The sequence below is a fragment of the Podarcis gaigeae genome, assembly GCF_964106915.1.
Source record: "Podarcis gaigeae genome assembly, chromosome: 3".
NCBI classification, from domain to species: Eukaryota; Metazoa; Chordata; class Lepidosauria; order Squamata; family Lacertidae; genus Podarcis; species Podarcis gaigeae.
Window position 1 is genome coordinate 85,047,503 of NC_139680.1, and position 243,793 is coordinate 85,291,295.

Below are 243,793 nucleotides of genomic sequence, written 5' to 3' on the forward strand. Positions count from 1 at the left end.
GAATCATCCCATTCACCAGAGAATTCCCAGTGTAAGGTAGGGGTCCCTAAATCATGACAGAATGATTGGGGCCATATATTCTGGTTAGGTTTCAGGTTGTGAAGCTTGTGCAGACATCTTCTTTGAGTAGACTCACTCGGCAGTGTCGTTGGTAGGACGTTGTGCTTCTGAGTACAGAATTCACCTTCAGCCCCTTTCCCCGGACACTCTAATTAAGCAGATTGTATCTGTCCTTCTTTGCTTTGTGTTCTTGTATAATTTCCACACAGTGTGAAGGGAGGGGACACAGAATGATCCTTCCTGATAGCAATAGAAGGGGGAGACTGGAGATGTCTCACTTCCTTTTCCTCCTTCAACATCTCCTTTCTCCCACTGGCTTCATGATCTGTACCCTATTTAACCTCAACCCAGGCCCTGCCCCCTAGAGCATTCTGCATTGATGAGCAGTCCCTTCAGATAGTTATTTGGGTTTTATATCCCCTCCTTTGGTCTCTGAGGCTCAAAGGCCAAGTATCTAAACCTGATAGATAGAGTTAGAACTGGAATACTAGCTCGGGGAATGGTGTGCTGATACTGCAGGCAGACATCAACCCGGGAGCTCTCCTGTACAATGCCGTTCAGATCCATAGGCACTGAGTGGAAGAAATACACTTACTCTCTGCCCCTCTCTCCTCCATAAGTGAGGCGCATGAAAGAGAACACTGGGGGACGTGTTGTGTTGTGCATATATTAGAAGGAGCCTGCGGCTAATTGCAAGCCTAGAGGGGATGCAAATCATATTAGGGGAAAATGTGATATGGAAAATACATAAACAGTACATTAACCTTAAAGATCTAATTTATACCGACAGCAGCAAGTTACCCAGCCCGTAATTCTTTTGATTTGCCTGGGCACCGAGGGAGCTTCCAGGTCTCCACAGTGCCTAGGCGCATAAGGGTGTCAATTGGTTTGTGTGTCTATGCAGCATTGCCCTCTGCTGGCTGCAACCTATCAGGCCAGCTCCCACGTACCCTGCATTTTGCACATATGTTCCTTTCTCCTACGAGTAGCAGAGCACCTTGCAGCCAGAGTTAGCAGTGAGAATTCATGAGCAGCGCTGTCCCACCCATGAGGCAAGGCGAGGCAGCTGCATCAGGCGGCAGGATCCATGGGGGCAGCAGATCCAGCCTCCAAGAAATGTCTTGCCTGCTGCTGCCACTGCAATGACAGCAATGGCTGTGGCATGCTCCTTGAAGGCCATATCTGCCATCTCCTCAGAAGTCCCACCACCACCACGATGCTGCCTCTGTAGCGGCCTCTTGGCAAATAGGAGGTGCTGCTGGTCTCCTCCCACCACTAGGAAGGAAATGGCTGAGGCTGCCCTCCTGGTCTCTGCAACCACTCGTAATTCAAACAGGCCCTCTCCCCCCTTCCTAATGTTTAAATGAAATCTACCCTGACTTAACTCAGCTATTAGATCTAGTCCAGCCCTCTATCATCCATCAGCATTTGCCCTCTTTTACAGAACAGCCCTTCAGGTAGTTGAAGAACGATATTATCTCCTCTGTCAGTCTTCCCTTGTGTGATTCTCTGTAATCATTCTCAGAAATCCCTCATTCTTAAGTTTACCTTGGCCGGCATCCAAATTTGGTGCTTAGCTTTTAGACAGTGCAAAGAACTCACTTTTGCCTTTCCTTCCTGCTAAGGGAGACTGTGGTTACGGCTCCTGGGTGACCATCCTTGGAATGATTGCCAACAGCCAGGGAACATTGGGCTGATGTTTACTCAGTGGGAGCTAATGACTGGAGAGGCTTGTCATGTTCAAATGACTGCTAGGTCCCTTCCAGCACTGTTGCCGCCTAATCAGATACCCTTTGTTGGTTCATAATTGTGCCTTGCCGCCTGGAGCAGAGGTGAATAAAACAGGCGGATCAGCCTCCCTCACGGGGGCTCTGTATTGAGAACATTTCCCCCTCAGTTCCCATGCTTCTCTGTTGTGCACCACAGCACGGTTTGCTGTTTATTTTGCTGAATACTATATTATTTATGTATTCAATGTATTGAGAAGATTTATAAACTGCTTGGTCTTTTTTTATTTATTAAAAAATCCTGATTGGCTGGCTATCCGCTTGGCCAATCACAAGCGGGTAAGGGGGCGGCCCACCAGGGCCTAGCGCTCCTTTTTGCAATGTGTGTTTCCTGGGAGTAGTCCTGGTTGGTTTCCAGTGGGAGAGGGTGATTGCTGAGGCTCCTACTTTGACCAGTAGACCAGTAGAGCGCTTTGACCTGGGCCTGACTCTGCAAGGAGCAAAGTGAAATCCACCCCAGCGCCTAGCCAAGTGGGGTTGTCTGGTACTGCTGACTTCCATCTACTGTACTCAGTGTCTTCTCAGAAGAAAGCTGCACTGAGTTCAGTGGGCCTTACTCCTAGGTAAGGGTGTATGGGATTATAGTGTTTTATCTAGGCAGCCAGGGCTCCTAGATGATGAGATCTTTTTGCACCAGGCCAGTGAGGAGCACTTGCTATTAAAAATTCTCCCATATATACAAAACTCCCTGTGCACCTTTCGGACTGTATCTGTAAGTTTACCCCTTTGTGTCAAATAACTGGAATAAAAAAGGTGTTGTTTACTTCTTATAATACATGGAAGATGGATCTCTCTCGGGAGGTTCAATCTGGACTATCCTTCCATGAAGGTTTCTAAGCAGAGGCTGGATGGCCATCTGTCATGGATGCTTTAGTTGAATTTCTTACATTGCAGGGGGTGGAACTGGAAAGATGACCATTGGGGTTCTTTCCAGCCCTATGATTCTATGTTTTTTTTCTGCTTCAGCAACATTTCATTATATTCCTATTATTTTATGTAATTATATTTTGTATAAATTATAAAAATTATAAATAAAACATGTTCTATTTCCAAACAAAACATTTAAACAGCTACCTTTCTACTGGTACGACGTAGGTGGGGCATGGGCATAGCCAGGGTTTCTGTTAGGGGGGCAGGCTTTTGTTAGGGGGGGCAGAACCTCAGATTTATATTGATTTTTACTTATTTGGGGGGCAGCTGCCCCGCTGCCCCCCCTTGGCTATGCCCAAGTGAATTTAAGTGAATGCCTAAATGTGTTTTGTTTTGTTTTCTGCTTGTGCTTAAACCACAGAGCCTAGGATTTGCCAATCAGAAGGTTGGTGGTTCGAATCCCCGCGATGGGGTGAGCTCCTGTTGCTCGGTCCCTGCTCCTGCCAACCTAGCAGTTCGAATGCACTTCAAAGTGCAAGTAGATAAATAGGTACCGCTCCAGCGGGAAGGTAAACGGCGTTTCCGTGCGCTGCTCTCGTTCGCCAGAAATGGCTTAGTCATGCTGTACGCCGGCTCCCTCGGCCAATAAAGTGAGATGAGCGCTGCAACCCCAGAGTCGGCCACGACTGAATCTAATGGTCAGGGGTCCCTTTACCTTTACTTATAAAGTTGGATGTAAAAAACAAAGGAACAAACCAAACCTATCAGTGAATTATGGCACCGATCTCCAGCACAAAACTCTAAAGACAAAAATAAAAAAACAGTGGCTCCAGCAACAGAGGAAAATAGCCTGCTATTTAGAAGGAAAAGCTGTGCCGTAGACATGCTGCTCTCTCTGTGTAGTGCAGTTTCAATGGAAGCAGGTGCTGCTTTTCTTTGGGCCCCTTGTCAGTGGTCCTTATCTCACCCTTCCCTTTACTGTGCTATTGCTTCCATAGGACAAACTCCCCTAAGTGCCTACTTGTTTATTGACCAGAAACGAAACCTGTCTGCTTCACAACTGTGTGTGGCAAGGGTTCTCTTGCTTTTCCAACAAACTGCATCAAATATATCAGGCTGAGTATTTGTTTATTAATAATAGCGAGAAGAATTCCTTTTCCAAAAGTTCAGATATATGGGAAATGCTCAAAGATTAAATGGAAGAATGAGTGACAAAAGTGAAATGAAATGAAGTGAAATGCAACAAGACCTGCAGTCTGGATGCATGCTGAAATGAACAATTTCAAATACTGGGATGTGCCAGAATTATCTAGCCCCAGCAATATCGCAGGCGTTGAAGACTCTATCCCTATTTGCAAGGCTCTCCAGCCCTGACTCTGTCTCAGAGGCTTCCCATTAATGTTGTGGAATTCATCTGAGAAAACCGGCTTTTTGCCTTTGATAAAAATAGCCAGATCAGTGTCTCTCCTTTAGACAAATTGTCAGTTGAAAACCTTTTAAGAAACCATCTTGCTGTGAAATACGCTTTTATTATCTGAAATAAAGGACCCAGACAAATGCCAGAGCTGATAATACAAAGTGCCCACTCAGTTCTGTGTCAACACAGATCATTTTTACACAACAATAACAGACAACACAGAGTGTGGTAGTGGTGGGGGAGATGGAGAAGGCCTAGGGAGAGAAACAAACGGTTGATGAGAAACATGAATCTTAGAAACTAGAACACTGGAGAGAGGTGGGTTGTTTTTTTCTCATTGACCCCTCCTCTCCCAGTCACACAATAAATAAAATCCCCAGGGCTGGTGTGTAGGAAGACTCATAGATTTTGATGCATACTACCATATCTACTGGCTAGTAGAAGCTCATTTCAGATGGAGGAAAGTGTTTGAGGAGGGTTGTGCATTGGGAATCAAGACTGCTGTGAATAATGCAGAATAACATGTTGTAATACACAGTTAGTGACTCACATTTGCATGCATGAAGCTCAGATTGTCAGTGGTGTTGGAGCTTAGCAGGCTCCCTGCAACCTTTTGTTTCCCCTCTCCCATTATCCCCCGTCCCTTTCTCTTTGTGCTTCCTGGAACAAGCAAGAAGCCATGTGGCCATGCATGGGTCCCAGCAAGTAAACTGAATCTCTAAAAAATGATATTTTAAAGTCTGCCTCTTTGCTAACCTGACGTTTGGAAGCTTTTTCATCTTTGTTTTACTGCCAGCAGATAGTGACTTGTTTGCTGTAACTTCTGGAAACTCTGTAAGCAAAAACATTCCCTTAATTTTGAAAAATTAAGGGTCTGTGATTTATTCTAGCCTAGGTATTTTTGTGGGGAATGTTTGCTCAAAGGTGGATGAGCGCAGATGTAAGACTAACCAAGTTTTAATGTGCTTGGATATAGTGTTTCTTAATCATACAAATATAGCGGATTATGGCTGTTCACCACCCTCTGCATATGCTGGGCTGTGGACTTATTGATCTGCTCCTCCTGCTTCTATGCAGTAAACAGACAAAATTTGGGGGCAAATGTTAAAGATGGTACATTATAGTGTACTGGAAAGCTTCATTCCTAGGCTTTCCTTGGAACCAATATGTACCTTTATTCTCAAGGATGTGTCAGGGAACTGCCATTGGAGCCAAGAGTGGAGGTAAGGCTCCCTAGCGATGCCGGAGAAGGGCCCAGTAGGGAGAGAGGGAACACTTCCTCGGAGGAAGGAGATCAGCGTGACACCAGGAAGAAAAGAGAGCCGGGAAGGACGTCGGAGAGATGGCTCCAAGACTCTTCCACAGAAACCAGTGGGGAGAGCCCAGGACCTCCGCCGGCCACACCCACTCTGCGCAGAAAACTTCCGCGCAGAGAGGCTAGGTAGCGACTTGGTGTCAAAGAGCTTTTATGCTGGAAGAAGTTCAGGAAACGCCCACTGACAGATTCTGCCAGTGACTGACACAGCCACGGAGAAAGGGCTGTCCAGCCAGGGAAAAGTTTAGCCAGAGAACGTTGCCAAGAGCAGCGGCCACTTACGCACAAGCAACCCCAATTCCCTTTACAGGATGCTATACATATTACTCTGTAATCTTGGAAACCGCAATAAATAGAGCAAGTTGTGTGTTCTGCTCTTGTATTTCTTTCCCACTTTAAATTTGATAAAGAAATATATGCCAAAAAAACACCCAGTAGAAAAATAGCTTGGCAATCACACATATGATGCAGATGGCATGTAGCATCAGCTAAGAGGCAGAACAATGGTGTTATTATAGAAGATGTTAGCCTGTCCAACCAAGGACTTTTAGAAGAGATTTTAATATAGCTCAAGATAACAGGCCACAAATTAATGTCAGCTTTGGGTTTGGCCCCAAAGGTCTATATCAGTGGTTCTCAATCTGTGGGTCCCCAGATGTTGTTGGACTACAACTCCCATCATCCCTGAGCTCTGGCCTTGTTAGCTAGGGGTGATGGGAGTTGTAGTTCAACAACATCTGGGGACTCAAACAATTAATGGCTCAAGATCATCAGAACGGGGATGTGCCTAAAAGATCACACCAAGACATCATTCCTATGGGCAGTGGTTGCTATCTAAGTACTCGGCAATAAAAAAACTTTGATAAGCAAACCCTTAGTTTGTACATGAATACTATCACTTCATGACTGCTGCATAAAGTGATAGTCTCCGAAAGTTCCTTTACGCATGCAGGTCATAGCAGAGCTCCTCATACCTAGCCCAGTGGGGCTCTGGCCGAAACATTCTACATATTTCCCTGAAGCCATAACCCTATTGAGCATTGTTGTTATGACCATTAGAAAGCAGTTGTTGAAACTAGTCAACTTGTGCCCCAAGCTGTGTTGGCAGATCAAGGCAATTCCTTTAAATGAATATGTGTTGATTCATATGCTGTTAATATGATAAAAAAAATTTTTTAATTACATGCTGTTTTAAGAGTTATTTTTATAACTTGGAACGCAGGAGCGGGAGATGTGAGGAAGTCCAAAGGAGATAAGAAAATATGATATGATATGTAATATTTTTGTTTGCTTATTTATATTGTAATTAAAAAACTTTTAATAAACATTATTTTAAAAAAAAGAAAAGGGAAAGACGTATAATTATTTAGCTCATTAATTAAACAAGCTTTCCCTGCAATGAAACTTAACAGTAGTCTATACAATGCACAATAACTATACCATTAGACAATATCCTCCCTTTTTGTATACTTGTTAGCAAACTTTCAAAACCAGTTATTGACCAGGTTTTCTTAATTCAATGAAGGTAAGTTTTTAGAGCTGCAACTTTTGCACAATTGATTTCTTTTTCCTGGAGGGGATTAGATCTAGTGAAAGCTTCCACGTGGAGGGCAGAGATAGGGAACATTTGGCCCTCCATATGTTGTTGAACCACAACTCCAATCTGTCACATCTAGCATGGTCAATAGGCAGGGCTGATGGGACTTGTAGTCCAACAATATCCGAAGAACTAAAGTTTCCCCAGTCCTGGTGTAGGGAGAGAATTTTCACCAGTTCTTCCTGTGTTGCTGCCTATGTTGTCCTGGAGGGTCTCCGAATTCAGAGCAGATAGCTGGGGAAGCAGAGGGATTGGTGGGGGAGAGGGAGGCACCCACTCCATGAACAGAACTCCATGCCCCATGGGGCAAGTTAAATTTGGACTTTTCACGCCACCATATTTGCCATATGTGCCCCTAACGCTATGTAACAGTAAAGGATTCTTGTGTTGGCATCCAACAACTAGAAGTGGATAAACACCAAGTGATAAATGGGACTCTAAAGGTGTCTGGGTTTTTTCCCCTACAGTTTCTCCATTGACTTAAAGTAGAGCAATTCAACATTGTCAAAGTGCAAACGGCAAGGGGAGGCTTTCACATTGCATGAAGTTAATACAAAGCCTGGTTTGAGATTCCACATCCAAAAGCTAGATAGTTTCACTGAAATTCTTTGGTCCAGAAATAGGACAGAGAATCTCATGAGGACAGCTTCACTCATGAAATATTCACAACCTTCTTGTTTCTGATGCAAGCGCTGCCTACTAATGGAGCAGCATCCTCAGGGTCTGTACCCCCAATGTGCACACAGGAGACCTATTGCAGAGAGGCTGGAGCTAGCAGGGGGACAGGGAAGGTAGCAGCATCCTTCAGAGCTTCTTGCCACAGCTTGCCAACTTAACAAACTTTAAATGTCTCAGTGAGTACCCCAGTACCTATAACTCAGCTACTTTTACACCAGCTGTCCCAATGAGCTCACACCTTACCAACGGAGCATGCAGCTTCAGTCTTCCTAAAGAGATCCTCACTTGACGCAGCTTAGGGCAGCCACAGTCACCATCACCAGCATTGGTGACGCGGATGGCGCTGTGGTCTAAATCACTGAGCCTAGGGCTTGCCTATCAGAAGGTCGGCAGTTCGAATCCCCACGACAGGGTGAGCTTCCGTTGCTCGGTCCCCGCTCCTGCCAACCTAGCAGTTCGAAAGCACGTCAAAGTGCAAGTAGATAAATAGGTACTACTTCAGCAGGAAGGTAAACGGCGTTTGCATGTGCTGCTCTGGTTCGCCAGAAGCAGCTTAGTCATGCTGGCCACATGACCCGGAAGCTGTACACCGGCTCCCTCGGCCAATAAAGCGAGATGAACGCCACAACCCCAGAGTTGGCCACGACTGGACCTAATGGTCAGGGGTCCCTTTACCTTTACCTTTATGCAATCACAACTGCTGCAACTATTTCTGTGCCACACATGCAATGCGTGGTGTCTCCCAAGGCTCTCTGGACACTGTAGTTTTGGGAAGGTGCTAAGAACTCCCTGCTCGAGAGCGCTCCGTGCAGGGCAAACCATGGTTCCACTGCTTTAACTTCGCAAAGTGCTCGTGCCCTTTAAAAGACCTATGTGGCAGGCTATTCATTCTCTAGACAGTCACATAGATTACAAGGGGATAAAAGCTGTCATCTGTTTTCTGGTTGCTGAAGAAGAGCCAAGGGGGAGCCACAAATGGGAATACAGTGCAAACATTTTTGAGTGCCCTGCCAAGCAGAGGTCATGGCTGGCAGGCAACCCTAATTTGAACTCAAAGCAGCAGCACTGAGCTGAAAAGCTGCCAGCTGCTACCACAAGGAGCCAAATACAAAGGAAATACACATTGCCTTGGAGCAATGGGGAAATCTCACAGTTTGATGTCATATATAGGCCAGCTACTAGGCATGGGGCTGTGTTGCTTGTAGAGGGGTTGCTGCAATATGTTAGTAAGAGATAATCAAGGAATGATATCAAGGATAGGAATGGATGAAACATCAATGTGGATGAGGTGAGGTCAGATGGTTCAAAAAAAGAAACAAAGCAAGAGAGAACAACAAAGAGTCTCCAGCATCTTAAAGCAGCTACCTCCAAGTGTTTTGGACTACAACTCCCATCAGCCCCAGCAAGCATTGCCAATGGTCAAGGATGATAGGATTTGTAGTCTAACAACATCAGGAGGACACTGTGCTGTCTACCTTTGCCTTAAAGACTAACAACTTTATAACTGTATAAGCTTTCATGGACTACAGTCTACTTCATCAGATGAAGTGTTTTTCTGAGTCATCAATACATATATACTTGGTTGTATATATGTAGGTGAGAAAAGAAGTACAGATAGGGGCAAGCATTTGAAAATGAGGAGGAGAACATGCTTTAAAGATCGAGTGAGACCCATTTCATGTCAGTCCAGATTCAAGACAACCTGGACCAATCTCCCACCCCCCAATCCTTACTGAGTCGGTTAGCACCCCTAAAGGTCTGCTCCTTGACAGTTCATCAGCTGACTCCTCTCATGAAAAACCCGAGCCACTTACCCAAGGTAGAGACTTTCTTACATAATAATCAGGAAGCAGGCTGCCAATGGAATCCCAAGAGACAGATACAATATTTATTTATTCCATTTCTAAGCTGCCTTTGCTTCAAGAAACTCACAGCAACCCTGTAAGGGTAGGTTAGGCTAAGACTAGAGTTGGAGTCCAGCAACATCTGGAGGGCCACCAGTCCCCCATTCCTGCTCTAGCCCTGCAACCCAGTACAGAAGAGGTAGAGGTGGAAAGACAGGGCAGAGACTGATAATATATATTCTATCTTGGTGGGAGAATGTTCCAGAGACAGACACAAATGAGCAAGAGGGGAGATGAGCAGCATCTTCCAAGCCCTCTGAAATATCTGGTGTGGCAGCAGAAGAACAGCTGGAGAAACCAAGGAACTGGGGAGGGCTGTGGATGACATTAACATGCTATATAGGTCTGCCCCCTGGCCTCCCTGGGACTAGATCCAGATCTGTCAGACTCTCAAGCTTCAAGCAAGACAGATAGCCAATCTCTTGTGCCCTGACTCCCTCCCTCCCTATCCCTTGCTCTCCATTTTTGATTCATTAGTGAAAGCAAGATGTCTGTATTGCCCAGTGTGGGATTACACATACCACCCAAATGCCAGAGTAAAAGTTATTACAGAACTGCTGTTCCTGAAACGATCTGGGTTAACTCCCTGTTTCTGTTCTATTGCCCAAGGGCCTGATGTCCAAACCACTGTATCTCAGTATAATCACAGGATAGGCTAGCTCAGGGATGAGGAACTTTTGTCCCTCCAGATGTTGCTGAACAATAACTCTCATCATTCCTGACCATTGGCTGGCAGGGGCTGATGGGAGTTGGAATCCAACAACATTGGGAGGTTGGGGTAACTGGTTCGCAATCTATGGGCTATATAAAATGAAATAAGTGCATTAGAAGCATCTTGGAATTAGTGGGATACAAATGTGCCAAATCAAGAAAATGAAATCAAGGAACGGAAAGGTAAGCAGGATGAAAATTATATCTTTTTTTTATCCATGTAGGGTCTGAGAAGAGAGCACTGGATACCACGGGAAATTAACTCTACGGCTTTAAAGGAAAGACGCCTTTAAAATCTCATTAGATGTTTTGTTTAAGGTCTAACCCATTTAGGAATGGTAAAACCTAACCATAATATCATGTTGCCTGTCCACCAAATCATATTAGACTGCAGCAGTGGGATCTACAGTCTGCTCTTCCCTTGCTGTTCCTGCTTCTTAGGAGTTGGCTTTTTTCCCCTCTGTCTTTTAAGCACACTTTGTCAGGGGCTATTGTTCGTTCTAATTTTAGACTCTTCATTTGTCTTGGAATGGTCAAGAGATTTCTTTGAAGGGATGACAAGGAGCAAAAAGGTCAAAGTTGTTATTTTTTTTTTTACTGAGGCTCATTGTGGACAGTGAACTGGCCAAAATTAAAGAAACAGACTCCTAATGTATAAGAAGAATAAAATCTGAAGACTTTCTTTCTGTCAAACACCTGCTAATTTATCTTATTGTGGTGGCACCTGGAGACTTCGAATGTAATACAGAAACAAAATTTGCAAGCTTGCACTATGAAGGCATTTTATGTAAAAGTTTATATCACTCTTGTAGTGTTTAGCAAATGCACACAGAGTAAAGGAAAGCATTTCTAGTCTATTGAAGAACAAAAATGGTTACGCCAAAGAACAGCTGACCTTATTAGTATTTAGATTTGAAGCTGATCCTATCACCAAAGGCACAGGGAGGGTAACACATGCTAAACAGGCAGTACAATAATCAAGTGGCCTGCCAAGATGTTCAGCCTTTTTCAAATGGTCTGAGGTGGGGTGGGGACAGTTTGGAAACCAGTGCTGTATAGTGCTTCTAAATTCCCCATGAATTTCACCTGGCGTCCATAACAAATGAAAACCTTACAAGGAAGTCCCACAAAATAGTCTTTAAAATGTCCCACTAAGAATTATTGAATTATCTAATAGCCAGAACTGGGAAGTGGGTCCTTAGCCAGGAAAAAAGATGCTTCCTAGATACTTTTGTGGGGAGGGGAGAGGATGGCATTGAGAATCTTGCTTGCCAGCTGTTAATGGATGGGATTGAATTACACTATGCATGCTAATGAGCCTATTATGAAGCACACTTCATCATGTGACAGAGGTGTATTTAATGGTGTTGAAAGGTTTCCAGAGTAGATTTTAAAAGACCCTAATAGTGCAATGAAGACTCCATTACCGTATTTATTAATTGCAATGTATCTAAGTCTTACCCTTGCAGATTTAGGAATGAGTTATCCAGAGCTCCCAATGAAAGGATGTAGCAATTATGTATTACTGGTAGGTGTTTATCACACACACACACACCTCACAGTCAGTGATGTAGTAAAATTTTGAGGTGCAGAAGGTCATTGTGATAGCACCCATAGTCATGCCCTCAAGGGAAGCCCAAAAGGCAGGGAGGTACAATGCATACAGACATGCATACCCACAGACATGCAATCACATGTATACACACACACACAGTACAATATAATACAGTACAGTACAGTACAATGGGACCTTGGTTATCGAACACCTTAGTTGACGAACAAATTGGTTTCTGAATGCCGAAAACCCGGAAGTAAGTGTTTCGGTTTTCAAATGTTTTTCAGAAGCCGAATATCCAATGCAGCTGTCAGCTAGTGTTTCCGGGGCGCCTGCGCCAATCGGAAGCCGCGCCTTGGTTTTCAAATGTTTCAGAAGTCAAACGGACTTCTGGAACGGATTACATTTGAGAACCAAGGTACCACTGTAGTGGTTTGTGAGGAGGGACAGCAGTGCATACCTGATTCATACACCCCGCTCACTGGTGTCACTGTAGTTTACAGGGAGGGCTAAGTGTCAGCAGGGTCAGTGTGGTGCAAACGCACTGCTGGAGCCAATTTGACTCTCACACTGTTTCGTTTGCACCATGCTGACCTTACTGCTACCTCGTCTCTCTCCCCCTCTTCCTCCTTGTGAGCTGCAGTGGTGCCCAAGGCAGGAGGCCAGGCAAGCGCCACTTCACTGCACCACCAACCACAGAGAGCAGAGCAGCAATACATAGCATATTATTCAATTTATTAAGATCAGCTGACAGTAATAGAATATGACTTCCCCCATGCTAATCCGTCACAATAAATAATAAATCTTACTTTAATACAAATCTTACATTAAAGGCCACATACTGTGAGACAGAAAGATGCTCACGAGCAAGCCACAGAGAATAACAATATCAAAGTTGGTGTCCAAACAGTCGAAGTGCCTTATGTCCTGTTAAGAGCAGGGGGAGAACATGGCTATCCCAGGCCTGCAAGCACTGCAGGAACGCCAGACAGCTGCAGATGCACCTGTGCCTTTATGTACCTTTCCTGGTGTAACTCATGGAAATTCTGACTTGTTTCATGGGGAGAAATGATAAGCTTCTTGTTGTTTGTCAGGTGTGACTGGAGAAGCACATAAACCCACAAATAAAGCCATTTGTACTGCTAAATGAGTCTTGAGCATCTTGGGTTTTCAACAAAATATAAATAATAGAAATTAATTTGTCAGCCTGGGTTTGGGACTCAGCCTGCTCTGTGCTGGACTGCTGAGGGAAGCTGGTTGAAATAATTATTCTAGACTTAAGCAATCATTCTTTTTATTTCTGAAGGCTAATGGAGTGAAAACACAGCTTTCCATACCTTTGGTAATGACAGAGTTAGAAATAATGATTGGGGACCCTTATGTTCCTCTCATAATGAGGAAAGCAACATGAAATGATAGGGATTTTGAGCCCTGAACAACTGCTTGCTCTTTATTTCAAAGACAAATGGAGCATTCAGACCAGTTCTTTAGGTTAATGGAGCTACAAATAGGGTTTGGAGGCATGGATTTTTCATAGATAATGCGGCGAGGGGCAGATATCCTCTCAGGTTCGGGACAGAACTATTTACAGATGCTGAGGCTTCTGTGGACCAGAGAGCTCCAAATAATACAACTTGAGGAAATGGGGAAGAACCATAACATATTGCTCACTTCCTTTGCATGTATACTACCACCATAATAAGAAGAGTTTGGATTTGATATCCCGCCTTTCACTCCCTTTAAGGAGTCTCAAAGCGGCTAACTTTCTCCTTTCCCTTCCTCCCCCACAACAAACACTCTGTGAGGTGAGTGGGGCTGAGAGACTTCAGAGAAGTGTGACTAGCTTAAGGTCACCCAGCAGCTGCATGTGGAGGAGCGGAGACACGAACCTGGTTCCGCAGATTACGAGTCCACCGCTCTTAACCACTACACCACACTGGCTCTCAATATTGTGCAATTTTGTGTTAAGCAGAACAAATGATACCAATTACTGCTAATTACGCAAAATCTATTAGATTAATTTGATCAAATAAATCTATCAAAAATGATTTATTACAAACTTTCTTTGGTATCTTCAGAAGTGGTGCATAAGTAGTGTTGCGCACATTTGTTTAAAGTATTTTTTAAAAAATGTGCCCAACTTTTAAACTGAGAGATCCAAAACAGTTTCCAAAGCAACATAATTTTTTAATAAGTATCCATAGGAATCCAAAAGGATCAATAAAGAGCAGACACCAAAATACTATGAGGTGGCAACACTTAAAACCCAGTCGGTAGAGCATGAGGCTCTTAATGTGCGGGTTGTGGGTTCTAGCCCACATTGGGCAAAAGATTCCTGCATTTCAGGGGGTTGGACTCTGTGATTCTACTAGACTGGAAGTCTGGAAGTCTTAGCCTGACATCTACATTTAAGCCAGCTTTTCCCATGATGCTGCCCTCCAGGTGTTTGGAACTACAACTCCCGTCCATTGTGCTAGCTGGGGCTGATGGGAGCTGTACTCTAAAACCTCTGCATGATCACCAGCTTAGCAAAAGCTGATCTAAGCAGACAAGTTGTTAGGAAGGCAGCCCTGGGGAGAGTATTGTCGTTACCAGAGTGCCACCACTGAAGAGGCCCTGTCCCTCTTCATCTCTTCATAGTAAATGGGCAGGTCCATGTAGGAGGAGGCAGCCCTTCAAGTAGTCACAGCCCATTTATTTGTATACTGCAGTTTGCACAGATTCATTTATGCTCAAAGCAGTTCACAGAAACTAAGCATAGAATAATAGAATCGTGGAATGGGAAGGGATCCTGGAGGTCATCTAGTCCTACCCCCTGCAATGCATGAATCATAACGTAGAATTATAGAATCATAGTCTCCTACTGTATATTTTGGGTTGTTTGTGTCCTTGTCTGTTCTCTATGCATTTTGTCACCATGTTACAAGCTGTATAAGACATTGACTCTTAAAGCCAGCACTTTGAAGGTGCCCAGAAACTGATCCAGTGAGATTGACTGGTTCTGCATTCTGCACCAATTATAGGTTCCAAGGCTGCCCCATGTAGAAACCATTGCAATAGCCTAAACTGGATGTTACTAAGGAAGGGATAACAGCGTTGAAACTAACTGCCCCAAAGGGGATACAGCTGCTGGTGCAGCAGCCTTAACTGATGAAAGTTGCATCATGCCACAGCTGTTCCTTGGTCATCTGAATTAATGAGCAGATCGAACAACACTTCCAGGATGCAAACTGGATCCTTTAGGACAGGCATGGGGAAGTTGTGCCGTCCTCCATATACTGTTAATCCATATTGTTAGGTTCTCTAACTTCTCATTATGAAGTAATTGACCAGAATGAAATCCAAGGGGTGCATGCATGAGAGACAATAATTAGAAAGGAGATAGAGGGCTAGTCTTGACACCCTAAAGTGCACACTCGACTTGAAAAGGTTTCTCCCATTAGTCTCTTTGACCAAGCCTCTTCTCATCTCAGAAATGCCAGGTGATTCTAATCCCAAGTGCTATTCTCTTGTGCACCCTTAGAGATGTTGCCTCCAGTTATTTTAATCTACACAGCTCCTTGCAAAGATGTGCAACCTTATGCAACTCCTTATCGGAGTCCAGTGTACATGAAAAATAAGAACAAGTCCCTGCTCTGCTTTCTTACTCTACATGGGTATTACAGGGATGTCAACATGATGAAAATGCACTACAGATTTCAATCTGTTCTCCCAGTTTCAGTACATCAAGGCTAAAAGACATCTGTGTCAATATACCATGTGTGGAATTAGTAGAAATCTGTGCTTTTTATATGTGGTCCTCTCTGGACTAAGCCACTTGCATTGACTTTATCTTGCACAATAAAAACCAGAAACGTGTTTTTTTTAAAAAAAAACACAAACAAACCTGGATGTGAGGATTCTCAGACAGCTAATGCAACACATACAGCTCCCTAAGCCAGATTCTGCAATTTTCATTGTGGACATAGTAGAGGAGCCAGAATGTATCCATAAAATCTCTGTGGCTTTACTCCAAGAATTCTCATGAGAAACAGTTGTACAACAAGCAACAATGGGGGTCTCATATAATGAGCAGCTTTCGACAACACTGTTTATTTAACTTATACTGCAAATCATTCCTTTGAACGAAGAATAGGTTTGGGGCAAATAGCATCTCTCCAGTTTTGTTCCTATATATCTTATTGCCTTCAAGGAAAAGCTGGATACTGGCTTGGCAATAAAGCCAAGACACAGCTGCTAATCTCTTTTATTGATACATGACTTAGTAAAAGAGGTTCATATTTCATGCATGATTCTTTTTGCTATCAGCAGTCAAATATCATGTAACAAATACATTTAGGTTCCATCTGAGCGCCTATCCTGGCGTTCTTGCTCTTGCATTACTCATCAGGGAGCAGGATGCGTACAATGGCCCTGTCCTCTATCCTTCGCATGAAAAGCGTGACTGTAGTGATAGAGCTGTCATTCATGCACCTGTATGCACAAAGCCTTCCGCATAACCTGGAATCCTGCATGAACAGGGTTCCAGGTCATGAGAAGACTTTGCACATTTAAGTTTATGCATGAAGGCTCCATTACTATCAACAGTCCCATTTTTCATGTGAAGGCTGGGGGCAGGACTACTCCCAAGCTGACCAACAAGGGAGCGAGAATGCCCATATAAGGCTATCTGTGCAATTTCACAGGGCACCTTTTTTGGAGAGCAGATAATACTCACAGAAGGCTCTGAAGCCTCACATGCCCAACAATCATATAATTGTATATATGTATTTCTCTGGAAACAGTCTTTCACAAATTAAAACAGCAACATCACTGAAGCAATTTTCATATTCATAATAATGAAAAGGGAAATATTCTTTTTGGAACTATTCTACCTTTAAAAATGTATGTGTGTGTTGCTTGTTTGTACAACAAACTTCATTGTAAGCTTGTATCTGACACTTTTTCTCAGGCATGGCTGCCTTTTGTTATATAAAGAGGGTTTTTTTCCAGGCTGATTCTGGAACATGAATATTGTAGCTTATGAAGTCCTATGAAAGGGCACTCACACTGATTAAAAATGGAAGGAAATGATATAAATGGTGGTGATTATTTTGGATTCATTTCTTTGTCTTCTTGGTGTTTCTTCTGCTGTTTTTACTTGGATCATTTGCCTTTTAATGGCTGTATTGAAGTTGTTCTCGTGTTTTGGTTTGATACTTGTAAGCCTCTTTGTGGAAGAGAAAATGGGGTGAAAATTATTTATTTATCATGGTGGTGGTGATGATTTCATGTACTATCTTCACTTTCTAAAACTTAATTATTTTATAAATCAGCTTCTTCAGCTTTTGTCAACATTGCTTGCTTTTGTCCTTGATAATGTTGATATTTGTTGTTCTGGAATCTTGGGGTTTTTATTTTCCCTTTTCCTTTGCACTGCTCTTTTCATCAGCTCATTTTGTCCTCACTTTCTTCGCATACTTCCTTTTAGACCGTGTTCCTCTCTGTTTAATGTCTCTCCTTTCCTAGGAAAGCTAGAGTGTTGTATTTGTTAGAATGTCAGATTTGGGAGGACCTGAAATCTTACAGGGCAGTTGTGAAGATAATGGGGGAAAGGGAGGGGAAATCCCACCCAGTGTCCTGAGATCCTTGGAGGAGGAGAAGAACAATATAAATGTAATCTACCATTTAGACAGCATACCATTAAAGACAGCATAACTAAATTTTGTATGCTGGTTCCTGAGATCAGGGAGCACATTTTTGTCTACGTTTGGACACAATTGGATGCCATTTTGAATCAAGATGGAGGACTGAGCCTTTCAAAGCTCCACTAATTTTGACTACTAATTTGAAAACTGCACTGATTTTAACTACTGATTTCAAAGCTGCACTGATTCTTTTTGGTTTCTTCATATTCCCAAGCAAAACTGGGTACAGGTCTTCAGGTAACTTCCTTCAAACTTTCACCTTACAGGTATCACTGTTCTAGTTATCTTTAAGTTTACCCTATCTTTTCCTCATCTATATCCCACCTACCCCTTAGTGGAATGTTGTTTCACACCCAACGCTCTTCCTGTGTTACTATATTTAAATACCCCACTAAGACATATTTGTTCATCCTGGCTTTTAACAATTACCCTCCTTCTCATTTACTTTCCTTTCCTCCCTAGTGTGTCTCCTATTTAATTTTAGACGGGTTATTTATTTATTTTACAGACTTTAGAAATAAATACATAACATCCAAAACTGCACAATGGCAGTTTTAAGTGCACTTGTAAATTGATTAGTGTGTGCTTCATTAGTTCTGCACTGACAGAGCTGTTGACTAGAGATTTTTCCGTGATAGTGATATGCAACAATTTCCTACATTGTATTCGAGATGTTTTAGATTTTAAAGGGCGTTTTAAACAGTTGGCTATGCTTTTGAATAAAGCTACTTAGTATAATTTTCTGCTTCAGCTCCAGAATATAATGTAATGTGCACCACCAACCCAGGACAATTATGGAAACATTAGAAGTTGTGTAGGCTGCGTAGCCCATTTTGCACCTTCAAAGGAATGTCCTAGCAGAAAAAGGTTCGCATGTTCTAGGGCCCCTCCTCCACCTCCAGCTGTAGGCTTCCCCCATGTTCAAGAGTGCAGGCAGATGTCCTGCTGAAGCACCTTATTGTAGGCATAGACATGCCAAATAGAATTCCTCTGTTTATTTCAATATAAGGAACAGATGCATATAAGCAACACAAGCCATATGCAGTTCTGCATTGTCCTCCCCTTCCCTTGGAAATGAATGGGACAATAACATGCACATGCAAAGGTCATATCCACTGCAGAGAGCACACAGGGCTCTGGACTGAGACTGCATAGCTCAGAAAACATATAGGGCTCTGAATAGAGTTTCAATTCAATTTTTTCAGCTCTGGTGCTGTCCCATTCTGAAAGTGTCACTAAAGTGTTTTTCAATGATGATTTTATTTTTAATCCAAATCATAGCCATGTACAGTGCAATGCAAACAGGTCTACTCAGAAGTAAATCCCTCTGCATTCAATAGGGCTTGCTCCCTGACATGGAAAAGCATGAATAGGACTCTAGCCGTATTGATTATTCTGAAGCATAAGACAGTAAATAATCCATTTAGCAAATTCTGAGAGATACATAGTTAACACAATTAACAATGGCAGGTAATACATTACCCCATTCAATACTAGACTACGGCAGAAAGTAGAGAAGGAAAAATGAATCTTTAAGCAATCAGTGGGACATTTACAACTCATTATGGGACATGATTTAGTCTCCTGGAGAGAATCTCTTGTTCACCTGATTTGGATCTTGAAGTTCAATTCCAACACAGCCATGTCCAATCCATGCAATTTGGTTTTGTAGCAATGTGGAAAGTTACATCTGCAGACCTGGGTGGAGAAACAGTACAGCAGGTGTCTTTTGGCAGGAGAAGCACTCCTTCTCCATCATGTTGAGAACCAGTGCTATTTTTCTAGAAAAAGAGGTCCCAGAACTCAACATGAACACCTCCTTCATTCTCTTAGAATGGCAATGGCACCCATCTGAGAGGTGCCGGAACTGGATTCCAGTGAGTTCCAGCAGAAAAATAGCCCTGTTGAGAACACAGATTTTCAAGCAACTGTTTGTTGTGCTTACCCAAATTCTCCACCCACTTTCAGAGGACTTCTGCCTCTCTTGTGCAAAGACTGGGTCATATGTGTGTATGCAGGGGGAACAAAGATTGTTCACATTTTAGTTATTTTATTCCTTTAATTTTGAAACGGTAATCCCTTGAAACAGAAAAGTGGGTGAAAACGATACTGAGTCCAGGGTTTCCCAATCTTGGGGCTCCAGCTGTTTTTGGACGATCTAATCTAATAAAATAACTTTTCAGTGAGCAAAACTGGTGTGTTGATAGCGTTTGTTGTACATTGAGTCCCTCCAAGTTCCAGAAAGATATCATGTCATACCAGCTATAAGAGTTAAAATATGGTGTGGTTGATAAGTGGATGGGACATGATCATTTGGATTCAGTTTTCAAAATATGGTCTCAGGTAGAACTTCTCTTGCTTCATTGAAGGGCCATTGTTAGTGGGTGGGCCAGTGGCCCCAAACATTTGCAGTAGGCTTCAGAGCTCCCTTTCAAATAAGTATATATATTTCTTTTCTCATGGGGTGGCTGGATGCCCTGCAAAGAACCATGCTGATGAGACCCAGTCACCAACCATCTTAATTTCCCAGAGGAATCTATACATACAGTATAAATCAGCATATGCGATTTTTATGTAAATTTGTATGAAGCATCTGTGCCCCGAATCCTTTAAATGCCTAGTAAAGCCCCTACTTCACTCAAAACTACAGGAAACTATTAAAGTCCAGCTTCTCAACAACAGATAAAGTAATCTATCTGTGGTGCTGATGGTTGTCTGATAATATAGGAAAGATTCTTAACACTGCAGTCATTTATCAAGAAGCATTCCTATTGAATACAGCGGTACCTCAGGTTAAGAACTTAATTCATTCCGGAGGTCTGTTCTTAACCTGAAACTGTTCTTAACCTGAGGTACCACTTTAGCTAATGGGGCCTACCACTGCCGCCACACAATTTCTTTTCTCATCCTGAAGCAAAGTTCTTAACCCGAGGTACTATTTCTGGGTTAGCAGAGTCTGTAACCTGAAGCATCTGTAACCTGAGGTACCACTGTAAAATGGAATTTACTTGATACTTGTTTAGAAATAAGTCCCACTATATTCGTTGGGATCTACTCCCAGTTAAGTGTGCACAGGATCGAAACCTTAGTTTAATGGAATGTGTAAGGTTTTTCTCACTTCCTCCCATTATGTTGATGGGACGCAGGTGGCGCTGTGGGTTAAAGCCTCAGCGCCTAGGACTTGCCGATTGAAAGGTCGGCGGTTCGAATCCCTGCGGCGGGGTGCGCTCCCGCTGCTCGGTCCCAGCGCCTGCCAACCTAGCAGTTCGAAAGCACCTCCGGGTGCAAGTAGATAAATAGGGACCGCTTACCAGCGGGAAGGTAAACGGCGTTTCCGTGTGCGGCTCTGGCTCGCCAGAGCAGCGATGTCACGCTGGCCACGTGACCCGGAAGTGTCTCCGGACAGCGCTGGCCCCTGGCCTCTTAAGTGAGATGGGCGCACAACCCCAGAGTCTGTCAAGACTGGCCCGTACGGGCAGGGGTACCTTTACCTTTACCTTTACCCATTATGTTAAAAAGCAACCTTATTATTTCAGGTTTCAAGGGAGAAAACATGAATTAACATGAGCAACAATAAAATAGCTAGCTCTCTTTTTTTTCAAATTAAGTGTAAAACCAAGGCACTGGTAACTTCTGTACATAATTTATTTATAATGACTCTAACTCTGACAGATGTTTAAGTTAATGAGATAGTGTCAACTTAAAATTGCGAAATGTATTTACTTAGTATATTATTACATGTCACACCCACACAATTAATCTCAGAAGATTTCAGAAGGAAAAATAAATATCCTACTTTTAACCCAATAGCTTCAATTTTATCTATTTCGCACAACACTGGTTTTCCTTGAATAGTCTTTTTTCTGTTGCACCCTTTCTGTGCCCTGATCTAGACAGGATCTGCTGGATCAAGTTTTGCAGGTGCAAAATGGTAGGCAGATAGAGATGTCCTTGCCCAGTGCTTTCTTTTCAGGGGCTAGTCAAGCGTATACAGTACCGACACCTCTTTTTTGTGTTAAAAAGTGTTGCACTTACTGTAACAACTTCATGGTGAGTACTGGCACCTCTTTTTCTAGGGGGGGGAAAACCCCACTGCTCTTGGCAGATCCCTGCTTCCTGTAGTGGGGGCTGCGCTTGCCTTTTCATTTGCTAGTTATGGGGCCACACACAAAGCACTGAGCAGATGGCTCTCTGGCCTCCCTTTGGCCCTAGACACTGTTTGGGAATGTGATGGTGGTGGGACTGGGGATATGGGTGGCACTGTGGTCTAAACCACGGAACCTCTTGGATTTGCCAGTCGGAAGATCAACGGTTCAAATCTGCCGACAGGGTGAGCTCCTGTTGCTCTGTCCCAGCTCCTGCCAAACTAGCAGTCTGAAAGCACGCCAGTGCAAGTAGATAAATAGACACCGCTGTGGCGGGAAGGTAAACGGTGTTACCATGTGCTCTGGTTTCCATCATGGTGTTTCGTTGCACCAGAAGCTGTTTAGTCATACTGGCCACATGACCCAGAAAGCTGCCTGTGGACAAACGCCGGCTCCTTCGGCCTGAAAGCAAGATGAGCGCCGCACCCCATAGTTGCCTTTGACTGGACTTAACCATGCAACGTGATGGGACTGAATCTAAGCCCCCTCTCCCTCTGTCCTGCAAGGTATCAACACTGGCAAAGCCCACAGCAACACAAGAGGATCTTTGGATGAGGGCCTGCCAGCATCTTCCAAATGGCTAACCTTTAAGCAAAAAACCCCACACACCTGTAATTTTAAAGACTGGCAAAGGGACTCAGAGGCTGACAAATCAATCGAACGACTTAACTTTCTTTTTGAAACTGCCTGAATTGTAAATTAGCTTGGTCCAGATTTAGAGGGACGTTTTATTCCCAGTTGGTTTAATTATGGGACAGTGACAGCTGAAGGAAAAACCAAGGACAAGCTCATGTTCACTTTAGAACTGAGCATGAACATGTTTCCAGAGGCAGAATGCCATTCTTCCTTTGTGCTGCCCACAGACCTGCCCGTCTCCTTCAAGAAGCCCTCGCTCTGTCCATGAAGCTTGTTCTGTCGCCAGTGGGATACATGTCATTGGCGCCATGCAACCGTGCGCGGTTTTCAGTGTCCCGCTCTTCTGCGTCTCTGCAGTCACTTCTGCCTGCCTTAATCAATCTCCTTCCAACTATGCTGGGTACTGCATTTTAGTAACAGTATCCCAATGCTGCAATCTGTCTTAACATTTTGACTGGTTGCTGATGTGTTAAATTGCTTTGTGCCGTTTATAATTTTGGGTTTAAATATATTGTTGCTGATTTGTATTTTCTTTGCCACCTTGAGTATTTCTCTGAAATAGAAAAGTAGGGCAAAAAAAGAGAAAAGTCTTTTGAAATGAAGGAATATGCCACTTTGCTCATTTTCTTATTGTGCCCTAAAAACACACACATTTTGAGCAGTAGCACACAAACACTCATTATTTCATATCCGAACTTGCTACGCAGTTAATGAGCTTTTATTGTCAGCCAGTTACTGAAAGCCTCTATGCACATGCAGACAAACCAAAATGGGAATCTTCAAAAAACATAAACCACATGTCATTAGTAATAGCAGCAGTAGTAGTAATGCTGTTTTTCCAGTCAGAGCACGCTGGAGTGCAGTTCTAGCACCTCTCAGGTGGACGCCATTGCGGGCCAGCACCCCTCCCCACCCCCCGGGGCTTCTTGCCTTTATGTACTTTTGAAAAGCCCCAAACGAACATTTTAAGTCAAAAAGGAAGCTGGGCAGCCTGTTTAAGTCTACTTTTTTAAAAATCTATAATTCCACCTAGCTCCTAGGTGGACTGGGACCAACTACAGGGTGGGACCAATTCATATTTCCTTTTCTTCCACCCGTCTCCCATGTAGCAGCTGTGGGCTTTAAGCTTTCCAGACAGGCCTCTATCATTGTGTGAGGGCCATTCTGAGCTGCCCTAGCCATCTGCCTGAATCTAAGAGAATGAGGGAGGCGAGGCACACATATTTGACTTGCACCAGAACTAGGGGCAACCCCCAAACCAGCTAGGGAGACAGATTGCAGTCATTTTAGCACCTCTGCGTGTGGTGAACGTGGCTTTTCTCAAACAGGCATCTGTTCAGGGCTGCCTTGAGTCACCCATTGACTCACTGTAACAACTCCATGGTGAGTTCTGGCGCCTATTTTTCTTGGGGAGAAAGCACTGGTAGTAGTAGTAAATTTATTTTCTGCCCTCCCTCCAAAGAGGAGCCCAGGGTGGCAAATGATATATGATAAAACAAAACATATTTTAAACATCCCTAAGTATCTAGATCAACCTGGTGCCCGCCATATGTTTGAGAAATAAGACTTGGCACAAACAGTTCCATTTTTTATTTTCCTGAGAAACCTATTGAGGTTCTAGCACATACAGTGTGTGTCTATTCAGAAATGAGTCCCAATGAGTTGTATGGACCTTACTGCAGGCAATGACTACAGCCTTGAAGCATGAACCTGATGTATAAAAAAATAAAAACTGTAAGTTTATTTGCCCCATCAGTCCGAGGGGCAGTCTTAAAAAGGTAAAGGGACCCCTGACCATTAGGTCCAGTCGTGACTGACTCTGGGGTTGCGGCACTCATCTTGCTTTATTGGCCGAGGGAGCCGGAGTACAGCTTCCGGGTCATGTGGCCATTATGACTAAGCTGCTTCTGGCGAACCAGAGCAGCGCATGGAAATGCCATTTACCTTCCCACCGGAGTGGTACCTATTTATCTACCTCCAGTGCGTGCTTTTGAACTGCTAGGTTGGCAAGAGCAGGGACCGAGCAACGGGAGCTCACCCCATTGCGGGGATTCAAACCACCGACCTTCTGATTGGCAAGTCTTAGGCTCTGTGGTTTAACCCACAGCGCCACCTGCGTTAGGTGCAACTTAAAAGCTGTACCAAGCCCAGCCCCATTTCTCTCCTACCTCCTTTTCCATTCTGTCTTAAGACTAAATGCAGATCCCACCAGCCAGCTTCCATACCCCACCTTCTACCTCTCAAAATAGGTCCCTGTTTTGCAACTTTAGGTTGTTCCTAATAATGGCATTGCCTCGGTGTGGGTTTTGGCTGCCCCCCGCCTGCCCCTAGACCAACATGACTTCCTTTGCTTTTTAAGAAACACAAAGTTAGGGAAGGACAGCAAAAACAAAGTCTCTCCCAGAAAGAGGATGTCAGAATGGGAGAGGGAAAGGTAATGCCATGCACTTAGATTTGCAGTGTTCTGGAGAGGTAGGCGGCTCTCATTCAGAAGGCACTAGGCATTGCTAGGCAGCCATCAGGTCTGCAGCTTCTGATCATTATTATCCTGTATATGAGAGCCTGAAGCTCCCTTTTAGCAAGGGAAATTAATTTCAGCACTGGCTCTCCAGTCCTGATGCCTTCCTCTTATTTGGCACTTGATTTGATTATATTTTTATCTAAGGGGCACACACCTGAACTATTTTACTTGGTTCATTCATCTGTCCATCACTCACCATTGCATCTCCAGCAAATGCCCCAACAGGTCTCAGAAAGCAACAGAGTCCTATTTGGGCTGGGAACCATTTGAATTACTCATCAGCTCTTTCTCATCCATCCAAGCTCTTCAAAACCCCAAGGATTTTCAAATGACAGCAGTAGTGACAGTAGATTGCATAGACTTGAGAAATAAATTGATTTACATGAGTGGGCTTTGGCTTTCTCTCCCACCCACCCCACCGGCGCCGTGAGTTGTTTTGTCAATCAACACTTATCGGACATGGACATGTATGGTTCTCAAAAGCTCTGAGTTTCTGGTTGTCAACAAACGTAGCATGTGCCACAATGCCTACAGCAGGTTTTGTGTGCCATCAAGGTTTATCACCATTCATACTGGCACTCTCCCATCAAGAATAATGGTGATGGGTTCATTATTAACTAACGTTTAGAAATGTGTGGAATGAGCAATGTTCATTTACTGTGATCCTGTTTTGTCATGTATTTACATCCCAATATCTCTTATAACATTCATTTTCCCTTTAAAATAAAAAACCCTAATGCAGATATAAAATTATGCATAAAAATCAGACAGCCCTGAAGGCCTGATTAAAGTGTATTAAAATCATCCCTGGGAAATCTCCTATTCAGTTTCTTAAAGTCTGGATGAGGCTCTGATATGTAAAGTGGCACATTCAACTCCCTTTATTCATCCTGAGCTGTATAGAGTTAGGCAAAGAATCAATCCCTCATTGCACATCTTTTTAGTTTCACTTTTTTACTTAAAATATTTATATACTACCTTTTCAGTACAGGGCACTAAAGGCAGCTAACAAAGATGTTTTATATTCGCAACATAAATTTCAATAAAATAATAAAAGCAGTAAAACAGCAGTGCAAAAATTTTAATTTATTGTCAATTCAATACTGAGAAGAGGGGGGAAATGACCTTCAGTGGGTACTTAAAAGATAGCAAAGCTCCAATTGCCCTTGCCAGGCTGCTTTGGCCCTAGCAGCTGCCCAAATATCCCAAATGTTGTTGCCAGGCCTGCCCTCCTCCCTGCATTCATTTGTACACAAATGAATGGATAAACAACCCAAAGTTAAGACAGAAATGGAAGATAGATTCAGAGAAGAGAAAGGGTTGTTATCATCCCTTCTTAAAGCAGGGATGTGGATTTCCAGATGATGCTGTACAACAACTTCCATCATCCCTGACCATTGGCCATGCTGAGAGGAGCTGATGGATCCAAAGCATCCCCAAGCCTATTGATATGTGTGATGCCAGTCCAAGGAGAGACCCTATCCCAACCAACAGCCAGGGAAAATAGGCAGTTTCTGTACTGCCCAGTATTATGGCCATAGAATGCACATAGAAAGTAGGCTCAAGAAAACCACTGTATAAGCTTTGCACAAACAAAACAGGATAAATGCTCAATAGACAGGTGGTCTGGTGGAGCTTGGAAGAAAAATAGTGGAAGAATCATAGGGAAAATACAAGAAGACAATGGGTGAATGGTGGCGTCATGTGAATGTTCCGGGGGGGGGGGGGATAAGAAAATGGTGGCAATTCCACAGTAAACACAAAAAGCTGAAAGCATCCCAAGTAATACCAATCTCACTTAAGCATAGGGTAATTTGTATGTCAACGTAGGAAGTCCCATACAGGACATCTGATGCAAGGAATCAGGAACACTTCTTCATCCCTGCAAACTACAGGAGACCTGTCTGAACCTATTCTGATCCCCAGTCCATCTACATGAGAAAAGGGGGGGTAGCAGGACCAGAGCAGGATGTGTCATACAGCAACAACAACAACAATTTATTATTTATACCCTGCCCATCTGGCTAGGTTTCCCCAGCCACTCTGGGTGGCTTCCAACAAAAAATTAAAAATACATTAAAACATCAGTCATTAAAAACTTCCCTAAACAGGGCTGCCTTCAGGTGTCTTCTAAATGTCAGGTAGTTGTTTATTTCCTTGACATCTGATGATGGGAGGGCATTCCACAGGGAGGGTGCCACCACCAAGAAGGCCCTCTGGTTCCCTGTAACTTTGCTTCTCGCAGTGAGGGGATTGCCAGAAGGCCCTCGGCGCCGAAGTTAGAACTGACTGTGTGCTTTACCACATTACTTCATACTTATTTATACAGGAGGAACTTCCCCCAAATCTGGTTGGCGCTAAAGCTCTGAACCAAGAGGCATATCTGTGGTGTAGACATATCCACATCAGCACCTAAGTTGTATTTGCTTAAGAAAAGCAAAATATGTTTTCTAATTCCTTCTACTCTGCTTTCTCCTTTTTATTCCAACCCTAGTCCTAACAGTTCGCTAAGCATTTGCAGTCACAAATGTGGCCACTGATTGCATTTTTTGTTTTGTTTTTCTATTTGAACTGTTTTGCAAAAGAGCCAGATTTCATTTGCATTAAAGATGCAACTCTGTGCAGCACAGCAAGCAATGCATCTGTGGTGTACCCTTGCAACATGCAAAGTTGATTCGTTGTCAGTGATTCATACTTTCCATTATCAGCAGGTGTGCAGAGACATCAATGATTCTCCCATCTGCCGTTTGTACTCAAAATGCAGTGTAAGAATCGACACCCAGGAAGCCCTTTCTATCCTTCAATCTTTATTCCAGACTGCCTGCCCTCTCTAATCTTCCCTTCCACACTCCCATTCAAATGAAAAGCTTTCCAGTACTGAGGATAAATATCTGCTATGTGGAAAAGCTTGTTACAGTAATAACACATTCACTGCACACTTGCTACATCCTAATAACTAGAGACATACAGAGAAATCCTCTTAAACCAAAAAAGAGGGACGCGTGGAAATATCACAAGGAATAATGAAAATGTTCAACAAAACCATCTGAAGCAAACAGGGAAATGGAAAAGATTACTTGACCTTTAAATACTGTAAATATATCCACAAAGCCCAAAGAACCGTTGTATCTCAGAGCTTCCTGAACAAATACATGAATCCCACAACCACCACTAATATAGATTTCTCTCTCTATGCCTCTAAACTGTTCCTATTCACTTCCTAGCTGGTGGCTACGGTCCTATACACAGACTAAGCCCCATTGAACTCAATGGGGCTTACTTCCAAGTAGACATGCATAGAATTGCACTGTAAGACACACACTCCAAAAGAAGAAGAAGAAAGAAACAATGTGCATTATTGCATTTGCTCTACCTGATAACACAGAGTATTGGGGGTTTCTTTAGTGTGTGGTTCTGGTGTATCTTTTTCTGTCTTATAAATGTTGTTAGCTGATTTGAGCACTGTAGTCAAAAAGCGGGATATACATCTAGTAAATAAATAAATTATAAGTAGTTCAGGGTAATAATCCCTATACTGTATTGCAGATGAGGCATGCAGTGGAGAAACCACACACACACACACACACACACACACACACACGGGCTGTTATTTAGAAACTGGGAAGGAGGACCGGAGAGCAAATCAGTAATGAAGGACAAAGAAGGAGTCAGGACGAAAGACCATCCAAAGGATTCAGGAATGCCTCAAAACTCAGGAAGACAGTGCTATTCAGGCAAGCTTAACTGGCTGGTCATAAATTTGCAAGTCACTAAATGAGACCTCCAGACCCCAAAATATCCTGTGTGTAATACTCTCTTAGGAAATAGCTGTGGACTGGAGTAATACATTAACGCCCAAGAAACTAGATGCTTGTGCAATGTTACTGATCTGAATAGGAAAGGAAGAAGAAGAAGAGTTTGGATTTGATATCCCACTTTATCACTACCCGAAGGAATCTCAAAGCGGCTAACATTCTCCTTTCCCTTCCTCCCCCACAACAAACACTCTGTGAGGTGAGTGGGGCTGAGAGACTTCAGAGAAGTGTGACTAGCCCAAGGTCACCCAGCAGCTGCATGTGGAGGAGCGGAGACGCGAACCCAGTTCCCCACATTCCGAGTCTACTGCTCTTAACCACTACACCACACTGGCTCTCAGGATACCAGATGCAGCAACAGCTCTGTTCTGGCAGTGGGAGTCACCTAGGCTGTTCACTTATTATCCCTCCACATCTGTACTGTATGCACAGAGGCAAGTGTGTAACCCTACTCTCATCTCCAACACTGACATGCCCTACTTAATCACTTCACAAAACAATCCTAACCTAGGGCCTGGGAGGAGCAGAATGATGGATCTACCACTTCATGTGCCAGCCAAGAGTGAAGGTAGGAGGGCAGGAGCTTCCCCCATTTTTCCAGCTCCAGGTTGGTGCAGCTAGCAGGACCTGGGGGTTTCAGATACAGCAGCAGGGCCAAAAGCAACAGCTTACAGGTTGCCCAGGTGTGGCTTGATGCCCCTGCAATGGCAGAGCCCCCACCATCAGCAGAAATAAGACTACATGCCGTCCTACACAGTCCACCATGAAAATAATATAGGTAAACATCTCTTCTAAGTGTGTGAGCAGATACAAAAGCAAGGGAAAGCAGCAGCAGTCTCTGCTGCACTGCTTCTTCTGGAGAATGATGGGGAAAAGTCATGGAAGAGGAGAAATGCAGCAAAATGGTTTCAGGGAGCATGATTCAGCCACCTTAGCTAAGCAGGTTTGGTCTAGTCAGTGCCTGCATGGGAGACACCTGAGTTCCATCATGGAGGAAAAGGAGAATAAATGTAAACATTTGAGGAGGTCCACGCAGGGCATCTGAAGGCCCAGACCCCTCCCAATGGACTTACAGCTGTTCCCTACCATTGATATGCTACATTTTTTATAACGCAACTACATGGATCTTTGGCCTGATCCAGCAATTATCTTCTTATGTTGGTTAACAGTTGTTAGCCTTTCTGGAGAGTAATGACTGCATCCTTTGGACTGACAGAAGATGCTGAGTGGGACTGACTTTAGGCTTGTCCTGCAACTGTAACCGATGTCCTTGTAGGACAAATTGCTTTGAATCATTTTGATCCAGCTGCCTTTGCAAATTTTGCAACAGCAATGTAGGGAACTAGGGCTATGCTTGTGTGACTGTGTTATTGGATCTCATCAAAAGATTTAAAAGCCCCTCCCCTCCCAAAAATAAAATAAACAGTCTAGAGAAAGCAGCTTACCTGAAGGTATGAGTGTAAACCCAACTGCCAAATGTCTGGTGGAGATTTAACTGCTTCCTGTTGCAAACAATCCAAGGTTCTTTCTGGGTGTCTTTCTTTCCAGTCCTGTATCTGAAAGATAAAGGAATTAACAAATGGTGCTAAGCTTTGTGTTCACCCAGATAAGTATGTTGCAGGAGTTTTATGGGCTATGGAAATATTTACTTTGTGTTAAAATTAAAGCCACATCATGTTGTGCATTACTGTATCACAACCACAGTCCTTACTTCATCAGTCACCTCTAAATGAGGGATGGGGAAAAGTAGAAGGGAGAGTATCATTCCCCTCCAAAAAGTTAAGCAAAGATTTAAACAATAGCGAAGGAATAGGCCATTTACTTCAGATGGAATTTACTTCAGCAGCAGAATGAAATATATGTAGCTGAGAATCCCTTGATTTCCTTTTCCTTTTAATTGTTCTAGAGACCTTGGGCCAGTCACTGTCTCTCAGCACAGCCTACCACACAGGGAAGTTGTGATGGTGAAATGTAGATGGTGAGAGTGTGCACATCATCTTGGAGGAAATGTGGGATATAATAAATAATAATAATAAGGCAGGAAATATGAGAATTAGTGTCCAGTTAGTGAAGAAGCTGAAGGAACGTTGTCCAGACTGGGGATCCAGATAGGAAGAAGAACAGAGAACAGAATTACCTATGACATATAGATCTTTGATTCTTCTCACAAACTTTGGTTTTCATTTTATAAAAGTTTATTTTCGTATTAATTAATTCCATTCATAAACCACCCCTCATCCCAGGCAGTAAACATACATAATAAAACCATAACATTAATTTGAACATCATTAAAATCACATTAGCCCCCCAAAAAATTCAAAAAAAATCAGCAGCATCAGCATCTAAAGGAGCCACAATCAATCACAAGCCTCCCCCAAATGCTTGAGTGTAGAGGTCTGTTTAGAGTTATCATCTAAAAACTATCCAGTAAACAGAGAGAGGTGCTTCTTCACCTTGGGCCATTTCCCCACCAGAGATTGCTCCCTCAAAGCTTTTGCCCTTGCGAGGTAAAATGTGTGAGTACACAAGCAGAAACGTAGGACATGATTTTCACGGCTCAACAGCTTCAATAAAAATGCAGAGAGCAAAACCAACCCCTGTATATGGTGTTTATTGACCTGACTAAGGCCTTCGACACTGTAAATTGTAATGCCTGTGGACTATCCTTCTGAAAATTGGCTCCCCAGTTTTGTGAACATCCTACAGCTTCTCCATGACAATATGACAGCAACAAATTGCAGATAACAATGGCTCTCAAAGTGCACCATTCACAGTGGGATCAGGTGTTAAACAGAGTTGTGTTATTACCCCAACTTTATTTATTATTTTCATTGCCATGATCCTATACTTTGTCAAAGGGTAACAGATGGAAAGCTCTTTAATATGAGTAGGCTGAAAGCAAAGAGTAAGGTTACCATAACTTCTGTCACAGAGCTTCAGTATGCTGATGACAACGTAGTGTGTACACAGAAGATGACCTACAAAGCTTCCTTACGAAAAGCTTGGCCTATCACTCAACATACAAAAAACCAAAGTGCTGCACCAACATGCACAAAGCAACGCCTCTGCAGCACCACAAATCCAACTCAATGGTGTAACATTCTAAAGTGTCTTTCACTTCTCCTACCTGGGCAGTTATCTTTCCACAAGGGTGCCAAAATTCAGCATCGCCTGAGCTCTGTGAGTGCAGCTTTCTCCCAATTGAATTGCAGAGTGTTTGAGGACCGGGACATTCACAGGGAAACCAAAATGCTTGCTTACAAAGCTATTGTACTACCAACCTTACTGTATGCTTGTGAAACTACCAACCTTACTGTATGCTTGTGAAACATGGACCACTTATAAACGCCAGCTCCAGCTCCTCGAAAGATTCCATCAACGGTGTCTCCGAAAATTTTTACACATCATTTGGGAAGACAGGCGAACTAATGCAAAGATCACCAGTGTCAAAGCACTGGTCATATTGTGTGGATGCCTGATTACAGTGGTACCTTGGGTTACAGACACTTCAGGTTACAGACTCTACTAACTCAGAAATAGTACCTCGGGTTAAGAACTTTACTTCAGGATGAGAACAGAAATTGCGTGCTGGCAGCATGGCGGCAGCAGGAGGCCCCATTAGCTAAAGTGGTGCCTCAGGTTAAGAACAGTTTCAGATTAAGAACAGACCTCCAGAATGAATTAAGTTCTTAACCCAAGGTACCACTGTATTGTCTTCCAAAGCAGCTACTCTATTCCGAACTTAAAAATGGAAAGCCTAATGCTGGTGGTCATCAAAAGATGTTTAAAGACTCTCTCAAGGCAAATCTTTTAAAAAATGTAGTATAAACACCAATAATTGGGAAACACTGGCCTGCGAGCACTGCAATTGGAGAACAGCCTTTACCAAAGGTGTCATGGACTTTAAAGACGCTCAAACTCAGGATGAAAGCAAGAAACAAACTAAGAGGAAGGCATGACCTTCAAAATGCCAATCGGTTTAGACCACAGCACCACCCGCGTCCCACTTCAGCCCTAGCAACCTAGCCCAGTAGCCATTGTCTTCAAACCAAACCAAATGAGATTTATGTTTGACCTCCATCCTTTGTACATTTGAGGCTTGACTCATCCCTTTAAAATCCATTGCAGCTTTCTGGAATCTGCTGGGTTGGATTTCCCTTTACACACACCCCTTGCTCACTCATTCCAGAAATTGATTGGCAATGCTTTTAAGTGTTCCTTTTGCATGCATTAATTTTGTCCAGATTGGATTTGTTTTGATGAAGGTGGACACCTGAAAGTGCTGCTGGCATGTCTGGGATACTTTTAGAGTAACTGTTTTAATGCCTCTGAAGTAATACACTGCTGTGACTCTGGTAACTGACATGGCTGGATGGGAGAGCAGGCAGAGAAGATGTAATTGAGGAGGAAGAGGATTGGTAATCACCTATCCATTTTCAAAAAGGCATTAGCAAGTGATTGCCTTCATCATCTTTTCTGGTGTGCATTTCCCGCCTGCCCCCTCTGCTTTTTCTCCCTGTCTCCCAGTAAAACAGGAATTTTGATCAGGCCAGACTGCTAGCAGATAATAAAAACACTCTGGGAAAATATGATCAAATGTTTGAAATGCCAATGCAGTTAGCTGCCCTCCCAAGTAGGCTTGGTGGAAGCTATAATATTATGTGCTATGTTGTATGGGCGATTTTGAAGGGCAGTCAGATACAGATTGTTTTTTTTTTTAATTCCTCTCTCTGCTTAAGCTTTCCTATTTCACATGTTGTTGCACGCCACCCCAATCTCCAAGTGGTGAGAGGTTCCAGGGGTTCCAGGCACTTACCATGTGGAATCTTTAAAGACCGTGGTGTCTTTATGATATATGCTTTATTGACACCTATATACAACCTGAGCCAATGCTGGAAGGGTTCACAACATTTATACCCCAAGAAGGTCTTGCTTCTCCCATAGCCACAGCCTTGGATCCCAGCAGAAACCAGGCATGGTTCTGTCTCTCAGCTGCCCAGCCTGCTTCCTGCTTTAAAGTTCACACACCTCAACTTGGGCCTTTGTCTTTCTAACTAATAGACAGAGGACCATTTGTCCTCTGGCACAGAGCAGCTTCCTTTGTTACCGTAACAACCCATTCTTAACCAGGCATTACCAAGAAACCTGTCTGGCTATTCCAGCAATTGAATCCTTGTTGGAGCTAGGAATTAGAAGGGACTCAGGCACATTGCCTAACCCCCAAACTCACACTATTAAAACCTCTTGCCTCATTCCAACAGAGAATAGTTGGAAGTGCCATTCACTGTGTTCCATTACTGGGCCAGACGAAAGATTTTTGCTTCTCACTTACTTAGAGCATAAATTTGTGACTGAGTGACTTAGTGACAGTGGCAGCACCAGAAAAGGGGGTGAGGGGACACACAGTCAAGGTGTTAGGAGTGTCCTACTCTCATGTAGGACCCTGGTAGAGACACATGCCCGACTAGCATGTTCTCTCCCTGCTGGTCGATTGTTTGGGAGCTTCAAAAGCTTTCTCCAGCCCGAACATCGCAGCAACTAATGCCAAAAGGCATTAGCACACTTAGGGATCTGCAGAGTATTCACAGTTTGCGTAACAGACCTCAGTAGCTCAGCATTTTGGCTAATCTACGTTTATTTACATATAATACACTCGGAGCATCCTGACTTAGCTCCTGCCTCTTTCTCGTCAGACAGCAAAGAGAGATGGAACAAAGGACAATAATCCCACTTCACGAAACACAGTAATATCAAAACATCCTGTCTCTGTCACTTCCCACATACACCATCATGTGATAGACAACAATCCCATGACTGCAGACATGGGGAATGAATCTCCAACACAAGGCAGTGTTTGTGTGTGTGTGTGTGTGTGTGTGTGTGTGTGTGTGTGTTTGTAGAAAAATAGCAGTATATGTTAATGAAAAGTCCAGTAATGTGAGGGCAAGCTCCTTGTTTGGGGAAATGCTTCACCCACCCCCAACCAACCTCTGATGCCTCCCATGCTTGGTGCCATCGGCACAATACTTTGTGGTGGAAGCCCAGAGCTCTACTCAGCAGAATGAGCAGAAGGGCCCCCAAATGACAGGGGCCAGCTTGCCACCTGCTGAAGTAAGTCATGTTGTGCATGTCCAGAGTCTAAAACTACCTAATTGCACCATATTTCTTGCACTCTTGGGGGAGACGGTCATTGATGCCCTTTCACATCTGACAATGGGCCGATGTCACCCATCATTTATTTAGCTTGCTAAATTACATTTATTCTTGATTCAAGGGGAATTAAAATACAAAACAGGTGATCTGCACAATGTGCATTGGGTGGACTGGATTATTACTCAATTCCGAAATTATAGTTCCATCCATGTAGACCTACTCCCGGGAAAATACGGTAACATGTGTAGCTGTAGTGAAGGAAAAGCCATTCCAGTGTACTTTTCATTCTGATCCATGCATTAGAAAGCTGACCTGCATCTACTTCCTAATGTGTACAAATGGTATGTACAGCTACTGGTGCAATTATTCCCATGTTGCAAAATAAATGTGGCCTTGTACTTAAACTTGCATGCACACACTCTCTCTCACACACACATGGTAATATAAAACTGATGATGAAATCTAGATGAAAAATATATAAAAGGCAGAAAGAGATTATATGCCTTTCGAAGCTAAATATTATGTGTATTTCTTTTCTATTTTATGACGGGCGGTAGTAAATACCCAGGTCCAGTCGAGGTTTGCTAGCACAAACAGGCTGTAATGTGCAGCCCTAGTTGCAGTCGTCGTCCTGACCATTCTCATTGACAGGGCAAATCTGGAGGGAAATGGACTGTGGCTGGCGGCCAAGGAAAGCCATTGCGAGGCTCTTGGAGAGATTGCACTTGGCACAGTAATATTGGCCTAAGAAAACCATTCACATCTTTTTGAAAAGCGACCCCCTCAGCTCCCTCAGAGCTATTCCACCAAGTCATAAAATACAAATCAACCATATGTATAAAGGTCAGCTTTAAGTGGGGGAAATTTTCAAATCTTTCTAGATGAGGACATTTGTTGTTTACAGAAAAGGTAGCTTTTATGAATAGCAGCCTGCATTTCAAAATTAGTTTTCATCTGGAAAGGTGCTTCATACATTTTTATAAACTATTCAACATACAAGAATCAGTTCTCTTTGCCTTGAAGCACAGACTCCTTGGGGATGGCTAGTACTAGCTGCAAAACCATTTAGAGCAAGAATTTGGTCAGCGGTGTAATGAGCCAAAACTTCAAGCAAACACATGAAGACAAACAATTATATTTAATTGTTGGCCCTAATGCTTTACATTAGGGCCCAAATATAGCTAAGTGTTCTCAATGCATTTAACACATACATGGAATCATAGAATCACAGAATTGTAGAGTTGGAAGGGGCCATTTAAAACACATGCAACTAGCAATCCCTGGTGGGGTTAAAAATGAGCAGGATCACACCAGGTGGGGAATGAACCCCTCCCACACCTTCTGCAGTCCCAATAAGATAAGGAACCCACTGTATAAAAACATACACAAACAGAAAAAAGGGGTTCAGGCCAGCATAAAAAGACACAATATATGGCAAGCAAAGTTACAACCACAAGCGGGGGGGGGGGGGGAGTCTGATATGTATTTGTATTGGAAGTATGTGACTGTAATATGTGTACCTACGGGACCGCCTCTCCTGGTATGTCCCACGGAGAGCCTCAAGGTCCATAAATAACAACACCCTAGTGGTCCCAGGCCCTAAAGAAGTTAGATTGGCTTCAACCAGAGCCAGGGCCTTTTCAACTCTGGCTCCGGCCTGGTGGAACGCTCTGCCTCATGAGACCAGGGCCCTGCAGGATCTGATTTCTTTCCGCAGGGCCTGTAAAACAGAGTTGTTCCGCCTGGCCTTTGGCTTGGAGCCAGTTTGATTCCCTCCCTCTCCCCCCCTCTCTCTTTTTCCCCCTTCTTTTCCTTCTCCTCCTGCGATGAGGCTACATTTTAATATTTTAATGTTCCATTATTTTAATTGTTGTGTTTTATTTTTGTTTTTAAGTTTGTAATCATTCATCTTGTTTTTATTATTGCTTGTAAGCCGCTCTGAGCCCGGCCTTGGCTGGGGAGGGCGGGGTATAAATAAAAAAATATTATTATTATTATTATTATTATTATTATTATTTGTAAATTCTTGAAAACTGAAAATAAAATTCATAAGAAAACAGAATAAGGCAGCTGCCCATGCTTGTAGAATGAACCACACAAAATTTGAATATGCGATAGATAAAAGCGCCTACTGCTGTTTTTGTAAATACTTTCTTGAAGAGACGAGTTTCCACACCTACCTACAGAGTTTGCCAACTTTTCAGCCAGCTTCCATACCTGTGCCATTAAGAAGAGCTTCAAATTTGCCTAGCAAGTTGCCGTTAAACCAGGCTGGTTTGCTAATTTTTTTCTGGCCGTTGACAGCTGGCAACCCAAATACCATGGAAATGTGTGAAGTGGGGTCAGTCAGTCCAGAGGGGGAGCTTAAGGACATATAGTGAGGGGTAGCTGAGTCAGGCTGTCAGCACGATGAGGCCACTACAGAGTTATTAAAAAGCGGAATGGCAACTCGCATGCATATTGTTGTTGGAGGAGCATTTGAAGCAGGGAACTGGTAGAAGGGAGGTGATGCTCAAGCCTTTCCATACCCCTCCCCATCTCCACCCTCCATCCAGCTGCTTCGCCCCCATGCGGAGTCCCAAGCTCATAGCCAATGTTCCTTTGGAACCCAGCAGAGAGGGGAGGGGAAGCAGCTTTTCTCGTATCCAAATCCCCCATACTAATTATCTACTCCAGATCCAGCTGTCAGGTTATTGTTGCATGTGTTTGCATGTAATTGTGGTTCAGCTCAGAGAGGAAGATAGGATGGCAAAGTGTCATGTCCTGTCATGAAATCTGAGAGGGAGCCAAAGGCCTGGGGAGCACTGCAGAGATGCAGAGTGGAGTCAAATCTATGCATTTTTTAAATACATGGCATGGTGGTCAGAGTGTTGGGCTGAGACCTGGGAGACTAGTGTTCAAATCACCACTGGGTGACCTTGGGCCAGTCATGGTCTCTTACCCCACACAGCTGTTGTGAGATTAAAATGGGGAGCAGGAGAACTATAGATGTCCCCTTGTATTCCTTGGAGGAAAGGTGGAATATAAATGTATAAATAAACAAACAAACAAGGGAGGCAAGTATCTCTCAAGTGATCGTTACTTGACAGCATTACTTGATACTCTTGTATCAACATATACAGTGGTACCTCGGTTTATGAATTTAATCTGTTCCGAAAGTCCGTTCTTAAACCAAAACCGTTCTTAAACCGAGGCACACTTTCCCTAATGAGGCCTCCTGCCGCCGGTGCCCTTCCACCGCTCAGATTCCGTTTTTAAACTGAGGTAAAGTTCTCAAACCGGGACACTATTTCCAGTTTTGCGGAGTTTGTAAACCGAATTGTTCTTAAACAGGACTGTTCTTTAACCAAGGTACCACTGTACTCTGACAAGAAGCAAAGGAAGATTTAGGGCAGAGTGACTGGTTCCGCCATACTGGTCGCTGAGCCTAGGGGCCACCGCAGGGCAACTATGATCTAGTGAATTGAGCAGAACAGAAGACGAGAGGAAATTTCAAAGACCGAAGTGTGCCCCTGCATGAAGTTTGATGGGTGGAATTCAGTGTCACACTCTTCAGGTTGTTCCATCTGCACAATCCTTGCAGTATGCCAGATGGAATGACCCCCCCCCCCCCATTTCCCTTCCTCATGTGCTGTTCTGGGGGTCCTGCTGACCGCCTGCCCGTTCCAAGCCAATTGTGGGTAGGAAGGCGGAAAAAGAGAAGACCTGTTACACTAAGTCCTTGCAAGGCTTCCACTGCCAAGGCTGGCTAGCTGAGTCCCACCCATTTATTTTATGTACCATTTAACTATAGGCGACTCTAAACGCTGTACAGATGACTCCGCACAATGGAAGTAAAAAAAGTTAAAATGATAAAATCAGGATTCAATTAAAAACCCTGCTGGAAGAAAAGGTCTTCAGTACTACAAATGTTAGAACTTCAGCCTTCATCATACATTAGCAATGATTTGCTAAGTCCAAAACTACCGGTAAGTAGAAAAATTATATTCTGCTAGCTAAATGGGCACATTTTGGAGGATTTCTTTATTCTTATATTCATCACTGCTGATGAAAGCTGCGGCTCATTGTAGCCATTATCTCATTGCAACCAGCTTGGATTCAAACTTAAGTAATGTTATAAAAGTCAGTGGAACTAACAGTAAATTCCTTCAATACATATCGAAGGAAGTTTGGAAGGAAGCCTCCTTGACCTCAGTGGGACTTACCTCTAAGTAAATATGCATAGGATTGCAGGGTAAATCAACTTAACTCCAACACTCCAATTTAACTGGGGTAAACATTACAAAAAACCATATGCACCACATGAACACACATGAACTCCATTCCAGCCAAGGGCCTAGTTTTTGTGAAACAGGTGACAGCCCAGATTGCTCATGAGGTTATCCAAATGTGTTTCTAATCACTTTCCTCAGCAACTGAATCCAGATCAGACCTTGCAGAAACCTAATTGATTGATCTCATTGGACATTCAATCTGATTGTGGTAAGTAATAAATTTTAATACTCCAGACAGTATAAAACACATAAAGCAAGAGTAAATTATATTTACACCAAAGTTCAGTCTTCTGCACTGGTTGAGTAATGTAAAGTGTTTATGAAGTGAATGATAACTGAGTCCAAAAAAAGGAAGAATTCACCAGAGAGCTGGTAAACAGAAAAGACAAGCTGAAGCAAGAGAAAAACCACTGTGAGGAAAAAAATGGAGATAGATGTCACTTTTCCCCAGGAAACTGGAAGCAAAGAGAGTTCATGGCCTATGGTGTCTATGCTCACCCTGTTTTTGCCTCTGACAGACAAGCTTTCTGTTACCGATAGGTAGCCGTGTTGGTCTGCCATAGTCAAAACAAAAAAAATTCCTTCCAGTAGCACCTTAAAGACCAACTAAGTTAGTTCTTGGTATGAGCTTTCGTGTGCATGCACACTTCTTCAGATACACTGAAACAGAAGTTTCCAGACCCTTCTATATAGTGAGAAGGTGGGGAGGGGTATTACTCAGAAGGCTGGTGGGAATGGGTGATTGGCAGATAGCTGTGATGAGCCTGTTGACGACTCTTAACGACTGCAATAGGAAAAAGCAAGGGGTGAGAAGGTGAAAAATGGCTTTGTCATGTATAATGAGATAAGAATCCAAGGTCTTTGTTCAGACCAGGTGTCTCCAGGTGACAAGCTTTCTATTTGTTTCAAAAACCTGCAAAGCCTCTTTGATCTGGAGCAGCAGTAAGGCTAACGAAATATACATGTACAGTATACACCATAGAAAGCAATAGCTCTGGCACACCACCTGCACTGTTGAGCACCACTGACAGTTTCCTCTATAAAAAACAGGGGTCTGGTTTCCCCCCTCTTCCACAGAGCCACTGATGTTTCCTTCCCCCTTTTCTCCAATGGAAATTGGAGTTTCTCTCAAGCTCTTCTTTCCCCTTATGTCGCTGGTCTTTTTTCTCCCCAAGAATCACAAGCGACAAATGGGAGGCTAGACTGGCCCCATCTGCTTTCCTTTTCTTGTTAAGCACATACTTTTTTTATTTAGAGACAGGCCTTTGGCCACTAACTGGCTGTTGCAGCAGGGTCTTATAATGATGAAACTTCAGTTGGTCCAGAATGTGGCAACCAGATTACTAGCTGCGGTTCCATTTAAAACAGCTGCACTGCTTGCCAGTTTATTTTTGCCCCCAATTCAAGCCCTAAATGACACAGGCCCCAAATACCTGAAAGACTCCCTCCTTCCCTAGAGACCCTCTCAGGTGCTAAGACATTGGCAGAGGGGGCCTTCTTGGTTTTTCAGCTAACTGCGAAGGCTTGGGCAGGTGTGGCCTAGGAAAAAGCATTATCTGTGGTAGCCCCTAAAGTTGTGGAATTCAGTCAGCAAATAGAAGGACAGTAGGGAAAGCCTTGTTGAGATTTCCATTCCACCTTAAGGAGCAGGCGTGTGGAACTGTTACATGTCACGTTTCTGTTTACATTCCAGCACAGCTTGCCGGGAACTTCCGTTGTGTGTATAGCTTTTGTTTTTCCCCTGTCTCTCTGAGAAGATGGAGAGAGAGAGACGACATGTTTCTTTGTCCTGATTTATGATTAATAAATCTGTAGTTGTGGTATGCTTTTACAAGCCTCACGCCTATTCTGTGTGCGCAGTTCGATCTGCTGATAGTGTGCCCTGGCTTTGAAGCCCGGGTCGCTGATTTACGTCGCAGCAGAGGCCGATGGGTATACGCAGCGGACGGCTGGAAGGAGATGGCCTAGCTAGGGCTAGCCAGCTGGCCTTACGGCCCTCTACATGCCGACAAGCCTTCCATGGCCTTCAAGCGGGACTAGCTAGTTTAATCCCACCTCATATTGTTTTTATTAATGGGTTGTTTTATTGACAGCTATGTAAACCATATTGTGCCCATCTATGGTGAAAAGCAGTTTATAAATATTGGAAATAATTTTAATAGTACCCCTAATAGTCACATTAATTTTTGCATACTGTGTGCTAGAAACTAATAGTGTGTGTGTGTGTGTGTGTGTGTGTGTGTGTGTGTGTGTGTAAAGAGAAAATATAAACTATGGTTTATTGAGATTGGCCTCCTTTATAAACCAAGGTTTGAAGTTGGCTTGGCCACAGACAATGCTAATCACAGTTTGCCCTGATTCAGATATAATGCTAAACTGTTGTTAGTTAAAAATGGAAGTGAGAGCTTTTCATAACAGCCATCACCAAACAAGGGGAATTGTGAGCATAAGGATCTCCTAATTTTTTTCACAAAATAATAAACCATAGTTTGTCATTATGTCTGAATATGTTGAACAGCAGCTGAGCAAGGGGATTAGATGACAGCACTAGGGAGGGAATGTGCTGGAACAGCCTTGGAAGACTAGCCATAGTTGCCTTTTCTCCTTCTTCAATGGGATATTTAATAAAGTTCATGTCCAAGATTAAAAGTGGCAATTCTAAATTGTGACATTTCTTGTGACCTTGGGAAATCTGGAGAAACGGTGCAATATAACATTTTTGGAGTCGTAAAAGGCTTCAGGGCAGAATACCAAAGCCGCAACTGCTTCAGGAAAAACTGAGCAAAGAAAACAATGATTCAAGGTGAATGTGCAGCACCATAGCCACCAATACACTCATTGCCTGCCTGCAATTCAAAGACACACAGTGTCCTGTTGCTCTGCTAATGCCAGAAAATGAGAGTGACAATAGGTAAGGGTAACTTACCAGGGGACCCATTTCAGAGTAGAGAAAATCTCCGGGTTTTCAGATTCCCCACTGCTTTTCCTGATCTCCAAATGTCTCCAATTCTCCCAGAACAAGAGCCCTTAGAAGCTCAAGAGCTTCAATATTTATCATCACTGACATTGATTTAATAAAAAGTTGCTGGCTTTATCTGTCCCCTGCAGCACAAAATAGCTTCAGGTACTGGTGGTTCTATAAAACAAAGCAATACAAGGATTTCTACCTGGATGGTTGTCAGCCAGACTAACTGGTTTTGTTTTGTCATCTGGTTCTTTGTTCATTTTTAGCTCAGGACTGCCTCAGTGTGAATCAATTTCAAATTTGCATTATTACCATTACTAAAAGCCTGCAGTCAAAGAACTGGCAAGTTGGTTCAAATCAATACATGGAATTCAACTCCCTCCCCTGCATTGTTTCTTGACGGTTGTTGCCCCTTTAGGGTTGTCAGTCACAATGATTAAGTAACAATAGATGCCATAGCGGTCATAAACCCCTTCTGTGCAATTCAGACCACTTTCTCTTCCACCTCCTTTCCCTCAGGTTCCTGTTTTTCAGCCCATTACCTACTTTGTGCTATTCTTTCTGCCTTGCCATTTAGTTTCCATGTTTTGCGGGGGGGGGGGGGGCTCTTCTGAGTCCTCAGCTAGCCATATAAACGTACCATTTCCCCCTAGAATCTGTGAGAGATTTCAGTCCAAGCCAAACTAACAACATCCCCTTCTCTTACATGTTGGACTGCAAACGTAATCTTGTGGCTCTATGCCCTAAGCAGGTGGGATATTTGTGAACCATTCTGTGCCTTCACATCAGCTCAGCCAGTTGTTGCCAGAGGCTTCCTTGCCACAAGCATAATACAGTGGTACCTCGGGTTACAGACGCTTCAGGTTACAGACTCCGCTAACCCAGAAATAGTACCTCATGATGAGAACAGAAATCGGGCGGTCGTGGCTCAGTGGCAGCGGGAGGCCCCATTAGCTAAAGTGGTACCTCAGGTTAAGAACAGTTTCAGGTTAAGAACAGACCTCCGGAACGAATTAAGTTCTTAACCCGAGGTACCACTGTAAAATTATTTACACTGCAACTGCAAGTGTGCTGGGAAGCGGCACAATTTAAAATGGGTATGTGGATGAACAATAGGTGTTTTCCCTCCCCCTGGAAGCAGCAGCAGTTCTAAGTGACAGGGTAAAAGCAATCCGCTTCCCCAATTGATGTCTTTCAGTCTTTCGTTCCAATTATATTCACATTAGGAGTCCCAAAAGGGAGGGTGGGAAGGTGGGATCATAAAGGCCCCTTTGCCACTCTTAGCCTCTGCTATACATGATTAGATATTACAGCGGCAGTAGATTCTGAATGAGATCTGTTGTCCTGTGCTATACTGAATGGCAAGTGGCTCTCTAAGGTTTTAGGCAAGAGTGCCCCCCCCCCCACATGACGATGCCAGGGATTGAACCTGCATGCAAAACAGGCACTGTATTACTGAACTATAGCCCTTCTCCTTACTTTGACTTTTTAGTTTAGCTTAAACTAGCTAAGACTAAGTTTAAGGAAATGAAAATGGTTGAGCATGAACTAAAGCAGATGTTTATGGGAAGAAAACAACATCATATTAAATACCAATTATAACAAATGACCTCGTTCACACTTTTCTTCCCAAGTCTATATAAAGATTCTAGCTTCCCTCAAGCCTCTATTAAGTTGTCGATGATATGAAAAAGTCTGGGAGATAGTGCACCCAGGATAGAGCCTTTTCTGTAGTGGCACCCCATTGAGGAATGCCCTATCCTTGCAGGCACGTCAGGTGCCAATACTGTTGTCATTGCAGCACCAAAGGAAAAGATACTTGTTTCTTAGGCTCTTAAGATTTTTGATGAACGGTTTTTAAAATCTTCTGCTCTGTGTTTAGCTGATTTTAGCTGTCTCTGTTTGTGTTGCTTATGGAAATTATCTCTATGTTTTATTGATTTGGTTATCATGTATTTCATGTTGCACTCTGCCCTGGTATCAGTTGAATGCTGCTCTATTTTTATTAGATATCTTTGCTTGATTTTGTGCTCTAATGTTGTCTTTTGATATCTAAGCATGGCGTGTTTCTATGTTGTGCCTGCTCCATTTTTGATGACTGGAAAATATTTTGTTTCTTTGGTGCTCCTTTCTTGTTTTGATGAGCTTTGGCCTTTATCTGCCGGACTGCCCAAGAAATCAGAAGCACAAGGTCTGCCTGGGGACATCTGCAAGGTTAAAGAAGACACTTTCCATTTTAATGAATACCGTAAATGGCCTCTTGTCTGCTTAGCATCACTCTCATGTGTCTGTAACAAATACAGGCAGAATCAATTTTCTTCCCTTCTGAGCTGCTAATTAAAGGCCTTTTGTGATGTGACGTTACCAATGAAATGGCTGCTTGGATCATTTCTGCTTTCCTATAGTGCTGTGCAGGTCCCTCTTTTTTCATGACAGAGAACTTAAACAGAACAATTTCTGAGAGAACCGAGAAGTGACACAAAATCGGGGCAAATGGCTAATGAGTCTAAATAAAAACTGTCTTGAGAGCTCGCATACACAAACTGTGAGTGATAAGATAGTCAATACAATTCCACAGTTTGTTGCCAAGTGTATGCTCACATGCCTAGTGAGTGGGAGCATGCTTGTCCTAGTTATTTATTGCTTGAAGCATCTAAAATTTCATCTAGCCTGTGTCATTGGTTTTGTCGGCAGCGTCATAATCAGTGCCTTGTACTGTCTGCCCTGACAACATGTGTACCAAAGTACAAAAATGCTGAAAATTTTACTGGGATCATAGAATCATAGAGTTGGAAGAGACCCAAGGATGAAGTACACATTTGTGTAAAAAAAGGATGAATCTTCAGAACTGACTGCCAAGGACGTCTTTCTCACCACTTTGCATGCGTGAAATGCAGCTTTCTATTCAATCCCTTTCCCTTCTACTTCCCTTTTTAATAACATTTCTGGGCATTATTATTTTGGGAGCTTACATTTGGATCATGAGAATAGTGTTGTACAAGGTCCTGAGTAACCAAAGGGGAGATAATAGTGAGAGACCTACCTCCCTATTGCATTTGACGGCTAAATGTCATCTGCTCCAAAGCGATTCAACACAATTTTGCACATTTAGTTTATTGGTAACTCCAGTTGCTGGAAGGTGCGATTATCAAGATGTATCTTTTCTGCTACGTCTATGACAGTTATAGAGATTGTCTTTTTATAAAGACCAACTACAGCCTTCCAGCTCATTATGTTTCTAGTGAGAGGCCACCGATGGTCAACAGTTTCCGTATATATAGACCTAAAATATTATATAGAAAGAACCAATATCATAAGCGATGAACCAGGAGAGGGGAGGCATAGTTCTGAGGTACTGGGAGCATGGTTTGTATGTATAATGCCCTACAATAATTTTGGGTGCCTCTGGTTAAATATAGTCCCGGCCCTACCATTAGGCAGAGTTGGGTGAATGTTGCTGGAGGGTGGGCAGGGAGTGGTGGAAAAGTGTTTGAGAGCAGTACTTGACGTGTGTGTGCCACACAGTTTGCAGGGTACCTCCACAGCTAGCTGATCTCATGGGAAGTGGGAGGTGCTGTCCGCTTGCCAGTGCTGAAATACGCAATGTTTAACCAGCAGTGCAGGTAGCATCTGTACAGGAATTAAGAGGCGTGTCATCTTCTCCTTTCTCTCCAGTAGCCGAACATCTTGGGCAAGCCCTGCTTATAAAAATATTAACTTGTATGTCTAAGGATGGACTTCTGCTTGAAATTCTTGAAAGTCATTGCCAGACAGAGTGGACAGTACTAAGCCATTCATTGGATCTGTCGTATGGCCAATCTTTTATCTTTATACAAATTGTGGCAAAGTTGCAGGTGCAGCAGTCCTCAAGGTCAGCCCCAGTGGTGTGTGCTTAAAAACAACAACAACAATGAACAATAGCTTTTAAAGAATATAAAATATGTAAAGTAATCTCATACTCTAGTATAAGGTATCCACTTACCTATTCTGCAATTTTAAATGACCAGAAACCATTTTGATGTCTCTGTTGCTCTAAATGATACCTTCAGCTGCGCTCATATTTCCTAAGCGAGGACTCAGTTTAAGCAATAAGAAATCAGAGCTATCAAAAAGCATAACCTCTTTGAATTTGACCTCTCTCCGTCCACCCTGCTGTGTAATAAAATAAATAAATGAATCCTGAGCCATCTTGATCTGGCCACTGTCAGAGACAGTGGGACTAAATAATTCCCTTTTTTGCCCCAGTAGAGATCTCCCTGTTATTATGGAGAAAACTGGTTTTTAAACAGCCACTGCAATATAAATGTTGTTGTTTAAATTTATTAGTCTCTTGCTACCTAAAAGGTATCCAAATAACTTATATTTAAAAACATATACATACATAAATACATGGTGCCTATACAAGAGGCAAATCATATGAAACAGTAACATTTCATGCAACATGTAAAAACGAAAAACATCACATGCTCCCCAATAGTGATAAGAAGCTTTGGCAGCATGCTGGCAATACAGGAGAAAGTGTGGTTAGAGTGTTGGATTATAACCTGGGATAGCAGAGTTCAAATCCCCCACTTAGCCATGAAGCTCACAGGGGAACCTTAAGCCAATCACTGTCTCTCAGTGAAAGGGTTGTTGCGCATCGAGGTCCCCAAGAAAAACACAATTGACACTTAATTTTTGTTTAAGGTTTTTGGCATAATTTTGCCCACAACTTTATTCAAATTACAGCAATGTGAGTGGTTGCTTAGGCATTGGTAGCACTAACTGCCCCCGCACGGGGACAGCTCTGACATTCACACACCCCGCGAAGTCAGCAAGGGTAAGTCACCTGGGGAGAGAGAGGGGACTGGGAACCATGCCTCACCTCTCCCCAGAATGCTCCCAGGGGCTTGCGTGGCCCTAGCCCCTTGCCAGGGGGTTTCGGACAAAAGCATGGGGAGCCCCTGGGTTCCTTTAACGGAAAACCCTTGCAGCAGCAGCAGCATTTTGAAGGGGCAGGCACAGCCAAATCCATACCCCTCCGCCAACCAATTCCCAGACCAATGCCTAACCGCAACCTTACAAGTTGTGACGATTTGCTACGCAGTAGGCAAAAACCAAATGGCACACACTAATCAGCCAAATGGACAAAATTCCTACCAGGCCCCTGCCCCAAAGCAGACGACCCCATGACAGGCATAGCAAGGTCAAGCAAACAGCCTAAAATTAGGGAAGGGAGGGCGGGTGATCCGAAGCACGCAGTGAAAAGAGGAAGTTCGTCACTGCGTGCATTGTATTTAACAAATAGAGCTGTCAATCAATAAATGGCAACATATAAATCTCCCCAGTAACAGCCCGCCCCTGCTTAAAGATGGCCAAACTCTTTTGTCCAGCAACAGTGAGGTGTCTTGTCAGCCCCAACCGCAACCCGTGCTCTCCATGAGGGAGAACATGCTTTGTGAGGAAAAAGAGCACCATGTACCTTGAGCTCCTTAGACAAGAAGGTGAGGCATAGATGCAATAAAAATAAATACATACAACAAACATGCTATTATTTTACAGTGCTCCTTTATATCATTGTAATGAGCAACCTACTAAGTTTTAGAAATCAGAAAGGAACAAGATTAATCTTTGATTGGTGCCTTAAAAACCCCATGAAGGGTTCAGATTAAGACTGTAATCCCAACCATGTCTACTCAGAAATGAGTCCCATTGAATTCAGTGGGGTGTACTCCCAGGTAAATAGTGTTAGGAATGCAGCCTGAATTCAGGTCTATGTGTGCAGCAAAATAAGGTAGCAGAATCCTGGAGTGGTAAGAGTTCAGAATTCAAATCAGGGGTGCCAATTTTTACTACTACACCATGTGTCAAAAAATAAATAAAAAATCCTAGCAAGTAAATAGGAAAGAAAATCCTATCAGGCAGATATTTGTGGGTAAGCCTGCTTCCTGCTGTGCTGGTTTTGCATTTGAAGTTAGTTTTTCATGAGATGAGAGAACATTAAAACCGTGTGCCAACATTTGTGGTCTGCAGTGTCCAGTTCAGTCCATTTTACCGTCTCTAACTCTTCCTTCCCACCTCAATCCACACATGCACAGACTCTGGCTGTGCACGAATTAGTGGCTTAAAACTGCAAGGTAATCCCAATCCCACTGCTGAATTTCAAGTTGCATTTCAATGTTACGCATAAGAAAGGGGGCGGAGATGTCCTCACCTGATGCATATTACCTGTTTGGTTTCTTTGCACCTGCAACCCCTATTCATGAAGTTGTTGTCTGTGCACATGCAACGACTGTCTCAAATATACACACCTCTCCTTAACTGTGAGGTGAACGTGGCTTGCCTTTTCAAACTGGATGGAAGCTAGTTTGAGGGGAAATATGTCAAGCAGGAGTATTTCTCAATAAAATAGAGAATGGGTATGAATTGTGGCTAGCATCATGTGTACACAGCTTCAAACAGCAGCGATGGGAGCGCACTGGAGCCAGAGTAAACGGTAATGTGTACACAGTCTCCATTTTCTATCAATTTCCTCTTGCTCTGCGTTCAAAGATAGGGGAAAGACATCAGAACAGGGCCTTGTGGTCAGCCACATCACATATTAGGGTTTCCAAAAAAAGAGGGAAACAAACAGCACACAATCTCATAGACGTCTACTCAGTAGTAAGCCCAGCTACCGTAAATGCACGCAGGAATGCATCTTAAAACCCTACAAACCTTTGGATAAAATGTCAGTTGTATCTGTTGGAAACAGTATCATTGACCCTCATTGTTGACCAACATATGAAGTAGAGAACCCACAACCCACACATTGTATAGTTTGAAGGCAAGGGTGGAGTCAGCAATCCGTAGGCTTCCCCAAGGAAGACACATTGAATCTCTATTAAGGGGAGGGTCTTTGTGCCCCCACTGTCAGTTGTCTGTACCTCCTCACATTGGCTCCTGCTCTGAGGATGCATTTCCAGCATAGGAGTAAAGGACTGAAAATGATTGAGAAATAACGAAACCCGCCTGCTCATCAGTATGCCTTTACATGAGAGCTGACATTTCATCCTCTACTATGTCAGCTTGTTAAGGCAGTTAATTATTGTTAATTATTGTTTTAAATATGTTGGTGGCATTTTGAACAGTATTATGATTCACTCTTTGTACCTAGCTGGAAAAGTTATTGTGCAAAGCAACCCCATTGATTGAGCAAGCATTGGCGTCTTGCTTCCTTCTCCCTGCATTCTGCCATACCATTCTTCATAGATCCAAGCAGCCTCCCCCATGCCTGCCTATTAAGCCTAATTCTTTCTCAATATCCAGCCAATTTGCACATCAAGGTAGGAAACTTCTTCCTACAAGGTCGGCTCTCATTTAACCCATTTGTCTGATGAAGGACAGGCAAAAGCATGTATGCAGGTACAACAACACATTGTTAGCTTTGCTGCCACCCACCAAAAGTGCCATCATGATGGCTGGGGGTCAGACAAGAGGAGATCCCTAGCAACTCACATAAATGGCTTTTTAAAACAAAATAACCAGGGGTGGGAGGAGGACACCCAAATCAGACTGGGACCCTGACATGGGCTGACATGTCTCCTGTTACAATCCCAATCCAGATCAGAGGTCCTGTGCCTGCCCTTTGCTCTTGAAGAAAAACTTTCACTGGTGCAAATTTAGATTGAGACCACAATGGGGGTAAGCTGGCCTACCCTGACACTGGGGTCCTGATCTGAATCCCACCCCCCACCCTCGCAATGCCATGTAGGGGGCCATGTGGGGCTCTAAGCAATTTACAACAATTAATTGCACAACATACAAAATGTAAAGCTTAAATTAAACCTCCAAAATTTTAAATTCCAGAATTCAAAAACTAAAAAGAAAGAAAGAATAAAAATAGCAAGGAATGGACCTCTTGATAAGACGATATCTCCAGGAAGAATCTGTATAGGACTGTATACCTTGATGAAGAGCAGTACGTTTTAGCAAATGACAGTTCATGAGGAGCCATAGATAGAGCAAACTCTATGCGTTTGTGCTCTGCTTGTGAGCTTCATGAGGTTATTTGGTTTGCCACTGAGGGAAGTAAGAAGCTGAGGTACTTTTAGCCTAATCCAGCAGGGTTCTTATCATGCTTTTATGTTATTCCCTTATACAGTGGTACCTCGGGTTAAGAACTTAATTCGTTGTAGAGGTCCGTTCTTAACCTGACACTGTTCTTAACCTGAAACACCACTTTAGCTAATGGGGCCTCCCACTGCTGCCGCACCAACGGAGCACGATTTCTGTTCTCATCCTGAAGCAAAGTTCTTAACCCGAGGTCTCTGGGTTAGCGGAGTCCGTAACCTGAAGTGTCTGTAACCTGAAGCGTCTATAACCCGAGGTACCACTGTACCAGGGATGGGGAACCTGTAGCCTTTTCATGCATAGCTGTCAACTTTTCCCTTTTCTTGCGAGGAATCCTATTCGGAATAAGAGAATTTCACTTTTAAAAAGGGAAAAGTTGACAGCTATGCTTTCATGACACCCAAAATCAACTGTCTGAGGGAACTGCCACACCCTGCTTAACAGTAGGGTAACCCTCTCCTGACTCTCTTTTCCTTTCACCTTCTTTCTTTGCTCTTCTTCTGAATCGAGGAAATTCCTGGCAGTTCTAAGAATATGTGATGGGGCACAGGGCAAAACGAAGGCAACAATTACCGTATATACATGCCTGGGTGAAGCAGGCCTAAGTGTCTGCCTCCTCCATCATTTCTGATTATCCCTGCTCACCGCTCCATTCCATAGACTACAGCATTTCTGATTTCAGCATATTCCATCCCCAGAACTCTAAGACTGGCGAATCCTTTGCCGCTTCAGATATTAGGTGGTCAGGGCCGCCGTGCTTCTTGTTGATTAGCAACAAAGCATTGCAGTGGCCGAAGATGCAATATAAATAAAAAAAGGTAATGGAGGTCATTTAACTCCAGTTTAAGAAAAATGAAGCTATAAGAGGTGAGTGGCTCCCCCCCACCTCTCTCTGCCACAAACATTGCCCTTCAGTGTCTTAATATTGCTTTAATAGCAGCTGCCTTATGGGAACATCTGGCTTACTGGTAAACACCCGAACTCATCAAAGGTGAGCAGTTATGGGGATTGCTCATTGCAGCTCTGCCAGGTCAATCACCAGGGAGCACAGCAATGAAACAATTTAAGGCCTGCCCTCCCCACCCCCACCACTGCCACCCCTCTCCTAGTTACTGGAAAAAGCAATGAAGGTTGCCAGCAAATTAATCTTGCTGCAAGCCTGTTTAAAGGGCTTGGATGCAAGCGAGGCTGCTGATGCCATTTTCTGTACATCCCTGGCCATTAAGTGTCAGCGCTATTGACTCAGGGGAACACTTAATGCGCCCATTTATTTTAATTTCATATCACTTTGCGCCAGTTCTTTAGAAACACAATTGTAGGCTTTGCTTTATGTTGAGTCAATAGCAACCAGACAGCCTGCAGTCAGCAGTGACTTCTTAAAGTCATTGTGTCATGGGCCACAACCAGCGACAGGAATTCTACTAAGCAGGCGCAGGGCAGGGTTCTTGGCAAAATGGATCCAAATGGAAGCACTCTGTGTGTGTGTGTGTGTACATATACACACAATAAGTTTACACTTGTTGTATATACAGGCATCCCCCCATTTACGTGGGACTTATGTTCCAAGGCAGTGTACAAATCAGTGAAATTGTGTATATATGAAACACCATTGAAAAAGCCTGCAAACACCCCGTCCCAACCCATTCTGCCCCTTTTTGTGACATTTTTGGGTCATTTCCAGGTTCAGCACAGTGCGTGTGTGCGTGGTCCCACACATATAGAACATGCTAAAAAAAATGGGGGGTTGCCTGTATATACAGAATGATAGCTGTAATCTTATACAGAGTTTTAAGTCCCACTGACCTTAATGGGACCTTTAAGCAGACATGCGTAAGATTGCGCTAGTTCTGCTAGTCCTACTCAGAGAAGCCCCGCTGAAATTAATGAACCTAAGTTAGCTGTGTTTGTTAGTTTCAATGGGTTTAGCTTGGGTAGCATTGAATACTGCCCTCAGGGTATGAAGGATGTGTACATGCAGACATATGTGTTTTGGGCACTGGGTTTCCCCAGCAGTAGCAAACAGCTGCTGCTGTGCTTGGAAAATGCCTTTTAAAAATAGTAGAAGTAGCAACAGCCCAGTGAATGACAGAATCACAGAACTGTAAAGTTGGAAGATAGGTACTCTAGTCCAACCCCCTGAAATGCAGGGATCACAGCTAAAGAATCCTGAAGAGATGGTTATCTAACCTCTGCTTAAAAACCTCCAGTGATGGGAAAGTCCACTACCTTTTGAGGTAGTCTGTTTCACTGTCAAACAGCTTTTACCATAAGAGAGTTATTCCTATGGCTTAGTTCATAGGAAGAGAGCTTCCTTAGAAATGCACCCAAAAAGAAAAGTCAGTGGGGAATTCTCAGGGACCCAGATATGGTCAGACCTTTCAGACCACCACTGGCAACTGGCATAGAAAAGACCACACCATTGCTGTTCCTATTGCTTTGGAAGTCTCAGAAAGGAATCAAAGAGAAACTTCATTCACAAAACATTAAAAATGTAAAATGAATGGAGCTCTTCCTTGGCTGAGATCAACTCGGGGGAAACATAAAGCTTGTCATTTCTGAAGTGCAGCTTACTATACACTTAAACAGGTGACAAATCAATCTAAATCCCACCCAGTGAAACTTGACTAGCTCCAACTAATACTGTATTATTATGTCTGACAGGCTCCCTTGCAACAAATCCCTTTTTGGAGCCCTGCATAAAAGACATTTATGTAGCAAAGCAAAACGCATTTGAAGAGACCTTTTCCCATTTCAATAAGGTTTCCCACACATCGCCTATTAAGTCAGTTGCTGCTACAAACACAAACTCCCTGTTCTGCACAGATCAAAATCAAACAGAAGCTCATCTTAAGGGGCTGCCCCAGGCTCAGTCAAACACAACAGCTTCCCATGGAGGATGCCAGAGTTCCCTCCTAATCGCCACTGCTGCCGTAACAGTGCGCTTTGTTCTAATTTGACACCGTCTCATTATTATGCATATCACAGGATCTCTGGAAGGAGCTATCGCTGCTAGGTGTGTTTATTTTGCAAGCGCGCAATTCTCAGGCTCAGCTCAGGAGGAAAATTCCCCACCCTGCAAAGAGAACAGATGGACAGTTTCCATATTTACCATATTTTCTTTAGCTCCATCTTGACTCCTGCCGTGGTACAAAACTCACTGATAATTATTTTCATCTACTTAGAACCAGCAAGAGAATTTGGCTACAGAAGAAGAGCTAGGAGTAGGTGGCTAGCCACCAAGGACAATACCTGGCCCCCCTACTGATCAGGCATCAAAACTATGCTGGGAGGAAAGGGAGGATCTCTTCTTGTTGTACATGCTTCCTCCTGATCAAGAACAACAAGCATTAAAAGAAAGATTGATGCTGTTGGCAAGCAAAAAAAGGGGGGTTAGGGCAGTTAGAAGCAAGTGAAAATGGCAATTGAAGTCCTCCATTGGATGTTAGACAGGTGTTGTGAGTGGATGAGCTGCAAAACTTGCTGAGACCTTCATTTGGATTGGAAAGGCACTATTCAGTGCTCTAGGGCACTGAAACATGGTAAAAAAATAGACCAGTACAAAAGCTATGCATTATTTGGAAATATCAGTCCTGTGGACATGTCCTTGGGAGGGAGACTGAGGAACAGACTTAACTGCCCCTTACAGAAGGTGATATATCCTGTATTTCTGCTTCTCTGGTTTCCATATTGCTTCCACATGCATTGGACACCTTTGGACAGGTAGTTGGTTAACACATCAAAGAAATGACATTCCAAAGATTTCATTCTTCATCTCATTGGATTGCAGAGAACATAGCCTATTCTCATGAACCTCCTAGCACATGGGAGCAATTGACATGCCCTTATTATAAACATCATATTTGCTCTTATTATAAAATAAGAAAGTTTTTGCTGAGTAAAGAAGAGACAATGCTTTAGTTCATGACACATGCCCTGTTTAGGCATTATAATCTCTTTTCCTAGCTGCATCACGTAGGAGACAATGGGGAGGGTGGAGATAAACTCCACATCCCATTGCTCTACACAACTTGGAGAGTATCATGAGTCCTGGTCCAGGCGTGAAGTGGCAGACTGAAACAGATGGAGAACAGGAGGACGACGCTTGGGGGTGGGGGCTGAGACAGGGGAACAGAGGCTGGAGGAGGCAGGTATTTCCCACTCCTGGCATATGGCTGCTCTGGATGGGAAAGCAGGACCCCCAAGGGAATGGAATCCAGGGAGGGTGTCAACCAACCACTAAAGGTGGAGGAACCAGAGTCAGATGGGGAAGGAACAACCTGGTGGCACAGCCTGATTGCCCAGGATCAAGTGGTGCTCCCGTCACTGGAAACAGACCCATCCCTCCAATACAGTGAGCATCTGCATGCTTGACATTTGCATAAGGCACAAGAGTTTCATGAGCTCACTTTGCCCTGTCTTTAAAAGCTTGGTGGGTGGGTGTGTCAACCCACTGGGACAACTCCATTGCTTCTGCACAGTTCTGAACTATATGTCCCTATCTTAGACTCTGTAAGCCTCACTTAACATCTCTTCCTCACTCTTAAGAAAGAGCCTCTGTCATCATGGTCTGAGCAGGAGTCAGGATGGTGAGGAAACATCTGAAGCAGGGTGTCCTCTGTGCTTACAGAGGCTCCCCATGTGACTTAGACTTTTGATCTTCCAGAGTTTTAATTATGCAGGGAACCTCTATGGGAAGGGGAGTCTTACCTACTTCAGAAATAACCTGTGAACCTCCTGCGCCCTGCCATTTGGTATGTATGTATTTTTGAGATGGGGAGAGTGTTCCTGTGCTTAATATCTGTATGGTGCTTGTATATTGCAGACCCTCTATTCACCACACTCACTAGTTGTATGGATCTGTGTAGACCCCAGTCATCTGCTCCTGTGTGAGTAGGTACAAAAGTTTGTTTTTCTCCTCTCCTCTATTCTATTCTCCCCTCTCTCTTTTAGATCATTGAGATTTACTCTGTTAAAATTTATTAACAGGGACTTTTATTCATAAATTGTTCAGCCTATATTCAGTCTTGCAGGACATGTTTTATTAGGGAGTTACTCAGTCTTGTATCTTGTAATTTCTTCTTATTCACTTGCTGCCTGTGTCATTGTGTTTATCTTTATTCAGTTTTATTCAGTAAAGGTTTGCAAGCTTTCATTCTTCTTATTATTAAGCAGTATAAGTTCTTGAGCTTTTGTTCCTGTCTGTTTCTTTTGTTGGGTATAGCACAGTGTCTCTCAAGCGGAGAGACTGGTAATAATAGTAAAACCAGCTGTTGACAGCAGCCTGACCTCATGAGCTATTACTATTATTTAGGTGGCTATCCTTAATTCCTTGACTTCTGCTAACAATAGCCCTGTAAGAGCCTATAGCAGTACAATGGTACCTCGGGTTGCAGACACTTCAGGTTACAGACTCCGCTAACCCAGAAATAGTACCTCAGGTTAAGAACTTTACTTCAGGATGAGAACAGAAATCATGCTCCAGCGGCGCGGCAGCAGCAAGAGGCCCCATTAGCTAAAGGGGTGCTTCAGGTTAAGAACAGTTTCAGGTTACAAATGGACCTGCGGAACGAATTAAGTACTTAATAGTAGTACCACTGTACTACAAAATGCCACATCTCTGCCCCAGACCATCCTCAACCAGAATCCCCTAAAGAGTCAATACTAAGTCACTGAGTTATTTTGGTTTTGCCCCAATATAAAAGGAAGCATCTGGGAAAGATGCTTCACCACATACACTTTTCAAAGTCACTTCCAAGCAATAAACTATGTGCTAAGTACCACAATGAGTGGGTACAGGCAAACCCATAGACAGTCAGAATCCCATCGATGTGGATATTTACCGTATTCCAGCCTCTCCCTCTCTGAGAGTCACCCCATAAAAATAGCACATTTTTTGAGACAGTGTGGTTCCTTCTTCACTGAACTGGGGGAACCCCACTTTGCTTCAGCGACTAGTCCAATGCTGGCAGCATGGTAAGCTAAAGATACGTTTGAACTCGTAAGTGTAAAAATAACTTTAAAAATTACATCAGTCTGGTTTTAGTTAGCAAATGCTATTATCCTTGTTTTCCATGCAACCTATCATTTCTCTGTCTATCTTTGTATTGGTTTCTTAATTTGGTTACTGCACTTAAGAACATAAGATGAGACTACTGGATCAGGACAATGGCCCATCTAGTCCAGCATCTTGTTCTCACCATGGCCAACCAGATGCCTGTTGCAAGTTTACCTGAGCACAACAGTCTTCTCTCCTCCTGTGGTTTCCAGCACCTGGTACCCAGAACCATATTGCCTCTTACTGTGGAGGCAGAACATGGCCATCAGGGTTGGTAGCCACTGAAAGTGGACCTCTTGAATGCTGTGCATATATGGGTCAGGAGCTAACCCACTCACTTGCTGAATAATGCAGTTGCACTGCAAGACATTTAAGGAGAGGGAAATGGGAATAATAGGCTGGGTCTGGGCTGGTGGTAACCAGCAGACTTGGAAAGTATTATCTCCTTAATCTCTGGAATCCCCATAGCACTGCAATGGTCCTGCTCAGAGATAGGAAATAATCAGGTCTGGTGGCAGCTACTCCTGTATCAGTAAATGCTCTGTCAATTGTTGCAACAAATCCATTTTTAATAGACTTCTTGTGGTTAGGAAAATGACGTGGAAACACATTAAAAAGTGTAAAATAGCAACTGATCAACAGGAAGACGTAGAACCTCTGTGCAATGAAGTCAAAAGGAATGCTGATTGTCACATAATTTCCTCACAAACAAATCAGAACAAATGAGAACAAATGCTCAATAAAGAGGAGACATTGTATGACTCCCTCTCAAACACTGAGCAAGCAAATAAGTGAAAATGCTCCATAAATGGGTTGTCTGAAGGGGGCCTGGGAGTGGAACTGCATGCTGCACATCACAAAATACTGCTGATACATACATACTTTTCCACACATAGAATATTACCATCGTGAGGCAAGTTAATCAGAACGGTTGGATCAAAACCATGGCTGTTAAGCCCAGATAGGTTCTTGCAGATAGGGAGAGAACTATTATGTCATTTACATGGATACAGGCTAGCATAAAACAAACGTTCATTTAATAGGATCGCATTCATACTGTACATATTCTTCCTGTCTGCCCAGTGAAAACACAATAGTAAATAGCTAGTTCTGGCCTTGATTCAAAAGCCTTTTAATTGTGGGCATGCATAAAAATTGCTTTCTTTAAGAACTGCATAATGCAATGGCTGATTTAAGGGATACTATTCAATTTCTAAATAAACAGTTGTGCAAGGTTATAATCCCTTTATGGGATGAGGTTTTTGAAATCTTTGTTATCATTTGTATGTTTTGAAATTGAGCAAATCCTCAACAGATTACGTTTTGCATTTAGGAGATTTGTGACTTCATGCTAGTTCGGTAGGAGGGCGTTTTTGATTTTGTTTTTTAGTGACAGGCAGCAGGCAAAAAAATAATAATAATAGAGTTCAAGAGCAAATACCGCCTTGCAATTGCTATGTTAATAACTCCTGCGTCAATGTTTCCTTTTGCACTGCCATAATGATAATTCAGCCCTGAGGGCAGATAACCTTTAACTATGCCTCACTTCTTACACTCTGTTCTACCACTCACTGATACATTCCCTTCCTTGGCCACCATGAGCAGGCCTGGTTTCAACAAATACATTTAATCTTGCGATTTATCTACTCTTGATTACTGCTCTCTTGATGACTGGTAGCTGAATGTCTGAACTGACATCACTGCAAGCACTGCTAGATGAGATTACACTTTTGTGTCTGTATGGTCCATCTTTGTCTGCACATGCAAGTCACCACTAGTTGATGCAGTCGTTAGGTGATGAATAGGCATGTGTAAACCTGCCCTAGACAAGTGGCAGCTGACTCTGTGAACTGCCTTGACTGAAAACATCTTGTGATTTGAGATGTCATGGCAAATCTGCCCGTGGTACAGTCATACCTCGGGTTGAAGTAGCTTCGGGATGAGTATTTTTGGGTTGCACTCCGCGGCATGTTACTTCTGGGTTTTGCCACTCGCACATGAGCAGATGCTCAAAGTGACGTCACGCGCATGCGCAAAAGGGTGAATCACGACCTGCGCATGCGCAGACGCGCGGACAGGGGTTGTGTTCACTTTAGGATGTGAACAGGGCTCCAGAACGGATCCTGTTCACATCCAGAGGTACCACTGTGTTAGATATAAGATGACCCACCTGTAAAAAAAGTCATCAAATGATGTAGATGCATGTTAGCCAGCTTCCTTAGCCTAAGACCCTCATTTCTTTCACCCAAGTGGTTTTCCTAATACTCCAGCCTCTGTTCTGCACTGGGAAAGGATGCGTGTGGCGATCACACAGGGTCCCCGGACATTTGACGGTCTGTTGATCCCTGTGCCACCACTGTGTTCGCTTCCCCGCTGCCACCAACCTGTTACTCTCGGGTACACACTGAGTCCAGACAGTTGTTAATATTTATAAAATAAACTTGTTTATTTGGTTTAATTTTAACAAGTTTATGGTTTCTCAGATAATTTTCTTGTCAGTTTCTTAACCTTAGTTTCTTTACCGGCCTATACCTTCCTAATACCTTCTGACTGATTATCTCAACTGTTTGACTGACTCCTCTTAACAGATTCTCTTACTCCCTCACATCAGATTAGCCCAACCCACAGATTTATCCTCCCTCTCTCTTCTCTAACTCCAGACTGACTTCTTAACAACTCTAACTCTAACTCTAACTCCTCCCCTTGGGTTCCTATAGGTTAGTCATTTTACAATTAGTTAACCCTTTCCTTATGAACCCAGTATGATGTCACACACCTAGGAGGGCAAACGCCACAATGCGTACAATGAGTTTCTCAGTTTTCACGTTGAGTCCCTTTTGAGCTCTAGCATTCAGTCCCCTGGACCAAATGTTGCTTTATCCTGCAATAGGTTTAAGCCTGGCTTTTGGAGAAGTCGCTGAAGAGACTGTTTGTGACCCCGTGCATAGCCTTGATCCTTCATTGTTATGTTATACATTGCAACTATTCTGCATCAGTTACATTGGCTGCCTGTTCATTTCCAGGCACATTTCCAGGTGCTGGTTTTGCCCTTTAACGTTCTGAATCTGTAGAACTGCTGCACCGATATGCCTGAGCATTGGATCAGCATCTAACACCCTCCTCTCTGGTCTACCAGGGAGAGACATTAGGCTGGCAGGTACTGAGGACAGGGCCTTCTCAGTGGTGGCTTCCTGGCTTTGGGACTCTCTTCCCATAGAGTTAGGTGACCTCTCCATTTCTATTAAAAAACAAACTCTGAAGACACATTTCACTCTGGGTTTGGCTGCTGGGGTAGTGCTCATGAGCTGTAATTTAGAGTCTTAGTGAACATTGGCAGGATTATTGTAATAACCTGCAGTTTTATGAGAGTATCTGTTTAAAGCAGATGAATAAATGAGCAAATTAAGTTAATTTGGATATGCAGAAAATATTAAAAATAAATTTAAGTAACCACAGAAAGAGGGGGAAGGAAGTCAAGTTTTGAAATGTTAAAATGATTGTTAAATTATTGAAATGTACAAAACTGAAAATCATAAAGAAGAGTCTTAGTGGTTAGGGAGTTGGACTAGGACCTGGGAGACCAGGGTTCATATCCTCACTCAGCTCACTGGAGGACCTTGAACCAGTCACTGTCTCTTAGCCTAACCTACCTCACAGGGTTGTTGTGAGAGAAAAAAGAGGGGGGAACCACGGAGCCACCTTAGGCTCTATGGAGGACAGGTGGAATCCAAATGTAATAAATGAGCAAGCAAGCAGCCTTGTAAAAGCAGTGTGCCCTGAAAGGCAGGTTAAAAACAAATAACTAAGCACTATTTATCAAGATCCACTTTGTGGCAACTGCTTCAAGTGTAATACCAATGGGAGCATGGAGGGTTTCATCCGGCAGGCAACGCTTCCTTTCGGATTTGAGCTCTTGGGATTTAGCAAAAAGATGCACCCCTTGCTTTTGAGTACTTTGCGTTGTCCCACACCCATTTGGTGTTTTTTTAAAAACACACGCACCCCATTCACATTTTGTGAGCGTATTGAAACTAAGGTACAAAAGGTAAAATAAGAATTGCAACCCCCGCCCCCCCCCAAAAAGTGTGTTAATTCTCTCGCACTAACATATAATGAGAATTCCATGTTTACTTTTGGAGTAAAACACACACAGCTCAGCTGTGGTTATTTTTAAATCCTTAATTGTCTGGCAATGAATTTTAGCAGCTGTAGGAGAAAGTGTGAGTTCACTGGCAAAATTAAATTACCCTGGGGGCAGTTGGCTGGGATGCAACAAAGGCAGCACGGCTAGGCTTTTAGAGAGTGAAATATAACAGAATTGATGGCTGTGAGAAGTTCATCCAGCTCTGCCAAGGCTTCTTTTTCAGCAGCCAGGGACCTCCTACTATTCTATTCCTGGGCGCTTCACACAGCTCTGCCGCCACACTCAGATCCAGCACTACCTTGCAGCCTGAAGTACTCACCTCTAATCTCTGCACAACCAGCTTTGTGATCTGCAACCAGTCTTGACCACATCTCATCACACACACACAGACACACATCTAAGCAATCATAGCTATCATTCTGTATAGCCAAGACAGTATATTTTCCCTTAAAACCCCACTATTAGCAACAGCATCGCCAAGTATAGAGTCCTTTCATAGATCAGCTAGTGCCAGGTAGCAGAAACTTATGCATTTTTTTACACAGAAGTAAATCCCACTGTGCTTAATGCGAAGTAATCCAAGTAAGCCATGCTCCAGCGACTGCCCTGTGGGAAGGACCACCCTATGTGCATGTGGCTTCTGCTTCCGTGGGGCTGCCTGTTTTGCTTTGTGTTGTAATTATTATTATTATTATTATTATTATTATTATTATTATTATTTATACCCACCCATCTGGCTGGGTTTCCCCAGCCACTCTGGGCAGCTTTCAACAGAATATTAAAATACAATAGTCTATTAAACATTAAAAGCTTCCCTAGGCACGTGGTTCTTTCTTGCTTTGCCTGCTGTGTTATATAAACGTTGTTACCTGCTTTGAGGACTGTAGTCAAAAAGCAGGGAACAAAATTACTGAATAAATACAAATGCGTGCATCAGACTGCAGGCTGGTTCAAGATGGCATAACTCCTCCATGGGGAAAGGCTGCAGCATTTGGCACATTTTCGTTGAGAGAAAAGGCAAGTAAGAGTTCATAAAAAGTTCATAAAATTATACATGGCATGTAAAGAGTGGATAGGTGAAAAAATGTCTTTCTTTCTCATCATGCTAGAAATTGTAGGCATTCAATGAAGCTGAATATTGAAAGATTCAGGACAGAATGTCCGCTGCCTGAACCCTGAAGAGCGGCTGCCAGTTAGTGCTGACAGTACTTAGCTAGTAGACCAGTGATCTCATTCCGTATAAGGCTGCTTCCTATGTTCCTGTGCCCCACAACAGCACCAGGCAGGGACCCACAGTGCAAACCTCCATTTCACAGGCAGTGCTGCTGGTCTGCAACTGAAGGGGAGCCCTCATGTTTGCCTTGTCTGGGACAAACACTTAAATATATATACAGTGGACGCTCGGGTTGCAAACATGATCCGTGCGGGATGCATGTTCGCAACTTGCAGCTGCACGTCTGCACACGCGCAGGTTGCGATTTAGCGCTTCTGTGCACGCGTGACCGCCAAAACCCGGAAGTAACCCATTCCAGTACCTCTGGGCTTTGGCGGTCCGTAACCTGAAAAAAAAGCAACCTGAAGTGTTTGTAACCTAAGGTATGACTGTATATCTTGCTCCACCATTCTAATACCGACTCCTGCCTTCATGGGCGCCGACTCCTTAAGAAAATTATTGGTTATATTATGCTTTGTAAAATCACAAAATTATGTTGGTATTTTTTATTTTCCTTGTTTGACGATAGTTACCTTTTAAAATACATTCAGTAATGAGTTAAAACAAATAATTATTACGGTAGTAAAAGAGGCGGCGCGAGTAGTTTTGCTCGGTGCGTGCGACTGGCCCAGCCCCTCTTTCCTTTTCCTCTCTTCTGCTCTCCCGCCGGGCGCCTGAGGGAGAGTTACTTAGCGGTTCTGAGGAGCCGCTGTTGTTTCGGCAAGGGAAAAACCGCCGCCCGCGAACCGCCGAGATCCCTCTCTCTCTCTCTTTCTCGCTATGGCCAAGGAGGAGAAGAAGCCCTTCAGCCAGTCTATGGCCGAGTGGCGGAGGTTCATCTACAACCCCAACAGCGGCGAGTTCCTGGGGCGAACGGCCAAGAGCTGGGGTGAGGAGGGCGAGCGAGCGAGCGTGCGCGTGCGGGGAAGGGAGGGGGCGGCCGGCACGAGGGGCGGTGGGAGGCGAGGCGCGGCGGGCACTTGCCTTGCCCACCACGCATCTCTCTCCTTCTCGGTCTCTCTCCCTCCCTCAGCTGGCGAGGGGGCCACAAGGCGGACGGCAGCAGCAGCAACGGGCCGGGAGCGGCTCTTAGAAAACTTCCTGGGGCAGGACCCCGGTATGGCCCCCCCCAATATTTTTTATAAGTCGGCGCCCCTGCCTGCCTTCATCTAGCCCCCTGCCTTCATGTTGCCATCTCAAGCAGGTGTCTTGCACCTGCTGTGTGTCTTGTTTTCTGGCTCTGGCCTTAAGGTCCTAGCATGCTGCCAGTACTGGAGAGGGGAGGGTCTTGTTGTTCTTTATTTTATTTTTTTTAATATTTTTATTAAGGATTTTCTTGTTTTACAGAAGTGTAGTGCCTCGTTGTTGTTGTTTTCTTCTTCTTCTTCCATGTAACGTTTTTACAAATCCGTTTCATTTGTTGAGGCATTAGGGGGAGAAGAAAACAGAAAGAAAAAAGAAAGGGGGGGTGGGGAGAGGGAGGATGGATGGGGGTGGGGTCGGGTGGCGGTGTTTCTATTATGTTTAATGTATGTAGAGTTTGGTGTCAGCGTTGCTTGTGTTGTTCACTTGTGTTCCTTTGGTGGTGAGAGAGGTTGGGGTTGGCTTAGGGTGTGATTGTTTGCTTGTGATTGGCTGTGGTGATCTTTGTTTTCGTGTGTGAGTGAGGTGGGTGGGTGTTTTGGATCAGGTTAGCCATATTGATTTGTATGCTGTTGGTGGATTATTGTCATTGTCCTGTTGGGCTGTGTATGTGATAAAGGGGAGCCATACCGGGGTGAAGGTGTCTTCTTCTGTTTGTCCCCGTGTCAGTTTCAGTTTATTAGTTAATTTTTCTAGTAGGGCTGTTTCCCATACTATTTGGTACCATTGGTCCATGCTTACTCCTCTTGTTGTTCTTTATCAGTGATGTCACGAGCAGGATGTTGCACAATTGTCTTCTAGGCAGCACTCCAAATGGCAGCAGTTCTTCCACTTGCAGAAATAACAGTCAAAAGACAGAAATGCTCCCTTTATGGGTGAGCCCTGGATCTCAGACACCAAACTCACGTAACAAAGCTGCACATTCATTGCACAATAACCTGATTGTCTTGAAGGGACCTTTGCAATCCTGGCAAAGCTATTTCCCCTCTAGGTGTCTCCATCTCCCTATCCTTAATATGGGGGGGGGCACATATTAGTAGTCTCTAGCTCCTAGTTTTGTGAGACTGAAATTCATTAACGTGAGAGAGAGTTTTAATCAGGATGTGATTAGAAGATGCCAGAGGATTGCAAAGGTGTTGTTAAATATCATTGGCCTGGTGTGACTTTAAGTGCCGTTCTCCTGTTCCAGCAGACAAACAGATGTTGCTTCCTCATCTTGACCACCCTCGAGAAAGCTGTGCAGGCACTTTAGAACAATATGCTTTTGAAAGTGATGACAGCCTGCATCTCACAGTCTGCATCTCAAGAACACTGGCTATGCATACACACTCCCTGATTCTCCACATGGTCTATATTGCTCCAGTGCCATTGCTGTTCATTCTGCTGCACCAAATGAGCAATCAGTTAAAACAGAGGCTAGGAGAGGACTCAGTGAATGCTTTTCCTTTGAAGGAAACATACCTGCCACCGACCACACAATTGCATTGAAAGGAAAAGCTGCAGGCAGTCAACTGTTACTTTAGAAATCCTAGCTTGGCTTCACTGTTGCATTCAATCAGGGGTAGAGGAGGTTGTGTCACAGGGTCCCAAGGGCAAACCCACCCTAGCAAAATGTATATTAAGTCATCAGATGCTCTGACATCACTTCATCGCCTTGCCCACTTAAGAGGCATCAGAATCTGTGCCCCTGTTCGATTTCTTTGCTTAGTCAACATACAAGTTGCGGGAGAGGGAGTGGGGCTAAATGAGCAGTGCTAGCTCCACCCCTTTTTCTCATCCTCCTCCACACATTGGAAGCATAACGTCTGCAGTAGGGAACATTTTCTACTTCTGTAGAACCTTGGTTTCCTAGGATTCTAAAATGGTGGTGGTGAGTTCACAGGAAAGTTATTTACTTGCCATATTTTTTGCTCCATAATACACACCTGACCATAAGACGCATCTAATTTCTAGAGAAGGAAAACAAGGAAAAAAATATTCTGAACAAAACCGTGGATGTATGATTTTTGTGGTTCATGCTGAGGCCACAGACATGATATGTGATTTGACGGTGAGTTTGGGGTAGCCCAATGCAAAAATCCTGAGAATCCATGTGGATCCGTGCTTTGTAACCACGTTTTTGCGCCACTGCAGCCCCACGAAACAGTGGATGCATGTGTTTTTTGGTGCAGGCTGTAGCCATGGACATGCTATGTGATCTGATGGTGAATTTGGGGTGACCCAATGCAAAAATCCTGAGGATCCATGTGTTTTTACCTCCCCCCTCCCAGGCGGCCTCCTTTATCACTAGCGTCCCTTATCTCCCTCCAGATCGCTTGCCAACCAGCTGTTCAGCGGCTTCGTTTCAACACCGCCTTCCCTCTTGTTTGCCTTTGCATCTTTTCCTTAGCTGGAGCAGTTTTTTCTTCTAATTTCTCTCCTCATTGCTTTAGTATTCCTGTCTCTTATCCTTGCAAGTTTGCTGTCTTTACCTCCCCCCTCCCAGGCAGCCATCTTTATTGCTAGTGTTCCTTATCTCCCTCCCAGTCGCTTGCCGATCAGCTGCTCAGCGGCTTTGTTTCAAAAACCCCTTCCCTGGGCAATTTGGCTCCAGGGACCATGCCTTCGTTCCATAAGACGCACAGACATTTCCGCTTACATTTTAGGAGGAAAAAAGTGCGTCTTGTGGAGCGAAAAATACGGCACTTACTGAATTTATTTAGTCTTGGACTATATAGCGTCTTGGATGTAGCTCCATGGGAAAAGCCTGCATTGCATGCAAAAGATCCCAGATTCAATCCTTTCTGTCTCTAGATAGGACTGAAAGAGACTACTCCTGAAACAATTCAGTGAGAAGAGCCGGTGGTTTGACTCCGTATAAAGAAGCTTCTCATGTTCCTTTATTCTTGACACAAGTTCTCTGAAAATAGAGGTTACATGGTCTCCTGAAGTTCTTCCTCTTCACGCCAAGACGTGTTGCTTTAATGGCTGTCTCTTGAGAGGGTTCTCCCCCATTTTCAGGGCCCTTGATGTCTCAAGACTCCTTTTATGAAGCAGGAGTTTTGCCTGAGGTTAACAGCACAAACTTTTGCTGTTAAAAATACAGGCACAGAGTGAGCAAAGAGGTGGCTTTTACAACTCCTACCTCCCAGCCCTGTTACAGAAAATGCCTGCCATCTCTCTCCATTGCTTGTAATCTCAAAGAATCTCTTGCTCAGCAGGCACTAAGCACTGATCAGGGCCATCCTGCTCCTGAATAAAAGAGCATTTATTTTTGCGAGGCCTTAGCTGCCTCTCAGTTCATAGCCCATGGCCTATTATTCACAGTGTTCTTTACGCTAAAAGGTCCTTATGTGCCTTATTTCAGCAGCCAGGCAGCAGCAACCTGCATTTAGGCACATTGGAGTCTGTTAATCTGCAGTGGTCATAAGGCTACTTATCTCCTGCTCTTTTCAAATAGCTCAGAAGTGGATACAAAAGGGAAATGGCAGGCGCTATTCATCTCTGGAACTGGAGGGCTTTTTTTCTGCTGCACCGTTGCTACATTACCAAATGTCACATGTAAAAATAATGGCAGCGTTTGCAAGCAAGATAAGAAATTCATATCTCCTGGGTTACTGGGAGTGCAAAATATTCAAGTCTAAGAGGCCAGACACTTACAGTGTGGCTACATTCTGCCAGGCCAAGAGCCCGGTTGTCTGTCTGCTGGTTGATGGAGCGTTAACAGGAAAATCTCCAGTTGTCCCTTAGACAGGAGTCGCCCACCCACAAGCCTGTTGAAAGGATCCTGAAATGTTTGTTATAAGTTGGTATTGTTTGTTGTGCTTTTAAAAATACCTAATTGAATGTTGCTTGTTAGGCACTTTGAGTCACCCCCAGGCAGCATTTTGCGAAAGGGATTCAAGCACATACCCCAAAACTTAGGTTTGTACAATTAATGTGGATTAAAGTTCCGGCATAGCAGATCCACTTTTTTTAATTTAAAAAAAAAAGGACATTTTGCAATTGGAAAAGTGAGGAGAAAATGCACTGCAATGTGTGGGATGAATGAATGGGAAATGGGGAGTTATGTAAACACATCACAAGCAAATCAGAACTGATGCTCAATAAAGACCAGACACAGTCTAACCTCCACATAAGGTTTATGCTTAGGTTGTCTAGAGGAGAGTCTAGTAAGATTTATATCTAAGTGCTTTTAAATTTATTGCTCCCCACCAGTTCTTTTCTGTTGGACATAGCACCTCTGTATAACCCAGAAAAAATAATAGATAGGGATATAAATAGTTGTAACAAGCTGGAGGAACGGGTCATCTGTCCATGGTAAAGGGTTGGCTTCAGGTACTATGCATCCAATTCCTGAATAATGCTGCTGTCATCAATGCTGTCATAATGCTGCCTGCAGCCTTAATTGGTTAGGAATTGGTTCTTTTTAAAAAATATTTGGTTTTTTTTTAAAAAACACACACAAGAATCATAGGAATAACAAATGATACAAATAAATAGACTGTATTTTCAGGTCATGTGTATATCACAAAAATAACGTAATAAATTTACAGTGATATCTACAACAAGGTTCATTATAAATGGTCAATGTATTGGTTCATGAATTGATTTAAACAAAAACAAGGATCTATCACAGGATAGAACAGAGTTTATGGATTACATTCAACATCACATAGCTAAATGCCTAATCAGGAGCCCTTGTGGTTGTGAGTAATAGTTATTTTTCCACTTAGGTTACCAATCAAGCAGTACAGTGGTACCTCTGGTTAAGAACTTAATTCATTCTGTAGGTCCGTTCTTAACCTGAAACCATTGTTAACCTGAGGTACCACTTTAGCTAGTGAGGCCTCCCACTGCCGCCACGTGATTTCTGTTCTTATCCTGAAGTAAAGTTCTTAACCCGTGGTACTACTTCTGGGTTAGCGGCGTCTAAAACCTGAAGCGTTTGTAACCCGAAGCATATGCAACCCGAGGTACTACTGTATAAAGTGTTGGTATACTAATGAACACGGGAGCGGGGTTCTAAGTGAAGATAATAATTTGTGTTTAAATTTAAATTTAGATCAACCAGATTGAGCCAAATGCTGATGGGGGAGATTGTTCATTTTCTGGAATACAGGCATATGTTATGAAATTAACCATCTTTCTTGATCTGTCCATGTGTCAACCATAGTTTATTTATGAATCTCTCAAGGAGGGCTGTTTCCCAAACTGTTTTTTACCAATTGCCTACCATTGTGCCAGAAAGGTCTTTCCAGTGTCAGGTTATGTTGCATCTTGCCACTTGTAGTAAATGGCTTATTACCGTAAATTTCGCTCCATAACACACAGTTTTTTTTCTCCTAGAAAGTAAGGGAAAATGTCTGTGCGTGTTATGGAGCGAATGCCTACAGATGGCGGGGGAATTTGCTGCAGTTGTGAGCAGTCCGTGGCTTGCTTTGAAACAGCAAAGCGGGTATAAGCGGCTCCTGTCAGCTAGCGGAGCCGGGGAGGAGGGAGAGAAGCAGAGCGGGAGTTGGCTGCTTTAAAACAACCCCGTGCTCTCTGTCCCTGCCTGCAGTTTTTTGCTGTCCGATTTTGGATTAGCCACTGTAGGGGCTGTGTGTGTGTGTGTGTGTGCTTGAGCTATCGTTCTCCTCCTCCTGCTTCCCCTTCACTCTCCTTGCGCCCCTGCGCTCTCCCTCCGACTTTAGGATTGACACTGTGTGTCTGTGTGTGTGTGAGGCATCGTTCTCCTTCTCTTGCTTCCCGTTCACTCTCCCAGTGCCCCTGCGCGCCCCTGCGACTTTAGGATTGACACTGTGTGTCTGTGTGTGTGTGTGAGGGCTCCTTCTCCTTCTCTTGCTTCCATTCACTCTCCCTGCGCCCCTGCGCTCTCCCAGCACCCTGTGACTTTAGGGCCAGTTCTCTGTGTGTGCGTGTGTGTGTGTGTGTGTTTTGACCTCACTGCGCTTGTTGGGGGAGAGTGTTGGTCGCAATTTTTCTTGATTTGTCTCAGAGTGGTTACTATCGTGGTTTTCTTGCTGGGGAGGAGGGAGAGAAGCAGAGCCTGCTTGTTTTAAAGGAGCAAAGCCGGAGAGGAGCCTCTCCTGCATTATTAGCAGCATCCTTCTCCACACACCCCACGTGTGCTCCTTGTCCCTTGAGTGTTTTTCCTTCCCTCCCCACTTAAAACGTGGTTACAAGGCACGGATCCATATGGATCCTCAGGATTTTTGTATTGGGCTACCCCAAACTCACTGTCAGATCACATGTCTGTGGCCACAGCATGAACCACAAAAATGATACAACCACTGCTTTGTTTAGAACATTTTTTTCTTGTTTTCCTCCTCTAAAAACTGTGTGCGTGTTATGGTCAGGTGCGTGTTATAGAGCGAAAAATACGGTAATTCTTTATTATGTAATTCCAAATTGTTGTCTTGAAATATATTTAATAAAGCTAATTCTGTTTTGACTTCCAGTCATTGCTTTCTTATTTTATTGATTTCTTGGAATGCTAAATTTCTGAAAGGCTGGTTTTTTGTACATTCCCATCACATGTGGAGGTATGCACTGGATGTTAGGCAGCCTTCCAGCATCATGGCGAGGCACCAAGGTGGGTCATTGCCAGCTTCCCAGGGGTTAGGTGCTGTTGCTTGCCAAGATACACTTAAAGGGATTTTTTGTCCAAAGTATATTCCATGGATCTGAGTCAAGTTCATAGCTATAATCACATTCCCATTGATGTTTAATAGGGTCAAGGGAACCCGCTGATGCACTGAGTAGAATTTTATAGGAATTAATTCTTTTAAGGTATTTCATCCATTTCAAACCAGGCTCCTCAGCCTATTCCAGCTGTAATAGAATCTGATGTAAGAACACAGATGCTGGACTAGGTGGGCCATTGGCCTGATCCACTTATGTTTGGAGTTGTGTTTTTCCTTTTAAATAAATGACACCTGGGGTGAGATGGAGACGTGGCCTGCACCTTTACTTGGGCTGGTAAGTTAAGCTGCTGCTTTAAAGTTCTTTTTTTAAAAGCATTTAACAGAAATGCAGAAAATGACGGAGCAGTTCACTGTCTGTTTGTTTGTTTGTGTGCAGTAAATTGGTCGGAGGGAAATACCTAATAGCTGGAACATCATGACAAGAATCTGTATAAATCCTGATTTCACAGACCACAGAGTCATGTTGTATTTGAAATCAGATTTGCCAGGTGGAAACATGGAGGAGGCTGCACCTGCGCCTCAGGAAGCACTTGGAGACTGCAGTCAAAAGCCAGGGGCTGAGTTGCCAAAGCTATCACCTGAGTTACTCTGCAGGGATAAAGGCATCAGATGTCTGAGCCCTGTTTCTGCCATCCAGCTTCAGCTAGTACAAAAGCGGTAAGGGTTACTTCAAATTATGACAAAATCTCCACATGGAAAACATTTCTGTGTAGCCGTTAGCAATGTGAGCCCAACATAGATGCTCCTGGTTTTGCCACAAGCATGTCTCCAATGGTGTGTTTGTGTGCTGGGAATCCATGATCAGCTGTGACTTCTGGTGCCAGCACAGGGAAGCTACCTGTACATCTGTGTGCACATGTGACATTTTGCACATGGCTTGTGCACTCAGCAGAGGCACTTTCCCCCTTGCACCGCATGAGCCCTTCTGAATGTGAGAAAAGGGTTATTGTATCCAGTGGTCAGGGTCAATGAGAGAGCTCTTTTTGATGCTACATTGACCATTTTGTTGAACTCCTATGGCTAAAGCTCTCCAATCTATTTGAGTTTGACCAACCAAAGAAACACAGCTGTGCCATGGAGTGAACTGCTGGAAGGCCTGTTCAGCATCCCCTGTGTCTTCAGAGCTTTCATCAGGCAGTGATGGAAATAAACTTTTCTCGTGCCCAAACTTTCCTGTGAAATCACAGAATTGTAGAGCTGGAAGGGACCACAAGGATCATCTAGCTCAACCTCCTGCAATGTAGGAATCTTTTGCCTAACGTGGGGCTCAAACACATGACCCTGAAATCACGAGAGCCTGGTTCTTGACCAGGACATGGGACAGAGGCTGTGCTTTATTACCATAATGATGTATGTACAATATGTACACATTTGGTTCAGGGCAACTTGGCATTTCTGGTGATGCTCAACAGACGGATGCCGACAAAAACCAACAGCAACCAAAGGTTCTGGGCTAATTTCACTGTTCCTTTGCAGGGTGGAGCATTTAAATTGAAAACTTGGGTGTTAGGGGTGGGTTTTTTTCCAGGGGACAGCACAGAGTGCCTTGAATGTGGTATTTGTGAGAAGACCGAGATCAGTTTACATTAGTGGCCACCAAAACAATTTGCTGCTTCCTGTAATTGGTGGCTTTCTAGATACATTTTAAAAAAAAATTATAAGCAAGGGGCACTAGATCAATATGAAGAAGGTCAGAGCTTCAATACAAAGTGTTTATTGAACAGCACAAAGCCCCTCTCCCTTCTCTATTGGCTCATTTGTCATATTGTTTTAATGAAACAATGCTGGTTCACAAAAGCACAATAGAAAATGGGTCTGGGGCCTCTGCCAAAAGCTCCAGTATAAAGAGAGGAGCTTTGCAGCCTCTAGTGTGGAATTGCTGGGATACAGCACCAATGAGAATTGGTTTCAGCTCTCATACTTTGAAAGGTAACTTTCACTATGTCTCATGGACACCTGCTGCTCCCATGAGACATCGAAGTACGTATATTCATAATCAATTCTGGACATCAGAGCCCCTTCCTACTTTTGAAATGCAGAATTGGAGCCGGCCCTACCATTAGACAGAGTGATTTGGATGATGGAACGGGAGACGTGTAGTAGTAGTTGCAAGGTGTGCTGGTCCCGGGGGGAAGGTTACTGTTACCGTAGTCAAAGTTCAGTCCTGAGTCACTAGCCTGGAAATAGTCCACCAGGTGCGAGGTGAGGTCCGAAGCAGGGAGCTGGGCGGGGACAGGAACACTCGAAGATCAGAAGCAGGAAGCCGGGCGGGGAACAGGAACACTGGAGGAACAGGACTGGATGCTGGCCGAAACAGCTCTTCAATGACGACGTTGCACCCGCAACCTGGGACCGGGCTGACTGGCCTTTATCTTCTCTGAGGCCAGGGGCGGTCCCGGCCCCCAGGAGCCCCGCCTCCCCTGGCCTTAAGGCGAGCACTCCTCCTGGGAGAAACCAGTTCCCTTTGCCTCTCTGCCCTAAGCCTCTGCAGTTCAGGAGAGGCTGAAGGGTTACTGGGCCCAGGGGGAGACTCACCTGCAGGCACTGAGTCCTCAACCACCTCTGGGGCCAGAATGGATTCACCTGGTGCCTGCTCCTGAGGATCTGACACAGGTGCAGGCTCCTCAGAATCTAGGCCTTGCCCCAGTTCAGCCGGCCCTGGAGGCGGGGACTCCTGTGCCAGCTGGGATTCCTCCGGTTCACTCTCAGAATCGGAATCCCAGGCCATCACACCAGGTGTTGGTGGACAGAACTGTGAGTGGTCTACTCCATGTCTCCCCACCCTGTGCTATATCCTGTTGCCCTGAGATGTACTGAAGGATGCTGTCCCATCACCAGTCTTGAAGTAAGATTCAATGGCTAGTACATCCAGCTTCTGCATATGGAAAGGGGTGTGGGTAAAATCTAGTCTTTTGCTTCAAGCAGCAAAATGTCTTGGGCTGCTCCTGTGCAGAATCTGAAAGGGTGAAATCTGGTTGACTAGAAGGGGCAGAATGTTGCTGAAGTTGTAGCACATGGAAGAAAGGAGAACAGAATAGCAAACCTAAATCTCAAAAGATTGAAAGCAGAAGCAGAACTTTATGGTGGCTTGAAACATCCTGGATCTGGATATTGCAGCTGCTAGTTTCCTTTTTCATGAGTGCTGTTTGTAACCTCAGGTTACAGACGCTTCAGGTTACGGACTCCGCTAATCCAGAAATAGTACCTCAGGTTAAGAACTTTGCTTCAGGATGAGAACAGAAATCGTGCTCCGGCGGCACAGCAGCAACTGGAGGCCCCCTTAGCTAAAGTGGTGCTTCAGGTTAAGAACAGTTTCAAGTTAAGAACGGACCTCCAGAACAAATTAAATTCTTATCCCGAGGTACCACTGTAATCAAAATGGGAGAAAGGTTTCTTTTTTTAAAAAAAGAATAAAGGCAAAGAGCTTTTGAAAGGGGTTCAGCAACCTTAAGTAAATATGTGCTTTTCTTACCATTGATCACCGTGCGTGTCACAGTGCTTTCATTCACAGACCAATTTGATTGAAGAAATGAATATAGCTATGCTTTGAAGGTATCTGGGGAAAATAAGTTCAGTCTGGAGAATGTATGTACCTTAAAAGAAACAAACAGATGCAGAACTGGAAGAGGTTGCTTGTGGTCGTGGTGGTGCTTATAACCATTTGTTTTGTTTCCTTAAAATAACTTTAAGCTTTATTCTGCTCACAGAATGTCTCTGGGGATTGTCCTTGATTATGTTAGGATAGGACTTCTGAGTCACGTAAGAAGCAGCTGTATAGGGGAGTCAGACCCTGGGCTCCTTTAGCCCAGTATTGTCTGCAGTGATTGTACATAGCTATGCATAACTCTGCAGCACATAGTTCAGCTGCAGAAGATGTTCCCTCAGAAGACAACAGTGGTCACCAATTTAGAGGGAGGAGAAGGCTATCAATCGTTATCAGCCACTGTGAGATCAGGATGATGGACTAGGACATGGGCCTAATCTAGCAGACCTTTCTCATATTCTTGTGACTGGCTGCAGCACTCCATGATTTCACACCAGGATCTCTCCCAGACCCACTTGGAGATGCTGGGGATCCAGATCAAACAATTATATGCAGAATTTAATTTCCAATATGATGTGCACAGGCCCAAGCACATATGGAGAAGTGCATAGTCATTCCGCCCCGGGAGCCCTTCACCCTTAACCTAGAAGCAAAGCAAGAACAGGATTTAGTTACTCATGACCTCCCTGACCCATAAGATTAGACTCCATTATTGCTGTTTGTTTTTAAATGCTGTTTTTAAATATTGATTTATGTTCATATCTTTGTTTTCATGCTTCTGGTTGTTGCTTTTTGTGTCGTATTTCTGTATAGCACTTAGAGATTTTAGAATATTAAGCCATTTGGAAATGCTTATATATCATATATCGTATAGTATCGTGTTGTATCGTATTTTACACCCACCCACCCACCCACCCACCCCACACACCTTTGAAGAACAAGTGCTTTGCCATGGCTGCTGTTGCTGCCACTTTCTTATAGGGCTGATGTCAAAAATGTCATCCTTTCTGAAAGCCAGGAGGAATAGACAGTTTCAGAGAAAGATGTGCAAGGATAGGAAGGAGAGCTGTCGATAAAGGCCCCATGTTGCTTACAATACATGAAACAGCATAACATTGGGGAGGCAGATCTTTGAGGATATGGGAGTGGTGGGATTCACTATTCCCTTAGGCACTTATTAGGCTGATGTTACGCCAGCCTTACTATTTTCTATCCTTCCAGTCATTTAACACTGGGAGGAGAATCCTTCTGCACAGTGGTCTGCCCCACCCTAAATACCTGATGCTCTAGAGTGATCAAGATTGGAGTGTAACAACCTTATCTGTACATGCGTGGTAGGAAGTCCTGCTGAGTTCAGGGTCACTGTGAACGTTTATTTAGAAGGAAATCTCATTGGGTTCAACGGGCGTTGGGCAGCTTTTTACAGCTTGAGGGCTTTTACACCTGGAGTCAGTTGCCGAGAAATGCAGGAAGGGATGCTTGGGTTCTGCTTGCGAGTTTCCCGCAGGCATCTAGTTGGCCACTGTGAGAATAGAATGCTGGACCGTGTGAGCCACTGGACTGATCCAACAGGCCCTTTTTATATTCTTATGCTCCCAGCTAAGCATAGGAGCCAACTTCTAGGGGCTGAGGTCCCTTTGCCTACCCCACAATAAAATAATTGGGGCTGTCCCCTCCCCTAAGTTGATGGGCATTGCCCTTCAAATGGTGTGCGTGTGCCACATCTTGTGATTGATTATGCAGGGTGAGGCTTACCTGAGCCCCCTCAATATTTTGTTCAGGTTGCCCCCCCCCCCTGCATATGCTGGATTGCACTTTTACTCTCAAGTACATGTGCTGCACAAGGCTGCAATCCTTAATCAAGAAGTGTGTCCTGTGGAACTCAGTGAACTTACTTCTGAATGAATATGTTTAGAATGCATTACATGCCCCTCAGCTAAGGTACTGTATTTTTCACTCTATGAGACACACCTGACCATAAGACGCACCTAGTTTTTAGAGGAGGAAAACAAGAAACAAGAAAGCAACACAAAGCCTCTTGAGCAAAGAGGCAGGAGCACTCTAGCTGTGCTCAAGAGGCTTTGTGTGGCTATCCCTGAAGCCAGAAGAGCAAGAGGGATCAATGTGCACCGATCCCTCTTTCTCTTCTGGCTTCAGCAATAGCTGTGCAGCCTGCATTTGCTCCATAAGACGCACACACATTTCCACTTACTTTTTAGGAGGGGAAAAGTGCGTCTTATAGAGCAAAAAATATGGTACCTTTCATTTTCATAGGCTAGTTTGACACCATTGGTTATATTTAGGCACAGCTGGACACAATCTTCTTCTGCTCCATATAAGAAGCCAAGAAGTGCAAAGGTTAAGCAAGCAAGTAGTAGTCTCCAAGCACTTTGCCGACATCCTCAGGCTGAAAATAATTGAAATGTATCCAAGAAAATTAGACTAAAGAAGCCTTCACCAACTTGGTGTCTTCCAAATGTTTAGGACTACAATTCCCATCTGCCCCCGTCAGCACAGTTTCCCCAATACTGCGAAAAGAATCCTTTAGTGACACCTCTTGGATATTTGCTGTCCCTCTTCAAGCAAAGTGTTGTGGCAACACAAGAGAGAGAATAACATCCAAAATAAGTTTAGCTATGGAACTCCTATTGAGAATAATAGAATAGAAACCATAAATCTCTGCCAGCCAGTGTGAAGGGACATAAAACTAAAATTAAAAAGCCAAATTCATCCTGGTGTAATTCCACCCATTTCTATAGATTTGCAGCCCGAGGTGGATTTGGCCATTATGCGCCTATTATAGCTGCATGATTCTGGAAGAAATGACATTAACAACCTGCTCCAATCACGCATAGAAGGGCAGGCTGGATTTGCTGGGCACATCTTGTTTCATTTGGGATTCACGTGCAACAGGGAGCAATTCATTGGATGCATTTTGTAGAATTAAGGGGAGCAAGAGGAAGGACTCAAAGGGTCTCATCAGATTCATGGGACAGAAACCTACTTAATTATTTCCCAGGGTGTTTTATTTTCTATTTGCATGCCATCTCTCTCATTTAGGCTCTGCTCCTAGCAGCCCACATGGAGCCTGGTGGAAGATGTATGTCATTTTCAAGAGGATCCTGCTAGATGCCACCAGCCGAGAGACATTTCACACTCAGCAGTTTCACATTTCAGAGCAGCAAAACAATTTAAAATAATTTCTGTGACCATTCAGTTAGAATCAATAGAAATAACCAGATTTTCAGAGTCAGAAAGGATGGGAATTATAAAGACATAGCGAGCCACAGCGGGATGTTAGGAGACTAATAGCAACCTTATCCCGGACTTGCTGTCGTGATCTGGTTTGAGTTGATGGTCAAGTAGCCCAAACAACACCCCAGCCAGCCAGGGCAGTGAGGTTTTGAATGCATCCAGCCTTCTGACAAGATGTGCTGCTAGCAATTTGGAGAGAAGATGCTATGAGAATGTATGGCATTTAGTTTTTGTATGCAGCTCTTCCTGCCATTATGTGTATCTTGTCCTTTGCTATGGGTGGTCCACCCAAGAACTCCCATACTGTGGGCAATTGCTCCTTGCCTGATATTGTCAAACAGTGATATCTATTGCATGTCACAATATTGTAACATTTTACTGGCTGCTGTGTGTCAGATGCTACTGATGCTAATTGCTACTGAAGCATTTTTGGATGTAAAACCATCATGTAGATGATCAATGATTCACTGAACATTCCAAGAAAACTCACTCCCTGTTTGGAGAATATTAGAATTTGTGGAGGAGAATCTAGAGGTGGGTTGTAAAGGTCAAATCACTTCAGCTCTCAAAATTATAGAACTTTCATCTACATTGTTTAATATTTTGTGGCAGTGTGACAAGAGGCCAGTGCCGCTTTCTAGATGCAATGCAATATTTACCACCAGGGAACACATCCAGGATATTATTATTCATCTATTTGGAAAGGTTGTTTGCTGGTGTATTGTTGTCAGGAACCAGATTCAGATATAGGTCAGCAAGAAATAAAAAACAACACTGGTGTAAACTTCACTGTCCTAAATCTCTTTGTTCAGAGAAACCAAAACGGTACAGGCCTAATCATCCCAGCAACTCTTCCCAGTAGGTTTTGCCCCAATGTGGCAGTTGCAAGGACTGAAGGTTTTTGCCTTCTCACAGCTGCCTAAATCCCTTCCTCTCCAGGCTCTCCCAACCCCCATGCATCAGCATGCAACCAATCTCTCCTCTTTTCAATCATAGAATCATAGAGTTGGAAGAGACCACAAGGGCCATCGAGTCCAACCCCCTGCCAAGCAGGAAACACCATCAGAGCACTCCTGACATATGGTTGTCAAGTCTCTGCTTAAAGACCTCCAAAGAAGGAGACTCCACCACACTCCTTGGCAGCAAATTCCACTGTCGAACAGCTCTTACTGTCAGGAAGTTCTTCCTAATGTTTAGGTGGAATCTTCTTTCTTGTAGTTTGGATCCATTGCTCCGTGTCCGCTTCTCTCTCTGCGTTCTGGGAGACCGGGGGATGAGAGGGGAGCTGGTCGCGGCAGGAGAGGGTGACATTTTTCAGCAGCCTGCGCCATCCCTGTCTCCTGGGCCCCCCTCATGTCCAGCATCTGAATCAGGACTGCTCTCTGTCCCAGCTTCTTCCTGCTCACTAAACCCTGTTGCCTCTTCAGCATCCACCTCCTCCTACTCCCAGCCTGCCCCCTCTTCTCCCTCTGATCATTCATCATCATCCCACCACCAAGCCCCTGGCTCTGAGCCTTCTTCCCCTGGGGGTTCCCTTGAGGGTTCCCCAGGTGAATGGGCTGTTGGTCTGATCCAGCAGGGCGCATTGTATATTCTGATCCCCTTTCCCTTCCTCTTACCTGCCTAACAGACAACAGTGCTATCAGCCTAGACAGCAGCAATTGCATCTTCGGAGGCCAGGCTCCATCTGGGAGGCTTCTGCTAAGCTCTTGTTTTCCCTGGATCCGGGCCAGAATACCCCAAGAGACAAAGTTTAGATAATGAGGATTTCTATAATGCTAATCTTTGTCAGGTCCAATTGGTTAGTGAGAGGTAATGCTCAGTCTGAAAGAATACAAAGCACATCTGGTTTTGGAGCTCAACTTGCCCATTAGAAAAGCAGCAGCAACCGAAAAGGAGACTAGGGTATTGTTAATTCTGTCTATAACTAAGCAAGCAGGTGGGTTTTTCCCCTAATTAAATTATATGAAATGCCTCCTCTGTGGCTCTTTCAGGGCAAATACCAGACTCGGAGCAGCTTCCTTAATGCCCTCTTCCTGTTGCATAGCTTTTTGTCTCATTTAGCAGTCAGCATCACTTCAAACCTCCTGCATTTGTAACAGGAGACAAATACAGTAGCATTAATTTAATTTTATTTACACTTCAGAGTCATTTAGACGGAATAAATTGAACCAAAGTTGATTGAAACCGTCCTGCAGGACTGACTTTAAGCACATTCAGATGCAGAGTCCTTTATAAATAATGGCAGCATTTTTAGTACACAAAAGGCACCCACTTGGAAGGAAGGAAGGATTTGCGGAGTTATTAACCGATGAGAGAAAATAAGCAGTGCCAGGAATAGAGCTATACTAAGCTCTTCTGTTATTATGAAAAGCACTTTTATGGATAGAGTATGTGCCCACTCGTAACATGCATATAGATGTTCTATATAGCTGGGTGAATACACACATGCACACCATAAATTGAATGAAAAATAAAACGCAGTTGCTAGATGAGTTGGCATAAAGACAATTAAGTCAGATATTAATATGATGTTACATTGATGAAAAAAAGCTGGGCTGGTTTATCATCTATCTTCAGGGTAGCAGAAAACTAGTTTGGATACAATGGAAAGGCTGAGCCTATGAACAAAGCTCAAATGTAATTAATCTTGGTAAATATTTTTCCAGGAATGGAATACCATTTTCACTTCAGCTGCTCATTCAGAACAATCACACAACACACACAGCTGGAGTTCTGCCTGCTGTGAGGCCAAGCAGACTTCAACATCTACATCAAGGGGTGGGGATGTTTGAAGGTACCATGTGCAATGAGACTGGGCAAGATATTGCATTTCCTGTATGCCCACTAACTGGACCATGCAGAAAACCTGCCTTCTGTATATGAAACTATTTACGATAGAGCTCTCCCCAGAAAAGTTACTTTTGTGAAAGTGACCTTCACCCAAGTTTGTCCATCTCCCATTAGAGGGAGGAAATAGAGGCATTCACCCATGCCCGCACTTACGGTATATTAAAAATACGTTTATTGACTGCTGAAGGCCATGTAAAAAAAAAAATAACCAGCACACCTCAACTCATTTTCCACCCAACTTTAAGCACAATTTCTAAGCTTTGTTGATTACAGTTAAAGAATTAAGTGCACACTTAACTCTGTCCAATCAAAATAGGTGGCATTTAAAAGTACTGTACAGTGGTACCTTTGTTTGCATACATCTTGGTTTGCATACGTTCTGGGTTACAAACACGTCAAACCCAGAAGTGCATGTCCCAGTTTGCGACCTTTTTTTTTTTTGGCTTACAACCCTCTTTTTTTTTAATTACAAACATTTTTTTTTTTTGAGGCCCCATTGGTGAAAGCATGCCTTGGGTTACAACCTGTTTTGGTTTACAAACGGACCTCCGGAACAGATTATGGTTGTAAACCAAGGTACCACTGCACTTACAAATTATCTGGAATGTGCCCATTCTTTGTTATGCTTCCTTCTGGGAGTGGAGGTGGGGAGATCTCTTGGCTGAAACACCAAAATTAAAGGCACATTTCAGAAGAGGCTTTCAATGGACTACTCTCTGCTTTCCTGTTCTGGGATCATAGAGATGTTGTATACCATATTCCTGCCTACAGAAGAGGTCACATCATGAAACTTGCCACAATTCCAGTGGTTGGGGATCTACTGAAAAAAGATTAAAAAAATAAAAAGCAAGCCTTTCCCCAAAATAACACTTATCATTACACTTTTCAATCTGAAAAGTGTTTTTTAATTCCAGTTTGTAGTTAATGCTTTTCTGTAGCTATTTAAAAAAATCTTTTCAAGTTATATAATTGCATATTGTCTAATTTTTTCAGAGCTTCAATTTTTTATTTTCAAAATGCTCAGTTTGAAGATATTGATAAAATAATGGTTTCTAGTCCTGCATTCTTTCTGTGCCACTTTAAATGAAATTATTATATTTGCTAAAATTACATCTTTGAATTACAGAAACCCTGCGACTCCAGTAATACAGTTTCCTACAGATTTCCACCCCCACTGAAGGATTTGTTGAGTATTAGAGAGGCAATAGGGGAGATGTTAGAGTCAAGTTTCAACATTTATCACAATGTATGAGAATTAGATACTGCTGTGCGTTTTTAATTAGTCTTTTCCAATTACTCTTATTCATCCAAGAAAATGCACAATGTGGCATAGATATTAAAAAATGTTCTCGTACCATGAAGTTGTCAAATCAAACAAAAGCCATTGTACTAACTATACTAACTGTGTCATGCCAATAATAATGACATGAATCAAGTTCCTAGCATGACAGGTTGGAGACTTTAACCCTTTACCACCTGCTTTGGGCCAGATTGGGTCCTCTTAAATGGCAGTTTACATGGGGTGGTGTCTTGCACATGGTGCCACTGAAATTTGAAAGACCATAATCTGCCCTCGAACTACATCTCAAACTTTAGATATTTTCAAACAAGTGGGGAGGAGGAAAATTTAAGACTGGATTGCATTGCAATTGTGGCAGTAAAGTCTTGCAATTTACAGCACATATTTTGGAGAAGAGGGAGAGGAGAGAAAAGGAGGGTAGTTAAAGACAGAGTCAGGAAAGAGGAAGTAAGTAGACAGGAAAGGCTATTATGGGATGGGGATTTGAGAAGAATCCGGAAAGAGAGGGGGATGGGTGTTAGATTCACATGGGAGAAAGAAGAAGCTGGGCAAGAAAGAGGATATCATTTACCAGCCCCAATCCTGACTAGTGGTGTATTTTAACATGATACCTACACCAAAGGTTGAGATATTCCAGCAGACACAATTCTGTATTTCACATTGATACCAAACTGAACCCTAACATCCCTTTCCAATGGGGCAAAGAAAGTTGTAGAACACACTGTAATGTGGCTATCTGTTGTTTCCCTGGTTCTGGTGAGATAGTGGGTACAAGGAACCCGACGTCTGCATGGCCACAAATGAGAGTTTGCTAGAGAGCCCAAGGGAGGTGTTGCAGCACACTGTCCTTCCTCAGGATGAGACCACATGTAGGAGCTGGAGAATCCACCTTTTCCTGGTTCTTAGCAGGGTCCAGATCATCCAACATGGGCTTCCTCTTCTTCCTGAGTAGTCACATACATAAGATAAGACAGGTAGCCTCATGTGGCTAACCAGGTATCTGTCAACAGCCCTGAAGTCTCTGTCTGGTTCATTATCTTCTCTGTTCTTGTGGTGAAAGGATGCTTGGAATATGTATGGGAGCCCAACAGCAGCAAGAGTCTTGATAACACAAGGATGGAAGAATGAGGAAATCCCAACAAAAGCACAGTGGCAAAAAAATTTGATGAGTTACACAGAGCTAGCTAAATTGACATACAAATTGCGGGACAAGGACAACTGTGACTTAAAGGAAGAATGGGAGCTTTTTACAATTTATCTAAAAAGACAACAAAATGAATTGGACTCCTTGGCAGGTTTTGAATAAACATGCACAAATTTATTTACCATATTTGATAATATGGTAGATAGATAATGTAAGGATATGTATAATTTTATCACATGCAGAGAATAATATGTGCTGAGAAATCAGAGAGAGGAGCTGAGGGAAGTCTCTGAGGGGGAGGGTTTGAAGGCGGAAGGGGGAAAATAATGAATATGATATGTTTTGATAATTTGTTATGTTGAAATTGTTAATAAAAACATTTTTTTAAAAAAAGAGATGCCATCATCGCCCCATTCCGATGGATGGAGCTGATGTCATCTCAGACCATGCTTAGCATCTTGAAGGCAAATAAAAATGCTAGACAGCCAAAAAAGGGGGGCAGAGGAATATGTGTGGGAGCCTAGGCAGCTCTGTGGGAATGGTGGATGCTTCTGAGGCCACCGACAGTGGCAGACCTCCCAAGAGGGCCCTCCTCCCCTTATTCCTTCTCCTCAGGAGAATATCTCAGGTTCAGGGTTTGGGATTTGGCTGAAACCTGACAGCAACGTCTGCATGAAACACTGGGAGATTCAGGTTGCAGCCAGGTACAATTCTAGCACTGCCAAGAGTCCACTACACATCAGATGTTTTAAAATAAACATTGTGTTTTTATCCCCACACCTTTTTGGCTCATCTGAATTGCAGTAGTTTCCTTTGTAGCTTGTAGTTTTCCTTTTTCTGGGAGGAATTTAACATAAAATGCATCCCAGCCACTAACCAGAGAGTGAGCGAGCATATTTTTAGCACGCAACAGAATAACAGCAGTAGCCCAGCACTCCCTGCGACTCCTGGTTTCTGACAGAATTTTATTTAGCAAATATAAACCTCCTGCCTACAGCATCCTCTAAAGAATATAAGAATGGCCTAACGGATTCAGCCCAGTTTTATGTATACTTGTTTTTAATATTTGCTGATTTTATCTTTGTTTAGTGTACCCTGACTTAGTTGTGGTTTTTTTAAAATTACATTGTTTATACAGTTTTACCTAAATAAATTAATAAAAACATCTAGCTTGCTTACCTCATAGAATCTGTCAGGGACTGGATTGAGGGGGACAAAATTGAGGAGGAATGGTGGAGACCGTGTCCCCCCCCCCAGAACCTTCCAGAGAAGAGGAAGTGTAAGGGAGGATTCGGAGGAGCAATGGACAGAAGAGGCGGAACAGGGGCTCAGGGATGCTGAAGAGCCCTACAACCACCCAGAGGCTCCGGAAGGAAGCTCAGACTCAGGAAGGGAGGGGGCTTTCAAATCAGCACAGACAAGGAGAGAAATGAAACGTGAGGATCAAAGACGTCTCGCGCAATTCCCACGCCTACTTTGCTGGTGCGGGAATCATAGGAAGCCATTCCCCGAATCTGACTCAACGGGTTTGGACGCGTAATTCTGAACTGTAGCTGTTTCTTGTATATATGTAATAAAGACTGTAAATACCACACTGACTGTGCCGGAGTGTTACTGCGAAGGGGAAACACCAGCCTTTACAGGAAGGCAGTGCTGTGCTGAATTACAGCAGTGGTTTGAGGAAGGTCACAGCTCAGAGACAGGCGAACAGAAGAGTTGGGAGAAGAGAAGGAGGAGACAGAGACAGAGCAGCCAGGTGACACGTTATCACTGGAGAGTATTTCTGACACACACACCCCTTCTCCCAGAACATGGCATGCATTGAAAGTGGAAGAGCAAAGGACTTGTGGCCGCCATAAGGGGAAGTGCTGTTGCTAGGAAGGGAAGGAGGAGGAGCTCAGTTGGAGCAACGCCATTATTCTAAGAGGCAGAGTACAGGAGCCTCTCGTTGTGTATACTGAATAAAGACTCGGTAAGAGCTTCCTTGTCTACTCCTTGGCTGTCTGCTGTGAGGGGGGAGGGGGAGGATCAGAATTCACTGAAGCCTGACAGAATCATAGACTTCTAGAGTGTAAAGATCCCCATGGGTCACCTCATACAACCTCCTGCAACACAGGAATCACAGCTGAAGAATCTCTGGCAGATGGCCATCCATCCACCACTTAAAAACTTCCAGTGAAGGATAGTCCACCACTTTCTGACGGAGTTCATTTACATATAGGTAACTGGTTGGTTACTGTGAAAACAGAATACGGGACTAAATTGGCCTTTGGCCTGATTAACAAGACTGCTTTTATGCTCTTAAGCAATGGCAGACTTTGGGCTTTGAAATTTCAGCGGTACCCTGTGTGATGCCAAAATCCCCCCCCCCCCGCCTCTTGCCTTCCATTGTTCATCCCTGCTGCGCCCTCTCAGCTCAGTGGCCAGTGTGGGTGAACCATTCGCACTCCCCTAAATCTGCCTCTGTTCTTAAATAATCCATCAAAAAAGTGCTTCAAGTTAAACGCGTTGTAAATTTAAACAGGGAAATCCAGTAGGGAAAAATGTCGCCATCTTGTGGCATAGTGTTGTATCGCGTATACAACACATATAAACTGCTTCCCCTCACCCCCCCCCCAATCTAACTGAGTCCCAGTTCTCTTCCCTTGCACAGTTAAGGGCTTATACAGTATGTGCAACTACGTTTGCCCTTATTCATCCCTTGTTCCATTTTACTTTCTCATCCCTCCTTCTGTTGTTTGTTTGCTACCCTTGCTGCCATCCCCCTCTGCTGCCTCTTCACATTTGCATTGTATGACTGGGAGGAATACAGCTTAAGATTTAACTGATAAGACAGCACTATCAATGTACATAGTGCCAAATACACTAATTGTGCCATATAAATTATATAATCAACCACCAGCTTCATGTATAAATTATTGCAATTTTGGTGCATTAGGTTATTTATTTTATTGATTTATTCATCTAAAACAGAATTATGGCGGTCAAGTGGAAATTAAAGGTTGCCATACAAAGGCTAAGGCTACATGTATTCAGTCCAGTGCCTCCCACCTGAATATTTCAATTTTTTATAGTAAAATATTTTAGAAACAAAGCACACAATTCAGCAGTCGTCAGAGTTGGGACCAGCTGTGGAATAGTCTCGCTTGGCTCTCAACCAATTTAATGCCTCAAGCACTGTGCTTACTTTTTCATATCAAAAGAGATAAGGGAATATACAAGTTACTTTATCCGTATTTAATTATCCTTTTAAATAGCAATATCTACATTACTTTATTCATAATAAATGGATAATCCTATTCTGATTCATACTGATCTCTTAAGCTGAATTTTACCTCATGGGGATGAACTAAATTATGCATTGAGTAAAAAATATATATCAAATCTTTTTTCTCTTTTCAGTATAACTGAACATTTTCTTGTTTTTTCATATATATTTTGGGAAAGCATAAACAATAATATTCACATAAGAAGAGCCTGCTGGTTCTGACCAGTGACTCATTTCGTCCGGCATTCTGTTATTACAGTGGCCAAGAAGCCTACTGTGAGAAGCGGGCAGGCAGGACCTAAGAGTACCAGCACTCTTCTCTCCTGCAGCTTCCAGCAACTGGTATTCAGAACCATGTAGTCTCCAACAGTGGAAGTAGAACATAGTCATCAGTAATTTATCCTCTATATAGCTCATGACTTGGATCTACTGATATTGTTTACTTTATCCTTGTGCTCTCTAGAAGCAAACAACTCGTCCATTCAACTCTTACAGACTTTTCATAACAAGAATAGTGTCATCCTTTTTACCAGAACAATGTGAACTTCTAATTGACTTTCCTTTTTTAAATACTCCTGCAGGCCCTCCAAGCGTCCCTATTTTCCAGAGACAGTCCCAGATTTACAGAAGCCGTCCTGGTTTCTGGTTTGATCCTGGAACGTCCCACTTTTGATAAGGACGTCCCTATTTTCATTGGAGAAATGTTGGAGGGTATGGTAGGATGTCCTTATTTTCACCAGAGAAATGTTGGAGGATGTGGAGTTCCACGACCCCCGTCCAAGGAGCTAAGTAACTACACAACTTTTAGAAGAGATCTGAAGGCAGCTATGGACAGGGAAGTTTTTTAATATTTGGTTTTTTATTATGTTTTTATAGATGTGGGAAGCCACCCAGAGTGGCTGGGGCAACCCAGATGGATGGGGTAATAATAATAATAATAATAGGCTGTCCATATTTTCACCAGAGAAATATTGGAGGGTGTGCTCCTGCTGCTGAAGCAGAAGGCAACACACCACCTTGCATAGAGACCTTGCAATAGTTTCAATGTTGGGTAGGCCAATTGCCACTACTATTGAGGCCCTTTTGAGCAGCTCATGGGTTCAACAAGGATGCCTTCCAAAACTGCTAGTTAATTTAGAAATCATTTATGTAAATGATTAGTTTAAAAGAGTGCATTTACCTTTGAGTTTTTCACAGCTAGATTTTTTACCTGTCACCATCTTGTTCATTCAGCAACTACTTCATTAGCTTCAACAGCTGTTGTACGTCGATTTTAACCACCTCATTATTCACTTGCTTCCCCAAACCTTTAATAGTAAACACTTGAAACATGCAGCAGTTCATTCTTAGCATTGGAACTTCAGCCATTTATTGTTGTCTTTTGCTTTCTCTTTCTTAAATAGCTCTTGACCCATGACTTTGCTTCTTGACCCATGTTTACTTGTCATATGTAATTACTGTTTTCGAGGGACCTTGAGCCTTCTTGCAATCATAGACGGATGATATCCATGCACTTTTTTTATTATTCATGCTTTTAGAGGGTTTTCGAAAGTTAAATTGCAGCCAGAGATGAAAACAAGTAGCAAAGGAGAAATGAAAGGTAAAAAGATGCAAAAGGCTCCATTGTGTAGCAAACATTGTGCATCCACACACAATATCCTTGTTGAAATGTTCCTTTGTCCCCGATAGTTCCAAAATGACATTCTTTCATGATGAACAGAATTCCTCAATGACATCTAGATTGGACTACTACAATGTACGCTATGTTGAGCTGCCTTTGAAGACTGTCCAAAAGTTACAGGTGGTGCAAAAATGAAGTAATTGGGTTTCTACCTGGCTCGAGTGTTAGAGAACATACCTCACCATTTTGAAGGAGCTACACTGTCTGTCACTCTGTTTCCAGGAGGATAAAGGTCTAGTTAGAAGAAGAAGAATTAGAATTAGAATTAGAAGAAGAAGAAGAAGAAGAAGAAGAGGAGGAGGAGGAGGAGGAGGAGGAGGAGGAGGAGTGGTTTGGATTTGATATCCCGCTTTATCACTACCCAGAGTCTCAAAGCGGCTAACAATCTCACTTCCCTTCCTCCCCCACAACAAACACTCTGTGAGGTGAGTGGGGCTGAGAGACTTCAGAGAAGTGTGACTGGCCCAAGGTCACCCAGCAGCTGCATGTGGAGGAGCGGGGAAGCGAACCCAGTTCACCAGATTAGGAGTCCACTGCTCTTAACCACTACACCACACTGTTTTAAGCCTTGCTCAGGTGTTTCTCTCCATGCAGTTGAAACTCTGTAAAGAGGGAGAGAGACAGTGGACTGTGTCTGGGCATCCTGCTCACACTGAACCCCATGTTGACTATGATGCGAGTGGAAACTGTTGTCCATGCAGGCATTTCAAAGCTGCAAATATCTATCACTACCTGGGAGGAACTCATTTTAAATTCAGTGGGATTTACTTCTGAATAGACAGGTATAGGGCTGCACTGTAAAAGGTGGGACAGAAACAGCTTCGGCAAATAAATAATGCTTCTCCTCATCCCATCCCAAGCAGCAGTGTTTGTGATATGACCTGCAAATGGCGGGGGCGGGGTGGGGGAATAAAACTAAACAGATTAAGGGGTGAGGGAGAGCAAAGAAAGATGGAGAAAAGAGATAAAGGTCAGGGAGGTAGAGTGTGGCAGCCGATTCTGGCAGCTGATTATGGATGTCATAAAAGGGCAGCAAATTGTTAGTTATTTATTAGTATTGTGTTATTCTGTCAGGGTGGGGGAGAAGTGCTCATGGAATTTTCTGCCTGAAGTACCAAAATAACTTGAGCACGATTCATTTTGACTTGGTAGAAAGGGACACCATTTGTTGTTCTAGCTCAGGCAGCAAAAAAATTTGGGGGGCTGTCCCTGAGAGTTGCACATGTAGGGGACAGAAAGGGGGAGGGGACTTACTGAGGGCATCTTGTTGAAATCCATCTCTTCACACCCCACCCATCCAAACTGGCTCTGGTTCCAGCATATCTGATTCCCACAACATTTTCTTTAACACATTCCTTCCGGGGGGCTTTCTAAGGCAGTGTTTCCCAACCTTGTGCCTCCAGCTGTTTTTGGACTACAATTCCCATCATCCCTTGCACTGGTCTTGCTAGTCAGGGATGATGGGAGCTTTAGTTCAAAAACAGCTGGAGGCACAAGATTGGGAAACACTGTTCTAAGGAACCTGAACACAACCTTCTCTTACTGAACATAGCTAAAAACTTCTAACAAGCCACAGGCAAGGCACCTAGCAGATATTTGGATCATTAGAGAGGCATTTTGTTGTGCCTCCTTTTCTTCCTTCCTTTGAATTTGGACCATCTGATGGTCCCTGAAAGATCACTCTTAATATACTTTAATAGCAGCACAACACTAAACTGATATTAGCAGGTGTCCCAGCAGGTGTTCCAGAGATAGATGAAAGGTTTTGCTTTCATGAGCCAATGTAAGAACTTTAGAGGACAAAAATTAAGTTTGTAGTTTTAAAACAAAGACAGCCTTGGCATTATTAGTTTCAAAGGCGGGGGGAGTTGTCAATACCACAGAGAATTCAGGTGGATCAATCCAGAGCAGAATTAGACATGGGGTGTGGGGATGCTAAAAGTCAGGGTTGGGAAGGATACAATATTTTTGCCTCCACAGCTCCTGGAAATTTTATCTGGCAGATCAAGCACCAAGGAATTGGATTTAAAAAACAAAACAAAACACAAGTAAACTTGGTTCTTTTTCGGTCACTTTGTAACTGCAACCTGCTTCAGAGAAACTGATGCTTTCCCTGGCGTAGGAATGCTTTTCTGTACGTCAAAATTTAGTTTCTGCTGTTCGTAACACAGTAGCAGCCATCCCTCCAATAAACTTGGCAGCCCACCATAGGAAATCAACAGCTGGCAAGCTTCTCAGCTGCTAGGGGCAATTAGGCATGTCAATAAAATAAAGGTTCTGTGAGAGTTCTGTGTGATGGCAGACTTAGAGGGAAGACCTCTGGTAACCGGTTGCAAGGGGACAGAGAGACAGCCGCTTGGAGAAATATATTACAAAGTTTCTTCCTTGGTTTCTACTCAGATGTCCACCCCATAGCACTGAATTGGGGCCTGCTCCCAAGTAGAGATAGACAAGTCTGCAAATTTTTTGTTTTCTTAGTTCCTTATTTTTCCTATCTTAACTTTGATTTACCCAATTTATCCATGCAGTTCTTTAAAAAAAAGTCCTCACAAAATTAATGTAAAATTTCCCTAGCATACACATTTTTGAACACACTTTTGCCTTCTACACACCTTTTCCGATTTCCCATAATATAGTGCATTATTATGTTTTTGCACAAATTTAAATAAATAGAGTTAAAGTTTCGACAATGAAATGGTCATGGTCAGCTTGCACTAACATCCCTTTCCACTGCGGGAGGACTCCTGCAGAATAAAGGATTGCCTCGTGCTGCATTTATGGAAGGAGGTTTGGGGAAGAACCATAGCTTGGTGAGAGAACATCCGCTTTGCATGCAGAAGATACCAGGTTCAGTTCCTAGCATCACCTATGGGAAACCCTAGGGAGCTGCTTCCGAGGATCACAGGCAATACTGAGCAAGGCAGACTCAGTGTAAGAGCTTCCTCTGTTCCTTTCAGCAGAGACTGGAAAACTGTCTGCTGAGGAGGCTTCGGCTGTGGATTTTTTTTGTAGGAATAGAAGTCCTGTAACACCCCCTATAGCAGGAGCGTAGCCGGGGGGGGGGGGGCAGCTGCCCCACCTAGATCAAGTAATTCAATGAAATACTTAAGTCACCAATCACATCAGTTCTGCTCCCCTAATAAAAACCCTGCCTCCCCAACCAAGTCCTCCCCCCGCCCACCCAACAAAAATCCTGGCTATGCCCATGCCCTGCAGCCCTGGGTTTCTATGATCAAGGTTTAGTGCAGCGCAGCACAGGTATGTGTTCAGGTGGACCTTCAGATGGTGATTCTTGGTGTGGGGCTAGGGGTGTTATTAGTACCCCTGGTTTTATCTATGTGATGTTAAGACGCGAAATCAGTGTGGGTGCCAGTTTGGGCTGTGTTTATGACAGGCATAGGCAAACTCGGCCCTCCAGATGTTTTGGGACTACAACTCCCATCATCCCGGACCACTGGTCCTGCTAGCTAGGGATGATGGGAGTTGTAGTCCCAAAACATCTGGAGGGTCGAGTTTGCCTATGCCTGGTTTATGAGCTATGGCGGAACTTCCTTTTTCTATATAACTGTTAAAGGTCCACGATATACATCATTCTGTGTGGAATAAATAAACACAGAATCAGAGGGCAAGAATTGTTGGTGTTAAATATGTTGTGATGTACTTTATTCTTTTTAACTAGCTTGTTATTATTTTGTCATTTATAATTGATGTTTTCAAATGTTCTAAGTTTCCTTGAGAAATGTGGGATAATTAATTAATTAATTAATTAATTAATAAGGAAGGCTGCCAACTGGCTAGTAGAAATCTGGCCTTTAACAGTATCTTTAAAATTCAGTTATCAGCTGGCTAAAGGTGAAGCTTTATACAACATGAAGATAAACAGTATTACCCAGTTATGTTTGCACGTCAAGCTGATCTTAAAAGTTATTGCTACAATGGTCATTTGAAGAGTTGGCAAGCCTATGCGAAATACACTTTGTTGCTGACTTCTGTAATTTCTTAGTGGTTTGGGATTAAACCTTAGGGTGTCTTCTTAGCTGAAGATTCTCCAACCAATCATTAACTCCTGATTTTTGTTTGTTATTGAGCATGGGTTCAGATCAATTAGCTACTTAACTGCTGCACCATTGATTTCAACTTGCTTTCTATATGCACAGGGCCTAAAGCACATAACTGAGAGTCTGAATACACAATTTTCTTTGGGATAGGGGGTATTGACATCATCCTGTTATCACCATTTTTTGTGCTGGTGGTAATGGCGGTTGTGGTCCTATTCTACCTGGGACTTGATAGGGTAGGCTCCCCACCCAACCTCCTAGCAGGTGAAAATTTAGTAAGTGAAACTTCCCCATCGTATTGGAAAAACTTTACTTGCTAAATTCCAGTTGTTAAATCCACAAGAATGTGCCTGGAAAAAACTTCAGCTGGTGCAGAATTCAGCAGCCAGGTTGCTCACCAAGGCAAGACGGTTTGACCGCATTACTGTGATCTTGGCCTGACTGCACTGACTGCCAAATAGTTTCTGGGCCTAATTAAAAGTGCTGGATTTGACCTATAAAGTCTTAAATGGCTCGGGACCACAATACCTCAAGGACCACCTCTCCCCATAAGAGCCAGCTCAGACCCTGTGACCTTCTTCACATGCATCCTCTGAGAGGTCTGGAGGGCAGCAACATAAGAGAACAGGTCTTTTCTGCAGTGGCTCCTCATTTGTGTAATGCTCTCCCCAGGAAAACACCATCTCCAGCTCCTTGAAAGATTCCATCAACAGTGTCTCTGAAAATTTTTATATATCACTTGGGAAGACTGGTGAATTAATGCCAGTGTACTAGAAGAAGCAAAGATCACCAGTGTTGAAGCAATGATTCTTCAATATCAACTTTGTTGGATTGGTCCTGTTGTTTGGATGCCTGATTATCGTCTTCCAGAGCAACTACTCTATTCTGAGATTAAAAATGGAAAGCATAATGTTGATGGTCAACAAAAGAGGTTTAAAGACTCTCTCAAGGCAATTTTTTTAAAATGTAGAATAAACACTGACAATTGGGAAATGCTGGCCTGCAAGTGCTCTAATTGGAGAACAGCCCTTACCAAAGGCAGGGGCAGAGGAAGGTGGGTGTGGTGCGCCCCAGGTGTCACCACTGAGGGGGGTGACAAAATGCCGGACAGCACTGACCGTGGGTCCTGCAGCGCACCCGAGCTACACGTCTCTCCTGGGAGTGACATGGTGGCTTGGGCGCCCGCAGGTTCTGCGCTGTCCCAAATGGTCTGCCCGCTGCCTCCCCTCCCCCAGCTGTAGGGTGGCTGAGTGGGAGGAGGCAGGCAGACTCGGGAGGCCCCATGGTGTGTCCCGTCCCTACAGGCAGCGTGCCCCACCTTCGCCCCGCCCCTGGGCGGCTTCCTCTGCTACTGACCAAAGGTGTCATGGGCTTTGAAGACACTTGAACTCAGAACAAAAGGGGAAAACGTGGTAAGAGGAAGGCATACTTGGCAAACCCTCATTGTGATCAACTCCCGCCCGGAAACCTATTTCCCCACTGTGGAAGGACAAATGGATCCAGAATTGGACTCACTGTTAAGACCGTGTTCATGGAAGACAATTTTACCTAGCTACGAGTGATCGCCAAAGAAGAAGAAGAAGAAGAAGAAGAAAGAAGAAGATAAGATAGTGCCCAGGAGCTGAGAAAACATTGGACTTTATTGTCCATGCTTTGGTAACACAGTTTAAACATGCTGTTAGTGAAATTTATGCTGCTTTTACTGAATGTTTTCACCTAGATATGTAACAGAAGTCTCTAATTTGCTTGAACCTCCACTTAAAATGGCTGGCCATCAATTTATAGGAAAGCCACAGGAAGGCAGGGGCAGTCTAAAGCTCTCACATTGATTAAATTCTCAGGACCCATTACTGTCTTTTCAGGAGCTGCAAAATAAATACAATCTGCCTAATAGTGAAAAATAGAGATATAATCAGCTAAAACATCTCTTAACAGCATTATTTGGCCTGAGGCATATGCAGCTTCCGAGAGGCCAACTCTTATGGATGATCTATAGATATGTCTATTGCTTCCAAAAATTACAGTTCTTTTATATTGCCTCAATGGAAAGCCTCGTACGTGATTTAGGCAGAAATATGCTTTGCATAGAAAGCAGAATCAGGATTTGCCATCAAACCAGTCTAGTGGATAATCAGGCTCACAAGTCTGTAGCGACTTTCACATTTCATTGAAAGACCAGATTCATACAACAGGGTGGGGTGGGGATATGAAGAATGCACAAGTCGCCAACAATAATGGTCAAGTTTAATTATTCTGAAAATGCCCACTGGCTGGAGATGTAGAGGTCAATCAATACTTCTGGCTGGCAGTAGCAGGGCTTAATGGAGTGGTTTAGCTACCACTTTTTCCACAGCCCACTACTCATACTGACCAAGGCAGATTGGCAGGTGGAGGGAGGACACCCATTTGCTGCACCAGCTCCCAGATTGGAAAACTTACAGTTTTCAAAACAGAAAAGGCTAGATTAAAGATCTTCTTGATTTAGCATTTTTAAAAAACAGTATCCTGTGGTAACCAATGCAGTGCAAACTCAAGGAGTGCGGCAGAGGAGTGGGGAATTAGGGGGGAAACTAGGTGGGGGCGGGTTGTGTGAATGGGGGGTGCCAGGTGTTATGTATTGAAGTTCTCACCCTGGCCACCAGGAGTATCATGTATATAGTTTTCACTCAGGTCCACGTCAGTTACTTTAGGCAGGAAACTCTGGGTTGTTGTTGCTACAATGTTGACAGCCGGCTGCCTATATAGGCAGGCCGGCTGAGCTGTTTGCTGTTCAGTTCTGTTCTGGCCTGTGAATAAACAAGAGCTGTTGAAGAATCGCTGTGTCGTCTGATATGTTCACCCACAACTTAACACCATTCATCCCAGCTGACTCCGCATGATTTCTCCCAATTCCCCCCCCCCCCCATATTCCAGACCTCTGTCCTTCTTGGAGTACACCAGGGTTGCAATGGAGAAGAGAAGGCATGAGTCTTCTTCTACCATACAGCATGTTAACCAAAACACATATCTGAACACATTCAGTATAGGTAATGACATACAGAGTAGCTTCTCACTGTGTTTGGGCTGCAACTGTTGTGATGCTTAATATGCCCAAATTTTAAAAGCAAACAAACTGGGTTTGATACGTTTGCTCAATCACCTTAAAATCAGTCTATTAATCAAGTTACTCTTCAAGGGCTATCCTTCTGTCATTTGATTTTTTGTTGTTCCATTCACTTACCTGGATTGAAGGATGAAGGCAGTTTCTACAATATCCTATACCAACTGTGTAAAAAATAATAATCCACGCTCTTTAATATGTTTTCTTGATTACTGCAATTTTTGAAGTAAAAAAAAAAAGAATAAACGTAAGTTTTATCATTATCTCTGACTTTTACAGAGGAAAAAGTGGCAGTTTGCTCAAAGATTAAAAAAACAAACTCACAATGCAGCCAGGTCATTCCCTTTTTTGTTCTGGACATGTTGACAACCCTACGGGGATGGGCCCTAACACCTTCCGCTGCTGCTTCAAAACAACTAGACAAGAGTTGTGCCTGTATATAATCAATCTGTTTCTTTCTTGTTTATTTTGGTTGTGATATGATTGCTAATAGAGATACTCTATAGAAAACCCTAAAGAGGGGCAGGTGAAGTGGACGACAAGAGGCACCCATCTTCCTTCCCATCTTGAGGGCTAAATTACCGTAAAATGAGGAAAGCCACTCATATGGTTCCAATCTGTTAAGAGAGACCCTTCATCTGATTGAAATAATCGCTTTTTAAAACACACACATGCACCAGTAAGTTGGCATTCTATTCTTCTCCCTCAGATCACATCTCTCTTAGAATATCACCCTTTTAAAACACTGAAGGGAAATGGCAGGCAGAAAAGATTAACAGGCAGGACGTGATTAAATTGTGGAAATTGAGGAAGGAGAGAGAGAAGGAAACCACAGCAGTGCTTTTCTTTCTTTTTTTAGTTTATTTTAAAGGCTTTTATAATGCAGAATCTACACAGATTTCTATTTCTCCAAGACGCTGCTGGCAACAAAGCAATTAAGAGAGCCCAGACAGGTGCTATTACACATGACTCATGTAGAGTGGCACTGGTGACAGGACCTACATAAAACATGTCATCTTAAACACACAGGTTTGAATTACCTGCAAATAAAAAGATACTAGTTACAACATGTGGCTTTGCTTCAGGATTTGTGTTCGGTTCCCAGCCTAGTGCCTGGACACTAACTTAGCAGATGAATCACACACAGTTGGTTGCAAGTGTTGGTCTTTTGTTGTTTTACAATATACCTCTCAGGAACCTGATGCACAGGAATTAGGACTCAGCTGCAATGAGCTCTGGCTAACTTAAGATAGGTAATCAGAAACAAATTGGAAAAATTATAGTAAAAAGCTGAGGGATCTGAAATATCAGGAATGACTAAATAGTTCAATTATGTACAGCTCGAATGAGGACTTTATCACGCTGATGATTAAAAGCCAATGAAAATTGAGTTTTACATGTTGCTTAAAAGGCGTTAAAGGCAACAGTAATATTGTCAAATAATCTCAGAAATGCAGTATATGCTGCCCTGGGCTCCTTTGGATATAAATTCATAATTAAAATAATATATGGAATACACCCAGTTAGGGAAGCGCAATGTCTCCCTTGCTTGAAACATTAAATTCAAGAGCTGAAGTTTTCCTCAAATGCAGTGATATAATCCACTAAAATGGCACCATTTATGGGCTACTTTGAGAGGCGAGTGGAGCTGCTCACCTGTCAATCATCTGATTTCATATGACATAGGTGATTCAATTTGAACCTGTGGCTTGCAAAGGAAGAACTGGGGAGCACACATAAGAATGCTTCTGGTTGTTCCTTCCCAGCTGTGATTTGGCACTTTTTGAACATGGCAGCAGGAAAAGGTGCCAAATTCACAAAGCACTAAATCTACAAAGCACTTCTATTTGAGCTATCACACCTACCATATTTTGCCTGGACACTTCAGCAATTCCTGTCCAGACACTGTTTGTGAGAGCCGAATACCGGTTATGTCCAGGAAATTCCGGATGTATGGTAACCCTCAGATACCCTACTGTTGATTTAGCAGATTGAATAGGATGCTTCAGCACATCCATTCCCTACTATGCACATGTGTGGGGCTCTTCAGTCAGCACATGCTTGAGGGAGCACTACTGACAGTTGAATCACAAGCAGAAACATTGTGGAGAAAAATTAGTTCCACTATCAAGAGGAGCTTTCTTTCATGCAACCAAACCAGAAGTGGAAGATGTGTCATCGAGTCCACCTGGGATTTGGGAGGAAACGGCATCAACTTCTCCCAAAACTTAACCTAGGTGCAAATGAACTCTTGGGACAAACACGGAGAACCTGTGTCCTGCTACAGCTTACTATCTCTGAATCTTGTTGGATTTCAAATGGTAAACAGAAACACACAAGCAGCAGAATCACAGCAGGAGCTGAAGTGGCACTGATAAAACCGAACTCATTGTGAGAATGGTTCCACTTGAAGTACATTGAATATATCCAGCTGCTACTTATAGACAGAATTCTGAGGGGATAAAATGGCACCATTTATCCATGTGATTCCATCCAAGTTTGTTGCAAGCAGTATATTTTGTAAGATACATTGACTCTCTAGTTGATGGGAACTAATACAGTAAATGAAATGTAAGAAAGGCCCATTTAAAATAAAAATACGGCTTTCTTTTTTGTGTTATATTAACACATCCTTTCAAGTTTCAACCTTTACCTGGTTATTTGAAGTGCATTGGTTTCAGTCTGGTGCTGAAGGCAACCAACCCTAAAGGCCAGTTAGATTTCTAGAATACATACAGATTAACACGATGGTCTCACACACCGAGTTTGGGAAGAAGGAGAGATACAGCTCATGAATCATTAGGTCAGGCAGACTTACATCGCTGTGGGTCAATGCTGGTGCTCCATTATTTCAGAACTACGGGGCAGGGTAGGGAATAAGCAAGGAAATGAGGTTATTATGGGAAAGGGATGCACCAGAATACAATATTCAGAAGAGACAGCTGGATAATACTGTATGGTTCTAACAATAACTGGAACCAGGTGCAATTCAGAGCATCCCTGCCTAATCACACAAACACAAAAAGGAGAAAACCTTTCTGCTACAGAACACTCCCCCCCCCCCCAAAAAAAAACCCTTCTGATTTTCAAAAGGCACTCTAAGGGCTCCATTTGATCACAACCACCAGAAAGGCCACTTGCAAATGAATTGTAAAACTGTGGTCAGCTGTGATGTCACAAAGGCTCACTTGGGGTACTGAACTGTGATCTAGTCTGCAGCTATTATAGGCTTTGTACAGACCACAGCTTCACAAAGACTTGGAGACTCTTGTCACAGCTGTATCTTACTGTCTTTTGTGGGTGTGCCCCCCATCATAGTATCTGGTGCACCACACATTTATGAAAACTCTTTGAGCAATGTCACGGACAAGCCTAAAGTAGTTCCACAGATGTGTGGCCCGTTCTGCTGTAACAGACATACGCCCACATTGCTCTGACTGTTGTACAAAAAGCTTTAAGAAGCAACATACTTCCTGTCCACTCCCACACCTGGAGTATAGAACTGGTAAAGTTTTTAATTTTAATTTTAATTTTAATTATCCAGAGATGAGTGGTTATTCACATAAATGCTAATGTCATCATTTTAAAAGGGAAAATGTGCATGGCTATAGTTTTTCAGGAACATTTTCTTCTTTTAATTTACAATTCTTTGGACAATATGTGCTCCTCTTTCAAATCTTAACACCACAATCTTATACATGAATTATCATGGGTAGTTTCCAGAGTTACATGGGACTCACTTCCACAAATATGAGATTACACACACACACACACACGTTAAACAGGCTTATCAGTCTTCTAATCAACTGACTTCAATGAGCTCCCTCTCCCTTTCATTTTTACAACTATCATTCTACTCAAATAAAAACTGACTAAGAATTAGCGCTACTATAGTGATAAAACAGGTAGTAGCTACTATTTATTCACAAATGTAGTTGTGGGAGAGGAGGAGTGAGAGCTCTGGAAGCTTCCTGGGGCCCTGCTGCAACTTTCTGAGAGCATAGTGAGGAAGGAAAATCCACTAGGTCTGTGAGTGGAAAATATACTGTCATACCTCATGTTACGTTTGCTTCAGGTTGAGCATTTTCAGGTTGCATCCCGCGGCAACCCGGAAGTACCGTAAAGGGTTACTTCCAGGTTTTTCCAACACAAAGATAAAGAGACAGAAAATGGTTCATTGGCTTTCTTTCTTTCTTTCTTTCTTTCTTTCTTTCTTTCTTTCTTTGTTAGTTTCCTAATGACTACTGTTAAACACACATGAGCAGGGCTAGTTTGTTTCCCCCTCCAGCTGCAGTTTTTTTAGAAAATGGTCCTAATGAGCTCCTATTTCATGCAGGAGCTAGTGATAAATGTTTGGATTTGATATCCCGCTTTATCACTACCCGAAGGAGTCTCAAAGCAGCTAATGTTCTCCTTTCCCTTCCTCCCCCACAACAAACACTCTGTGAGGTGAGTGGGGCTGAGAGACTTCAGAGAAGTGTGACTAGCCCAAGGTCACCCAGCAGCTGCGTGTGGAGGAGCGGGGAAGCGAACCCGGTTCACCAGATTACGAGACTACCGCTCTTAACCATTACACCACACTGTTCATTCACCTATTCATCTTATTTATGTGGTATTCTTATACACTGCTTTTCATCAGCAATGCAATTTACAATTAGGTTACCAGATTTTTTTCAATGAATCCGGGGACACAATCAATCAATCAATCAATCAATCAATCAATATTTTTTTAAAAAAAGAGAGAGGAAAAAAGTTATTTTAAAAAAATAAAGAATTAATCTCTTCTCTTCTATAGTCTCTTCTGTTACATGGCCTTCTTGAAGCACTAGCCATGCTTGCCCCCTCCCTCCCTCCCTCCCCCCCCCGTCCTTGCACTGCGATCCCCTACAGGCTTACTCGGAAGTAAGCATTAGCAGAAACCCCCTCCTCCTACTGCTGCCCTGCCCGCCTGTCTGGGCATTTCCTGTGCAGGCATTGCCCAGAGGCCACCCATCCACGCCACAGTGTGCCCAGTCAGCGGGTCTGGGGCAGAGCCAGCGGCAAGCGAGTGGGAGGACGCGCACTTGGGCTGGATCAGCTCGTCTCCTGCTTGCCTCTCGTCTGCGATGGCCAACAACAAGCTGGCCAACAAGCTGAGCCACCGCTTGCAAGTCGAGAAGCACAATGGCGAACCTGAGCAGCAGCTGCAGATGCCCAAGCACCAGTTGGAGACTGAGACCAAGCCGACGGCCTTGGGCAGCAGCGCCAATGGCAAGCTGAGTGCCAGCTTGCAGTGGTGCACCAAGCTCAACGACCCCGCACTGCTCTCCCTCGGCAGCGGCGCCCAGCACTGCATTTTCAGCCCCTGCAGCAAGTCCCCATATGATGTGTCTTGTGCAGAACACATCATACGGGGACTTTCAGCAAGGCAAAATGGCGGGCGCCATGGCAGCGGGCAGCTCCTGAAGCGAGCCAGAGCCAACTGCGCTACCAGGCTGGCTCTGGGCTGCTGAGACTGCCGCTGCCACTCCCGCTGCCACGTTTCCTGGGGACATTAGATGAAATCAGGGGACATTCTGGGGATGGAATTTGTCCGGGGACAAATTTGCAAATCTGGGGACTGTCCCCAGGAAACGGGGACGTCCAGTAACCCTACAATAAGTTATTTTTTTCATCTGCCTATAATGCCTGTTGCATTCTACAGTGGTACCTTGGGTTACATACGCTTCAGCTTACATACAGACTCCGCTAACCCAGAAATAGTACCTCGGGTTAAGAACTTTGCTTCAGGATGAGAACAGAAATCGTGCTCTGGCGGCAACAGGAGGCCCCATTAGCTAAACTGGTGCTTCAGGTGAAGAACAGTTTCAGGTTAAGAACAGACCTCCGGAATGAATTAAGTACTTAACCCGAGATACCACTGTACATATATAGGAATTCAGACAGACCCATCTCTCTACACTACAGTACAAATGGACACAAAATTGGTATCAGAATCTGCTGGTTACCTGAAAGTGGCCATATGAAAGAAACTTTAATGGCAGATTCAGGTATGAGACTGAGGAATGTCAGTTAAAATTGTTAAAATTGTTAAATGTTAAAATTGAGTTTAATACACAAAATGGCCTACAACCTTCCCCTCAACTTTCTTTTCTTGGAATAAAGGGCATGTCTGCTCCACCATTTGCTCATAAAGAACTTTTAATGTTCCTCCTTGCAGTGGCGCATATGGAAATAGCCATGCAATGATGTACTGCTTTGGGCTTGAACACTGAAGCACATGGAGAATAGTCCTGCTTGAAAAGCTGACATGTCAAATTTGTAGGACCAAAGAGAATTCTAACCCCCACCTATTCTATAATGTGTGGCAACCACTTTTGGATTATATCCATTGAGAAGACCGCGTGAACTGTAAGAATCTGATGTGATATTTTAAGCAACGTGGTTAATGTGTTGTTTGTTATGTTATGTGTGAGGTGCAAATTGAAAATGAATAAAAATATTGTTTAAAAAGAAGTTCACGTCTATATCTATGGCTATAAATGTAGTGGTTTTCTATCCAACTACATATATTAATTAACATAGCAAATTAAGGCCCATTGTGTTATCACTGATTACTTTTGTTGTGAATGATCACTGTGTTTATGTTGCATACTTTAAACTCAACCACTTAAGAGATTTTCTTTACAATTGGCATGCAAATTCTGTTGAATAAATGCATAATAATCTCAACCTATATTTTGTACATTCCATAGTCATTTTACTCCAATGTTTAAAACATTTTAAAAGTTAGTATTGCTACCTATATGACTTATTAGTCACTTACTGCAAGAAATCTCTAAACAACTTATAAAAAAGTTAAGGCACAAATGTGTAGCACAAAACCGTAACAATAAATTTCAGTAACACCATTTCAATAATCCATAAACAGACCCAGCGGAACCCCCCCTCTGCAGAATATTTAATCAAATGGGCCATAATCAAGCTAATCATAATCCATTAAGTTTTAGCTTAGTGCCAGAAAGATGGTTTATGATGGTGTCAGGTGGACCCTTAAATAAATTTGTTAAAGTGGTCCTGGATTCTTCATTCGTTTAGCAGCTTCAGGTGTTTTAATACAACATTAGTACTAATAGGGGGTCTGGCTTCTGAATAATCACTCATAGGATCACATTCTACACCTATTTTAACACCTGCAAAACAGAACATTTTCCATGTTCCTCTTTTTTAAAAGAAATGCTATAAGATCCGGTACCACAAAGCCGTCACAAGGCACAAACCAAAAGCAGGTTTAATAATGGGACGGGCGCTTGTAACTTTAACAGCAACAGCACAATACAAAATTTAGGTGCAGCACATACAAGCTGGGGGACCTCCGCCTCCACCTGGGGTTTTTTGTGTGTGTGTGGTTGTTGTCATCACGCCACTTGGCATTAAGTTCTGTTTAAGGAAAAGAGGAGAAAGCTATCTATTCTAGCTCTTCCTTTTAAATTGGGGACTATTATCAGCGCAGCCCCTACAATTGTTTACTCAGCAAGTAAATCCAACACACTTCGACCGGGTTTACTCGCGGGGAAGTGTGCATAAGCTTGCAGCCTGGCTCCTCCAACGCTCTCCCTCCAGTGCGAAGGCTGAGGAGAGGGAAGAAAGCAGCCGCGAACAACGCCAGTAGGGCAGCCCCAACAGGAATTCCCGGGATTGCTCCTGCCTAGACAGGGAATTCCACCAGCGCGGGGGAGGGGAAACTCCTAGGAGTGACTCTTTACTTCACGCTTACTTCCGGGTTTCTGCTCTCCCGCATGCGCAGAGCCTTATCTGCCTCACCCCGGACTCAATCTCTTCAGACTGTACCATTAGCAGATCATGGTGCGGGGGGTGCCTGGTCTTTCCCCAACCACTCTTCTCGAGCTTATTCGCCCCTGGAAGCTTTCCGCTTTAAAGCTGTGGTAACACTAGCCTTCGCTTCAGCTCTCTGTTTCGGCTTTGGCCTCCTCACCCGTCCCCGGAAGCCCCCCACCCATTTCCGGACGTTGGTACACTCCTCTCCCAGCAGATCCTGTGGCCGGGCAAGACCACCTCACTCGCCCCGAGGGGGAGGAGCCGAGGGCATTGTTGGGTCAGGGGGCGCGCGCCGCCCGCGGGGCTAGCGTGTTGCGGGCCCGTCACAACCCCCCGGCAGCCGCCGCCCGCCGCTCAGTGTCACCTCAAGCACCACAGGGCGCGGCCGCCTCCTTTTCCGCCGCCGCCGCCGCCGCCTTCGCTTCAGCTACCCACCCGCCCCACCACTGCCGCCGCAGTGGTAGCGCCCGACTCCAGCTGACCGGCCTGGAATCCCGGCTTCGAGCCCCGGCCTGGACCCTCCGCCTGGAGCTGCCCCTTCCTTCTTCCCTCGGCCCCGGCCCTGAGATCCGCCGCTGCTGCGGCCGCCAACGCCGCCGCCGCCGCCGCCATGGGAGACGCCGGCAGCGAGCGCAGCAAAGCCCCCAGCTTGCCGCCCCGCTGCCCCTGCGGCTTCTGGGGGTGAGTACGTGGTCGGGGAGGGCAGCGGGCAAAAGGGGCCAGGCCTGGCCGGGGCTGCCGGTCTGGGGTCTCTCCGGTCCCGAGGGCCTGGGTGTGTGGGTGGGGAGGCCAGGCCGGAGGGGAAGGGTTCGGGGAGGGGAGCCCCTGTTTCTCGGGGAGGTCGGGCGCCCTCTTTCCACTCCCTTTCCCCCACTGGAGGAAGAGGAGGGCGGCCCTTCTCCTCCTCCTCCTCCTCCTGTCACTGGGATCCCTTCCCGAGACCTGTGACTGCCTCGGCTGCATCACAGTGGCGGGGGAAGCCGGGGGCTTGAAGGCCTAGTCGCGCTTCCTGCCAAGTGGGGGTGGGGGCTGGGTGGCGAAGAAAACCCACGACTTATCTTTTCATTCTTCACTCCTCTCTCTACGGCGGTTTGATCTCTAATAAGCTGCTTTCCCTGTCTCCCCCCCCCCCCACCTCCTACTCCTTTCCTGCCTTTTTTTTTTTAAGCGTGTGCCATGTAATTTTAATTCTCAGGTATCGCAGTGTGTCAACTTTACTCTTATAGACTCCTCCCCGCCGCCCCAGGTGTGACATCTATGTGTAGTCTTCCTCGTTGGGGATAAGAAATGGCAAGGCAACTTTCCAAAAGGGTGTGGCTTTTAAGTCCTTGCTTCCAACTCTCCTCACATCTGCTTCTCCCATTGCCCAAAGTTAACGAGAACCTTTGTTCCAGTTTTGTGACTTTCAGAGGAATAATACTGTAATGGCACCAGCTGTGTGGCGCAGTGTCATCAGATCCAAAGGAACTCTTCCTTCCTTCTTGGGGTTAAAGGCAAAAGTGGTAATCTTGCCTCTGAGGAGCTTGTAGGCCACTCCTGTATAAAGGTTATTCCTTTTGGCCTATGTAAAACTAGGATAGCCATGCTAATGCTTGTGGTGGTGATCTTGATTTCTAGTTTGTTTTTTTGCTTTTTTAAAAAAGGAACATGGTTTCTGAAGTTAGCTGTAGATTGTCTGAATTAGGAGTTATGGACTAAAGCAGGAATGGCAAAACTATGGCTCTCCACATGTTGTTGGGCTAAAATTCCCATTGCCCTTGATCATTGGACATGCTGCCAGGAGTTTGGTGTACAAGAACAACTGGATGGCCACAGTTTTCCACTCACTGCAATAGAGGCATCCTGCAAAAGGAGAAGATTGAATAAAAGACTTGGTTGACTTAGTTATGTGCATTGACAATAATTTACATCGTATAGCAGTGATGGCCAAACTTGGCTCTCCAGCCGTTTTGGGCTACAACTCCCACCTTCCCTAGCTAACAGCACCAGTGGTCAGGGATGATGGGTATTGTAGTCCCAAAACAGCTGGAGGGCCAAGTTTGGCCATCACTGGATAGCCTGTCTGAAGTCAGGCTGTACATGTAATTTCACATGTTAATTATGACAGATATAAATACCATGTGTGTATATGTGAATTCAATAAAGCATTTTGAAATTTATAGTCTATTCTGCCTTAAGCATGTTAATGAAGATAATGAAGGAGTTGAGTGTTTCACTCAGCATTTGAATATTGCTAAGCTTTCTGAGCTTCGTGTTTTGTTTGTGTAAGTAGCCATTCAACCTGAATCAAAGCTTTGGTACAATCATTTTTAATGTTGCCTATTGATATACCACAAATAACAGACATTTGTCTGGGACAGGTAGTAAACATGAAGGTGGGTGTATAGCTTGAGAGAATGTAGCGCCTTAAACATGGCGCCCTCAAGAAAACGTGCTCTTCAGTGAAAGGGATACGTGTAACAAAAGCTTACACTAAATAAATCAGAGTAAGTCTCAGCAGCTGTCAGGCTTAAAAAGGTAAAGGTAAAGGTACCCCTGCCCGTACGGGCCAGTCTTGACAGACTCTGGGGTTGTGCGCCCATCTCACTCAAGAGGCCAGGGGCCAGCGCTGTCCGGAGACACTTCCGGGTCACGTGGCCAGCGTGACAAAGCTGCATCTGGCGAGCCAGAGCTGCACACAGAAACGCTGTTTACCTTCCCGCTGGTAAGTGGTCCCTATTTATCTACTTGCACCCGGAGGTGCTTTCGAACTGCTAGGTTGGCAGGCGCTGGGACCGAGCAGCGGGAGCGCACCCCGCCGCAGGGATTCGAAACCCCGACCTTTCGATCGGCAAGTCCTAGGCGCTGAGGCTTTAACCCACAGCGCCACCTGCGTCCCTTGCTGTCAGGCTTACTGTACCCAAATACAGCAGTACCTCAGGTTAAGAACTTAATTTGTTCTGGAGGTCCGTTCTTAACCTGGAACTGCTCTTAACCTGAGGTACCACTTTAGCTAATGGGGCCTTCCGCTGCTGCCGTGTGACTTCTGTTCTCATCCTGAAGCAAAGTTATTAACCTGAGGTACTATTTCTGGGTTAGTGGAGTCTGTAACCTGAAATGTCTGTAACCTGAGGTACCACTGTAACCTTAAAAGCTGGTTGTCAGGTTTTTAAATAATTTGGCAAATTGCAAGATTTAGACAAGTTTATTTTATTTTAAAAACTTGGAGGTCCTTTAATATATACTTCTTTAATCACATAAGAATGGAACAATAATTGCTTATTTTTCGCACCCCACTTTAACTTTGCCCTTCATAGTTCCTTCACCTTTTATCCAAAATTTTGAATCATGCGCTCTTTGCTTTTATTTTAATTTTCTTTCAGTTTGCATTGTTTAACATGGACATACAGAAGAAGGGCAATTGGTTGCATTGACTTGGAGTGCGTATGTTAAATTTAGACAGGCTTTATATTTTTAAGTTAACATAACGCTTCATCTGGATACAAACTAGTTTTAGCAACCAGAAGTTTTCTCTCAACCACTTTTGCTCTTAAACGTTGCACAATAAGTACGGTAATAAAGAGAACCGAAAGAGAGTAGCCAACAGCAGTGCATTTTTATCTGATTACCATTTAATTTCCCAAAATCATCTCCCGCAGTATGGTGGCCTACATGTTTGCTTTTCCTTTTATGTCTATCTTATTGCGAAAGTTTCAGTTATTTTCTTCACATCCAGCTTAATATCTGAAACGTTCAGGAACGCATTAAAGTGCAGCAATCTGTATACAGGCTGAGGTTCCCACACAGTTGTGTGCAAGCCTGAAGTGGCAAGCTACATTATAAACTGGTCATTCATCAGTGGGAACTTCAAGGCATCCTCCAATTCCATGTGCACTTCTTCCTGCATACTGTTTGATAGTATTTCACCTGTATTTTAATGTTTCTGTATCCATTTATTAATAGCAGTGTTGAATAGTGATATTCTTGTAGAGGTACTGTTGGAGATTCATACTTCAACATTAATAATAAGTAAAATTATTATTGGATTTTCTCTAGTTTGTATATACATGTTATATGGTAGCATTGTTGGCCATTCTCTCCCCCCATGCACACAGACTATGTGAAACTATGCTGAAGTGGTCATATATAGTAATAATAATAATAAGTGTTCTGTTTTTTTCCTTTAATTAACTTCATGATTTTTGCAGAGGCATTGGCTAGGTGGCTTTTTTCTATTTGATCCATCTCAGCGAAGTGCTCCCTGTGTTTCTTGTTTTTATTTATTGTATTTATACCATTTATATCCTCCCTACCCTCTTCCACCTTCTAAGGTGGTTAACTGTCAGGAGAGTTTTGAAAGTAAAACCAAAAAGTTTCAGGGTCTAGATATCCAGGGCAATACTGAAATGAATGTTTGAACTAGTGCAAGGATTAACATTAGTGAAGCAGAACTTACCCTCCCCCCCTTTGCCCCCTGTCTCCAGATTTGCTTTGGGGGGTTGGGAGAACCCGTAGAGCGGATTAGGGGTGTCTGCTAGAGGAAAGGGGGGATGTTCCATCACACAAGAATTACATTCTTCTCAGCACTATGTTGACAACAACCCTTTTTTCCATATCAGAATCTTAGAACTTTGAATCATTCAAAATGATATAACAACCACTTTGATCTACTACCACCTTCTTGAAACCCTCACTGGCATCCTTATTTTACTTTTAAACCTCTTTAGCTTAATCTTTACAGTTGTACAGTGGTACCTTAGGTTACAGACGCGTCAGGTTACAGACTCCGCTAACCCAGAAATAGTTCCTCGGGTTAAGAACCTTGATTCAGGATGAGAACAGAAATCGCACTGCGGCAGCGGGAGGCCCCATTAGCTAAAGTGGTACCTCAGGTTAAGAACGAACCTCTAGAATGAATTAAGTTCTTAACCCGAGGTACCACTGTACCTCCCTTTTCAATAAAGAAAATGGTGAGCAATTTGTTTTGTCTTTTAATGGCTTGCCTTCCTTTTTAAGCACAATTAACACTGTTTCTGTTGTATGTTAACTGTTTAATCCTATACATGATTATTCAGAAGTTATTCTCACTGTGTTCACTCATTCACACTCTTGTAAGTGTTTAGGATTGTAGCCTTAAGACTATTGCCCAAATTACCACTCATCTCACAATTTGGTTGGCTGAATGCCACTTTTAGCTGAACTGAGGAATGCTGACGGTCAGGCATCAAGACCACATACTTACTGTCTACCTGGGTTTTGAAAATACTCAAAGTGAGTTCTGTTTATCAATAGTATCTCTCAGGATGCATACTTTAGAAGGGAATGTTTAAGGAGTGGGGAGAAACTTCCAAGTGAGACCAGATACCTTTAATTGCTCAGATTTCTGAGACTGGCTTGTTTACTTGTGTGTTTCTGAGGAGTTAAGACAGAGCACAATCTCTCTTGGCACTTATTGCAGGGCCTATGCCTGTTTTCAAACTAAGCCAAGCCCCAGAATAGCATAGTTCCAGCTATATAAACATGCTTTTCCTGTGGTACATGGCATGGCTGCCATATTTCAAGACTGGCAACATAGCCAAGCTAGCATCTGAGGAACAAAACAAAATTTGGACAGTCCTAAATTCTAGGGGGGAGAGTTTACTGAAGTATCCCTCTAAACAAACACCAAGTTCAAAACACGTTTGAGACAAGTGGAGCATGTTCATCTAAAAGACATATTCAGACTTGTACTTGAATTGTTCACTCTCCTCGTTTTTCTGTGTGCACATGTCTGCTTGCCTGATTGCCTTTTCACCAACTTGGTTGTCAGCAGTGGACATTTTTCTTAAGCCTGGATTGCATATCCAAAGGTGTTTTCAAAAGTACTCTTGTATTTACTTGTAGAGAATGGGATGTGTGTAGAGTTTGCAGCAATCAAAAGGAGTGAGAAAAGGCTTGTGGGCTTTGGCATTTGCATTGAGGTTTTTGTCTTGAAGACTTCTTAAATTCTTTTCCAAGCAATTAGTATATTTCAGGACACTTTGAGTTAACTTTCTGAATCTAGCTTTTGTTTCACGAAGAAAAAATAGTTTATTTAGTCTTGAATATGAAAAGACTGTTGTTGCATTTGATGATGCAACTGAAATTCTTGGTAATGTTTGGGTCTAGTACCTGCCAAAGGTTACTCTTTGTAGGGCAACACAGTGGTATTGTTAGGGAAATGCCTAAAGGCACACAAATAAATAGGTCTTGCATGCAGAAGTATTTACTCTTGCTTTTTGTACTAGGTCTTAATTTGGAATGTATTTTAATTGGATTGGTTTTTAAAGTTTCTGAAATGTATCTGTGAAAGTAGTATGGGTTGTTGCAATACTGCCTCAAAAGAAACATTTTAAATAGTCAACATAAAACAAAAAACATTTTTGTTGCAGTTAGTGGTGGAAACTCTAGTGCAATTATTCTGGCAACTGAAGTACTACCATTTTAGTACTACTGTAATGGTGGCATTACAGAAGATGAGAGGGAAGGGAACAAATGTTTCTCCTGTTACAAATTGTGGCTCACTTTTGTTTGAATGGCACGGTGAAGCTGTTTTGTACTTGGACATGAAAGGTCACTGGGTAACCTGTAGCCCTGGGAATGTCCCAGAGGTCTAAGGTCGGGCTATTGAATTTGAGCATATCTGGAAACAACTGCTTCCTGAATAGCTTATTTCTCTTTCATGCAAGAAATTTTATTTAGAAGAAGGTTTAGAAGATTGTTAACTCTTGTGAATGGCCTAGCGAAATATCAGATATTTGTATTGCATCTGAAACTTAGGGCTCAGCTGTACCAGATCCATGTGTCGCCCAACCAGCTATGTTGGTTATCAAGTTACATAGAATAAGGGTTCTTTTTCTGAATTTAAAAATAAGCATATAATTGACAGTGTTCTGTAAAAAAATATTAATCCAGGAATCTGCAAACTATGATTGCAGCAGGCCAATGTTTTATATCTCTCGTGAGAAAGGTGTGGGGTCTTGTATGTGACATCGTACTCGGGTTTGGAGATGCTTCTAATCCTAGTGGAACTACAAAGTCAAGACTCCACCCAGTTCCAAGCTTCCGCTTTCTGAGGCTGTGTAATATTGGAAAGAGCTCTGTCCTTCTTCAGGCTCTGGAGAAGAGTAGAGCTCTTAACAATAAAAATACTTGCTTGGCAAGCCCGTGAACATCCTACCATTGAAGTTTCCGTGTGGATGTTACTGAAAATCTACAAATTTGGGCAAGTCAAGTGGTCCATTGTCCTCCAATTCAGGATTAAAGAGTGGTAAATTTATATCAGTGTGCAAGACTATTCTTGATGTGTGAAACCAGAAGAAACATTTGGTGGAAACTATCTGATGCCCTTGAATTCTTGGGATGGCAGTTCTTGAACATTCCCATCCTCCCTGGAGTCCCCAGTGCTCCATGACCGGGTAGATGGCATCGTGAGACATCAGAAAATACCCGGTGTTTGAGCTGAGTAGGCCTCTTAGGGATAAGTGTGAGATTGGTGCTACCACTGAAAAGGATCTGATCTTTGTGGATACAGGCCACACTTCACTCAGCAAGGAAGCACAGAGCATGATCTTAGATGTTGAACTGACACCTAGCATAGTTAAAATGAATGAAAGAAAAACAGCATAACAATCATTGAATGAATAACAATCAGAGCAGTGATACATTTTTTGGCAGTTTGTTGTGGAGACATTCCTCTGTTTTCTAAACATGATTCAATAAGAATCTGCTGGAAAACTAGGTTCGCCATTTGGGACTGCAGCTGTTCCTTCACTGAAGTTTTGGGTGCTTGTACTTTCTAATATTGTTTCCATTTCTGTTTGTCCTTACAGAATCAAGTATATTGTGTGCTTTGTTTTGCTTTAACTGGAGTAGAATTGTCCTCTTTCGACATCCAAATGAGACTGGAATAGGCAATTGAATTTATTTGTACCTTTGAGTAAATGGAACTAGTATAGTGGTGAAGAATATGAACCTGGAGGTACCTTCTTTTGAAATGCGTAGTTTGCATGCAAGCTGTAGTTCTCATTTGATTTAATCAATTATTCACCTCACTAAGTAGCCTTAGGCCAGCTTTTTCCAACTTGGTGCCCTCCAGATGTTTTTAGTTACAACTCCCACACCTTTAGTCAGAATGACTAATGGTCAGGGAAGATGGTAGCTGTAGCCCATAATATCCTGAGAGCACTGGTTTAAGGAAGGCTGCCTCAGGAAAACCATTATCTCTCTGATGGTCTCCACTGCAATATGGATTTAATATGGACCTACTGTTCAAGGTTACCTTAAGGTTTACAGAGTGGATGTGTCGAAAGTTCTTTGAACATTCTAAAGTTGTTTTTACGGTTTCTGATTTCTAAGTTTGGATTAGTTGGGAAAGCTGCTACACTTGGCAGATTAGCAAAATGTGTGTGCAGTCTGTAGGTTGATAGGAAACTTGTAAAGTATAAAATTGGGCTATTCATAAGGATTTGAAAATTTGGAGCCAAGATAGAGCTGTGAACAAGAAAAAATGAGTAGTCAGAAGAACGTTTGCTGACTGCTACAGACCAACCTGGAGCTGTGGAAAGATGTTTATTTTAGCTATAGCCAAATTTTGAAGTTATTGGGTTCTTAATGTTTACACACAATTTGCTAATCATAATTTATAACAACAGATTGTGAACTAGTAGCAATAAGGATATAACTTGCTAGTAGTGTTCTGCTGCTTAATTTTTCTCAAATCATTCCAACTGGGATACTCTAAGAAATCAGAAAAACTAGGGAAAAGATGACCAAATCATATGCATACTTAGTTTGTGAGCAATTCCTGTATAGAGGAATTTACATCTGAGTAAGTATGGAGCGGACTGATCAGCAAGACCCGACTGACACCCAGGAATAAGCTACTTCAGGGCAGACTAGAAGAGAAAATTATAGAGCATCACTTGTTGCTACCTCTAGCTCCTACCTAAAAGAACCCCAGTGTTTAACCCATCCCGGACAACAATAACTCCTCTGCTAAGCTTTGGATAGCACACTTGTTCTTGCTTACAGACAGCACCCTAACTTGAAACAACTGTTCACCATCAAGAGGGTCCAGAAGGAATCAAGCCCAGGAACCAAATCCTGCAACAAACCTGGGTGTCAGTTCCGCCCCTACTTCTTCTTTATCAATACCATTGCAGGACATGATAATGTTGGGCACAGCATCAGCTTATTCACCTGTTCATCATAAAATGTAATATTGATCATCAAATATTACAGTGATCTTCTGCATTCTGCATAGGACAAACAGGCCAGTCCCTGCATAAATCAATGGATACAAATCTGAGATGGTGGTACTTGACAAAGGAATTTTAAAAGGATGCTCCAGGGTGAAACTGTTGAATTACAAGATTTTCAGCTCTGTTCATCTTGTTCTGAATAGAGACAATGACTTCCTTTCCCACTACAGTGTTTAGTTAACTCAATATAAACAAGTTGGTTGGTGATAAGACATGCGGGTTTACCTTGCATACATAATACATTCCTTCTCAGATTGAATTGTCATTTCCTAGTTTCGCTGCTTGCAACCTCCCCCTTCCATCACCATGTGTGTGCATGCGCACAACTGAGGATCATACTTCATGGATGTGATAAAGTGGGCTCTAGCTTGTGAAATCTCATGTCATAAGAAAACTGGTTATTCTGTTGATTGAGAGTGACCTGTTATAACTGTTAGACATTTAAGTTGGCCACCACTCTTGTACGTGCAGGTAGGACTATTAGGAGTTCTAATAAAATCTTTTCATCTGATCTTCAGTGACGGGATTTCCCCAGACACAACCCATTATTTGTATATGTGCATTCATTCTCCTCTTAGGTGTCCCTTCAGGCAAAAATACACTGTAGTCTCCTTGAGCAACTTGTATTGTGCTAATAATCTAATAGCCAATTTAAAACTAGTTTGCTACCAGTTGAAGATCTTTGTGCTTGTCTCTCACCTTGCTTACCTTTTGCTGCACATGAATTATAAAACTAAATGATTATTGATATATTAATTCTTAGAACCGTACTTGCTTGCATAAGCCTATTCACTTGGGGGAAAGTGCTAACCCTTTCAAAATTAAGGCTGCTGCTGAAGAAGTGCTGATATAGTCTGAAAGCTGGGCTTGAATTTGGAGGTGTTGCCTAATGTTAGTGATATTAGCAAACAATCTAAAATGCCACTGGTTCAAAATCTGAGAAATGTTAGACATGACTTTGAGCTATGAAAGACTTGCTGTGATGAACTTATTGAATTACAATAATAAGTATGTATAAAAATACATAGCGGCCTGGATTCCAAGTATATGATTATTTTTGTATGCCTAAGAGGGCATTCCACAGCAGCCCCTTGTTGCTCAGCAAGCAAGTTGAGATTCAGCTGGTTTGAGAGGTCAGAGTCCTTATAGAGACAATTGCCTATCTATGTTACACAAAAGAATGCTAGTCACCATTCTTCTTGTATTTGTCTCAATCTTGGGAGATCAGTTAGATAATGTCCATTTCACATGACGCATTGATTGTCAATAATCTTTTCATATGAAAAGGGCATGCTTTCATAAAAAACAATTAGGTAAAATCCAGTAGAACAAGCTTCTACTTGCACAACAGGACGTGTCTCTATCCTCCCATGGAGCCTGTAAACTCTACTTTAGAGGGTTGAGGGACCCTCCTGTGGAGATTTGCAGGGGATGTGGGAAGAAGTAGAGGAAGGATTTTGCTCGCCGATTGCATTAAGTTTTGCAGTGTTTTATACGCAACAAAAATAGGTTTAGCTTGTTTTTCATTTTATCTTAATTCAAAAGCCAGTTTTTTGTTGGATTAATACTTGTAAGAGGACTTTATGTAATCCTAAATAAAATGGTATAAATGTTGTTGAATACATTAGGAGTTGTTTTTGGGCAAACATATAGCACCGCACGGTTTAAAGCTATGGCATGTTTTTTTTCTAAGAACTTCGAATAATATGGTTTTGGGGCCTAATATTGAAGGTCATAACAGTTGGAATTTAAACCCTACATATTTGTAGTTTGCCAGTTATCATGTGTGCGGGAGATTACTGGAAAATATACTGACTTTTGAGGAGTTCACAATCTGTGCTCATTGTAGGGGCCTGGCTCCCCATCACAACCACTTGATCTTCTGTCTCATACACTTTTCCTTGTCATTCTGCTGCCATTCTGTGGTCACATTGCTCGTAGTTTTGGTGAGAGGCTCAGAATACTACAAACACCAGAATAGTCAAATTGAGATGAAACAAGGCAAATAAGTTTATGAACGGATTATATGATTTTCTTCAGAAGGTATGTGGTAGACTTTTGGATACAAACTATGAGGAGCCTTGCTTGTAGTTCCTTCAAGAGTACTTTAAAGCCCATGAGTTAAGTTCATGTAATCTCTCTTGCAGGGATGAGTGTTAGTTTTATCTGAGGATGTTTGTTGTGTAAATTGCTCTCAAATCACTCCTGACTATGAAGGTACCTTCAGTCATACCAGCCTGCCTGCACCTTATTATCCACTTCTGAGCAGCCCTGCTTATGTGACTGCCAGTGAGAATATTCAGGTTGGTGAGCAAGTGCTCTCTCGGTGGTGGCCCCACTTTTGTGGAACTCTGCTCCAAATGATACCAGATTGTTCTAGTTTTATATACAGTGGTGCCCCGCAAGACGAACGCCTCGCAAGACGAAAAACCCGCTAGACGAAAGGGTTTTCCGTTTTGGAGGCGCTTCGCAAAACGAATTTCCCTGTGGGCTTGCTTCGCAGGACCTCTTCTGAAGGCGGGCGGGGGGCAAAAGTCTTTGTCCCCCCTGCCTGCCTTCCCGGGGGCTTTTAAATCGCCCCGGGACAGCGGAGAATTCCTCCGCTGTCCCGGGGCGATTTTAAAATGCTGGCGGGCGGCAGCGTTGCCGCCCGCCAGCATTTTAAGATCGCCTTGGACAGCGGAGAAGTCTCCGCTGTCCCGGGGGCTTTTAAAATGCTGGGGGATGGCAGCGAAGGCTTCGCTGCCGCCCGCCAGCATTTTAAAAACCCCGGGACAGCGGAGGACTTCTCCGCTGTCCAAGGCGATCTTAAAATGCTGGCGGGCGGCAACGCTGCCGCCCGCCAGCATTTTAAAATCGCCCCGGGACAGCGGAGAAGTCTCCGCTGTCCCGGGAAGGCAGGCGGGGGGAAGCAAAGACTTTCGCCCCCCGCCGGCCTTCAGAAGAGGTTGGGGGACAGACTGTCCCCGGACCTGGTCTGAAGGCGGTTTCCATAGGAACACATTAATTGATTTTTAATGCATTCCTATGGGAAACCGGGCTTCGCAAGACGAAAAACTCGCAAGACAAAAAGACTTGCGGAACGAATTAATTTCGTCTTGCGAGGCACCACTGTACTGCAGTTGTATGTCCTTAGCTTATATATATTTCTTCGCTGCTGTGTGATGATTTTTATTCTAGAAAGTCGGATATAAAATAAATATGTTGCCGTCTACTGTCCCTGTGGCAAGTAAAAATGTTCCAACGTGGATGGATGCAAAGTGTCATTTCTGCAATTATAACATGCTGAAGTCTACAGGGGGGCAGAACAATCCAGTTTTCCAATTGCACTTGAGTGTGGGAGAAGAAGTGCTACTATGCTGGCAGAACATGCCACCAGCCCACCAGGGAATATACAAAAAAATAAATAAATCCCAGACTGTAGCCACACACACCCAGCATCCATTCTTTTGCAAATATTTGGGTCCCAAATCATTTAAAGCTTTGTAGGGCATTAGTAATACATTGAGTCAGACTTGATAGCACACAGCAGCCCATGCAGAATTTCTTAGGATGAGTATTGCATGATTCCATCTTACTTCCCCAGATGCCACCCTGGCAGTTGCATTCTGCACTTGCTGCTGCCTCTGGACCATGTTCAAGCTGAGATTTCAAAATGTGTTGCAAGCAACCCAAATGCAAAGCATGAGTTAATGATACTGGGCTGTCTTTATGTCAGCGCATTCATGGTTGTGATAGAGCAAATGTTTAAGGGAAAACTAGTCCAGCAACTTTTAATATTTATTTCTGATAGTAGGCACAATCCATAGAGATAAGAATGCCTAAATTCTGCTGAATTGCCCCCATGATTAATGGATCGTTGGTGACGTAACATTTTAACACTGGGCATCCTTATTTGCAAACAAAAGCTTTAGCATTCTGCTTTCATTAATGTGGAACATGTTTGTCACCAGTTTAACCCATAAGGAACAATGGGCAGTATCCAACTAAATAGATCCACTAGTGCAAGGACTTTGGGCTATGCAAAAAACCTTCCCTCCATCTCCTTTCACTGCCCCTCTAAAGTTGTTCTAGGGGTTCCCACAGCCTTTAGGGAGGGTGCAAGGGGAGAGGAGGGGAAGTTCTGTTGTTCAGGCAGAAATATCCTGGTAGTTGATCCTGAACAGGCACTTCTTGTTTATCTTGGAGCAGTTGTGGTTGTTTACCTTGAGCCTATTTAGCTTTCCCCCCTTTAAGGTAAGGTTGGTTCAATTAGTTATTTGCAGTCAGAATACACATTTTGCTTTCAGACTAAATACTGTATCTGAGTCGCTATGAGTCAAATCCTAGATACTAGTTGTGCAAGTTTGCACATATCACTTTCTCCCAATTTTAATAGTTATGTTGGCCAGCCCCCCCCCCCCCCCCCGTGCCATGAAGCCAAGTATGCCTCTTAACAACCAAGGAGTACCAGGGATGAGAGATCTGAGCTCAGCCTGCAAATTCTTGCCCTGTTTAATACTGGACAGTGTGCGCACATGTTTATATTTATCGATAGCTTGTGGCAATTATGATTGTTTCAGTTTGTCTGACGGCATTTATTCCTTGTTACAGGTGATTGTGTAATCCCTACATTACAAAAGCGTTTGACTACTGATCTGTGATCAGTAGGCTTTGTCCATCTTATGGAAATAGCACTCAACTAATATTTTCCACCCCACATTTGTCTTGCAGCAGTTGCCCAATATTTAATTGCTTTCTAGTTGGAAGTGAAGTTATTCCTTGGTTCATTAGCTGTTTGAGTGGGGCAGCGTTGCTCTCCTGTCTTCCCAACTTTGCACATCACTGCTGTTTACCAGGAGGGCGAGGACCAGGAAATGGGAGCTTAGTGTTGGCACAATATTGCACTGGCTCTACTGCTGTGCCTGTGTAAAGTTCTGATGGCCAATAGTGACTTGGTTGGATCTGTTAAAAACAGTTTTGATTATTATTTAGTTGATTTGATGATTTCCTTAGAAAATAATATTTATGAAAGTTTCCATAATGCTGACAGTGTTCCATGTAGCACAGCCCATCTATGGAGAGGTTACAGTTCATATTAATAAGGTACAATAATTTAATCTCTCTTTGCCTCTGGTTATCCCACTAGTAGGTACAGTGGTACCTCGGGTTAAGTACTTAATTCGTTCCGGAGGTCCGTTCTTAACCTGAAACTGTTCTTAACCTGAAGCACCACTTTAGCTAATGGGGCCTCCCACTGCCGCCGCACCGCCGGAGCATGATTTCTCTTCTTATTCCGAAGCAAAGTTCTTAACCGGAGGTAATATTTCTGGGTTAGTGGAGTCTGTAACCTGAAGCGTATGTAACCTGAAGCGTATGTAACCCGAGGTACTACTGTACTGAAATAAGGTTTGAAGAACAGTCTTGATTTAGCTATTGATAATAGTGATTGTGTGTGTACTTCTTACTCATAGTTTCCCTAGTGTTTGTGTGAATATTCAAACAGCTTCCTGTTGTCTCCACGTTTTAACTGAGTTTGCTGCTCAATTAGAATTGTTATTTCAGCCTGTCAGAGACATTCCTGATTCTTGTGAAGAACTTAATGACTGCAAGTACTAACTCTTAAGCTAGCATTGAAAGCACCAGAGAACAGAATATGCATAGAACATTTTAATCAAAGAGTAACTTCATTCAATTGGCTTGAATGCCAAACATTATGAATATGGACAGTTAATTAATCCTGTTACTATGTATGTACGTGCATGCTTGTCACCCTTGGGGGGGGGGGCAGAGAGAGGGAGAGTTCTCCAGCGGAGTCTGTAATATTTATTCTCCAGTGACTATTCTCAAATACTTTATATCATTGTGATGGTTGATAAAATGCTGTTTTATTGGCAGGTATCAATATCGTCTGGTCTGGCTCAGTAGACAAACAACTGTGTCTTTAAAATCTTACTGCTTTAACAAATATCAATATCTGATCAATAAAATGCATTTTTAGCCGAAGAAAGAAGCTTACACCAGTTTGCAGGAGAAGATATTGATTTTCTGTTAGATGCAAAAATCCTTTATTTTTAGATCTTGCTAATGCTGTTAGTGTATATTCAGGATGAAGGAAATTAGAAGGTTTATTTTTGTTTGAGCAGAAGCACTGTTGTTATACAACTCATTTTTACGGAAGGAAAGGAAAAAGCTACCTGGGAAAGAAGCTGCTTGTGAAGCTTAAGAAAGAAACAAGGCTTCTGCTACAATATGTAAACTAGAATTTTTGCTAATCTACAGAAGTTGAGCATCACCAATGTTCTGTTGCTGTGTCTGGTCTCACAACTCTACACCACACTACACCACACTAAGCTTATTGTTAAAACCTACCTACCTTCACTGCGATGTACCCATGTATTTTCTATTGTGTCACTTTATTTTTCTTCCTCTGATCATTCTTACTCCGTTTAACAAAGGTAGGCATTTTCAAATACATTTTCTGTCTTCTAGAAGAAAATACCTTTCATTCTCTTTTCCTTCATCTTAGCTTTGTCTCATATATACCATTTCCCCATTTTTCTTACTCCTTCTCTTACTTTTTTGTGTATAAAATAGATGGCAAGCCTGCAGATAATTTATGTTGACAACATATTAAATATTGCTGCTTATTAATGTGCACTTTGCAGGCCAAGTAAGCATCATAAGAGCAGTAGTAAACATGGTGACCTTTATTGATGTCCTTTGCACACATTTTTTTTAAAATGTGGAGATCACTTAGCAGTATCTGCATACATTTAGTCCAGTAGCACCTTAGAGACCAACCAAGTTTGTTAAGCCAAATCATGGCTTAGCATGAACAAGTAAACGTCTCGAAGAGGAAGCCATGGCTTAGCTTAGTGTGTGTCATCTGACCTCAGGCTTGTGGTTTAGCTGCCTCCAGACAAACTATGAGCTGTAACCAAGGTTTGTCCTAGGAGTTGCAGCTCATGGTTTGTGGGGGAAAGCTACACGTAAGCCCTTGGTTAAGTCAAACCAAGCCTTAGCTCAGCTCCACACAGCAGCAGAGCAAATGAAGGAAGAGAAAAGTGGCTGCAATGTCTTTCTGAGAGTCCCACACATGCCAGGTTTATGCTAAGCCATGATTTGGTGTTATGTATGATCAGGCCAGTGGGTATTTCTTATCTTACACTTGCAAGTCATTATACAGTGGCACCTCGAGTTACAGACGCTTCAGGTTACAGACCCCGCTAAACCAGAAATAGTACCTTGGGTTAAGAACTTTGCTTCAGGATGAGAACAGAAATCGCGTGGCAGTGGTGCAGTGGCAGCGGGAGGCCCCATTAGCTACAGTGGTACCTCGGGTTAAGAACAGTTTCAGGTTAAGAACAGACTTCCGGAACGAATTAAGTTCTTAACCTGAGGTACCACTGTATAGCAAAGGGAAGAGTAAGCACAATGCCATTGTACTTTAAGCTATTATTGTTATTCTTAATAATAATATTCTGGAAGCAGGCTGTGTAAAGTAAAACTGAGGGCAGGAAGTGAGACTGTTTTCAAAAAACATGTGTTAAAGCTTTTCTCCTAGTCAATGCAAGCATTTGTTTTCACTTTTTGTATATAATAGGCTGATCAAATGGACAATACCTCTCATTCAGACATTTTTAAATCTCAGTTTGTTTATAGTTCAGTGCAGTTACTTTTTTAAAAATGCTGTTGTGATGTGAGCCGCTTTGAGCTCAACATTTGTTGTTGGAGAAGCGAAATACAGATATTAAATAAACAACAACTCCGCTCATCAATATGTTTGTGTTTTAATAGCTGTGGAGCTGGAACGGGTTGGTTCTGTATTAGTGAATCAACCAAGTTTTACTCACAGTAGACCAAATGAAATTAGTGGACCTAACTTAGACATGTTCATTAATATCAATAGATCTACTCTAAGTAAAGCATAGCTGAATAACACATGAGTTCTATAAGGGGAATAGGTTTGAGGGGTATATGTATACACATGAATAGTTGCTGGATTTATTTACTTGCATGGGAACTTACGTTTTGGCTCTGTAATTTCTTTTTGTGAAAGACAGAACACAGTTGTTAAAACATAAGAGAATTTAGTTTTAAGTACAGTCTTGGTAAAGCTTTGAAGAGAGATTTCAATAGTGGTAGCTCTTAATCTTAACCACAGCTTATAGGGCCAGGTTTTGCAAATGCCAGCTACTTGTCTCTTCCTGGCAGAAATACTGAACGCTCAATAAAGTCTTACAGAATTTGTGCTTAAGTCATATATTACTGAGTATAAATTTCGCAGAAAACAATATGTTTAGGGTTATGCTTTAGCAAAATACCACAAGTGTTTATTCTGATCATTTAGCTCTTTTTGTGTTTTGAAATTTACACAGGCGTCCTGGAATAAATGCTCATTATTGTGGATTTTAAAAACATTTTGATTTAAATTACACTTGTGTCTGTGATAAGCCTGTTCCATTTAACTGTACAATTAATGGAATTCTTGGTGCTATTGCAGTTAAGCTATCATCTTCCCTTTGCCAGTTTCCAGTTATTTAGTTTTGACAGCTTGTGATCTTCACAACTTGTCTTAAGGTTTCTATGGCAACACAGCGTAAATGGCAATTGACACCAGAGATGTGCATGTGCATATATGGTGAGCTAATATTGCCCTGCAAACTAGAAACTTGTATGCAGGGTGCTTCTTGCTTTTCATGCCATTCCCAGAGATTTCTAATGCATTTTTGCAATCGCTGCATACATTGAGTCACTTTGTAGTTATGGCAAAAAGTAAATAAACTTGAATTGACCCCTTTAAATAAATGCCTGCTGATTCCTTCCAGTTTGCTTTGATGTGTGTCTTTTGTTTCCTTGTTCCTTATCCCATCTTCTGGTTAGACAGAATTTGGTGTGGGTTGAGGCAGTGAGGTATGAATTTGGTGGCTTGTCCTAGGAGTTGCCTGAAGATGCCAAAGCCCTGGATCACAACCCCTGTATCATAGCTTGTGTAGTGGCTTGAGCCTGTTTAACTTTTGTATAAGGCAGGGTAATGCTTTATGTTATGCTTTATGTTACGGTTGCTTTATGTTACGGTTGGGTTTTTGAAAAGGCAAAGTAATAGGAAGCCCAGGCTGGACAGAATTAGGCCAGATAAGCCTCCACGTTTCTCTGATGCATGATTTAAACCTGCTTTTGCCTGACAGACAAAAGCTGCAGATTTTTATTATAATATCCAACTTTTTCTTACAGCCCCCACCCCCATTTTCTAAATCTATGTAGCTGAAACACCATTAAATTCTTGGAAGTGCTGACATAGGAAACTGGCTGTGCTACCTTAATGATACAGAGAATCATTTTGCTGCCCTCACCTCAATTTGCTGATTTACTAGCCTGCTTCTGACATCTGTTTAAAATATCATATTTATAGAGAGCTAGCTAGCTTTCATAATTAAAGCTACTTTAAAAAAAGAGAATTGTATTGGGATCTTAATTACTCATAAAGGATGATCAGAATGAAAAATGCAGTGATATGTATTCCTATTTTGAAAATCAGGCCTGTCATTAAAATAGAAAAGCTGTTAGGCTTTCAGTTTTGTCAAATCCACTGCAGCAAGTAGGCAGCCTTAATGAATTCAGAATATACTAATAGTGTTTCGGTATTGTATATCACTCAAGAAAGCGTTTTGGTTTTTAATCAAATCTGTCTTAAGAGGAGGCTTCTTAAGAATGGCTGTACCTTTTATTGTCCGTATTTTAGTAATGCAAATATAACTATCAATTCTTGAAGCCAAATACCAGTTATAAGGTAGGCAATGATGTCTGGCTGTTTAAAGTTTCTTCAGTCTGCTAAACAGATCAGAGTTCTACACCCCGCTCTATGGTAAAAATCTACCAATTTCACAAATTCTGAAAGATTTTATTGAGCATTCCGTATTTTACACCCAGCACACACTTCAAAGGGCCTCCTTTTGTCAGATGCAGACTGAAAAGCGACTTACAAATTTACAGAGTGAAGGCTATGTCATGTCCATTTCCTCTATTGGAAATTCAAGCATTGTATTGAATTAGTTCTACAAAGGACTAGAGGTCAATTATTGGTTACCACACATTTGGAGGTTGGTAGTTCAGCAAAAGTTGGGAGGGGAAGACGCTGCTCCTCCCCTTGCTAATAATTACAACATAATATTCTGTACGAGACAAATGAACACTGCTCTGCTCTGGTGTTGTTTGAATTTGGCTGCCCTTAATGATCTGTGACTTATTTAAAATTGACACAGAGTTCTGTTTGCCTCTGGTGCTCAGTGATTGATTATAGTTGAAATAAGTACAGTGATTATGGCAAACTACTTTCTGTTCTGAATAATGCAGAATTTGGTTTCTGCACTATTCCCATAATAACAGATCAAAATGACTATACCAAGGGGGTTAGTAGCAGTGTATACACTGTAGTGTCTAACACTTTCAGGCGCACCCCTTCAATATGTGAAATAACTCAGATAAAAGGCGCTCATTGAGATTTTATCAGAATTATAGGTGATCAGTCCCAGGTTGGGCAAAAATTTCCTGCATTGCACAGGGATAGACTAGATGACCCTCTTGGTCCTTTCCAGCTCTATGATTCTTTGAATCTGTGGATTCATATGCCTCTCCTGATGCTGAAATTAAGGTAATGAAAGTAAAGTAAAGAGTTGGCACATTTTGAAATCTCCAACATGCTGCCCAATTGGCTTCTGACTTGGACAAATAATTAATTATGGGTTTGCTACAGTATTTAACTATTTTTGAAAGTATTTGTTAGCACTAGGTATAACCTTTTCTACTGTGCACTGTATTTTAAAATACACTAGCATGCTTCTGGCAGAATCTATATTTAGAATAAAACTTGACCTGACAGACGGTGTGTAAATTGTTCTACCTTTACTTTGCAGAGAACTGTCTTTTGAACGATCACCGACATTTATCAAGTAGAAGTTATGTGAAATCATAAAAGCAATAATCTAGTAAAGTACTCTATCCCAGAACTTCTCCAAGTGCTAAAATGTGGAGTAGCTGAAATAATTGGGTAGGAATGATTTACATAAATGTAAACAGGCCATTCTTAATCTGAGTGTGAGATAGCCTCTTAGAAATTGGGTTTGGTTTAAAAGTGGTCTTGGCAATTGTAATATTTGAAATGCCCTCCTCTGAGAGACTCACTTGGCACCTACGCTGTGCTCTTACAAGTGCCAGGTGAGTGTGTGTTTTTCTAGGTCTTTATTAAATCACAGTTCATTGGGTGCTTCAGTTTTTGCACCAAGTTCCACTTTGCTAGGTTTACTTTGGCTTTTTGATGGGCTTTTTACTTTGTGATTTTGCTTTGGTTTTTGTTGAAATTGTGAATCGTATTTTTAATCCTACCATTATGTCAGCTGCTCAGAAACCTTGGTGGGGTGGATGGTTTAGAAGTGTTAATTGTCATAATAACTGGAGGCAGCAAATATATATATAAAGCGAACAAAAAGGAAAGGTAGCTGTGTTGGTCCATAAGAAAACAAAAACAAAATGCATACTGGGGCAATACCATAATTAGGCCAACCAAAATATCACAAGATAGTGTGTGCAAGCTCTTTAGTTATCCAGAATTCTCTATCAGGCTAGATGGTGAAGAAAGCAAAGGTGGAGGGAGGGGCAGAAAAGGAGAGAGAGAAAAATTGATGGTAATGCCACAAGTGCACAAGTGCCTTAATCTTAAAGAATGCTGTGGGAAGAGGGAGCAGATACTTGGAGGTTCTTTATCTTTTAGGTGCTTGCACATATCCAATTGCACCATTGCCTACTGGGAAGCAACATAATACAGTCGTACCTTGGTTTCCAAACAGCTTAGTTCTCAAACGTTTTGGCTCCCGGACGCCGCAAACCTGGAAGTGACTGTTCTGGTTTGTGAACTATTTTTGGAAGCCGAACGTCCGACGGGGCTTCTGTGGCTTCTGATTAGCTGCAGGAGCTTCCTGCAGCTAATCAGAAGCCGCACTTTGGTTTCCAAAAGTTTTGGAAGTCAAATGGACTTCCAGAATGGATTCCATTCAACTTTCAAGGTACAACTGTATGACTAATTTCCAGTTGCAAAAACAAGCTGTTGGCTAGGTATGTTTCCCACCCATATTTGTTTGTTAAGTTTACATGCCACCCTTTATCTAAAGGCTACATAGCAGTTTACAGCATAATAAATAGCATAGCTCATGTAGATAACACAATAGCAATAATATGTAAAAGTTAAGAACAGTTACCGATAGTTCATAATAAGCAGTAGCATCCAATTAATAAGCAGCAGCAACAAGTTACTAATAAATTACTTCAACCACTCATCTGAATGCCTGTCTGAAGAGATGTGTCTTTACCCGATTACTAAAGAAAACAAAGAAGTGAAGATTCCTTACATCATCATTCCCACATCACCTACAAAAGGTTCTTCTACAGGGAATTCTAAAAGCAAGGAGCCATTTAAATCTGTCCAATGAGACCTACAAGATTCAAGGAAGAGGCTTTGTGACATTCCTACTGAAAACAGAAAATGTTTTAAAACTGTTGCCCAATTCTGCCATGTGGTCTAGTTAGAAGTATTTGTTGAAAGGCAATATATAAATGTCGAGGCAAGGAAAACATCACTCAAAGGGTCATAGAAGCTTGTTCCTCAAAAATGAAAATAAAAAAGGTGATTTGGATAACTTAGTATTCCTCATTTTGGAATATATATAAATCAAAGAAGGTTAAATTACATCCTTCTATCCCAGCACAGGAAAACCAATATGGAGTTCCTGGAAAATGCTTAACAAACTAATGCTTGGTTTTTGAATAATAGTGCTACTCTGAAAGTAGAGGTAGGTTAATCCTATGAAATGTATTTTGATCTTTATCTATTGAAATTCAGTAGGAATCTGTTTGTTTGAATTATTGACTCTCTTTTATCTGTGTAAGTGCTGCATCATTTTTTGCATCTTGTATAAATATTTTGTTACCCACTATCAGGAATCAGTAACTGCCATAGTTAAGTTGGAAGATAAAAAGGGAATTCCTTGAAAAGGTGGCAATTGAAGATGAAATCAAGACATTGACAAGAGCACCTAATTTCTCCTTGATATTGTCAGCTAGATTTGTCTCATGTCTTTGCTTCATCGTGTGCATTATATTGCAGAATTTTATCATGTCACCTCTTATTTATTACTTTTCAATATTGCAGTGGTTTACCTTTGTGTTGGAATTGTGTTTTCTGCTTATAATATTGCTGAGTAGGTAGCAATAAAAAGATACTGACATTTGATATTAAAGCACTTGGTATAGTATTTTTGGTTCATACCAGACGTCTACAATTAAAAGGTTTTTAGTTAGCTAGCTAATGTTAATGAGTTGAAAGACTGGTATAGGTAGTTTATAGTATATCATTATCACATGTTTATAAGGTTTTGTAAATGAAATTGCCATACACTAGTGCATCATGTATTAAAATGTCTAAAAAGTTTTAATATAATATAATTTTAGCATAAAGGAGATCTATATTGATTGAAAGGACTGCATTTAAAATAAAAGCAGGGAGGCATTTTGTCCCAAACGTTGCAGGGCTGTTTCTTCTGAAACATTTTCTATTGCCTGAATAGGTAGTAAAATGGAAATGTTTGACCTTGATATAAAGGATATTATTTCCTAAAGAATTTGATTTTTCCATCAAGTGATAAAATCGGAGGACATTTTTGTTAACGTTGCAGGTTACTTTTTATATCTGCATTTGCTTGCCACTTACCCTCTAAGTTGCTTCTTCAAGTCTCAGATGCTGTGGTGCTGAATCCCAGATTGGCTATTGAAACTAAATAGCTGACTAGTCAGAAAAAGACACAAAAATATTAATCTTCAGCTACAGAGAGAGGCAAGTCAAGGGTTGCTGTATGGAAGACACTCCTAGTTAAGTGGTTCTCATGTGGTTGGAAGAACATGTCAAGGGCACTACACACTGCCCTCACTATAGGCAGGATTCTGAAGTGCTGCCAGTGACAATTTGTATGTTAAAGTGCCATGTCGTTATAACATCTGATTTGCTGAAGTCTCGCTGCTTCCATTTCTTCCTTCATTCTCCTAGCATCTGCTTATGGTTCCTTAAGTGGCCTGACACCTGTTTAAGGCCTATGGAAATGAATTAAGTCACACTTGGTAGCATTTTAAGCATTTAGTGCTTCGTATACACAACTGGTTTGTTTTTATTTGGTTCTTTGTAGCTGCAAGTGCTACAAATGTTGCTTGCTGAAGGTAATCATATGATTGCTGAAGGTAATCATAACAAAGCTACAATATCTGAGAGTTTCCCACGAACTGAAAGAATAATATAAACCTCTAGTTCATGGGAAACTCAGAATACTGAAGATTCGTTATGATTCCCTTCAACAAAACCTCCCGTGTAATTTTGAACTTTTAGTTCCATCATCTAACTTGGCAATCTAAATATTGTGTTAATGCAAATTAGTTAGGATATGACATGCAGCACAAGCGTCTATATAGTATAAATAAAATATATTCCACTTAAGGAAAACCAACAACTTGCTGTGTGTCACACAGTAATGAGAATCTCTGGATCTTGATTAAACACCAGCTGCCACATCTGAAAAAGCCTCCTGAATGCCTAGGAACAGAGTGGTTATGTTGTGCACTTATGGGATATACATTTGCTTACTTGGCTTAAGAGGAAATAGGCACCCAGGAGTCAATCATTTTGTCCATGTTCCATCCTCACTCATGTGTAATTAGGTGAGAAAAGGATAGCACACAAAACTTAAGATTTGTCATCAAAGAATAGCAAGACACCCTCTGTTGAAGGAGCAATAATATAATTGTAATTGTACTGTTGTAAACTGGAACTGTTAATGGGATGAACCCATTCTGTTTCTTCAATGGTAAGCTTAAGTGGTGGCATTCAGAAATCCTGTTTACTTTACATGCCAGGGAACTGTTAGAACAGCCTTTCCATGCCTTGGGGTCTCAGATGTTGGTGTTAGATTACAAACCCCATCATCCCCAGCCATCATGGCCAACGATCAGGGATGATAAAGGTGGTAGTCGAGAAACACCCAGGGACCCAAAATTGAGAATGCTGTGTTTGAAGCTTGCTTTGTTACTCTGCAAGTATGCATGCAATAAACAGAGTATCAGTTCTGTGGATCTCTGCATTCCCAAACTTGGGAGGTTTGATTTTAAATTTAAGCAGTCATTAATTCCAGTTTAAAATAAAATAGGTTTAGTAGTACTGCAAAGATTCTTTCTTGTGCAGTTCGTGAGATCATACCCGTATTTCTGCTTTCAATGTGTATTAGGGCTTATACAAAATATGTCTTGGCCTCTGGTGTTGCTCTTGATCTGTAGCTAGTATAGTGCTACAAATATTTAGCTTTCTGTTGACCTTTTGAATTGTTTTCACCTTGGTAAAAGTGTGTGCGTGTGCATGATATAAAATATTTTGTCTGGTACTATAAATGCCAAACGTTCTGCCATGGTCACTAACCTTCAACAATGGAGAGGTCAGAGAAGATTTTTTCCAACCCTTTAGGACTCTGTATAAAGGGCATTGCATTATACATTGGGGAAACTTTCTCCTAAGCCCAGAATGTTCACATAGTAAGTTGGTCCCATTCAGACAAATTCTTTTTAAAGATCTGGAAGGACTTTGTATGAAGTAGAATGTGATAAAAGAATACAAAACAAAGTGGTCACCTTTAGAAAACAAAAGACAGCAAAAGGGGGAAGAGAATGTATGACAGGCACACTAGGAACACAGAAGAAAGAAATTGCTTTGAAAACCATGTTCATATTTCCCCATAAATCATTCTGCTGAGATCATTTCAAAATGGTGTTGGACTTCCCTGTGTGCTTTTAGAATGAAGTCCTCATGGTGTGCTAGAGGAACAAATCACCTTTGTGTTACTGGCTTACTGTGGGTGACAAAGATTGAAAGACACAGGCTTTCTTAATATAGTCTGCTCTGATTTCATATCAGAAAATGCATAAGGGTGTTGGAGGATTTTACATTAGTTTTGCTTTGCTTTGCTTTTATTGTTACTTTCTGTGACGAAGTATTGGCGTTCTAGTATTATTCCCTCTGACAAGTGAACATAAATAAATGGCAGGAAATGATAGTGAAGCAATTAAAAACAAGCCTTAGTGTTTATTTAGCTTAGTGGTAGAGCACATGCTCCATCCCTTCCATGGTGCTTCTTTTGACCACAGAGGGATCTGCAACACAAAGCAGAACAGATGGGAACTCATGTGTTTAAGAACATTAGAGAAGAGTTGTATGTTAGTGGCACAGCAGATGCTTTGCATGCAGAAGGTTCCACATTCAATCCCTGAATAGCTCAGGAATGGGAAAGATTCCTGTCTGCAGCCCTGGACCCCTTCAATGTAGACAGTACTGAGCTTGATGAGCCAGAGGTCTGACTTAGTATATGACAGGCTGGTATGTTCATATATGTTCAACTGATTCCCTTCTCCTTCCTTAGCTTCCTTTCAGTGGTGTCCAGACTTTTCAAAGAGGGCCAGATTTGATGAAGTGGAGGGCTGTGAGGGCCGACCACAGGGCCAACCAAAGTTGTTGTTTTTTTAGGATTGAAGTGGTTGAGCTTTTTTAGGATTTTACCCCAGGAAATAAACTGCCACAGGGGCCGTATTAAACCAACAGGCGGTTTACTATTTTAATTTCTTGCTGGTTAACTTGCATCATACAAATGTTACTAAAAGGTAAAGGTAAAGGTACCCCTGCCCGTACGGGCCAGTCGTGTCCGACTCTAGGGTTGTGCACCCATCTCACTTAAGAGGCAGGGGGCCAGCGCTGTCCGCAGACACTTCCAGGTCACGTGTCCAGCGTGATAAGCTGCATCTGGCAAGCCAGCGCAGCACACGGAAACGCCGTTTACCTTCCCGCTAGTAAGCGATCCCTATTTATCTACTTGCACCCGGGGGTGCTTTCGAACTGCTAGGTTGGCAGGCGCTGGGACCGAGCAACGGGAGTGCACCCCGCCGCAGGGATTCGAACCGCCGACCTGACGATCGGCAAGCCCTAGGCGCTGAGGTTTTACCCACAGCACCACTCACGTCCCGACAAATGTTACTAGACTTGGCTAAATGCATCTTCCTCGAAGGGTCTGGAGCTGTGGAGCCCATGAAAACATGTCAAAGAAGAGAAATTGTTTCAATTCATTCCATCCTTTATGCAATCTGAGGATCAGTCCCAGCATATTAATATAATATACTGACAGGATTCCTACTTTATCTTGTTGCTTCTGGTGTACCAATATCCTCCAGAAAGTTTCATATCCTTGACAGTTTTACAAGACTGGAATATAGGCACTTAAGATGAACTTGGTGGTTTTATCTTTCTCCTACACCTTTGGCCCTACAGATGTTGCTGAACTACATCTGCCATCATTCCTGGCCATTGGCCATACTTCTTTAGGCTGAGGGGAATTGTCATTCAGTAACATCTGGAGGGCCAAAGGTTCCCCACACCTCTTCCACATTAAGGAATACAGTTAATGGGTTAATTCTCCATGAATCAGCAGAGATGTCTGCAGGTGCATTGTGGGGAATAAGTCATCTTTTGACTCCCTTATCTGTATTACCAGGCAGATTTGGCAAGTGACTTTGGATATAAAAGAACTCCGGTTACAGCATACTGTGCAGTTCATGGTAGCAGACTGCAGGGATTGTTGAAGGCTATCTGTGGATTGAAGTAAAGATTATTTGAAGTGGTTTTAGGAGGAAGAAGTTGGAAAATTGCCAGTCTTCAGAGCTCAGAACCCTATCAGTTGCAGGACTTTGAAAGCAATTGAACTTTGGGTTTGGCTGTGGTCTTTAACACAGAAAGGACTTTGAAGCAAAGAACCCTCTCTGGACTCAGAGAGGGAAGACTATTTGCAACATCTGTAAATAGTGTGTATAGTGGTATACGTTGGTGTTGGCCTACTAAAGGCCAACACTTCTAAATGGCTGTTTCCTTTGGTGAGCTTAATCACTTGACTGAGCTTCCGCAGCACATGTAGCCAACAGCCCCAACATCCCACACAAATAACTTGAATTCCAAAATGAGTGGTAGAGTTGTGTGCCAACATACTCATCTCAGCCCAAACCTCCAGATAGCAATGTAGTTTATAAGGAACAGAGGACATGCCGAGAACTTTGCCCACATTTATTGAATTATTGGAATTGCCTAAATTTTTCAAAAGAGTAGCAGGGCCAGAAAAATTATCATCAGAACTTATATGTTGTTTCATGCACAAGTATCACTATATAGAAGGTGAATATACAATATGGCCATTGTAAAACATAATAAATAGTGTGGAACATTATCCTTATTGTTTCTTTTTCTTATTCCTATTAATCTGATATCTGAAATGATACTTCAGTGTTTCCAAGCTCAAACATTTCTTAATTTAAGAGAAATTAATTCTCTAGACCACTGAAATGAATTTGCAGTTAATGTCACCCTATATCCTTGGGGCTAAAGACTATTTTTGTATAAAAATTGCTTTGTTCTGAAAAGTAAAGGAAGAAATTAAGTTGGAGATTAGAACATTTTCCCCAGGTGAGGCTGATCAGACAGTAGAAGGTCTGACAAAGAAAGGCCAGAAATGTTTTGTCCTTAGAAGCTGAAGAAAGGAGCGAGGAGAAGAAAAAGCACTCTGGAAGCAATCTTCCAATGATGTACTGGGATAAACTGTGATCCCTGAGAGAGATGGCTCCTGCTTCTATTCCCATCAGCGAAAAGCCATGCTTGACAAGATTCTTCTCTAGAGATTGGTCTTTCAAGAATTAGAAGTTTTTCATCTTGGATGTTTTTAATCATAGACAAGAAAATTAAGCTATAGTAATATACCAGATACAATGAAAGCTCAAACATATATGCTAGCCCACAAATGGAAAAGACTTACTTGTATACAGTGGTACCTCGGGTTACATACGCTTCAGGTTACAGACTCCGCTAACCAAGAAATATTACCTCAGGTTAAGAACTTTGCTTCAGGATGAGAACAGAAATCATGCTCCAACAGCGCGGCAGCAGCAGGAGGCCCCATTAGCTAAATGGTGCTTCAGGTTAAGAACGCACCGGAACGAATTAAGTACTTAACCTGAGGTACCACTGTACAATAACTATTTAAAAACGGTCCTGCAACAGATTGACACAGTTACATCTCTCACTGATTTTTAACGAACTTGTGGGCCTTTTGTTTGAAAGTTGGGGCAACCAGTGTTATGTCAGTGGTAAACAAGTTAGTGAGAATCTGTCTTTTTATATGTTCCATAGTCACATTGTCTTAAAGTGTTAGAAAGGTGAGCCATTAGAAGGGTGAGCCATTTTGTATATTAGTTGACAGTATTGTGGTAATTTTTTTAAAGACCAAACATCCTTTTTCGTCTGACATAAGTTGAAGCATTTGTGAGGCACATTACACACCATTCATGAAAATATGTCTGGACAGAGTTCCTGGGAAGAAGATAATTCTGCTGCTTTGCCCATATCCCTTTAATTCAGAAGACCAAATTCTGAAAAGTGTGACAGTGATTCACGTAACTCCAAAATTTGATCATGCCTGAAGCTTGAGATTTTTTTTCCTTAGCATAGAAAATGAGAATAAAGAAGCTGAAAAATTATAGGGTTCCTCAGGGCTAATCACAATCACATTCATGAGGGTTTGGCCAAACATGATTCTATTTACAAGTGCACGTTTTTCCAGCTGATGCTTTTAAAACTTTTTAAATCATGTAACTTTAATTAAAACTACTGCAGTATTTATACTGGAAGGTTGAGTGCACTTGTGCAAAGCAAATGGTAACTCATTGCAAGAGGTTTATTCCTTTATAAATTACTTAAATGTAAATAGTTGGAGAGCAGAATGGACTTGTTTACTAGGCTTATGCAGCTAATCATTACCTTTGATTTGTCACTTGGAATCTTAACATTATGATATTTTCTCTTAATGGAGAATTTATTCTTACTGTGTTCTGATACACACAACCTGTCCGAATTTGGTTTCTCTTTGTGGTACCACAAGCATGTGCATTATGATCCCCCGCCCCAGAACATTTTGTAGTACCTTTCCACTCCAAATATATGGAAAAGGCATTGTTCCCCCACCCTAAAACCAGGGATTCAGAAGGCTCAAAGGTTATTTGTTGGATCATTTGATTTTTAAAAGTCACACAAGTAGACTTTGAGAGGCTCAAACTTTGAGAGGCTGTTTCCTCAGCTGGTTGCAACAACAGTATTCAGAATTTCAGAAACTGATTCCTTGAGCAAAGTGGGCTGAAAGAGCAGATATTTCCTCTGTAGTTTGTTTAAGTGTCTATAATCCACATTTTCATAAAAATATATCATGGTGGTATACCACATACATAGCAAAACCCATTAAAGCATAAATAGACACCAGTTAATTTCTGCTGCATAGATTAGAACATGCCTCTGTAGATCATGCAGTGCCAATTTGTACCTGTGAATTATTTGTGAGCAGAGTGGCTTGGCCAGGCAAATACCATGTGTGTGAATTGACAGATTGTGCAAACAGCTGGCAACAGTTAAGTGATAACAGCAGCACTTTCTAACTTTTTAACATGGAAACTCGCTGCTGACTGTATCTGTGAAATTCTGCCACAAATCTTTGTTCTAAGGATGATGATTATCCCACAGATAGGTGCTGGTATGCTTACTTATTTCATTAACAATTAGATTTGTGTGCATTTGATTACACATGAGTTTGCCCTACAGACTTGTAGGTGCATGCTTCCTGGTCTGTATAAGTGATTAGCCTGGTTCACACAATGGTAAACAAGATGTCTTACTAGGAATGGGCAACAAGCTCAATTGCACCCATTCCTTTTTTCCCTGTGCTATGCAGGAGATAACCAGAGCACTGTCTTAGTATCGCATGATAATCCATGCTTATGGTTTCTTTCACTACAGTTAACCACAAACAGAGAATAAGAGTTGCTCTTGGCTTTCTGAGTCTGGCTTGTTTGAGGAAAACAATTCATGCTAATCCAGTCCTCTCCTTTGTTTCCTCCTGGTGGAGTACAGACGGGGAGAGGGGCTGGTATGATTAAAAGAATGTAAACTGCTTGTTCACAGTAAGCCATGGTACTTGTGTGACTTTTAAAAATCAAGGGACGCAGGTGGCGCTGTGGGTTAAAGCCTCAGCGCCTAGGACTTGCCGATCGAAAGGTCGGCGGTTCGAATCCCTGCGGCGGGGTGCGCTCCCGCTGCTCGGTCCCAGCGCCTGCCAACCTAGCAGTTCGAAAGCACCTCCGGGTGCAAGTAGATAAATAGGGACCGCTTACCAGCGGGAAGGTAAACGGCGTTTCCGTGTGCGGCTCTGGCTCGCCAGAGCAGCGATGTCACGCTGGCCACGTGACCCGGAAGTGTCTCCGGACAGCGCTGGCCCCTGGCCTCTTGAGTGAGATGGGCGCACAACCCCAGAGTCTGTCAAGACTGGCCCATACGGGCAGGGGTACCTTTACCTTTTTACCTTTTCCATTGCATGCGGACAGTGTCATTGTAAACTATGCAAACTTAAGCAATAATGCCAATACGTTGGATTAGGAGATCATAAAGTTTCTGAAGTCTTGAAGGTGATGGGATATCAGCCCGCACTTTCAGAAATGTGCATAGGGGGGAAAAATGAACACTCAGCCCCCCCCCCCCGTGAGTCAGTGACTCTTAATGGGAAAAAGGAGCCCTCACGTGTTTAAGCACTCCCTACAAACCAGGATCAATTATGCTTTATGTATAGAACACGGAATGAAAGTGTACTGCTAACTCTGCCATCAACATATACTCATTGAGTGCTAGCTCTAGAGACCTCATGCATAGAGAGAGACTCCTCTTGTTCACACACCAAACACAAACTTTGGGGGTGGGGCTTCCCTAACAGTGTGATATTGGGTTAGGCCAACATTCACTACTTGTTGTTGAGAGAGGCAATTGCTGTTCAGAGAAGAAGGGTTCAGCCACAAGCAATTATTGTTTTTGTTTCAATTAACTTTTAGACAACTTTTTTGTTTGGCTTGGAAATTGGTGCCTACAAATTAATAAACTAAACTTTTTCCTGGATTAAGGCTTGCTGCATACTTCAACTATTAAGAATATATTTACCATAAGTGTTTCCTAACCCTCTTTACTTAATTTACAGGGGCACATATGTTAGCAAAGAAGTAGCAGCAATTTATAAATTATGCTTGTAAATCTGTTACATGAACTTCTTGCCATTGCTTTCGTGCCCTTTCCCAAGAATATAAATGCAGTGTGCAAGCAAGTAGCCTTCCTTTTACTAGTTGGGCCTTGACATTTTACGGTTTCAAGTGTTTTCTCAATGTTGACTGTTTGCTGTTTTTATTTTACTAAGAAATGTATACTCCACCTGATTTAAAAAAGAAAAAGTGCTCGAAGTATGTCATAAACGAGCAATAAAAAGGAAAAATAAAACCAAAGAATAAATTAAAGCAACCAATTTGAAATGTTTTGGGTTTTATCTGCAGATTAGCAAAAGACACATTAGGACTTTCCACTGTGCTCCCTTTCTTTCTGCTGCTTTGAGTTGGCATTGAAAGCTGCATTGAGAAGCGGTAAATTGCTTAAAATTGAACAGATGCTTGTAAAACTAGGATATCTTCTTATGTAGGCTGTACCCACCCTTTACCTGAGGGTCTCCAGACATTCAGGTTGTTTGGGGAGGGGGTGCAATAAGGTCAAGGGAGTCATTGCATGAGATGCCTTTTAGTTACAAAACAAATCTTTTAGTTATTAAAAAAAACTGGTGGTCTAGAATCATTTGAAACTTGCTTTGTACCACTTTAAAAGATGGTGCTTAATACTCTGAATCCATCAGGTAAGCTGAAAGGTTAAATGACTGTTAAGTAGAATCGCATACATGCATGATTAGTATGAGATGTGATGAAGGGACTAATTAATAAGATCTAATTATCATTCATATACAAAGCAAAGTTTTGCCACTTTGTGGACAGCATAAATGGAAATTGACAAGGAAGTGATGAAAGTCTATTCAAGTTTGGACCAATTTCCTGATAATCCTAAACTTGGGTGAAAAGCATGTCCAGGCTACAATACTGCTACTGTGGTATTTCAAAGCAAATAATTCATCCAACTTATAAAGCATTGGAAGTTTGAAGTGTATAGTGGACATGTTGAGAGGTCATATTTGTGATTTTAGCATACATAACTGTCTCAGTAAGCCCTATTTATTGCATATACACTTGAAGGATATATTGTATAGTCTTGTTAGACTCCTAATTACTAATTAAACGTGCCTTTAGATTTGTGACCTTTCACTTGGTTAAGTGCCATTTGGTATTCTTGTAGGCTATAGAGCAAAAGCAATAATGTGTTTTGCAGTTGCATTTAACCACCATTCCAGTTAGCTTACCATACTATCAGCAGTGAGGTGAGGTTGAAGATTTTCCACGGGGGAAAAAACCAAAACAAAATATTCCATAAGATTAGTAAAATAATGAATAGATAATACCAGTCAAACTGGGAACTTTTAAAGTAGTGATTCACTGGATGGTATTTAGCCATGTTTTACTTGGGGAATTAATTCACATGAATCTAAGATTTATTTCAGTAGATCAATTCTGATTAAAATTTGGTTGAATACTATCCGCTGTGTTTTTCAGCTTATACTTTTGCAAAAGTCTATTTAATGCATAGCTCTCTGGGCATGTTAAAATTAATGTGTTAGTTGGTTTCAGTGCTTTATTCTTTCTTAATTTAAGCCACGCAAAGGAAGCACGTGCTATTCAATTGTTGTGTCTTACGGTATTTACAAGGATTACAAGCAATAGTTTCCAATTAAAGCTTTAAATATAATATTTAAACCACAATAGTTTCTTTCTCACATGCCATCCACATGCAGAGCAAACATGTAAAGCAGGGTTTCTCAGCCTTTTAAACTCACGCCCCTTTTAAGCGAATATAAAAACTCCACAGACCCCTTCAAACCTGGCTCCCATAATTGTTTTGTTTTGATTTTAATTTTCAAAAGGATTGAAACATGATCTTTAATTATAAATAAGAATGAATAAGACAATAAGAATGAATCAAAGTATTTATAATTTTAAAAAACATTTATTTTTTAAAAAGCCACATGAAATTTTAAATTTGGCTTCAGTTATTATTAATGTGAACTTTGATGCTGCATGCCTATCACAAGCCTTTGGGTTTTTGACTTTCACATCAGCATGCTTAATAATTTTGTGTGTGTGTGTGTGTGTGTGTGTGTGTGATTAAGACACAAGTTTTGTTTAGCATTATAAACACTGTTAGACTGCAGTTTTCCCTCCCGTAGATGAAACACAGGTTCTGCAATTATGTTGCTACTGTAAAAGAAAAAAGACCCTGTCCTCAAGAACTGCCAGTTCTGGAGGAGGAGGCACAGAGCAGATGTCTTCCCAGATACAGTGGTGCCTCGGGTTACATACGCTTCAGGTTACAGACTCCGCTAACCCAGAAATATTACCTCAGGTTAAGAAGTTTGCTTCAGGATGAGAACAGAAATCGTGCTCCGGCGGTGTGGCAGCGGGAGGCCCCATTAGCTAAAGTGGTGCTTCAGGTAAAGAACAGTTTCAGATTAAGTACGGACCTCCGGAACGAATTAAGTACTTAACCTGAGGTACCACTGTAATTTTGGTAAATGGGCAGGAGAATATATTCATATCAGTTCCCTGTGTTGCCATGGTAGTTTTTGCCGCCGATCAGCTGTTGGTTCCATCCGTTTCAGCTCTGCACTGATAAACTTTTTAATCTAAGCAAATCAATAGTTGCTTGGATAGCTCATTATAGACACCATCATTCCTTTTTCCCTTTAAAGCTAATACTTGGAAAATATTGCCTCCAGCGGAACAAAAGCTGGAAGTGAATGATACCCGTACTTTTACGCTCCCTAACCTTTCAGCTTCTCTTTGGAACTACTGTATCATGTCTATAGTTGGTTTTTCACTTTACCAATGTTTTCATAGGCATTACTTTCCTAAGCAGAGCAATTGCTCAGCTTGCCTCTTTGGAGTCACTCTTAAATGTATGTTTATGGTTCTCTTCTCCCTGTGCCTGTTGCTGCATGAAGGGCCTTATGTTCTTCATCATACACCAGTTGTATAATTGTTTTAATCTTAACAGTTAGTACAGTTGTGTTAACTCTGCTTGTCAGCTCATTAATCACTTAGTATAAAAACTTGACTACTCTGCTTCATAACAGATTGCACAGGGTTTGTCCCTTTCAAGGACATGCCTGCAAATGCTATGAACTGAACATGCCCATAAAGGCCAGGAAATGAATACTTAGTTTTGTCATTGTCACTTTCACTCATAGATTAGACAACTTTTTTGTACTGCTTATCCTTGCATCCTGGGAGCCTCTCTGAATTGGAAATCATTTGAAGATAGTGACAAAGAAGATATGCTGCCCTTGGCATTATTATAAAGTGTTTATGTATTAGCAGGGAGTTCTCTATCACCTTTTAAAATTCTCTCCTCTTGTTGAATCTTAATTTTTTGCCATAGTATTTCTGAATTAGTACAAAAACAGATCCTGCCCTGGTTGGTTTTATACCTTTTCAACTGAAATTTGACAGTAGTTCGAAGTTGATTTTAAGATGCTGGTTTGTTGCAGTTTGGCAACTGTAGTTTCCTTGTTTTGACTTAGCAAAAAGCTGTGGTTAATTAACCAGGAGATTTTCGATTGTTGCAGACTGAGAAGGGAGAAAGGCCACAGAATGACATTAACAACAGAAGTGCAGGCACAAGGCTTGTTTGTGTGTGTTCATTTATTAAGCCTAGATCATATACCTTTGACCAGGCCACTGTTTCCTTTGTTGAAGGCTGCTTCTACAATTTTTAACAGCCTTTTCAAAGGGGGCTTGGAACACCTCTTTTGTGAGAGATATCCCAAATATTATACTTTGCCCACTGTAGAATACAGATATTAGCACAGTGCTTGCTTTAGCAGGAAACAAGATGTGTTTGGGGTTGCCCTTTAGTATGCCTTGACTAATAAGTGAAAATAATGCTTCCCTGGGAACTGTCAGATTGAAGAATGAGATATTACAATGAACAAATTTTAGTCTTTGAAAGAGTAAATGGCTGTTAGTAGCAAGAGAAAGGTAGAAGATGGCATGCCTCATTCACAAAGTTTCTGTCCTTAAGTTCCTTAAATAGTTTCTTAAATCATATCTAACCAATTCTGTATGTGGAATAACTTTAGTCGGAGTTTCTCAGCCTCTTTGGACCTGGGGGCACATCTAGAAATCTTGGAATTGTTGTGGGCACTGTAAATGCCCATATTGCAGAAGAAACTGTCAGTGCTCAGAACACCTCCTGCCAGTGGCCAAAACATGCACACACACCCTAAAACTGACAAAAAAGCAAGTTACACTCTCCTTCAATAACACCCCAAAGCCAAAAACCCCTCAGCCTCAGTTTAAAAAAATAAAAATGGTTTGAGCACAGGGCCCAGGCGGGCTCTAAAGAGTATGTCTGAGGATGTTGTGGTGCCCATGGGTGCCAGATTAAGCTCAGGCTTAAGTAAAGTTCAAGATACTTAACATTTTATATTGTACTTTGATATCTGAAATGTTCATAAAATAGTATTCTAATATTGAATACTTAACAAAATTTCTGTAGATTTACTAGAATAAAATTATTTTGCAGCATTTCTTAAATAGTCAATTTTTGGATTTTCTTGGGAAATGTATTCCAATAGTCTCATATGTGGAAGTTTGTTGTGTGGGGATAGTGGTAGATAAATAATAGGTCAGAGAAGAGATATGAATGTGGAAGCGTGGTCAGGAACTATGAGGAAGGGGCAAGTTGCCATGCACATACAGATTCTAAATCCCCTAAACATGGAAGATGTTAAGGTGATATCTTCATGTTTTATGTACTGCAGCTGTAAGGATGAAAGCTGAGTGCCTGGATTTTATGCCATGTGCTTCCTAATGCATGTAAAAATAGCAGCACCGCTCCTTGTTGCTGAAGAAAATGCTTCCCTTATCTGAAAATTTCATTTTTGTAGGTGTACAGCTGCATCTGTTTTGCTTGTTATAAATTGAGGAAGGCATTGCAGAGTTCATTTGAGGCTTCCATTATAGGAGAATCTAATGTTATGTAAAATTGGATTGTAATGATATGAACTGGTTCTTGCCACTATCAGCATCTGTGTAACTTCTAAACAAATATGTAATTTGTACCATCCAAAGAAAGGAAAAAGAAAACTGTTTTTTCATAAAATAACTGTCTTTTTAATTTCTTGAAGAAATTAGTGACCTCTACATATCTGTCAGCTGAACTTCTAAAAAATGCAGAAAGCAATACTAACAATAGCATTCCATTCTGTAGTGCAGTTGTGCTTGCTACTAGCCACAAAAAAATGGTACTAGCCCACTTGCCTAAACGTTCAAAAGTTCATAAGGTATGACCTATCTTGTTCCTTCCCTGGACCTAGGTCTTGCAGAGAAAATAATTTGAATATCCTCACAAGGATATAGCGTCATGACTCAGTCAGCACAACCCTCTGATAGAAAAGTTGCACATAGTGGCCATAAACCCACAGAAACTAAAGCAGCAAGGAGTCCTGTTGCACCTCAGATATAAAATACCTTCTTTACAGCAATAAGGTTTTGTGGACTAGTGTTCACTTTACCAGGTGTACGGAATGTTATCCATGAGTTGGCAGGTACATCTACACAATAGTCAAATTGAAAGGAAATGCAATAAATTCCATGTTGGTTGGGTTAAGTCTTATGTATACAAAACAATTCATTATTATCACAAGAGTGTTGATTTTAAGTCCACGAAATCTTGCACGATAATAAAGTTATTGGACTCATGTAATATGTTTAGAGACTATATTTTTGCTGCCACAAGCTAACATGGGTGCTCCTCTGGAAATTGTGGAAGGCACCAGCTAAGCTTCATGGTGAATAATTTCTTCCCTTGGTATCAGTGGTACTTGGTAGTGGTTAGCTTTTGCTGGATTGGTGCCAGCATGTGGGAACTACAGTATACAGTAATAAGGTACATATTCCAGTTATCTGGTTTGCTAAGCCAAACCATGAATTAGCACAAAAATGTGAGCTTATTGGCTCTTGGGAGACATGATCGCAGCTGCTTTGCTCCTCTTCACTTGTTTTATTGTTGTGCTGCACTCAGCTAAGCATAGCTCTGCCAGACAAACTGCAAGTTGTAAACCTAAGACAAACTTTGGTTACAGTTCGTGGTTAGTCTGGAGAGAGCTAAACCAGAATCCTGAACCTGGATGTCACAGCAAGTCGTAGAATCATAGCAGGAGAAAACAAGCTTGCTTCATTTTCCATGTGACAGCCCTTTAGGTATTTGAAGATGGCTATCATATCTCCTATGGGATGTGGGTGGCGCTGTGGTCTAAACCACTGAGCCTCTTGGGCTTGCCGGTCAGAAGGTCAGAGGCTCGAATCCCCATGACGGGGTGTGTTCCCGTTGCTCGGTCCCAGCTTCTGCCAACCTAGCAGTTCAAAAGCACTCCAAAAGTTCAAGTAGATAAATAGGTACCACTCCGGCGGGAAGGTAAACAGTATTTCCGTGTGCTGCTCTGCTTTCGGTGTTCCGTTGTGCCAGAAACGGTTTAGTCATGCTGGCCACATGACCCGGAAAAACTGTCTGTGGACAAACGCCGGCTCCCTCAGCCTGTAAAGCAAGATGAGCGCTGCAGCCCCAGAGTTGTCTGCAACTGGACTTAACTGTCAGGAGTCTTTTACCTTTATCATATCTCCTCTGTCTCCTGTTTTCCAGGCTAAACCAGTCAGATCATGGCTTAGCTCAGCAGAAAAGAGGAACAAATTGGTTGCGTTCTCCTGTCCAGCAGCTTGCATGTTCTCACTAAGCTATGGTTTGGTTTAGCATGATGTGTGAATCAGGCTACTATGCAGAAGAACCTCTGTTGATATATAATGCAGAAAATTATGCTATTTAGTATCATCATTTCTTTAATAGGAAGGGAGCACAAGCAATTGGAATGCCATTAAAAGTTCCTGGTTCATGAAAGCATTTCATAAAAAGAATTAATACTACTGAATAAATGCAAGGCTTTAGAAGTACAAATGCTTCAGTAACTATTTTTTTTCTGAGGTCTAGTTGTTAAGTTGCTGATGAATGGGCAAATCTGTGTCTGGATTTGGAGATTGAGGGAGGAATTCAACACCAAGCTGTTAACAAATGTTCCATCTGTGCAGCATATCAGCTTGCCAGATGGAACGATCCCACCTTCCTTCTCCATGTGTTGTTCTGGGTTTCTCCTGACACCCCCCCCCCCTGAGCTTACTTCAGGGGGTGCACGGGGGAGTGGAGAAGCCCCTTGTACAAGCAGAAACCCTAGTGTAGAGCTTCATCTGATGGAGTTCATTAGGAGAATCCTGCTCTATATGTCTAGACAAGGCTTAGAACTATTCTCTCTGACACCTTTAGTAACGTGTAGGATGTTATTGTATGGAGGGAACAATTAATAGTTATTTATCTGAACATATTATAGACTGTAGATATTATAGCAGTGTATAATATAAATTATTTTATAATATAAATATTATAAAATATTATAAAATAATAATACAAACAAGACAGATTAAAATTGTTTTCTTAATTTGGTTACCAATTTAGTATTTTATTCTTGTTCTTTTTATTATAACAGCTTCTGTAAACTTTGAAAATCAAGAAAACATATTTTTTGAATAAACAAACAAACCCCAAAGACTCCAAATAAGGAGTCCACACCTGCAATTCAAATAGTGCAGTCTAGGTTTATCATATCGTCTGCTGCTTGGAGAACTAGGATTATTTTTAGATGTAAGAAGGTAAACAGCAAACAATTTATGTTCAGCTGAGAGTTATGATAATGACTGAGATATTGTAGAGTACTAGAAGTCCTAAGCAAGACTGTTCCTTGTCATTCTACAATGTAGTAGGAAATACTGAATCTTAATCTGATCAGAACTTTACTTGGTCAAATAGTGTATCTCAGCTGTGTTGCTAGCAGTATGATGGTTTTAAAGCACACTTTAAAAAAATAACAATTGTCTCCAGTTGATAGGTCCAGCAAAAGGCAAGCAGTGTATAAATACTATTTTCCATCATGAAAATGTCACTGAGCTCTGGTGTGAATATTGTAGGTCACCTTCAACAAAAATGTAGTGTACCTATTCTGGATAGACTTGTACATCACTTTACATAAAGCCGTTAGTATGCAAATAAAACCTTTTTCTGCTTTGAAATGTGAAATATTTCTGGAGCTAGAGTCCATTACCCTACTCTTTTTCTCTGCTGTGACTTGAAAATTAGCGTATTCATTTGCTTCAGGGTGTCTTACATTTGTTTCCTTACTGTTTGTTGCCTTGTACTTGCATAATGATTGACTTTTGAAACTCAGTCAACAGCGTTTAAACTATTCTTTGCCTTAAATGATGACACACAAGCTGTTGCTTCTTCCAGAATTGATAGCCCTGTTATTAAATACACACACAATGTCTGTCTTGCAATTTTGGTGCCAGAATATGAACATTTGAAAAAATTCTATGGAGACTTCAAATTGAAACTGGCCTACCTTCTTAATGCTCAAACAAAGTTGAAAATATCTCTGTCTGAACCATTTAAACTCTCCATCTTCCTTTTTTAGCTGGTCCTGAGATTTAATGGCTTCTCAGGGAAGCTGCAGCTTACTGAATTACTTCAAACAATCTAACTTCCAAGCAAATGGCACAAAAGTGCAGCATACTAACAATGCAGGTGTTGACTTAGCCTGCTGGTTTAATTTTTGTGATTTTTCCTCAAGGTAGATAATCTGTGCAAGTTGTTGGCACAGAGTGTTTGTACTACTTGAGTGGAATAAGCACATAGAAGCTTTGAAGGTCTATGCTTGATTTTAATATTCAAACTGAGGCGTGTGTGTTTCTTATGGCACTTAGAAATATTTAATGCTCCTTTGTTTCACTTTGTGCTGTGGCAGGTAAATAGGTAAATAGTATTGCTGGGTTTCCTGCACACAGCAGCAGGCAAAGTGTTTGATTGAGAAGTAGGGTGGTGTGGGAGTTGGAAACTTCTGTTGGCCAGTCATCTGAGGTAATCTACTACGGTTACCTTGTTCAACCTACATTTTACCAGCCTTACTGGAATCAGCTATGTCCACAGCATTCCCCTGATCCATCAAGCTTGTAACTCCATAAAAAAAGAAGAAATTAGATTTGTTTGGCATGACTTATGTTTGAGAAACCCATGCTGGGTCTTAGTAATCACAACATCCTTTGCTAAGTGCTCACAGATGGACTGTTTGTTCTAGGACTTTTTCGGGTATTGTTGTCAAGCTCTTAGTTACCTGTGTCTTCTCCACACACACACTTTTTGAAGATGGGAACAACATTTCCCCGCCTCCAGTCTGCAGGGACCTCACCTGTTCTCCATTAATTCTCAAAGATTATAGACAGAGGCTCTGAGATTAAATCCTCAAGCTCCTTTAGTATCATTGGGAGCAGCTCATTCAGTGCATCAGGTTGTTTACATTCATTTAAAGTAGCTAGGTCTTCCCTCACCACCTCTTTTCCTATCTTGCACTGCAGTTCCCTTATTGCATTGTTTATTCTGTTATCACCAAGTTGAGCACTGCTTTCCTTTTGGGTGATGCCTCCCTCTTTTCTTTCTTTGGAATTGTCTGCATTTGTGCCTTCAGTATTTCACCTTTAAGAAACTTCCATCCATTTTTGGATTCCCTTCTCTTTTGAGTATTTCTGACTGTAGGAGCTAACCCAGTAGTTCCTTAAGCTTTTTGAAACTGGTCTTCTTAAAAGTCCAGACTGCATGTGTGACTACCCCTAGCTTTCCCTTGCCTCTGCATCACAAAACCCAAGAGAACACAATCACTTTGTCAATTAGATCCTCTCTGTTGGTAAAGGCCAAGTGCAAGATAGATGGCTCCTTTGTTGCTTCTTCCTTCTTCTGGGAAATGAAATTATCAGTGAGGCAAGGGAGGAATTTGTTGGATCTTACATTCTTGGCAGAGTTTGAGTTCCAAAAGATGGGGCAGTTGAAGTCTCCCATGACTCCAATATCTCTCCTTTTAAAGTGTTTGGTAATATGTTGTTTGGTATGTTGAATATTTGGTAATTTGTCTGGATCTGCTCCACAGTTCCTACTGGGAAAGTGATGGGAAGAATACAAGGTTGTTACCAAAGCCTTCTTACCCAGTAGAAGTGCTTCTTGCCCAGTAACAGCCCTTGTGCTGCCTGATGAAATTTCAGAAGTTCATCTACATTTTCAATCTTAAATTATTTCGGTTGTAAGGGTGGGAGATGAGTTTCATTTTAAAAGAAATGTTACAGAAGAAAGTCATGGAGATATTTACTGTAGTGGTTAAAAATGGAAGCTCTGAATTAGAAGACAACATTGGTCTGTTTCAGAGAGATAGGCTTTTCCAGTAGCGTTGAGACTAAGTAGTATAGTATATGTTTACTTGGAGAGTATATCCCTTATTGGGTTTTGGTAGGGGATTAGTGTAATTGAACTGTTCTCTTCTGAACTATAACATTTCCCCACTTCAGCCTTTCAGATACAAATGGATTTGAACTATTGTTGTAAATAAAAATATGCCCTTTTCCCTTATGGGGTATCCAAGAGCCCATATAGAGTCCTTACATAGGTTCCCTATTGGTAGGAGAAAATAACAGAGGCCAACCAGAGAATATTGAGAAGCAAAGCAGCTAGTAAGCTTGATCTTTATTGATCTGTTGCAACAGGGTGCTCCCCTCACACGCAGGAGAGGAAGAGGACCCAGAACAATGGCCTGCAAGGCCTTATAAAGACTATTGAAATTGCCACCCTGTAGATCAAGACCACCCCCAGAAACATTATGCATTCATCACAGAAGGGGTGTAACCTAAGACCACCCCTCAGATACATCCCACCTACATCACAGAAATTTAAATGTTGTTTTTCTCTTGTCACAGTTTATCTCCTGTCTGGCAAGTTACTTGATTGGATTCCCTGGGGAGCCTGGCCATTCTTTTGTAGTGGTAAAATACTTATTTCCTGGGCCAGGTCACAGGCTCACACCTTATTCAAACAGACATATCCTTGAGACAGGATTTGTGAGGAAAGAGACAATGGGGAGGCTTTTCCATTTTGACCATGCAGAGAAACATTTGCTCAGTTTAGGAATCAAAATGGTTCCAGGTTGGCTTTCCTATGCTGATCTATGTACATGTGGTTATGAACGTTGCCATATATCTAAAACCATTAAATTCATACCACACTATAGATACTAATGTTGTGTTGCTTGTTGTGGTGCTAGGTACTGATACACCACATCTGTGGAGAGTTGTAACATTCAAGTGAAATAATTAGTCTTTCTGTCATGTGTCGCTGAAAAGTGTATTTATGAAGATGATTTGGCTACTTTATTTTTCTCCAACAGAGCACAACTATTTACTTCAGCAGTTGTTTACTTTTATTCTTGTTCTAGTCTGTCTCTCTCCCTCCTAAATAAAATAAACCTGTACTAACTACCAAGAGGAATATTAAGCTCTCCTTTCCCCCCTCTTACTCCAGGTCCAGCAAGACTATGAATCTCTGTTCCAAATGCTTTGCTGGTAAGTGCAATGTAAAGGTTTGGTTTTGAGATATCTCTCTCTCTCTCTCTCTCTCTCTCTCTCTCTCTCTCTCCTTTTTAAAATAGTCAGTCTAAAGCACATAGTTGGCATCCCCCTTAGAGTTTATGTGTGGGTGTCTGTTTCTTAGTGTGTGTGCATGAAATCAGATTCTCCTCACTCCGGTGCTTCATTTATTTGCTCAAGTTTGTTGAAACAATCTCCAGTGTGTATAAAAGCAAGAGCCTCTTGCGTACAGGCACCAATCAAGCCTTCACTCAGCAAAGTTTACAGAACTCTGGAATGCCCTTGAACTAGACAACTCCTGTCAAAGCTACTCGCATTAAGAGTTCAGATTGCAGTTTTAGAATTTCTAGTTCAATAGAGCAGGCTTTAATTATGTTAATTGGAACTAAGAATTCTGTTAGTAGCTCCAGTACTAGATGGGAAAATATTTCTCTTCCACCTGTAAGTCTCTAGCAATAGAAATATATTTAACTATATTGTCTAATGGTGGAAAATAACTCAATTTCCAACCTACAGCCTTGTTGCCTATTATCTCTTGTCACTATATAAAGTGCTTTTTACCGTGTTTCATTTTGTCCTCTCATAACAGTAGTCACTATTATCCACATTTTACAAATGGAGGGCAAAGGCAAAGAGACAGACAGGTATTTACTCAGACGTGTGCAATACTGCAGTTGAGCAAGATTGTGAATTCTGTTCTTGTTGGTCTCATCCAGCACTCTGACTTCTTTAAGACTGACCTCTAATTTGGAGCAGAGATTCTTAGTTCCCATGTTCTGCAGCCCTGTAACATTATAATCATATGACCAATGGAAATAAACAATAAACCATTATAGAATTCTTTGGATTGACATATATAATGTAATATATCTACAAGCTAAGTCACTCTTGGCAATTCCCATTATGTAAAGTGGGAGAAAGGGACGCAGGTGGCGCTGTGGGTTAAAGCCTCAGCACCTAGGACTTGCCGATCAAAAGGTCGGCGGTTCGAATCCCTGCGGCGGGGTGCGCTCCCGCTGCTCGGTCCCAGCGCCTGCCAACCTAGCAGTTCGAAAGCACCTCCGGGTGCAAGTAGATAAATAGGGACCGCTTACCAGCGGGAAGGTAAACGGCGTTTCCGTGTGCGGCTCTGGCTCGCCAGAGCAGCGATGTCACGCTGGCCACGTGACCCGGAAGTGTCTCCGGACAGCGCTGGCCCCTGGCCTCTTGAGTGAGATGGGCGCACAACCCCAGAGTCTGTCAAGACTGGCCCGTACGGGCAGGGGTACCTTTACCTTTACCTTTTTTAAAGTGGGAGAAAGAGTGGTGTAATTTAAAGAGCGGTTGTGAGGATAAATGAATGAGATGAGTACTGTAAAACCTTTGAGTACACAAAATGCAGTCTGCAGTAGAAGAAAGTAGTAATAGTAGTACCACCAATTGAATGAACAAAGCCCTTTGTTGTGCCTTTGCTGCTTTTAAGTTACTAGGCTGTTGTAACAAAGTGCTCTTGAGATATTTAGCTTTTGCTGCTCTTGTTACAGTATCAGAATTACAAGGAATATTAGTATATTAATATTATTAGGAACTATATTAGTAGGACTATATTAGTATATTAGGAACTATATTAGTAGGAACACTTTTGTAGATAAGTCTATAGTTGAATTTGGTTGTGTTGATTTTTAGAATGTTGAAGTATTTCAGAGGCATGCACAAGATATCAGCTATTTCTCAAAGAAAGAAAATATTTCAAAGAACCATGACAGATAAAATATTAGGGTCATTGTTTTGTTTAAAATAGGCAGGAGCAGCAGAGACCATAGATTTCCATGAAATCTAACCACACTTTTTATCTCTGCAGGAGATAGGCAACTTGGAGTATGCAAAGAGTAACATCCTATAAAACCCCATCACCCAATATTGAATAAGGCCATAAGCCTTAACAATTTCGCCTTGGAACTAAAGCAAATTTTATGAAATGCACGTAATATTTATTACTATTTATTAAAATACCTCAACTGGTAGAGCATGAGACTCTTATGTCTCATGGTCATAGATTCAAGCCCCATGTTGGGCAAAAAGATTCCTTTATTGCCGGGGTTGGACTAGATGACCCTTGAGGTCCCTTCCAGCTGTGATTCTGTGAAATATATATCCCATCCTTCTTCCCAAAGAAGTCCAGGGTGGGTGTAGCCCACAGATGCTTATGCTACAATAAATTTGCCTACCTTTTAAAGCCCTAAGGTTTTCCTTTTTCGGCAAAACCAGATTCAGACAGACACCATTTTACATGTTGTCCATGCTTACATGTAGCAATGTTATGAACCTTTACTTAATAAACTCTGCTAGTGTAGACAGCTGGATCACTTCCTATTTGCTCCTTCTTTCAGGCTAGTGAATAAACAAGCCACAAAAGGGTCAGCTTAGTGCTGTGTCCAAACCCAGGATTGTGGTCTTTTTTTTTACACTTATCAGAGAGTTAAGCGTAAACGTTTAGTGCAAATATAATGTGGCTGCCTAAATGCCAATTGTGTTCCATCATCATATTGTGTAAGAAGTCCTATGATAGTATTATGACTGCCATTTGCCTATGAGACTTGAAAACAAGTTAACGTAGCACCCTGGGATTTTAGCCAGGCCACTTAAATAAGAAAAATGTTCAACTTTAATACAATGTAGAAGGTTAAAGGAATGATGGGCTTTACTTCTCATATACTGAAACGCTCTAAAGTGGGTATCTTTATAGTGCAATTTTTTCATGTTTACATTTAATTAGAATATTGCAAACTGAATGTATAAAAGAAAACCTGAGAGTTCTTGATTTTCACTTCATTTTCTTTCTCTCTTTTTTTTTAGAAAAAAGAAATCCACACAATGAAACAGGTTAGTAAACCAACAAAATTAACTGAACTCCTGTAAAACAATTGTGCTATCCATGTCCATTGCACAGCCCAACACCCTTTGCTCCAGATCATAGAAATAAGAATGGAAATATGTAAATGATTAGGTCAAATGAGTTACACAAAAAGTGGTTGTTTTAATTCTTCATACTAATTTTTCCATATTTCACATTTATTGTGATCTCATACATCCTATGGGGCTAGGGAATATGCCTGACTTCCTGATGGTTTGCTGTACAGCACTCACAGGAAAATCTTTTAAGACTGGAGTAGGTAGGAAAAAGGAGAACTCAGGAAACTGGTTTCAGATTTTTGAAATAGCAAGTAATAAGCGACAAGATCAAATGCTGCTTGGCAACCCCATTTCACTTGCTGTAAACAGTAGAATCATAGAATCATAGAGTTGGAAGAGACCACAAGGACCATCGAGTCCAACCCCCTGCCAAGCAGGAAACACCATCAGAGCACTCCTGACATATGGTTGTCAAGCCTCTGCTTAAAGACCTCCAAAGAAGGAGACTCCACCACTCTCCTTGGCAGCAAATTCCACTGTCGAACAGCTCTTACTGTCAGGAAGTTCTTCCTAATGTTCTTCCGCTTCTCTGGAGCAGCAGAAAACAACCTTTCTCCCTCCTCTATGTGACATCCTTTTATATATTTGAACATGGCTATCATATCACCCCTTAACCTCCTCTTCTCCAGGCTAAACATGCCCAGCTCCTTTAGCCGTTCCTCATAAGGCATCGTTTCCAGGCCTTTGACCATTTTGGTTGCCCTCTTCTGGACAGTAGGGGCTCAGCATCCAAATAAAGGAAATCATGTAAAGTTTCACGTAGATTTGTATTAGAGTATTGGTGGCACAGGTGGTAAGGTTTTGATGTCTGGCTGCTGGAAGCCCCTGTTTGAGACCCTTCTCAACACCTACTAAATTGCTTAGTTGTGTCACTTTAATAAGGTGCAGCTGGAGTGGCAGATCCTCTCGCCATAAACTGCTAACCTAAGAGGTTTACATTTTTTGTGTTAAATTTTCATTCTGCCCTTCAGCCATGGATCTCAGGGTGGTTCATAACATGAAAATACAAGATAAGAAACACAAAATATATAATAAAAACAGGAAGAAAAACCAACCAACCCCCACACTCCCCATTATTCTAATTTATTAAGCTCACACAATTATAAAAATAAATCAGAGAATTGCAGTTGATACAGTTTCAGATTAGTGAATTAAAACTAAATCTTTGCCGTTACTCTTTTTACTTTATTGCCTTTTCCTTGTATTCATTGGGCACTATCTGTTTTGCAGAACATGTATTTGTGCTTGTGTAATGGAACTTCCTCCAGTCTTTTCTGAGGTTCCCACAACCCTCCGGAACAGATTTGGGAAGGGCATGGGGTGTGGTGGGGAGATAGGAGAAGGGGAGTTCTGTTGTTCGAATGTCGATCTTTATGCTGACACAAGTTAGTTGGATACTAACCACTGCAGCCTTCAGGTAAATATTTAGTCTTGTTTTGCATTAACTTAACCTGATAGAGCAATTTGGTTACTACAACAGACACCCTACATAATAGTATGTAGAGACAGGGTGTGTGGAGTGATGGGAAAGTTTTAAATGTGCTGCCTGAGTTACTAAGCAATTGCCCCATACAGGCTCCCTGCATCTTGTAGGTTATAAAGGGGAAACAGATAAGAGTGCTATACTCTCCCCACCCCACCCCCAATTCTCCAAATCTGGACTCAGCTACTTATGATGTGATGAACAACAATAAGGCTGAGAGAAATGTTTCTTTACTTTACTCTGAAGGAATGGGAAGCGGAGGAGGACAAGTGGAGCTGACAAAAGACTAAAAGGGAACAGACCTACTGTCTTTCCAAACTATTTCCGAGTCACAGCAGTAGATTCTGAAAAATATGCTAATGTGTTCATTGAATTTTTTTTTATAAATGTGATGGTTAATTAAGCAGCTTAAAGCTACTGCATCTCCAACGGATCTTTTCTTTCCCAGTTGTTAATAGATTACACACACCCAAACACTCTTTATCAATGTTTAATTGTTTTTTAAAAATATTTTTTGTGTGTTTTTAATAGCTTTTTTTTGCTGCAATCCACCTTAGGTCTCTGTCAGGAAGAAAGGCAGGATATAAAGTGTTGTTGTTGTTGTTGTTACTACACCAACAACAACACAGTTTTTTGACCACAAACTGAGTAAGGAGAGGCATTTAAAGTAGAAACTGAGGGCATTCTCAATTTAAAAAGTGACACATTATAAACACTGGAGAAGGGAGAAAGTAGTTTTGTAAGATGATTAAAGGGAGAACAGTTCATTTATTGTGCCGTGAACCTTCATAGGCAAGTCTTTCAATTTGTACGAAGCTTCAGTAATTTTTAATGTTTCAGTTTGTGCCTTCTGATGCACAAAATGCTTTGAGATCATTGTTCCTTTCAGTTGCCTTATGAAGTAGATCACTATTGTTGCTCTAAAACATTGGTTTCTGAGGCTTGAGGGATTGTAAGGCATTTTTGTAGCGAGTCTATGGTGTGCAGAGATAAAAGCCCCATACCTGATCCACTGGTTGATACTTGATAGCAAGACTTTTTTATCCATACTGCTACATAATAGAAGTATGCATTGCAGCTGCACAGCATGCCCTAAAATAGTAAGCCTGAATAATGTGATTGATTTGCTTTGAGCTACATCATGAAATCTTCCCTTTCGGCCAGCTGTTCTGGCAAGTTAAAATAATATCAAATATAAACAAATTTTACAAGATAGAAGAAAACATTATTGTTGACAGTGGAGTGAGTTTAAATGCTTTATTCCAGAATAGATTTTTATTTCAGCACCTTGACTTTTTAATATTAGTTTATGTATGTCTGTGACAAGAAAATAGAATATAACTGTGCGCTAAATGGAATCTCTCCTGTAAAGTGGGTTTACTTAAATCAAAATTGTCTTGGTTTTATCTTCACTATAGGTTTAGAAAACTATAAAAGCTGCTTTAGTGCCCAATCATTATGCTTCAGATTAGTGCTTCACCTCTCTTTGTGGCAGGTTGAAGGACTCAACGTGTCATTTTATGGGCTTATCAAATTGGCTCATTAAGTGACTAAAGGCATCATTCTCTTCTTTAATAGAAGAACTTTGTGCTCTCTCTCATCTCTTCCACCTCACCCTGCCACCTGACTCCTGAATTGTTTTTAGATTCACAGTGCTCCCTGCTTCTGGTACAAGAATCTAGAACTATGTAGGAGTTTATATTCATCTATCACTTTAATAGGCTCTATTCAAAAACCAAACGTGGGTGTGTTACGGAGATAATGTGAAGCTATTGTTTAACCTACATACAAGCTTGACCCTCTTGGTCCTGGCACTAGAGTCCTAAGTTTCAACAATGCTATCTGCTGCAATACAAATATAGCACAATTTGCCCTGTTAATGTTTCCTTAAGAATTTCCAAATACTGGCAATTTGAATATTTCAGATCTCCCATTCTATATTGAAATTTAGTAGCCGGCTGTCAGCGGAAAGAAATTTCCAGATGCACAATAGCAGAGTAGGACGTGCTTGCATTCCATGAAAGGGGGAGTTGTGCTCTGAGCTGTCTGTTCAAGAACATCCTCTTGTGAATAGGAGGGCTGCAGTACAATTTCTCCTGCATTAAAGCCTGATAGAAGTTGGCACCTCAATTTGTGTTTCTCCATTAGGCCAGTGCTTTGTGGTGTATTTTAACAGCATTCAGGCTTGCCTTTATAGCCGTAGCCTGTTGAGTGTCTAGTGCAAGACTGTTGCTGAAGTCATTCTCCGACTAGCATTGTGAAGCTGGCAGTACTTTGTGTTCCTGTCTGTTTTATACGGAACTGATTTAGCATGCTTTTAAAAATGTTAGCAGCATAACTATTGCTTTAAATGGTAATAAATGTACTCCATAGCTGTATATGTATAGATAACAGATCCATCTTTCCACTGTTCTCAAAATGTATGTAGGTCTTTAAAATATCCAAAATGCTTACATTATATAGCTGACTTGTTGTGTTTTGCTCAAAAATTAACATTTTTAGATCGGGGGAAGGGAACAAGTGGACCTTCAGGTGTTGTTGGGCTCCCATTAGCCCCAGGCAGCAATGGCCAGGGATAATGAGAGTTATAGTCTGACAACATCTAGAGGGCGCCACATTACCCCTCCCTGTTTTAGATTAACAATTGAGCTATAATAATGCAGAACGAGAAGTTGAGAGGGAGTGAGTGTGTTCCACATCTGATGATAAAATCTATTTAAAGTAATACCTCTGGTCATCACATTCGGTTCCCGGATGGATTACAAAATGGAGATAATAAAGCCACACAATAAAAACAGCCAGCAGATAAAACCAGAGCAGTCAGCAAGAGTTTAAAATGCCAAAAAATACTTTAAAAGCCTGAGAGAGTAAAAAGGGTTTTCCCAAGCACCAAAAATGAAGAAATGTTGGTGCCAGGTACCGTAAATGTCCCTGGGGTGGGTGGTACATTGATTGAGTGCCATAGCCAGAAGGGCTCTCTAGTTGGCATATGCTTCAGGTCTAATAAGGGAGAAGGAGATAGGGTGATATCTTAGGGTTACAGGATATAGGGTTGAAAGCATTCCTTCAACTACTTAGATTCCAACTATTAAAAAGGAGAGTTGGATCCAATTACCCATTCCATGGATAGGTCCCCGGGTTCATTAACTTCCTTGAGAACCTTTGATATGTCGTTTGAATATCATATCGATATGGCTTAATATAGGACATTTTAATTCAGTAAAATGTTACATATTTACTGCTAAATGATAACTGTTGGATTCTAGCCATCCTAAAGGTCTGAATCCTGCTGTAGTGTTTGACACTTCCCAATTCTGGTCCTTTGAATGCCTGACAGACTTCACAAACCATCACTGAAGTTTTGTGGTCAAAGACATATGGAAAGCCTTTCACAAATATGTGTGTGAGAGAGATGCTGTGCATTCTCCTCTACGATTAAGTGTGTCTGATTTGTGTTATGACTTCGTAATAGTCTCGCTTCATACTTCTTAATATCGTGTTCTCAGTTCTTGACCATTAACCTTGCTCTGCGCAAGGCCTGCTGAAACATCATATCTAATTTAGTCCCCTGTGTGTGCATGTTCTCAGATGACTTAGTTGTAAAGAGACTTTTCTATGTTGACAGTGTGAAGCAAGCTAAGGGCTGGTCAGTATGATTTCTTTAGTTGTTTATTATTATTATTATTATTATTATTATTATTATTATTATTATTATTTTGGTAGCACCTGTTCTCTTGTTGCATGTATGCTGACTGGAGTGGGAGAGAAGGAATCTTCTCTTCTGTCCATGTTTAGCAATTTAGTTGAATTATGGAAAAACTTGTTCTCTGTTTTCTGTATTTGCTCATTTGGAAACCTTGTATAGTTTATAAAGACACTAGTGATTTGTTCCCCAGCCTCCCTGTAGAGTTGGTTCCATATTACAATCTAATTCCACGTCCGTGTCGTGCACTCCTGAGCCGTTAATTTGTACATTTCGATGCAGTTTGTTTCATCGTGTTTTTGTAATCCAAACTGAATGTAACGAGCTGTGTGCTTTTGGGACCTTGCCTTGCCTTGCCAATTAGAACAAGTGGTTACTGAGAGAGAGTATGTTTTAAATAAAACATGGCACCGCTGAGTGGGATTAAAATCCTTTGGGAGTAAAAGGAACTGTTTAACTCTTTCTCTTCAAAAAGGAGACCAACCTATGAGAGAGTGAATTTCAAAATGCCAATAATACATTCCTTTTTTGAAGGGTAGGCAAATTCATCCTTTCTTATTGTCATAATGTTTGTCATTAGAAACATGTATTATTCAGAGTTGTTTGTGGTTTATAGAAATACAGTACAATGCTCCATGTCTTCAAGGCTTCTGCTAATTGATAGCGAGCGGGGTGGGTGGGTGAAAGACAAGAATTACCTAAACACCCTCTTTCTTTATTGCTCTCCCGACTTAGAATCACAAGCAATTAAAATACTAACCTTGATAGACCTAGAATCATTGTGGCCTCCAAGAATTATGGTGAGAAGATTAATTTAACTTGTTGCTGGCATTAATTGGCTTGTAATGAGCACTGGCCTCCTGTGAACACTTTCAAAATAAGAAGGTCATACTGAACTGCTAATAAACCCTGTTATAGATGGGGTAGGAGGTGGCCCAAGGTGCCATCATTTCAATTCAGTAAGTATACCATTCCCAACAAATTTCTTGACTGTTACATAGTATTATTTGTCAAGACTGAGAGAGATATATCTATACAGGACTTCAGGGGGTGTATCTTCCGTGCTGACGTCTTGCAGCATTGCCAGAAACTAACCACTGGTGTCTTGTGTACATTATGATTCACCAAAAACAAACTTAACTCTTGAGAATGGTAGAAAGTGTCAAAGAATTACTCAAGGATACACAGAGTAAAATAGAAACCATTTATTTTCTTGTAAGCTCTGTTTACCTCAGGACAAAGTTGTTTCCAGTGAAACAATATGAACCATATTTCTTCTTTACTTCGATAATGGTTAGTAGGTCTTAGGCCTTGCCCTCTTCCTGGAGTTGTTTATCTTCTTCTAAAAGGAAGACACAGGAGGCAATGCCTTTTGTGGGTTACCTTTAAAGCACAAAAATGCAGTTCGTTTCTGTATAGTCCATCTCCCATTGTATTCCTAACATGATTGTGACTGCATCTTTCTTTTTATTTGTTTAACTGTAATGGACACTCCTGGCTTTATGTATAATGTAAAATGATGACCCCAAATGCCATTTACCCACTTCGTTTTAGGGGCCCTATGTGCAGAGGCAAAGCCTGGTTTGTTAGAGTAATGCACACAGGCAAGTACAAATTAAGTCATATTAATTTAAAAACTGTTTTCTCATCTCTCAAACATTTTTTCTCCATGTGTGGAAGGTGCATAACTGGAATTCACAAGTTTGAGTTCAGATACTGGAATATAAGAGGTACAGTGGTACCTCGGGTTACATACGCTTTAGGTTGCAGACTCCACTAACCCAGAGATAGTGCTTCAGGTTAAGAACTTTGCTTCAGGATGAGAACAGAAATTGTGCTCCGGCAGCGCGGCAGCAGCAGAGGCCCCATTAACTAAAGTGGTGCTTCAGGTTAAGAACAGTTTCAGGTTAAGTACGGACCTCCGGAACGAATTAAGTACTTAACCTGAGGTACCACTGTAGTGCCTTTGACTGCAATTTGTGTTCATAAGTGATGTACGAAAGACACATTGAGGCCTTTCCTCCAGCTGACCATAGGCATTATTAAGGAACGTAGGTGAGATGTTGTTTCTTTCTGAGCGTGTTTGTGTGAGAGAGAGATGGGGGGGGGGTAGTTTGGAACTTCAGAACAAATATTTAAAATTGTGCTAAAAAGCAGTTACATAGGAAGGAAACCAGGACACAGGCTTGAGCATTGGCTAATGGATCTCTGCAGCCTACTGCTTTAGGAGATGAGTTGCCGGATGCGCCAATAGTTCACTACACAGTGCATTACACTCTTCAGGTCATGTGCTTGCAAAAGCATGAAAAACTGTTACCAGGTCAGGGCAGTATCATAGCAGAGCATTTGTCACTTCAGGAATAAAATTTGAATTCCCTGCTTCTGTTTCCCTCTTGTGGTGCTTCTTACAAGAGCAGCAAAACACCTATCTGATAACCTATATGCATGTCCGCTCCCCCCAAAGTGACTGGCTGAGAAATTATCTTGAAGATAATAACCAGGCAGTGGTGCTTTCTGAAGTATATGTTTATAAATCTCCCAATAGTGTGGGCTTAGTTAACAATTTTAATGCAGCTTTTCTGAGCATGTTTGCTATTCATTGTCTTAACTACAAACCTCATTGATGTATTGTGTAGTTTGATCCATAAAGAGATTTTCAGGATCTTTTTAAGAAGATGTTTTTATGCAGCTAGCATCTTAAATTGACTAACTCCCTTAAAAAGAAATATGCAATACTTCACATTCACTAGTCTATGCTCGAAAGCAAGATCCTTCCGAATTTTGTCTTTATTATGCCAATTCTAAAGTTTAGTTACATCAATTATGAATTGATATTATTTAGCCCCATTCCTTTGAATGCAAGTTCTCTAATATTGCAAGATATCATATATCAAGTATATAGTTAATACTGCCTCTACCTTCTTTCATGTCTATATCTGGCAAATGTGAGATGTCCAGAATTATACTAACCAATATTAGTTTTTATTACAGTTATGTAACTCCCTTAGCTTCGGTATTGTAGCACACAAGCAGAGACCACCACTCATGTCTCAGGGAACTCAATTGATCTGTTTATTGTTTGGTTAATAACACTGTCATTTTCTCGGATACCACAGAGTTAGGCACTTACTAAAAAGAGATCAATTGCCAGAATAAGGAGCAATGCTCTGTACATGGGTTCCTTTCTAAAAGAGCACTATGAAGGTTGCAGTGTTGTGTCCTCTCTTTACGAGGGCATACTTGGACCCAGGAGTGTTTAACAACTATTGCCCATGTCATGGAATTTTAATCAAGTAGTATTCATCCTAGCTCATGCCATGCCACACCACCAATAATAAAGATTCTGGAATTGGCCCTTCATGACAATTGATGCAGAATTGTTCTTTGATACACAACTAGATCGTGCTGTCTCAGCAATAGTGACTGCATGATAGTTTCATAATACATGTGTGTGTGTGTGTTTTGTTAACAACACTATTTCTTTTCAGATTTTGTTGGAAATGCAGGTTTTAACTTTACTTGGTTTTGCTGTTTCATCTTATTACAGTCTGTTTTGATGTCATTAGACTCAATGGAGGACAGTGAAAAGGCTGTGCTTGAATAACCTGATTACCTTATTCGTTACACAGATGAATTACTAACTGTTGATTCATTTGCCATTTGTGATCCATGGCGAAGGATAGCATTGCATATTCTGGCAGCGTTATGCAGTGTAAAATGATGTAGTGATATTAAGGCAAGCCGTATAATGTTTATATACATACCAGAAGAAACTATATTTGGTATTAAGCTGAGAAGTGGCTAAACTTTACTTTGCCACGTGTTAGCAACCTGATGCGCTGTTGTTGCTGTTTTAATTAAACCTACAGTCTTAACAGATTTCTGGCTGAAATTTTCCAGAAATAGTTTAATTCAGCGCCCTTCCCTTCAACCACAACTCTGCATTTTTGGGTGCATAAGACACTTTACAGATTATGACCTTAAAAAAACCCCAAAAAGAAGCAACATGGGCTGGAAGCTTAGAATAGAAATAGTTCTAATTAAAGAGCAACATATGGCCTTATTCAAGAGTAAAAAGCTTTTGATAATAGTTCTGAGAGTTTAAAAGTCAAATTAAATATGCATAGTCGATCAGTTTTTGTTGATTTGCATAATGCATAGCAAGGGCTGCTCCACTGTATACATTAGGACTTTCTGTCTAAACACAAAATGTTACAAAATTACTGGCCTTGCTTCAAATACTGAAGACAATTGTATTTTAATGCTTACATTTTTACTTTCTATATTTAGCATGTTTAAATTTAATAATGCCTATAGCCATTGTGTTGGCTATAGAAACTTTTATATACTGACCCTAAAGGCAAGCATGCTTAGGAAGTAATATCGCAGTTTAACTGATATTTAACGCTACCAGTGGCCTCACAACTACACACATATAAAAGTGATGCATTTCCTACCCAGCATTCTTACGAGTTTATCTGTTGGTCCTATCACCCACAGCTGTGTGAATAAGCCCTTTAGCTTTCTGTAGCTTATTATATCTAGCTAGTAGTTTTATGCAGCACAAGAGACTCTTCTCAAACATAAATAAACCATTATGAAAATAGGCTTGAGGGCCTTCAGATACTGTTTGACAATTAGATGTTAAGACCCCTATAGTATTTATTTTTAAATGATCCCTTGTTTTTTTCAGAAATGCTGCTTCCAGATGTGTGTGTATAATCAATAACCCTCTTTTTATACCATCCGTGGTTGAAGACTACTGCTGTTGTCTGATAAAAGCACCTTTCTGTGTAACATAACTCTAAGCAGTAGACTTTGCTAAGAAATCATAGTCTATACAGTCGTACCTTGGAAGGTGAACGGAATCTGTTCTGGAAGTCTGTTTGATTTCCAAAATGTTCGGAAACCAAAGTGTGGCTTCTGATTCCTGCAGCCAATCGGAAGCTGTGCCGGACGTTCAGCTTCTGAAAATCGTTCGAAAACCGTAGCACTCACTTCTGGGTTTCGATCGTTCAGGAGCGAATTTGTTCAGGAGCCAAGACATTTGAGATCCAAGGTACAGCTGTAGCGGACATTTACTTGATTTTATGATGATCTTGTCCAAGGCTTTCTGCCCTAAATATGTACATACCACAGCGAGTTGCTTTCTGAGAGTGGTGTGGCGAAAGCAACCTCTCAATTCAAGGCAGGCTCTCCAAAAGCATTCATCACCTCTCTTAAAATCTGGCTTCCTCATCACTTATTTATGTATTTCTTTATTTGCTACATTTGCATCTTACCTTTCCTGCAAGATATTGAAGTGTCATCCATACTCTCCTGCCCTTCATTTTACCCTCTCAGCAACCATGTGAGGGAGGTCAGGCTAGAAGTGTGTGACTGGTCCAAAACCACCATGTTGAGTAGGATGAGTAGGATTTTGAATTCCTGGCGCAACTTACTCCAAAGCTCCTTAAATCACAGTAATGGACATGGCACAGACAAGGGAGGGGCAGCTGCCCCCAATCAATAAAAAACCAATAAAAATACATAGCACTGAGGTTCTGCCCCCACAACAAATTGCTTCCCCCCCAATAAAACGCCTGCCCCCTAATAAAAATCCTGGCTTACACCCATGTTGCTCAGTGTAACGATTTTAATCTGATCACCCTTTCCCCCTCTGTGTTTACATTTGAATAAAAAGTAAATAGCACAGTAGTAGTAGGCAGCTTTTCATTCTGGGCACCAAAGAGCCCATCAATCCATCTCACAAACCATCTCACAACAGGTATGCCACCTAGTTATTGCTGTTCTTTCCATTAATGCATAAGGCAAATCTCCTTTCCATCTGGGTTCTTACAGCAGCCTGATACCCCTTTTCTTGTGACCTCACCATGCAATTGATTTGACACCGTCTGATCTGCTAGTGTGAGGCAGGTATGAGATTTCCAAGGGAATTGGGCAAGACTTGGCTCAGAGGGCTTATTGCAGGGAGTGAAAGCAACTGGGGCATCTGGTAGGACTGCTTATTCCTTTCCCTTCTGAGTTGCAGATGTCTTTTGAACGTGTTTGGAACAGTTCACAGCCAATGAAGACACTGTCCTTTTGCCAGCTGAGGCAAGGTTTATGTTGCCTTAGAGAAGGCTGCCTCTGGCACATACTGTTCTGGTATCTGTTGACAATTAGAAGCTAAAACCTCTGTAGTTGCACTCCAATGGCTTTCTTGGCACTTAGACTAATATTTTTCCTTGATAAAAATGAATTTGTCTTCTGAATTGTACCTGTTGATCTGAAGCAAATGGAAAATGTTCTGCATGAAATCTCAACCTTTTACCTTTCTATTTTTCCTGCTGACTCTAAACTGAAATTATTGTTGTTAAAAGAAATTCTCTCCTGTGTAAGTTAATATTGGATTGTACAGAAAAGGTATTAACAGGCTCTCAGATGTGCCCTGCCCTATTAGCAAGAATATACAGTGATACAAAAATGAATTTGTCAAGAGTTTTATAGCTCTATGATCTATGGTACAATATTAATCCTGCTGCAGTGTTATTAAGTCATTTTTCATCTCCCCTCAAATTAATGTTGACGTTCTATTACTGGAATTGTTCTTGTCCCCAGATTAAAACAAAAAAGGAAAAAATCTTCCCTGCTAGAATATTAAAATTAATTGTAGTATAAGCAGGGCCTTGCTTGAAGTAGAATCCTCCTACAAAGATTATAGTGTGAATTTATTTCTGTACTTTGTGCTTGCTTTATTGCATGAAGAAATTGCTGTCTCACACCATCAAGGGCATGAGGCATGAGAGTGGTGGAGGACATATTACAAATGTTCAGGTTAAGAGATCTTTTATATTATTGTCCATGTCAGATCTAGGTAACCTAGCTGTTAATACTTTCATCTTTAAAGAATGTAGTGTAAGCAGAGTAACTTTGATTGTGTGTTCGCGTGCCACAGTTTCCTTCTTTTTACCTTCAAGTTTTCTTAATGTAATGCATATGACAACACTCTTTGACTAGAAGAGGGGGGTTAGTTTGGCTCTTTTGTTTATTTGCAACTTGATCAGCCTTGCTGTTCAAACATACATTGGCACTGCCATGAAAACTTGGATTGCACCTTGTTCCAGTAGTGAGATGCATGCCAGTCGTCTGAAACTAGATCTATGGCTGGCATCCAAAGAACAACTTTAGGCATGCCTCGTCTTTTATTTAAACAGCAGGTCCTTATGCCATAAAACAAATTTTTGAAACTCTCCTCTGGTTCAAAGTGAGTGCTACATGGCATGAAAGCCAAAAGCCCTTTAGACACACACAACGAGTTGTGCATTACATTACAAGTTGTGCATTACATTTCTTTGGACCTTGGCCTGTGTGAGTATTGTATAGTTACCATCCTATGTTACGTGCCTGTCATGGACGAGAACATTCAGCCCATGGGTGCACATCTGGGTGGTCTTCACATGAAGTGAATAGAAAGTTAGAAGTGAAGGGAAACCCACCCCAACCTTTATAAATTTAAGTGAATCTAGACTTGCTACTGTCAGCTACAAGCTGCACCAAATAGGCTGATGGATGTTGACTCAGGTTCAGCTTAAGTGACTAGATAGCAGGGCACTTGATCTATTCTTTGCAGATTTTGAAATGTCTTTTTAAATGTGTCTGTTTCTGATTAAAGAAACTTAGATTATTTATTATATGACATGTTAATGTATTAAATTTGAAAAAACACAGTTGTTGGACAATGAGAAAAAATAAATATTTGTATTTAATTTGACTTTATTTAGAATATTCATTTCCTGCCTTTCAACAAAATTCTTGGGGTAACTAACACTCAAATACATGAATAAAATACAAAGAAGGCAAAATATCAAAAATACAGGATAAAAATGCAAATTCATAGAAATGGAGGTATCCTCAAATCCCATGACAAAGTTAAACTTTAGGTGGATAATATATTTTAGGCGTGGGGGAATGAAAAGCTTTTTAGCTTAATCCAAAAAGATATCAAGGAAGATGCTAGGTGACCCTCCTTGGAGAGGGCATTCCAACCATTAAAAATGTTCTTCCCCAAAGCTCAAAGCCACCTGCATTTCCCTTGGCAAGGGGGGACATAGAGAAGAGCTCTCAAATTCTAGAAAGATGCATGTGGAGACAGACAATCTTTTAAGGTGGGATGAGGAACATGTGTCACAACAGATATGGCTGCATTTCAGCTCCCATCAACTCCAGACAGCATACCCCAATGATCAGGGGTGATACGACATATGGAGGAACACAGGTTCCCCACTCCTGCTTTAAAGTGACCTGGTCCTAAACAATAAATAGGCTTCAAAAGTTAAAACCAGTACTTTGAATTTGCTTGGAAGCAGACTGGAGCCAGTGCAGTTGGCAAAGCACCAGCATGAGATGCTTCTACTGTTCAGTCCCAGTTAGCAAAATTCTGTATAGTCTGCTAGATTGATTGCTCATTGTGTCGTGCTGAAGTAGAAAATCTGTATAAAGTTGTGGGTTTGTTTTTTATTTTTATTTTGATCTTATTGCCTTATCAACCGACACATATTTTACAAGACGAATCTCCTTGCAGTTCAGTTTGCTAAAGCAAAACATGGTATCTGCACAAGGAGAGGTGTGTAGAATTGAGGATTGAATGTTTCATCTCTACATGGCTGTGGTTTATGCTGCCACCTATCTGGCTTATTGTTTCCTCCTGGATACATTATTTCCCCACTAAGCAGCTTTTCATATCCTTGCTTTTAGATCTTGCTTCCAGAAGTGAGTGATGTTTGCAGAGCTGTCTGTTTGCGGTACACTGCAGCATGCATTAAGCAGAAATCTCTGTTATTTGGAGTTGAAGTTTTCATCTTAAAGCCTTGATGGAGATCCCTGTCTCATGTTATCAATGTTGAGAATTCTTCACAAATCTGAAGAATTCAGCAACCTTGTCTCTTTTAATTCTGCATGTCCCAGCCCTGTTGGGGTATTATGATGGCATATATGGGAACTGCCTGTAAAAACAGATGGATATTAATTTATTAAATAGCTTCCTTTTTTGTATTTACTCTTAAGAAGGAGGGAATAAGCAACATTTTTATTCTTAAGTTTGTAAATATCCTGTAACCTCACCTCTCTTCTGCCTTCCCATATTTATCTGTGGGAAATGTGATCTGCATTTTTAAAGTACCAGCCTGCTATTTATGCTGTGTGTTATTTAAATTGATTGGGTCTTTTCTTTTAACTCTTGTAATGGGGTTTCAGAACTGTTTTGTTTCCTGGTCTAAGCCTTTTAAATTTGTTCACCCTTGAAGAGCACTGAGCTATGTGCCGAATAAATAGTTTGTGTCTCTGCTTATTACCTTTTCTGAGAAAAGAAAACAAGTTTTAAAGCCACAGCTGACAGTGCTGGTTGGATCTACATGATTTTTATTTTTTTTAATGATGGAGGGATGAAAAATGGAAATGGGAACTAAATTCAGTGAATAGTCAGAAGGTGACTAAAACACGATTTAAATTTTAGTGATGTTGCCAGGTTCTGTCACTCCACTTATTCTGCTCAGAAATATATTATCAGATCAGTGTTTGGAAGAGAACTCTCATCTAGTTTGGCTGTTTTTAATTACGGTAAAGAAATTGGAGTGTAATGTGATATTGGGTGTTCCTTCCTCCCTTTACCAATTATATCTGACCCAGGTTAGCCACACTAAGTGCAGATATAATAGTGCTAAAAACCTAGCTGATTCCTAAAAGGAAGTGGTAGAGTAGATGGATTGGGGTAGGGAGTTTTGAGGTATGTGTTCCTGAGATATCAGCCCTACTTAATAATGGCCATATAGTGTTGTGTCTGTAGTGGTCCTCCTAAAGCATATATTTACTTCCTTTCCATTTTATTGTGTAGTGGAAAAGATTGAGGTGACCAAATGGAGCCCCCCAGTATTTTGTACCCCCATTAATCCCTTCTGGATTTCACTGAAAACTCACTTAAGTAACAAGCCAGGGCAGGCACACAACCCTGTAGCAGTAGTAATTTTCTAGGTAGGAGGAAATCTTATAAGCCGCTTGATGGCAGAATCAATTCTATACGAAAATCCAGCATTCACCGGGAAACAATTAAAAAGCAAATGGTTGGAGTGGCCTGGAAAATAGAAAATATAGATATATTTTTCTGAGGTGGGTGGATGTTCCCCAGATGAATATACACTGTGTCTGATTGGAAGGGCTGGTAGGAAGGATGTCTACTGCTAGATACCCACTACTCTTGTCAGGGGAGCTGACTTGGGCCCCAAGTTATGGGTGCTCAGTGCATGTGACATCATGACAAGATGGCACACACACACACACACACACACACACACACACACACACACCCCAGCCTCAGAATATGACTTCTCGTGGCACTGGAAGTTGGGTTCTGAGGTCTCGGAATGCCTTGGCCTTGGAGATGCTATCCGAGGCCTTGACAGACCTCAGAAGTTGTGTCGGGGGCCAATTCTTTGTGGGTGCTTGGGCTCTCAGAGCCCCCTATAGTTGGCGCCCCGAGTCCAACAAAAATAGTGAGGCTGGCTTTCCGTATAGTGGATTGTACATGCATCCCTTCACTCTTCCCAGTAGTGAGGGGGGGACACACAGGGTGGAGAGAATTAAAGTCAGTTAGTTGATCTAGGGCAGGCTTCCTCAACCTCGGCCCTCCAGATGTTTTGAAACTACAACCCAGCATCCCGGACCACTGGTCCTGCTAGCTAGGGATCATGGGAATTGTAGGCCAAAAACATCTGGAGGGTCGAGGTTGAGGAAGCCTGATCTAGGGAAAATCTAGGGTTGGGTACCATAATGTCCTCAGATAATGTCTTCTTGGAGCCTGCCAAAGTTCCCTGTAACTTACAATTTTTACTTTTAGGATTGGGCCTTTTTTTTGGCATTTTTCTTTGGTTGGATGGGTTTGCCTGTTTGGAGGTAGAGTAGCTTTATTTTTCTTTTTGCCTATACTTTATTTGGTTTTGGGGAGTTGTAGTTGTTTTGCCTGTTAAAAGGGGGTTCTGAGCATGAGCAGTTCTTGTTTGTGAAATTCGTATATTGCGGTGCCAAATGAGAGTTCCTTAGATTTCCAACTGTGATCCTGGGCCTTGAAATACTGTGTAAATAAACTTGCTTTTCCTAAGAGTTAGAAGTAAAAAAAGGTCTCCTATTTCTAGCTCAGACTGGTTAACCTGAATAAAAGATCCATGCTGTTTAAATAAGCTCTTACATTGATAGCTTCATAAATTATCACTTTGCTGAATAGAGATGTTAATATGTTCAAACAAGATGTTGTTCTTGAGGCAAAAGCAAACTGAAGTGGCCTTGGACTTAAAATACATTTTAAAGAAATGTTTATACTGTCACTTGTCAGTGGCAGATGTACAGTTTTCTTAAGCTTCCTTCTGTAACTAAGGCCACTTTACATAAACAATTGCCCCGCCGGGTTTCTTGAAAGGCCCAAAATAGCTATTGGACTGTCTATTGGTGGCTTGTAAATGCTTTGTGCAGTTTTTATTTTGTTAGTCTGCTGATGGAAAGGCAGGCTGTTCAATAATATGCAGTGTGAGCTGTTGCACACAAATGGCTTGGCACATGGAATAGCTAGCACATGGAATAGCTGCTACATTGACACCTTCTCAAGTGGCTTCTGTGTGGCTGTCACCTTTAGCAAAGTAGGGGACACTGAAGGCCTGTGCAGAGAGCGGGAGTAGCTGGGTACACTTGCCTCGGGACCTGAAGGGCTAAGTTGGTCAGGGGCCCCAGCCAGGGTCTGGCTGCTTTTGGGTTTGAGTTTATATGTGGCAACCATTTGTGTGGGGGTTCCGTTCCTGGCCCCTCACATTGATGGAGTGTGCATAAGTCTGTCCTGCCCCTGTTTCACCCCCTTTCTGCTCTTCCGGGTCCAGAAGGACCTGCGCATTGGCAATCACACATCAGTTGGATGGGCTTGAAATGGTCACCACCTGTATAACTTTATCCTAACAAGACTCTCGCCCCAGAGCCTCAGATAAGCTTTGCAGGGATCTGGGAACATGAGTTAGTTTTTTTTCTTTCTTGTTCTAGTCTCTGACTTGCTGGACTCTTTCCCCAGAACATTTAATTTGGGGGGGGGGGGAGTATTTTTTTTAGTAGTGGTAGGTATAGTCAAAGAAGTGATGTACCACCCATTAATTTTTCCCAACTGTGCAGATACTTTGAAAAGAAACTTGGATTAGGACAATAATTTTACCACTGTGTTGCATCCATTTTATATAGATCCTAGTCACAGAATATTGCAGCACCTCTTTTATAATTCGCATGTGACTGTAAGCAATTCTACCTCTTTGTATCAATAACAAAAATCCTCTGAGCATGTGTTACCTTTCTGATCCGTGTAGTAATGGATGGCTGTGAATGTTTTATCAGAATACTCAATATGCCTTGGTGCATCCTCTTCCCCCAGCCCCACCCTGTCTGTATGTTTCTCAAGCCATGTGTATTCTGTCATTTTAAGGAGGAGGGAAGAACTGTTTTCGACATGTACATCCCTTCCTGATTTGACAGGTCTAAGAGGAAAATCTCTCTCTACTGCAGCTAGTGGAGTAACAGTTGACCAGCTCCATTGAATGTGACAGTGAATGAATGGAAAGAGAAATGTGAGAGTAGAAAAAAGAAGGTGACAGCATCATAATGCAGGAGATACTTGTGAGAGAATATTAGGTCTATCAGTATATTGTGCGGTGTCAAGGGCACAGAAAAAGCTATTGACTCTTGTACAGATCCTGTTAACTAGCTTTTTTTGCTCATTTTTAGAACATCCTTGGTTGAAATTTAATTTGCTAGGTTCACATAAAAGCTTTCTCCCCTCCCCCCCACTGCCATCCTTCCATACCATGTAAGTGTACAGAAATGTATTTCCGTTGTATAGTTTTCTCCATGGTTTGTAGAAGGCTTTTAAGAAACCTGTCCCATCTTCTCTATAGGAGATAACAGTAATTCTTCCAGACCCACTTCCTAATTTTTCTATGCTAAAATTGTAGACATAGTCGTAGGCTGACAATTACTTTGCCTTTAGAGCATGCTTCCAGGTTGCTTCTGACATTATGTGTATTTTTTTCTCATTAGAGCAGTAAATGTGACAGTTACTCATAGCACACAGTGGAGAAATCAAGAGGTTTGTCACAGTTGAAATTTGGCAGCAGCATACCGTTATCTATCTACTCCAAAAGTAGAAGCAAAGTTAGGCTCTATTGTATAAAATGATTTTTGTCCTTAAGTTGTTGTTTTTTTAAGTGGTCCTGCAGAAGGGGATGTTCAGGGGTAGGTGGATAGTTGAGTTTATTAAAGTGTCATGTGTCCAGTTCTGCTGGGACTTGAGACATACAGGGGAAATGGAAGGAAGAAGCAGGTGAGGAGCCATAAGCCCTGCTGGCTGAGCTTTGAAAGATGTCATAGCAAAGAGCTGGGGCCACCTGAGGCCTTATGTGGTCTGCCAAGGCATACCTTGCCATTGGTTCCTCAGAAGGTAGCTTTGGTGCCTTGAAGTGCCCATATTTGCAGATGCTTCTGCGCGTGCTGATTTCTGCACTGAAAGGGATGGAGATGTTATTGGGTATGTTGTGCTCTGTCTGAGAAAGGCTGGAGACTGATGTGCTCAGATCAGGAGGGCCCAGGGTGGGGGAGAGTGCTGAGTACCCCCTGTAGAATGTAATGGCTTGTACCACACAAGCTCATAAAACTAGCAGTGAAACTATATTGTGTGTGTGTGTGTGTGTGTGTGTGTGTGTGTGTGTGTCTTTTCGTGCCCCACACCTGATGCTATGTATGGTGTTACGTGTAGGGCACATGGGCATGGTTTGAGCAAAATTGTCTTGCAAATCAAACGTGGCTGGCAAGCCTAATTAGGCCTGTGGGCATGGGGTTCCTCACTGCTGGTTTAATTCCTTCCACTGAGAGCCCTCTAATCAGAAGCCACTCTCCTGACATCAGAAGGACATCTTCAGAAGGTGTTAATCAGTGTGCAGCTTGTGTGAAGAATGCTGCCCTTTAGATACCTAGGCTGTTCAGGGATTTTTCTCCCAAACTCAGCACCCTGAATAAAGGTCAAAGACCATCCTTTGTACTGAGTAATAAGATCAGTTTCAATTAATAAACTGGCTTGCACATTCTTCACCAGTTGAAACTTCAATATGTACATTTCCCAAGGCAGCACTGCCTGGCATAATGCATATTGTAGTAATTAAGCTTGGATGTTAATAGCATAGATTACTAGAGTCACTTTATCTGCTTCCAATAAGGGATGTAGCTGGTGGATGAGAAGCACTTGATGCCACCAGTGATTCTCTAGCAATGATGGATCTAGAAGTACCCTCAAGATACCTTGATCAGGAGATACAAACCCATATTAAAATAGGCTGCAAGGATACTTGTCGCCAAACACTGGAAAACCCAAGATTTACCCACGCTGGAAGAATGGCAGATGCAACTGATAGACTATATGGAACTAGCAGAAATGACTGGCAGAATCCGAGACCTGGGAGAGGAAGCAGTGGAAGAGGATTGGAAGAAATTTAAGGACTATTTACAAAAACATTGCAAACTATATGAGTGCTAAGAAGGGTGTGAGATTGAAAATAACATGGCACCATTAAGTTAGTTGAAAAGAATATGAGAATGAGTGAATTTTAAGAGAAAGCTAAATTTTGAATAAATATTATGTTTAAATTAGGTATTTAAGATTTAGATAAAAGTATTCAAAGTTAGGGACACAATATTGGAAATTGATAGATTAAGAATGGAAATAAGGTGATAAATTGCTGGTTAAAGTTGTATAAATTTGGAACGCAGGAGCGAGAGATGTGAGGAAGTCCAAAATGCGAAGAAAATATGATTATTACAAGTTGCTAATTTTGTATTTGTTTATTTTATGGTTTTGTTTTTTGTTTTTTGTTTTATCGTATTAATAAAGCCTTTAATAATTTTTTTTTAAAAAATAGAATAGGCTGAATGTTTGTTGGTTTGATAAGTCATCAACCAGCATCACCTTTGCCTTATCTGAATTGAGCTTCAGTCAGTTTGCTTTCATCCACCCCGGTACTGACTCCAAGCATTTTCAACTAATAAGATAGGCAAAATAAGGAAGAGGAAGTAGAATATGTTTCACTTTGTTATTTTTATTTAAGACCGGCACACACAGAATGCCTATTTCAACAGCCAATCAGCATCTATTTCGATCTCAAGCCATATTCTTATTGTTTCTGGTTCTAATTCTGATACAGTAGACAATAAGCCATGAAAACTTAACAAATCATCCCTTTGCAAAGCCAGTGTATCGTTGATTACTGGATGCTGAGGAGAAACAGGGTTTCACTAGCATGCCTCACTCAAAAGCTTTCCAGAGGCATCTGGCCGACTACTGTTATAGGCAGAATGCTTAATGGTTGGTATCGCATGCCCATTGTTAAGTTAATGGAATATAAATTTTTAGACAACAAGCATCTTAATTGTCATATGATACATCTTAGGCCAAAACTTTATTTGATTTCCCAGAGTTTTACTGTAAGTGTTTGTCTCAGTGGAAGCACTGATAACGTTTTTTTAGCTCCTGATATTTCCCATTATCTCATTTTTTAAAACTTTCAAATTGAGGTTAGGCAGCTGTTTATGATGCTGTCCCCCAAACTGAAGACTGCTGTCTAGAGAACTTCCAGTACATGTCCTGGAGGATCTAGCAATTTTCTTCTAACAATTCACCCCACAGCTCATTCAAAAACGTTTTTAATATCTCCTCCCCCCGCCAACTTTTTTATTTTAAAACCACCTTGTTATGCTCCACACTCGGCTCCAGAGACTCAGAAGTCCTGTGTGTTTCACTGTGCATGCATATGTGCATCCACCTGGTCAGCTTCCCCTCCCCCAGGTTATATTTTGTCTTCCAAGTGGGCAGAGGAGAGGGAGGAGCCATGGCACCTCTTTTCAGCTTGCTCTTTAAAAGTCTTGCACTTCAGGTCAGTGTTCCCATTGTAGAACACTCACATGTCTGCATGGCTCTCTGATAAAACTAGTGTTGTCAGGATTGTCCTTGATATGCACTGCATACTTAGCATTCATTGAAGTACTGTGTTGATAAAGTAGGAAATCTTAAAAAAAAAAAGGTATGGCCATCTACCATACAAGGATGACAGCACATGAAATCTGTAAGGTTGGATCTAATTGATTTTAAAGTCATTTGCTTATATAGTTATACATAGTTTGCATAGTTAATAAGCTGCTGTTTTCTAAAAGGCAAGCACTTATAACTGTCAGAAATCTGTTGAAATTAGTTGGCAATGGAGAGTTAAATACAGGCTTGGTGAACCGTGTTCTTGCATCCTTAATTGACCTGCATGGTGTGTTTAATGAGCTGTATGTGAAAACACTTTTTTTTGTAAAAAAATAATAATGAAAAAAGAATAGGGTTACTAAAAAAAACAATGCCCTTGCATACTTTCTCTCTCAGGATGTATACAGCTACTTTTTGAAAGTGATTCTGGATCCCTTGGTAATCCATTAGCCATTCAACTACTGTCCTCAGTGCTGTGAAGCTCTGAAGTTTCTTGCGAATGTGGCATGTATGAGCTTCATATTTTATCAGCAGAAATTTGAAACATATCATGCCCTAGAGAAAGGTCAACTTAATCCTTTTGTATTGTGAGTAGTAAGTAATTTATATTTTCTTCCACTAGAAAAGCAGTTTAATGGCCCTTTAGGTAATGTTTAATAACTGAGAATGCAAGTTAAATTGACCAGCTGCTACATCTCTGCCCTCTTTGTAATGACATGTGAGACTGTGAGAAATTTCACACTCATTTTGTTTGATTATTCTAATTGTTTCTTTTAAATGCAAAGCATGAAAGAGTTCCCACAACTGAGAATAACCTCTCTAAATCAAATGTAAATCCTATGGTGTATGGAAACTTGCTAATGTTCAGGATGCTTAGACTGTATTTTAGTGGACCGGTTAAGGAGGGATGTATTCAGAATTCCCCTGTGCTTGGATGAAATCTGTGATACATAGAAGAGCACCTAGTGCTTCTCTGTATTCCAAAAGAAACTTACCCAGGTTGCTTGTTCAATGAAGTGGCACAGCATATTTTGCTATGTTGAATTTTTTCTTCTTCTCCAGTGCATGTTTATATTGCTTAAGATGCTTGCAGGCAGCTGCATCACTAAGAAGTTGCCCATTCCAATCACTCTCTACAGACAGAATCAGGTTCAGACATGGGAACAGTTTGATTTTTGTGGGGGTTGAATGCCTGAAAAGCCGTGTTACAGTTCCACCAATAAAGAACAACTTTTATTTGTTAATTAGGGCGACAGAAAGGCAGCTATTGAGAGAATGGTTTCTTGCTTTTGCCACAGATATGGGCGACTTGCTTACATTACTAACTTACTTACTAACTAACTTATTTATTACCAGCCTCCCCTGCCCCTAATGACCTTCTACTAGGGAAAATATGTACAGTGGTACCTTGGGTTACATACGCTTCAGGTTGCAGATGCTTCAGGTTACAGACTCCACTAGCCCAGAAACAGTACCTTGGGTTAAGAACTTTGCTTCAGGATGAGAACAGAAATCGTGCTACAGCGGCAGCGGGAGGCCCCATTAGCTAAAGTGGTCTTCAGGTTAAGAACAGACCTCTGGAACAAATTAAGTTCTTAACACGAAGTACTGCTGTATATGTTTCATTTGTTGTTATGATTTAGCAGTGTCTTAAAATTGGGGGGGCTGCTCCTTTGTTAGGAGGCTTCTAGTTGTCCTATATCTATTTAATGTTATTTATCATTGCTCAAAATATGAAGAAATCAAGATGTTCCTATCAAACTGTGTGTTTTTCTAGTTCGGTTGGATGTATAATTCTCAGCTCCTGTTATTCCCAAACTGCTCACTGCATTTCCTCATGAGGCAGTGCTCTGACTTTGCCTTCTTCTAATCCAGGATAGATATACCCAGAAAAGAAACTCTCACAGAAAATGTGGGGGAGCTTATGTGTGGTTAACTATGCTGCATGCTAGTTTTAGCTCACATTCCATTTCGGCCAGATCCTTGTAGCTGGTGCTACAAGGACAGCTAGAGCTCTTCTGTCATGGCATGTAGACTGAAGGAGGTCATATTGGGTAAATATCAAGGCAAAAGGAGAAGGAGAGAACACGTTAGCATTGTTTCTGTCCTGTCCAGTCAACCACAATCTCATACCACTGCAGAGCCCTAGAATTCTGTTTACCAAGCAGTTTTCATCAGTATTTCATCCTTGCTTTTGACCCTTTGTACACTCACAATCAAGTGCCTACTTTAGAATGATCATATATGTAAAAGAAAACCTGTTAGAAGAAATTAGTACATTTCTTAATAGAGAACATTTTTATCATTATGTCTCAGTTATGTAAGTTCCACATAAGTTTCAGGTACCACCATTACTGCTCATTGGGGCCAGATTAAAAGTGTTCTGATTTCCTGTACATTTTATGATAAACTTTATTAATCCACTGAATATCTCTAATATTTTATAAGTTTAGATTTTTAGGGTATATATAGTTTTGACTGCTGTGTCATTCTCTCTCTCTCTCTCTCTCTCTCTCTCTCACACACACACACACACACACACACGGAGAGAGAGAGAGATTTCAATCATTAGCTCCATTAAATACTTACTTTGGTAGAAAGATAAGTTTTTGTAAAATGCACACTTTTAGTATGTGTTGGCATACGGGATATCAACAATTTTAAGTCATAAAATATCTGCTAGGTATTAAACCAGCCTTCCCCAGACCCTTCAGAAGGTTTGAGCTACAACTCTCATCAGCCCCAGCCAACATAGCTAGTGGTCAAGAGATGGTAGGAATTGTAATCCAAAATATTTGGATCAACATAGGCTGAAAGAGGCTTATTCTACCTTTAGGATGCACCATGCTATGAGTTTGCACAGCTGGTCCTTAATCTGATTATATTTATCTGAATTGACATTGATCAAATGACAGGAATAATATGCTGTGTGATTTTCATATTTTAATGCACCAATATCTGCTGTTTTATAGGTGTTCTTCTAACCTCTCTGAAGTAAAAATTACCCATTAACAATTAATGTTAAAACATTTTTCCCTTTTATCACAATCTAGGTCTTTTTACTGCTTACAAATGGTAAATTTGGTGCACTCCTGTCAAGTTGCACTTAATATTGGGACCTTATCATCTTTCCACTGCGAGTCTTTTGTTTAGTGCCAGAACCCCAAACTATTATTTAGTAAACCTTAAATCTGTCACACATCTGTTGATTCTGTAGCAGCAGCCTATGAAAACTTGCATCTCTGTCTTTACAGGTCCCTGTCATACTCCACAATACGTACTGACCTTTCAGATTTCATTTAAGCTCACTTTTGTGCTTGGAAATCAGATGCATAAAATTCCACTTTTTTTTTTCATTTAGCTCTGCTAGCCAGAAACACCAGTTCTTCTGTTTAGTAGAGATATTGTTAATATTCACAGGACTATCAATAGCTAGTGGCTCTCATACTGCTTTCTGCCTTCAAACTGCAATTTGAAGGAGTCCAGTAGAACTGATGAACTGAAACGTGAAATTTTTGGTTTACAATTTTACCAGACTAAAACAAATGATATGACATGTAAAGTTAGCCAGGGCCGGTTGAAAGGGGACAGTTTGGCTGGAGCAGGCATTGATGTTGTGTGGTCACCTCCTCCCACATTCTTTTCTGGTATTAATGCATTTATTTGCACTACCCTGTTTTAACTGGGGTTTTGTTAGCTCCACTGAAGGCTGTTTTTGCAGTGGGAGGTAGGATACATAACATAAGCATAGATAGATAGATAGATAGATAGATAGATAGATAGATAGATAACATAAGCAAACAATCCTGATCTGCATAATTTGCTTACAATATTTGAAGCCGCACTATAGCACTCTGTCACAGTCCAGGGATTGCTATGACAGATCTCTTGCAATATGTTATACTTCCAAGTGCTTTGGAATAACATTGCAGCCAACCAGGTTTCACTCTTGAGCCTTGCTTTGGATCACTGCCACTATGTCTGCCGACATCAAGGTGAATGGGAGTTCCACAAACATTGAGTTAAGAGAACACAAATCTACACACATCTCAGTTTGGGTGGCTTCCAGTACTTTTTCTTACTATACTTGAGAGAACACTGTTCGAGGCAGTGTTTTATGGGTGGCAAGAATGTAGCACAGTCCCAAAAACAAAGGGAGAAACTACCAAATAAATGTAGGGTTTATTCAGAAAGAAACAAAAAGAGTGTAAAAACAACAAAAGAATATTGTGATGGCATAAGCATTCATAAATCAGTACAGTTTTATTAGACACAACAGACTCGGATAGCTATCCCAAAGGCAAAACAGTATCTTAAGTACTACAGGTTACTCTCTGCTTATACTTGTTCAAGCATGTATACGCGCGGTGCCAGGAGAGAATTAAATAATTCAATTCATACTCAGAAATAATAATAATGATAATAACAATAATAATAACAATAACAATAATAATAATAATAATAATAATAATAATAATAATAATAATAATAATAATTTATTATTTATACCCCGTCCATCTGGCTGGGTTTCCCCAGCCACTCTGGGGCAGGAGAGAGCTGCAGAGTCCTTGTGGCTCGTGAGGAGACCCTCCCTGGAGCCTAAAGAGGATGTCAGTAAGGGCGGAGGAAGCCCCAAAGAGACTGGAGGCACAGCGGGGTTTTGTTTAGGCTGCTCAGCCTCTCCGCGTAACAGCTGGCACGCGGAGTAGCGGAGTATCTGCCACTTTTTTGAACGTCCTCCAGCCTCCTGCTGACCCCAGAGCTTCAGTTCTAGTAGTGGATATTTTTGGATACAGTGAGAGTGGCACAGAGGGCTTTTAAAGGGTGTTTAGAGCTATGATTTTTGTTCTTCTAGTGACTAGCTGTGCATATAGCTGTATTGGGCATCACCCAAGGATTGGGGAGGAGTGGGGCATCACCACATACTTCATCAACCTCCAAAGCCTCTAGAACCAGAACATTGATTTGGCACTGACTGAATCTCAATTAGGCTGCATGGCAAATGGAACAAAGGACACTGAATTTTGCATGGATACAGAATATGCCAATTCCCATGCAGCATAGTACCTTCCTGCCCAACAGTCTTGGCTAATTGTTTCTTGAACTTGTGTTTTTGTGCAGGCATATTCCTAATGTAAATTGGAAGTGCCGTCTCTTTTATGCAGATGATGGGTTTTATAAACTTACTTGCCTTGTAGGAGGTTTGACTCACTGCATTATTTAACAAGATAGAACTCTCTGTTTAAATACCAAGTAGTTAGTACTATATAGTTTTGCATGCATTACATCCCAAACTTAAGCTTAATTTTAGTTCTCAGAATTGATTAACCAAGGAGGAAAACAAAAGGCTTATGCATGAAAGCATCTATGCAGAAGGAAACAGGACAAGTGAAGAATTAAGCTCCGTTTCCTGTTTGTCATTCAGTTAGTCTGGCTGCATTTCCATTACAGCTACTTCAGCTGGTATTTCTAGCTGGTTATTAGTGTGCCCAGCGAGCCATGGTTTGCTGGAGAAGCTCAGAGTTTTCAAAAATAGTGCCTGAAACCTTGATCATCTTAGTTTTGCTGAACTGGTGCTCCTGATTCTTAAAACACTTTAAGATATCTATTATTATTATTATTATTATTATTATTATTATTATTATTATTATTACATGCAGAGCTTCAAAATAAAAGCATTCAGGAAAAGTATACAGTAATAATTTTCTGTCATCTCTTTGTGGAAGAAATTCTGGTAGAAGAAATAAATACATACCTCTGTCTTCCTTCCAGCTTTATGTGAAGAAGAAAGATGGGAATTAAATGATCTGAGACGGTTTCAATTTATTTCCATTTGTTTATTGCCCACACTTCTCCAGGGCTTTACATTCTAAGATTTCTTATATTATCACTTTATAGTTAGGTACCTGGATGCTTTTCCATATTGGCTGAAAGGTAAGGTGAGATGTGTATCAAAGCATGACCTCTAATTCCGAAGGTTCTCAAATTGAGCTACACTGAGATGCTCTGCAGAAAGGTTGCAGTACAATTGATAATATCTGCTGGGCTTTGCATTTGATTTATTTTTTCTGTTTGAAAAATATTTGAGTTTGTTTGTTTGTTTTTTGTATCCACCCCCCCCAAAAAAAAAAACTAGATTGTGTAATAGGCTAGCAACACCCTGGTTTCAGGCCTGCGGCTTTCACCGTATGTAGCTGGTGCAGTTTGCTGATTTTTCCCTAAAAAGTTTCTTATGGAGGGGCCTTTCTCAACAGCTTAGCCTAGGGTCTGTGACTTTTATACCATGGTGCTGTTTCATCAGCGAAGTTTATGGAATATTTCTCTCTTTCCTTATATTTAAACCCCTCATTGGGATTGAAAATATTCAGTTCAATTCAATTTGCCATATAAATTTAAATGTTGTAAATAAAAATGAATAAATAAAACTACAGAAGTGCGCCCAGCTCGTTAGAAAGCTAACACTGCAGCTACTAGAATGAGTTATGTACGTACATAGATTTGTGGAACCAAAACTAATGCATGGGGGGAGAGTTTTGAGAATAGCCACTTACCCATGATTACTTAACGTTTGCCTTTCAGGCGTATTTCATAATGTTGGTTGGCCCCCACCTGTCTCAAGAGACAGTGGAGTGTGCCTCTGGGGGTAAAGTCAAACTGCTACATTGGTAGCACCAATATGACCTCCCCAGGGTGAAAGCCTGAGCAGTGTGCGTGGAGGTTCTAGGCTGCCCAGACGACAAGACCCCACACTTGGCCCTGCTAATGGAGTGCAAAGAAAAGCAGAGCAATACGTTTGGCACCACCTTGGCTGCAGGTGTTGCTTGAAGGAGAAATACAAGGTGCCATCAAACCATCTTAGGGACTCCCCTTTGGATTTATGTAGGATTTACTCCTTAAGCTTTTATTCCCCCAGAGATATCCCGCAAGGCATCAGAGGTCTAGCACCAGAGTTTTCTTTCTCCTAGATGGGCTACCTTCCCAGGTTGACAGGCCCTGTCTGCCCCTCACTTCCCTCTCCTGCTTTGAAATGCAAGCATTAAAATTCTTACAATGTTGAATGCATGTGACGTTCCTGTCTTGCTTGTAATTAAGTAGTTAAAACATTTCTTCTGTTGATAGCTGTGCTTCCCGATATGGAGCACTTAGATTTACTGCCAGTTTAAAAATTCTGGATTGACAGCAATTGAAATTTAGATTTTGGTCATAAATGGAAATATAATTTAGAGTGCAGCCACGTCCAAGTGTATCTGAAGGAAGCATCAGATAGCGGAACCGTTATTAACATGAAAATCTCTTTGAGCTTAAGTCTTTGACATGCTTTGTCTAAAGTGTTTAGAGAACTGGACAAAAAAAGCTTGTTCTGCGGAGTGTAGGCAACTACTGGTTTGTACACTGAAACAACACACTAAATAGAAAGACCTGTGAAATTAATGACCACCTTCTCACTGGAAAAAAGTGTAAGAGGGGTGTCTTCCCATTTCTCTTCTTCTCTCCCCCCTCCACCTTTCCTGCCCATTACAGAGTTTCATATTATCCAGATTGCTATGGTTCGTCTTGCTAAATGAGCTTTGTAGCACTAAGTTAATTTTCTGCCAGTATTGCTTCTGGCTGATGACTGTGGGTGTTTGTATATCCATTAAGTATGCTGCCAGGATGCATCCACCATTTTCCACCTCTTCCATTAAATGGCTGTCAGCAGGTTTACAGAACTGCTCTCTTACTCTGCACTAATTGCAGAAAGGCTGGTGGATGTGATGAAAAAACAACCCACAAAAAAGGAGCAAGATCTTGTTCAGAGATCTCAAAAAGTAAATAGAAATGCCATCAGCAGTTAAATCAAATTTCACATATAGTCACAGTGTGATTAGCAGGATGATGATATAATTTCTTTTTAAATTCTTACTTTGCAGAGCAAACCTATCTACTACCACAACTCCACATATCAAATAAAATATGTTCAGGCACACACAACTGAATATAGGTAGAGTTGTGGATAAGGCATGCCTATTAAAGTAGTGTACATTCCCTACTGGTTTTACAGTTGATTTCGAAATGGAAACCTGTTAAAATGGCATCAAATGTTATCTAGCTAAGATAAATGAACATGAAGAGAATGAATGGATTTTACTTATAAAATTCAGTATGTCAGAAACCGCCTGCTGGCAGGGAGTATCTAAGGAAAGACTGTATGAAGCATGCAGACTTTGGTTTTAGGCTTCAAGCCTAAACAATAATAAAATAATTCACACATGGAGTTTTGTGTTTGGTTACTTTGCCTGTTTGGCTTTTCAAGACCAGATATGTTTCAGTTTTGTATATATTTAAAAATAAAAACATATCTTTTACAGTGGTACCTTGGCAGGTCTGTTCTTAACCTGAAACTGTTCTTAACCTGAAGCACCACTTTAGCTAATGGGGCCTCCTGCTGGCACCGCGCCGCCGGAGCACAATTTCTGTTCTCATCCTGAAGCAAAGTTCTTAACCTGAAGTACTATTTCTGGGTTAGCGGAGTCTGTAACCTGAAGCGTATGCAACCTGAAGCATATGTAACCCGAGGTACCACTGTATATTGAATTTAAAAGTTATTAACATGGATCTGAAAGATGACAAGGTTTGTTTGCCTGTGGTTTTGTTTTGTTAAAACAAAAATAAATTCGTTTCCAAGCAAAAATTAATTAGCTTGCATCGTTTTTGCTCATTTCTGACTGGACTGGCTCTATCAATTATTGGAGGAATAATATGTTGCATTATTATAGGTAATCTATCAGAAAAAGCCATGTTTCTTTTTTAAAAAATGCAAAAGCCAATAAATCATGCTCCTGAAAGATGCCATTGCTGTTGGCAATTTGGAATCCACTCCCATATGTTAGACAATTGGACTTTCAGCCTCATAGATTGAGTGTTACCCAACCTGAGGTCCATATTTTCTTAGATTAGAACTGCTATCACCTCTGATTATTGACCAGGTTAGCAGGGATGATACTGAGAAACGTGATTCAGTTGGAAATCCACATGTGGCCATATATTTTACTAGGCTTTACTCTGAGTAATGAGTGTGGTTCCATTGCAGAGGAATCTGACAAACGTACATTGACTTAAGCCAAATCTTCTCCCAAAGCAGCTGTGCAGGGAATTGTATCTTTGCCTGAGCTACAACATAAGGGCAAGCCTAATTAGTCCTCAGAACCTTTGCCATGTCATAAAAGCATTATTCAGCTCTGAGAGATTTCACCAGTAAATGGATTTAGGCTATTTACATTTCCTGGGAAATATTTCCACCTTTCCCCACAAGGTACACCTCAGCCACCTTGCTGTGAGCTCGAGTTGGCCAGAGACCTCTTGTAACCTCCACTACCACTGTATGCTGGGAAACATATATTGATATGTCTGATTCAGAACTTGCGATAATTAGCACTCTGTGTCCTTTCCATCCATCACTGTCATCAAGGTAATCGCCCTGTGTGCTAGAGCTAATGTCCGCCAAGAAGCTTCTTTCTGGTAACTGGGCATCTCACAGATACTCAAACTACTCAGCTTTATGAATGCTCAGGAGGCTGTTCCACACTTCCTTCTCTGCCCTGTGGATGCCTGCGTGACCAGATCTTTCTTCAACTCACCCACAACCCTTCTCCTTGCCTCATCTCCCCCATCTTTTTGCCTCTCAAACCATGCTTGTTGTTTTCTTCAGGTTTACTTGGAACCCTTGAGGGAAGCGCAAGGCAGCGTTTTCCCATAAGGAAAGCCTTTTCTGGTATTTTGGGGAACTTCATCAGAAATATCTTTAGGAGCCCTAGGTGGGAACTGGACTTGGGATGGGGCTGTCTTATGAGCCACCTCACTTGAGCCTGTCAGGTACCTTTTTAGAAAACAAAGTCAGCTAGCTGTGTCTGCAAACTTCAAGGGGCTCGCCACATGCGTTTTGAATTGTTGCCAATCATCCACACTGGGGCTGCATGCACACTGTACATTTAAAGCACATTCTCTCTCTCCCCCCCCCCCCACCAAGGGAATGGTAGTTGATCCATCACAGAACTACAACTTTAGCACCCTTGTCAAATAATTGTTAGGGTGCAACTGCTTTAAATGTATGGTGTGTATGCAGTGCTACCCCCAGTCCAGTGAAACTCAAACTGTCTCTCCTCTTTACTCTCTCTTCTCTAGGACAGGTAGATATTATAGCACATGGTTTAGGGAAGTCTTTAATGTTTGAAGTTTTATTCTGTTTTTAGTGTTCTGTTGGGAGCTGCCCAGAGTGGCTTAGGAAACCCAGCCAGATGGGTGGGGTATAAATAATAAAATTATTTATTTTTATTATTATTATGGTTCCTCTCTATCTCTATCTTCTTTCTCTAATCTCAGTCTTTCGTTCTGGTGGTGCTCATATCCTAGCCATTTGCGTTTGACCTTTAGGTTTCTGTTTCAAATTCCCTAGTTCTCTAGTGCCCACCTATACCCATGTAACGCAAATTCTCCTCTCTATGGCTGTTTCTATAATAGTAACTGCAGCAAACTCTGGGCTCCGCCATCAGCCCAGGGGACCAAGGGCCACTAGGAGGCTATACCCTTTGCCTCCAAGAAATAATGTCAAGACAAGGAGGAGACCAATCCAGACCCAACCACTGAGCAGAGAAGGAGTTGAAGAGAGCTAGAACATTCTGTTTTCCCTGCCAGTTGCCCTGTGATTGCAAAAACCGAAAGAAAATGACACTGGTTCCATCCATCAACTGAAAAATTAAGAGTCACCAATTACTGTTAATCTAGAACACAACAAGGGAAGATTAGCCCGGTGTGTACTTTATATGAATATTTGTAGCTCATCGCTTTGTTTATGGCCTTGAAGAACTGATCTCCCTCCTTTGCCTTTTTCTACTACTCTCCTGTTGTGTGTCTTGTCTTTTTTTGTTTGTAAGCCTATTGGCACTCTCTCTCTCTCTCTTTATTGACCTTGAGAAAAAATACAGTTAAATAATACTAAATCTTATTTCTAAGCAATATATTGAACTATTTTTTTAAAAAAATTAAAGGCATTGTTGCTTGAACATAATATGAAATTGCAACCTCTTATAGAATAGTTGCCTTCATAGAAAAATAGTAGGAAAATGATCCTTCAAGGTCAGTTAAGAACTCCTTTGAGAGAGCAATTAATTTACCAATTCTAAAGTAATTTGAATCTGTGCTTTAAGTTAGTTTACCATACTCAAGTAGATGAATAATAGGTTAGATATTGCAGATCTATCATAATTCTGATATTTATCCATTAAACAAGACTATTCATTTCTGTTCTCTAAGGAAGTAGAATTCAATGACTGAAATATCAGGCATAATCAACAATAATGACTTGAACACCAAATGTATGAAGTGCATAGTAATGAAAGGTAGTTTGTTTAGAATTAAATATGGAAAAGTTCTATACTGTTGAATCTGATGTTTCAAAATTAGCAAATGCTAGTGTAGGCAATGACCGATTTACACACGTTCGATATGTGCGTGACTGCTCGTACGAACATCGCAGCAACCCAGATGTGGCCAGAAAAGGGGGAAGAATGGGACGGAGTTGGCTTAGGCATGCTGTGACCCAGAACGCAACCCCAACACAAATCAGGGGTTGCCTGTACACAGCATATTTATAAAAACAAGCCTGCATCATATTTCTAAGTTTGCTTTATGACATGGCATGGATTTTAAGCTTCTGACTTCATTCAGATGGAAAATGTCTTAGGGATGGATCTAAATTGATTGAGCATAAGGACAAGAATATAACAGTCACCACTGATATTTCTGGTGTAAATGCTTAGGAATCAAAGAAAGAAATGAGCAATCAAATCAAATCTATGCCCTCAAGAGTATTTTTTTTGTACCTAAAGCAGGGGTCGGCAAACTTTTTCAGGAAGGGGCCGGTCCACTGTCCCTCAGACCTTGTGGGGGGCCGGACTCTCTCTCTCTCTCTCTCTCTCTCTATATATATATACGAATTCCTATGTCCCACAAAAACATGCTGATTCCTGGACCGTCCGCAGGCCGGACTTAAAAGGCAATCGGGCCAAATCCAGCCCCCAGACCTTACTTGGCCTACCCATGACCTAAAGCATATCTTGAAAATACCTGTCCAACCTTTTGCTTCGACTTCTTTAATAAATTTTCCTACTATTCAAAATTATTTCTTTTTAATCATAATATGATAGTTACCCACTCCCTGCCCCAGGTCACATCTCATGCCATTCAGGTTTCATGACTCTTGGGAGTGGCTTTTGAGGGGAGGAATGGCAGAGAGCTCCATTGTGCATGTTAAGCTTTGCTTCCATTTCTTTGGATCCAAGACAGTGGTTGGATTCTCCACTAAACCACCATGTCAGAAAGCAAATGGATCTCCCTGCTTGTTGTTTCTAATGTCATCTTTCTTGATCCCCAGCAACCAGCCTGCACATTTAATGCGGTTTACAGCACATGAAATCTCAATGGCTTCCTCATTATAGACTATTGCTTAGTTTTTTGGTTGCTTATTTTAGCTTCTCCAGTATTTCATGCATGGCAAGGTACTTGCTGTGGTCAAATCCTATGGATGTTGAATTCCCCAAGGAATAGGTCTAGCTGAAATTAGGAAGCAGCACCGCTGAATATCTTCCTACATAATTACCTGAGTTCTAAGGCTGGTACCTTTTCAGAGAGCTAAATTGAGTTTTTATGGTTTCTATTCAAGGTAGAGGTATTTCTTAATTTCCTATTCATTTTTAGCAAATTGCTATCCTTTCAAATTGTTCCTTGTAGCATTGAGAAATCTAGGCCAGTAGGGTGTGCTTAAAATACAATCTCTGGAAAGACGTTATAGTACCGGTGTCTAAATACAGGTTCTCTCACTCTTCTTGCTGATTTCTTTTAATTGTTTATTGGTCTAAACCAATAAAGTGTTTTTAAAAATGCAAACACCATTTCCTTATCTCTTAGTTTTTATAACTCATACAATATGAAAATAAGAGTAAGTATAGTTTTGCTTTTTCTAGTTGTTCTAGAATGTTTTAGGGTATTGAAAACTGTAGTTGGCTTTCTATTCATTTTATACGTACTGAGTCAGACCAGCTTTGAGCAGATTCAGTTAGCTGAGTGTACCCTTTTTGTCTCTTGGCACATAGGATGAGATTTGTTGTTTTATGTGGCTTCATACTGCTAAAACAAATTTTGGGCTGAATCTTAAATTGTTAATTTTATATTCCTGTTTTGAATCCAGTACAAGCACACTTGAGAGTGTGACTAAACTTATCATGGTGGCTTTTATATAGCCTTGTTATCAACTTAAATCGCTGCAGGTAGGAGTCATGGGGCTTTATTTTTACTTAAAATGTAACACTGACATTTCTGAATTTACCAGCCATACCATATTTTAAAAGGTTAATCACCTTTTCTAATATAGGTTGGGGTTTTTTTTACTATAGTCATATTGTTCAGACGTTGACCCACTCTTGGTAAATTTAATCATTAGCACTTGGTTTAAGGCATAGCTGCAAAAAAATGCCTCATTAAAGATTTGAGCAGAGTCCATCAAGGGCACGTAAACCCTATTAAACTTGGCTTTGTTACCAACAGCTTTCTGGCTCTCTTGTTTCTTTGACAACTGGGCTTACTTCTCTTTTGGGTCATTTGTATGGTTCTGCCTTGCTCGCTACCAGATGAGCAGTGTAACCTGCTGAACAGACCTTTCCCCTTTCACTGAGTGATGGTGCTTCATGTTAATGAAAAAAATTACCTTTGGATCTGTTAAACGGATCTGGAAGTAGCTGTCTCCATTTCAGTTAATATTCTAAACCTAAGGTAATACACATTTCAAATTGTCTGAATTTGAAATAAAATAGAACTTTTGAGGGAGAAATCAAAACACATGGGTTCAAATTCATATTTATATGATTAAGATAATGCCCACATCCAAGCATTGAAACATAGTTATAAGAACACACTGCGTTCACATATTGTAACAATCATAGTTTCTCATTATGTCTCAGCATAGGAAAACACTGATTGGAATCTTGTTCAGTATCTTTGTTAACAAGCTCATGGTGTTCTAAACTGAAGCTTTTATTCTCCTTCCCTTGAACATGGGGGAAGAGGAGAGGGGCTGTGCAAGTCCAAAGCTTGATGTGGTACATATCTAATTCACGGGTGGGTAACCTGTTGTCCTCAAGATGTTGGACTCTGAACACACTAGCTTCATCTAGCATGGACAAAGATGATGGGAGTCCCCCAAGTTTTAACTGCAGTAAAAACAGAGTATTCACTTAAAACATGACCCAAGATAATTTCATCATTTTTCAAAGCCATGAAATTGATCTTTTATTCATATTTCAAGAGAAGGGTGTCTCCCCAGCATGACCGCTGTGTAATCTAGGATGGTTACTGCAAGTAGTGCCTATTCTCTACAAAGTGAAACAAAGGCTATAGGATGAATGAATGCCATTTGCCTTATTTAAAGCAATTCATTACCTTACCTTAACATACAATGCTGTGGCAATCTACAGGTATCCAATTTCTACTGCTCCTTAAAGAACCAGTTCAGTGTAACAGATCAATGCTACTAGAGTAGAAAGTTTAAATGTGACCTTAAGGTCATATATTTGGTAATCTAACTGTGTAGCTTTGGCATTATCCCTTCTGTCATACTTGAACTTACTTCTTTAAGCTCCTTGAAGAACAAATCAAATGCAAATATTAAGAAATAAAGCACAGACCCTATTTACACCTTATTTCTGTGCATATTGTGTTATTTTGTGAGCATTTCCATTCTAGTTTGGGAAACCTTAAGCCATTGACCATAATATGAATATTTTTGTGAATGGAGATTAGTGCTAATTGCATGAAGTATAAAGCTGTCATGGTCAACACATTTTAATTATTTTGCTAATCAAAAAAGGCCCCACATCCAAATATACAGCAAGCCACCAACAGACCTCAAATACATCAGCATTGTCTTAATCAGAAGTTGCATTGGCATGGGGTTCCAATTGACTACAGTGATCTAGAGTTTTGTATAACCTAAGATTCACAGAAGTAATGAAGTCATTTCAGTACTGCCACAACCAAGCAGCTATGGAGGAAATCATTTTACTGCTGCTTTGATGCCATTTTATATTATGGTATTTGGGATAATGTTGGGATAATGTTGGTAGTGAGTGGTCTGTTCCTCCTCCACCTCCACCACCATATCCCTACCACCTACCACCACATCTGCTTAATTCAAAATATATATTATGCTCCATCTTGAAACTACCCGGCAGTTCTTTAAAAAAAATAATTGAAAAAACATTTTAATTCCAAACACCACTGATGGAAAATTAGGCAATAATTAACCTTAATTGGGACTCCATGGGTTAGTCTAGAGAAATTAATTAAAAATAATAGACCAATGTTCTTAAATGCTAGGATTCTCCCTAGACATCTAAAAGGGCACCTAAGTGAGGACTGTGTAGATGCTAGCAGTGCTAGAGGCACTAATTGATAATGTCCTTTTATTTAAAAAAATGAAATCTTGCATGCTCTTTTATTTGAAGTGGGCAAAGTAAATATGAAACATAATTAAATTTTGCATCCATTGGTTAGTAAGCCTACTTCAGAGATCTTTTGAGCTTTCACCAATATTGCACTAGGGGTTCTTTTAGCCTACTCAGTTTCTCAGTTGCCCCACACTGGCAACTTGTTGTTTCAGTATATTTAACAAGCTCTTATAATTTACCTGAATAGATTTTATTCTGTCTGCTAGAGTATTTCATTTCTTTTAATGAAGTAAGTAAAATTAGTTGTTTCTGTTCATTAGTAGTCTAGGTAGAAACATGTGTTCCTGATATCCTCAAGGAGAAATTGGAGAAAATCGGAATAGGTAAACCACCCTTGTATTTTAGCAAACAAAACAGTGACTCAAAGGTGTGTGTTTCATCTCTTGTTTGGTCGGCCATGTCCCTCTAGGCATCTCCCGTGAACAAGCCCTGTTGAGTTTACCCATTTCTAAGTTATTTTTGTCACTTGGGTTTATTGGGCATCCAAAATTTATTTTGTTTTCCCAGTATTTATAAACCAGCAGAGATAAGAGACCAGTTATCGTTCATAAGAAAGGTAAGAGACACATTTAGAGGAGTTCATAAATTTACCTGGACTTGTAGTAGCCAGGAGCCTTCTACTTCAGTGCTGTCCTGTGCGCTTCATTAGGAAAAGACCTATTAATACTCTGAGACTTGCTGAGGAAAGAATTCAGTTCATACAACAAAATGGACTTGTCTTGAATGGGAAAAGATTGTGTGCTGTGCTACAAACATTTGCTTTCCTTTGCTACAATTTTTGCTGTTACTTATGAAATTGCTAGCCTTTATTAAAAGTAGCCGTTTACAAAATTATACAACTTGCCCGTAGAAAGCAAGATTAGAATAGCGCATACTGGGAGATGCTTATAAGTAGGTTATTTTCCTAATAATGCTGTATCTTAATAGCTGTCATAGAAATGTTCCATGCAGTATCTCATCTTGCGGGGTGTGCTATGCGGTAAAGGTAAAGGACCCCCGGACGGCTACCGTAAGTCCAGTCAGAGACGACTATGGGGTTGTGGCGCTCATCTCACTTTCAGGCCGAGGGGGCTGGCGTTTGTCCACAAACAGCTTTCTGGGTCATGTGACCAGCATGACTAAACCGCTTCTGGTGCAATCAAACACCGTGAAGGAAGCTAGAGCACACGGAAACACTGTGCTGTAAAATTAACAGACTATAGAGCAGACGTAAGGAAAATGGGATTGTTAAGGCTGACTCTCTGCTGTATAGGATGCAGCAGAAAGAAGTGTAATGAAATGCTTCTTCATTGCATAATTTGTACCTTTCGTGTTAAAATTCCTAAAAGAAATAACAAACCGGAATAAATTAATTTTGTGCTGGGGCATGTATCTTTATCCAGTTTTAAAAGAAATAGTATCAGGTCCTCATTTGGTTCTTCCCTTGTTCTACCTTAAGCTGTTCCTGTTGAGCTTAATATAGTATAAAACAGCATTTTATTGAATTTAAGATCTTGCAGATCCTGAAGAGCAGGCTGTTTTGTTATCAACTTGGGCTTAATAAGCTCTAGTTAAAGGCATCATTTCATAATTTATTGCCAATTCTTAGGATATAGGAGTGAAATAAAATTGAAGCATAGCTTGTGTTAACAGAAGAAACCAAAGGCAATCCTTAAAGTACACATGTGGAAATCAAGCTAAGAATAATTGACACTGGTATAAATCTGCATAGCAAATGTAAAGGATTTCACTGGGCTTAAAATGAGACATCGTATTTCCAGGCTTCATGTTGATGTTTTTTATTTCCTCATTGAATATGGCTATAATGTAATATAAAAGTCAGAACTGGACTACTGGTGAAGTAGCCCATGATCCAGAGGAATACTTTGTGTACCTTCATTTTTCTAGGTTTTTTTCTTTCCAGGACTTGCCTTTACAGGATTCACCAAAGTTTTCTCTTAATTGCAAATGCAAACCATTCTCAGTTTTCGTTAGGGACTTAAACCTGAAATTTTGAAAATAAATGGAGTTCATTAGAATTGGTCCAGTATCAGCACAGATGAAGCTGAACATATGATGGGTTTTAAAAACATGCATAATTACAGATCTAAGTTGTTTCCTGGTTGATATCACAAATAGACAAGTTTGCAAAATCCTTTATTGGCATTTAATAAATGCTGTGGTGAAGGTCATGCACAAGAGGATAAAATTATGCAATATTTACATTGGCCAGTTGCTTTTTCTAAATAAGGATAATAAGGCTTTAGCTGCCATGCTAATCAGACACCTTAGAAAGAGGTGATGGCTTGATGGAAGTCACCAATCAGTTGATCACATAGTGTTAGTAGGTAGAAAGAACTGATATTGATGTTTTGTCTTATAAAGAGAGCCTTTGCAAAAAATAAATGGTTATTTGTTACATACCTTGGTTAAATTCAGTATTCATTTGCAGTTCACAAACAGTATTCGCATGACACTAATCTGAGAACCAAGTTAGTTAATGACCTAGCCTCGTTTTAGGAGGCAACAAGTAATTTTGCCTAGTTTCCTCATTAATTGCATTGTGCATAGAAACTCTCACAACTAATGCCAACTAGACAGGATGTTTGTCACATAATTTGCCTTTACCTGGTTTCTTCTCTAATTAATTGCTGGTGGGAGAAGCTTCCCAAGAATTGTGGCATGGCAAGGGAGTTAAACCCTTTTCTCTAGAACAAATTTTTGAAGGGCTTTGGGTGTGTGTGTGTGGAGGAAATCAGCAAAAATCTCCCCACTTCTGTTAGTAGCTCCAGTCCACTGGAGCCAAAGCACTAGTTGGATTCTGCTCTAAATGTGTATCTTGCCATTCCGCTGGAACAGCACTCGGTGATTATACCAAGTTCAGTAATAATGTATTGGTGCACTGAAGGTAAGTTTAATATCTTAGGGCTTAGACTAATAGGATTAAATCACAGTTTATAGAGATGATTATATTGTAAAATACAACATATTGTATGTGCCCCATTGGACAGAAACATGCTTTGTAGTCAATAATCCCATCTCCCCAATTTTGTGTCTTGTTAGATTTTCAAAAGAAGCAACCAGATGATGAGTCCACTCCCAGCACAAGCAACAGCCAATCAGATTTGTTCTCTGGAGAAACAAATAGTGACAACAGTAATACCTCCCTATCTCCGCAGACTGTTAACTCCAACCAGCAACTTTCGACAGAACTGAATGTAACTTCACCGAGTAAAGAAAAATGTAAGTGTAAGGAGAGCAAAGTAGGCTCTGCTCTTCTCTAGCATCTTTAGTTTTCAGCCTTTAAGAAGAATGTAGTGATTTCTATAGGAAACTGTAGAAAACTGCATGGGAATGATAGTTGTGTGACCGTTGTAGAAAGAACAAGGGAAGGGAAGCATTTTCTATCTTGATTGAATAGAGCTCAGTTTGCATAGCTTTATCATTTTCATAACACTAATTACTACATTTGTCAACCTATAGCTTAACTGTTGGCCTGTGCTGTGGAAACTAGAGCCCATATTACCGCAATAATTGTGATGATGTTCTTCAAATAAGTACAGAAAATTAAGCATGCAACATAGGGTGTCATCCAATTGTTAGGGGATCTCACACATGGTGACTTGTGTAGAATAAACATAAATACTTCCTGAAACATTTGGGTATTACAGGCATACATTTTGCTGATGCTTTTATCTTAGTCTGACAACTTCCTTTAAAAGTAAAGTATTGTTCAATAGTATGAATTCAGATGCCATCAGTGCTATTTCATGGAAGTTTCTGACAAAAGTTGAAATTTCATTGTGTGCTTCTTTGCGAAGCTCTCTCCTCCGAAATACAAAGCCTTATGTATAGATATATATCTATATGTTGGGGAAAGGGATGTAGATCTAGTTATTTATTTGGTATAAGTGCTAGGAAGATTTGTACTTTCTCACCATTTTCTTTGGGACAATGTGATAAAGTGCTCTCTTTCAGCCACTTCTTCATTTGGAACGAAAAGGATTTTTCTCTAGACAATAATTTTGATAAGTCACTTATTGTTTTTCAGTGGTGCTAAATATGTTGTTAGATTAATCTTGTTCATTGCATTTATATTCTGCTTGGCAGATAAAATTCAAGGAATGGGAACAGGAGATAAAATGATCTTACACCTTAGAATTGGAACCTCTTAAATACTGTAGGGAGTTTTATAAAAACAAGCTTTCAGTCTATATCCACTTAGGAGCTCTGAAAAAGGCCAATTACTATTGTTGGTTGCAAACATGAATAAATTGTTCCAAGTAAAAATCATAGAAGAGACAATTCCAGTCAAGAATACTATGTTCAAGTATGCTAAAACAACCATGAAAGCGATTTAAGTAGAAAGTAATAGTGTTTCATGTGATAAGTCATGTGATAAGACTGTTCCTAGACTGTACCAGTCAAGATTTCAGGTGGAGGACTGCACAGTTGAATGGCTGCCCATTTGGGAATAGGGGGAATGTTGCACACAGAAAACTAGCACAGTGGGAAGTAAAGCTAATATCAAACCCTTTACCAGAGAACTTTGGGGCTCAAGAGAGGATGTGGGTGCAGTGTGCAGGTTTCTGTATAAGAGAATTCAGTTGTGCAATGTCCCACCAGCAGTTTGAAGAAGCACAGTCTAGGGACAGTTTTATAAAACACAACTATCATTTCTCACCCCCCATAGAATTAAGAATTCAAGAATTATGTAAACACAGTAAATGACCAATCTTTGGAATTTCATTTTTGCATCTTTGTATTTGTTTATTTATAAATGCATTTCTATACTGCCAAGTCATAAAATATCAGGGCAGTGTACAACTATTTTTTTTAAAAAAATCATTTAAAACAGTACACAGCTATGAAGGTCTGTCAGCATAAAACTAAGTTTTCAGAAGATGCCAGAATGTCACAATGAGGGTGCCTCAATCACTGCAAAAGATCTACTTGGTTAAAGTCCAGTAAACGGTCACATACTTCACTGTTTACTTGCTTAATGATTTTTGCCTCCCCTGTCTGTATGTGTGTGTGCACAATGTGTCTGCCTTACTCATTAATTTGCAGTCTCATATTGCCTCTATTCCATCCATTCATGCATAGAAGCACCAGGAGGGCAATACAGAAAAAGTTCTAGATGCACTTTTCTCTGCAAATGCCCCCACATACTGTTTTTTCAGTGGCCTAGCAGCTTCAGTCCATTATCTCTTGGGATTGTCCATTGTCTTCCTGAGCAGCTACTTCATTGGACCAGATTTGTCTTGCAATTTTTTTTCCTAGTTTGGCTGTAAAGATGTACGAAAGGGAGAACTTATTTCAAAAATATGCTCTTCTGTTCTAGGCTTCTGTACACTCACTAATGCATGCTCCGAGATGATAGATATTAGGCAGCACAGCCAGCAGCGCATTTGAAAATATTACCTATAAAAAAAATTCTTTATGACTTCCTGCTGGGATGGCTGTAAGTGAAACAGTGGTTAGATTTATTTACAGTTCTAGCTATCTCTCTCCCCCCCCCCACAACCCCCAAACAGTAGTTCTCTAATGTAGCTCAGATTAGTGTCATTTATCAGAGCTAATTATACAGCAGATGGAGCTTTTCTGATTGATGATGGTCTCAGTGTGGAAGGTTCTTTCCCATAATGAAGAATGCCCAAACTTTAAATGTCTTTTTTGATTTTAATTTAAGGGTGGCTTTTTCATATTATTTATTTTGTTTTGTAAGGAGTTCTATAATACATACGCTGCTTTCATTATAGCAGTGTTTCTTAAATGATTGATATTTTTTCAGTGCAGTGAGATGATGATGTACAGCTGCATACTTTTACTGAATAGATTTGCTTCTATTTCAGTAAACAAAAAAAAAAACAGTGTGGGATATCATTGAGTTAATCCTTACCAAATTGTGCATAGATCTTACTGCTTAGAAGTGGTGTTGTTAATAAAAACAATTCAGATGGCAGCCTTTTGTGATCTTTCTCCGTTCCAAACCAGCTCGACTTCAAGGTGCTAGCTGTGGTTAATTGCCCTACAGGCTAAGCACACTATAATTGTAGTAAGCCATTTTATTCATCATGTTGCAATAAAGATCTATCGTGTTAATAGTCTTGCCGAATGGGAAGAATTTTAAGCATTTTTATGAAGAGTCAGAATATTCTAGGAGGGGGAAAAATCTATAATTATATTTTGTGGCAGTTGGGTCTGGCAGGATATTAATGTGATTGCATGCATTCCTGTAATTCCAGTCATTCTTCTTACAAGCTAATTTTTTTTCCCTGGGCCTGCTTGTATACAAGCCCATTTATTTCCTACAAAATCCGTATCTGAAAAGATGCCTCAAAAGTGCAAGTAATTCTTAATTAGAGTTGCACCAGTTGCCAACAATATACTTTCTCAGAGGAGATGCTGCTTCCGACAGAGAAGGAAGTGGCCAAATATGAATCTTCCAAATGCCAGATTTAACCCTGACATATAACTTTCCTTCCTGCCACATTCCTGACTAACCCTCTACCCCCCCCCCACATTAAGAGAATAAGAAAAGCTGACTGGATCAGGCCAAAAGCCTAACATCCTGGTCTCACAGTGGCCAACCAGACCCCCATGAAAAATCCTCAAGTAGGACCTGAGCCAGGGGGTGGTGCGCCCCATTCTTCACTTGAGGTGAAACTGGATGTGCTGCCCACTTCACTGCCCCCACTGCCAGTAGAGAAGAGGTACTGGCATTGGCACCAATTTCCAGCAAGGTCTGAGAGCAGCAGGACACCACAAACATCCCTCCTCAGCGGCTTCTGCCACCTGAGGCGGCTTCTTCATCCCACCTCATGGGTGGACCGGGCCTAACCTAAGGACAACAGGACTTGCCTCTCCCCCCCCCCCCAAGCATACTGCCCCCAACCATGGAGGCAGAGGATAGCTATTGTGGCTGATAGCCATGGACAGCTTTATCCTCCGTGACTTTGTCTAATCCTGTTTTAAAGCCACTCAAGTTGGTGGCAATCAGTGTTTCCTGTGGAAATGATTTCCATAGTTCAGCTGTGCACACCATGAAGAAGGACCGGATCTCTCCAATGAGCTCAATGTGGCATATATGGCCCTCTCTCTCGTCATTTAATCCCACAACCACTCTGTGAAATAGTTCAGACTGGCCCAAGGTCACCCAGAGAGCTTCATGGCTGAATGGGGATTTGAGCCCAGGTCTCCCAGGTCCTTGTTCAACACTTAAACCACTGCACGACTAGCTCAATAGCATAAGAATACATTTAGGCTCTATTGTCCGTTGGTTATTGTTTGGGCCTCCTAGTATTTGTATTTATTTATTTATTTTTATTTTTAAATGGCCTATCCTTCTTTCCCCGAAGGGAGCATAGTAGTAAGTGGTTCTCTTTAACAATGTGGATCATGAGGATAGGAAAGAGGAAGCCAAAACACATTTTTCTTTTAACCACTCCAGAACCCACTTATTAGGGAAGTCTGTGTGTATTTTATTAAAAGGTCATGCCATATACTTTAACAATTTCATTTAGTTTGAGCCCTTCATCACCTTCTCTGGGGCTGTCACATTGTTTTCCTTTCCTCTGTGCAACTGCAGCTCAAGCTGACATGGTGCAGGTTTAAGTGAAATCTGAATTGTAATATAACATGAAAAATGTCCGTGTGGGAAATTTGACTTTGGCAGTTAGATCAGGTTGATATTTCAATAGCACTTCACTACACAGGACATGGTGTCATTTTAATTTGTGCTTAACTTTCCCCAAGACTTTCCAAATTTCTATTCTTAAGCATGATTTAGAATGTTTTGAGGAACTGTCTAACATTATATTCCTGTAAAATGTTCACACGTCCTTTGTTAATGAAATGTGCAGTTGGGCTTAGATGTATTCTCGTCTCTGCAAATGGAATTAACTACGGATATTCCTCTTGCCCAGAATGTATCCATGTGTTTGTGTGGCAGCAGAACTGTATTCCCTAATCATTTTGGTTTCCGTCTTAATGCACATGGCCAAATACCTTGCTTTAAGCCACTGAATATTCATTGTTCTTTACAATATTACCCCTTTAGCCCTTTAAAAATTGCTATTGTAAACATGTTTTCTGATGCTCAGGCTTTCTTCTGCACGATCAGAACCAAAGAAATGAGAGGGAGCCTAAAGGAATATAAAGGTATACAGAATAATGATATTGCACATCAGGATTGCTTTGGGGCACAGTCATATAGAAATGGGTGGAAAAGTGGAGCTTTTTTGAGTTGCTTTTTGATGTTCTGAAAGGACCTCAAATAGTCTGAAATCCTTGACAGCCGTTCCAGGTATTCCTCTGTAGGCCTTGACATAACTGCAAACAAATTTGAAGTGATTATCGGGGCCCATATAAACGTTGCATTTGTTACAAGACATTGGTTTTGCATTCCATTGACCATAGAGCATTTTTTAATCAGGGACCCTATTTTAAGTAAGGGAGTATTGTATTTATGTTACAAATGGGAATAGTAATGCAAAACGAATTGTGTTGACACAGATGCCTTCATCTCAGTACCCTGCTTTAATGTATTCCCTACAGGAGACAAATGTATTCGGGAAATACACGAAAGGTTATAAGGTTTGGCAGCGAGAGATTGCATAAAAATGTGTACATAAAAATCTGAATGATTAAATCTTCATCCATTTAACTAATTTTAACAATACAAGTTGATTCTCTAGAAGTGGTTGAAGCTTGGACAGCTAAGTAGTTTCTGCACGTGACAGAATGTTACCCATACATGTAGAAGAAAAGCAATGTGTCTCTGAAGACTTCCATTTAAGATTTAGCTTCCTTCTAGTTTATATCTCTTATATGTTTGTGATTCTAATTCATGGCTCTTTTCAAACTTAATTATGTAGATAAATTAGGGATGTCTATTCCAATTACACACATTCACGGCTAGATTCAGGGTTTAAGCAGGCTTCCCAAAACACCACTGTTGCTTATACTTTCTAGAGGTTCTTAAAAGATTTGTTGCTGCCAACTCTCACAATGGGGATTCTTTTTAAGCTTGGCTACTCTTAAGTTCATGAAAAACCTTTTGGGTTCTGGTCTCTAAAGCCTCCAGCCAAAAGCATTTAAGTCATTCGTAGCTTGTTAGGAAAGCAGTTTTTAGAATATTGTATTTTAGATATTCCAACATAACATTACCTAGAGTGAAGATCTCTTAAGTGTGCTTAGAAACAGGAAGTCCTTGTGGACAAGGCAACAACTATTATCATCTTGTTTCCTGGTTGCTGCTCCGTCTTCCCAACCCTGCTTATTCTGCCACTTCATTTAACTAGCAATAACTGGCTTGTGGATTGGCATAGTTGACATCTACCTTCTAGATTTCCAGCATATACTTGCTTGTCAAAGCACTATGCTTGCAGTTGAAAGCCAGGAATAAATTGGAAAGTATACTGCACAGCACTGGGGGCACATATGTACATACATTTGCAGTTATAAAGTTATGGAATATTCAGCAATGCTCTTTACACTGCAGTTAATGTTGATTTGAATTTAATTTTTGTTCTTCATTGTTGATAGATACCCCTAAAAGATCATCATTCTAAAGTTTCTACAGTGCCCAAGGATACTGGCTTTTCACATCATTAAGATTGGACTAATTGCCTCTCATAATAACGATGTGAAGTTTCTTACCATGAGGTTGAAACAAATATCACTCCATTCCAACTGGAAACTAATATCTGGAAAAGAGGAGGCATAATCAAGGGACAAGAAAATGCCCTGGCGTTTAGACTGTTTTTGTGTTCTGTCTTTATAATATGTCGTGTGTGTGTGTGTGTGTGTGTGTGTGTGTGTGTGTGTATTGTCATGTATAGAGGTAGGATTATGTGGTTTGTAAAGAAAGCTTTTGGCTTGTACTGCATGTCATAAAATAAGAAAGCATGCTACTGGTCATAACAAACATGCAATGCATGCAAATATTTTTTCCTTGACATCTGAATCGAGTGAGGCTGTGCAGGCGCTGGACCAATGACTGGAGGCAGTGAGGCTGAACAAGATGGAGGTGCTGTGAATTGACTGTTTTCGTGTCCAGGAATTGGGTTGCACTCCTCTTGAATGAGCAGGTTTGTTGCTAGGGGGTACTTCTTGATCCAGCATTCTCACTGAAGGCTGAAGTGGCATATTGGTAGCATAGAGTGCCTATTTTCAGGTACAGCCATTCATGGACTATGACAGCCTTGCCACAGTAATCCGTGCTCTGATAACATCCCAGTTAAATACCTGTAATGTGCTTTATATGGGGGGCTACCTTGGCAGAAAGTTCAGAAGCTGCAATTTGCACAAAATACAATTTGCACAAGATAAATGAAAACCTGCCCTGGTCCCAGTATCCTATCAGTGTGAGCAGCTAACAGTTCAGGAGTAGTTTGTCATCATCCCACCTACTGGAGCTTAAAGCAACTAACTTGTAATCCACAGCTGAAGCCTTCAGGACAACCACAGGGCAACTGAAAGGCAGCTCTTTGTTTGCCAACAATGGATGTGGGGCTCAGATAATTTCACCAATTACCTTGTCTTCTAGCTCTCCTGTTCTGCCTTCTGTAGGTGTTGGTGCATCATCATAACAACAACAATTTATACCGCGCCCATCTGGCTGGGTTTCCCCAGTGCATCTCCCATAGGAGAAATCCAGTCCACCTATCCAGCTTTCCTCCCATCATCTGCTCCTTCTCTTTCTTTCATTTCCTTCTCCTCTCCCAAATATACAGAAGAACTGTCACTTGTTCATTGTCTGCTTGCTTGTTATCAGTGCAAAGAACGAAGTAACTGTAGGGACTAGGATTATATGGAGCTTCTGTTTCTTCTATGTTCCTGGAACAGCTGCTCTAGTAGTCATTGCTACTTTACTGACCTCTTCACTGGCTGATGGTTTTGAGACACCTAGAGCACTTATATTTTATTTATTAATTCAGAGTTTCTCCAAAGTACAGCATAAAGCAATATTGGCCTGTCCTGCTCTTAGCTCCAGAGTCCTTTGTATGTATGAGAGGACTCAGAATTGGTAAGGTCGGTTGTTACTGGCATGCTACCATGACTAGCCCAAATTTGTAGACGCTCTTTCATATGGCCTCAGTGAACAAAAGAAGATGTAGGTATTGTTCTTCACTGTGCATCCTGTAACAAACAGAATTCACAGAGAGAGGAGGGTGGTTGAAAGAACCAGGAGATGAATAGGATGGAAATCACAGTAGCTGCATCCTTTCTTAGTGCCTCAAAAGTATCTACTGTCAGTTTCTTGGTCGTTATTTAATCTCACCCACCTTAATGTTTCAGAAGAAAGCAGATTGTCAGAGTGATTGTCAAAGACCATGAGTGATATCTATCTAAGACCCATTGAATCAGCTTAAGACCATTGATTGCAGTGGGTTTACTCTTGAGTATGGCAAACATTTGATGCTCCCCATATGAATATACTAGTTTCCCCCTTCTGACTGTGTAAACTTAACCCAGTCAGACACTTCCTTTTGCAAAGTTGTTTAGCAAATATTGCAGGAATTAAATATTCTCAAGAAAGTATTGAAACTTGATGGAAGTAGTCAAGTAGATTTGTTAATCTAGGGTCCCTTCCAGGCTGCTGAGAAAATTCTGGTGAAGCATTCCATATAGTGGCTTTAGTATTATTACAGACATGGGAAATAATTTATTGCACACATCTGCATGCCAAGGGATGTTATAGCAAAAACTGTATTACAGAAACTTACTAATGTGTGTACATATGCTTTACTTCTAATTTAGATACCCAAACTTTATCTGAATATGAGATTTGGTATGTCAGTATGTCTAATCCTGCAAAGGTAAAATCATCAAGGAGATTATGATGGGAGTGAAATTGACAAGGTATTTAATAAGGGATGATGCATTTCTAATTAGTCCACAGTGCCTGTAGTTGAAAATTAATTGTGGTGTTATGTAAATGTCATGTTAATTAAGAGAGAATATTGGAAGTACAATAAATCTTTAAAAAGTTACCCATTTTAGTTAATATTTATGCAGGCTTCCAAAAGAATGATAGCAAGATATCTCAACTTTTAGATGTCTGTTCAGCAACCTGATTTCTTAGTTGATATGGGCTTCCTTTTTTTAATTGCAAGCATTCCAAAATACAGTTGCCTTTATAATATGCAAAAATTCTGCCTGTGCCGAGCCTTATAAAGGTTGGCAGTCATATGATTTATTCAGCTGGAAATCAACCTAGACTGATTCTAAAACAGTTTCCACAACCCACTGAGTGATATGGAAATGGGGCCTTAACATTGTGCATTCGTATCTACATCCAAATGTAATTGTTGAAGACCTAACTAACAGTTTAGGTTAGAACATGCCTTAATGTCATGTTGAATCTAGTGCCATGCTTCTCAAAATGTGAGGTGAGTGTGTTGGAGGTACCTGTCACTGGTAGAGGAGGCTTGACTATCAAGCTATAAACCTTTTTCTGTAGTTTGGTTAAGCCATTTAAGTATCTCTGTGCTATATTTTTATCAGTTTCTCCCATTCTCTTCCAGTATCTGTCTGCCTTTTTCCAGGATTCACTTAAGCATGAATATTGCTAATTAGTTTGCCTTTCTCATCTTGTGTAGAGTTGTGAGATATCAGAACAGATTTTTCTCTCTAGCATTGGGAGGCTTTAGTAGATACAAAGGTTGAAAACTACCAATCCGGTACCAATTGAATGTGTAGTACAGGCATAGGCAAACTTGGCCCTCCAGATGTTTTGGGACTACAGTTCCCATCATCCCTGACCACTGGTCCTGCTAGCTAGGGATCATGGGAGTTGCAGTCCCATGGGAGTTGCAGGGCCGAGTTTGCCTATGCCTGGTATAGTACTTACTATGGTAGCAATCTGACAAAGAGCAGGTGCCTAGCACACAGCAATTGGCTTCATTCTAAACTGGGACAGTGGACTATTTCAAACTCAGATTAGATTTAACCCTTTGACTCCTGCTGTGGTTCTGATACAGATCAGTGTTTCCACATCAGTAGTGTACTGGGGTGAGTGGGTCCTGGGAGCATTTTTTTTACCAGATCAAAGCCACAACAGGCAGGAAAGGATCCCCTACAATGGCAATTTGAGTGGGGAAAGTTTGTACTCAGTGGCAAACTATGTGTTCAACATCTCATGAGGTTTGGCACATATATAGGAGAATACTTGATCACAGAACAACTTCATTCTGTCAGTGAGGGGCTTAAGCAAGCATGTTTTATTCTTCATCTACCTTTGAAAAATTTCACAGAAACTGCTGATTTGTGGCTAGAGGTAGGAGCAGTTGCTGGAAATACTGCTGCTTAGTTGCTTTTCAGTCAGTGTTTCTTATGAAATATATGATTGGACAATACACAAAGCATTTTTTATTACAGTTCTCAGCAAAAGAGTGCAAAAGAACGATAGGTGAAGTTCTGCATTAGAGGATAATGATGAAGGCCTGGATATGCTTTGATGTTTAAATCTACAGTGATTGCAACTAAATGTTTTACCCTACAATAAATGTGGGTTTCTGGTTATTGTTTTTTCCACAATAAGATGAACTTCTTCCATTATATGAAGTCTGGAATAAGTTCTATCAAATTTCACTTCTAAAACCTGATGAAGTATAGAACTACTTCATCACGATTCCAACTCAGGCTATGTGGTGCCTGAATTGTAGAAAAATAATGTTCATCTGTTCTTCAAAAGGATATACAATCAGATTTAGATAAAATCTGAACACAAAATACGTTATACTCTTACGTTCTATTGATATTTCATAGTAAAAGCACTTTTTCACACGACTATCCTATCTGCATTGTAATTATTTTACTCTTCTATTCAGAAGTATATGGTGGCTAAAATTTATTTGAACTGCACTTGCAGGAGATATTTATCACTTTGTTGCGTCAATTAAGTGTTTTAAATTTGTTGTTAGCTGCCCTGAGCCCGGTTTTCTGAACCGGGAAGGGTGGGGTATAAATAAAAAAGTATTTATTTATTATTTATATCATAAATAAATAACACAACAACTCCCCATATATTGAATCTCTTCACAATATCAGATTCCTTGTAACCACAACCAAGTAGTTAACACAGGTGGGAAGAATTCAGTTTTGAGATTTCTATGCCTCAGGGTCACAAACATTATTTAGGACAGGTGTGGGGAACCTTTGCCCCCCCCAGATGTTGCTGAACTACAACTCCCATAAACCCTGATTTTTGGTTGTGCTTGCTGGGGCTGATGGGAGTTGTAGTTCAGCAACATCTGGAAGGCCAAAGGTGCCCCATCTCTGCTTTCAGACTGTTGGTATATATTTCCATCTATATTTCTTGGGCTTTATCCTATTTTGATATTTTGATAAAGGTCTAAATGTACAGAAATTGTATTCATGGTTACCTTATGTGAACAATTTCATATTTGGCTGTTAAATTATTCCTTACTGCAGTTCAGGAAGATAAGTAGCAGGATTTCTGAAAATGAAGGTACATGGTATTGTTAGCCTAGTAAGCACCTCATTTTCATTGCTTTATAATCTGAGTAAACTCTTGCAATGTTGCTTACAGTAAGGACTCACTAGGGTTCCATTTTGTTTCACTGGTTGCCTTTTAAGCTGCAGCTTGAAATGTGCAGTGGGAAAGCTCCCTAAAAATTGTCTTTTAATGTTGGTGAATTCCTTGGAGGACAACAAAACCAGTCTCTCATCAGTGCCCGCTAACTGTTGCAATACATGTTGCGTTTTCCACAGGGAATAAATATTCATGATGACTTGTTCATATTGAGACACCTATACATGCAGGTCCCATTTTACAAACACAAGTGTGTTCCCTGGAAACAGTTTGTTAGGCAAGTGATTGCAAAGTGAGTCAACAATTTCCATTCGCATAACAAGTTGACAATTTCCATTGTGTTCCTGACCATGGAATCTGTGGTGCATATAGCAAGGTTTGGGCACTAGTTCCTTGTGTTCAGATAAATGGATTTTTGCATAGCAAGCGTTCATAAAGCAGGACCTGCCTGTATTGGAAATAGTGTGTGTGAAGTGGCAGTGAGGGCAACTTACACAGAGGCATTTCCACAAGGATGTGCTATGTAATTTAGATTATTCAAGATGTTTAAGAAACCTGTAAGAGGAGGCAGTTTTACCCTTTATTGCAGATGGAGGGTTAAGAAAATAGTGACCTAACAAGTTAATGCCCAAGGTGAAATTTGAACTTGCAGTTTCTGATTCACAGGTCACACTCTTAACCAGCTGTGTTGATTTGTGGGTGCATGCATATTGAATATTGTACAAGTAGAAGCCCATTGACATAACTAGAGGAGTATTTTCATAACACTATTTTGCATTCAGTTATTGGTACTTGGGGACTCGCCTTTTACCATAATGACTTAATTTTAAGCTATAAGGTTATAATCAGTTATCAAAGCTGCAGTGTTGCCAGTTACATTTGCTGTCAATTCATTTCAGCGTAACTGATCAGGTATGTGTGTTTACTGCAATATATCAGACAATTATTAGGCAGCTGGCTTAACAAGCTCTCTGGAGAGTTCTGCTCTGGTACATGTTGAGGTCTGCTAGGAAATTTAGAAGCCAGTCACTAAGCCAATTGCTAAATGGTTAGGACGTCATTTTTTAAAATTGAATATTGGTTTTAAATAATATATGTAAAGTTATATAGAATTTATTGTAGTATATGTTGCCTTGTTCATCAGTGTTGGCCATGACTGTTATCTCACCGCTCCTCTATATTATCCTACTGCAGAATTTTCACGATGTCCATTTTTTGGTGTAGGAGCAGAGAGCTCCAGCTTCATTATTATTGTTGTGACTCTTCCACAGCATTTGTAGCATACCTATGCAAGTTTGTATTTGTTACCTATATGCCTTTGGATATTATACTGTTCTGGATGACCAACATAGCAATAATGCAAAAGTAATTTTCTGGAACTGACTTATTTCTCTGTTTTCAGGTGGGCCATGCACAGATACAGCTCATGTCTCCTTAACCACAGCAACCAAAAGATCCTGCGATTCAGGTAAATCTTAATTTCTTTTTAAACATCACATCAAGCTATATAGTATGCTGAAGGAGAGAACAATATTAAAAAATAACACTCGGAACCAAGAGCTGCACATTCACCACGTATGTGTAAATAACCACAATCAACCACACACTCACCAAAACATCAAGAATTACCAAACCTTAAAAGACAGCTGAACAAATTGTTAGGGTTCCCAACACCTTAAAAAAAATCAAATTAAAAGTTACCATTTACGCTAAAATATACTACCATGGAGGGACACTTCTTACTTCCTGCAACAAGCAAGAGAGTCCTGAGCTGTCCTAGGCCATGACAGGTACCACTGCTGACTACTAGTGTTCCTTTTTGGCAATGAGCACAGCTGTAGCAGATGGGCAGTAGAAAAGCTTTGCTATGCTGCAATGCATGTCTCTCAATTTATTCAAGGCTGAAGGGCAAGTAGTCCTCACTCCTCCTACCTTTCTAACAAATGATACCAAAATTAAGCAAAATTATAGCTTTTACCTTTGCAATGGTAGTCAGTTATTTGGCATCCCAGCCATAGTAGACACCCACTGAAACATTCTGGAATTGAACAGTCCACACAAGTGTCTTGGGGTACACCACCTTATTAACTTGCCATCTTAAACTATGCTTTATGATCTGGAAATAGCACAAGTCTAGTCTTAAGATTTTCTTATCAGCAGGATATCAGGATCCTGCCCACTGCAAAACCAGTATGTGACTTTTCTCGTGTGTGTGTGTGTGTGTGTGTGTGTGAGAGAGAGAGAGAGAGAGAGAGAGAGAATGAACCCCCAGGACAAATGTTGAAATTCCTTCATATCAAAAACCTTGGGATCTCCATTGCTAGATTCAAGACCCAGCCCAGCAAGGTAATCAGCTGAGTTAGCTATACTCCATCAGAATTCCTAGTTTTCAAGTGTTGGTGGGTGGGAAGAGATTACTAGCTCTGTACAAAAATAAAGTTTACTAAGATATTCTTATTGAGAGTAAGAAAAATAATAGCAAAACAGATTTTGGATGAAGCAAGCAGAGCGCCCACTTCATCTCTGGGCAGAAGCTGGATCCTGAACAAATTATTCCTTTCTCTCCCCCCCCCCCCTTTTTCTTTTTTGCTGTGGTCTTACTTCCATGAACAAAGAGAATGGCTTTCATTGACCATCAAAACATGGTAGCAAGCGGTAGATGCTCCTTGGCGTCTTAAGCTTGGGGTCTCATTGGGCCATTAAGCCTCTGTGCTTAATTGCCCACAGTGTCTCAAGAGAATGCAAATGTGTAACATGACGGTAACCTCCTTTTTGAGTAAATAGGTTTTGATGTGTGCATAGGTGTCAACTTAAGGGCAGTGGCATTGATTTTGACACTCAGTGTAGCTGCATGGAAACTGATATGTCATTAGCTCAGGGATATGCCTATGAAGTGCATCTAAACTAAAGAAACACAATAATTTTGGAAAGGGGGAGCCAGAAAAACTTCCCCATATCAGAAATTGCAGCACCTAATAGTGATTCTGCTACATTCACTAGCATAATACGAAGCCATTTATGTTAAGCTGGAGATAAATGAAAATGCCCCTTAATGGTTAGCTCCAACATTCTCAGTGCTAAAAGATTTTGCGTCTAAAATAGCTGTGAAGCCAATCTTCTCTGTCCCAGTAGTCCGGCCTTGTATTTTCTGAAAAGAAATAACCACATAAGATTCACAAAGGAATGGAACAACATTTCCTGCTTTTTTCAATTTTCACTTCTGGTAGTTTTGGTGTCTATAATACTTTCACACTATTAAAATGTTTATGTTGAATATATTGAATAGGAAAAGTGTTGAGCCCCCATCCCTTTTCTGTGTAAGTACTTAAGCGGTAAATTTGGCCTTGGCCCTGGCTGCATTCACATGTTTGCAGATAGCATTTAGTTTGCCCTTTATAAATAGGCATGGGCGACGTTATTTGCATTTTAATACGAACTTACCTAATTTGCACTTCCCAGAACAATGCAGAAACTGAAACACAATTACCCTTTTGAAATTTGTACCTTTCTGAAATTTGTAATGCTGTTTTCGAATCAAAAAATGGACAGAAAAATGCATATTATTATAGAGAATTATATAGAAAAATATGTGTATTAGTACAAAACACAGTTTATTAAAACATTACTTTCATAAATATATGTATTAAGCAAAATTGCTTAAAAAATGCATACATTGTGAGAAATGAGAACATGATTTGTTATGTACCACTTAATGCCAAAATAGGCTTCTAAGCAGTTTTGAGAATATAAACACCAGTTTTACAACTTTATTGAAATACACAGTAATTAAAATGTTAGGGTTTTTTGTGCAGACTTCTGTGTCAGTTTACGAATCTGAGCAAACTAAGCTTCACAACAGGGAAAATGAGAAACTGAGAGAAACAAAAAATGACAGATTTGTCTGTACCTACCTTCAAGCATAATATATACCTTCTAGCTTCTTCCTGCAAGAAAAGTAGTCCCAGTCAAACATGACATAATTCCGCCATAGTTTGTAGAGATATTTATCTGTTAAGTACAGGGTTGTGCTTTGCTAGATTGGGAGCAGCAGCTATGATTGAGCTTTTAAAGGTCTCAATTTGCTTGGAAGTGCTGGAAAGTAAGTGCAGTGGATATACCAAATCCAGTGGCTAGTTTCTTGGCTTTAGCTGTAATTTTTTTTAGCTTCTTCTTTTACACTCACATTTTTATCATGCGTAATACGTGCAGCAAGGACAAAAAAAAACAAAAAAAACCCTGCAACCCTCTGGTTCCACCATTAATTAGGTATGCTATTGCTCTGCAGTGGTAAAGTGTCTGTGCTAACAGTATAAAAAAGGTTAGTGAGGCCTTTTATTATAAAAACAACTTTGAGAGAGTTTTGTTGTTTCATTTGACCTTTAAGGTGCTCTTTAAGGAGCTCTTTAGTATTTGACTGGTGGCGGGCACCATGTTACCAATTCAGCTCTCTTTGGACCTTCTCACTGGAAGGCATGTGATGATGGAACACCGACAAAGGTGCACTCTACATCATAGGTCCTGGCAGTGACAGCGCCCATTAATGACACTTTTTTACCCTGCTCACTGCTCAGTTGTACTAATAGAACAGCACATCAAGCAAGGCTGTAAATAAAAGTTATCACCTAATAGGTGGGCACTGAAGTGGAACGTACAGGAGCTGAGGCATAGAGGCCTTATTACCGCTCATCAGCAATTATAAACAGGATAAAGTGTCCAGGACTTGCACTGACACAGCAAAGGCTAATATAGGCTGGGAGATGATAATGTACCAAGATAGCATGATGGATGTTGATGGAATTTTACTGTCTCGTTTTGCTGCCTATTTCTGATATCAATTGTATTATCTCCTCCATATTTCCATATCTTTTTTTCGGCGGGGAGGCAAAATGTGAAAGGATGCTATGCATTTAGTACACTGCACCCCATGGGTTGCATTTAAAAGATTTGAGGTTACTATCGTTATGGTTACTATACATTAAAAATAACTAACATTGGCAAAGTGTCTGTCGTAGGTCCCCCTGCACCCTAGGATTTTTATTTTTATTTTTTGTACTTATGCAAATCTTGTTGATAGCACCTCCTTGGTTCTCAGGAACCCAGTTTGGGTACAATCCTGTCAGCACTCATGAGTTCAGCTTACTATTAGAGGAAATGATAGTGTCTACACAAGTGCATAGTGCCCTCCTCCCACCATTAAGCAACCACAGCCAACCAAACTATGTTTCACTATTTACATTAGTTCTTTGTAGAACTCCATCTGCTGTGTGAGCATGCATGTGCGTCTCTTAACATACAGAGCTTACAGTAACTCAAATTGGAATTGTATCTTGTCTGGTTCAGTAAGGGGCAGGTTAGAATTCTTTCCAATATTCCCGCACTATATTAGTGTAACATCTCAGAAAATGAAATTGAGCTGCAGCCATGTTTCTGGGGGTGCATGGGTCCCACCCCCGTATTTCATTATATTTATGGATCACTTCCTATAAAACACCTTGCAGTGATTTAACCCTTAAAAAAAATACATATATAAAAAGTAAAACAATTTCATATATAAAACATTGACATATATAAATGACATATGATGACATTGCAGCAAATATGCTTTTACAAATACAATGTGTGATACTCAGCTTCTTACTCATATTAGACCTATTGAAGTTAATGAATATGACTTGGTCAGGTCCATTACTGCCCTGGGTGATGATCACCTATTATCTTTCCTCCTGCACTGCAGCAGATGATTTCTAAATCATTTTACTCTGTGCTTTTGTATTAGGTATTCTCTTCAGTTCTACAATAGTTGTGTACAACACTTTTTGTATGCTTAATTATTAATCATCATGTCATGGTTGGTATATCATTGATTTACTTTATAAAGCTGTTTCTCTGGGGTAGTTTAAGTCAATGGCTGAATATTAGATATTTCTCTTAGTCAGCAGCAGAGACTTTTTTCAGAATAATTTGTTGTTGAGGACTGGTTAAAATCCTAAATTGGCTGTTTCTATGCAAACCAAGTTTTCTGCTTCAGCCTTTCTCATTGCAGAAATAATTCAAAATAAGGTTAAGTATAATAACTTAGAGTGTTTTATTTTTAAATTCAAATTCTCTATTGTAAAAGGGCCATTTTAAATGTATTTTTTAAAAAACACAAATGGAAGCTAGAAATGGAATGTGTGTACAATCTCTTCTACACAGCTATAGCTGGGAACTAAGCAATAACTTCTTAAAAACTGTTGTATTATGTTTTTAGTTTCTAGCAGCTACAAGCAAATGTAGATTTCAAAGGCTATGATTTCGCCTTTGAAATACACATCACATACCTTGCAAAGATCTTGGTTCCACAGTTCCAAGTTTGTAGCAATTAAGACTCAAGGCAAAATACTGTTTGTGTAATAAATTGTGTATACATGAAAATTGAAGTAGCGCTTGTTCTGAAAAAAATTCTTCAGTGGGCCAAACAGATTCCCCTAACCAAAAGACTGTTGTCTATTTCTTAAAACCATGAACCGTCTATAGACATTTTCATATGGAAAAGTATAGATTCTGGTGTTTGTTCTTTGTCTTCTCTCATTCCTCAGCAAACCACCTGATCAAGTCATTGTTTGTTCATGCCCAACACTCTTACTGCCGCTTCTTGCTTCTGGTTTCCTGCGTCTTTTCCTTCCTTTATTTTCCTTCTTCCATCCCTTCTTCCCTCTACAACCAGTGCCTAATGTGCAGAATTCTTGATGGATTTCATTTTGATAGCTTAAGTTCCTTTTTTAAATAGTCAGGGGAACTGTGGCAGTGATGTTTGAAGGCTCATTAGTTATTGCCCTTACTGATGTTTGCACAGTAGTTGGGATCATAAATGTCAATCTCTCAGGCTATGATAGGTCTTTTAAAAAAACTCCCTTGAACGCCATGCCTCAAATACTGTCATCATGCCAGAGATTAATCTAACGAGTCCCTTCTTGAGAAGCAAGTAGAGATTGAGGAGTTTTTTCTCCCTTGATACTTTCTATCTTTTTCTCTCTTCCTTCCTGTTTACATATTCCCTTGTTCATCTTCCCCATTCTTATCTCTGTGAGGAAAACAATTCTCTGAAACATCAGGGAAGTGCCACAATTGCTGTTAGTGAAGCTATGTGTGTGCATGTTGTAAACTGTACTGTGTCAGGAGATTAAGAGATTGAAATTCAGCACTGACAAGTCCTGACACAATTCATTTCAGAATTATGGGACGAGAACATTGAATAATAAAGACATGAACAGTGACCGTAAGGAACAAATGTAACTTGCAGCCAGAGACAAAACCGTTTTTAAGGCAAGTGCTCTGCTTCAAGACTGCATTAGAAATTTTGATTTTCTGAGGGACTTAATTTCTCCTTTTTCTAATATTGCAGAGTATCTACAATTAGAAGAATCTGCATCCTTAGAAACTGTACACTAGTGAAATCCTTCTTTTCACTTGTGTTGTGGCAGCAGTACACTGTGGTAAAGACCACCCTTCCTTTCTCTCTTCCCACCCCCTGTTCTCCAGTGATATCTCACCAGATACCTCAGCATAGTGTTACCCTAACCTGGCCTCGTGGTTTGCTTGTCACAACTCAGACTCTGGCTTGTATCTAGGCAGCAGAGAGAGAGAGAACTTTTAGCAATGTGCACCAACATGCTGCGCTTTTACATTTAAACCATAGTTTGTTTTTAACTACGGTCTAATGTCATGAGTGAACCAGGCCAGAATCAACATTAGTTTAAGCATGTCATTTGGGGAATGGGGCTACATAACAAAGAAGCAGAGGTGAGTGACAGTTGTAGAAATTTAACTTTTCTATGTTCATGCCTGTCTTGATTAAAAAGTATTTTGCTTTGTATGGAAAGTGAGGATAGGTGAATGGATTCTCACAGTGTGACATAATCTCTGGACACTGGTGTGTCCACTACCTATTCTGTTTGTTGTTGTTCCTTCCTGGGCATGGGAGCCCATTTCATTAACACAATACAAGCCCCAACTTTCCTCTGTGTCTTGACCACTGAGGTCAGCCTCCTTGGCACAGGGTGAATGAGCACTTACCCCCCCCCCCAAAAAAAAAGCTGTATTGTAACCAGCCTCATTACTTGCTTTCTAACCATGAAGAGTGGGGGTGGGATCTCCTAGTCTGGAAATTTGCTTCAATTACTATCAATGGCCAAGTGAGAGGCAAATGGCATACCTGTTTGTGTTTGTTCACCACAAATTAAGGAGTGTTTGAGCACATGTTATGTATGTGTTACTTTCAAGATGAAGGTGCTGCAAGACATTGGACACTAGCAGCAATTCTTTAGTGAAACAATCATATTATTTATGTGTTCTTTGAGAAATAGAAAAGTGGAATATAAATTTATTTAATAAATGAGATAAATGTAGGCATACCCCAATTATACTAGGTGCTTGTTGTTGTTGTTGTTGTTGTTGTTGTTGTTATACCATGCCTTTCTCCCTAGCAGGGACTCAAGACAGCTTACAGCTAAAAATAAGAACAATTAAAAACATAGAAAAATTAATCATAGAAACAATTAAACATTGATAGTGTGTATATATTATACATAATCTATTAATATTAGTCAACTCTGGCTTACAATGAAAAGACCCACTAGAGTGCTGTTGCTTTAAGCTGTTTAATTAACCATCATGTATTTATAAAATATTTCCAATGAACACATTAACATATTCTGAAGACTCTACTGCTGTGACTTGGAAAGACAGTAGGCCCATTCCCTCTTAGTCTTTTGCCATCTCCAGATGTCCCGCTCCACTTCCCATTCTTTGAGGATACCTGGATGGGAGAGTAAAGGAACATTTCTCTCAGCATCATTGCTGTTCATCATATCATAAGCAGCTGGACTAAAGATTCCACACTAGGAGAATGGGGAGTATGGCACTTTCATCCGTTTCCCCTTTATCATAACCCAGAAGATGCAGGGAGCCTGTATGGGGCAATTGCTTAGTAACTCAGGCAGCAAGTTTAAAACTTTCCCATCACTCCACACACTCTGTCTCTACATGCTATTATGTAAGATGTTTGTTGTAGTAACCAAATTGCTTTATCAGGTGTATCTAGAGACCTAAAATCTTACTGAACTATTCTCACAGAGCTTTAGGCATGCAACACATTGAATTGTTAATGTTACATATAATCTCAAAGTCTAGGACTGAATATGCCATTCTGCTTTTAAAAATACTATTGGATGATAGCCTTATGTTAGCCCTCTCGTGGTTTGAAATGCAGAACGGGGAAGTGCTGGCCTATCTAGTTAATGCATAACCTTTCACTTGCACTACGTTATTAGAAATATTTAGAAATTTAACTTGCAGTTAGTTTGTACACTTGATTTTAATCAAAATGTAATATACTACACATAGAAAGAGAGAGAGAGTAGATTAAATACAATGGCCTGCTTTGCATGTAATAAGCCAGAGTGAATGAAACTATGGTAAGGGGAGAGAGACTTTGTGTTGGCCACCAGGCAGTGGCGTTTTCCACCTGCCTTGCCCCACCCTCTGGCCCCAGGAGCCTTAACAGGGAAGCTTCAGAGGAAGAACAGTGAGGGAAGAGAGGAACCTTTGGAACAGAGTTGTTGCCACGTGCATTATGGGCATGTGTCTTTTAATAAACTGAATGAATAGAGTGGAAGAATATGAGTCGTGGGGGTGGGGAGTGTGTGTGTATGAATTAAACAGTGTTTAGTTTAGTTTATTGGTTGCTATTTCGTTAATGTTGTTAATACTGTTTTATGGATTATGAATTCTGTAGTACTTTGTGAATCCTATGATATGACTTTTGTTGTAATTGTGCCATTGCCTATTTTTTTAGTTGTTTTGTTAATAGTTTTTTATAGACTGTAGTTGTTTTACTGATGATTTATAATTGTTTTACTAAAGATTTGTTAATTATGCTACATGATTTATGTTGTATTTGTGATGTTCTGTTCTGTTATTGCTATTTATTGTTTGTAAGCCGCTTTGAGATTCATGTGAATGAAAAGCAGCATAGAAATATAATAAGTCACATGAAGAATGCTAATACACAGTACGCAAATCACACCATATGACAAACTCCTCACTTTGCCTTGCAGTGTAGAAAACATCCCATGCACTGGCTTAACATTGCATGTAAACAGGCATTCGTAGTTTGTTTTTTTCCAAGCACACCATGAGAAAAAGCAATGATGAAACCATGGGTCACACATAATACTAAATCAGCATTCTTATTTCTTTCCTCCCTGCATGACAAAGTGGGGCAGGCGGGCGTAATTTGAGCAACGTGTTTGATCCTGGTAAACTATAGTTTAACTATGGCTTACTATTACAAGCAAACGAGGCCATTATATAGATTCCAGCTGGGCAGTCTAATCACTTGGTCCTCACTTGACACATCTTTTGAAGTGGATTGTAGGTTTGAAAATGCCTCTTTGCACACTGTGGCATTCTGAATGTTATGGGCATTAAATGTGTTAGCTTCCCTCTTCCTGTAGGTGGCTTACCTGAAGTACCTTTCAATTTACAGCTTTGTAAAGCAATGTATTTTCCTATCTCCACTCCTTCTCAACAACATTAGTTTTCTGGGAGAGCAAAAATTACAAATAAGGTTATTAAAATATGTAGTACCTTGACTGGCTTTAAAGAGAGATCCTCAGAGGATTTTGGATCTGTAGCGGTAGGTACATGTTGTGTTTAGTTTATCTTGTCTGTGTATAATCATTTACATTTAAATTGTTGTTCTTGTAGAGAGAGGGAGGCACAGTACGGTGCTTTCATGTGCCGTCGTGGTTATTGGAGCTGCAGCTAGCACACTGTGCCCTAAAAATCTCTCTCCCGCTCAGCCAGGAAATAGGCTGAATTTGCGTTCAATTGTTTTTTCTTCAGAAGCAGAATTGGTTTGTATGTAGTCAGGACAGTAGGGAGGCTGAAGATGTATAGGAAAATCTACAAATGAGATGAAAAGCAAGGCTTGTAGTTGCCTAGGCTGGTGTTTTCTCTCCATGTGTCATCACAAAGTCAGAGCCACAACCAATTGAGAGTAAGAGTACGCCAACTCATTTTGTATTTGGTTTTGTAAACCAGGAAAGGGCCTTGTGGGGAACAAAGCTAATAGCATCTTTACCTGGTGCCTGTTTTGACTACTAATTGGGTTTATATATATGCAAGGGGATAAAAAGAAACACACAGTTTGCAAGCGATGCTATATGCACATCATTAATTCCGTGACTAGAGTAAAGGCCTCCTGGAAGAAAAGCTAACACTGTTCTCCAATGTTTCTCATAAAACAACAGATTCACAGTCGGAGAACGAGGCGTCTCCTGAGAAGCGGCCACGATTATTGGAGGACAGTCATGACAGGCCTGAAGAAATTAGCCGTTCTAAACAGAAGAGCAGACGCAGGTGTTTCCAGTGCCAAACAAAACTGGAGCTGGTACAGCAGGAACTGGGATCATGTCGCTGTGGTAAGGACTCTTACGAACTGCCCCACCCCACCCTTGTATGTCGGGGGGAGGGATCTGGGTCATGTTGTTGTGATGCAGCTTGCACCGGTGTAGAGAAAAAATAATGAAATCTGTACAGTATTGGAAGTGGCTGCAACCTTACAAAAAGTCAAGACTCTTAAATCCCTTCACAAGTATACTAAAGCTTTGTACTCCATGTGTGAAGAGGTAGGTTATAAAGGTCAATTATACATCCAAGTAAAGATATATCAGTTTGTTGGATTTTCCTTCTGGGCAGTAGCTCCGTGTTTCTGCCTTTGTGCCAACAAATGCATCATGCATCTGATATTAAAGGCATGGGTCAATTCTAATGACTCCTCACACATGGGAGAGTCCCAGTGTCTAGACTTGAGCTTCCATTCTTGTAAAGGTTTCTCTGCTCACTGCAGTGTGAAGAACAGCTGTGTTTGAATTCAGGGATCTGTACATGGTACCTTGAGGGGTCATGCGCAGATAGTTCTTTATTGGAGGAGGGAGGATCAAACACAGTGATTCATCAGGAAACCAACGGATCATTTGCAACATAGCAATTATAGTAATTGCTTATGAGGCACCTTGAACTACATAACAGAGAAATACTCCATTTCTTTTTTTTCCAATAGCAATGTACACCCTGTCTCCAGATGTCAATACTCTCTTAGAGGAACCAAATTTGTTGCTGTGTATTCAGAGTAATCTGTGCATTCGCCTAATATTATTCTTTCATGATGTGCATTAGGTATGAATTAAATGGCCAAACTGTCTGTACAGTTATAACTAAGGGTTTTTACATATGTCTAGTTAAATCAACAGAATAAAGCAGGCCATCACTGCAGAACATTTAGTGCATACAAGCTTGTGACTTAAACATTTTTCTTGGGCTTTCTCAGTAAAATGTGAGCTAAATGATGAGAACTGCTGTCATTGTAACATGTCTCCGTACATTCTATTTGCCAAGCATGATGTTTGCACTAGATGCTATTCTATTATTGCTTCTGTCACAGTTTGAATGAAGGAGCTTGTTAGTGTCTCTCTGAAGAATATACTCACAGATAAAAAAAATCTATTTATTTTCTTCTTCAAACTCTTAAGTTTTAATTGAAGAAGTAACTTTTTTGTTTCATATCACACTGGAAACAACATGCTGACCTTTTAACTTCGCTTGGTCTGTGGGTGTGTTATATATAAAAATGTAAATAGAAATTACAGATATTGAGTGTTTGTATCACACTTTAGTAGAAAGCATTTTCCTTCTCTTTAACCAGAATCATTATGTGCTAACTAAATTGCACCATAAAGACTTAAAGATACTATTTTTAACAGCCTGCTTCTGGTCTTCCAGTAATATCTTCAAACCCAAATACTTACGGGTTTATATGTTCAATCCAGCATGGTTTTCTTTTTCTATGCAGTGTTGTCCTTTGAGCTTCCTTTGCAGGCACCTAGTATACTCACTGGATATGTTCCTGTTTAATTTAAAGTTCATAAACTTAATTACAGTTACATTTGCAGAAAAGTCCACTTGAAAACATGCAAATAAATTCAGAGCGTGACAAACCAAAGAACCCCCATCCTGTTCTCTGTGTGCAAGTTGCATTCTTTTCCAAAGTAAGAGTTCCTTGATGGCCTTTTTGAGCTCCCAAATGTTTGTTGATGCATTCAGAGATGAGAATAGAAGATGCTAATTTGCAGCTTAGTCAGCATGTTAACCACAGGATGCTTAGCAGACCCATTTCCAGACCTATTAACTGCACTACCATAATATTTTAATAACACAACACTTTGTAAATTATCTACTTTAGAAAATACACAGCAGGAAAGCTTGATAAATATGGATTTTGGAAGGGCACATGAAGCATGGATAGGGCAGTGCAGATTATAATTATTAGGCTATATCTGAAGTGGGCAGTCAGGGGCTGCTATAAGCCAGGCCGGTGCTTATGTTGAAACTACCTTGACATGTTTGCAACTATTAAATTTTAAGTTCCTCAAGCAGGAATGGGCCAGGTAGTAGCTTAATTTATACTACCACATTCATGGCCTGACAAATATTATTCCTGCTCCTTCTCCCCTCTGCCTCTTCCTCCCGGTAAACAACAGCTCCCTGCCTGCTGGGAAGCTAACAGAGTGGCTCCACCCCACCCAGAAAGCAGCCTCTTGTTTAGTGTGATGTCCATAACTCCGTGCCAAAGAAAAAGCACTTCCTGTGCCTAAATAGGCTGAGCTCGAATCCTGGCAAAACAGAGCCACGGTGGTTGAAAGGTTCCCATGTCTGAGATATGGGTCAATCGTGGGCCCCGGATAGGGTTGCACTTCCTTCTAGGAGCAGGTACGCAGTCTGGGGATGCTTCTGGATCCAGCTTTTTCACTGGAGGCCCAGGTATCCTCAGTGGCTAGGAGCATCTACACCTGATACAACAGCTGTGACCATTACAGGACTAGGAGAGCTCAGGCATGGGTGACTTTAAGTTAGGATTACTGCAGTGCTCTTTCTGTGAGTCTTCCCTTGCTGTTTGACCCAGAAACTAAGCATATAGCACTTCTGCTCAGAGGTCTGCACTGGTTCTGATTTGTTACCAGGCCAAGTTCATTGTGTTACTATTGGTATATAAAGCATAGCTGTCCACTATTCCCTTTTTTTAAGGGAAATTCCCTTATTCCGAATAGGATTCCTCACAAGAAAAGGGAAAAGTTGACAGCTATGATATAAAGCCCTTAACAGCTTGGGACCAATTTACTTGTGAGATCACCTTACCCCATAAATGCCCACTCAGCCACTTAGATCTGTGGACCTGGCACTGTTGCAGATGCCACATGATGCTCATTCCACATTTGTAAGAAGTGGATCTTTTAATGTAGCAGCACCTGCCCTTTGGAACTCCCTGCCTGTTGACATCACATAGGTGCCTTTGCTACACTAGTCTACATTACCTTGGACTTAGATGACCCTTGGGGTCCCTTCTCACTCAACAACTGTATATACAAAAATGTTTTAAGCGGGAAATGAAAACTTTGTTTAGGCTAGCCTATCCAGACATATATATGTTGATTTGTTTTAATCTTTCACTGTTAATTTTAATTCTCTTTAAAATGCTTTTAATTACTTGCTTTTTAATAGATAATTTTAATATTTTTTAGAAACCGCTTTGAGGTTTTATTAGTCAAGCAGTACATACATTTTGTTAAATATAAATAAATAAATAAAATGCTATGTTGTTTGTTCAGTGCATTATAAATTCAATAAACAGTGTGCTGCCATTGGGGAGATTTTATGTGGTGGTTATGGCATATACAAACAATATTAGCAGTCCATGTAAGCAAAAAGTAAATGCCGGGAGCTGGCCCTCTGTTGTTGCCTGATTAAATTCTTTGGTATCTTTTCCATTGCAGTAAGTACCAGACAATGGAGATACCTAAACAAATTACCGAGAACATTATTAAAGAATTTATAGACTATTTTAAAGATCTGATATTTTCACTATTAATATTTTCCAGCTTTGTCTAGTTGAGGATGCAAAGTTATATACAGAACAAAATTAGAAGTTAAAAAAAAAATCCCTGAAAGGCTAACGGTGGAAGTGTTTAGAATAAGGGTCAGCTTGACCTTGTTGCTCCTCAATTTTTAAAACAACGTAGAGGCACCTTATGTCAGGTCTGCTGAGAAATTGCTAATTTTGATACTACAAGTGTTTCAAAATATCTCTCTGTGTATTGCTGCTTAAGAAGTTTGAAGGACAGATTCCATTTAGGAGTCATCAGTGTGGGGTTAATAAAACTTGTGACTTACCCAATCTACTGGCAAGCTAGTACAAGCCAGAAAGATTGTTATTATTATAGTATTCTTTGGGAATACTACTCAGCTGCTGAAGAATGAATTTTATTTATCTTCTGTGAGTACAAGTTCTTTCTACATATCTGTCATAGCTGGAAGGCAAGAAAAGGAAATTATCCATACCAATACAGATTAGGCCAACATTAATGAAGAATTTGTGGATTTCTTTATATTTCTGTAACTTTGAGCAACTATAGCAGCTGAACTTAAAATTCAAATAAAAGAAAATAGTAATAAACATTGAAACTCTAAATTACTGATTTCTGTGTCTAATAATAATAATAGGATTGTCTTTTTCAGATGTAGAATTCTGATTTCTGGGGTTCTTAATTTCCACCACTTTATCGGGACACATTTTAGTTTTGTTCCTGCTCCCCTCCACCACTCCAAAACGTGGGGCTATACCTGTTGAAAATATTTTTAAAACTGAAAAGTTAATTTTTGAAAGGTATACCTTGATTTTGTTTGTTTGTATCTGTGCATATAGCAAAACAGATAGCTGGAACGTTGCACTTGTACATTTTTGCCTTTAAGTTTTTATTTCAGCTTTTATATTGTCAATTTTCGTTAAGGAAAATTAGTAATACTTCCCTGACAGCAAAATATGGCAATAATTAGTTCTTTCGAAAGGAGGAATTTCTACCTTCTTTATTTCCCTTCTGTTTAACTCTTCTCTAGGCATTATTGAATGTCAGTTATTATAGAAAGTTGATAACATATGCTTAATCTGTTCTGTAAGTTTACCCATGCTTGTGTTATCAACACTGCTTAATAAATGGTCATTGTAACAATTTCCCATACATTAAAACTTCAGCATAATTATCACAGCCAATACAGTGGTACCTCGGGTTAAGTACTTAATTTGTTCCGGAGGCCTGCTCTTAACCTGAAACTGTTCTTAACCTGAAGCACCACTTTAGCTAATGGGGCCTCCTTCTGCCACCGTGCTGCCGGAGCACGATTTCTGTTCCTATGCTGAAGCAAAGTTCTTAACCTGAAGCACTATTTCTGGGTTAGCAGAATCTATAACCTGAAGCTTATGTAACCTGAAGCGTATGTAACCCGAGGTACCACTGTACCTGTTGCATTTCGTTTTCTTCTGACCTCACTTCTTTCAGCCCAAACCACCACCCCAGAAAATAGAATAGCCTCTTCATGCAGCTGATAAAAAAGGATCTTCGGCCGTGAAAGCTCTTAATGAACTTTTATTTTTTATTTGTCATGAGGCTCTTCATTGTGCTTGCTTCCTCTCTAGAGTATGTTAAATGACAGCGGCTGTGTTCAAACAGTCTCATCTGGGCTTAATAATTCTTATGTAAACTATTGTTAACAACTTCGCAAAAAGCCAAGATCTGGTTTAAGGTTGTGGCTCATTTTGAAGTTAGTAGCCGTAGTTAACTGTTTCAGAGTAAACAGGAAGTTCTGGTTAATTAGAGACTTCCTGGTTTGATTGCTCACACTGAAAAAGGAGTGAAGAGGCTGCATGCACAGGCAAAAGGCCTGTTCATAACTCTCTTTATTAAGCCAAGCTATGTTTGTCTGAACAAGGCCACTATCTGCTATGCATGCAAAAACAGCAGGGGAAGATTCTCAGTAGTGGAAGCCCTGTGCAATGACTTGACTTGCACAATGGGGTCGCCCCCCCTCCTTAGTCCCCCGTGCCCCCTGTGAAATTGCCTTGGGGAGTTCAGGAAAACCCCTGGAACAATGCATGCTGGGAAGAGTAAGGGGGATCATTGCTTCTGGCAAACTGAAATGCTTCCCCTGATGGAGTGTTCACTTTAGCACGATGTTGTATTCCTTCCTAGGTTTCTCAGATATCTGCCCTTTATCCTTCCTGCCATGAACTTTTAACTCTCAAAATAGTGTCTTAAGAAGTGTTTACATTTATACATTGGCTCTGGATCCATTCCAGTCTGGCTTCCACACTGGTCATGGGACTGAGACGGCTCTGGTCGCCCTAACAGATGATCTCTGCAGGCAGCTGGATTGAGGCGGGTCGGGGCTGCTGATTCTTCTAGACCTGTCAGCAGCCTTCGACATGGTCGATCACGAACTCCTGGACCACCGCCTTGCCGACGTGGGGATCCAGGGCACAGTCCTTCAATGGCTGCGCTCGTTTCTCTCTGGTCGGGGACAGAGGGTGGCGCTTGGGGGGAATTGTCATCGCGCCACTCCTTGGTGTGTGGAGTGCCTCAGGGTGCGATACTCTCCCCGATGCTTTTTAACATCTTTATGCGCCCTCTCGCCCAGCTTGTCCGGAGTTTTGGGCTGGGTTGCCATCAGTATGCCGATGACACCCAACTCTATCTGTTGATGGATGGCCATCCTGACTCGGCCCCAGACACACTGACCAGATGTTTGGAAGCTGTGGCTGGATGGTTACGTGGGAGCCGGTTGAAGTTAAATCCTTCGAAGACAGAGGTCCTCTGGCTGGGACGGAACGATATGGGATTGAGGGGGCAACTCCCATCTCTTGCGGGGGTGCAATTATTGCCAGCACCGTCCGTTAAGAGTTTGGGTGTAATCTTCGATACCTCCCTCTCTATGGAGGCGCAGATTACAGCTACAACAAAGGCGGCATTTTTTCATCTCCGCCAAGCTAAGCAGTTGGCTCCTTATCTCTCTCGCCCTGACCTAGCCACTGTGATCCACGTCACCTCCAGACTGGATTATTGTAACTCGCTGTGCTGGTCCCGGGGGTAAGGTACCGTGGGCGTAAGCAGAGTCCACACGAAGAGGGGCGAGGTCCGAGGCGGAGAGCCAGGCGGGGAACAGGAATGCTGGAACAGGAGACCGAGCAGGGAACAGGAACACCGGATGATCAGGAACAGGAGGCCGAGCAGGGAACAGGAGCACCGGGTGGTCAGGAACAGGAGGCCGGGCAGGGAACAGGAGTACCGGATGGTCAGGAACAGGAGGCCGAGCAGGGGTCAGGAACACAGGAAGGTCCGAAGCCAACAACAACGTTGCTCCCGCAACCTGGGACCGGGCTGACTAGGCTTTTATCCTCTTCTAAGGCCGGGGGCGGTCCCGGCCCCCAGGAGCCCCGCCTCCTCTGGCCTTAAGCCGAGCACTCCTCCTGGGAGCAACCAGTTCCCTTCGCCTCTCTGCCCTAAGCCTCTGCAGATCAGGAGAGGCCGAAGGGTTACTGGGCCCTGGAGGAGGCTCACCTGACGCCACTGAGTCCTCAAGCACCTCTGGGGCCAGAAGGGTTTCACCTGGGGCCAGCTCCTGGTGCTCTGCCACAGGTGCAGGCTCTTCAGCATCTAGGCCTTGCCCCAGTTCAGCCGGCCCTGGAGGCGGGGACTCCTGTGCAGGCTGGGATTCCTCTGGTTCATCCTCTGAATCAGAATCCCAGGCCATCACACTCGTTCTACGTGGGGCTGCCCTTGAGACTGACCCAGAAACTCCAGTGGGTGCAGAATGCCGCGGCGAGACTCCTTATGGAGTCCTCGCTGCGAGATCACATTCATCCGTTACTATACCAGCTGCACTGGCTCCCGGTGGAGTACAGGATCAGGTTTAAGGTGCTGGTTTTAACCTTTAAAGCCCGATACGGCCTAGGACCCTCATACCTACGGGACTGCCTCTCCTGGTATGCCCCACAGAGGAACCTACGGTCTGCAAATAAAAACATCCTGAAGGTCCCAGGCCACAGAGAGGTTAGGCTGGCCTCAACTAGAGCCATGGCTTTCTCGGCCGCGGCTCCGATCTGGTGGAACGCTCTGTCACAAGAGACTAGGGCCCTGCGGGACCTGACATCTTTCCGCAGGGCCTGCAAGACAGAGCTGTTCCACCAGGCCTTTGGTTAGGGCGCAGCCTTACCCCCTCTTCTGGCATCCTTCTCAGAATTTTGCTTAACGGTTGCCATCAATTTGATTTTAATTAATTTTTATAATGAAATGTTTTTAAAATGTTGGATTATTTGATTGTTTGATTATTTGATTGTTGTTAGCTGCCCTGAGCCCGGCTTCGGCTGGGGAGGGCGGGATATAAATAAATTTTATTATTATTATTATTATTATTATTATTATTATTATTATTATTATTATTAAAAACAAAAAAAAAATCCTTCCAGTAGCACCTTAAAGACCAACTAAGTGTGCATGCACACGAAAGCTCATACCAAGAACTAACTTAGTTGGTCTTTAAGGTGCTACTGGAAGGAATTTTTTTTGTTTTGACTATGGCAGACCAACATGGCTACCTATCTGTAACTATTATTATTATTATTATTATAGCATTGTGTCTCTGTGTTAGATTTGCTTTTGCTTCCAACTTCAGTGTTAAGTGTCACTTCACTTACTGCTCATCTCCTGGATTGCAAGAGTGCCTCAGTTGGCATGGGCAACAGGAGTTTATGGCACACTTTGAGAGGAGCAGGGGGGCTTCGATTCTTGGCTCTGATATCGTCAAGCCTGAACCACCAGCCCCTCTGCTGACACGCCAGCAGACTAGAGGCAAAACTGCCCCCAAGGCTCTGGTTGCTGCTTGAGTACTGTAGTGACTGCTTAAATTATACTTGTATACTAGTTGTCTAAATTTGTGACCCATGTCCCAAAAACTGTTAGTCCCTGTGATTTGTAATCTATTCTAAGAAGTGCTGCTTTTAGATGTTTTCCTGGTATGCAACATGGCGACAATCCTAATAGATTTGGATCCTCAGAAATACAGAATGTAAGTACGGTGGACGCTCGGGTTGTGAACGTGATCTGTATGGGATGCACGTTCGCAACACTCAGCGGCGCACCTGCGCATGTGCGGGTTGCAATTCAGCGCTTCTGCGCATGCGCAAAGCACGATTTAGAGCTTCTGCACGTGTGAGACCGCCGAAACCCGGAAGTAACCCATTCCAGTACTTCCAGGTTTCGGCAGTCCACAACCCGAAAAACGCAACATGAAGCGTCTGTAACCCAAGGTATGACTGTACTCTAGAATCTACCTTGGCCTCTTCATGACCTTTAAAACACCATTTAGATTGCTGTCTTTAACTCCTAGAGCTAAAAATTATTTTAAAGGCTTAGGTCTGCATAATTTATAGATTGCCATTTTCCATACATCCTACTTTAATGTATTGCTTATGCTTTTATAGCTTCTGAATCCTAATAATTTAAGAGAACCCAAAAGATCTCCTGCAGGTGAAAAGCAGTTGTGCTCTGATAACGCTTACGTTTGAGCCAAATTTCCTTCAACAAAGAAATTAGACAACTCAACCTTCTGCTGGCAAAAAAAATATTTTAGTGGGTGGTAGGAAGAATGCAGGACAGAGGTGCCTGGCGTTCTCTGGTCTATGGGGTCACGAAGAGTCGGACACGACTAAACGACTAAACAACAACAACAACAACAACAACAGGAAGAATGCAAGTCTACATTGTCAAAGGCCATCTTTCCTGGATTCCTTTGGCTCAGGCCTTCTTCACCATGAAGAGGTGTTCACGGGACATTTACCTTCTGTGTGCTTTGGGAGATGACATTTGATGAGGGTTTTTGTTGTTCAGTGCTAACACTGGGGCATGTCTACTTCTGTTTATTCTCAAACCTTCCACAGAGCTTTCATGATTATGATTTCAATATCTTCCAGATCCACCAGCATTATTGCTACCATTTCATCCTAGGATACTAGTTGTGTTTAAGAGGGTTGTAGGACTAGCCAGGGGGGAGCCACCTCTTAACAGTTTAGTGGAGATGAGAGCTACTGCAAAGGTGCTTTAAACATGAACAAGGCATCTCTTTGCTGCTGAAATATTTTCTTGTGTATGCTCACAGTCTCTTTTCCCCCATTCTCTTCTTTTCTGTATAGGTTATTAACTGCTGACAAGAAATTCACATCTCATAAATAATGCTTAAGAGCTATTGCTATATAAATTGAATGTGTTATGAATTGTGATGGGGCTTTTTGTAGTGTGCTGTGCCTAGAGCAGTAAGAACAGAGGATGTCATTTTCATTAATTTCTAATGAGGTGCCAATTAAAGGCAAGGAAGGCGCTCAGAAGGGAAGAGTCATAGAGCTCCCCTGAATCCCCTATCCTGGGGCTGTCATAGGAACATGCCACCAAGCCTACCCTGAAAATTCCATTAAATTACAATCTCATCTAGTGCACACATAGACAAATTCAGCTTTCCTTTGATCTTCAAAAGAGCAATTTGTAAGATGAGTTCTGAGCTTTCTCACACAGCGAACTGGGAGAGGTGAGAGGAATTGCTAATTGCTAATGCACTTTGCAGGCTTTGGTAAGGAACAGAAATGTGAAAGCAGATTTTCATTCTGCGTCTCTCTGACTGGCTAACCTTTAAATCAACAATACTGGAGCAATGCCACTTTCCTACAAGACATTTCTACATCGCAGTTACGCCAGCCAAATGTTCAGATAGTGATAATTTCAAAGCGTTGAGTGGAGTGTTTGGGGGCTTGGCTTCGCATGGTGGATACTCATTTCATAAATGCACTATTAGTATCAAGTTTCAGTGGGCAAAAGTTCAACTACTAACATAAAAAACATATTCCACAATTTTAAAAAGAACCCTGCTAAATCTGAGCTGCTCCAAAAACCCTCTTAAGTAACAATATTAGTTCTAGCTGGCCACACTGACAAGTCACACAGAACTATGGCTTAGCTTGATGTGCATATGGGCCAAAGCAAGCCTTGGGCTCCATCTCTCTCCCTTTCCCCCCTGTTGGCCATGCAAGAGGAGAAGAATGAAGAGTTCATAACTTTTTTCTTTCCATGAATCATAGTTTGTAATGTTGGCATGACAAACTGTGGTTAATGGTAACTGTGGTTAATTTCAAAGAAGTCAACCATGCTTTCTGATGCTTTCTTTTTGAAATTAACCATAGTTTCTGGTTTGGATGACCCAGACACCATGATTAACTAAAAACAGAAATGAAAACTTCCAAACTCTTCTGCTTTCAACTGTGTGGGGGAAGGGGGGATGCAGGTCACATTAAACCCAGGATTTTAGCATGATATGTGAATGCAGCTGTTGGCTACCTGATTTGAATTCAAGACTATAAACGTTCACATTAGCTGTTGCAGTTGTCATAGCGTTGTGCTTGAAAGGAAGATTTTAGGTTGCTTGAGTTTCAGGCTTGAGACAGATTTCCAATCTTGAAATCAAATTTTATGAGCTCTTCACCTCTTAAAACAGATACAAGGCCATTTTCTTTCCTGAATCCAAAAAGTGATTCACTCATCATTGATCTTACTGGAAATTTTTTAATCAGCCGATTTTAGTGGGAAAGCTAACTTTATCAGTTTAGTTTATTTTAGTTTAGACTTAGATTTTTAGGACGTGTGAACAATGAGCTGATTAACATTGAGCTAATCCTACTAAATCAGAGACACTAAAGACACTAAAACTCACAATTTGAAAATTTTAAAGGTTATGAAGGATTGGATTTACAGTGACTTCCTAGAGTGGCATGAAATTGCCAAAAACTCTTAAGCTGAGCTGCTTTCTGCAGTAGTAAAGTCTTTACAAGGCTTACAAGAATTGCTTAGGGGATTGGTAATGGGATGTGAAGCATTTCACCTCTGTCACCATGTCAAATCCAGCACTGGTCAGGAATGACAGGGAAAATTACCACCATCTGCTGGCTCTTTAGCAATCCCAGTACGAAGCGTATGCAGCTTTCAGTCCAGTTCATAGTGGTCATACATGGCCATATGAGAAGAATGACATTCCAGCTTGAGTTAATTGGCTATCAGTGTCCAGAAACCACACAAATTATGAAAACTAAGTATTTTTGGTACTGAGCATGTGATGTAAAAATGCCCTAATGTTCTTTATTGAGCTATTTCAAGTAACTGCTAATGGGCAAAGCATATTAAGATGTTAGCGAATGCATGACAGTTTGATAAGTTAATACATATGGCAATATCAATATGTGAAACAACAATTGTACCTTTTAATTTCTAATGATGACCTATTGTTTAAAGTGTGTATGGAATCCTTAAACATGTTGTGCTTTTCATTAAAGGCTTTCACAGCATATATCCAAAGAATCATTTAGTTTTTATCTGCATAGCCCTGGAAGATATAATCCCTAACCTCCCATAATATTGCAGAATGCCATATAAGCGTCATTGCTCAAGGGAATGCTGTTTCAATTAAGCAGAATTAGAAATGTACTTACTTTCATTGGAAAGGTGGCACATCCTTAAGATACAAGATACTCAGGCTGCCCAACTTAAAACCATAGGGATTTCCTTCTCATTAGAAACAGATACATGTGCATTCAGACGGAGACCAGATGGTATAGATAAGCTTGGTTGGGTTTATTCAGAGGACATTATGTTGAAGATAAATACCTTTTTCAATTTTATTTTTAAGAAGTAACAAATAAAAACAAAACACTTGTGTGGCATTACACATAATGATATAGCTTAGTTCAATAAAACACACAACACCAACAGAGTTAAAAAATGCTCCACCACTTTCCCAAACAATATTAGGTTGCCGGCAGGAAATTGATTAAACTCTGTCCATACAGTTTCTTCTGCTGTGGCATTCATTTCTTAGTCAGCTCGTGATGCACAGAAAAAGTTGACCTGAACAGGTGGTGAATCACCTGAGTCTGTACCTTTCCAAGTTTCAGCCTTGCCTTCTAGAGAAGCCCAGCTTGCACTTTGAGAGATGTTGGAGTAATATACAGTGAACTACTAGCCATGATTGTTGGGAACTATTAAAAAGCACATTTTCTTTTTGCTTGCATGTGGTAAATGAGCAACTTTTTTAAGTAATAGAAGTGGGGCATGGGCTAACCAATTCAGCCCATTTGCAGTGAGAAACAGTATGGTTTTGGGACAGAGATCTGGCAGATCTGGGCCATCAACTTAATATAAACCAGCCTTCCCCAAATTGGTGCCCTCCAGATCTCCTGACCACCAGCCATTGTGTTCCAGAACATCTGGAGGGCACCAGGTTGGGGAAGCTGATACAAACCTAAATAGCCTGGATAGCTCTGTTGGTTAGAGCATCGTGCTGATAACACCAAGGTTGCAGGTTCGATCCCTGTTGCAGGTTCGATCCCAGCTGCATACTCCTGCATTGCAGGGGGTTGGACTAGATTATCCTCAGGAACCCTTCCAACTTTATGATTCTAGTCATTCTCAGCTTTGGTTCCCATCTGCCTAAATGAAAAAAAGGATTCTCTTGGGAAAAGTACAAGGTTGTAAGCACCTTTCCTAATTAGAAGGACTATATAAGGGATGCGGGTGGCACTGTGGGTTAAACCACAGAGCCTAGGACTTGCTGATCAGAAGGTCGGTGGTTTGAATCGCCGTGACGGGGTGAGTTCCCATTGCTCGGTCCCTGCTCCTGCCAACCTAGCAGTTCGAAAGCACGTCAAAGTGCAAGTAGATAAATAGGTACCACTCCAGTGGGAAGGTAAACGGTGTTTCCGTGTGCTGCTCTGGTTTGCCAGAAGTGGCTTAGTCATGCTGGCCACATGACCCGGAAGCTGTACGCCGGCTCCCTCGGCCAATATAGCGAGATGAGCACCGCAACCCCAGAGTCGGCCACGACTGGACCTAATGGTCAAGGGTTCCTTTACCTTTACCTATAAATGAAAAAGGAGATTTCTCAAGGTTTGAAAACATTTCCTGATCAGCAAAAATATATAATCAGAAGCAGACTGTATTTTTCTGTGTATTAGACGAGGTTTTTTGACTCAAAAATTGTGTCAAAAAACTGTGGTCATCCAATACACGGATAGTGGCATGGGGGGGAGAAGCGTCGTGCCAGCCAGTTGGCGGGAGTGCAACTTCCTCCGATGCTGCAACAAGCGGGAAACAAGCTAGGGAGTGTTTTCTGCCTGCCTGGGGAGAGAAGCTCAACATCTTTGGGCCATCTCCCCTCATTTTCTTAAAATTGAGTCTCCAAAAATAGGGATGGTTTTATATATGGAGGTATCTTATAGATGGAAAAATACGGTACATATCTTCTGTGGATTAAAAGTCATTTTAGTATATAATATTCCTGTGGTAAATTCTCTTTGGCCAGAGTATGTCATTGTTCAGAGCCTAGAATGCAGATGATGATTTTCGGATTGGCATGGGGAAAATGCTTTTAGGAGAGAATGTGCTTAGAGCAGGCTGTTACTGAAAAACAAATAAATAATGTAGAGGAAATGGCTAGGTGAATTGAAAAGATTCCCTTCATAATCAGCAGGTCTTTGTAGTACTTCAAAGTTAGTAATTAGAGTTTGAGATTGAAATGTCTGTGTGTGAGCACACACACCTCATAAAATCCACACTGGACTTCTAGCAAAGCCTGAGGCACAGCTTCACTTGTGGCCTCCAGTCAAGATTTTAACATTGCAAACCTGCATGAAGTTTTGTCTGTTTTTTTCAACCATCATGGTTCCTGGATTAGAGCAAAAATAATAAAGTACACATACACACATGCAAACTTATGAAAACTTTATTATTCATGCAAACTTCATGCAAAACTTTGTGTGTGTGTGTGTGTGTGTGTGTGTGTGTGTGTGTGTGTGTTCTAAGGTAAAGGACCCCTGGACAGTTAGGTCCAGTCAAAGACGACTATGGGGTGCAGCGCTCATTTTACTTTCAGGCCAAGGGGCCAGCATTTGTCCACAGACAGCTTTTCAGGTCATGTGGCCAGCATGTCTAAACTGCTTCTGGTACAACGGGACACCGTGACGAGTGCACAGAAATGTCGTTTACCTTCCCGCCATAGCGGTACCTATTTATTTACTTTCACTGGCATGCTTTCAAACTGCTAGGTTGGCAGGAGCTGGGACAGAGCAACGGGAGCTCATCCCGTGATAGGGATTCGAACCGCCAACTTTCCAATCAGCAAGGCCAAGAGGCTCAGTGGTTTAGACCTCAGCTCCACCTGTGTCATATATCCAGCATGTTAGAACTGTTTCTGTGAAATTATATATATTAATATTCTTCGTTTAAAGGAGCTGAAACTATTGTCCAGACTTCAATATAAAGACTCATATGATTTGAGGGCGGTGGCTGTATGTGAACTGTTGTCGGCGTTGTAGCACTTATGTCATGGGAAGGCACTTACAGCTCAACTAGTCTAACCATATGTTAGCAGAAGAGAGCAAACTCTCAGTTGCTGGACAATTCATTGAATGAGGAGTGCAAGCTTCATTTGAATTAGATGACCTGTAGATCTGAAATTTGTTGTGCATGTATCTACTATATCTGCGCACACAAAAACCACAGCCATGTGCGTGTATGTATAGAGTCCAAGGCACATGAATATTCTCTGCTTCGTGAATGAGGGATTACTATACTTCAAATTATTAAATTAGATCCTAACATAAGGGTTTGAATTTGGAACACATAGACCAAAGCTCTCTTTTTACGAGAAAAGATTTGATGATGGTGGAGGAACAAATTGGGCACATTTACTTGCTAATGTATCAGCCACTTTGACACAGGTGATGGCTCAAATAGTTTCCATTGCAGCAGATGTTGGTAACTATTTTTGTCAAGAACATAGCAAAGCTTAATTGCAAATACACTGAAATGTTTAAAACATGAATCTGTAAAGCCTGTTACCACTCCTGAGGTTAAAATACATGGACCTATGTAAATGCCTCTGGAGCTCCTGTAATAGACAAAGTGTCTCAGCCTGGAAACTCGGCATTATTTATTCTTGTTCCTTATTAATGTCTTATCTGCCTTGCATTTTCATTGGGCTGAAGCAAAAAACAGATGATACACATATATTATCAGGCTGCCTAGTACTGCTTACTTGTTTTAATTAAATTTTTGGATACACTTTGGCTTTTTAATTAAATCCTCAGTGTTGGGGAGGCATGTTAGTGTAGATAAATGCTCCATGCAGAGACTTCTAGAGGTATAAATACCACTCCAGGAAAATGTTCTATGTCCACAGATTGTAAGAGATGAGTCCAGAACTGAGGCTCGGTGAGGTAGCTCAGGGTAAGCTCTGGTAGTGTAGTTGTGTAACAAAATTCACAGCGATTTTGAATTGAGATAGGGAGCAAGGGCCTTTCATGAAACTTTTCATCACTGTAAAAAAGAATGACCAATTTTCAGTCATTTTGATGGGGTTGCTAGGAGAGAGGTGCAAAAGTGTTTGAGTCACCCCTGATTGAAGTAGATAAGGATAGGAAACATTTCCCTTACTCTAAATGAGCTTCATTTCCCCTTAGTGACATTGCCATGGAGCCAAATCTGATTGACTGTGTAGTGCAATGATTTCATTGCATCCAGAACGTGACCCCTGATTGGCCAGGGTAACTTGAGGAAGCATAACAGAGAGAACACAGTTGACTTAAATAAGCATCAGTGGCTGTGAATAACTGCAGAGAAATATGGTTATGGTGTCTCTGAACTCTCAAAAGAGAAGCAGGGAACATCCAGTCCAGGCCTACATCTACTCTGAGATCCAGGTATGCTGAGCTGCTTCCAGAATTATTAATATAAGGTCTGCCTTGTAAGTAGAGGCTGAGTGTCATGTCACAATTAGTGGTGTCATTGTTTTTGTGGAAAGTTGCAGTATACTCCGCCCCCCTTATCCATATGTAGTATAGCCAGAAGAGGGCATGTTTTTGAACTCTTTGATATATCCTAGTTCAGGTATTGTTTTGGTTATCAGTTGTATATCTTTATTCCTCCTGTCTCATATATGTTGTTTTATATTGCTGCATTTATTTATTTATTTATTTATTTATTTATTCGTTTATTTATTTCATAACATGTATACACCGCTTGATTGTAAAAAAAAAAAACACCTCAAAGTGGTTTGCAAAGAAATATAACAATAAAATCAAGAGAAATCGGACCCAGAAATTGCTCTATGATGAAGGGTCTAAAAATATTTCAGACAAATGAAATACGACTCAGCTTACTAAACCATAGTAAGAAAGGCACCATAGGCAAATTAGTTTCTTTATTGAATTTATCAAGTATGTACTGAGATTGAGGTGATGTTCTGGGTTTTGTCACACAATTAGAGCAGCGCCTCATAGTTCTAATGAGATTAAGCATCTCAAGCTTTGGTGGCCAGTTCTGTTTTGGAATACCAAGCTTTTTGGTGGGGATCATTTCTAATTGTTCAATTCCTGGTAGCAGATTTCTTTTTTCTAAGTTAAACATTCATTCTTCATTCACACTATTCACAGTTGATTCATATTTTATCGAGGGCATTGAAAACAGATAAACTTTGAGAAAACTAAAGGCACTTTATAAAGAAAAGATATAGAACTTATACTTAGAAGTTTGACTGGCTGCATTAAAGGCCTCTTATAAAGAGGAAGAACATAAGGAGTAGATTGCACTACTTGACAAAATGAAGAAAGTGCATGAGCACATACATCATAAAATGCTTAGCAAAAGCTAACAACTAGGGCCTAATGGAGGAGTACATGCTTTGCAATGGAAAAAGATCCCAGGTTCAATTCCTAGAATTACCAGGTTTGGCTCAGAAAGGCTCCTGTCTGAGAAATAATTTATTAAGGTTTATTATTTCATATTCTGCTTAGTATGCAAAATCTCTAAGTGGTTTACATAGAACGCAGTAAGATTTTAAAAAATCTCTATCACAACCAAAAATACAAATCAGCCAATAAAAATATCAATAGAAACATTCAGTAAATTATCAGTAAGACATTAAAACAAAGCAGTGTGTTGAGTCTTATGACCTACCACCTGTCAGTGTAGTCAGCATTGAATTAATGGCCTGATTGAAGCTATGGCAGCTTCCTTTTTCTCTAACCAGAGTTTCTGCTACATTCCATCTTTAATATGGTTAGTATTTTCACATCTACAACTTTTCACGAGGGCACAAAAGGAGGTCTAGAAAAATATTTAACATGGTCTATATCAGGGATGCGGAACCTGTGGTCCTCCAGATGTTTTTGAACTAAAACTAGCATCATCCTTGGCTATTGGCCATGCGGCTCAGGCTAAGGGGAATGATGATGGACTCCAATAACATCTGGATGACTGCAGGTCACCTGCCCCTACTCTATATTCTGATCCAAAGGTCAGCATTTCATGTCATGTTGAAAGGCTTTAATAAGTTACGTGCTTATATTTTGTATTTCTCTCTCACACACACATACTTCTTATGTGAAAGGAACCTCCAGTTTTCCATGGTGGCCTTGCACCATTGGAGGCTCTTATTATTTTAGAATGATGCTTTGCAAAATGGCTGCCTTTATAAGAAAATGCATCTCTGAGTTATTTGTGGGGCACAGGAATTCGTTCATCCGCCCCTCAAAATATAGTCCGCCCCCCCACAGGGTCTGAGGGACAGTGGACCGGCCCCCTGCTGAAAATGCTTGCTGACCCCTGATCTAAAGCATGAGCAGGTAGACGGGGAAAATATTCCAGGCAACTCTTTCAGTATAATTTTCCTGTTGTGTCTGCAGTTCATTTATGATTTCCTTGGTAGCTCCTCATAGGTATGCAGTTGAAAAGAAAATGCTTTTTTGTTTTTGATTTTTTTTAAAACACACACACATACCACACACAAACACACTTCTGTGGGTTTTGTTTTTTCAAAAAACAAAGCTTGTAGAATAAACACATTCACCAAAAAACTTGAATACTTGTTGTGCAACCCGTGGAGCAACACTATATGAATATCACAGGGAGGAAGTGAAATGCCTTGGGACCTGCTGATTCAATCTAAGGCAGATTGTTTTTAATATGAGAAACTATAACTCCAGCACAAATGAGTTAACACTTCCCTCTGGCATTTCATTCCAACAGGCGAATGCCACTATGTTGGCAAAATCTCATACTTTATTATTTGCCTCGAAATTCATTAAAAAATACATTTGAATAAAAGTGTATATGAAATTATACACATGGGTGATTTACATGTTGGAAAACATGACCTTTTGAATTTCAAGACTACAATTAATATTTTGAGTAAGCTATGCAAACTAGACTTGCATCATTATCGTCAGATCCTTCTTGAAAAATTCATGTTTCACTTCAGTTCCAAAGTAACATTTCCTACAGAGAATTTCTCTTTTAGGAGCATTCTGGCATTCTTAACAGAAAGCTTGATGGTAGAACCAGCCCACTCAGTTCCAATTAAGGCATTTCAGATGAAGCTGTATTGTCATTCGTCCGGCTTGTCTCAATTCTCCTACATTATTGGCTGTAGGAGGAAGATGGGCATTGGTTTGTTTGTTACATTACTAAAAGTGGGTTGAAAGTATTGATTTGAAATGCTGGCTTTGGAGTGAGGGTAGAATTGGACAGAGCACACAGTGTTCTAAGGACACAGAAGAAAGCAGTAATTACGGTTTGTGCAAGGACCGAGCTGTCTAAAAGCAGCAAAATAAATTTATCTCAACTTTAGATTCTGAACTGTTGTGGGAGCTCTGTTAAACTGGACTGTAACATAGCTTCTCATAGAACATGTATGTGGATCTGGGTTGGCATCACTTGTCATGTTTAGTGCTCAAATAACCCAATGTTCTACAGTGGAAGCTTTGCTGAGAGTTGTTTCTAATGAGAATTCAGTGGTTGGTCCTACTGTTAGGTGATGATGGTGGTGATGATTTATACCCCACCCATCTGGCTGGGTTTCCCCAGCCACTCGGGGTGGCTTCCAACAAAAGATTAAAAATACATTAAAACATCAGTCATTAAAAACTTCCCTAAACAGGGCTGCCTTCAGATGTCTTCTAAAAGTCAGATAGTTGTTGATTTCCTTGACATCTGATGGGAGGGTGTTCCACAGGGTAGGCACCATTACTGAGAAGGCCCTCTGCTGGTTCCCTGTAACTTGGCTTCTCGCAGTGAGGGAACCGCCAGAAGGCCCTCTGCGGTGGACCTCAGTGTCTGGGTTGAACTATGGGGGTGGAGTTGCTTAAACTGGTTAATTGTTGAAGAAACTTCCAAGACTGATTGAATAGATTTGTGTAAATACAGTTTGCTGTGGGTTTTTTAATTGCTTCCTTATCATTTAATTACTTATCATTTAATGCCTTCCTTATCACCGTGGAAGGTGGCACACTCTCCTTCACTAGGGAGTTTTAAGCAGAGGTTGGATGGCCATCTATCAGGGATTATTTAGCTGTGATTCCTGCATTGCAAGGGGTTAGACTAGATGAGCCTTGTGGGTCCCTCCTAACTCTAGAATTCTATGATTGCATTCATTGATTCTCAAACTGTTGAGTCACAAAACTGACACACACAATTTCTAACACTAAAATGCTTTTTAAATAAATTAGCTTGGAACTTTGAATTTGGAACAGCCACATTTCATCATAATCACATTTTTTTGTAGATAATGTGGTCTTGGAAACTGATAAGTCAGTACCTCTTGTTACAAGACCCCTTGACCTGAGACTTCTTCTGTGATCCCATGAATGGTGCTTCCTGAGTCAGTTTTGTAAAGCAAAGTCAAGCTTCTTGATCTTCCTTTATGAGGCTGCTGTGCTGTGGAAGAAAGAAAGCATGCCAGCCATTCCCAGCTCAGATTTAATTACTTGAATCATAACAATGAGAAATATTCTCCGCCTGCAGTTGCTTTGCTCTGCCACAGGCATGGTGGAAAAAAGGTTAAGCCCCTTAATACATTTGTGTGTCTGTGACAATTGCACCTTGGGCAATGGGTCAGTAGACACAATATCAGTCAGGATTTTGTTTTGCTGTTGAGCTATAAACAGCTAATACTTCCTAGAAAGCTATTGTCTGTAACTTTTACAAGTGCCATGAGCTTACAAATGAGCTTTTGGTCTTTGCCAAACAGATTTCCATGTCTCTAAATGTCGTGTGTGTAAACAGCCAGATTTGTGCCTGCTAGTAATTCAGCCATGTGATAAGAGCTCAAGTATACCTGAAGGAGCGTCTCCACCCCCATCGTTCAGCCCAAACTCTGAGATCCAGTACCAAGGGCCTTCTGGTGGTTCCTTCACTGCTAGAAGTGAAACTACAGGGAACCAGGCAGAGGGCCTTCTCAGTAGTAGCACCCACTCTCTGGAACACCCTCCCATCAGATGTCAAGGAAATAAGTCACTGTGCAACCTTTAGAAGACATCTGAAGGCAGGCCCGTATAGGGAAGCTTTTTAATGTGTAATGTTTTATATATATGTTGGAAGCAGCTCAGAGTGGTTGGGGCAACCCAGTCAAATGGGTGGGGTACAAATAATAAAATTATTATTATAAGTGGCAAGACAGTTGTGAGCAACTCCTCACATGGTTCAAAATTAATCATACCAAAGTAACCTCTCATTTGGGAGGCACTTAAATTGGCTTGTTTTAAATTCTGGCTCAGTTGTTTGAAGGTGCTTACGATAACCAGCTTCCATGGCTGCCAGGAGAGGTCTGAATAGCTAGGTTGAAGGGAAGGAGTTTTTTAAAAAAGAAGAAGAAATATCTCAGTTAAACACTCATGACCAGTTCTACAAAAGTCGTTGGTGCAAAGTGTTACATTTTTCTACTGCGGAGTGGACAGTTGTTCTACTCAGATTGTACTGCCGGAAACAGTCACTTTCTGTGAACTCTATATCCTCATGTGTCATTGGAATAAGCTATGAGGAATAAATGGATTAAAACTTTTATGAATCCATACTCTACCCACAGAGATTCTTCATATGATTTTCTGCTATACACTGTTTTTGCCTCTTCCCAATAGGCCAGTGTTTCAACTGGCTCTGATTGGATTATTCAGTCCCTCCTAATAATGCCTTGCCCCCAGCAGCGGCTGCCCATTGTCTCTCTGCATGAGTTACCAATCTTGTCTGGTCCTTTTCAAAAGAGGAGACATGTGCACAAACACAAGGGATTGTTTCTGTGAAGGCAGATAATTCTTATTCTAAACATAAACCTTGTGAATGATGGCAGGAGAGTGCACTTTCATTTCTAATCCAGAAAATAAATTATCAGAAATTCGGAGAAACACTGACATACCATTGCATGAATGGTCGTTAATCAGAATGGCTGTCATTTGCCTTAATGTTTGCGCATATCTCTGTTTAAATGACGGATGCTTACAAATTTCTCCCCACCTGAATATCTTGATGTTGACACTTCAAATTGCCTAGTCTTATTTGTGGAGCAGGATCAAAGCCTGAGGATGCCGATATTCTTTCCTTCTCCTGTCTGGACGATGTAGATATCACTACACATGCAGCTTGCCAACGCTTTAATTTCATTTTGTTCATTCTGAACATTTCCCCTTTTTCTTCCTTTCGGATATACACAAGTGCTTGTACAAGTTGATAAAACATGGTGCAAAAGGGAATCTGGATGAGCGTGTCTGAAACATGCTGTACTGTTTCACTGATCACTTGTGTGCATCAGTTATGTAAGGGAGAAAAAGTGGAAGAACAAATGGAAAGGAAAAAAGCTGCTGCAAACTGCTGATTGCAGAATATTCCTCCATGCTTAAATAGGAAGGAGCAGAATTCCAGAATGAGCAAACCCAAAGAATACATATATCTTCTGTTTCCATCTATTGGGGCTTGTGAGTGCCATTGCTTATGTAGCCAAGCAACTCCACTCACACAGGAGGGTGATATGAGGTATGGGGGAAAAGGCTGAGGTAGGGGAGGGGAATCCTAAGGGGGAATTGCAAAAACAGCCCAAAGTTAACTGGGTACTCAGTGGCCACCAACTGTCCGCTGTTAGTGGAGGGATGGAAAATAGTGGGTGAGAAGGAATGGAATCTTGAACATAGACTCCACACTGCAGCATTTTACTGCAGCTCCCACATCCAATAATGCCAATGTTCTTGGATTTGCGCCTCTGTTCTAGGATTTTGAAGGTATGCAAAGACTTCTGTGTTCCAAGAATGCTGCACTGAAGCATACATTCCTGAACAATACACCACAGTGGCACAAAACTATTGCAGTGCCTTCAGTTTTGAAAGTTTCTAGGTATTTTTAGGTGAAGCATTAGCCTTTGTCGATTAGAATTTCAAATCAGTAGGAAGTGTAAAATTTCATGAGAGAGGTGAAGGTGACAAGAACTTGAGTGGAATTCTGTACAGGAATAACTGTGTCATTATTAAGGTTAGTTTTGAAGTGGCTCCAAATGAGTTATCTGTAAAGAAACAAATGTTTTATTTAAATTTGAATCGTGACATGAGCTGCAGATTATGGGTGATTTGAACTCTTGTGCCCTTTCACTCAGAAATAAAGTTGACAACCAGCAACGTTTGCATGAAGCCAGGGCTAAATTTAAAATGTCAAGTGTCCTGATTTTAGATGAGATTATTGGCTCTGCTCCCAAGCCCATAAAATCCAGGAATATTTCCTTTAAATGTTGCCACTGCGGTCACTGAATACTTATGGGAGTCTGTGTTCCAAATTAATTGTGTGTGTAGTAAAAACCCTTGTATTAATTTTTGGAGATTTAAAGATTCCTGCCCTAAGCATGTGTTTGGGGAGGGTTTTTCACTTTAGGCAGTGAACCAGGAATTACTCTAGCACTTCTCACAAACAGTTTTATTGTAATTATATTCTAATTACGGATAGTTACATTATTTTTAAAATGTGCAGCTTACCCTTCCTTCAGTGTTGCTATTCTCATGCTGCAACATTCCTATGTGAAGATTTTTATATGGAGAAACACTCAGTGTGACATGGCGAAGCCCATATTCAAATTCATTATCACAGTGACAACTGGCCACCAGCAGGCTTGTGAACAGCAGCTAGGGGGCACTATTTGGATCAGGAAAAACTCCCCTATTCGCACTGTGGTCTCCCAATTTACCCAAATGGCTGCCTTTGTGGGGAGGGAGAAGATATCAGTAGAACTGACCATGAACTCCCACATTTTGTCTAGCTTGGTTTACTAGCCTGGCTATGGTCACCTTGCTCTAGTAATCTTCAAGTCAAGACTACAACAATGCATTAAATGTGGGACAGTCTTTGAAGACTTCTCAGAAACACAGTTTGCTACGTTACTGATTAAGGCCCAACAACTACATTGGTACCCAAAGGGCTGTGTTCTCTCACATAAATCTCACATAGTCCAATCATCTAGTTTTCTATGTGGGTGTTGTTTTGCTTTTTAAGAGCACCTACCTGCAATCTGAAGTGGGTACAGTTCAGCTCAAGCACAGATTTATCTCCTTAGTAAAAAAAACCTAGATCTAGTGTGGAAGGCAGAATGGAGCTTCCTTATGATGTGATCAGTCATAATTTATGTCTGTGAACAGTGGACTTGAATGCAAAAGGCACAAGAAAATGTTGTATGTAAACAATATTCATTCTCGTTTCGGTTGTATAATTTTACGGATGGTTCTAAGGCATATATGGCAGTTTGAATATCACTTCAGAGAAGTCCTGCTCTCGGAGGCTCATTTCCCAATTAGAAAAATGAACAGTTTTATATCCTAATTTCTCACTTCTGATAACAGAGACCCCCGTCACTCTTTGTAAAGGTTTAATGGCAGGCTGTGTCAGAGTATGAATAGCATTCCTTCCCATCCTGTCCCTGCACAAATCACTGTTCTTCAGAGGTTCTCTGTCAGGAGTGAGTCAGGGCCAAACTAGACGAGATGCCATTAGCCATTTCATGGATGACGTAAATTGAAGGTGCAGAGGCCCCAATCTGGGCCGATACCCTGAAAGGGAGGGGGCTTTAACCCTTTCCCCATGCTGCAGTCCTAGTCTAGGGCAGCGATCCCACACCTGCTGTTTTGCTTTAGGACACAAAGTTCCCATTAGAGCAAACGGGTAGGTTCTTTCCCAGTACAAATAATGGGCACAGTGAGGCAAAGCAGGATAAAGCCTCTCTATGTTCTGCGCCAGGATCCCAGTCTAGATCAGCCTTCCCCCATGCCTGTAATTTATAAAATTGCTAATTGTTCAAATGCAGTCATGTCAGTTTAGCCCTTAGCAATATTTTTTGCACTTGATGCAGCACAGTGGCCAGCCCCAACAGAAGCTGACTGGAAAGCTAAAGCAATGAATTGTGTGGAGATGCAACAGACAGCTATCTCTAGGTATGAGCTCACAGGAGTATTTGACTGTTAATTAATTTATTTGAACTGGTATACAGTTTGTGAACTGCAACCCTAGATGGTGCGCTCTTGTTGCTCTATAGAATTCTGCGTTTTAATGCTGTGTTCTCGTCTTTCCCCTTCCCCCACTTCTGTCCTTGCAGGTTACGTGTTCTGTATGTTGCATCGCCTGCCTGAACAGCACGATTGCACATTTGACCACATGGGACGTGGGCGTGAAGAAGCCATTATGAAAATGGTGAAACTGGACCGGAAAGTGGGGCGGTCATGCCAGCGCATTGGCGAGGGCTGCTCCTGAGTTGCAAGACTCTCTACAACCAAATGCCGTTCTCTTAGTTCACTAATGTTAGCCTTATTTAGGACAAAGTCAGCCAGACACCTTGTACTGGGCAAGTTTCAGACTACAGCCAATCAATTTCCTTTCTTTAGCCAACCATCCTGGTACTGTAGTTTAGGGGTTAATGGTGATTGACATTGATTTCTGGCTGGTTGTTAAGGTGCCTACTAGCCACCATATTAAAAACGAAAAACAAAAACAAAAACCATGAAGAAATATTTTTGAGCATGGCTAGTGGATTTTCTAAAGGCTTCTATTATTGCAGGAGTCAAGCTCTTAAAAAAAAGAAAAAAAAGCCTTATGCTGGTAAGCTTCCAGCAGCTGAGTAGAAACTGATGTAAAAGACTGCAATGTGCACACCTGTCTGGAAGAAAGTACCCTTAATAGCCTGGTTTTCTTATCCTCACTTCTAGCTAACCTTGAAGGGGTGAAACTCTGCTTAGAGCTGGCAGTGTAGCTGCTGAACCTAGAAGACCTAACTGGTTGCTTCACGTGTGTCTTCTGAGGTTAGGTAGCGTCACCAGCATCAGGGAATCTCTCTGGGTGGGAACATCTTCCGGGAAGTCAAAAAGAAGGGGACAGATTCTTACGACAACTTTTTTTTATCAAACACATTACAGGGAAACTGTTTCTTCACTTAGGTGGAGGATGGTGATGATATTGCTTTAAAGTTAGCGCCATTCCTGGAACAAGCAGTAAGCGGTGTGCATTTTTCTACGCAGCATCGACAACATTTCTGAAGCAGTGTGTTTGGATTCCACATGCCAACCATTGTGACTGTTTTCCCATCGGCCAAAACCCGATTGGCTCTTGTTTGCCTTTTGCTAAGTGCAGGTATCTGTTAATTGATCAAATAAGGCTAATTTCACAGCACAGTAGCCATGGCCGGATCCTACAGACTGACTTTCTGTAGTTAGACTTATATTGAGGGGGTAAAGGATATTTTGTAGCAAACAGAATTCAGTAACAATATTGGGGGAACAACCAGGAAAATCACCCCGTATTGAATTGAGTTTGTATGCCTCACTTCCAGTGGTGTTAAGGAGATAATCAAACGGGCTGTTCCAGCCTTGTGACTATGCAGCTCTCAGTGAAGGCCTATGCCCATCACCTGTGGCAAAGCAAATGATGATGAAATGCATTGCTTAGAATTGGGACTCTCCAGATTTGTTCTTTAATGCTCCAGTTCTGTATTGTGGTCTGTCTTATCTCATTGAGCCAAACTGCACCATCCTTAGCGTGCAGTGGTGAGAAAATGGCAGTGTCTGTTTGCCTCCAGCTACTGGCAAAGATTATTTAATGGTGGTGGCCCTATGTGGAGTCTTTGCTCCCCAAACCGGTTTTAAAAGCTCCACTAGCAATTTGGAATTAGGTATATAGTTGGGAATGGGAGGGAGGGCTGCTGGAGGAAGGGGGAGGTTGTGTTGTCTTATGCTTTCACAAAAAGGTTAAATTTAAGGCACCCGAAGAGTGAATTACCCTGATGTCACTCTTATAAAAAAGCTTTGTGGGGTATAGTAGTTTAGATGAGGCACCGACTATTCCATTTGTGTTGAAGGTAAATTGCTGGTTTACAGGCTGAATTGTATTTACTCTGGTCCCCACTCAGGCCAGTGATGGAGACTGGGCCTGCATTGCAACAGTGCAAATTGTAATGAAGTAAATGTGAGATATTCCAACATTCTAAAGTTCAATATGGAGAAGCCATTCTGTGTTGTACTCAAGGCTTTGAAATCGGCAATGGAATTTCCAGCTGCATTCTCTGTTTCCTAAGGAAGTATTCCCTTTCCATCGGCGTGAGGGGGAAATCGAGACAATTTTCTTTGCATTTGCCATGAAGAGTTTAAAAAAAAAACCATGGACTTCAGCTGCTGCCGCGCTATGCACTTTCTTCCCTTCTAAAATCCTAGCATAGCATTTGATGGACATTCTGATTGATACACAAGACTTTTGCAGATTAATAACGAAGATGCTATTTTTCCCTTGTTAACCCTTTCTTTAGCCCTGTTACAAGTGCACAGTTGGTTTCAAGGTGGCTCTCAAGCAAACACTACTCAAAGTTCATGTGGATTATGGACAATGTTCACTTTAAAAAAAAAGTGTGGGGGTTGTTCCTTTGCAGTATCTGTTCTGTGAAGTTTGTTAAACGTAAAGAAAGCTTCAGTTCTTGTATCTTTAAAGAAAATCTTATTTAACCCTTTTTTGTGTTCTAGATTTACTTACACATGTAGCCTAGAGCTCAGTTTTAGTTTAACATTGTGAAAATATTAAAAGGATTGTAATTCTTTTTCCTCCTGCTTAAAAGAAACAAAACCATTAAACAGATCAGATTAAACTTTGAATTCCTCTCTGAGTTTTGCAATAGGTATTGCTGCTTATCAGTGCAATCCCCATTTATGGCTTGATAATTTTTTCGAAGTGATTGCATGGGGTGTAGAGGTGGGGAAGAGGTGACAGGGGTCTCATTGCTATTCCACACGCTTCAAGACCAATCATTTTCATCTGCTGTATTGGGGCATCCACTTCAGATTGACAAACATGGAACACAAAATTAGATATTTAACTCTTTTCTATAAGAATATTATTCTTCCCATAATAATAAATGATGCTGCAGCAGGTAACCAGTTTTCACTTGGGCATTTTGCACTCTGTAAAAAGTAATCTTAAGAGTGTCAAGCACTCCTAAAATTAGTTAGTTCCAGGAGCCAAAAACATGCTGAGTTATCTACACACTGCCATCACTGCTTTGGCATAAAAAGCCATTGGGTCTTCTGTAGCAGATGTTCTTCTATTCATTTTAACAGTTTCTTCACCTGCAATTTCAGCCCATGCCCGGAATCCAGCTTTTGTGGTTATTAAATGAGTGTGTGACTGAATTGCACAATCTTCCACAAAAATAAGTCCTTGACTATCAAGAGATCTAAAAATGTGCAGTTATTTGAATGAAAGTGCAATTTGTTGGACAGGAGTGCAGACTCTGGTACTACCCAACTTAATTCCTTTGATTTCTTATTTAAATTTTGAAGTGTTCCCTTTAAAAGGAGGCACACACATCTTTACTCTTACACAGAGGTGTGTATCTGTAGCTTTTACCATTTAGAAACAGTACAGTCAGGTTTTTCAGGGATTTGTTAGTTGAATTCCACAGAGGAAATCAAAATTTTCAGAAGAATCCTGCGTATTCCACTAATTTCATTCTTTCTTTCCTTCTCCATATCTGTTCATTGTTTTGAAAACTTTGGTTTTAGTTCTTTGATATGTGTACCAAAACACTACATATCAAAACATGTAACTTCTGAGGTTAGGCAGTTAACTTAAACCTGGCTATTTCTGCCAGTGTGCTGTGTTCCGCTAAAGCAGATTTAAATGGATGTTCATCAGGCTTGAGAGCCCTTTGCTCCATGTGCTGAAATACACCAATTTGAAATTCCCTCAACATATTTTTAAGTCATTTTTTCTAGACTTTGCTGGTCTCAATAAGAAATATGCCTTTTTAAAAAATTGGTTTGATTTCTGTTACAGGAAACACACACATTCAAGGTATGCACTTGTCATGCAAAGTGGAAAGGGAGCTAATCCTAGATATAGCATTTATTTATTTAAAAACAGCTTCAGTTTCGTAAGATGTTAAGCTTGTTAGCAACTATGTGGTAACCATAGCCTTTTGGAAACCCTTATATATCTTTGTAGTGCCTCACCAGTGTCTGCCTACCTTCATGAAGGTTTCCCTGCTCATATTTTCATCAAATAATTTGTACAGCTATACAAATGAACTACAATTGCACATGTTTGAGTTATTTCTGTCTTTTGTGGTTAGGATTCTCCCTTCTGAAATGGCTGAAGAAGGTTGCATTTTGCAAACAATTTTGCTTTCTATACAACTGAAATTTAGGATGGATAAGGACAAATTACTTCCCAGGGTGCATTGACTTTTGGAGGTGTCACGTATTGACAATCAAGCTGAACCTAAGTTGATATCAATTCAGCTACAGGAATCTTAATGATTTTTGAGTTTTCATTGTTGGTCCAAGAAGCATTGGCTGCAGAGTTCATGGACTGAACCCCTATAGATTAATCAATGTGCCATAGCTTGCAAAGATTTATTTCACATTTGATGCAAAACTGTCCAGATCTACCATTAACTACCATATATGGTGGTACCTCGGGTTAAGAACTTAATTTGTTCTAGAGGTCTGTTCTAAACCTGAAACTGTTCTTAACCTGAGGTACCACTTTAGCTAATGGGGCCTCCCACCGTGGCGGCAGCAAAGTTCTTAACCCCAGGTACTATTTCTGGGTTAGTGGAGTCTGAAGCATCTGTAACCTGAGGTACCACTGTATATAATCTAAGAAGAAGTTCTGGTTTATTAACTTTGTCTCGCCAGTACTAGGTTAACTACTCTAAGAGATAATTTTGTAGAGCATTGCACCTATCCTGACAGAGCATTTTTATAATTGTTGGAAAATAATGAGTAAGGAAGCTATTCTGTTTCAGGGTTTTCCATGTAAACCCCCTGCTTGACTGTCATTTTACCTGTGTCAAAGCCTGATTTGTAAACTTAATGCAGGGCAGTGTGTAGAGCACCTGCCCATAAGATAATTTCCCAAGGCACTTGTTTCATTAAATGCATTTGTAATGTGTGCTGGCCCACATGCACATCATTAGCATGGCAACAGGGCATCTTTTCAGGTTGCGTGTCACTGGCATGCTAAAATTATACACCAGGGGCAGTGAAACTGGACCCTCCAGGTGTTGCTGGACTCCATCTGCCCCAACCATTATTGCCAATAGTCAGGGATGATGTGAGATGTAGTCTAGCAACATGTGAAGACCCACAGTTTCTCCATTCTGTTTTACACGCATGGCCTGATGCATGTTGTAAGTGCTGTACCCACAACTCATTTCCACCTTAAGCCCTGTTTGTGGCTTAAGCTCCCTATAGGCACCTGGTTGGTCACTGTATGAACAGAAGCTGGACTAGATAGGCCTTGGCCTTATCCAGCAGAACACTTCTTATGTTCTTTAGCTGGGCCTTAATCTTCTGTATGTCCACATCTTGAAAGAACTGTAGCCTAAGTACTCCCATTGCTAAACTTGTACCTCCTGCCCTGTGAAACTGCTGTACTTTACTTTGTTGTCCAACTAGAAGACATAACATCCGTCACTAAGAAACCAGGACAAAAGACGTGGATGCGCAATTTACATCACTGAACCTACCCTGAATCATGAAAATCAATGTTTTATGACTGTCTACAAGACCAAGTGCAGCAATGGTGTACAGTCTTGAGCTAAGAACTGTAATAGGAGACTGCAGTCTTCAGTGTTCAACTTTGGGGGGGGGGGGAATTGCCTAAGTCTAAAGTGTCATTTAAATACAAATGAAATCAGAACAAAATGCTTGGACCGAAACAGATGTTGTGTTTTGTATTGAATGGGAATTAATTTTTGCTGAATAGTTTCCCGGTTTTGATACTACTATTTCCTACTCCATAATGTTATTGCTATATATTGCAAGGAAGGCATCACTTTGACAGATCATACACCTAATTCAAAGCAATGTAATCCTCGAAGAAAGTCGTGTGCTTTGTGGTGGGAGTTTTCTCTATGCATTCAGTAGAACAAAATAATTTTTCAGATGCACTCATTCCTTGATGTAAACTGAATTGGATGTCAAGATTGCATACTTACAGCAGGGCTTTACGCATGCAGAAAATAAATCACATTGCAGACTTGTGCGGAAGGTGTGCACATCAGACCCCCATAACGCGAAGGAGGAAGCCAAATGCCGCAAACAACGTGCTGCAGTCCTTTGGGTTTTTAGAAGTTCAGCAACCCTCTTCTCACTTTCAGCAGAATTTAGTGTCCAGTCTTTTTAGCATCTGTAAAATAGATGTGCTTCCTCTACGCATCTGCCTACACTAGTGAAATTTCCAAGTCTCCTTTGCTTAGCCTGAACCTACGTATGTTTATTCAAGTGTCCCACTGTATTCAGTGGGATATACTTCGAAGTAGTGGTCAGTTCCAAAGTGCAGGAGCTTGCAATGGCTTTCCCCAAGAAAAATCCAAAAATGTAGGCAGATGCAATGATCCATATGGCTTGTATTACACACACAGAGAGATAACTTTATACACACACACATAGTTTGTGTATATGCACACATACATGGCATAAAAGCCAATTTATTAGGATCAGTGTGGTTGTAACCCTATGAATAGTTTCCACCATTGAACTGGGTGGTGCTTGCTTCTGACAGGTTCAGCTTGTAGAACACACTGATCTTGAACAAAAGACCTTCAGCCGGCTGAAATGCAACCTTTGTGATTTAACTGAATTAGAAACCAAGGCTTGAAGTGTTGCTGTTTAAACTGCTAGCAGGAAGTACCAACTCCCTAAAATAAACAGTCTTCGATGTATTGTTTTCTTCATTGTTTACTGCCAGTGATTACCTGCCACAAGCAAACTTGAAAGCCTTGTTAGCACTTTATTTGCTTGCCAGAGCAAGGACTCCTGAATTAGCCTGGTTCTCTGGCTGATGATGCCATTGATCCTTCTGGGGGGCAAGAAGCCCTGGAGCTGTGCTCTCCTGTTTTCTCCCTCCACTACACCACTGCTAGTGATTTTAGCTTGTATCCAACTAAGGCCCTATCCGCACTATGCATTTAAAGCACCATCATACCACTTTAAAAAGCCAAGACTTCCCTGAAAGAATCCTGATCAAAATTAAAGGGTGCTGAGGGTTGTTAGGAAACTTCTAGTCCCCTATTATCGAGAGTTTCCTGGGATAAGGGATTGACTTCATGCCGCTCTGGGCTTTGTAGCTCTGAGGGGTATAGGAGTCTCCTAACAACTCTGAGCACTTTTAACAAACCACAGTGACCAAAATTCTTTGGGAAAAGCTATGACTGTTAAAAGTGGTATGATACTGTTTCAACGGTGTAGTGTAGATGGTGCTTAAGTTATATTCAGAGTAGACCTGTTGAAATTAATAGAGTGAATTTAGTCATGGCCATTATTTTAAACAGGTCTACATAGAACTAACCTGGGGCAAAGCACTACATTTCAGTATTGCATCTTTAATCTTTGCTGCCCTGCACTGAATTATGTCAGTTTAATCTGTGTAGAACACAACAAGAAGTTTCTCATATTTGTAAACCACTTTGAAATTTTATTACAATTAAATAGTATGTGGAATAAATGAATAATCATACCTGATTTTCTGCATTTCTCTCCTGCTCTGTGTTGTCCCCCCCAGTTAAGTTAGAGGCAAACCAAGCCCAGAGACACTAGGTTGTGTGTGTGCGATGCATATTTGACATACAGATAGCTACAAGTTCTTCATCGCTGTCTTAACGTTTATAGTTTTTGTTAGAAGTTGTGTTTGTTAAATATGTGTGTGCGGCGGGGGGCTATTCTTGGTTTTGTCTACTGTACTCTGTGCATCAGTTTGAACAAAATGTGAAAACAATGTTTTAAAAGTGTGTAAATAAAAAAACATCATTTTCAATGCTGTTTTTACATAGTAGCATGGTAGATGCTGAAACTGTATGCATATAATTTATAAAACAGGAGTGTGATCATACCACACCTGCGGATTTGTCCTGTGTTTTTAAACATGCAGGTTGTGAGAAAATCCACAGTGGAGACATTTAGATGCAATACTAATTAGGTAAGTTTCAGTTAATTGGAACACTGCCCTTTGTAACCATGTTCAAACAGACCTGAAAGCTCATTTGTGTGTTCTGTTTTACTTTGGATTTCTCTCTCCCCCCCCCCCTTTTAAATATATTTTTTATTTTTTGCTCCTGGCTTTCTATTGACATTGCTTCAGGGCCTGTAAAATTAAACTGTTTCAAAGGGGATTTTCCCCCCCTGTGCCTTTGTTAGGCAAAGAGATGTTTGTTTTCTTGTAAATCAAAGGCCTGGGGAAGCAGAACTACCATGCTGTTTGGGAGTAAAACAAACACAAATTGCATTATGTTTGCACATTTGCGCACACACAACACCCCAGAAGCATCTCACTGAAGCTCTGAGTGGAAGCCAGCCTACCCTGGAATCACATTGCTCCCATCTGTCTCTTTCTTGTTCTCTATCCATGGCTTCTCTATCCTCTGGTGGCTGCCGTGCGCAAGAAGGTTATTTCATTGCCATTCACCCCCAAAATGGTTCTTCTCTTTCCATTTTGTATGTGTTTGGGTTGCGCTTGTGCCTATAATGCGAAATCTGCCTTTCAGCAGTTGGACAGATGCTACCAGTGGGAAACATTTTCAGTTACCTACAGTATGAACAATCAAGCGAAAGTAGCTCAGCCATGCCTGGTCTGCACAAAGGAGCAGATAGCGGTAAACTTATTGGACAGCATCACTTCAGAAGATGGGCAGCAGTGAGAGGAGCTACCCTAGAACCTTTCTCTGATGTCTCATTTTCTTTTTAAATCAAGGTGCTTTTTTTAAGTGAGCGTTCAGTCATGGGCAGTCTGGAACAACTAAGTGCTAATCATACCACTTACCATATTTTTCGTTCTATAAG

The 243,793-nt window shown here is 41.3% G+C and overlaps 1 protein-coding gene across 1 annotated transcript; it reads left to right on the top strand.

The window, feature by feature from the left end:
• Positions 1-101,445: 101,445 nt before the first annotated feature.
• ZFAND3 (zinc finger AN1-type containing 3) lies at positions 101,446-237,607 on the top strand. The gene is made up of 7 exons (XM_083732817.1): positions 101,446-102,127; positions 144,308-144,348; positions 147,208-147,234; positions 187,161-187,340; positions 200,063-200,128; positions 209,955-210,125; positions 235,072-237,607. The coding sequence occupies exons 1-7, from the start codon at positions 102,057-102,059 to the stop codon at positions 235,224-235,226; spliced, it is 711 nt and encodes a 236-aa protein (XP_083588943.1). The 5' UTR covers positions 101,446-102,056; the 3' UTR covers positions 235,227-237,607.
• The last annotated feature ends 6,186 nt before the right edge of the window (positions 237,608-243,793 follow it).

Excerpts from the sequence above, each read along its gene's own strand:
- ZFAND3 (XM_083732817.1), top strand. The coding sequence starts at position 102,057 with ATGGGAGACGCCGGCAGCGAGCGCAGCAAAGCCCCCAGCTTGCCGCCC. Across the intron at positions 147,235-187,160 it reads AAATCCACACAATGAAACAG|ATTTTCAAAAGAAGCAACCA; the intron begins GTTAGTAAACCA and ends GTGTCTTGTTAG. Across the intron at positions 187,341-200,062 it reads TTCACCGAGTAAAGAAAAAT|GTGGGCCATGCACAGATACA; the intron begins GTAAGTGTAAGG and ends CTCTGTTTTCAG.